Raw genomic sequence first — 282959 nt, forward strand, 5'->3', positions numbered from 1 at the left:
TCTTGTTTATGGTTTCCTTTGCTATGCAAAAGCTTTGAAGTTTCATTAGGTCCCATTTGTTTATTTTTGTTTTTATTTCCATTACTGTAGGAGGTAGATCAAAAAAGATCTTGCTGTGATTTATGTCAAAGAGTGTTCTTCCTATGTTTTCCTCTAAGAGTTTTATAGTGTCCAGTCTTACATTTAGGTCTCTAATCCATTTTGAGTTTATTTTTGTGTATGGTGTTAGGGAGTGTTCTAATTTCATTCTTTTACATGTAGCTGTCCAGTTTTCCCAGCACCACTTATTGAAGAGACTGTCTTTTCTCCATTGTATATCCTCGCCTCCTTTGTCATAGATTAGTTGACCATAGGTGTGTGGGTTTATCTCTGGGCTTTCTATCCTGTTCCATTGATCTGTGTTTCTGTTTTTGTGCCAGTACCATATTGTCTTGATTACTGTAGCTTTGTAGTATAGTCTGAAGTCAGGGAGTCTGATTCCTCCAGCTCCGTTTTTTCCCCTCAAGACTGCTTTGGCTATTCGGGGTCTTTTTTGTCTCCATACAAATTTTATGATTATTTGTTCTAATTTCGTAAAAATTGCCATTGGTAATTTGATAGGGATTGCATTGAATCTGTAGATTGCTTTGGGTAGTATAGTCATTTTCACAATATTGATTCTTCCAATCCAAGAACATGGTATATCTCTCCATCTGTTGGTATCATCATTAATTTCTTGCATCAGTGTCTTATAGTTTTCTGCATACAGGTCTTTTGTCTCCTGAGGTAGGTTTATTCTAGGTATTTTATTCTTTTTGTTGCAGTGGTAAATGGGAGTGTTTCCTTAATTTCTCTTTCAGATTTTTCATCATTAGTGTATAGGAATGCAAGAGATTTCTGTGCATTAATTTTGTATCCTGCTACTTCACCAAATTCATTGATGAGCTCTAGTAGTTTTCTGGTAGCATCTTTAGGATTCTCTATGCATAGTATCATGTCATCTGCAAACAGTGACAGTTTTACTTCTTCTTTTCCAATTTGGATTCCTTTTATTTCTTTTTCCTCTCTGATTGCTGTGGCTAAAACTTCCAAAACTATGTTGAATAATAGTGGTGAGAGTGGACAACCTTGTCTTGTTCCTGATCTTAGAGGGAATGGTTTCAGTTTTTCACCATTGAGAACGAGGTTGGCTGTGGGTTTGTCATATATGGCCTTTATTATGTTGAGGTAAGTTCCCTCTATGCCTACTTTCTGGAGGGTTTTTACCATAAATGGGTGTTGAATTTTGTCGAAAGCTTTTTTCTGCATCTATTGAGATGATCATATGGTTTTTCTCCTTCAGTTTGTTAATATGGTTTATCACATTGATAGATTTGCATATATTGAAGAATCCTTGCATTCCTGGGATAAACCCCACTTGATCATGTTATCTGATCCTTTTAATGTGCTGTTGGATTCTGTTTGTTAGTATTTTGTTGAGAATTTTTGCATCTATGTTCATAAGTGATATTGGCCTGTAGTTTTCTTTCTTTGTAACATTTTTGTCTGGTTTTGGTATCAGGGTGATGGTGGCCTCGTAGAATGAATTTGGGAGTGTTCCTCCCTCTGCTATATTTTGGAAGAGTTTGAGAAGGATAAGTGTTAGCTCTTCTCTAAATGTTTGATAGAATTCGCCTGTGAAGCCATCCGGTCCTGCGTTTTTGTTTGTTGGAAGATTTTTAATCACAGTCTCAATTTCAGTGCTTGTGACTGGTCTGTTTATATTTTCTATTTCTTCCTGGTTCAGTCTCAGAAGGTTGTGCTTTTCTAAGAATTTGTCCATTTCTTCCAGGTTGTCCATTTTATTGGCATGTCATTGCTTGTAGTAATCTCTCATGATCCTTTGTATTTCTGCAGTGTCAGTTGTTACTTCTTTTTCATTTCTAATTCTATTGATTTGAGTCTTCTCCCTTTTTTTCTTGCTGAGTCTGGCTAATGGTTTATCAGTTGTGTTTATCTTCTCAGAGAACCAGCTTTTAGTTTTATTGATCTTTGCTATCGTTTTCTTCATTTCTTTTTCATTTATTTCTGATCTGATATTTATGATTTCTTTCCTTCTGCTAACTTTGGGGTTTTTTTGTTCTTTTTCTAATTGCTTTAGGTGTAATTGCTTTAGGTTATTTATTTGAGATCTTTCTTGTTTCTTGAGGTAGGGTTGTATGGCTATAAACTTCCCTCTTAGAACTGCTTTTGCTGCATCCCATAGGTTTTGGGTTGTGTTTTCATTGTCATTTGTTTCTAGGTATTTTTAAATTTCCTCTTTGATTTCTTCAGTGATCTCTTGGTTATTTAGTAGTGTATTGTTTAGCCTCCATGTGTTTGTATTTTTTACAGATTTTTTTCTGTAATTGATATCTAGTCTCATAGCATTGTGGTTGGAAAAGATACTTGAAACAATTTCAATTTTCTTAAATTTACCAAGGCTTGATTTGTGACCCAAGATATGATCTATACTGGAGAATGTTCCATGAGCACTTGAGAAGAAAGTGTATTCTGTTGTTTTTGGATGGAATGTCCTATAAATATCAATTAAGTCCATCTTGTTTAATGTATCATTTAAAGCTTGTGTTTCCTTATTTATTTTCATTTTGGATGATCTGTCCCTTGGTGAAAGTGGGGTGTTAAAGTCCCTTACTATGATTGTGTTACTGTCAATTTCCCCTTTTATGGCTGTTAGCATTTGCCTTATGTATTGAGGTGCTCCTATGTTGGGTGCATATTTACAAATGTTATATCGTCTTCTTGGATCATTATGTAGTGTCCTTCTTTGTCTCTTGTAATAGTCTCTATTTTAAAGTCTATTTTGTCTGATATAAGAATTGCTACTCCAGCTTTCTTTTGATTTCCATTTGCATGGAATATCTTTTTCCATCCCCTCACTTTCAGTCTGTATGTGTCCCTAGGTCTGAAGTGGGTCTCTTGTAGACAGCATATATACGGGTCTTATTTTTGTATCCATTCAGCCAGTCTATGTCTTTTGGTTGGAGCATTTAATCCATTTACATTTAAGTTAGTTATCGATATGTATGTTCCTATTACCATTTTCTTAATTGTTTTGGGTTTGTTATTGTAGGTCTTTTCCTTCTCTTGTGTTTCCTGCCTAGAGAAGTTCCTTTAGCATTTGTTGTAAAGCTGGTTTGGTGGTGCTGAATTCTCTTAGCTTTTGCTTGTCTGTAAAGGTTTTAATTTCTCCGTTGAATCTGAATGAGATCCTTGCTGGGTAGAGTAATCTTGGTTGTAGGTTTTCCCCTTTCATCACTTTAAATATGTCCTGCCACTCCCTTCTGGCTTGCAGAGTTCCTGCTGAAAGATCAGCTGTTAACCTAATGGGGATTTCCTTGTGTGTTATTTGCTGATTTTTCCTTGCTGCTTTTAATATTTTTTCTTTGTATTTAATTTTTGATAGTTTTATTAATATGTGTCTTGCCGGGCTTCCCTGGTGGCGCAGTGGTTGAGAATCTGCCTGCCAATGCAGGGGACACGGGTTCGAGCCCTGGTCTGGGAAGATCCCACATGCCGCGGAGCAACTAGGCCCGTGAGCCACAACTACTGAGCCTGCGCGTCTGGAGCTTGTGCTCTGCAACAAGAGAGGCCGCGACAGTGAGAGGCCCACGCACCGCGATGAAGAGTGGCCCCCGCTCGCCGCAACTAGAGAAAGCCCTCGCACAGAAACGAAGACCCAACACAGCCAAAAAGAAAGAAAGAAAGAAAGAAAGAAAGAAAGAAAGAAAGAAAGAAAGAAGCTTTCATTAAAAAAAAATATATATGTGTCTTGCCATGTTTCTCCTTGGATTTATCCTGTATGGGACTCTCTGCGCTTCCTGGACTTGATTGACTGTTTCCTTTCCCATATAAGCGAAGTTTTCAACTATAATCTCTTCAAATATTTTCTCAGTCCCTTTCTTTTTCTCCTCTTCTTCTGGGATCCCTATACTTCAAATGTTGGTGCGTTTAATGTTGTCCCAGAGGTCTCTGAGACTGTCCTCAATTCTTTTCATTCTTTTTTCTTTATTCTGCTCTGCAGTAGTTATTTCCACTATTTCATCTTCCAGTCACTTATCCATTCTTCTGCCTCAGTTATTCTGCTATTGATTCCTTCTAGAGAACTTTTAATTTCATTTATTGTGTTGTTCATCATTGTTTGTTTGCTCTTTGGTTCTTCTAGGTCCTTGTTAAACGTTTCTTGAATTTTCTCCATTCTATTTCCAAGATTTTGGATCATCTTTACTAACATTGCTCTGAATTCTTTTTCAGGTAGACTGCCTATTTCCTCTTCATTTCTTTGGTCTGGTGGATTTTTACCTTGTTCCTTCATATGCTGTGTGTTTCTCTGTCTTCTCATTTTGCGTAACTCACTGTGTTTGGGGGTCTCCTTTTTGCAGGCTGCAGGTTCATAGTTCCCATTGTTTTTTGTGTCTGCACCCAGTGGCTCAGGTTGGTTCAGCGGGTTGTGTAGGCTTCCTGGTGGAGGAGACTAGTGCCTGTGTTCTGATGGATGAGGCTGGATCTTGTCTTTCTGGTGGGCAGGGCTGCGTCCGGTGGTGTATTTTGGGGCGTCTGTGACCTTATTATGATTTTAGGCAGCCTCTCTGCTAATGGGTGGGGTTGTGTTCCTGTCTTGCTAGTTGTTTGGCATAAGGTGTCCAGCACTGTAGCTTGCTGGTCCTTGAGTGGAGCTGGGTCTTAGCGTTGAGATGGTGATCTCTGGGAGAGCTTTTGCCTTTTGATATTACTTGGAGCCAGGAGGTCTCTGGTGGACCAATGTCCTGAACTTGGCTCTCCCACCTCAGAGGCACAGCTTTACACCCGGCTGGAGCACCAAGACCCTGTCAGACACATGGCTCACAAGAAAAGGGAGAAAAAAAGAAAGATAGAAATAAAATAAAGTTATTAAAATAAAAAATTAAAAATTATTAAAAATTAAAAAGTAATAAAAAAAGAAGAGGGCAACCAAAGCAAAAAACAAATCCACCAATGATAACAAGTGCTAAAAACTGTACTAAAAAAAAAAAAAAAAGGACAGACAGAACCCTAGGACAAATGGTAAAAGCAAAGCTATAAATATATATCTTTTGGGAAGTCTGAGGTCTTCCACCAGTGTTCAGTAGGTGTTCTGTAGGAGTTGTTCCACATGTAGGTATATTTCTGATGTATTTGTGGGGAGGAAGGTGATCTCCACGTCTTACTCCTCTGCCATCTTGAAGGTCTCCAATCTCTCCTGTGAGTTTAAAAAATCATTTGGAGTGGACTATAGAACCACAGAACCAAAGGGAGGCATAAGAGAATTAACCACCTTTTTTTTGGACTATCAATCATGCTCAGGCGCACATTATCTCATTTAATTTCACAGCAACTTTGTTAGCTATTATCTCCAGAGTTGCACAGCTCGTTTGTAAAATAATAATAATACCTAAAAAGAAAAGGTAGAGCAAGGATTCAACTCTGAGTCTGATACACCAATGGTTCCCAAACCTGGGGTGTGCTAAGAATTGACTGGAAGGAACCTTTAAAATAATAGATGCCACGGTCCCCCCAGACTTACTAAAATGGAATCTCTAGTGATGGAGGAAGGGAAGGGAGAGTTCCTGAAAAGAGAAAAAAATTTTAAAGTTCTTAAACTGATTTTGCAGAGCCAAATTTGGAACCACAGCCCTACTCTATGCTGCCTGACAAGCAGTGGTTCCTAAACCAGGTGTCAGGCTTCAAGATAACCTTGCAAATTCGCTTCAAGATAACCGTGCAAACTCAAACTCCAAAATTCCTCATTACACTCAATCTTGGCCTTAAATGCCTGCTCTTTCCAAAATCAAGACTACCAAGACTCTAAAATGCCACGGGAAGGAGAGTGGCACTTTCCTGTGTACCGAGTACTGGGGGTGGGGATGGTGGAATGCAGTCAAGCACAGACTGGCTGACACTAGGCCAAAAACGAGCTGAAGCTGATAAACTTTGAAGATCAACCACGAAGGGAATTTTTTGTTTCCTTTAATCCATCACAGGGGCCTACTAATTGCACCCCACAGCTGCAACTGATCAAGGATGGGGCCACGTGACCAGGCGCCCTCCACGCCTAAGTCTTCCACTCTGGTTCTGCGATTAGCCCAAGAGGGACTGGAGGGAAAGCCAGAGCTTGTACCAAAATGTTCATTGCAGCTCTATTTACAATAGCCAGGACATGGAAGCAACCTAAGTGTCTATCATCGGATGAATGGATAAAGAAGATGTGGCACATATATACAATGGAATATTACTCAGCCATAAAAAGAAATGAAATGGAGTTATTTGTAGTGAGGTGGATGGAGTTAGAGTCTGTCATACAGAGTGAAGTCAGAAAGAGAAAAACACAGTATGCTAACACATATATATGGAATCTAAGGGGAAAAAAAAGGTCATGAAGAACCTAGTGGCAAGACAGGAATAAAGACACAGACCTACTAGAGAATGGACTTGAGGATACGGGGAGGGGGAAGGGTAAGATATGACAAAGTGAGAGTGGCATGGACATATATACACTACCAAACGTAAAATAGATAGCTAGTGGGAAGCAACCGCATAGCACAGGGAGATCAGCTCAGTGCTTTGTGACCACCTAGAGGGGTGGGATAGGGAGGGTGGGAGGGAGGGAGATGCAAGAGGGAAGAGATATGGGAACATATGTATATGTATAACTGATTCACTTTGTTATAAAGCAGAAACTAACACACCATTGTAAAGCGATTATACTCCAATAAAGATGTTTAAAAAAATGTTTCAATCATAAAAAATAAACTTCATCTAAACATGATAGAAAAAAAAAAAAGACTACGCAAGAGAGGGGAGCTCCCCCATGCATCTGAGCCGGGGAGTGGGGACAGAACTCCAGCTCGAACCCAGACTCCACCCGATATAAGAAGGCTGGGAATGCAAAATGGATAGCAGGTGCGGTTCCGGAAGGCCACAGAGCTGACCCTGGCAGTGCTCTTCCCAAACTCTCAAATTTCTCGAGCGCCCCGCCCCTCAGCGGCCGGCCCTTCGGTTTCCGAGGCGTCGCGCCGGAAGTGACCTCACGGCGGCGGCGTGGAGTCGCGGGCGCTTCTGGCGGCGGCCGCGGCTGTTGGGGTGGATGTGGAGAAGCCCTGTGGTCTCCGGGTCCTGCGGTGTTTCAGGGCCGTGTTGGTGTGGTGTGCGCAGGAGGCGCAGGCCCGGCGGCGTGGAGGTGGGAGCGAGGGGGAGGCGGGTGGCTAGTGGGCGCTCGTGGGAGGGGGCTTCCGGGGTTGCCAGGAGGCTTTACTTTTAGGCTTCGTGGTTCCAGGCCTTGCAGACCTTTTTAGAGGCGGGCACGAGCTGGGGGCCGCTTCGGGTGCGCAGGGGGCCCATTACTAGGGCTTGCCTCCGGGGTATGGTTTGAGGTGGGAGGCCGAGGGGAGTGGGATTCTAAATAGTCTAGGAATTGTGGGAGGTGTGAGGCATTAGCCGCCTAGGCTCTTAGTTTAGCCTTGTTGATGGCTCCTGCAGCCCGCCCACTCATTGCTCCCTGCTTCAGTTTCCTTTTGCACAATGAAGTACGGTGGCAGGGAAGAGAGCGAGTGCCACATCCATGACTGATAGCTGGAGGACAGAGGTGAACTGGACTCTGAGAGGGAATGGTGGCTGAGAAATAATGATACCTGCTAGGGTGCAGCTTCTGCTGAATCCTGGGGACTTCCCCTTGATTACTGCAGTTGGTGAAAGTCTTAGCTTCTTATTATCAGTACTCTTTGTGCGATATTAGGTGAATTGATCAGTAATTGACTTGTTAAATGGTTCAAGTTCAAGTGTTTTGGTGTGAGGGAGGCATAGTCTTCACCTGCTTGGCCAGTTGGTTGTCAGTAAACCTCCCAATTCCGGAGCTAAGAGTCCTAACAATCTTCTCCTGTGGTTACAGGTGAGGAACTCGAGACCCAGAATGGTTTTTGTTCTGTTTCCTAGCCACAGGCTAAACTGATTTCAGTCTGTGGTCTGTCTCAATCCCATCAAAACGTAAGTGACTGTCCCTGAGCAGGTCACTGTTTCAATTGGAAACCTCAGATAGATTCCAGGCTTTTTTTATGAATGGCAGATAAAGTGTACTGAACACAGAATTCCTATTTTTTGGTTTCTCTGTATGAAACGGAGATGGTTAAAAATAACATAACTTAAAAAAATTTTTTTTTGAATTTCTGAATTTTATTTTATTTTTTTATACACCAGGTTCTTATTAGTTATCTATTTTATACATATTAGTGTATGTATGTCAATCCCAATCTCCCAATTCATCCCCCCCCCCACGCCGTAACATAACTTTTTGATTGCTAAGAAATTTTTGGTGGAGCTTTCTTGAGGGGTCAGGGCTGTGGGACTAGCAGAGTGTCTCGCAAACTTTTTGACCTGTGACCCACAGTTAATGTATTTTACATGCTGACCCTGTGTGACCCCTGCATGCACAGAGTGTGTACACACACAGGAAACAAAAGTTTACCCTTTCTATATATGATGCCCTCTGACATTTTCTATTTCATTAAAAGAAAAAAAAAGTTGATTGCATCTCACTAAATTGATTCTGACCTGTAATGGGTTTGACTGCTAAAGACCTGTAGTTTGAAAAACATTGGACTAGAAAATGTTTAATTAAGATTCTTGAGATTCCTGAGATTCTGTAAGTAATGCAAGGTGGAAAATATGTCATTTTTCTGTTCTTATCAACCAGAGGAGCAGGGTTACTAGAGTTCTTCAGCCAGAACAACAGGGCAGGACATCCACATCGGTATCTCACAGGAGTGCAGTATTCATAGTGATAATGTGTCTGAATTTTGGCAAGGTGTTTGAGTCTTTTCCGATGACCTGGTGGGTGAGATGGGGGGGATTTGCCATATAGTGGTAAAATTAGATGATGTCATGACTTTGAGCATCTATGTCTGTAGGGATTTGATTTGTGGACACAATTTACAGCTGGGATTTTGGTGATCAGTGTTGAGGCTCTGTCACTTTCTTTATACACAGTGTGTATTTGAAGCCTTATCTAGAGAGTGTGCTTATCAATTTGTTGCCTTTATGAAGTGAAGAGAGAAAGTATCATCTGGGTAATCTCAAGATTTGCCCAGTGCCGTTTAATGAAATGGAAGGGTCATCAGAAATTTAAGTAGTCTAAATATTTAATTTTAAATAGTTTAGGATGTAATTTCTTTTTTTTTTTCTTTTTTAAATTTATTTATTTATTTATGGCTGCGTTGGGTCTTTGTTGCTGTGCGTGGGCTTTCTCTAGTTGTGGGGAGTGGGGGCTAGTCTTCGTTGTGGTGTGCGGGCTTCTCATTGTGGTGGCTTCTCTCGTTGTGGAGCATGGGCTCTAGGCCTGCGGGCTTCAGTAGTTATGACACATGGGCTCAGTAGCTGTGGCTTGCGGGCTCTAGAGTGCAGGCTCAGTAGTTGTGGCGCACAGGCTTAGTGCTCTGCGGCATGTGGGATCTTCCTGGACCAGGGATCGAACCCATGTCTGCTGCCTTGGCAGGCAGATTCTTAACCACTGCGCCACCAGGGAAGTCCCTAGGATGTAATTTCTGACAGGTTGTAAATATTGACTTTTTAAAAATAAATACAAAGTTTCTAAGTGTAATAGCAATTTGATGTTTTTAAAATATACAGATATATTTATTTTTTAAAATATTTATTTATTTGGCTGCGCTGGGTCTTAGTTGTGGCACGCAGGATCTTCGTTGCGGCCTGGATGATCTTTAGTTGTGGCCTGCGGGCTCTTGGTTGTGGCACGCGGGATCTAGTTCCCTGACCAGGGATCGAACCTGGGCCCCCTGCATTGGGAGCGTGGAGTCTTAACCACTGGACCACCAGGGAAGTCCTCAGATAACCTTTTTTTTATATTAAAAAAGCCCTCTAAGATATGGATATGTATAAATGGTGTATTACATTACTTGATTTTCAGATGTTAAGCCAATCTTGTGTTCCTGGAATGAATCCCATTGAGTCGTGGTGTATAATACTTTTTATATGTTGCTGAATTCAATTTGCTAATATTAAGAATTTTTGTGAACATCTCTGTGTTCATGAGGGATATTGGTTTGAGGTTTCCTTTTCTTATGATATCTTTGGCTGGCCTTAGTATTAGAGTAAAATTACCCTCATAAAGTGAGTTGGGCCATGTTCCTCTTCTTCTATTTTCTAAAAGAGTTTATGTAGAATTGTTAATTCTTTCTTTCTATGTGTTTTATAGAGTTTACCAGTGAAGTCCTCTGGGCCTGGGCTTTTCTTTGTAGGAAGATTTGAAATTACTAAATCAGTGTCTTTACTTGGTATAGGTCTATCCGGATTTTCTGTTACTTTTTGAGTCAGTTTTGGTAATTGTATCCTTCTGGGAATTTGTCCATTTCATATTTTTCCTTTTTCTTTTTGAACTTGTATCCATTCTACTTCTCCCACAGAATTTTATCCTAAAACAGGAGTCAGCAAACTTTTTCTGTGAAGGACCTGGTGGTAGGCTTTGTGGGCCATGTGGTCTCTGTCAGTACTACTCAGTTCTCCCATTGTAGTGCAAAACCAGCCACAGACAATAAGCAAACAGCTGTGCGTGGTTGTGTTCCAATACAACTTTATTGGTAGTGGGCCAGATTTGGTACATGGGCCATAGTTTTCTGACCCCTGTTTTAAAATAATAAATTTTATGCTTGAAAACCTTATTTGATAATCCAGTTATCTAGGCAGATCAGGTTTATGAAAGAGTAGGGTGGAAATTGATTCCCTTGCTTGCATATCTTTGTGTACCCCTAAGGATATATTCCAACTTGTAGTTTTGTTCAGGTGTGATGGGAGGGGCCCTCACAGTATGATTTTCTAGGACCATAACTCAAATCCCCTATCTGGCCAGTATTCTTTCTGTGAAAAGGAGATATCTGAGGGACTTCCCTGGTGGTCCAGTGGTTAAGACTCTGTGCTTCCATTGCAGGGGGCACAGGTTTGATCCCTGGTCAGGGAACTAAGATCCTGCAAGCTGCGCCCAAAAAAAAAAAAAGAGACATTTGAAATAAAATGTGCTGTATCGTAGAAACTGTATAGATTATCTCATTTAATCTTCACAGTGGTTCTATGAGGTGGTGGTATAATTGGTGTACAGTTGACTCTTGAACTATTGGGGCTAGGGCCACCAACCCTCTGCAAAGTTGAAAATTCGAGTATAATCTGTAGTTGGCCCTCCACATACCTGGTTCTTCTGTATCTGCGGTTCTGCATCTCAGATTCAACCTACCGCCCATCGTGTAGTACTGTAGTATTTAGTAAAGAAAATTGGCGTTTAAGTGGACCTGTGCCATTCAAGCCCATGTTGTTCAAGGGTCAACTGTAATTCCCATTTTATAGTGAGACGATTAAGACTCAGATTAGGATAATTTGCTCGTAATTCTGGCCTGTAATGTCTGACTTCAGAAGTCCATGCCCTCTTCACTATGTTGCCTTTTGTGGAAGATAGGGACTTAGTACTAGGGTTGTACTAGATGTTTTCTTTTAAGATCTCTGCCATTCCCAAGCTTTTGATTCTACAAACACCTTTCTACATAGATGTGTGGAAAAATACCTAGTTTTTCAGAAATCCATAACTAACCACTCGTCCATAACTGTTGATTTAATTGTCCTTAGCAGACCAAGGGATTGCTCCTTGGATCCGAATGCTGTGAGTTCTGTGTGATGGGGCAGATGAAATGGAAGTTTGTAGGTCTGTTATTGGCAAGTTGTTTTTGAATCATTTTGGCAACTACCTCAGTTGCACAATGGGTGGAAGACCGTTTAGGTCTACCTGACTTTGTTATCTAAAGGCTTCTTACGAGAGAAATGATTCAGTAAAGTCTCATAGTGTGGCATTCGGTAGTCTGGAAATCCTGATAGCATTTGAGCAAAATCATCCCATAGCTACTCCTATGTGTGGTATGCCCAGCATAAATGGGTACATTTGTCCACCACAAAGACATATACAAAAATGTTTAATTCTTTATTCATAATAGCCCCCAAACTGGAAATAATCCAACTGTCTATCAGCAGTAGAATGGATAAATACACTGAGGCATAGTTATATAATAGAATACTACATAGTGATGAATCTCACAGATGTAATATTGAGCAAAAGAATCCAGACACTTTAAAAGAGAACCTTTATGATTCCATTTATATGAAGTTCAAAAACAGGCTAAATGAATCTTTTGTGGTAGATATCAGAATAATGGCTGCCTTTGTGGGAACACAGTGGAACCTTCTGGAGTGTTCAAAATATTGTCTTGATTGGGCTTCCCTGGTGGCGCAGTGGTTGAGAATCTGCCTGCCAATGCAGGGGACACGGGTTCGAGCCCTGGTCTGGGAAGATCCCACATGCCGTGGAGCAATTAGGCCCGTGAGCCACAACTACTGAGCCTGCGCATCTGGAACCTGTGCTCCGCAACAAGAGAGGCCGCAACAGTGAGAGGCCCGCGCACCGCGATGAAGAGTGGCCCCCCACTTGCCACAACTAGAGAAAGCCCTCGCACAGGAACAAAGACCCAACACAGCCAAAAATAAATAAATAAATAAATTAATTAATTAAAAATGCAACTGCGGGAAAAAAAAGGAAAAAAAATAGGTCTTGGTGCCTTTGTTAAAAAAAAAATATTGTCTTGAATGAGTGGTGGTTATTTGGGTAAATTAATATGTAAAAATTCATTGAGCTGTAAACTTAAAATATGTAGACTTATTATCTATGTAATACCATGATAGAAACGTAGAAGATAAAAAACAAAGATTGGTCTGCTTGGGAATTCCCTGGTGGTCCAGTGGTTAGGACTCTGCACTTTAACTGCTGAGGGCAAGGGTTCGATCACTGGTCCGGGAACTAAATCCGCAAGCCACACAGTGTGTCCGAAAAAAGAAAAACTTTGGTCTGTTTGTAGCTCCTAGATCATCTTCAGTGGTAGCTCTTCTTTTGACATGAAGGTGTTAGCCCTGTAATTGATGAAGCCTCCTCGCTTAGTGTGTTCATCTGATTAGAAACCCAGATGTTGGCATTCCACTTGTTTTATTTATTTGTTTGTTTGTTTATTCAATTAATTTTTGGCAGTGTTAGGTCTTCACTGCTGCATGCGGGCCTTCTCTAGCTGTGGCAAGCGGGGGCCACTCTTTGCTGCGGGGTGCGGACCTCTCATTGCGGTGGCCTCTCCCGTTGCGGAGCATGGGCTCTAGGCGTGCGGGCTCAGTAGTTGTGGCTCATGGGCTCCAGAGCGCAGGCTCAGTAGATGTGGCGCACGGGCCTAGTAGCTCCGTGGCACCTGGGATCTTCCCAGACCAGGGCTCAAACCTGTGTCCCCTGTGTTGGCAGGCGGATTCCCAACCACTGCGCCACCAGGGAAGCCCCTCCAATTGTTTTAGATTTGCTGTTTTCAATGAATAAAGGAATTTTCTTTAAAACTATTAAAATTCTATTTAGTTATTATTATTTTTTAAAATAAATTTATTTTATTTATTTATTTTTGGCTGCTTTGGGTCTTCGTTGCTGCGTCGGCCTTTCTCTAGCTGCAGCGAGCAGGGGCTGCTCTTCGTTGCGGTGCATGAGCTTCTCATTGTGGTGGCTTCTCTTGTTGCGGAGCATGGGCTCTAGGTGCCTGGGCCTCAGTAATTGTGGCACACGGGCCCAGCCGCTCCGCGGCATGTGGGATCTTCCCGGACCAGGGCTCGAAGCCGTGTCCCCTGCATTGGCAGGCAGATTCTTAACCACTGCACCACCAGGGAAGCCCCTAGTTATTATTAACATAATATAAACTTGAATGTATAACATCAGTGTCTTAAAGATATATGTTGAATGAAGAAGTAAAAAGTCTTTTCACATCTGATTAATTTCTGGTATTTCTAAAATTCTTATTACAGCTCTTCATTCTGCATCTATCTAAAATACGTATCAGGGACTTTCCTGGCGGTCCAGTGGTTAAGAATCCGCACTTCCACTGCAGGGGGCACGGGTTTGATCCCTGGTGGGGGAACTAAGATCTGGCATGCTGTGAGGTGCGGCCAAAAAAAAGAAAAAGGCAAAAATAAAATAAGCATCAGAGTAGGATTATGATGGAGTACAAATGATAGGAAAGGAATTTCATACTTTTGTGACATTAAGTAGACAAAGGCCAATCAGGAAGGGGAAAATATGTATAAATCGTCTATTATGTGCCTTTTACCATCATCAGTGTTGTGGAAATTGTGTTGCATTGGAAGTTCACCTGATCTCTTAAATTCTTTGAGATATATTGATAACTGTTGCAACTCAGTGATGGGTATATGGGGTTCATTATGCTGCTCTGTCTATGTTTGGATATGTTTGAAATTTTCTATAATAAAATGTAAAAAAAAATTTATGGATGAGCCTGCTAATGCATTGTTTCTTTTATTTTCTGTTTTGTCAGCACAGTTTTGTGATACTTGCTCAGTTCAATACTAGAGAACTACCTGAGTTTGTCTTTAGGTTTTTGTGTTTCTAATGAGACATACTTTTTTTTTTTTTTTAACCACAGGAGTGCCTTTTTTGCTCCTTTAAATGTATATATATATATATATATATATATATATATATAGCTATTTTTCCTTTTTTAGACTCTGTTTTATGTAGGTATATTTCTGAAATTAATATTTGAAAACTGTTTAAAACGCTATTCTATTTCTTTTCTATTTTTCATGGGAAACACTAAGCCAGTGTTTCATTTTATACTGAGTATTGTATGTTATGTTTATATACTCATCTGCTGTTTGCTGACTTCCTTCTGTGTGTAGGGCAGTGTTAGATTTCATATCTTACATAGGATTTTGCATAGAATATGCTTAGGGATATTGCATTTTTAGAACCATTTCCAAGGAGAGCCAAGGCATTTAGATATAAATATTTAGATACTCTAGATTTTGAGTGATTAACTTCTGTCAGATTTATTATATCTAATTCATTCATTGATTGGATTAATATTTATTGAGTTCCTCTTCCATTCTAGGCAGAACAAAACAGACAAGGTCCCTTGCCCTCGTGGAGCTTACATTCTAGTGGGGTAACACATGCAACATAAACAAATAAGATAATTCATATGGTGAGTCATTTTGAAATCATAACAAAGTGTTGGAGAGTGATGGGGAGTAGCTGCATTAAATTGGATAGCCAAGGAAGGCCTCTTTGGGGTGGTGACATTTCAGCAGATAACAGAAAGAAAAGGTAGAACTAGCCATTCATAGAGCTGGGGCAAGAGTGTTCTGAGAATACCTGGTGCAAAGTTTTGGAGGGAACAAACTTGACATGTTTGAGGAAGAGTAAGCAGGTTAGTGTGTCTGGAGAACAGAGGGAAGGGAGTGGTGAGAGATGAAGCTGTCTGTAGAGGTTAGCAGAAATCAGATCATGTAGGGCCTACAGTCCATGGAAAGGAAGTTGTTAAGCAGAATCATGACAAGTGATTTACATTTTAAAATTTGCTCTGGCTGTGGTGTAGAGAAAGAATTGGAGAGGCAGAAGTGGAAGCAGAGATACTAGTTAGAGGTATCCTGTAATTATGAGGTGATGGTGACTTGGACTAGGAAGGTGGTAGTGGAGATGGAGAGAAATAGACCTATCTTTGAGGTTGTGACAATAGGATTTGTTGATGAATTGAAAGTATGGGATGAAGGACAAGAAAGGAATCAAGGATGACTCCTGACTCTTTTTTTTTTTCTTTTTTTGCCTAAGCAGCGTACTGGATATTGGTGCCATTTATTGAGACGGGAAAAGCTTGGGAAGGAACAAATTGGGGGATGTTGAGTGTGGGGCTAAAGAAATCAAGAATTCTATTTTGGGCATTTATGAGATGCCTGACAGACATGTTTGTAGGAACTGTCCAATGTGTGAGTTTTCATCTTTATGTTTTATGGAAAACCTTTCTAGGAAGTTAATCTTATTGGAGGAATGGCTAAATATTCTGTGGCATTATATAGTGGTTATGTTGGCTACATATACTTTTCCTCCTTATTGAGATATAGTTTACATACAATAAAAATGCACAGACGTTAAATGCCCAATTCAGTGAGTTTTGATAGATGTGTACATCCTTGTAACTACTGCATCAGTAAAAACAGAGAACATTTTCATTTCAAGAGGCACAGAAAGAGGCCCCTGTGCCTCTTTCTAGTCAGTTTTCCACCCTATAGGCAAACACTTCTGATTTTTCTCACTATAAAGTAGTGCCTCTTGTAGAAATTCTTATAAATAGACTCATATAAATGTATCTGTATGACTTCTTTCAGTTTTTGAGAATCATCTACGTTGTAGCATAAGTAGTTTGTTCCTTTTTATTGTCCAGTTGTGTTCTGTTGTATAATTACACCATAATTTGTTTCCTCTCTTCTCCTTGTTTCCAGTTTTCAGATATTGTGATAATGTACTTTGTACATTTGTGTACAGGTCTTTTTGTGAATATATGTTTTTATTTCTCCTGCGTAAATCCTAGGAATGAAGTTTTGGGTCATAGGTGTGTGTTTAATATTGTAAAAAACTGCCAAACTCTTTTCCAAAGTGCTTGTATCATTTTACACGATCAGCAGTGTAAGAGAGTTCCAGTTGCTTCACATTGTCATACACATTTGGTGCTTTCAATTTTGATCCATACTAGTGGGTGTAGTATCCTCTGTTGGTTTTTTCCCAATTTAATATTTTTTTTATTGTGGTAAAGTATACATAAAATTTATCATTTTAACCATTTTTAAGTGTACAGTTCAGTGGCATTGAGTGCACTCACATTGTTATGCAACCATCACCATCATCTATCTCTAGAACTTTTTCATCATACCAAACTGAAACTCTGTTCCCATTAAATAGTAACACCCCATTTCCTGCTCCCCCAACCCCTGGCAAACACTGTTCTACTTTCTGTCTCTGTGAGTTTGACTATTCTAGATTCTTCATATAAGTGGAATCATACATGATTTGTCCTTTTGTGTCTTATTTCACTTAGTATAATGTCTTCAAGATTTATCTGTGTTGTAACATATATCAGAACTTCCTTCTTTTTTAAGACTGAATGATATTCCATTTTACGTATATAGCGTGTTTTGTTTATCCATTCGTCCAGCATGGACGTTTGGCTTGTCTCGTGCGTGTTTTTTTTTAAAAAATATTTATTTATTTGGCTGCACCAAGTCTTAGTTGTGGCACGCGGGATCTTCATTGCCACGTGCGGGATCTTTAGTTGTGGCTTATGGGATCTTTAGTTGCGGCGTGCGGGAGATCTAGTTTCCTGACCAGGGATCGAACCCAGGCCCCCTGCATTGGGAACACGGAATCTTAACCACTGGACCAGGGAAGTCCCTCATTGTATTTTAATTTACATTTCTCTGGTAATTAATGATAATTGAACAGCTTTTCATATGTTTATTGGCTATTCATATAACTTCTTTTGCCTGCTTTAAAAAAATGTGTTTCCTTTTTATTCCTGATTTGTAAGCATTCCTTATATATTCTGGATACAAATCCTTTATCAGATATATCTATTGTGAATATTTTCTCCTTGACTGTGACTTACCTTTTCTTTTTTTCTTTTCTTGTTTTGGGGTGATTGTAATAGAAGAGGGCGGAAACATCTTTTTGCCATCATAAATTTGAGAGTTTTCTTGAAATGCTTGGCTGCCTGGGAGGTAGCCTTCATTGGAATGATTTTGAGATGGGGCTAGATTATATGGAATACCTTCCTAAGTATTTTATTACAGTACCTTTGTTTTAAATTTATGACTGTCTTAACCGATCCAGAGAATGATTTGGTTTGGGAAAAAATGGAAAATAATTTGGTTAAAAAAAAGAGTTTTCTGCTCTGGAGTATTGTAATCAAAGCTAGGTGGCTTTACCTTTTGACTGACTGAGGCTCTATCCTGAGAAAATTATTTAAGACAAGCACTGAATGAAATTGATCATTGCTGCACTAACTATAATTGTGAAAAATGGAATTATCTAAATGCCCATTGAGAAAAAAACTGTTACTTGTGAATGCAGTGGAATATGTACAGCATGGAAAATATGCCATTGTACTAAGAAGCTGCCTTTATGCTCTGATTACAAGTATGTAAAATATCCATTATAATCTCTCCGTTGTAAATTCCCCATCTGTAAAATGGGATAGTAAAGTAGCTACCTCATAGGGTTGTCATGATGATTGAGGGAAAGAATGCCCCTAAAGTTTTAGCTCGTTCCTGAGACATAGTAAGTGTGCAATAAATGCTAGCTGCTGCTGTTGTTACACAATGTGATGGTATGTGTATAAAGGCTGTGGGATTATGTGTGTTCCATTCACCTTTTGTTTTCTTAATGGTGATTCCCCCCCCTTCTGTTACTTACTATATTAAATCATCACCAAATTTAAACCATCACCTATATAGGTTTTGAATCTGTCATCTTCTTTCCATCTTCATTGCTTCTGCCTATTCCAGCTTACCACCATCTCTTAAATGGGCTGCTCTAGTTGCCTCCCAGCTGTTCTCCTGCATCTTTTTTATACCTCTTCCAATTTGTATTCTTTAATGATGACTTTTGATGAGCAAGACTTTAAAATTTTGATGAAATCTAATTCATCAGATTTTTTCTTTTATGGTTAGTACTTATTTGTGTTTTGGCTAAGAAATCTTTCTCTGCCCTAAGGTCACTAAAATATTCTATTTTTTTGTTTTCCCAGTAGCTTTAGTTTTAGCTTTTATGTTTAGATAGTTTATTTCAAATTAATTTTTTGGTATCTATGTGGGATAGGACTAGAACGTTATTTTTTTCTCATATATATCCAGTTGTTCTAGCACCGTTTATTGAAAAATACTTTTTGATTTTTCCATTGATTTATCTTGGTACCTTGATCAGAAGTCAGTTGACCATATGTGTGTAGGTCTATTTCTGGACTCTGTTCTGTTGATCTTGTTGTCTATCCTCGCACCAATACCACACTGATTTTCTATAGCTTTATAGTAAAACTTGAAATAAGATAGTGTAAAACAACTACCTCTGTTTTTCTTTTATATGATTATTTTGGCTATTCTAAGTATTTTGCATTTCCTTATAGATTTTAGGACCAGTTTTTCAGTTTCTCCAAAAAGGCCAGCTGGGATTTTTATTAATATTTGTATTTGATCCATAGATCAATTTGGGGAGAATTGATAACTTTAAGCTCTTCAGTCTGTGAATGTGGTACATCTCTCCATTTATTTAGATCTTCTTTTAATTTTTCTCAGCAGTCTTTCAGTTTTTATCATAGAGGTCCTGCACATTTTTCATTAGATTTATTCCTAAGTATTTTGTTTTTTAATACTATTATAAATAGTATTTTAAAATTTCATTTTCATTTGTTTGTGGCTATTATATAAAATATCGTTGTTTATTTTATATTGAGCATGTGTCCTGTGATCTTGCTAAAGTCATACTAGTAGGATTTTGGGGGGATACATTCCTTAGGGTTTTCTACATGCACAGTCAATAATACAGTTTACAAATAAAGATAACTTTACATCTTCCTTTCCAATATTTATGCTTTTTATTTCTTTTTTTATTGCACTGGCTAGGACCTAAATATAGTGTTGAATAAGAAGCAGAAGTGGTGAGAGTGGACATTCTTGCCTTGTCCCAGTCTTGCAGGGGAAAGAATTCATTGTTTCACCATTAGTATGATGTTAGCTTTAATTGTTTTGTAGATGCCACTGCCCCTTTTTTATATCATGGATGGATGTTGAATTTTGTCAGATTATCTTTCTACATTTATTGACATGACCATTCATGATTTCCCATTTACTTTGTTAATGTGGTAGAAGACGTTGATTTTTTTAAAAATTGACCTTTTTATTTGAGATAACTGTAGATTCGTATGCACTTGTAAGAAATAATACAGAGAGATTCCATATACCCTACCTGGTTTTCCCCACTGGTGATGTCTTGCAAAACTATAGTACAATATCACTACCAGGATATTGACATTGATATGGTCAAATATAGAATGTTTCCATTACTACAAGGATCCCTCATGTTGCTCATTTATAGTCATCCCTGTTTTCTTCCTGCCTCCCAACACTTCCCTCACCCCTGGGAACCACTAATCTCTTTTCCATTTCTATAGTTTGTCCTTTCAAGAATATTACACAAATGGAATCATACAGAATGTAATCTTTTGGGGTTGGCTTTTTTCACTTTTTCTCCCTGGCCTGAATATACCACAGTTTGTTTCACCATTCACAAATGGAAGGTCATCTAGGCTGTTCCAGTTTGAGGCTACTAGGAGTAAACCTGATATGAACATTCATGTACAGGTTTTCATGTGCACTTATGTCTTCCTTTCTCTGAGATAAATGACCAGTCGTGCAGTTGCTAGGTCATGCAGGAGTTGCATGTTTAGATTTTTTATAAATTGCCATATTGTTTTCCAGAATGGCTGCACCATTTAGTAGTCCTGTCAGCAATGTATGAGTGTATGAGTAAAGCAGTTTTTCCACATCCTTGCTCGCACTTGGTGTTACTGTTTTTCATTTTAGCCATTCTGGTGGGTATGTAGTGATATCTCATTGTGGTTTTAGTTTGCATTTCCCTAATGGTTAATGATGTTGAATATCTTTTTCGTGTACTTATTTGCCATCCGTATATCTTCTTTGTTGAAATGTCTTTTTGTGTCTTTTGCCCATTATGGATTGGATTGTTTGGGTTTTTTTTTACCATTGAGTTTTGAGAGTCCTTTTTTAAAAATTTTTTTTAAAATATTTATTTATTTATTTATTTGGCTGTGCCAGGTCTTAGTTGTGGCACACGGGATCTTCGTTGCAGCATGTGGAATCTTTAGTTGCAGCATGCAGGATCTTTAGTTGTGGCATGCGGGATCTTTAGTTGCGGCATGCGAACTCTTAGTTGTGGCATGCAGGATCTAGTTCCCTGACTAGGGATCGAACCTGGGCCCCCTGCATTGGTAACACGGAGTCTTAGCTACTCCAGGACCACCAGGGAAGTCCCGAGAGTTCTTTATATATTCTAGATACTAGTCATTTGTCCTTGTCAGATAATGCAGTTTGCAAATATTTTCTGCCAGTCTGTAACTTGTCTTTTTTATCCTCCTAACAAGGATCCTCTTGCAGAGCAAAAGTTTTTAATTTTCAAGAAGTCCATCTGATCAGTTTCTCTTTTAATGGATCAAGTCTAAGAACTTTTTGCCTCACCCTAGATCCTGAAGGCTCCTCTTATGCTTTTCCTAAAAGTTTTATAGTTTGACATTTTACATTTAAGTCCATGACCCATTTTGAGTAAATGTATATATAAATTATGAGATTTAGGTCAGTGTTCATTTTCTACTGATGGATATCCATTTATTCCATCACTGTTTGTTTGTTTTAACAACAAAAGCAAGGTATAATTGTATTCTTTCACTGGAGGATACGAAGCCTGATATAGTTATTAAACTAAGTATCTATGTTATTTTATTTTAAAAAATATTGATGTTCTGCTGCTTGAGTCATCAAAGAAGATTGTCTTAATTCTCTTCTGTTGACTTAAAAAATTATTCTTGAATTTTTTTTTTTTTTTTTACATTTTTTGGCTGCATCAGGTTTTTGCCATGCGTGGGCTTTCTCTAGTTGTGGTGAGTGGGGGCTACTCTTTGTTGCAGTCTGTGAGCTTCTCGTTGTGGTGGCTTCTTGTTGCGGAGCATGGGCTCTAGGTGCATGGGCTCAGTAGTTGTAGCATGCGGGCTCAGTAGTTGTGGCACGTGGGCCCTAGAGTGCATGGGCTTCAGTAGTTGTGGCACGTGGGCTTAGTAGTTGCAGCGTCTGGGCTCTAGGGCTCACAGCCTTCAGTAGTTGTGGCGCATGGGCTCAGTAGTTGTGGCTCACGGGCTCTAGAGCTCAGGCTCAGTAGTTGTGGTGCATGGGCTTAGTTGCTCCACCAGCTGTGGGATCTTCCCCCGCGTCATGTGGGATCTTCCAGGCCCAGGGATTGAACCCGTGTCCCCTGCATTGGCAGGTGGATTCTTAACCACTGCACCACCAGGGAAGTCCCTATTCTTGAATATTTTATATACTTGTTTTATAGTCTATATTATATTTTGATATAATAAAATTACCTATGTGGAGAATTATAGTAATATATATTATTAGTGAGTTGTACCCTGTATGGACATGAATTAAATCTCTTTCTGTGTTTTTGCCTTAATTTTTTATCTGACATCTCTGTTGCAACCCTTTTGTTTCTTTTCTTTTTTTTTGGCCGTGTTGGGTCTTCGTTGCTGCACGCGGGCTTTCTCAGTTGCAGCGAGCGGGGTCTACTCTTCATTGTGGTGCACAGGCTTCTCGCTGCAGTGGCTTCTCTTGTTGCAGAGTATGGGCTCTAGGCGTGTGGGCTTCAGTAATTGTGACTAATGGGCTCTAGAGCACAGGCTCAGTAGTTGTGGTGCATGGGCTCAGTTGCTCTGCGGCATGTGGGATCTTCCCAGACCAGGGCTCAAACCCGTGTCCCCTTCGTTGGCAGGCAGATTCTTTTTTTTTTTTTTTTTTTTAACTTTTGGGTTTATTTATTTATTTATTTATTTATTTATTTTATGGCTGTGTTGGGTCTTCGTTTGTGTGCGAGGGCTTTCTCTAGTTGTGGCAAGTGGGGGCCACTCTTCATCGCGGTGCGCGGGCCTCTCATTATCGCGGCCTCTCTTCTGGCGGAGCACAGGCTCCAGACGCGCAGGCTCAGCAATTGTGGCTCACAGGCCCAGTTGCTCCGCGGCATGTGGGATCTTCCCAGACCAGGGCTCGAACCCGTGTTCCCTGCATTGGCAGGCAGATTCTCAACCACTGCGCCACCAGGGAAGCCCGGCAGGCAGATTCTTAACCACTGTGCCACCAGGGAAGCCCAATCATTGGTTTTAAACCTTTCTTCTTTTCTAATATAAGCATTTATATTAGAAATAGATAAATATATAAATTTCCTTGAAACACTATTTTAAGTGCATCCCATAAATGTTGATATGTTCTATTTTCATTTTCATTGAGTTTGAACTGTTTTCTGTTTTTTGGCCACGTGGCATGGCGTACAGGATCTTAGTTCCCCGACCAGGGATCGAACCCGCGCCCCCTGCAGTGGAAGCGCGGAGTCTTAACCACTGGACTGCCAGGGAAGTCCCGAATTTGAACTATTTTCTAACTGCCCTTTTGATTTCTTCTTTGACCCATAGGTTATTTAGAAATGTCTTGCTTAATTTCCAGATATTTTGGGATATTTGAAATATCTTATTATCAACTTCAAATTTAATTCTGTTATGGACAAAGAGCATACTCTGTCTGATTTCAGTCCTTTGAAATGAATTGATACTAGTTTAAGGCCCAGCATGTGTTCGTGAACTTGAAAAGAATGTTATTCTGTAGTTTGGTGTAGTGTTCTCTAATGCCTTCAGTCAGCTTTTTTAAAAAAAATTTTGTCCACAATTTTTCATTATCATCAGCAAGAGGGTTAGTCTGATATGAGCTACTGTGACTACCAACATTATTATTTAATATATTGTTTCTTATTCTCTTTGAAAGCATTCTGGTGGCAGATATATTAAAATATAATGTTATAAACAGGTGATAGTTCTTGTGATTTGATGTCCAGGTAAATATTTATCCAGTACATGTGGTTTAAAGCAGTTATAAGATCTATATATATAATGGTATTGCTTATTCATTAGTATGCTTACTCCTACTAAAAAAAAAGCTTTATTTTTTATGCTTTATTACCTCAATTAAGGATGTGATAGAATATATATTATTGAGCAACACCTGGTACAGACCTGATATAATGTTTGGTGAATTTTATTAAAGATTTATCTGTTTCTCAAGGTACACTGCATTGTTCCATCTCTCCGCGGTGGTCTCACATCTGAAATATGGCTACGGATTGGCTGGGCAGTATTGTGTCCATCAACTGTGGAGATAGCTTGGGTGTCTATCAGGGAAGAGTATCAGCAGTGGATCAGGTCAGCCAGACCATTTCTCTCACCCGGCCTTTCCACAATGGAGTGAAGTGCCTTGTGCCAGAAGTCACTTTCAGGTGAGTATCCTGATTCTTCCAAATCCAGTCTGGTGATCTGTGGAGCTTGACCTAGGTCTCATTGCCAATATTCTCTTGCATAGGGCTACTTTTGAGTAGAGTCTTATCAGGGGTGAGATTTTGCAATCTTAGATCTTATAGTTCTACTCTTTCAGCAGAGACTTTGTGTCGTAATTAGCTTTCAGCTAATGATTCAGGGTTTGTGAAACATTTTTCTTATCTCTGTCAAACATGCAATATTATATTTAAATGCGTCAAATTCAGAATAATATTTCTGTTTTCTTTTATGATTTCAGATTTCCTTTCTCAGTTTTGTATTATTTGTGCTTTCTTACGTCTAAGGTCTTTATTGATCCCCCCCGCCCCACCATGTAACTATCTCTCTTTGTAGATTTATATTATGATTTATCTCCAGAGGCACACTGTAGCCAGTAGCTGAAGTTCTTAGCTACAGGAATGTATTTTTCTTAGTGTTTGCTAACAGATCTCAACCTTAGATGTCTCCACATCCCTCTTTTCACAAGTTTGACAGAAACCTCCCTTTCTTTTGTTTTGTTTTGTTTTTTTTTAAAAAAGAGACTGGGGCTTCCCTGGTGGCGCAGTGGTTGGGAACTCACCTGCCAATGCAGGGGACACGGGTTCGAGCCCTGGTCCGGGAGGATCCCACATGCTGTGGCGTGGCTAGGCCTGCAAGCCACAACTACTGAAGCCTGCGTGCCTGGAGCCCGTGCTCCACGGCGGGAGAGGCCACCGCGATGAGAAGCCCGTGCACCGCAACAAAGACCCAGTGCAGCCAAAAATAAATAATAAATTAATTAATTTAAAAAAAAAAAAAGAAAAAAAAAAAAAAAAAAAAAAAAAAAAAGAAGAGGGGCTTCCCTGGTGGAGCAGTGGTTGAGAATCTGCCTGCCAATGCAGGGGACACGGGTTCGAGCCCTGGTCTGGGAAGATCCCACATGCCACGGAGCAACTGGGCCCGTGAGCCACAATTACTGAGCCTGCGCGTCTGGAGCCTGTGCTCCGCAACAGGAGAGGCCGCGATGGTGAGAGGCCCGCGCACCGCGATGAAGAGTGGCCCCCGCTTGCCACAACTAGAGAAAGCCCTCGCACAGAAACGAAGACCCAACACAGCCATAAATAAATAAATTAATTAATTAAAAAATAAAAAAATAAAAGAACATTTAAATAACCAAAAAATCTTTAAAAAAAAAAAAGAGACTGTCTGGCAAGAGCTTCCTTGACTTCCTAAACAACATCCACATGTAACCTTTTCTGTAGGTGTATCCATTCTTATTGCTTATCTCCTCTGAAGTCTTCATGGAAGAAATATCCTTTGTGTTCAGGGCTAACGTTATCGTGCGTATGCTTTACGTGCTATCCTTTTCTATCTCCTTTTCTTTTGTGTCCTCACTTGCAACCTTTATACTGTCTCTTCTCTTCGCTTTCTAACATTCCCAGGCTTCCCCCATAGTAAAAACACTCCCCCCTGCCCCCCCAACACACACCTTGCATTTGCCACTAGGTATTGCCCTGTCATTTCCCTTCTCTTTGTTCTCACAATTATTTTCAGAGCAAAATACAGTTGACCCTTGAACAATGAGGAGGTTAGGGCGCCAACTGCCTGCACCATCGACAGTCTGTGTATAACTTTACATTTGACCCTCAGTATCCATGGTTCTATCTCTGCAGATTCAACCAACCATGGATCATGTGGTACTATAGAATGTGTTTAGTAGGGAAAAAAAAATCCATGTATAAGTGGACCTGCACAGTTCAAACTGTGTTGTTCAAGGGTCAACTGTAGTCTGCTTTCATTCCCTTTGTGGCCTGGTCCCTCTAGGCCCTCCCTACTCCACCATTGTCTTTTTTCCAACTTTACCATCTTGCTGAAGTAGCTTTTGCCAAGTGCCAAATGCAGTAGAGTGTCTCAATTCTAATCTTATTCAAATGTGCCCTAACTGTTGGAATGGCCTCTTCTTTTTGTTTCTTTGTCACCCCTTGGGTTTTCTTGCCACATATTCCTCCATTCCTTTATACACCTTCCCCCCCCCCCGCCCCCAGATTCCTTTTCTTCTCACTTTTTAAGATGGGGTTAGTCAAAGTTCTATCTTTGGCTCTTTTCTGAGTCTCTATTCTCTCTAGACAGTCTCATGTGTACCTTCTTACACATTAGTGAGATCCCAAATCTTTAACTTAGACCCATTATCTGAGTTCCATACACTTTAATTGTCTACTGGTCATTTCCAGGTGGATATCCCACAGAATATCCTAAATTTAAGATTTTCAAAGCTGAGCTCATTATGTTATCTGCAGATTTCTTCCTCCCAAGGTGTACCCTTAATTAGTGACTAACGACACCTTTCACCCAAGTTAGAAGCTTAGGAGTCATAATAAATTCTTTCTCTTGATCTTCATGTTCAGTTAGTTACCAAATTCTGTGGATTCCAAGTGTTATTTGGTTCTGTCCTCCCCTCTCTCTTTGCATTGTCACTTCCCCTCTTATTTCTTGCCTCATCTCCTAACTGGTGACCCTGTGTCTAGTTTCTCCACCTTCCTTACAGCTACCAGGAAAATCCAGTGTGATTATGATCTGATCCCTAATTTCCTCCACAGCCTTAGCTCCTAATGGCCCTCCATAAGCATTCTGCTCTTCAGTAACACTGTGACATTTGCAGGTCCTCAAATGGCCCACATTTTCTCAATCTCTGAGCCTTGGCCTAAGATGCCCCTCTCCCTACCATACTCTGCTTGGCCAACTCTTATTTTCCTTCCCCGACCAGACTTAGCTTAAGCGCTTCATCTGTCTCTGCCAGACTCACATGTATTTTGCTTTGGGGAGCTCTAGTCCCCTGTGCACACCTCTGTCATAGTATTTAACACTTTTGATTACCTACTTGAATATGCTGACCAGACTGTGAGTTCCTTGTGGGCATGTAATGCTTTTCATATCTATATACCCCACTCCTAGTACAGGGCTTACCATATGGTAAGTACTCTGTGTATACCTATCGAATGAGCAGGTGAGTGAATGAATGAAAAAAAACTATTCAGCAGTCTAGAAATCTAAGATGTTAATGATAGTTTTGTGATTAACAATAGGTCTCTATTTTTTACTGAAGTATAGTTGATTTACAATGTTGTGCTAATTTCTGCTGTACAGCAGAGTGACTCAGTTATACATATGTATACATTCTTTTCTATACTCTTTTCCATTATGGTCTATCCCAGGACACTGAATATAGTTCCCTGTGCTTTACAGTAGGACCTTGTCCATCCGTTCTATATGTAATAGTTTGTATCTCCTAACCCCAAACTCCCAGTCCATCCCTCCCCCTCCCCAACTCCCCCTTAACAATAGGTCTCTTTAAAGGCCAGTGCTGTGTCAGTTGAATGTCAGTGGCTGAGCCTTGTCTTTAAGTGCTCTACTACCTTTTCTAGGTTTTGCCTCTGATGACTCATTGAAATGCAGCCCTGTAAAGGTGTAGCTGGTTGCTATTGATCCCAGTTTCATCTCTGTTATCACTATTATAATTTTGAGACTTGGACTCTTTTGTATATTTCAGGGCAGGTGACATAACGGAATTAAAAATTCTGGAGATACCAGGTCCTGGAGAAAACCAACATTTTGGAGACCTTCATCAGACAGAATTAGGCCCCTCTGGTGTTGGGTGCCAAGTAGGTGTCAATCAGAATGGCACGGGCAAGTTGGTCAAGAAGCCAGCCTCTTCCAGCAGTGCCCCTCAGAACATCCCTAAGAGGACAGATGTGAAGAGCCAAGATGTTGCCGTCTCTCCCCAGCAGCAGTGCTCAAAGAGCTATGTGGACAGGCACATGGAATCCTTGAGTCAGTCCAAAAGTTTCCGTCGTCGGCACAACTCTTGTAAGTTGGATCAAATTAATATTTCTTCTTAATCTGATGTGTCCTGTCCACTTATCCACTTCTGTTCTTTAAATAAGTCATTTATTACCCTAATAAAAAAAGGATGCTGGCAGAGCTTCACAAAAATATAGCATGTTTCTTTTCTTCCGGAGCTAGTTCGTCAAGATATTAAAGGGAAAGGAAATGAGCTGTTAGAGACTCACACCAGCTCCCTGCCCTCTCCCACCACTTCCCTTCCTTCAAAAAAAGTCAGTGATCTGCCTAGAGTTCACATAGACAAAAGTGATGTTGTTTTTAATCTGGTAACTGGTGGTAGTAGTGATGTCTGGGTTGAACCTGCACTAAAGCTGTTCTGGGGATTCTTGAATAACTTCTCTTTTTGTGATTTGACTCCCATCCTCAGAGGAGAGGAAGGGACGGGCCTAGACATCTCTGTGATCTTACAGTTTCTGACAGACACAGTTTTAAATTTGCTGTGTTCACTGTCCCTGCCGGCACACCAAGGAGGGCATACATTGGTATGTGTTAATGCCCAGTTTTATTTGGTACTGACAAATTGTTGAATGTCATTTGCTCGTTATAGAACCATAGTTAATTCACTAGAATCAGGTATGCTCTTTAACATATTGAATATTTACTAGAATAATGTTATAATAATGAATTATAGCAGATTCACTAGAATCTGTGTGGCCCTTCAGAAGCCAGCATTTTTAAGTTTTGAAAATGCCTGATTCCGTGAATAAACTATTGAAATTTTGAGGAAAAAAAAAAAAGGTATTTCAAGGCACTTTTCCTTCATTGCTTCTTAAATAACTCTCTGAATTGACAGTGATTGAAGATCTGAGACTGAAATTGAGTTGTTAGTTCTTCTGTATCCTTTGAAAAACTGTAAAATTATTGGATACAAAATGACTTTTTCTATTTAGACTTCAACCTTCTGTACTTTGCTTTATTCTCTCTTTAAGAAAAAAAAAAAAAACAAAACTTTTTTCTAAATAAATAAAAAGGTAGAACCAATGTACTGAGCTTCGAAGTTGATGTACCTGCCCTTTAAAAAAAAAAACAAAAACACCTTTTCTCTTTACCAAAAAATTGACTCTTTGTTAAGTTCGAATGTTCAAGCAGTTTATAATCTCTCATGTACTTGTAGATAATCTTCATTAGCAATTTGTAAATTACTTTTTTCACACATATTTTCCCCGTTATTAACATCTTAACATTAGTATGATACATTTGTTACATTTAATGAACCAGTGTTGATACATTAACCAAAGTCTATATTTTATTCAGATTGCCATAGTTTTTACCTCATGTCCTTGTTACAGACTCTCATCCAGCATGCCACGTTACATTTAGTAGTCATGTCTTCTCTTAGCTCTGACAGTTTCTCAGACTTTCATTGTTTTTGATGCCCTAGACAGTTTTGATGAGCACTAGTCAGCTATTTTGTAGAATATTCCTCAATTGGTATTTGATGTTTTTCTCATGATTAGACTGGGGTTATATGCTTTTGGGAGGAAGACCACAGAGAGAAAGTGTCATTTTCATCACATCATATCAAGAATAGGTACTGTCACCATGGTTTATGACTTTTGATGTTGACCTTGATTTCCTGGCTGAGGTAGTGTGTGTCAGAGTTCTCCTCTGAAGTCACTATGTACAGCCCACACCTAAGGCGTGGAGACTTATGCAGAATATCTACATAAGTTACTTGGAATTCTTCTGCACCAGAGGTTTGTCTCTTCTCTCTCATTTGTTTTTATCATTTGTTTTTATCAGTATGGACTTATAAGTATTTATTTTATACTTTGGCTTATAATTCAATACCACTTTATTTTGGTACTCAGATTGTTTCAGCTTTGGATTCTGAGAGCTCTTCCAGTTGGCTACTGTGTACCTTTGACATGCTCCCATCATTGTGGGTGGGTTTTTTTTTCCCCCCAGTACTTCCTTACTTTCTGGCACTACAAGGTGCTCCAGGTTTATCTTTTATATTTCCTGCCCCAGCCCTAGAATCAGCCATGTCTCCAAGGAGCCTTGTTTCCTTTTACTGGAGAATGGTATTACAAACCACAGTCTAGCCACTAGATGTGCTCATTGCTACTGGGTGTCGCCCTTCAGCTGACAGAGCAGGAAAATATATATGTGTATACTCAACCAGTGTATGTACACATATCTGTAAATACTTCTATATGTAACCTTCACTACTATAATATTAAGCTAAATATGAGTTCATAGTGATGTGTCCAAGTCTAATCCATTACCACGTGGATCATTCTAGCCTCCTCCTTATCTGTAACCTCTCCCTCCAACTGAGAAACCCATACGATCTGCCATCCATTGACTTAAATTATTCAATTCCAATATACAGTATCAGAATTACTAACCCTAATCCATACTCCCACCCCCTTCATTGACTTGTTTCATGTATTCGTAACAGATTGTTCCCTTACATTCAGCATTTCATCCTTGGACCCTCCAACCTCCTCAGTGATTTTTAAAAAAATTTGCATGCATTAAGGCTCACTCTTTGTGCTCTAAAGTTCTGTGGGTTTTGACAAGTACATAATATCTTGTATCTCTCATTACAGTACTCTGCAGAATCGCCTGTGTTTCACCTATTCCGTCCTTCCCCTTTTCCCTCAGGTACCGCCCGCCGCCCCCCCTCCCCCAGCAACTACTGATCTTTTTACCCTCCACCTCTGTAGTTTTGCCTTTTCCAGAATATCACATAATTAAAATCACATAGTATGTAGCCTTTTCAGACTAGCTTCTTTCACTTGATATGTATTTAAGATTCATCCATGTCTTTTTGTGGCTTGATGGCTCATTTCCTTTTATTGCTGAATAATATTCCATTGTATGGATATATCAGGACATCTTGGTGGCTTCCAGCTTTTGGTGATTATGAATAAAGCCGCTGTAAATATTTGTGTGCAGGTTTTATGTGGACACAAGTTTTTAGGTGAGTTGGGTAAATACCTAGGGGTGTGATTGCTGGGTGTTATGGTGAGACTGTCAGTTTGTTTCTTTTACTTTTCTTCCCCCATTACTAACGATTATAGCAACTCTCTTGAAAGAGTACAGTTAACTTCAAAACAAGTAATTTATTTGATCTTTAACAAGTCACTCTGATATAGTAAAAAGGGGGGTCACTCTCAAAAGTATACTCTGGTTGGGCTTCCCTGGTGGTGCAGTGGTTAAGAATCAGCCTGCCAATGTGGAGGACACGGGTTCGAGCCCTGGTCCGGGAAGATCCCACATGCTGCGGAGCAACTAAGCCCATGCGTCACAGCTACTGAAGCCCACGCCGCACCTAGAGCCCATGCTCCACAACAAGAGAAGCCACTGCAATGAGAAGCCCGTGCACCGTAACAAAGAGTAGCCCCCGCTCGCCGCAACTAGAGAAAGCCCACGTGCAGCAGCGAAGACCCAACGCCGCCAAAAAAATAAAACTAAAAAATTTTTTTTAAAAATTTAAAAAAAAAGTGTACTCTGGTTGACACTTCTTCTGCTTTCGCTGTTTGATCCATTCCCCTTTCCTAGATTATTAAGTGCATGTAAATAAGGTAAAGAGATCATGGGCAGTAAACTGTTAGACTCTCTTTTCGAGAATTTCTTTTGAATCCAGATTTGTGTGGAAGATGTCTGTGGCCTGGGAATTTGATGATGTGATGTGGCTCAGAATTGGTTTGTGATAGAAAACAGAGTTACATTTATTTATCTGGTCAGTGAACCCTGTAAGGTAAGTAGGAAGGTCTGCCGGAGATTGACTGACTTAGCATTTATGTAGCATTTTAAGGATTCCAAGGAAGTAGATTGGTTTCTTCCCACCACAGTTGTAATGTAGATTATTAATGTTTTTTTCATGGATGAGTGAGAAATGGAGATTAAGTATTTTTCTCATTAGAGATCTCTAAATCAAATTTTCTCTGGTATATGTACATTGATGTTGAGACTAATAGATTGATAAAGCTATAAGAATATAATCTCTCGCTGATTCTGGCTTTTAATTGTTCTTTCAAAGTTAGTAATAAGTTGTTGACGGATTTGTTGGTTCTAGTTACCTAATCCAAAACTGATGAGAGATTTAGCACATGCAGATTTTAATCTCTTCTTTTAGGTTGTAAAAGAAGGGGGGGTGGGAGGGTGGTTATAAAGAGTAGTTCCTGTGACCTTGGTTGTTGAACTGACCACTTAGAATATTTGTCAAGTGGATGAATGGAGCATCAGTCCCAGGGAGCAGAGGGAAACCTCCTGAGGCCTGTTATATGGTCTGTTTAGTGTAACAGTGATCCCACCATCTGAGGCCCTAAAGTTATTTTTTGCTAAGTTTTCATGGTCCTTCTGAGGTTCTAATGTGACTTCTTAACCTCCTTGGATGTGCTTCATATATCCACCAGACTTGAAAACCCTGGTGCTGCTGCTGGAGCCCAAGAAGTTGACTGATTACCAGGGCCTGGAATTTGGGAGTTGAAAACAAGGTACCAGATACTCTCAGGAACCTGCTCACAAAGCCCATTGAGTCTGGCACTAAAACATTTGTAATTTGACCTTCAGGTGCCCTTTAGCATGCTGTAAGTGCAGGACAAAGTTCCCCTTTACAATATGTGTGTGACAAAAACCAATAAATAAGTGGCACTGAGTGTTACACAACAATGGGTTTGTTATAAGTTGTCCTGGCCAAAGGGCCTCTGTGCCAAAGGCTGGCAGCAAAATGGCACAGGAAGGCGGCCAGCCTCTAGTCTTAACACACACTTGGCCCTTGTAATTGAAAGGTAAAGAAATCTGGGAAGCATTGTTTATCTTTTCCAGAGGAAGTGCTTTTCTCTCCTAGTGGCCAAAGGCCAGTTTAATACAGAGCCAGGCCCTTTGGGCTGAATAAGCCAAGTATTGAGACAGCTTATTGACCCAGGACTTCCCAATATTTGTTTTAAGGTATGAGGGAAGGGAAGAATAAGAGACAACTGAGAATTTTAGCCTGCCTTTCATTTACTTTATATTCTCTTTTTCTTGCTGACCTATGGTGTCAGTATTTCCTCTTGGAAATTTTTTTCACTGTCTGCTTTCCTGACAGTATTTGGAACATAGCTGATCCTTAGTGTATCTTTGTCAAATGAATGAATGGAAGATCTTTAGTCAGAGGGAGCATGAGAAAATACTTGATACTTTCTAAAGTCAGAACTGTGGGTTTGTAAGTTACGTTTGTAGAGTCTGTGGCCAAGCCAAAAATGATTTCCCGTTTTGCTTCTTTTACTCTGTCTTCTCTACCATTGATTAACTGCTTGTCTTCATCTGTCATTTTGATAGGTCCAGGATAGTTCATTGTCAGTTCATAATGGACATGACTGAACTGCTTTCCTGTGAAGCCCTTGCCTCATACTCCCTCTTGAATCATTGTTGACTTCATCTTCCTGTCCTTTTCAGTCACGCAACACACTTGGCATAGTTTTTGCTGGTTCCCTTTCTTTCTCATAGTCTCAAGTTGTCTTTTTTTTATAACCTCTTTAGAGGCTTTTGTTGTTTGGGGTTTTTTTGTTTTGTTTTGTTTTTTGATATGGCTGTTTTCATTTCATAATTCACCAGAGATTCTTGTTTACTTATGGTGGACCAGGCATAGTATTGGCTGACAGGTCTGAATGACAAGTGACACACTTAACACCTTGAATAGAACAGAGATTCAAAGAATTCTGGTTACATTCAGTTAATTAAAAAAAAATTTTTTTTATTTTAATGGCAGTCATAGTTGGAGAGAATACCTGTGAGAGGCATGATGTAGAGCAGACTGAGCAAACTTTTTCTGTAAAGGATCAGATATTAAATAGTTTAGGCCTTGCAGGCCATAAGGTCTCTGTTTCAAACATTTAACTTTGTCTTTGTAGTACATAAGCAGCCTTAGACAATATGTAAACAAATGAATGTAACTGTTCCAGTAAAACTTTATTTACAGAAACAGGCAGTGTTTGGGCTGGATTTGGCCCCAGGGCTATGATGTAGAGTATACACTTAGGGTGAAGTTAATCAGTGGTAGTCCATATGGATTCATATTTGGAATAACCTTGATTACTTTTTAATTTGGGAGGGTGTCTTCTTAGATCTGATTAGATTAAATTTTTAAAACAGTCTGGTTAAAGAAGCCTATAAGAGAAATAGAGGGGGCTTCCCTGGTGACGCAGTGGTTGAGAATCTGCCTGCTAATGCAGGGGACGCGGGTTTGAGCCCTGGTCTGGGAAGATCCCACATGCCGCGGAGCAATTAGGCCCGTGAGCTACAACTGCTGAGCCTGCACGTCTGGAACCTGTGCCCCGCAACAAGAGAGGCTGCGACAGTGAGAGGCCCGCGCACCGCGATGAAGAGTGGCCCCCGCTTGCCACAGCTAGAGGAAGCCCTCGCATAGAAACGAAGACCCAACACAGCCCAAACAATAAATAAATAAATAAATAATAATTTTTAAAAAAAAGAGAAATAGAGGAAGTGTTATCCCTGCCATTCTCTTGTTCACTTATAATTGCATTATTAGTATTATCTTTAATGCATAGCTGCTTTTTTTTGGTTTGTTTGCACTGCACGGCATGTGGGATCTTAGTTCTCCAACCAGGGATTGAACCCGCACCCCCTACATTAGAAGCATGGAGTCTTAACCACTGGACCGCCAGGGAAGTCCCAATACATAGCTTTTTTATAGGAATCTTTTAAAGCGACTTGCTCATTTTTGTATGCTTTAGTAGTTAAAAATGTATATAGTTGCTCAGTGTGAATGTACTTAATGTTATCGAACTGTACACTTAAAAATGGTTTAAATGGTAAATTGTATGTTATGTATATTTTACCACAATTTAAACATTTTGATGTAAATCCACTTGGATGGACACACTTCTTGTTATGGAACATCATTCCTCAGATAGTTCAAATACTGGCAGTGATTGGGTGGCATGAAACCTCATAAGGGTGCCAATTTCCATCTGTACATTAAGTTCATAAGGCTTAATTTCTTCCTGTTTTTAGTTAAAAGAAAGAATAAATAAAATATTCAATATCTTCTCCCTGCATCCCAGTGGATCATCCTTTGCACTCCTGGGTATGCACACAACCACTAGGAGAGAGACCACTGGGCCAGAGACCTATTTCCTAATAATCTTGATTTAATATTTTTTATTTTTAAAAATAAATTTACTTATTTGGCTGCGTTGGGTCTTCATTGCTACACGTGGGCTTTCTCTAGTTTTGGCGAGCGGGCGCTACTCTTCGTTGCGATGCACAGGCTTCTCATTGCGGTGGCTTGTTGTGGAGCATGGGCTCTAGGTGCATGGGCTCAGTAGTTGTGGAACATGGCCTCTAGAGTGCAGGCTCAGTAGTTGTGGCGTACGGGCTTAGTTGCTTCGCGGTATGTGGGCTCTTCCCAGACCAGGGCTCGAACCCGTGTCCCCTGCTTTGGCAGGCGGATTCTTAACCACTGCGCCACCAGGGAAGTCCCTATTGATTTAATATTGAGGCAATACATTGATAATCCTACAAACTGGACTTTTTTCTCTAGTTCTTCCCTTGCCTACATACATTGCTAATGGTGTTATCCTGACCTTGTATTTTCATTCTTTTTTTTTTTTTTAACAGTATTTAACAGTATTTACATTCTAATTAGAGAGTCTCTGTCTTTTTTTTTTTTTTTAATTTATTTATGGCTGTGTTGGGTCTTCGTTTCTGTGCGAGGGCTTTCTCTAGTTGCGGCAAGCGGGGGCCACTCTTCATCGCAGTGCATGGGCCTCTCACTATCGCAGCCTCTCTTGTTGCGGAGCACAGGCTCCAGACGCGCAGGCTCAGTAATTGTGGCTCACGGGCCTAGTTGCTCCGCGGCATGTGGGATCTTCCCAGACCAGGGCTCGAACCCGTGTCCCCTGCATTGGCAGGCAGATTCTCAACCACTGCGCCACCAGGGAAGCCCTGTATTTTCATTCTTGTTCTCCCATTCCTAACCCAGCTCTGTTTCTCATCCATATTTCTGTAGCACTTTATATAAACTTCTATTATAATTCTCATTATATTGTATTTTAGTTATTTGCTTATATATCTCTCCTCCTTCCTTTTTGGGTAGCATGTCTTGGTTATGTACTATATTCCCGGTACCTGGCTGTGGCACACAGCATGCTCTCACTAAATGTTTTTATCAAATTATCAGAACTAGAACTTAACCCAGACTTTGACAAGCTTCTCAGTGGTTCGTAATCTCAGCTGTTCATGGTGACTCAGCCAACTCTTCCTCCCCTTCATAATTTTGGTCAGCCTTAGGTTTTTCTCAGAGGCCTAAATCTCATCCTAACTGCCAGCATAGCCCTTTTCCATACCAATATTTGGCATTAGGAAGACTTAGACACGAGTTATATTTGCATAGTATACATCTTTCAGAATAATTATTGTAATTGATCTTGCTGATGTTGATTGATAACATTAAACAAATATTTATTGACTGACTGCTATGTACTAGAAACCCTGCTGGGGGTACCACAGTGATCATTTTACACACAAGGAAATTGAGAAGTTGGGTGATAGGTATAAGATTATACAACACGCAAATAGATCCTAGGTCTCGTGACTCATGGTCCATTGGATAGAAGGGAGTTGCTGTGAGAAAAGTTAGAGCAGTATAGTTGGGGTGATACGTGTGAGGGGGTTTGCTCATGATCATCCTAACCTCTTCTTGAGTATTTTCAATAATTGAGGAGCTTGTCCTCACAAAAGGAAGTGCATGATGTTTATCCAGACTATGTTGGCAGTTCCATTTGCCATACCAGTCAGCTGGTCCATCCTTTCAGGGTGATCAGATGGGGCTCAAACTATAAATTCAGTTCAGGATTCTCTGGGAAGGGATGGTTTGGAGAATTCTGTGGGGTCTTCTGCCTTGGCTGCTAGAGGAGTAGTTGACTGATATGTGGTGGCCAAACAGAGTTTCAGAGACAGAGAGTGACTGACTGCTGTGGTGTTGATATGCATCTTGGTGTGCCCTCTACAGGATCAGGTCAATATGGTCCTTGTCGTCATTTGATGGTTCAGAAATTGCCTTCCTAGAAGTGGTGAAATTTTGAGAAAAGAGTTCACATTAACCAAAAGATATAAAAACAGGCCTGTAAATCAAAATATATCAACTTATAGTGGTAGATGTATATCTGGCTCAAGGTCTGGAATCTGTCTAAACCCAGGGATTCCCTCCTACTGGGGTAGCCTGAGACTGAGTTAAAAAATCAGAAGATTGCTTGCTTGGTAAGCATGGAATTCAGAGCCACTTGAATGAGATCTTCCTGTGAGCTTCAGGTTATGAGGACTTGGCCTTCTTTTACTCTGGGGGTATTTCTCTCTGAATTAACTGCTGGACATTCAGAATCAAACCACCCAGACCTGTGGGAAGAGACTGCTGTATTCTTGCCCTTCCACTTTTTTGGTATATTCAGTTGTCAAAAAAGCCTCAGTCATTACCAATTCTCTTTTTTTTTTTTTTTTTTTTTAAAGTTTTACTTGATTTTTTATTTATTTATTTATTTATTTATTTATTTTTGGCTGTGTTGGGTCTTCGGTTCGTGCGAGGGCTTTCTCCAGTTGCGGCAAGCGGGGGCCACTCTTCATCGCGGTGCGGGGACCGCTCTTCATCGCGGTGCGCAGGCCTCTCTCCATCGCGGCCCCTCCCGTCGCGGGGCACAGGCTCCAGACGCGCAGGCTCAGCAATTGTGGCTCACGGGCCCAGCTGCTCCGTGGCATGTGGGATCTTCCCAGACCAGGGCTCGAACCCGTGTCCCCTGCACTAGCAGGCAGACTCTCAACCACTGCGCCACCAGGGAAGCCCTACCAATTCTCTTATGAAGAGCAGAGCTTAAGATTTCCAGATGCACTGCTTATTTCATATTCACTGTTAGTCGGGTAATATACGAAATCTATTATTCCATGAGATTTGTGGTAATTTTTTCTACTTAATGTGATTTAGGAATAGCTTTACCTTATACCATTTTCACATTGATTCCTGTAACACTGTCCACAAAGGACTAATGTATTTTCCACTTATAAATGAGCACTTTCTGTGGGCACACTGATTTTAGTCCCTTTTTTTTTCTCCAGGGTCATCTAGTAGCAGGCACCCAAATCAGGCAACTCCAAAGAAAAGTGTCTTAAAGAACGGCCAGATGAAGAATAAAGATGACGAGTGCTTTGGGGATGATATTGAGGAGATCCCAGATACAGATTTTGATTTTGAAGGGAACCTGGCCCTTTTTGACAAAGCAGCTGTGTTTGAGGAGATTGATACTTATGAGAGGAGAAGTGGTACCCGTTCCCGGGGCATCCCAAATGAGAGGCCTACTCGGTACCGCCATGATGAGAACATCCTGGAGTCAGAGCCCATCGTCTATCGTCGGATCACAGTGCCCCACAACGTGAGCAAGGAGTTCTGCACAGGTAAGTTAACCCCACGTCCCACTGGCTGCTCTTCCTTTTTTTTTTTTTTAATACTTGAAACAGAATGACCCAGATTCTGAGTCAGAGTCCTGTAGTAGGAATTAACTCAAGGGGCATGGTGGTTGGCCCATTATATTGTCTTTTAGAGACTGTGGCCAATATAGCATCCTACCTACCACTAGGCTGGGGTGGGGGCTGATTTCTCTACATGTCCATTTTTATCCTGTACCTGGCAGGATCTGGTCTGCTGTTAAGTATGTTATGATTAACAACTAAAGGCATAGAGGCTGACTATCTAGATTGACATAGTCAGCTCTATTTTTACTTTGGCTTCCCTGTTACTGCCTGTAGATTTTACCAGAAGTTCAACTCTGCTTCACTGGTTGTTTGCTGGGGTAAGAAATAGAGCTGAGTAGTTGAAACCATTGGCTAAAATTAGGGTTTCAATAAATTACATTTGTTTACTGCACTGTCCTCATCTCCTGCTAACCCTGGTCATTGAGGGTTGGCTAGTCATAATGCTTATGTGACAGTGTAGTGCCTTGGTAATTAGGTAGGTCACTGTGTATGATAGCCTAGTCTGTTAACTCAGTGATTTTTAAGTTTGTGGTTTTGTTTTTTCTTTTAGCATTTGGATCTTTTCTTCAAACATGGCATTTGAGGCAGCTGTAGGACAGGTGGTCTACCTCGTCCCTGTCTCTGTCCCTTCCCCCCAAACTTATTATTAACTGGGCTTCTTAGATTACAGATTGAAACTATTGTTGTTAAATGATCTTAGGAGCTAAAGGAGGAATCAGTCATTTTAATAAGTATAATAATCATCTGAAGTCTTGGAGTCTTGAATATAGGGAATATAAACCTTGAATGCTAGTAGCAGTTACAGGGAGATTTATGGAGACAGCTTAGTTACATATGGGGGAAAATCAGAGATATGGCATGGCATTTTTGTAAACATCAGTAGGGCTCTGTGGTATTTGGTTTTGCTGAGTGTAAAAGCTTCCATGTGAAAAAAAAGAAATAAGCAGGTTGTCAGGTCAAGAAAGACTACTAATTTCTGTCTTTCACTATCAGACTCTGGCAGGCACGCCTCTTTACTAAGGTAGTTTCCTTAAGTGACACTGACAGTGTGAGTTGCTGAACTCCTTTGATTTTTATCACCTATGTTAAGGCAAACAACCTAGCTCAGAATCAGGCTTAATTTAAATTGCCAGGTTTTAAGCTTTTCAAAGGCAGCTATCGTCCAGCAGGTCTGGTTGTATACTCAGATCCTGCCGTCCATCCACTTTTTTTTTTTTTTTTAACATCTTTATTGGAGTATAATTGCTTTACAATGGTGTGTTAGTTTCTGCTGTATAACAAAGTGAATCAGCTATACATACACCGTCCATCCACTTTTGACTGTTCTCCTTTTTACTGCCCTCAGTGGCAAAATAAGCTGCCTCTACTGGTAACTCTCTGGAAGCTGAGGTGGTTGGGTCGTGCCGTATGTGATTTCCCTGAAATTCCTGAGCTTGGGGAGATTATAGCCTGCCTTGGAGTGAAGTGGCTAACAGGGAGAGAATAGCAATAAGATTCAGGAAAGATTCTCAGATCTAAAAGAGCCTAAGAAAACATTTGCCAAAGTAGACAACAGGAGAGGTGGGAATTTTTCTTCCTACATACTCTTATCTCCCCAGCTTAATGTTCACACTTTGTTTAATGACAGAAGTGAAAGTTCCCTCCTCTCATATTTTTCCAGACTTGCCATTAACAGACATACTGCAAACCACATGTGCTAGGCATTGGCCAAGAACTCGGGTATGGCGGCTTGTGGTGTGTAGCAACCAGCTGCGTTTCACTGGAGCATGACAGTGAGGGTACAAGAGGCCCTATAGCCTCATGCCATCTGGTTTTTCTCTTTGTTCTCAGCAGTGATAAGGAGTGGAAATGAAGTCCTTTTGCCAAGCCGGATCTATGCTGGAAATAGAGCAAGCAAGCAATTATCTTGCTGAGCAGCTTCTACAGGTGATTTTGTCTCTGTTCCAGCTCCAAGGCACAAGTCTCAAAGCAGGTTTTTACTCGATGTTATTCACGTAGTGCCTGGCTGGGGACACTTTTCCAGTTGGATTTACTGTCCAAATGTTAGTATCGGAATGAGGCAAGCTATCTGGAATATGTGGGGAAACAAGCTAGGACAAAAAAAAATGTTAGTGTTAGGTTACTTGATCACCTAGTATAATTTTCTCATTTAACAGATTGAGGACATTGAGGTCCAGAGAGGTGAAGGCTCTATAAACCTTATCTATCACATTTCCTTTCCTTTTCTGAATACAGATATGTTAAAGAGAAAGAAGGATATAAGAAGAGAAGGGCAGTTTAATGGCAATTAGACTATATAGTCTTTTCTCTTTAGTATTCCCTCAGGACTAGACCAACTTAGATCTGCAGTTGTAGAGAGTGGTTTGGCTAGCTCCCCAATCTAGCCTTGTGGCATTCATGTCCTAGAACCCCAAATACTTATTTTCTGCTAATTCCCAGAGTAGCAAAAGAACATGTTTACTACCCATTTGGTAATGGCTTGGGTTTCAGGATCCTGGCAGCTTGCTGCTGGTATCCTACACATTGACTGCATGCTGAGTGGTGTCAACAGTTTCTAAGCTGTTATTCTCTAATTGCTCATACTCCTCTTGGCAATACTCTTTGCCAACTGTGTGCATGGAGGGGGGCAGTGTTATAAAAGGTCTATTGATTGGGAAAACACATTCAGGAAGCAGCTAAATTTAGCTCTTTGTTTAACCCAAATCTTTTCTCTCTGGAGGGTCCCTTTGGGTCCTTTAACAGTGCTGCTATCTCCAACAGATTGTCAGACATTCCTCCAGCTTGGACCTACGCTGCTAAATAATGGTACCCTGTGGTTGCATGCATGTTGGTTAAGTTTGCCTGTAAAATGCTAGACGCATGTGAGCACTCTGTGTTCAGAGGTGAGAGGTCCCCAAAGAACACCGGTTAGGAGAGTGGTAAGGCTTCAGAGAAGAATCTTTGCTCAACATTCATAGTATTCTCAAAGTAATTTTTAAGACAGTGTGGGCCAGTAGGAACACTGTGCTTATTATATGTAAGTCACTCTAAGACAGTCCTTGTATCCAAGTAATTAAGATGTACTAGGAAATGGAAAGATACCATATATGCCTGGAGTCCAGTGAGAGTGTGGACATTAGCATTGGGTGTTGAGAGGCACGAGAGGTCTTGAAGGCTGGGCTGATCAGGAAAGGCTTCACAAAGGGAGCAGGACAGAAGCCTTGAAGCATGGGCAGGATTTCACCAGAGAGGAAGAGGAAGATACTTATGGGTAGGCTGGGCAGGTGCTGGTGTAGTGTGATAAAGGGCTGTGTGGGAGATTGGCTATTGGCTGGTTTGGCCAGGGTGGAGATTTTTGTGTGGGGGAATAGCAGGAATTAAAAATAGCTTTAGACCAGAGCTCAGAGAGCCTGTGTGCTAATGCTGCCCCTTGTTTTATGGCCATGAGGAGCAACTGAAGGATTCTGAAAAAGACATGATCCAAAATCTCTTTTAGGAAAATTTGTTAGTCTTTAGCAAGACTGGTCTCGTGATAGAGTTCAGAGTAGAATTTGAGGAGAGAGACCAGAGCAGGAAGATAAGTTAGACTGATGACATAACTAATATGCCAGGGGTTTGGACCTCTGAATGGAAAGGAAGACAGAGATGTGAGAGAAGTGACAAAGGGGAATTTGATAGGATTTGATGATTGAAGACAGGTTGAAGAGGGTTGAGTGAACAACAGAATTCAAAAGCTTTGAATCTGTGGGGTGTGAAGAATGGCAGCGAGTCTAGTTGTGGAACGTCTAGGTTTTAATGGGCCAAGTTTTTGTGATTTTCTTCTTGCATTGCTTTGTGGCTGAGCCCAGAGAAAGCAATTAGTAGAGTTGCCACACTGAGGGACTTACTAATTATTCAATATTAAAGGCTTCAATGAGGAGGCGTCTGTAGGGTCAGAGAATTGAGATATGTAGCCACGTGGGGACTACTGAGCCTGTTTCCTTGTCTGTAAAGTGGGATAATATTAGGCAATTAAATGAGATCACGTGGAAAGCAGCTAGTGCAATGCCCGGCTTATAATTATTATTCAGTCAATATATGACTTTAATGTGAAGTGCAAAGGCTGTCTCAATAAAGTTACTTCAAAGCGTCAACATTTATAAAACTTTTCTATGTGCCAGGCACCGTTCTAGATGCTCTGGTAAGTCATTGTCCATCACCTCAGGGGCCTTACATAGGGTAACCAGATGTGTAAACAAATAATGGAAGTGTGTACAAGATTTAGAGGTGGCAGAAAAGGAAGGGTGAGTGCCTGGTTCAGGAGAAACAACATTATGATCACTGTCATAATATTGGATGTTCATTGGGTATTTACTGTGTCCTGGGCACCATTCTAAGCACTTCACATGCTTATCACAGTTAATTTTCATGGCATCTCTATGAGGTACTGTTTTCCCCTTTTTGTTATTATCCTCATTTTATTGGAGTTAAGTGTTCCATTAAATCTTTCACCAGGAATGACTTTAAAGTGTCTAGAATTCTTCATTCCCTGGGTTCTAATAAATTCTTCTCAGGTTCATTTATTCAAGACCCCTTCATTTTGGGTAGAATTCTGATTTAATTTCTGCCATTTTTTTCCCCACTGTGTAGCCTTCTTTTGTCTTCAAGTATATAGAAGCCAGATGGGAGGCAACAGGGTGCTATTGGTACAGGCACTGAATCTCCACAGTTGTCCCATCGGCTTTGCCTGAAGGATGTTCCTCAGCCTCCACACTATGTGTCTGCTGAAGTTTGGGGAGTAGCAAGTGTATGAAGATGACCTGAAGTAGAGTTACTGCTTACTGTCTTGCAAAAGGATCAAGTCAGAGTTTGAGTGAGGCACTCTGGTTTGAGCTCCCTTAGTTCAGCACCACTTAACGCATACTCATTTTTCTCAGTAAAAGCAGTTCTAGTTCTACTCTGAAGGGGAGTAGCTGGTGAAGCCACAGTTGGCTTGTTTCTGCTGCTTCTGGCTTGCCTCTTTATTCTTCTCTTTGCGCTTCAGTAGCGCTGTATCTTGCTCTCAGGACAAGCTCTGCTTTCACCATTCCAGGCTGTCAGTTGTTTTCCACAGCTGGCGTTCCATTTCTGCCTCTGAGCCCTGTCTGCCTTCCTCTGCTTCTTGTCCCCAGAGGCCCTCAAGATGTGTCCTAATGCTTTCAAGACGAGCAGTGTTTTTTACCTCCTGAAGAACAGGTAATCAGGAAATCTGTTTTGGGTTTGTTTATGTGTTCAGAAGGAATTCAGAAAGAAAGAAATCTTTGAGCTTAGAAGTGGCCATTGAGGAATTTTACCCTGAGGATAGTGAAGACTGCCTTCAGTGGCTATCGTGCTCCTGAGGAGGATCCTTCTCACGCGGAGACTCGAGTGTCTGCTGCAGTGGAACTGGTCATGATCTCACTGCTTTTTCAAACCATTGACCCAACCCACATGGGTTCTTCCTTGATCTCCCTTCAACCCTCATTCCCCTTCCTGTGTTTACAGATTAGACCATGTGCTACAGGGATGCCATTCCCGGGGAGGCACCTCTTTTACATTTATCGTAAGAGAGCCACAGGGGAGACATGAGGAGGTAAATTCTAGGAGGTGTTCTGGACCAGAAAACCTGCATTAACAATACCTGTGCTCCTGCACCAAGTGCCGCCACAGCTTTTCATTGAGCAGAGCTGATGAGCCTAGTTTCTGAAATTGTGTCTCTGCAGGCAGACTTCCTTGAAAGCGACTTGGTTGATTCTGGGGAACCTCAGGTTCTAGCAGATCCTCCGGTGCCAGGAGTGGAGGGAGTAGTTATTTCTTTTAAAATTTATTTATTTATTTATTTATTTTATTTTTGGCTGTGTTGGGTCTTCGTTTCTGTGCGAGGGCTTTCTCTAGTTGTGGCGAGCGGGGGCCACTCTTCATCGTGGTGCGCGGGCCTCTCACTGTTGCAGCCTCACTTGTTGCGGAGCACAGGCTCCAGACGCGCAGGCTCAGTAATTGTGGCTCACGGGCCCAGTTGCTCCGCGGCATGTGGGATCCTCCCAGACCAGGGCTCGAACCCGTGTCCCCTGCATTGGCAGGCAGATTCTCAACCACTGCGCCACCAGGGAAGCCCAGTTATTTCTTTTAATGTGGAATCCTTCAGAGTTTCTGGGCTTGGATAATCAGGTGGACACTTGTCATCAGCCTGAAGGGCTTGGTTGTCGTCCTTGGCACTCATGAGGTTTTAGAGCAGTACTGTTAAGACAGGTGTCTTGGCTTAGACTCTTCCCCCAGTAATGAACACTTGTGCTTCCTACAGTCCTACTGGAAAAGGTCTCATGGCAACTTGCTGCCAGAGTTTTTTTTTTTTTTTTTTTAAGTGTATGTCTGTATTTTAAATTTTTATTTATTTATTTATTTATTTTTGGCTGTTTTGGGTCTTCGTTTCTGTGCAAGGGCTTTCTCTAGTTGTGGCGAGCGGGGGCCACTCTTCATCGTGGTGCGCGGGCCTCTCACTATCGCGGCCTCTCCTGTTGCGGAGCACAGGCTCCAGACGCGCAGGCTCAGTGGTTGTGGCTCACGGGCCTAGTTGCTCCGCAGCATGTGGGATCCTCCCAGACCAGGGCTCGAACCCGTGTCCCCTGCATTGGCAGGCAGATTCTCAACCACTGCGCCACCAGGGAAGCCCTACTGCCAGAGTTTTTTAATTTTAAGAGTTTAAGCTCAAACTAAGGGCTGGGGGATCTGGAGCCAGCACATGATGGCCTGACACCTGAGTTTTGATGAAGGTGCCAATTGGTCATTTTAGAAACTTGAGTTGGTCTCTGCAAATGTGATTTTTTTTGCTATTATGTGCCCTTTGCCATTTCACAGCCACACGCGTCTGGCCAGAGCAAGGAAGGGGTTTGATTTCAATGTATCCATCATCCTCCTTAAATTCAACATATCAAAGCTAAGTCAGTCATTCACCCCCTCCCATAGCTTTGACTCCTTAGCATTCCCATTTCTTTCAGTGGAATCACCATTTTTAAAGTGTCCAGCATGAAACTTTGTGGCCATCTTTGCCTCTTACTTCTCATAAAAATTCATGACTAGAGGGCTTCCCTGGGGGCTCAGTGGTTAAGAATCCACCTGCCAATGTGGGGGACACGGGTTTGAGCCCTGGTCCGGGAAGATCCCACATGCTGCAGAGCAACTAAGCCCATGCGCCACAACTACTGAGCCTGCGCTCTAGAGCTCGCGAGCCACAACTACTGAGCCCATGTGCCACAACTACTGAAGCCTGCACACCTAGAGCCTGTGCTCCACAACAAGAAAAGCCACTGCAGTGAGAAGCCCGCGCACTGCAACAGAGTAGCCCCCACTTGCCACAACTAGAGAAAGTCCACGTGCAGCAATGGAGACCCAACGCAGCCAAAAAAAAAAAATTCATGACTAGAAAGAACCCTGGAGGCCATTTTTTGCTAATTTAATAACACAGTGATTCCTTCTGACAAGGAGTTTTCCTTTATCCTCAGTATTCATTCTGACTCTAGATTCTCTTCTTCCTCAGTGGTCCTTGAAATTGTCATGACCTTTTACTTTTTTATGCTACCCCACAGGTTCCCTTTGTCCCTTGAAATCGATTCTACATGGCCTTCTGCCCTCATTTTCTAGCCCTGTCAACTTCATCCTGTATAAAACAACTTGGTTTTAATGCCTTCTGAAGTCTGGCCCTGCCCACTACTCTAAACTAGCCTTCACGGCAGTCTCTGGGCTCCAAGCCAGGGTAGTTTTCATCTGCTCATGTCACACCCTTTCCAGCCTCTGTAACTTTGTTCATGGTTCCTCCGCTACCTCAGGTGCGCTCCCTTTTCTATCATTGTGACTGTAATTCTGTCTGTCTTGCGAGGCATGGTTCAGATTGAGGATTTGACACTACCTACAGCTCCTGGTTTGAAATTCCTATTTTACACTTGTGCTCAGGATGACACAGTTTTTTTTCTCTGATGTTTGCACATATATATTTTTTGTTTCCAGCTAGGTTGTAAGACTGGGAATGTGGTTTGTTTTCATATTCTTTTTATTTATTCTGTTTCCTGCCATTCCCGCCCCCCACCACCACTGGCTTGATGTATTATTACTCTGCAAACATTTGTTGATCGTATTTGGAGGCACTTTACTCTTTTTTCTCTCCAACTTTTTATATTGAAAAAAATTTCAAACTTTCAGAAAAGGTGCTAGAATAGAATAATGAACAACCATATGTCCTTCATTTAGATTCACCAGTTAACATTTTGCCACATTTACTTTATAGAAATGCACAAACACACACACCCCTGAACAATTTAGATTTAGTTGCACTCATTACATTTCACCCCTAAATACTTCCATATGTATTCAGAAGGATGTTACTCTCTACAGCCACACTACAAGATTGCGCTCAGGAAATTTAAAATTAATCCAAAAGTATTATCTAATTCCATATGCAAAGCTTTCCAGTTGTCCCAATCATGTCCTTTATAGTTGGGTTTTTTTTTTTTAACTCATTTATTTTTTGGCTGCGTTGGGTCTTCATTGCCGTGCACGGGCTTTCTCTAGTTGCGGTGAGCGGGGGCTACTCTTTGTTGCAGTGCGCAAGCTTCTCATTGCAGTGGCTTCTCTTGTTGCACAGCACGGGCTCTAGGTGCACGGGCTTCAGTAGTTGTGGCACGCGGGCTCAGTAGTTGTGGCTCACGGGCTCTAGAGCGCAGGCTCGGTAGTTGTGGCACACGGGCTTAGTTGCTCCGCAGCATGTGGGATCCTCCCGGACCAGGGCTCAAACCCATGTCCCCCGCATTGGCAGGCAGATTCTTAACCACTGCGCCCCTAGGGAAGTCCCTATAGTTGTATTTTTAATCAACCATTGTATATTACATATAGTTGTCAGATCTCTTTCATTTCCTTTAATCAGGACAGTTCCCACAACTTTTGGTGTCCTTTGTGATATTGACATTTGTGAAGAGTCTAGGCCAGTTGATTTGCAGAATAACCCTTGGTTTTGATTTATTGATTGTTTCCTTTTGATGTGATTCATGTTGAACCTTTTTTCCAGGATTTTGGTGGGACTCTGTCTCTCTTGGAGCATTACATCATACAGTACACAACGTCAGTTTGTCCCATCACTGAGGCTAGTTTGATCACTTGGTAAGGTGTTGTCCAACAGATTTCTTCCTTGTAAAGATACTTTTCCCCTTTGTAATTAGTAATCTTGTCAGGAAGTCCTTTACCTCTTGAGTCCAAAGCTTGTTCCAGTAGAGCTTTAACCTGAGGGAATGAGGTCCAGTGTGGATAGGAGGTTGTTCTAGTTGTTAATGGGGGAAGGAAGAAGTGGGGAAAGAGAAACATCTTACCTGCACTTGCCTTTGGTTACAGCTGGACTCTTACCCAGCTGCAGAGAGGAATGCCCTGAGGCTGTTATACAGGTTTCCTTCACATTCATTCATTAATTCAACACATATTTATGTAGCCCCTCCACTAGGCACTGTGCACTGAAGGCACAATGGAGAGGAAGGGGATACAGCAGTGGACAAGACAGTTACTGCCCTCATGGAGCTTACAGTTTAGTGAAGTAGATAGTCCAAAAGGAAAAAAGAGTTATTTACAAATTGTATTAAGCACAGTGAAGCAGGTAGGCAGCATGCTGAGACTGAGGGATCTTTAAACTGAGACCTGAAGAATGAGGAACCTGTGTGGTGTCAGGGAGCATTGGAAGAGAGAAGAGAGTGCTGGAAGAGGGAAAGCATGTGAGGGGACGTGCTTCCTGAGGCTGGGAGGAACCTGGAGTACTGAGGAACCAGGAGGCAGCCCCGATGCCCAGAACGTGGTGCAGGTTGAGGCCCGAAGTAAAGGGGCTGAAGTGCACAGGGGCCAGATCACGGGGTGCCTTGTGGACCCCAGTAAAGAGTACTAGGGGTATTTAGGTTTCTCGTAACAAATTCTTCTTTCAAAGGTATGCTTGACACCAAATTGCGTTTTGTGGCAGCCTTAATATAAGTCTACAGGGGCTGTCTGTACATTGGGTCTAAAGGTATGTGTTTACCAGTTGTTTTATACTCCAAAAAAGAACTCTTCTGATATCGCTGCCCAATTGTGTGACCACCACAGAATGGAATCAGAACTCATAGTCCTGGAGAAATCTCCATGCCCAGTAATGGGCTGTGCTCCTCATTGATAAGACATAGGATACAAACAGCCTTTCCAACTAAAAGGCCATGCCAGTGTGAGGATTGAGTTTGGATTTGAGATGACACTTCGTTGTGGGAGCCCTGTTACACAGCAGAAAGGCTGGGAGGTATGAAGGACAGGGAGGGAATGTACATGCAGAGGCTGCGGGAGAAGGCTTGGACGTGGTGCTAGAAGGTGTCTTGAGGGTGGGGAAGTGCGATGGAGGGTGTGATAACATGCATATGTGTCCGTAAGGGAGGGAAAGGTCCCAAATAGTATGTACTGGAAGGAGCAGTGCGGAAGTGACAAAGACATGAAGAAGGGGCAGCACACATGGTGCTGGGCCACGAGGCTCCATGGCCCTGCTTCAGGCTGTGGAATGAGCTGTGCGGGGAGGAGGCATCTTCTCTCCTGGCCTGTACTGGGTGTGCTTAAGCCGTTTTCCTTGATATCCTAAGATTAATCAGATCCTAAGAAGTGCTCTGCTTGTCACGAACTGGCTATAATTATATCTCTCTCTTGTTTCACTGACAGCTCTGAAGTACATATTAATATTAAGAGAAGCCCTACCAACTAATTTTACTGCCTTGGTTCCCAAACAATAAAAATCCACCTTCCAACCAAAATATAATTGGGCTTGGCCCATGTTCAGGCTTTGGTGATGTTATTGTTTGCAGTTTACACGCTATGTTCTTGGTTCCCTTCCTTTGGAGTTTATTTTATTCCCTCTGCCTGTTTCTGATAAGCCAGTCTGACTGGTTGGACTCTGTGTGTAAATGTTGAAAAGGAACATTTTGTGGTGCTAGCATGTTCCTTTCAGAGATACAGAGTAGAATACAGTGAAGTCCTAGACCCTGCGACCGGCAGACTAAGCAGAAAGGATTCCTGGCCATATCTTTCCCTAGGCTACAAAACATGCCAGTTCATCAACAGGACCCCTTCCCTGCAGCACAAATCAGTGAGATGTAACAGACACACAGTTTCCAGCTGCAGCATTCAGCCAGCCAGCATGGAGTAAACTCTTCTCCGCCTGTGCCATGAGTTTTGTACCCCTAAGACTGAGGAGGAAGGTAGCAGAAAACACTCAGCCTGCCCCCAGAGAGCCCTCAGAACCGGAGAGGGGGTGCCTATACGCAGAGCACAAGACCTAGTCCCAGAAAGAAAGTTTGATTAGTGGGGTGGCAGGCCCAAGACTCACTGCCCTGATCTGTTTCAAACTCACCAGGAAGGGAATACGTAGGTGAAGAAATGCACAGACTTGAGGGAAAGCTCTCCCTTGCGTGACTCTGCAGGTGAAGAGGGTGTTTGAAGTAGGCAAGTGCATGACTTGTCTGACAGGTTTAGAGTTGTTAGTGGCTTAGGACTCCTGAGAATTCATTCAGCTTTTTCACACTGCTATCAGTGGTTCCTAATTAGTTCTGATAACATGTGCATGTCTGGAGCAGGCCATAAGAAATGGCTCTTTTAATCAGCGGTTGACTTGCAAGGTCAGGCTACAGCCTCCAGCATCGGCATCCGGGATATCAATGACTGACATTTCACAAAGGGTGAGGGGAGAGGCGAAGCTCACTGTTGGTTGTCTCTGCCCCAGGCAGGAGTAGGACTCATACAGGTGGAAGGGGTCAATTAACCGACTGGATAGTGTGAATTTTGACATGGCGATGGTTTTTATTTCATTATTACATTAAGTTATTATCATTTTGCCTTATTTTGCCTTCCCTTGAGAGGATACAGATGTGGGTGCTTTAAGTTCAGTCTTTATGCTTGGATTTCTGTTGTTAAAATGTACAGCCACAGCCTAATTCTGTGTGGTTTTAAGAATCCATGTAGGCAGGATTGGATATCTGATAGAACCTCAAGAAATTTCTCCTGAAAGGATCAGTGAGGAAGAGAAGTTTTTCTATACAGGGTTCTGGAACCAACAGGATGATGATGCACTTTCTGAAAACTTCTGCCTTAGAGTTAAGTAAGCCACACAAGAAATAGCAGTAGGTTTGCATCATTTATACGTTTGAGTACCTGATGAGAACTTGCCTCTATTGGTAAATAACTACAGCTGGGACAGTATAACTGAGGTGGGGGATGAGGAGGTAAGAGGCTTATTTCCTACTTTGAGGAGTTTACAGTCCAGTATAAATGAGGACACAGGATCGAAAAAGGCATGTGATCCAGCCAGACAAAACTAATTACATGCAATCCCACGATGACTTGCTGATTGGAATCTGTGTTTCTTGGTCTGCCAGTGAGGCCAGATGGGGCTGTTTGGCAGAGGGTTTGCTCCCTTGGGGCCAGCCCAGTGGCTTTAGCCTTTGTAAGATGGCATTGGTTGTCAAGGCAAAAGATCACAATTTTTGACTTTGTTGTCTCTTTCCTGTCCTGGTTTTCTGGGCTCTGAAACGGCACCTTGCTACTGATATGTATAATACTATGGACTCCTTCAAGTGTACCCAGCTGCTGCAGACTTTGACCTTGTAAAACCAGGTATCAATACTTTCCATGGTGTACTTTCAATGACTATGATTCTCCCTAACCTTTATAGAGTTCTGTTTGTTTATGGTGAGTAAAAGATTCTTCTGAGTCGCTTAAAGCAAGCCATAGGTTACTTTCCGTGTACTCTTTCCCTGTGGTAAGAGTATTGGGTTACAGTCACCCCAAATGGGGAGAAAATGACAAAATTATCTAAGAAAACAAGTTCCTAGTTGAATTTCTTCAGCCAAAAGGAAGGGCTAAATAGAGGACAATAGGAGGAAGAAGATGTGGGGAGCAGATGGGATGAACAAGTCATCCTGCCTTGAAATTGAACAGCAGGGACCAAGAGGGTCAGGAGGGTTAGCTAGTGTCTGTTCCACTCTGGGGAAGGATAAGGGGATCTGCTTGTGAGGAAAACCTCACTGCCAGGAACGGCATTTCCCCCACTTTGAGAAAAGCATGTTTTCTTCTAATGTGGTTGATAGATTGCAGCCTTTTCTTGATAGTACCAAATACATCTTCATGGATTTGGCCTTTGTGGTCTAAAGCTACACTTCTAAGAGAGTTTAAGTTCATCCCTGCTCTGTGGTCACCTGAACAGGTTGTTACTCAGTTCCCCATGCACTGCCTGAGCTCTGTGGAGAGCTGCATAGCACGCCTAAGTCCCAGATTAGGCAGATGGGCTGGGGAGGGTCAGTCTTAAAGTCTTGGCTTTCACAGATCAACTACACCCATTTGTGGAGCTGGTTTCCTGTAATCACTTTCCCTTTTTCCTCACCTCCTTTCCAACTGCAGACTCTGGTCTGGTTGTCCCAAGTATTTCCTATGAGCTGCATAAAAAGCTGTTGTCTGTGGCTGAGAAGCATGGCTTGACTCTGGAGCGGAGACTGGAGATGACAGGCGTGTGTGCCAGTCAGATGGCACTGACCCTACTCGGAGGACCCAACAGGTAAATGCCTCCAGATCGGCGGGGGCTGAGTGTGGGGTGAGGCTGCTCTGCCTCAGCACCAGCACAGTGTGTCACACACACAGTTCATCAGACCGTTGCTGCTCCTCTAACGTGAGTACCTCTGTGAAGTCACTTTCCTGGATGCTACAAGGTTTTTGTTTGCCTCTCTCACCCTTGTCCTGGAAGTCCTCATTCTTCTCCCAGCAAACCACCCTTTGATCCTTCCTTCGTGGTAACAGCTGACTCTCAGACTCCTGCTGACTACCAGAGGCTTGCTTTCTAAGAACCTTCAGAGACCCAGCCTTTGGAACTCGCCATTCACTCAGAGGGCTGGGATAAAAATCAATCCTCAGTTCTATACCTGAGAGCTTCTAGAAGAACCCTGACAACTGGGTATAAGAGCTAGACTTTGGTACCTTTCCACTTGCCCTTTAGGCTGTTGTATCAGGGGCAGTGCTTAGTTTTGTGGATGTTTACTGATACCATGTACCAGACCTTGTGCTAGGGCTAGGGATACAAAGAATAAGAAAATACTGCTCCTGTCCTCCAGTAGCCTCGTGAGGTCTCCAGAAAGTCCAGTGCTGTGGTAGAGGAAACAGAAGACTCTCCAGGAAGCCACATTTCTACTCCAGGCTGGAGAAGCCACTCACCACCCTTCCTAGAGCAGTGGCATCCAAACCGAGTCCTACAGAGCAAGGGGGAGTTCACAGCGGCGAGCAGGAAGGGGGAAAAGTAAAAAGCGTGTGCCAAGGGCAGAAAGGATCAGGAGACTGTGGATCCATAAGTCATTTTGTGTGGCTGGAAAGTAGGGCGTACAGCTGAGAGATAGGGAGCTGCTGAAGGGATTTCAGTAGGTCTGTAACATGGTTAGTCTTGTGTTTTAAAAAGGCGACTTTGGCCAAGTAGATTAATGGAGGCAAGACTGGGGCCATGAGACCAGTTAGAAAACTGAGCCAGGGGCCAGATGATGGTGGCCCCAAGCAGGGAAGTAGGGATCAGAGAAGTGGGTGGATGAGGGAATTTTTAAAGGTAAAATCAGCAGGGCAGGGTATTGAATGGATATGGAAGGTGATAGAAAGTGAAGTGTCGGTGATCACTGAACTTAAAGCGTTCTAGCATGGACATCTGGTTGGATAGTGATAGCATTCACTGTGATAAGGAACGTGGGAAGAGGGGCAGGTTTGGGGGAGATGATGGATTTTGTTCTGGATATGCTGGGTTTAGGAGGCCTGTGAGACATCCAGATAAACCACTGGCAATCTGGATCTGAAGTTTAGAAAAAGGTCTGAGCAGAAGATAAAGATCTGGAAGTCATCATCTGGTACATGGTATAAGAATAGGCAAGCTCCTCTAAGGAGAGGGGTGTAAAGGGAGGAAAGGGCCTAGGGTGGAATTCTGGGGAACATCAGCATTAAAGCAGAGTTAAGAGACGAGGAGCCTTCCAAACTAGCTAAGAAAGTTTAAAGCCAGAGAGGTAAGAGAACCAAGAGGGTAGTGTGTAAGAACCAAAGGAATGGTGTTTGAGGAATAAAGGGATGGTCAGCAGTGGCGATGCTGAGAGAGCAAGCACAATTAGAGTTGACAGGTATCTGCTGGATTTGTCAATAAAGAGGAGGACTTTGGTAGCCTTGTGGGAGAGTGGTGTCTAAAGTGATTCACGCTGGCTGTGAGATTACCCCTCCTGGCTTCTCCACTCCCCTCACCCTATAGCATTGTGTTCATTCCTCCTTGTCCCTTGATTTAGGCCTGCTTCCCAACCTGGATCCCTGGCCTCTCCTCTGCCAGGAAAGAGCCAGTGGAGACCCCAAAAGAGGAAGTAGTGCAAGCTGCTCTCTGAAGGAGTATCCTGCCCTTGGGTCTGATGACCGTTGAACCTTCTCCCAGAGCAGCCATTGGGGCAACTTGAGGAATAACCCCTGTGAAGGGAGAAGTACTCGTCATATTTCCGTAAGATGCAAACACGGTGAGGGAAATGAATGACTTGGTGTATATGTAAAGTACATTACCACATTCCCCCAAATGTATTTGGAGAGTGGGGGTTTCCTCTTTGGCTTGACAACATCTGTCTTCCTCTCTTTGGGGAAAAACAGTGACTGTCACTGCTCCGCCCCTAAGCAGGGGCCTAAGCCTCTTTCTTGCTGTTCATCTCCCCTTCCCTTCCTGCCCTGGGGGCAGACTGAGTCGGGCACAGCTCTAGGGCTAATCTTCTAAACCTCCTTACTTGTGGCTAAGACCAGAGAGGTCTCAGCTTTGAACGGCAGGAAGCTGGAAGTGACTTCATCAGGAAGTGGGTGTCCAAGGCAGCTACCAGCCTAGGAGACCGGGAAGCCCCTAGCCTGCCCGCTGCCTCCTCTGTGACCGGTAGTGTAACAGTGCCAGCATCGATTGAGTACTTTGTGTGTCGGTTCCTGTTGCAAGTGCTTTACATCCATTCATCCACCCAGCGTCCTGTGAAATAGGTACTATTAGTATCTACACCATTGCCCTTATTAGCTTACTGGCAGCTCAGTACAGAGAACTTGGACTGGCAACTGATTGAGGATGTTTAGAACTACCCTCTTGGGTACTTGCTGTGAGTGTCTTAGGAGTTGAGCCAGAGTAATCGTAAAAGGGGTGGGTCAGAGTTTCACAAGTGAAGGGGTTTCTGGGCAGGGGAAATAGTTGGAGCAGAAGCAAGAAAGAACCTTACACGTGCAGCAGAGAATGATGAGACCAGTGTTCCTGCAGTGGAGCAGGCATGTCGGGGAAGAAGAGCAAAGAAGGCTGCAGAGGTAGAAAAGCCTCTTTGCTAAGAAGAGTTTGGACCTAATAGGTCATACGGAGAGAACAGTAAGTGTTCTTGGTCAGAAAGCAATGTTCTGGCAACAGTGTTATATGGAACAAGATCTGGGTGAACTACCTAATGAGAGGACCCAGCAGATGACGTGACACCGGGATGTGGGACAGTGGGAGTGCCACCCTGTAAACCTGGCCTTTAGTGCATTTTGTCCATCCCCCTCTGGAACCTGGGACTAGCGAGAACTCTGAGAGCAATAGGTGCCGAGAGGCACTTGCCTGGTATATGATGCAAGGGATTGGCAAGTCTGCAGCTGATAATGCTTCTTTGCCTTCTGTTCCAGGTTGAATCCCAAAAATGTTCACCAGAGGCCTACGGTGGCCCTGCTATGTGGGCCCCATGTGAAGGGGGCTCAGGGTATCAGCTGTGGGAGGCACCTAGCCAACCATGATGTCCAGGTCATCCTCTTCCTGCCCAACTTCGTGAAGATGCTGGAATCCATTACCAACGAACTGTCTCTCTTCAGCAAGACCCAGGGCCAACAAGTGTCTAGCCTCAAAGGTGAGCACTTGCACAGAGCTGGGCTGAGGCCCTCTCTGTCCTCGGTGCTTTCACTGGTCTGGCGGTGCCGCCCAGTGGTGACAGGTGGAAAAGCACCACAAGTGTAAAGAGTGCTTTGCCCCCAAGTAGTCTTAGTGTCTAAGGAAATAAATACCTTTGGTGTCGACTTGCCTACTTCCTATCCCTTCACCCTCCTCCTTCTCCCACTACTCAAATGGAGAGGTGGGGACCCATTTATTCATTTCACAGATATTTACAGAATGGGCACTGTTTTTGACACTGGGGATATGGCGATAGATTTTTTTTTCTAAAAAAATATTTATTTATTTATTTGGTTGCATTGGGTCTTAGTTGTGGCAGGCGGCTCCTTAGTTGCAGCTCAGGGGTTCCTTAGTTGCAGCTCGCTGGCTCCTTAGTTGCAGCATGCGAACTCTTAGTTGCGGCATGCATGTGGGATCTAGTTCCCAGACCAGGGATCAAACCCAGGCCCCCTGCATTAGGAGAGTGGAGTCTTAACCACCGTGCCACCAGGGAAGTCCCAGATTTTTTTTCTTAATCCATGGTTCCGTGGAGCTTACATGCTGGTTAGGACAGATGACAAGTAATATCTCTATCGGGTCACATGGCAGTAAGTGTTATGGAGACAAATAAAGCAGGGAAGGAAGACAGAGAATGTCGGAGGGTTGGGTGGAGGGTAGCAGACTTAGACATTTCAAGGTCCAGTTATAAAGGGCCTGTGGATCACTGTGAGGGTTTGAAATTTTACTCTGGGTGAGATGGAGAGTCACTGGAGGAATTAGTAGAAGAAAGATATAATCCAACTCGGGTTCCAAATGATCATTATGGCTGTTGTTTGAGAGCAGACTGTAGGCTTACAAAGAGTTATTAAGGCTGTTGTGATAATTGGAGAGAGAAATGTTGGTGGCTAAGACAGCGTGGAAGTGATGAAAGGTGGTTAGTTTCTGAAGCAATATTGAAGATAAGAGTTTACAGATTGGGTGTAAGGGACGAGAGAAAGAGAAGGGTTAAGAATGACTCTAAGGTTTTTGGCCTGAGTAACCAGAAGGATGGAGGTCCCATCACTGAGATGGGAAGAGCTGGGGGGGAGGTTTGGGGAAGAAGAGCAGAAGCTCAGTTAGAGATGCCTGTTGGATATGCAGGTGGAAATGTTGATTGATGGAGAAGAGTCTGGAGTTAAGGGATCTGGTCTGGAGTTACAAGTGTGTGGGTGGTATTTAAAGCCATAATGAGCCTGGATAAGATATCTCCTAGGAAGAGAGATTAGATAGAGAAGTTGTTAGACTGAGTTCTTTGTATAGAAGTCAGGGACTTGAGAGACCAGCTAAGGAGACAGGGAAAGAGTGGTCAGTGAAGGAGAAGGAAAACCCGGAGGGCCTGGTACCTGAAAGGCAAGTAAAGAAAGAAGGGTGTGTTCAGCTATGTCAGCAAGCCATTCTAGGTTGCGTTACTTTCAGGCCAGGCTCCTCCTGTGGGCATGTGGAAGATAAGCTGCCGCTCCCACTCTTGAGAGCCTCAAGGCCCACAGGGACACCACGACCTCCATCCGTAGTGGCCTGTTCTGAGTAAGGAAGCCATCAGTCTCTAATTGAGATGTGTCATTACTTAAGGCTGAGACCTGGGGAGGGGTTCTCGTATGTGGGTTCCCCCCTTGAGATCTATAACATGATGCCCTTTTCCAGGCAGTTGGTTCTTCCTCTAGCTGCCCACAAGGCTTTCTATCCCAACTGCCCCAGGAGGCAAGTCTGAGGATGCTCACCTTTGAGTTTGGTCTGATTTCCACTAGTCTCAGTTTAACCTCTTGGGCTGGTCAAGACTTACATACTTGTTGAGACATCTGTTCTTACACTGTCCCAGAGGCCTGGTTAGAGCAGAGAAGCCTTTTAAAACACCTGGGAGAAGTGATAGATTTCTTCCCTGTTCTTAAGGTTGGGCTGCAAGGAGGACTCATTTCCAGGATAGTGAGAGGGGCCAGCAAGGCCAGGCAGTCTGGAGCAGGCCAGCCTGGTGTAGAATGAGCATGCTCTTGCCTGCTCACACTTCTTGGGCCAGACCGCAAATGGCAGTCAGCCCATTTCTCCTGAGCCCTAGGCACGGTCTCCCTGTGAGGGCTGACATGGCAGTAGAGCCCACCTTCCCAGAGCTTATAATTTACCAGGGAGTCAGTCAGATGTGCGGAGGAGGCAAGGGCCTTGTGTCCTGAGAAGCTCTGCACACCCAGCAGGACAGTGCTTCAGCCTGGGAGCTCCATGAGGACAGTGGTCCATCAGGCTGACACACCCTTGGTCTCTAGCACCCAGCCTAACCAGGCCTTGGAACTTCCGGGGCCTGAGTACTGACCCAGCCTTGAGAAGGCTGGCCTCTGGAGAGGCATTGGAGTGGTGTCTGAACAAGACACTCTTGGGGGCCACCATGGTTCTAGTCCCAGCCTGGGCTGCTCTCTACTTTATAGGGGTTTTCAGATGGCACTCTTTCCACTTACAGATCTGCCCACCAGCCCTGTGGACCTGGTGATCAACTGCCTGGATTGTCCCGAGAATGCCTTCTTGCGGGATCAGCCCTGGTACAAAGCAGCTGTGGCCTGGGCCAACCAGAACCGGGCACCAGTACTCAGCATAGACCCTCCTGTGCATGAAGTCGAACAGGGCATCGATGCCAAGTGGTCACTGGCTCTGGGCCTACCTCTGCCTCTGGGGGAGCACGCAGGCCGTGTCTATTTGTGCGACATCGGCATTCCCCAGCAGGTATTCCAGGAGGTGGGCATCAGCTACCACTCGCCCTTTGGCTGCAAATTTGTCATCCCATTGCACTCTGCCTAGAAGGGCTCTGGGCAGGCTGGACCCTGCAGTCCCCTGCTGCTCCTGACAACGAACGCCTTAAGGATGTGAAGCTTCATGGATCTTGTTGTTAAGTTTTTTCTCTTTTTGGTTTCTTTCTTTGAGAGAACAGCTCATATTTTAAATGGACTTGTCACCTGCCCTTAGCCAGGGAAGGCTTTCTCACTGGGTGTGCGGGGCGAGTGGCAGGCTCAGTGCACAGTGGCTCCAGGCATCGCTACACTCGGCCCCCTGCGTGATGAGGTGGGGCTTTGTTTACAGACATAGGCAGCTCACAGACTGTGTGTCAGGTTTACAGCCACTGGGCCTGGGCGAGCGCCTCGCGGGGTGGGGCAGCCCTGTTTGGGGCCTGAGCTGGCTCTGTCTCCCTTGCTTCCCTCACAACCCCAGCTAAGCGGCCCTTCCTCAGATCTTGTAGAACTGGCTGCGCTGCAGTTGTCCACTAGAGGGCAGACTTGCAGTCTCCCTTCCGTTGAGGGCTTTGAGGCCTTCCCTCAGCCCCGCCACAGGTTGATCTGGGGGCTTTTGACCCTTTCTCTTGAGCTGATCCAAGTTTTATGCTGGGGTTTTTTTTTCAAGTTTTTTTCCACTCCATCACTCTGGGAGGCAGGGAAGGGGAATGGCATCAGAATGGTGTTACTGTACTGTATTGGGATTTTTTTTTTACTGTTTTTCTGTTGTCTTCAGCACAGGTAGTATAAGGTTATGTTACTGTAGAACCACAGTGCCCATCTTGCCAGCAGTGCCCCCCAACCCCATACTCTATAGCTGGGGGCTGAGCCTTTGCCTGGTCTGGGGCCAGACCCCTCAGGGTGCAGCTTTAATGTTCAGTATTGGGGAGGCCCCTGGGGGAGCCTGGTGCTGAGCCAGAAGAGGCTCCCTGGTGCTTCCGTCCTAAGCCACCACTCCCCACCCCTCCTTGCCTGCACACACACCCCCTACGCTCTTCTGCCCCCTCTGCCCTTCCCCTGAAATGGTCCCCGGCAGCTGTGACCCCAGAGCAGGGCGCACGTCCCTCCCATGTGGGCTCTACCCCAGCTTTTACACTCTGGGCCTTGAACCCTTTATGATTGTTGTCTCTAGATGAGTGGGCTCAGGGCCAGCACCCTGTCTCAAAGATGCCAAAATGAGGCTAGTTCTGGATGAGCCAGCTGGTGGGGCTCAGCCTTAGGAACACACTGCTGCTCAGATCCTAAGGCACTAAGCCCCCAGCTGTTCACAGGCCCAGGCCCTGAAGGCTGGTGGAACAGGAGCCATGCCCTGAAGTTCCTGAGAGGGGCCCTTGCAGAAGGCTTGTGCTTTAAAGCCTTTTTCAGGGCTTCAGGCTTCCTTCTGCTCTGTGCCCACCCACTCTGGTTAAAGGGGTGAGTGGAAGGGCTTGCCAAGGATCATGGACACAGGGTAGGCCCTGGTACCATGGGTTTCAGGCTACTTATCACTTTTCTTATAAGAGCATAGCCAGGAGCAGATGAGGCAGGGGAGAGAGGGCTGGTCCCTCCTTTCCTCTCATCTTCCCTCAGATGTTAGTTAAATTGTCTCCAGCAGTGGAAGGCCAGCGACTGTGAATCCCGTGCTGTGTATCCTTCCTGAGCCTCTGCTCACTGTCAGGGCCAAGAAGCTCCCAAAATGGGGCCCTCTCTTTAGAGGCAGGGCCATAATCTGAGGAGCAGTGCTAGATTACAGGCATTTTAGTAAGCAACCATTAAACAGGTTCTGGCTGCCTGTTAATGCAGTGAGGTCTCCTAATTGGGTACAGTGAAAAACGAGCTAGAAGAACCCTGGCCCAGAAGACTGTGCTTGCTCCAGTAAGTCACAGTGACCCTGGGGTGATGGCCTTGTGTTGAGGGGCCACTGGGAGTTGGTGCCCAAGCCTCTCCCTGTTCTCTCCCCAGGTGGCACTGGAGCCTCTTCCTGCCCTCAGCCTGGGCCTTCCGCAGTGGTGGTAAAGATAAGCATGATTCCTCTCTCTTCAGCTCTTTTCAGAGGCACCCTGCCCACAGTGCCCAGTCCCAGGGACCCCCCGTCAGGTGGCCAAGATGATCACTCATGCAGCTCTTGGGGAACCAAAAACCAGCACAAAAATAAAGCTGAATGACGGAGTCCTGTGCTCTGTGGTAAACTGCTCGGTATGCTGCAGTGAAGTACTGCATCCCCAGCCCTAGGAGCCTGCGTTGCTTCTCACACTTCATTAAAGTTCTCGGGCACATAACAGCCTAAAGTCCCAGCCAAAGACAGGGCTGGAAGGATAGGTAAAACCAGTGGGCCATTTCCCTTACGTTCCTTGGGGCTGAGAGGTACAGGGGCCTGTAGTCCCCTTTCAGGACTGTTCAGCAGACCTACCACTGCTCTTCTGGGCCCAGAGGGACACCCGAGCTTCTGGCTAGCCCTTCTGTGCCTGGCCCAGTTCACACTTAGCTCTCCACAAGCTGAACTGCTAAGAAAGACTTTATTAATAAGGTAGGGAAGGGAGAAGGCAAGGAGCCTGGAGATGGACACACTGGTACCAGGGGTTACAAACAGTAAGAAACACTTTATTATAACTTTACAACATATAAATAGCTTGGGTCAAATCTGTGCTTTCTGGCAGCTGGGCATCAAGTCTCCTCCCCTGTAGGCTCCTGCCTTCCTTCACATTGCACTGTTCATTGGGTGGCTCTGGCCCTGGGGCCGGTGGTAGAGGTTGGAGAAAAGGGGCCGGGCAGCCCAGTTCCGCTCTCCATCTCCCAGTGCGGTGGCCTGCGCCTGTCATCTGCTTGGGTTGCGGCTGGTGTGGAAAGACCGCTCCTCAGGGGTCAGACCAGCAAAGAAGGGATGCAGCAGGGCCTCCGCCAATGTGATGCGCTGGGCAGGGTCAAATTCTAACATCCGTCTCATCAGGTCAAACAGCTGCACGTGCTCCGGGGAGTCTTGGAGCATATAACTCTGCTCAGGGACACAAGGTGTCTCAGTGTGATGGCAGGGTCGTGGGAAGCCACAGCAGGTCCCCTTGCCTCTGGGAAGCCTTGCTGCGTGGCTGAGGAGGAGGCAGGGATGCCTCCCTGGAGGACTACTTCTCCCCTCCTGGACAATGAGCAGCTCTTTTCTTTTTGTGCCTGTAATAATGTTTGCTCTGAACTTGTCAGGCTACTGGGTGTCTTGCTGGCTTGGTGCCTCTCCCCCCAAGTGCAAAGTTCTGACAGGTGGGTAGAAATCACCTCTCTGGAATTCACTTGTCCAAGCACCAAATGCAGTTGACAAAGAGGCTTCCTGGCCATGTCTAGGTCTTCCCTACCCCTCACCTCAGTCCTGCCTAGTTCTTCCCAAAATTGAGAGAAGAGGGGGCAGGAAGTAGCACGGTCTCTGACATCTGGCTCTTCTGGTGTTCCCCAATTACATTCACAGCCACCCTGTGGGGAAGGGGTAGAGCTAAGGGCCCCTCTGGGGCAGTTTGCAAGAAGCCCCACTGCCAGCACCCAGCAGCCTTAGGCACAGCCTCCCATAGGGCCGGAACCAGGAGGCAGCCTGTAGCTGCCTGGCCTGTCTCTCTGCTGTGTGTCTGCCCAGTGCCTGGGGTCTCCTTGGCATAAGTTGAGCTGGGGGAAGCCAGAAACTGACCTTAAGAGGTTTGCAGTTCTCCTTCACATACCGGCCATCAGAGCTGTTCTCATCCCAAACCAGGCCCCCTTTGTAAAAATATTTCTGCTTCCTGAAAACAAAAGGACAAGAAGGGTCAAGTCCTAAATGGGAAAGACAGCGGCAGCCTGAGGAATGGCAGCAAAGCAAGGCAGGGGATCCTGGCCTGACCCAGTAGGAAGGTCTCGGCAACAGGTTTGCCAGGTCACTCCAAGGTGGGAAAGGCCCCTAGGCCAGCCCTGAGGGAGCAACCAGGGCTCCTTACCTGGTACGGTGGATCATGTGTGATGGGATGGGCCCTAGGATCTTCTCCATCATCACCAAATGCTCTCGGTTTTCGTGGGTCTGTGGAAGGTTAGGGACACAGCAAGTGGGGGTTAGTGCCAGCCTCCGCCCCCTCAGGGTCCCTCAGGGAATAAAGGACAAAAAAGATGGGCAAGTTCCCTTCTTGCCCCAGGAGACGCAAACCCACCAATGGAATAGCAGTCCCAGCCTTTCTGACCTGGTGGCAGCCTGGGACCAGGGATGAGGCCAGCCTGTTCTCTCAGGGTCATGGTCAGACTCCTTGACCCTTCAGGTGCACTGCATAACTACACACCTCTTTCTGGCTACGTTCCTCACTCTCTCCCCAGAAGGTGCCCTGCCCCAGCCCATCCCCATGCCCTCACACATGCGGTGCCCCTTGCCTGGAATGCTCACTCCTCCCACCCCAGTCCTGCATCCTTGATGGCTGACCACAAGACTCCCTGAGTGTTCCAGCTACCCTGACCTCTTCCTTTCAGCATCTACAACCCTCGGGAGACAATCTCACAACATGCTGACTGGTGGGCAGTGGTCCCACACTAGGCCTCTGCAGCCTGTCAGAGTAGCAGCCCTTAGGGTAGTGGGGTGATGTGGGAGAGGCCTTACCTGGAAGAGTGTGAAGCCCCGGTAGTACTCAAAGAGAATGCAGCCAATGCTCCACACGTCGCAGGGCTGTGCCCAGCCCAGCTCTGAAAGCCAAGATGGGACAGGCTATGAGATCCCAGCCTAGAGGTCACAGCACAGCTACCACACTGCCTGGCGAGGCTCCTGCCCAAAACCCAGTAGAAGTCTCTTTCTTGGTAAGGCCAAGTCAACAGCCACAGTGACTCAGGACACTGGCCTCAGGTGGTGGACAGGCACCTCACTCCCTGTTTATACCCTCCCAACAACTGCCCGCTTGATCAGGGTTGGAAGCTACACAGTCACTCACCCAGGATCACCTCAGGCGGGCGATAGTGACGGGTGGCCACAATGGTCGTGTGATGCTCGTGGTCAAAGGTAGCACTGCCGAAGTCAGCCACTCGGATGCTGGTGTTCTTCACCGACTTCTCCTCACAGCTCTGAAGGGCAAGGAAGGTGAGCCAGGTCGAGTCTGTCCTGGTGGGTAACGCACCCTGGAACAGGGCCTCAATCTTTTCCCCCACCAATACCTTGTGCTCATTGTAGAGAGTTTCAAACTCAGAATTCACAAACAGGATGTTCTCTGGCTTCAAGTCTGTGTGGGTCAGTTGGTTCTCATGTAGAACTGGGGAAGCAGGAGGGAAGCAGACACTGAAAACCTGGGCTTCCTCTCTGGCGCACCTGCCAGCGCTAGGCCAGCTCCCTCCTCCAAAGCCAGCCTGCCAGACCCCCTCACAGCCCCTAACCTCAGCAGTGGGCCAAGGGAGCAGACCGAAGTGCCTCTGTACTGGCTTCCCTCTCTAGGGTTCTCTGTGCTTAGGGCCTTGGAAGGTTCTGATTCTTGAGGGGGCAGGGGAGACTCTTTCCATTTATAAAACCTCCCTCCACCTCTCTGCAGGGGACCAGGCCTCCTCAACCTGTCTCTCACCAGAGCTGCAGCATCAGCCTTGGGGTGGTTCCCTCTCCCCAGTACCAGCTATGTAATTTGCAAGGCACAGGGCAAAATGAAAATGCAGGTCTTCTTATTCAAAAGTTAAGAATCTCAAGATGGTAGCAGCAGAGTATTAAACCAAGCACAGGGCCCCCTATGAAGCACAACAATGAAGCCAGTCCTGCCTCTCCTCATCCCCAGCCCCAAGCGGGGAGAGGTCTGCCTTCTTTCTCCAACTCCTGTCCCACCGATGGTGGTACCCTGCCACGCATCACTTTTCCCATCTGGCACTCAAGACCCTCACAACAATGTGGCCCATCTCTCCCAACATGGGCCCTCTCTTCACCAGAATGAGTTGCAGCACATGCCAGGCTCTGGGCCGTCGCTGAGTGCTCACCTGGCTTGGAACACTCTCCCCTGTCCCATCATCTATGCAGACCCTGTAGTCTAGCTCTAGGTCTATCCACCTCCTCTCCAACGAGCCTTCCCGACCTGTTCCAACCACTGCAAATCCTGCAGTGCTGAGCACAGGCACCACCAGATATGCTCTCAAAGGCTGGCAGACAGATGGGAAATGACGGTGAGACACAGGGTGTCTATGTTGACAGGACCTGTGGGTGGGACCTGCCAGGTCAGTCTTTGACCTCTTCATCCTATGCAGGAGTGTAGGAACCGGGGTGGTACGGGGCTAATTCTAGAGTGGCTCTTTCCTTTTATTTTTCCCGAGTGCCTGGGGGCAGAGGCCAGCTCAGGAGGCCCCTGGAGGGGACTGCAGCCTCTCCATCCTCACAGATTCCTACCTGAAGGCCTTTCAGCCAAAGGGGCCCTGGTGTCTCTGGCCCAGCAGAATAGTTAACGATGTGCTACAGCGAATGATGGAGAGCAGGACCACCAGATGACTTTGCTGCAGATATGTGGCTGACCCATGCTCCATTTGAGGGTGGAAACTTACACCTAAGGGCGTGGCAGAGCTGGTAGGCCATGTGCCGGACATGTGGTAGAGGGTAAGGCTGGAAGTTATTCTCCTTTAGGAACTCAAAGGTGTTCTTGCCCAGGAGCTCAAAGGCGATGCACATGTGACCATGGAAGTTGAACCAGTCAGACATCAAGACGCACAGGCTGGAGGAGAAGGATGGATGGGGCTCAGGGTCTGCGCTGGGGGGCGCTGGCTGCCTCACCCCCTCTCCTCAGGTGACTCCAGTCCCCACTCCCTCCCAGGCTGCTGGGTCCCACGCAGGATGCAGATACACATAGACAAAGAAAATTATGGGCACAATCCCTGCATCTCAGAGAAAGAGGTGGGGTAACAGCAGTACACTCCACAGAACAAGCATTGCTTTTTTCAACTCCCTCAGCTGAGCTTCCTGAGATCCTGCAGGGCTCAGCACAGTGCTTGGAGGAGGGGAAATGCTCAGTGTCTGTGTGCCAAAGGTGGCTCTCCCTTGGATATCTCTGACTATATGAGAGCCCCAAACAGCTTTGGGTTTGTATCTTGTCTAATGCCCACCACAACCCAATGAAGCCCCCAATTCACAAACTCAGGGCGGGGAGGCCCGTCTCAGAACACAGAGCTGATTGTGGTGGAGCCTAGATTGAAATCCAAAGGTTCCTTCCAGCAAGACTCACTCGCCAAACTCCCCTGGCTCTGGTTGTCGGCAGAAGGCACGGTGCCAACCAGGTGAAAGGGCACTGCTCAGCCCCAGTGGGTCCAGGCAGTTGGGGCCGGAGTGGACGCTGCCCCCTAGGAAGCTTCCCTCCCATTCCTTGCCGACACTCACAACTTGTTCTCTTTGTCCTTCTCCTTGATTTTTTTGAGAACATTGATTTCTAGCCGGGCGGCCTCCCGGTACTTGCCCACGTTGCGGATGATCTTCAGGGCAACCTGAGACTTCCCTCTGGACCAGGGAAGGAAGCAGAATTTCTCATGAGAAGCTGTGCAGCCCTTCCCCCACCCACCACCCCAACCCAGCAACTCCTGGCAAACACTACTCAGGTCTCTAGGAACAGGGCCTGCCCTGAAGACAGCAGATTCTTGATGCCCAGCCTACCCCTTATAACACTAGACCTCTACCCTTATAACAACAAGTTGCTGTTGGCATCCGTGCCAGTCTTAGGCTTTTATGATCTCAGCCACTGCCAGCTCCCGGGGGGGTGGGCAGAGGAGTAGAGCCCTATCCTGCTGACCAGCGCCAGCCCTAGAGCTCACTCAGTAACCCAACCTGTAGGCCAGTCCGTTGATCCTGGCCAGGCGGTCCCACTCGGAACCCTCTGCGGCACCTCCTGACCTTCCAGAGCACATCTACAAGTCTGGGGTTCCAGCATGGAGTGAGGGCCTGGCAAGAGGGTAAGGGCCCCAGCAGCAGGCTCTTCCCCCTGGGAACCCCAGGGCCGATCCCTTTAGCACACCACCCTGGCCCCACCTGCCTGCCTACCAGCCACGGCATTTATCAGAGACCACTGACTGCCAGGAACCCTTGTTCAGTGTCCATGAGGATTTTAATAATTCCTGCTCCACACCTCCCACCCTTACCCACAGCACCACCCCTGTAGGCCACCTGCAGAATCTCAGCAGAGAATATCTGCTGAGGGTAGCCTGCTAGGCCCAACGCTGTCAGGAAGGAACAGCCAGAGTCCAGATGCCCAGTGGGATAGTAGAGTGATAAGTGTTGGCCCACAACGGTGTGGCCTTGAGGCCTCTGGGAAGCTGGCCTCGGTGCCTGAGGAAAGGTTTACAGGCCCCAGGGCAGAGGCATCGTCTAGAGAACACCCTGCTTTTCTCTCCCTATCCCATTTTCCCAGATTTTCAGGGCAGGAGAGGACCTCAGGAAAAACCACCACTCCAGCCTCCCAGAACAGGATCCCTCAAGGGCATTCCAACCCTCGACACAGGGAGCTTGTCACTTCCACACAACTACTGCCAGGCTTGGACGGCCCTTCCTTTTGCTGAGCTGAATTCTGCCTCCTCACAACAAGCCCACTGGCCGACTCCCTCTGGACTCCCTAAAGGTCCCCCAAGCCCTGTGCCTACCCATTAGTGACTTCAAAGGCTCACTTTCCATCTAGCTACTCAGAGTGACACAGCCCAGAGAGCCTCCATGTGGCACAGCTCTCAGATCTGCCACATCTCTCTCTGGTCACTGTATAGTCTACATGTCCCTATGCCCACTGGTCCCGGCCCTAACCTCTTGGGCCACACGGGGTCTGAGGGGTGTTTAAATGGGAACTGGGCGCCCAGGGAGGCTTCCTCAGTGATAATCACTACCTTAAATTGGGGCCACATGGCTGGCTGGGCTGCTGGGTCTAACTGTCCTTTCCGAGCAACCCTCTGAACGTGGGAGCACCAAGCACAGCGGTACCCGGCTCCTCCGTTCAACAGCTGGGGGATACAGTCAGACCCCAAGTGTGTCTGTTCATCTCTAAAATAGTGCAAGTCACATACGGGCAGCACGTGGCTCAAATGAGACAACAAGGACACAAGCACTTTCTGGTCAAAGCGCCAAACCAAAGAGAGGGCCATTAAGGCGGGAAGGCAGTGGGCTCCCAGGAGGTAGCCTCCCAGCCTAAGGTGGAGGAGGCAAGGCTTCTGGTCTTGAGGAATGGCAAGGGGACAGAAATGTTTTTCACTGTTCGGTCTAGAAGGGAGCAAGGTACCCCCAGGAACACCCCTACACACACGGGTGCACCCCTGCTCTACCTCAGCACACTCAAAGGGGCCCAACCCTAGCCACACTGGAGAAGGCAGCAGCCTGCCTGGTGAGAAAGCCCAGAGTCTTTTTCTCTCAGCGGGGGCCTGCACGGCCTCTCAGGCAGACCTCCAGAGGGTGAGGGCTCATGCTTGAGTCGGGCTCAGCAGTACTCTCAACCCCCTGCCAGGCCCAGATTCTAAGAGATCACAGGAAGCAGATCCAGACCACGGAGGAGCCAGGTCCTTGCCCTGCTCTGATATCCGCAACCACAGTCCTGGGGAAGTGGGGAAACTGGGGCAGCGCCATTCACTGACCAGCAGTTCTTGGGCAGAGATGCCACATGCCTATGGAATCCCAAGAATTTCTCCCTAGTTCAGGGGATCAGCACAACCCCAATATGCACAGGTCAGAACTCTGCTTTGGTGCTACCCTTTAAAAAGAAAGAGGTTAAGCTTTGTCACCACCTTCAAGAACCTCAGGCCAACTCTTCCCAGGAAGATGGCTCACCTGGCATGGTCCAAGCACTCCACCACCTTGCCAAAGGTGCCTTCACCCAGGTTCCCCACGATCTCATCTAGGAGAGAAAAGAAACAGGGCATGAGGATCTGGAGGACAGAGGATCGGCAGCTCCTGCAAGTTCACAGCATTCAAATTCTCAAAAACAAAAAAGGTTTCTCTCTCACTGCTACACTCTTAAAAACAGAAGTTGCTAGCGTCTGTGTCATTCAGGCAATTACTGGTGGCCCCGCTAAGGCGCCACGCGCACTAGAGGCCCCTCCAGGCAGGAGAGGTCTCGTCTAACAAGGGGGGTAGAAAGTAGAGAGGTAAAGTTTTACGAAAGGTGGCTGTACATCGCTCTTGGAGCCAATCGCCGATCCGGCACACCAGGTGGCCCTCCTTGTCATCTTCCACACTCCGGCTGCTGCGCTTACTGCTCTGTTGGCTTCTCTGCATGCACCGCCCCCCGAAACGCCATCCGACCAATCGCATGGTAGGCGGTTCCGATTGACAGATTGAGGTGTCAGTCAAAGGCAGAGGTGGAGACGGTGAGGAGCCGGTGGGTTGGTTGATTGGATTTTCCAGATCCCAGCATTTCATAAGGCACACAGCATATATAACGATAGGGATATTGCAAGGGACACGTCAAGACACAAACTGACTTCAAAAACAGAAAAGTAAAAACAGCTACAGGTATGTAAAGAAAACTCGGACATTATCTAAGAGAAGGGCGCTGCAAATGCTCAGAAAGACAACCAGCCTCTGCTGCTGAGGGGCTGCCGTGTAGGGAGTCACAGGCCTGACTCCCTCCTCCACTGAGTCTCCCCCTCCCGGGCCCTCCCATGATGGCTTCGGCCAGGGTGAAGACGCAGTGAGAACGGCGCAAGAAGATGGCTGGCCCAGCCTGGGTCCGATCATCCAGAATGGTCAGAGGCCACTCTGGCTGGCTTCAGCTGCAGAATGCCCAGCCTGCCCTTGCCTGCCTCTGTTCGCCCACGCAGTCCTGCACATGCCCGACAGCTGCCACCTGTCCCTAGACGGCATCCGTGGCCAGACTTAATTAACATCACCAGCAGAAACGGCCTTCCGTCAGCAGCCCTTGTGCCACCAGCCTCGAGCAGGGAAGGAGCCCTGGATCCTCTGGGCCAGTCGACTCTCCAAGGCCTACCACCACGATGGCCCACACAGGCCCCAAGCCAGCTCCTGCCCTGGCCTTGGCACCTATGCTACTCACAGGCCAGGCCCGGCCCATCCTGAGCCTCATGACGACAGAGGGCACCAAAAAGAGAAGAAGCAGAGCCACAGACCTGCACTACCATCCTGTGGCAGTGTGCAGAGAGGCCACTGGGCCATGCCGGGTGCCCAGTCAACCTCAACCCGTGGCCACTCAAAGAACCACGGGAAAGCTCGGCAGAGAAGACGCCTGGCTCCCCTCCACTGCTGCACCACTACTCCTCAGGGGCCTCACGGCCGGCAGCGAGTGAGGGAGGGAAGAGAGCTGGGGAAGAGAAGAGAAGACAGCATATACCCTCAGAGATACACAACTGGCCTTCCTTCCCAGAGGCCTGAGCGCAGTGTGGTTTCCTGGTCTCAGCAGAGACCCTTCTATACAACCCTTCACATTAAGGATGTTTCCAGGCCCTGCTCTGGGCATGTGGCCTGCAGCTGGACAAGGCCTGGAGCTGCGGGCCTTTCTGCCATTTCTTCACATGCCCCACCACACAGACAGCTTGTCCCCCTTGCCTTGACTGCCCCTCACGTGAAGAGGCTAGGCTGCAGAGGACCTGACTGGAGGTTAGAGGGAAGGTCCCAGTCCAAGCTAATTGACGGGCCCTCCCCTACCCGTGGGCACTCCAGCCTCCGGGCCTTTGTTGAGGGGTGTGGAGAAGAGACTGCAGAGGTGGATGCAGTCCATACCAGTCGGAGCACTCAGCTGTGTGTGTAGGGCAATCTCTGGGTGGGGAGGACCAGGCCATACAGCTCCAGACCACGTACCAGCAACCCTATTAAGGATTCTGAAGAAGTGTCTCTGGCTACTTGCGCATGTGGCCTGTGCCTGGAGCGGTGTGGAGACACAGATAGGCTGGGGACCAGCCAGCGCCGGAACCAGAGCCCCTAAGTTGCCACTGCCCATGGGCCAGAAGATAGAGGAGCCGGGCCCCCTGCCCAGCCCTGCACCTGGACCAGACGACACATACACACACACACGCACGCACACCAAATGCACGTGCGCAGGGCTGGCAGTACTCACCCAGACCAGCCAGCCTGAGAGAAGGCTAGAAAGAGACGAGGCCTTTAAGCCCCAGCCAGCACACTCTGGCCACCACTCACCGAGGAGGCGCTGCTACAAGACCTGGTGCGGCGTTTGTGGCAGTGGTGGGCATGCTTGCGGGTCCGGTATGGCTCCCTTTCCCGTGACCGCCGTCGATGATGGCAACGTGAAGATCCATAGTAGTCCTCTCCAAAGGATGGGCTCCGCTCTTCACACCGGTATGTGTCGCTGTCATGGTGCTCCCGGTATCTCCTCTGGTAGGGCAGGCGGTCATGGCTGCCAAGACGGGGATAGGGACACTGGTCAGAGCTTCCTCCCACCAACCGGGCTCCTGCTACTAGTCAAGACTCATGTGGTGGGGCCCCTGCAAAGAGCTCTCAAGGGTAGCCTGTGGGAGCAGAGGCATCCAGACTAGGGGAAGTGGGGGAGGGGGAGCACGTGTGCGTGAAATCCAACCTCCAGAACCCCGGTTCCTGACAGCACCCCTCCAGCACCACAGGAGGCAGAGCACTGGGAAAGGTGAGCATGGTGGAGGACCTCTGAGGGTCCCCCATCCCAGAGCTCTCTGTGGCCTGCAGAGACTGTTATTTTGGTCTGGGGACTGAATTAAGACCAGGGACCAACTTCTGGAAAGGGCTGAGGTTATGTTCCCAATCCACAATGAGGAAGGCTCAGAGGTTAGCAGGGGAGATGCTGGCCTAGAAAACGGGGGAATGTGTCAGGAGAAGGAAGACTCAAGGATAGAGAAAGAAAGGTTGGCATGGATGGTGGCGAACTGAGGCCAGGGAATGCAGGTGAGATCAGGGGAAGAGCCTGAAGAGGACAGGGCAGTGATCAATGTGCAGCCGGGCAGAGGCGGCAGTCACCTGAAGAGGCCCAGGGTTGCCACAAGCCTCCAGGCTGTCTCCCTAGCCAGGAAGTGGGAAGGAATCCTTTCTTCCAACCTAGTTCCCTCTTACCTTCTAGACCGAGATCTCCGGGGCGGAGGCTCCCTTCGAGACGGGTATCGCAGTCTCCCTTCATGCTCCCGACTGTAAGACCTCCTCCTCTTCCATCGGTAGCTCAGGTACGGGTCTGGCTCAGGGGAGCGGTATCGCTTACAGTGATGCATCTAGGCCATGAGAAATAGAAAGCCCTGCTAAACACGCAGCCAGCCACAGGGCTGCCCAGGCAGCCTAGGTGCTCCTGAAGAAGAGGCCCATTGTTCTGTCTGGGGGCAGCCCCTCCCAGGGGTTCATGAAGTGAAGAACTCAGGTCACACTGGTCAAACAGCAGACGATGGGTAACACCCTTCTCCACCAGAGAACAAAGAAGCAGCTGCCTCCCCAGCACAGCATCATTGGCCTGGTGGGCTGAGCACTCAGGGAACCTGGAGAGCCAGGACAGGTGCCGAGGCAGAATGCAGGGAGGGGCTGGTGAGCACCATCACAGGAGACCAGGGCCAAGTAGAAAGGGAGCCTCCTGTGCTCAATTCCCTCCTGACTGTCTGTAGAGTCCTATGAAGTGCCTGCTCTGTTGAGCCAGAGGCCAGAGTCAAAAGGCTGCTGGCAGGGAGCCAATACACAGGAGCAAGGGGTGAAGGCCCTCGAGTTTGAGAAGCCAAGTTGCCTGGCTGAGGCCCTGAATTGTACCCTGCTCAAGGACCACAAATCAGTGTGAAAAGCCACAAGCAGAATCGAGAAGACCAGCCCTTGGACTGGGTCCCACAAACATTCCCTAGCCTACCTGAGGGTCTGGCCAAGCAGACATGGGGGTCTCTGCAGCCCTTGTTGGTCTACATTCAGTCCTAGCATCTGTAAAGATGCCAGGGTCTTCAGAGCAACCAAGTCACTTGCCCGAGGCCTGTTTAGCACCCACAGACCACCTGTCACCGGTGCCATGCCAGGCAGTGCCTCACCTCCAACAGTACCATTACTGTGCCCTCTTCTAGATTCCCTGCTCCAATATCCTCTTCTGTGCCCATCTCAAGAGAAGTCAGAAGGCTGGCTGTCTGGCAGGCTCTGGGCTCGGGGAGGCAGGCCAAAAGGGCCCCACCTCACTATTCCTGGTTCAGTCGGGACTTACACCCACCACAGAAAATTGCCAGATTGGATCAGCCATCAGCTGAGAAAGATGGCTATGTGAGGCCAGCTCCCTGTTCCACCCACATCCCAAACCCTGACACTGCCTCCACAGGAGGGCTGGGCCAGAGACCGTAGCCAGCCTTCCTCCCAACCCTTCACTTGGCCATAGCCAACCAATGGTGGTCAGTCCTGGGCTTGCCTGATCAAGCACATTTTGGACAAATCCACTGAGGCTGTCCCATCTTATGAGAAGGGTCTGTCTGGAGGAGAACAGAATGGAATGGCTCTCCGTAAACGAGTAGGTCAGGGAGGCATATCTGACAAAACCCCTGAGAACTTCTCTGCAATCCTGAGAAAGTCACTGCCCTCAGTCTCCCCGCGAGCAGCTGTCTTCTGCCCTCTACCTGGAAGCCCAGGCCACAGCAACCCTTGGAGATAAATACTTTGTAACAGCTCAAGAACTGTTCTGTTCTGACTAATATTTCACTGTTTCCCTGCAATTATGGCTGGGTCAGGTGCCCAAGCGATGGAATGAAGGCACTATCTCGCATCTCAATAAGTGACAAGGAAGATGCTCCAATGGCCAGGACAAAGGCCCTGCCCATCCTCACTGGGCAAAGCACCAGACCTGGAAGACATGGTCTAGTCTACAACAGGCCAAAGACTCTCTCCTGGGACCTAGAAGATTCTTATGTATGCTCATGTTAGTGGAAAGAGCACAGCTTCAGATGTCAATCTGAATCCTGGCACTGCCACCTCTAGCTTGTGCCTTTAGGCAAGTTATTAAACAAGTCTAACCTTCAGCTTCCTCTTGCAACAAGGGGATAGTAATCTCTTATAGGATTCTGTGCAGATTAAATTATATCACTCCTTTAAGTAACATGCGTAGTACATGCCTTTAGGTCAAAGGCCTAGCACAGGTCTGGGCCCACAAGAGGTACTGAAGGCAGCTTTTCATTACCAACATTAAAAAGGTTCCAGGTAACACCTCTGGGTCTGTGTTAAATGCCCTAAGCGCATTAAGGACATTTTTAAGTCCCTTCCAAGGGACCAGAGGGGAGAGAGATCCGGGTAGAAAACCCTGAACGAAATCCCAGTGCTGCCTTACTGGCCTCGTGACCTTATACACTGGGCATTGGTTACCATACCTGGAAAATGGAGATAACACGACCTCCCAGCCAACTTGGCAAAGGAGATGACAAGTATGAAAGCTATGTAAGACATCACACACAAGGCAATCATAGAGAATATAACTTCTCCTTTAACACATTCTAGGCAAGTGAAATATTAGGAATACCAGATGCTCCTCATTATCTTCCCAGCTAGGGCTCTAGGGCCCATTTCTCATCAATTATCTCTGATTCTCTGAGACCTCAGCAAACAGGTTGTTAAGCTATGCTCTGGAAGGCTCTGCCTCTGCACAATGAAGAAAAAGGTAAGGTGAAGGAAACCAGGCGGAGGATGCCAGCTTTTCTCTGAGCACAGGCCTAGTTGTCTTCTCATTTGCTGGTCCTGGCCAGAGAACTGGGCTGACAAGAAGAGCAGCCAGCCAGGTCAGTGGCTGCCCTCCCGGATTCCAGCCACCCCAGCGCCCCATGGTTATTTTTGGCTGACGCTGCCCCACCGCTGCAACCTCAAACCTGCCACCTTGCAAGCCGCCACCACCGGGTGAAACGCTCCTCCTTTTCAAGGGCATGGAGGAGGGAAGCTGGAAGGCCGCCAACTCCGCCTCGACGGAGCCCTGGCTCAGGCGATTCCCACCCCAGCTCCACACGAGGACACCCGCACCCGGAACTAAAGCACAGAGATTCCCGGACCGAGGAGCAGCCCGGGCATTTGTACTGTCAGCTTGGCCGGGCCCCTCCTCCGGGCTGGAGCGGATCCAGCATCACAACAAAACAAGCAGGGGGCCTGAGACCCTCGCTCGCGTCCCCTCCTGACGCCTCGGTTCCCACAGATCTCAGAGCCCCGTCCCCCATAACCGCCGCCAGTGGAGGCGAGGGGAGACCTGGGGGAGGGGGAGGGGGGAGGGGAGGGGAAGGCCAGCTTGGGCCAGAATCAAACTCCAACCCGCGCGGGGAAGAGGAGTGTGCGAACTAAGCCTCGAGCCGGGGGTAGGGGAGTGGTCTGAAAGCCCCTCCAGGCTATCCCAGGTAGGACCCCGACCCCATTCCGCGGGCAGGTGCAGGGCCCAAACAGGATCCCTGCTGGGGCCTCAGAGACCTCTTAGGCTCGGACTCCAACACGCGGGATCGAGAGGTCGGGATCTGCGGTGACCGCCCTCTGGGGGAGAAGCGACGGGTCAGGGGTGAGAGGTCGGGTCCGCGGCCTGAGATAGACCGAGAAGAAAACGAAAGGGAGTAGCCCGAGACCGAACCGGGAGCCCTGGGATCCACACCCAGCGCGCCCACGCCTCCGACTCACCGCCCGCCACCGCTCCCGTCGCGGGCCCGGACCCCATACTCACCGTCTCCCAGGCTCCGGCTGCAGCTAGGCCCCACTCCCCGCTCCGAGCGCCTCTTCCGCTTCCGGCTCCGGCCTCCGCCCGTGGCAGCCCCGCCCCTCGCGTGACGCAGCCGTCGCCCTCCCGGGCTCGACCCGGCTCGGCGGCCTGGCCGCTCTAGCCCTCGACTCGAAGGCTATGGAGGACCCGCCTTCTCAGGCCAGGTCGGTGAGGCAGCTGCGGAGCCTGGTTCCGGGAGGGCCGAGAGGAAGTCCCCGGCCGCGGCCCGCCTCCCGCCGTGTCACGTCGCACGTAGGCCCCAAAGACGCGACGGGGGCGTCCCCGGCCCACGGCGCCGGAAGCCAAAAGGTGGAGCCCCAACCCCGCCTGTGCCCGCCTGTCCCTTCCTGCGTGCGGGGAGGAGGGCATTGTTCCGCTGTCGCCCCAGTGAAAACCAGGCGGGCCTTGAGCGCCCGCCTGGCTCCGGGGCCCAGGAGGGCGCTAAAGATCACGGAAGGCTCGGGAAGGCTGTCCCGGCTCCCAGTTATGTGGAAGAAGCAAATGAGACCTTATTCTCTTTGTGTGGAGGTTTTTTTAAGCCGTGGCGGCAAGCCGTAGGTGCACAGCAGTTTCTGAGAAGATACCGGAGAGTCACGTAGGCGGGGCCTCTGGAGGGATGGGGTCTGGAAGAAATGGGGGGGGGTGTCTCCTTTTCCTTGAGCATCCTTGGAGGACGGCACTAAGCGGACCAGCATTGTTTCTCAGTTTATAAACCCCTGCCAAACAAAAGCCCTGAGCCCCGCCGCGGGCCGACCCGGCTGCCATTTCTCCCCGGAGTCATTGGGCGACCCCTTTGCCTGGGCCGCGAGCGTGGGCTCACCAAAGCCCCGCCCACCTACTTGTCCCGCGCATGGTCAGAGCGGAATAACGAGGCCCTGTTTCCAGATGAGAAAACCGAGGTTGGGTCCTTTGGAAGACCTCACTGTTTGTGAGGGCCCCACACTCCCCGCCCCCGGGCTCTAGTTGGCGTCGCTCAACAAAGCGGGCGGGAGCGTCCTCTAACTGCCCCCGCGCCACGCCAGAGACAGAGCATCCCTCCAGGTCCCACCGCTCCCCGGGACAGCACCGCAGGGCCTGGCCGCCAGCCTTCCCTCTCCCCGGCCCCGCCCCCGGCCCCTCCCCAATGAGGCTGGGCACGCCCCTGGCGCGAGTCGTCACCTCGCAGCCACTCAGGCGCTGTCGGAGCGGAGCCGCCCCCTCGGGAGTTAGGGAGGGCTGTCCAGTCTTTAGCCTCTGGCTCCCCCTTAAACTGGGTTCTGACGGCGTGGCTTGAGCGGGTGCTTGGTACCCCCAAAATCTCCGTTAGTTCCACCATCCCTACCGGAAGTAAACAACAGAAGTTAAGTAAAAACGGGATGCTTGCTACACTACTGCAGCCTCAAAACCGGCTCCCGGTCCCCCTCCAACCAAAGGCACCCATTCTCCCCCAGTATAGAAATTTCAGCAGCCGCTTCTAGTGTGCAGTTGATGACCAAGAGCCCGGCTGTCTGCGCCCCTAGATCCCGTCCCTTTAGGCTCCTGCCTCAGGGGTCGGAGCTTCTGAGTTGCCATTCTTTCCTGGGCCCCAAAGCTTGGCCTATGGCCCGCAGCCATACCAGCCGGGTTTCATCTAAGGGTTTCATCCACTCAGACAAGGCGGGAGGACTCTGGTGTCTCCTCCTCCCACCTCTTGGTGTTGCCCGCAGTTTCCATGGCTCCTGGAAGCTGCGATTGCGTCAGCAGCTGAGGGTGGAGGAGCTCAGAGAGGCTCCTGTCCCTAGCCCTGACCTGGGCGCCAGGCTCTGAGGGGGTAAGTCGGGCCCTCTTCCCGCTAGCCCTCCCACCATCTAGAACACAGGAGTCCCCGCCTCCCAGTAAAGAAGCAGAGCTTTCTTTTTCAGAAGTAGGATAGGCGCCATCTCCCAGCTCCCCCTCTAAAATCTTCAGTCCAGCAGCTGTCCTGCCTGAAATTCTGCCTTAGAGCCTCATTCTTTTGTCTCTTTGTTCCTAAAAGAACTCACACCTAGAAGAAAGAGAGGCACTTGGGAAAAGTGAAGTATGGGTAACTCCCCCACCCCCAGTTCACCCCACCCCACCCCCCTCATTCCTCCAGTGCTGGATGGCTGAGACCTTGGCAACTGGTGGCTGGGGAGGTCAGGGGCCTGGACCACCTTCAGAGAAGGTTTGCTCAACATCCTCCGCCCCTCAGGTCCACGCTCTTTCTCTGGGCCTCAACCCATGTGCCCGCCAAGTCTTTTCTGTGCTGGTTGAGGACACCAAGGAGATGCCTCTGCCCTGTGCCTTGCCACCAGCCACCTGAGCCCCGCAGCAACTATGGCCCCCTTGATCTCCCTTTGGCCCCCCTGTGCTCTTGGCTCAGCTAACCTCTCCCCCCAGGCCCAACCTTCTCTGATCCCCTCCTTGTCTTCCTGCCCTTGCTGTCTTCTATCTGCCACATCCATCTTTGCCCTTTCCGGGGCAGTTAATTCACCTTCAGGCCTTAGCCCAAGGGTCACCCTGGAAAGCCTTTCTGGGAGCCCCAAGGAAAGGTCAGACTCCCTTCTCTCTGCTGCCACGGCACTTGGTGGCTGTGCTTCCCTCTGCACTGGCTCCACAAGCTCAACAGCCTGACCTGTACCACTCCCCACTCTGGTAGACCATGAGCACCCCCCGCAAACCAAGCCAGGCAAGCTCAGGGTCTCAGTAAGGGCTAGGGGCTGCCCATAGCGAGCCCCTGCTTCTAAGTGGGAAAGACAGAGAACCCAGCCAGTGTGAAGTTGTGGGTGCTATGCAGGGTGTGGAAGGAGCGGGGCAGGGACTGGTCCTCATGGTCCATTTTGGAGAGGCCTTGTGTGTTGGTGAAATGGAGGGAGACAGCTCAGGAGGGAGCTACAGTAACCTGAGCCTGGAGTCAGGGGAGAGGAGAGAGTCAAGGTGTCTAGAAGGGAGAGGGCCTGGTGGGTGGTGCTACAATCCTGAGCGGGGACGGGTCTGGGAATGTGAGGAATAGGCAGGTCAGTTACGGGTCAGGGCCCCCACCTTACAGCTGAAGCTCTGAAAGCCAGAGAGGTACTGGAGCAGTGACTTGATTTGAGGGCTTCTGACCCCCTACGTCAGAGCTAAAATACAGTGTCTCCCCAGATGTTCCCCAGCCCCGGCCATTTCTAGGCTCCCACACTGGGAAAGAGAGCAGCAGGATGGAGGAATGTGGGCCCAGTTTGCAGTGGACTGACTACCTGCGTGACTCGGGGCAACTGATTTCCCCTCTGAGCTTCAGTCCCCCCACCCCAAACCCGGGAGGATCAAATGAACCCGTGTTTGTTCAGCAAGTAGCTGGGCCATAGCACCCACAGATCATGGAATCTGTTGGAAATGAGAACTGTTTAGCGAGGTTGAGGCTGGTGTTTATTTGAAATCTGAATCACCAGGGAGAATCCTGGGCGAAAGTTTGAAGGGTTCTACCTGGGAAGGGAAGGGCAGAGGTTCCCTGGTCCTTCCTTTGCCTCTAGGTTGAAGGGTTTAAGTGCCCACTCAGCCCCAGGGCCTGTTTCTGCAACTGAGGCAAGGCCTCAGAGGCTGGTGCTCTGGGAGGGCAGGCGTGCCCCAGCTCCAGGGTCTCCCCTCTATCCTGCTGTCAGGACCCACTGAGTCAGAGCCCCACGGACCTGATGCCTGGTGCTGCCTGCTGTTCCTGGCACTCCCATCACCCCTGGCTACTGGACTGTGCTCACTCACTGAGCCCCACTGAAGGATGCAGGTGAGTGTGGGGAGGCTGGGCACGGCAGTCCCTGGGGCCTGGGCCGAACCCTGGCTGCTCTTTCCCTGGCAGGTGCTCTGGCAGGGCCTCTGAGGGAGACTGGGAGCGGTCAGAGAAGAACCTGTGGGTGTGGCTGGCAGAGAGCAGGTGGCAGCGGGCTGAGCTGGCTGGTCGCTTGCGGGCAGCACTGGAGGCCCTGTCTGAGCAAGCACAGGTGCTGCAGAAGTGGGAACGTGAGCTGGGACTCAGCAGGATCCAGTGTGAGTTGCTGGCTCCGAAGCAGAAAGTGAGGCTCTGGTCCTCTCCTCGTGGTCTTCCTTGCTTGTCCACAGCCCCAGGGAGGTCCCCCGAGCTAGCAAGTTCCCCTTACTAGACTGAAAACCCCAGGGCTGATGCCCATATCTGGTGTCATATTCTCAGGAAGAAGGCTTGTCAGGGCCTGGGGCATCCAAAGGAGACAGAGGGAAATTGAGTCCCCAAGAGGGCTACCATGTTGAAAGTGTCATCTCTGTGAATGGCACCCCCTGGAGGTGTGCAGTGCATTGCCTGGTGTGGCTGGGAGCAGTGGATAGAGGCAAAGGAAGGACCAGGGAACCTCTGCCCTTCCCTTCCCAGGTAGAATAAGAGGGAAGGAGGTGGCTGGTTTTAGCTCAGTGGACAGAAGAGTTTCCTCAGAAGCCCAGTCACCCCTGGTGAAGCTTCAGTCCCCAGGGAGGGAGAGAGGGTTATGCACACTGAGGCTTCTAGGGGAGGTACCCAGCATCCCTGCCCCATGTGAGAGTATGGACAGTGCTACCCTGTGATGGCCTAGATACCTAAGCCTTTATGTGACCTGGTGGTCTCAGCGCACAGCTGACCCTCCTAGAGCCACTGGTCCCTACCGGCCAGGGAGGACCCTGCGAACCCAGTTGACATGCCTGCTCACTCTCCAGCATTCCACAACAGCAGCCCCTGTACTCTTTTTTGTTGTTGTTGTTTTAAAATTTATTTATTTATTTTTGGCTGTGTTGGGTCTTCGTTGCTGCACGCGGGGTTTCTCTAGTTGTGGCGAGCGGGGGCTACTCTTCGTTGCGGTGCGCCGGCTTCTCACTGCGGTGGCTTCTCTTGCTGCGGAGCACGGGCTCTAGCCACACGGGCTTCCGTAGTTGTGGCGCACGGGCTTAGTTACTCCACGGCATGTGGGATCTTCCCGGACCAGGGCTCAAACCTGTGTCCCCTGCATTGGCAGGAGGATTCTTAACCACTGCGCCACCAGGGAAGCCCCAGCCCCTGTACTCTTGCTGGAGCTCCAAAGCTATCAGGAGCTGGGCTGGAGAAGGTGATGTGTCTTGCGTCCAGCTGGAGGTGGAGGGTTTCACATCTGGAGCCAGTGGTGGTAACAGCTGTGCAGCTCCTCAGAGCTGCAGGGCACAGTCCCTTGTGTACAAGCCAGGGCACAGGTCCATGCTGGGCCCCCAGCTGGGCTTATCACAGCTGGTGGAGCAGGCAGGGCCTTGTGGAGTGAGCCTGCTTTATCAGGGGCTGCAGATGCTACCCTGCCGGGGGTGGGGGATGTGTGTCGTGAGACTGGGCCAGCCCTCTCCAGGGACTTGTGCTGCCTTCAGCCCTCCCCCCAGCAGGTGGAATGCTCTGTGGCCCGCCTGGAGCAGGAGAGGCTGTGGGGATCTCAGAGACAGAAGGAGTGGAGGAGGCCAGACCAGGACGCAGAAGACAAGTGAGGGTGCTCAGAGATGGGGGAGGGGCAGAGTGGCAGAGGACGGGCAGACAGTCCCTTCTGCCCCCATAATCCTGCTACTTACTGCAGACAGAAGTGGAAAAGGCCCAGCAGTGTTTGGACCAGATGGGCCGACAGTCCCTTGGCCCAGGGCTCAGCCTGGGGCCCCCTGAGGTAGGGATGACCAGAGCCCCCCCTCCAAGTGGGTGCATGGCAGGGCCCTGAACACTGGCCCTCCCACACATTCGGCCCTCCCTATACTTCATTCCCAGGTCTTCATTCTTGGAGCAGTAGCTGGGGAAGGAGGCCAGTGCAGGGGCTTCTGTTCCGCCCAAGAGGGACGCCCCTCTCCCAAACATTTGGGAAGACCCTGCGATCATCCAGCTGACTCCTCTCACGGTTCAGATGGGAAAACAGTCCGGATGGTAGGGAAAAGCTTGTTCAGGGTCATAACAGTGTGGTCTGAAGATTGGGAGGAGCCCCCTAGACTGAATGTACCTGCAGGAGATGCTGGTGCCAGGCCTGCAAGGCCAGGAGCAGAGTTGGGATGGCAACAGGGCACAGGTACTTCAGGACCCAGATGGATTCTCGGTGGGGGTAGCTGAGACCCCTGCACAGGCTCAGGATACAGCCTTCCTGCAGGAACGGCTGCTGATGCTCACCCAGGTGGGTCAAGACAGGGAACTTGTCAGCCCTGCAGGGAACCCAGGGTACCACATGAGCCAGGCTATGCCCACCTGTGCCAGGGAGCAGAGAAGCAGGGGAACCTGGGCCCTGTGCTTGGGGGATTCTGAGGTTGAGTGGCCCTAAGGACACCATGGAGAAGAGAACGACCAGGAGGGACAGCTTGGAGCAGGGCCCCCACACAGCCCAACGCCAGAGAGCACAGTTCACACCTTTGTCCACCAAAACAGCACCCTCTGCTGGTGGGCAGCCAGGGACTGTCCAGCCTTAAATCATTTGGTCCAGAGTTGAAGCCGGGAGTTCTGAGAAGCCTCTGTGGGCCGGGGTGGTCAGAGAAGGGCTCCTGGAAGGGTTGACTCTCAGAGGATGCGGAGGTCAGGAACTTGGGAGGAGGGAGCTGCATGGGTAAAGACCCACGGGCTAGCTCAAGCAGACAGATCCCAGCCAGGGGAGGCTGAGCCATGACTCAGGATGGAGCAGGGTCTTCACAGGTAAATAAGAGACTCAGAAGAGCTGGGCCAGAGCCACCAGCAGCCCGGGGCTTGCTTGGAGCAGCTGCAGCAGCTGCAAGGAGAAAAGACGGTGTTGGAGTGCCACGTGCAGGCCCTGGAGGCAGAGCGTGTCTGGCTGCTTGGGGAGAAGTCGGTGCTGCTAGCAGCGCTGAGGGCAGCCCTGGGCCAGGAGGCCTGGTAAATGGCTGCTCAGGCCCACCCCTCAGTGCTCAAGCTGGGCTGGGGTGGGCGGTCCCGTTCTCACACTGGGTGAGATGGCCTGTGGGCAGGAGGTGGGCCAGCCTCTGTCACAGCCGGTAAAGGAAAGGAGCCCAGAACCCCAATCCCTAAATCACGTGGCCAAGGCCAGACTCCCTTCCCCAGGTATCAACACTCCTGGTTGTCACATTCTGGCTCATTTATGGGAGCATGTGGGAAATATGTCAGCTTCAACAAGTCCTGTCTCCCCTACACATGGCTGAGCCCCTCCTGCTGGCCCAGGGCCAGGCTCAGGGGAGGTGAGATAACCTTAGCTGCTGAGCTCAAGGCAGGATGATTGGGAGTGGAAGTGCTCGGGACAGAGGGTTTTGTGTGTACAGGGAGCCGTGAAGGAGCGGTCTCTGTCCCAGTCCCCATCCCTGCCATCAGGACATAGTGAGGACACCCATGCAACTTGGAAAGGAATCATTGAAAATGTATGAAAACAAGGTGTGGGTGATCTGAGGTCCATGCTGTGCCCAGACCACCCCATTTCTACTAGCACATTCAAGGTCCACGAGGCACCAGTGCCCCTCGGGAAAGAGCAGGAGGAGAAAGACTCACATCCCAGGCTTCATGAGAAGGTGCTGAGCACTGGAAGGCATGCTGGCACCAGGTAGCGGTTGCTCTGAAATTCAGAGGAAGAACTACAGAGACTTCAGAAGCAGAATGAGGCCTGACCTCCCCAGGTTGGTGCATTCTGTCCACCCCTTTCCTCTCCCTCCCCGTTCTCTTCCCCACCGCCCTGTCCTTCCTCCTGCATGCCAATGAATCTCTTCCCCCTTCTTAGGATGTCCCGGCTTTGTCCTCCACTTCTTTCCCTTCTGCCTCTTCCTCATCATGCTCTGTCATTCTCCATTCATTCATTCAGCATGCATTTACAAACCACCCACTACGTGTCTGGCCCTCTTCTGTACACAGTAGAACCAAAGTAGGAGCAGACCACTCCCTGTCCCCAAATGCTTCTGGTATTGGGGGTGGGGAGAATCAAGCAGGCAATTATAATTTAATGTGCCTAATGAGGGGAGAGGCACTATAAAAGCTATGGGCAGGGCGGCAGATAGCAAAGTCCTCCCCAGAGAGGGGGCTTCTGAGCCTTGAAATCTTCGCTGAGGGATGAACAGGCATCTTCAAGGAACAAAAGAAAAAAGGGCATTTCAACAAGAGGGAAGAGCTCATGCAAAGGCCCAGAGAGGAGAGGCATGGAGGCGGGGGTGTTGTGAATAGTCCCTGACCCAAATGAGAAGTGGAGGAGGTGAGGAGTTGCTGTGAAGTGTGGGGGCCACAGCAAGGGCTTGCGGTCCCAGGCCCTGTCCACCCGACTTTACCTCTAGCTCCTCCTGGAGGAGGCCTCCTGCTGGCCAGCACCCTCCCTTAGTCTCCTGGCCAAATGCCTGTGTGCACGGGCAGACAGACAGTTGGACACACACACACACCAAGATATACATCAGACACTCACCCAGAGACACGTGCGCTTGCTCCCAGATGTGCCCACACAGAGACACAGAGAAATAGATACAGACACCGAGGAGATGGCTCAGAGCCACAGGGATGGAGAGTTGTAAGGACCTGGATGGGATCCACGCTGTGCAGCAGGACCCCAACCAGAGGTGATCTGTTGCTATGGCTGGAAGCAGAGGGAGAGGGGTCTCAGCAGCAGTGCTTAGCTGGCCCGGGCCTCATAGAAGGTGGAGTTGGTCTAAACTGGTGAACCTGAAACTGGGGTCCAGAGCTGGGCTCTGAGAGGGCTGTTAGTTCCTCAAGGAAGCAAATTTGCAGTAACAGTCTGCAACTGCACATTTGTACAGAAAAAAATCTCGGTTTTTGTCTGTTTCTCAACCCAGACTCTTGAGGGTCGGAGATTGTCTCCCTGGGGCCTGGAGGGACTCTGTTCTTTACCGGGTGTGCAGTGGGTCATGTCAGCGAGAAGGTAGGGCACTCAGTGACCAAGGGCCAGGCCCTCTGGTCAGATTCAGGCTCCGGGAAGGCAGGAGGTGGTGCCAGGGGAGCCCTATGCAAACACCATGCAGTTGGCCCGTAACCAGTGCAGATGTGAGCCCCAGCTCTAGGGTCTCCCAGCTCCGTGCCCCTCAGGGACTGCCCTGCCCTGTCTCCCTCTTTCCAGTCCCTGGGAGCTCCTCCCAGGACTAGGACTCACCTGTGAGTGAATGGGTGCCCCAGGCCCTGTGCTTGTCCAGGGAAGGTGACCTAGAAGTTGGCCCTGCATCATGGGCAGGGGTCCTGTGTAGAGCAGCCAATGGGCCAAACACAGCAGGGAGAGGGGGCAGCAGCCGGATAGGGTCTGATGCTGCATCAACATCTGGCTGCAGGGGACATGAGGGGCACCCAGGGCCTCCAGCACTCTCCACCTCTAGTCCCATCCCCCACCTCAGGCTCCTTCCACCCTGACCCTCTCTGGGTCTCTACCTCAGTCTGTCTTCCTCTTCAATCCCAGAATTCTGTGGGCTTCACTGTCCCCAAAATAGTGGTTAAGACTGTGGGCTCTGGAGCCTGCCCACTGACTCCACATTATACTAGCTGTGTGCCCTTGGGCAAATTACTCCATTTCTCTGGCCCTCATTTGTAAGAACCAAGAACAGCAACAGCTTTCCTCCCCCAGCAGCTGGCTGTGAGGGTTAAACTGGACAAGCATGTTAGAGGCTCGGTGCTGTGCTGGACACGTGGCACATAGCCATGAGATGTTAGCTGCTACTGTTACACACTTCATGCTGCTGCAGGCCTGGCCGCTTTGAGGCAAAAGTCTCCCTGCTGAATCAGGGTCCCTTTGGGGCCAAAGAGCTGCCATGGGGGTTTGATCTCATTCACCCTCTGTGTTAGCTTGCTAGGGCTGCCATAACCAAGGACCACAAAATGGGGGGCTTAACCAACAGAAACTTAATGTCTCAAAGTTCTGGAGGCTGGAGTCCGAGATCAAGATGTTGGCAGGGTTGGTTCCTTCTGAGGGCTGTGAGAGAGCATCTGTTCCTGCCTCTCCCCCAGCTTCTGGTGGTTGCTGACAGTCTTGGACATTCGCATCACCCCAGTCTCTGCCTTCATATTCACAGAGGACTCTCCCTGTGTGTATGTTTCTGTGTTCAAATTTCCCCTATTTATAAAGATACCAGTTACACTGAATTAGGGCCCACTCTAATGAGCTCATTTTAAATTTACTTCTGTAAAGACCCTGTCTCCAAATAAAGTCCCATTCTGGGGTAGTGGAGGTTAGAATGCAAACATACCTTTTTTTGTGGGGGACACAGTTCAACCCACAACACCCTCCAATTTGCTTCCTGCTACCTTCTTGTTGGGTGGGTTGGGTGTGACTTGGGATCTTGGGGACCCAGCTGTTCTTTGTCTTGTTTTCCCCCTCCCTTAATCCCAGGACCCTGGCACAGCCGCAGAGGGGCTGGAGTGTCCACGGGAGGGGCCGCTCAGTGAGCCCCCAGGCACCTCATCCACATACGGGTGAGGGAGGCTGACTGGGGTCCAGGCTGGAAATCAGGCTCCTCTCTGCAGGCCGGGCCCTGCCCAGACTCAAGAGCCTGTGTGGGGGTGTCTGTGGGCATGAGAGGATGGGGGTGGGGGCTCCCCTCAGATGGGGCTGCAATCTGTCCTTCACTGCCTGGCCCTGGCCAGTGACAGGAGCAAGACGCAGGCTCTGGAGAGGAAAAACAACCAGATGACTGCCAGGATCCAGAGGTGGAAGGTGGGAGGAGCTAGGGGCTGCCTGGGGTGGGGGTAGTTGGGGCCCACCTGGGGTCAGGGCCCCCAGAAGCCCTTCCTGATGACCCCAGAGTCTTCCCCAAGCCTGAAACCAGGGACCTAGTGCAAAAAAGTAAGCAGCCCGGGCTCCGTCACAGGCACTAGCCCCTTCCCCTCATGGTGCCTCAGCTTCCTTGTCTGTATAATGGGTCGCAAACTCCCTGACCTGGCCCCTGTAAGTACCTGGGGGCTCAGGTCCAGGGTGTGGGGCCTCTTGGGCTAAGGCAGCCCTTCTGTCCACAAATGGACGAGGGCCTCTCACTCCAGTCTGAGCTGGATGCCTGGGGGCAGGAGCAGGACTCTGGGTGCAGCTGGCACCGGAACCTGCAGCGTGAGCTACTAGGGGCAAGGGTCGGTGCCCTCGGTTGAGTGTGGCCTGGGCCTGCCCACACACCAGGACAGGGACATGAGAACCTGGACAGTCCAGCCGGCTGAGAAGGAAGGCCAGCCGCCCAGGTGTTCCCGAGTCCTAGGCACCCGCCCTCTTCCCACAGGTGCGGGCCCCGGCAGAGACCCCAGGCAGGCTCTGAGTCTGTGCATGCAAGGTGGGCTCCACCCCATCCCCAGCCCCCTGTGGAGGTCTGGGCCCAGCTTGGCTTCTCTCTGGGGACCAGACTGGCATTTACTGAGTAGGCAACAGCCAAGCCCACTCCCCTCAGCCTCCAGTCCCATAGTCTGCAGGGGAGGCCGCTGTGGAATCCTCCCTGGGCCTCTCAGGCAGCAGGGTTTCCAAGAACACAGAGATGGGGTTGTGGCCAGGTGGCCTTGGACAAACCCTCTGCTGACTCTGGGCTCAGGTCCCCATCTGTGCACTGGGCCTGGTGTCGGCAGGACTCAGGGGTTCCTGACCCTCACTGATACTGTGACCCTATTTAGGTTACCCATTAGGTTGCTGTCCCTGGGTCACACTCCAGATCTTTAGGGCCTGTGTCCCAGTGGAGTGGCCCACTGTCCTTGGTTGGGCTAATGACATTCAGAATGGGATGTGGGCAAGGCCTGCCCCAGGTGCTGCCAGAGCCGAGGCCTGCAGAGAAACCCAAGCAGTGTCCAGGGACCACCACCCCCCCCACCAGTGGCAGAGGGGAAAGCTTGGGAGCAGGCAGGGGCAGAGCCACTGCAGCCCCACTGGGAGGTGAGAGCTGGCCTGGGTTGGTCCTGGCTGCCCTCCCTCAGGGCTGGGGACAGGGCCTCCCAGGCAGAGGATGCAGCTGTGTGGACTGGGCCCTCTAAGACCACACTGGGTCCTTGTGGCCCGGAAACTGAGGCCAAGGCCACCTGGAGAGGTGAAGGTAGGGTGAACTCTGGAGGCGGGGAGGGGAAGGCTTGTTGGAACCAGTGAATCGGGATCAGGATGTCTCCTCCGAGGGCCAAGAGCTGAGCCTAGACCCACTGCAGGCTGGACCCCAGGCTGCCCTGCTTTTGCATGGTCTCGGGGTGGCCCTGGGTGGGGACCAGGCACTCACTCCTTGGCAGGGTGGGCTCACCAGTCAACACAAAGCAAGTGCATCACGGTCAAGGCTCTGTGGGCCTGGCCTGGTGCACAGGGACCCAGTGCAGGGAGAGAGGGGAGGATCTGGAGACAGAGGGGGATTTGGAGACCGGGGCCTGCCCTTAGGAAGCTCTCGGGCTGGAAGGAATTAGTCATACAGGAAGCACTGAGGGAGTTTCACCCATCAATATTTTTGGATTCAGGGAAATTTTTAGTCACCTAAAAATTTGGAGGGGAAGAAAGAGGCCATCTTGCTCCTTCCCCCTAGTGCTGTTCCATCAGCTTCTCCCAGCACCTGATAGTCATCTGTCCCTTCTTTGGGTCAAGGCATAGTCCCAGGCAGGCCCCTGTGAGAATGGAGTGGGGTGATGTCCTTGGGGAAGCACCAGATCGAGATAGGAGCCAACGACCGTCCCCCCACCCCCAGTTCCTGCAGACTTCGCTGCAGGAGGTGGGCTCCGAGCTGACCCAGATGCGGCCTAAGCTCGAGAAAGTCTGGGACGTGCCGAAAGCTCAATCCTCAGAGCTGAAGGCTCAGCAGCTGGTCCTGGAGGGTCCCCAGAACCAGGGGCTCAACTCACCCCCACCTCTGTGCCGCTGCCAGGCCTGCATGCCCAGGGAGGGACCCACAGTCTCCCCTGCCCATTCCTGGTCACACTGTGGCCACTGGCTTTCCCTTCCTCGACTCCCTAGTCAAGTCCCTCCCAAGCCCTCACTGCCCCCTTCCTGACAGGGCTGAAGCCCTTGAATGTGCTCACTGCCTCTCCCCACTCCCCCTCAAGGTGGCAGAGAGCCTTGCTGAGAAGCTGAGGCTGGAGCAGCAGCTGAGGACTCTGGAGCAGGAGCTGGTGGCAAAGTGAGGACCACAGGCGGTGAGGGGCACCCGGATCTGAGGGGCTCACGGGGAGAAACCCCCCTCCCTCACAGAGATGCTCACCAGGCCCCACAGCTCTTCCCCTGCCCCTGAGAATCGGGGGCAGGTGGCAGGGGGCGTTTGGGGACAAGCTGTTAAGTGAGCCCTCTCATCCCCTCGGGGGATACTGATGGGCCTGGGGCCTGATGTATCGCCCTGTCTGCCTTCTCCTCTCTGAAGAGGGGAATCTAGGGGAAGAAGCAGGAGGGAGCGTGGCTAGGTGGGTTCTGGGGGCACAGGGAGTCAGGATGTCTGGGTTCCTGGGCCTGGCGTCAGAGATTGAAGGAGAGTGGCCTTCAGAGCTGAAAAGTCCTGTGCTCGAGTCAGCTTCTCCACCAACCAACTAGGTGAGCATGAGCAAGTCTGCCTTCTCTAAGCCTCAGTTTCCTCATCTGCAAAATGGGGATACTGACAGTACCTACCTCAAAGGACGATGTGAGGATTACATGAGGCAGTGCATGGAGCACAGTGCCTGTTTCCAGTCCCCCTAAGCTTCCTGATACCTGGGGTCCAGTTTGGGTGAGTCAGTATTAAAACCATAAAACCACAGAGATGTGCCCAAGACCAACTGTGTATGGGGCTTCAGTCACAAAGTCTATCCATTGTTCCACCAACTAGGCATTGTTTGCACTTCTTATTAAGTTCAGGAAACAATTTGATATAATGTGCAGCCACCAGTGATAGACAATGTAGCAATGCCCACGACCAGGAGCTTGAATACTGTTAGTTCTTGGATCCTATTTCACTCTTACCAAGGGCCTCATCTTTATGACCCTGCATGGAGGAGCTGGATGGGGTGGGGGATCCTGTCTTTTGCCTCAGCTGCTCTCTGGGGATCCGGGGGGAAGGGAGGTAGATCCGTCAGTGGACCCTCAGGCTGGGAACTGTGTCCACAGGGAACAGGAGCTGGTGCAGCTCCGAGCATCAAGGGCTCCAGCGCCGGGAGGGCAGGCGCCTCCATCCGCCTCTCAACTCCTGAAGGTAGCATTTGGGGATTCTCCAGAGGGACAGGCAGAGTGACCCCTGCCTCCCTGTGGGACCCAGGCCCAGTTTCTCTCTCTGTCTTCGTCTCCCTATCTGCAAGTTGGAGGGGGAAACAGAGGCTCGAAGGGTCCCTCCAGCTTGGACCTTTGCTGGTTCTCCTGGATTCCTCAACTGCCCACCCTTCCCTGGCAGAGGTGGAGCTACCGCATACCTGGTACCTGCCCTGCCTCTGCGCCCTCTGTGGGGGTCAGCCTCTGCCTCTGCCTCATCTGCTTCCAGATCTTAGCCACAGCCCTGGAACCAGAGGAGAGGAGCATCTGAGAAGCAGCCAGGGGCAGTGCCCAGGCTGGGGAAGAAAGGTGGCGTGGAGACTGAGGCCCAGAGCCACGAGGGAACAGATTCACAGCCTCGCTCTGCAGCATAAGAGATTGAGGTCAGCCCCTGGCCCAGCCCCAGGGAGCCGGGCAGTCCTGGCACAGAGGGCCTGGATTGATAGGCCTCAGGAAACCGAGCGGGGACAAAGACTCTTGGGGAGAGGGGAGGCCCCGGTGGCTATGCCTTTAGCCCCCAAGGCCAAAGTCTCTGTCAGGCCTATTGTAGGTGGCTGCAGTAAGAGGCTGTCATTGTCCCCCACCTGCCACGGGGCCTGAAATGCTCATGCCGGCACAAGGTCCCTGACTCTCAGTGGTTGAGGCCACCTGGCTCTTTCCCAGGGGGACCCTGTGGCTCAGAGTAGAGCTGGGCAGGGAGTGGCCAAGTGGGGATGCTGGGGTCCTTGTGGGGCTTGGTTGGCCCACTCATTGCCCCAGTGCCAGCAGAGTGATGGCCACAGGCCAGGCCTGCTTAGGGTTGTCATCCCCCTCAAGGTCATCTGGCCATTTTTCTTTTTCTGAACTTCCCTCCCCACCCTCCTCTGTGCTTCCTTCCCCTACAGAGCTCTGTCAGCTGGGCCACATGCCCCCCAGAACCATCCTCGATGCTGTCACTGAACGCTCCCCCCATCTACTCCCTTAAGTGAAGCAGGGTTTTGCAGAGGGGGACTCTGGCAGGGTGATGGGACAGAACATCTTTGGGATTGTTTCTCCAGCATTGTCCTCCACAAAATGTTCTCTGCCCTCCCTGCCATATACAGGCTACTGTGGGGGCTGCCAAGTTCTCAACTGATTGGTCCAGCACTGGGTGCTGAACCCAACTGAACCAATGGTCTCCTTCCTGGGGTCACTGGACTTAGGACAAAAGAGTAATCTTTCCAGAGCTGAAGACTGGACACATAAAACTGGGGAGCTGTCAACCGCCCTGTTTTTCTCTGCGGAAAAAGTTGTATTTCAGTAAGAGCAAATGGAGCTGATGATTCCCAGAAAGTGAAATTGGGATTGGAGAGATTTTGGTTCAGCCCAGGGGGTCTCATGCATGCAGAAGACATAAACTTGACCTTTGGGATGGTCATCTCACCTTGCTCTGTAGCTCAGGCGTCAGGCTGAGCTGGTCTTCAGGACAGGAGGGGAAGAATACCTTCCACAGGCAGCGCTTCTGGGTTCCAGACCCTTCCTGAGGCCAGCCCCAGGTCCCATTGCCCTTGGGCTCCTCCACACACCCTGGTGTCGGAGAATAAATACCCGTCCTGTCTGCTCATATGGGCCTGAGCGATTTGGGTCCCTTACGAGGGAATGCCTCCAAACCAGATGGCTGCCCCCCTGTCCCAAAGGCCCTCCCGATAGGCGGAGCATTGCCCTCCACCGTCGTATATCAGACCCGGCTCAGGTTTGTTCCCCTGGCACAGAAGGCCACCCCACTACCCCTTTGCCTTCTTGTGTGTCCCTGTGTCCCAGCTGCTGACGGGGTTTGTACTCACTGTCTCCAAGAGCAGCGGGGGCTCCCACTCTTCCCAGTCCTGCTGGTCTGGTCGGTTCCTTCTCCCCTTCCTTCCGGTGGTGATACAAACCTTCTCTTTCAGAAGTCCCAAGCCACCAACTCCCCCTCCTTTCCGGGCAGTAACCGGCACTTCATTTCACAGGGAGGCGGGCGGAGACGCTGTCTGCCCCAGGCCCTTCCCAGCCGCCCCCCACCCCCGCTCGCCCCATTGGCTGCGCGGAGGGCACATGCCCAGCCCTGGCCAATGAGGTGGGGGAAGCTGCGGCTCGTGGCTAGGAAAGCTGGTCCCGGAGATGCTCATGTCCCTCAGGTGACCCCCCTGTTGTGCGAGGCTTGGGGGGTCGGGTGGAGCCAGAGCCGAGACGTGGGATGATCAGACCCCCTCCCCGCGTCCTCTGCTTCCCTCTCGTCACCGCGCTGGGTTACCCCTGACCTAACTGAAAAGAGGCATCTGCGGGAGAAGTTGGACAGCTGCATTAAGAGTCCGTTCCCAGCCCTGCCATTCACTACGTATGTGACCTCGTGCACACTTCTGCTCTTCAGTTTCTTCATCTGTAAAATGAACAAAGTCACTGCCTCACAGGTCTATGGGTGCAGTGTTAAATGAGACACTGAGCACAGAGTGCTTTGCCTCGCTCGTGGTTAGGGCAGATTCTGGACCCCGTAGCCACCGACTGCTCTTCTCACAGCTCTGGGACCTCGTGCTAGTTACTCAACCTCTCCGCGCCTCCAAATTCATAAATGTGTAGAGGAGCAAAAGAGTTAATTCATGCAAAGAACTTAACCACGCCTGGCATACACCAGTGTTCAGTAATTGGTAATTTCACAGCCTTCTTATTACCATCAGTGCCATCCCATGTCCTGGGGCACACGTTCAGAGTTCCTCTGGGGTACAAACCTGGGAGCACAATTGCTGGGCCCCAGGGTATGGGCACGTTCCACTTTACTAGGTACAGCCAAAGTGTTTTCCAGAGTTAGGCTAATTTACACCCCCCCACCCACCCCCGGCAATCTGTGAGAGTTCCCATTGCTCCCCATCCTCGCCAAGGCCTGGTATTTTAAGACTACAGTTTGTGCCAATCTGATGGTGTGGAATGGTTTTTTGTGCAATTCCCTGATTACTAATGAGGACCATTTTATTTCCTCTTCTGCCAGACACCTGTTCATGACTTTGCCCCCTCTCCTCAATCCTTTTTGCTTTTGTTTTGCTTTTAAATAAGCATTTAAAAAAGAAAGAAAGAAATTCTGACTAGTTGTGTGTTACAAGTATCTCCTCCCAGTTTGTCTTTTTATCTATGGTACCTTTTGATGAACTTTTTTCGGAGGGTCTAGTTTGAGGAATTCTTCCTTTTCTTGAGGTCTTAGATATTCTCCTATATTTTTTTCTGTTAATTTAGAGTGGGATGGAATTGCAGTGGCTCAGTGCCTTGTTCTTCTCAGATTCTCCATCTCTATCAGGAGGCTTATTCAGCTGCCACTTCTCCCTCAGCATCCCCTCACATCCACTCCATACTTTTTCTATCTCATATGTCTCTGGACCCTGCTTCTCCTCATCTCTGGGCCGCCTCCTATACCAGGCCCACTGAATCTCCATGTGCCAGCCCCCTGGTGTGTCACAGGAGGTTGTGATGTGTGATCCCAACTATTGCTTAGTAATTAAAGTACTAAAGGGTTGGTTATTTCTTTCAAAAGATTTTAAAGAATCAGTGAGAGGTTCAAGACTGTCCCAGTGTCACCCTCACTTTCTAGCACTTCAAAATGGCAGAGAGAACCCCACCTGTGCCTCAGAGGTTGCAGAGAGGCGAGGTATATGTTGTTATGGATGGAGGAGGGCAATCACAAACCCACCCAGTGCTTTCGTTCTCTGCCCATTTCTTTTGGTTTTGCCAAAACCAGGTTGTGCCCATACAATGCGCATCGTGGCAGAGAAAAAGGCTGAGCAGTCTGGGTATAGGCCTGTTTCAGTGGCAGTGTCCCAGGGTGTCCATGCCTAGAATGTCTCCCAGCTCCAGATCACCCTTCTAGAAAAGCCTCTTTCTAAGCCTATGTCCTCCTTAAAACATGTCAGCAGGGTCCCGATGCTCAGAGGATGGTGCCCAAATTCCTTAGCCTGGGCTCCATCCTGGCCCCAGCCACACTTCTTTCCAGCACACCCCAACCCTAGGCACTGCCCACAGTTCCCCAATGGCAGGTCCTTTGATGCCACCGAGCTTCCACATGTATTACTTCCTCTGCTCTTCCTCACGTCTCCAGTTGGCCACCTCATTCTTCTAGCTGAAATGTCCGCTGCTGGGAAGCCTTCCAGAGATTCCCTAGTGAGCTGCTCCAGCATTTATCTACCCCACTGGTCCCAGTCATGCTGTATTCTAAAGACTCGGTTTTTGTCTAGAGTCGTGTGTGCCTCCCAGACAAGAGTGTGAGCTCTGTGAGCGTGGGGACTGTACTTATTCAGCAGGAGCTCAAAGAGGGCTTGCTCATGGAGGAGACCCCTGGCTCTGTGCCTGCTGGGACCCTCGCGTGACACTAGGGGAGTCAGTTTTGGTGATCATGCAATATCAGCGGTGCCCGGCTAATACAGAAGACAGGCTGAGAGTAAGCGCTTTGGGAAAACGATGGGTGAGCAGCGAAGAAGAGAAGGGTTAGGAAAAATTAAGGGATCAGAGGAGTAGTTCACTTAGCCCCTTTTATTCTGAAGGTCCTCGCCTCTTCCCTAGTACTGTCAAATGAAAGAGTCTCTGAAAGCGCCCACGAGACCTGCTTGTGTGAAGAGGTAGAGGTTTATTGAAATATAAACATTCGAGAACATGTAAGGTAGAAAATGACCACAACATATACAGACACTTGCTGCAAGAGGACTTCTGAGGTATTTATCCACTGCCTAGGCTACCCATGTGCTATCACATTTTTTCCTGGTTAAATACAAGTAAGATGGGGAAGGGGAGGGGACGGAGCGGCCCTGGCCAATGGCTGCCATGTGACCTCAGGGCTGCACCGTCAGGAGAGCTCCTCTTGGCCCAGGGCCCCATTCTGGGGGCACCTGCTGGCGCTCCCACCCTTGGGCTTTCAGGCTGAGACCCTGCTGTTGCCCCTGAGGGCAGCGAGGGCCTGCTGAGAGGGCAAGCTGGGCAAGCTGCCTGAGGAAAGGGAGAGGATCCAACAACCAGGAAGACACAGTGCACCACCCCTGTGTCCTCCAGGTGGGAAGAGTCCATCCTTTGTGACCAAAGCCCTGAGAAAGACACACTGGCCAAGTGTCTGCGATGCCTTCAAGTGGGCCCAGCGCCAGCCAACCGGGCTCCTCCCTGACACAGACCTCAGAGGCCCTTCTCTGCCAGGCCCTGCGCCGGCCTGGTGAGGCCAGGAGAGGGTCAGCCCCCAGTGGATGGGGCTGTGTGTGTGAGTATGTGTGAGTGTGAGACAGTGTGGAGGGCTAGGGAAGGGAGAGAAGATGCAGTCAGTGCAGCTGCAGCTCACTGGGCTGAGGTATGCGTTTTGTGCTCAAGCGTATGATTTCCCTTTCCTTTCCTAGATGGACTGAGCGTTAGTTGTGCGTGGGCTTGTGCCACCATGGTCTCCCAGCGCCACAGCGCGACGATATCACAGCGGGTGGGGTTCCACTGAACACTGCAGGGCTTACTCGATTGAGAGGTGAGCCTTGTGTGAGAATCACCTCTTTTTTATGACACAGGAACAGCCCAGTCCACCCCAGGGTCCAAGAGGAGAGACAGAGCTCTTTCAGCATCTCCTCACCCTCTGGGGCAGCTCGACTTCTCCAAGGCCCATGGCCTCCACAGCCCGCTCCTGCCCTGAGGTGGGAATGTTGAGTGAAGGGAAGATGGCCTGCCCCCACCCTGGCGAGCTGGGCGCTGGGGTTTGGGACTGCCCTGCTCTGGTGGGAAATGGGTCAAGGGCCATCTTGAGAACCGGTGTGGTTTCACGATCCAACCTGCGTGAGAGCGGGCCTCTCCGTTCCACCTCCTCCTGCCACTGTGATCCCTGAGTCATCTCTCCTGCTGCCTCGCTCGCACCCTCACTGGGGTCTTAGGGAAGGGCCGGAGGGGCTGGGGTACCAAATCATTTGCTCGGCTTTGGGGGTGATCTGCTTTCATTTCTTTGGTGCTACAATAACAACAATAAAAATTTTAAAGTAAAAAAAAACACAAAAGTCAGCAAACACATATAAAAAAGATTTCAGAGATGCAAATACTTCCTGAAGAATCAAACATCAACAGTTACAAATCTGAGGTATTTCAATGAACCTGACATTGGCAGGTTTGGGCCCCACGAGAAGAAGAGGGGCCCAAGGGACAAGTGGGCTGTTTCCTGGGAGAGCTGGCCAACAGGGATGAGTGGGGGTGTGAGGTCTGGGAGGGTCAGAAAAGGGTCAGTGGAGCGGGTGCCAGGGCCTGCCTGGGCAGCCCCTGAGGCTCTGCCTCTCCCTCAGCAGATGCCCAGCAGGCCCTGGGTCCTGAGGAACTGCCCTCATGATCCCTGTCTTGGGGACCATTAAAAGGGGGATACGGGGCCCTGAGGACTGCTTCAAGACTTGAATTTGAGAGACCCACACCCCAAGAACCAAACATGGGAGGCAAGGTGGGCTGGGAGGACCCCATGCCATGCTCAGCAAAGAAGGGCCACAAAGACATGCTCTTGGCTCCTAGCAGCCCCACACTGGAGTCAAAGATTGGGGGACTGAGCAGGGGAAGAGACCAGTGACCCTGGGGTCATGGCAGAAGGCAGGGGAAGGGAAATAAATTAAAGGGGAAGGGATGTGGAGGGCCTCCAGCCCTGTGTCAGCTTACAGATTGTCAATACATTGTGCCCGGGATGGGAGGTGGCCTGGGAGCCCTGGAGGAAGCTGGACGCCCACAGACCCCACCCAGTTCTCCAGGACAATCCCTGATTGGACAACGCTGCCCTGTCAGGCCCCTCCAGCCTCTCCTTGCCTCTAGAGTACAGCAGGACCTGGTGGAGCCTGGACAGACGGACAGGTCCAAACTCTCAACATCTGGCCAAATGGTGCTTGATGTGGGCTCCATGAGATGAGGTAAATTCTGTGCATCAACTTCCTCCACTCTCGATGGGAGGGTGGAGGGAGTTGGGAGCTGGGTCCTGCCCCTCAGAGGGACCAGCTGGTGGAGGGCTCTGCACTGGGGGTGCCCCGGGACGAGGTAGGACTTGGCGAGCAGTGAGAACTGCTGCTGCTGCTGGCGCTGCTGCCGATGCTCTGGGGAGCGGATCCTGCGATGAGGTGGACCACAGGTTTCTGGGCAAACAGCACACCTGAGTGAGTGGGGGCGGGGAGAAGGAAGTGTGAGCACATGGGCAGAGGACGGACAGGTTCAGGGGTTCAGTTCATTCCACTGTATCTACTGCCGCCTAACTCCGGGCGAAGAGGCTCCATGCTGGACACTGCGCTAGGTGACGACACCGCCCCGCCTGCAGGTGCTTACAGGCTGGTGAGGCGGACAGAGTCATTTTGCTGAAATGTCACAAAGGCTCTAAGTGAAGTGTACCCGGTGTGTTGTGGGGAAAAAAGGCGGCTTTGGAGGGCAGGGGTAAGTGGGTAAGGAGAAGCTCTGGCGGGAGAGCATGCCTGGACTTTTTAGAGAAAGTGGCCACATGACAAGGAGGAGACGGTGTGGCAGGCAGAGGAAATCTGAGAGAACAAAGAACAGAGAGAGGCGGCGAACGTGCTGGAGGCTGGTGCAGCAATGCGGTAGGCCTGGGGGGGAGCTGAAGGCAGGCATGCGGCACAGGAGGCTGGAGAGGTGGGAGGGCGAGGAAATGGAGGCCTGCGTGTCTCTAGGCTGCCGGGGTCTTACCCTGTGGGGCTTGTGAAGCCCCTGCAAGTTTTAAGAAGGGGAAGAAGGGGACGGACATCATGAGGTGGGCATTTCAGAGCTCTCTGTGGGGCTGGGAGGATGTGGGTGGATGGAAGCCTGCAAGTAAGCTACTCTAACAGGGGAGAAGAGAGGTCTGAACCAGGGCCATGCAGCGGGGACGCAGCAGAGCAGCGGCGTCTGCTGAGCTCTGGGGGGCGATGGGCCTGAGGGGCTCTCAGGAATGACTTCCAGGCTCCGGGCCTGGGTGACTGTACAGCCACTGAGAAAGGACACAGGTGGGACAGGATTGAGGCAGGTGAGGTTTGGGGAGCCTTCAACTCTCTTCTGACTGCTCCCCATGCTGAGGGGGAGGAGGCATATCCTCCTCTCTCCTGAGAGAGGATGAGAGGAGATGCAGAGCCAGGCACTGATCTCCCCCTTCCCTGCTTTCTGCACAGACCCACTCCCAACCCCCAAACCTCCTCGACCACACGGCACCACCAGAAGGCAAAGGGCATCCAGGCCCTACCCGCCGGCTCGCCCAGTCTCCTTGAGGGGTCTGTGTTAGGCAGAGACCTTTGAATGTGGCGTGGTCTCTGAAGCACTGACTCTGTGGTGATTGGCTAGGCAACTTGGCATCCCTGCTTCTCTGCAGGCTGCTTCCAGGAACTCTGCCCCTTCCCTGGCCCCAAGCGTGATGCCCCCAGCAGGTGGCCCGGCAGAGATCCAGAGCGGCCTTGGCCCCAGTCCCCAGAGTAGGAGCACTCAAAGCATGCCCTGTGGAAATGCCCCTGGTTTCGATAGAAGGTGCAGCTCTAACCCCCCTCCACTGGGCACCTCCCCATGCCCTCTCTAAAACAGGTGGTTGATGCCCAGGCTCCCAGCAGGAGGCCACTGGCCAGTGTGCCCATGCTCTGGGGCCCCCACTCATCAAGCTGTGCTTAACAAGAGTCAGCTGGAGGGGCTTACCTGGTGGCACAGTGGTCAAGAATCCGCCTGCCAATGCAGGGGACACAGGTTCAATCCCTACTCTGGGAAGATCCCACATGCCGTGGAGCAACTAAGCCCACGCACCACAACTACTGAAGCCCGTATGCTGCAACTACTGAAGCCCACGCGCTGCAACTACTGAAGCCCGCGGGCCTAGAGCCCGTGCTCCGCAACAAGAGAAGCCACCACAATGAGTAGCCCGCACACCGCAACGAAGAGTAGCCCCCGCTCGCCGCAACTAGAGAAAGCCCATGCGCAGCAACACAGACCCAATGCAGCCAAAAAAAAAACCAGTCAGCTGGCTTTATCCCCAAACTCATCCCTACACCAACAAAATGGGAGTGGGAAACGGATTGCTGTTTCTATGAAAACTAAGTTGAACACCTTGGAAAGTCTTCGTAAAGGTGGTAAACCAACCAACCAACAAAAAACTGTTGCCAAATTAGATTTAGGGAGAGACAATTGTAAAAGACTGGGGGGAAAATCATGAAAATATAGGCTGATTCTGCTGCACTCAGATTCCTTTGCCTGTGTCAGTTCTTGGACCATGACAGATGATGTTTAGGAAGAGAAGAGCTGAACCAGTCAAAGAAAGGAGACCCATGCATTGAAAGACTGTAATGGTGGACACTGATTTAACTTATCATACAATGTTAAAGGTGTGGATAGAGTTGATTAAGATTCTTTACGTTAAATGACTTTTTCAAATAACGAGCCAACCACTGGTCGAAAAAGGGTTAGACAAGGGGTCTCCATCACTTTGTCAAAGGTGGAGGGGGATCTGTCATCCTATTAGCAATCCTCAGCCCTCCTCGTCCAAAGAACTACTTTACCTTTGGAACCTTGAAAGGAAGCCACCCCTGGGAAGGTGTTCAGACAGGAGGGTGACAAGGGGGTCTTGCAGGGAGCTGTACTGAGGCTGGCTGCCACCCCGCCGCCTCCTTCAGAGCGCCAAGAGCCTCACCTGCGTAAGTGGTGCCGTCGATGTCCACAGACATGTTGATGCTCCCAATGCTGCTCGTGGTCAGGTTCAGTGCTGCAGCCGAGGCCTCTGCTCTGTCCTCTGCTGGGGACAAGGGAGACAGCAGGCCCGGTCAAGCCCTCCGGCATTTCTGTCGTTCCCTCCAAGGCTCTCCCGCCCTCCCGGCCTGGCCACAGCAGGCTGAGGCCTCCCAGAGTTAGAAAGCACCTGGATAACCTTCCGCCGAGTGTAAGGTGTGGCAGGAGAACCAGGCTGGTGAACGTCCTACGGCTGGCTTTCTCCACTGAACCACTTCACCTTCCCAACTCCCTCTGCTCTCAGAGAAGAGGGATCACATAGACAAGGAGGCTGACCTCAGCTCGCAGCTGTGCACTGATGCTTTCAACACGATTCAGCAAACCCTGAGCACCCACTATCCACCGGGTGGGGCATCAGAGGTCACTAAGACCCAGTCCCTTCCTCTGAGGATTCGCCTTGCCTCCTCCTCCCCGTAACCAGGCTGGGAGGTCCTCAAGGAGAGGGTCTACCTGCCCAGCACCTGGCACTCCCTCTCAATCTGAGCCATCCGTGGTTTGTGGAAGGCTGCAGGCGCTGGCACACAGGGCCTCTGCCCTTTCATGATGTTGAGAGCCAAGAATTCTTCCAGATGAGCTGCCTCATCTACTAGCCTCTGGCTTGTGCAGGGCCAGGGGCACCTGGCCTGAGTGGGTAAAGAGGGCAGAGCCCTGCTGTCTGGGCTGTCGCCTCCAGTTCCCTTCAGCTCCTCGCCGGGGGGAGAGGGACAGGGAGGGGCTGCCTGGGAACACGCACAGCTCTCTTCACACCTGATTTCTTCCCAACACGAGCCTGCTCATGTTTGTTCTGAGACAGAGTCAAGAATGGCAAAGAAAATGTGTGTGAGGGGGAAAGAGGAGAAAGGGGAACAAGGGATGTGGAGTGTGTGGTTCGGGGGGGCGGGGAGAAGGTGGGGCACCTGAAAAATGTGGAGGGGAAGGGAAAAGATGCCAGTTATGCTGCCAAACTTGTATTTCCTCCTGCCCTCTCTCCCGGGGGTCACCGGCAGCCTGGCCTGAGGCAGCTCTGGCCCCTCACTGAGCCTCCGGAACGGAGGTGCTGTCTTTCTCCCAGACGGTGAGGCACAGGGGGTGAAGGGCGAGCCCTTTAATTGAGACAGATCAAAAGGCAGGAGGGGACAGGGAAGACACAGCAGCTGTCCCTCAAGGTCTCCTGCTCCTCCTCCTTGAACAACTGCTTTTCCTCTTTGCTAGAGAACAGGGCACGCCTGAGGCAACTGCAGGTCCCCTGGAAAATGACTTCAGCTTTGGTGAACTGAGATCTCTGTGGCCACCAAAGCCTCAGGTGGCTCTTTGGCCTCTAGATCCATCTGGGGGCCAGGGGGGCAGAACCTGGAGGGGCTCCACCCCAGTCCCCGGGACGTAAACGGGCCCTCGAATGGAGCCGGGGTTCGGCGCCTGCGCCCGGCGCTCACCCCTGCCGTTGATCCTGATCTTCATGGGCAGCTGCCGCGCCATGCTGAAGAAGTTGCGCTGGAAGGCCTGCTGCACCAGGCGCTGCTCCTCCTCTGACAGCCTGGACGCCTTCTTCTCAGGGGGCTCCCCCGACTCCAGCCGCTCCCGCAGCTGCTCCAGCGTGGCCGTCCGGGTACCCGCCTGCTGGCTGGCCAAGGTCATGGGCACAGCCAGGCGATTTGGCACGGGCACGGTTGTCACTGGGACTCCATCACCTGACAAAGGCACCAGAGCTGGACCCAACCCATAACCCACCCTCCCACCTGTGTCTTGGACCCAGGGAACTTGGCGTCCTTCCTCCCTGCCCTTCCTCCTCACAAGGGCCCTGCAGACCTTTCCTGAGAGTGGTTGCTGGGGATATCCGAGGGCCACTGGCATTGGTGCCACTGCCGGAGCCCAGCCCGAGGATGGGGAAGCGGATCTTGGGTGGGGAGAGGAGGGCAGGGGCCCCAGCGGCAGCGGCAGAGGCAGCAGCGGGCGAGTAGCCAAAGAGGGAGGAGCTGTAGCTGGGCCGGCGGCCCTCCCTCCGGTTGCCGTCAATGGCTGCCTGGAGCTCGGCCGGGGAGCTCAAGGCTTTCTTCTCACACTCATAGGCATAGAGATACTTCATATACCTGGAGGGAAGGAAGGAAGGAAGCCAGAGTCATCCAAAATGTGGCATGAGGACTGCCCAGTGTAAGTCGATGGGCCTCTGGAAGCGGGCTCTGTGGGGCAGGCTCTGTCCTCTAGGACAAAGGAGCACAACCTGGTGCACCCGATGGAAGAGGAACCTCCCGGACAGCGATGCCCCACCCCAGGCCCTCTAACTGCTACCCAATTCTAAACGCAGCTCCAAGTGGAGGCACGGTTCATTAGGGAAACAGATATTTTCGCTAACGTTTCATGTTTGTGTGGCGCCTTTCTAGTGCCCTGGGAGAAATGAGAAATGCCACGTTTTGCAATGGCTTTCTGGCTCCTTGATCTCCTAACCGTTCTGAGTCAGGCTGGTCAGACAGGAGCAATTCTTCCCACTGTGTGTGGACCTAGAAGTGCTGTCCCTCTTTGTGTCAGATGCCCCAAGAAGCAATTCGCTACCCAAGAACCTTGGGAGAAGGACTGCTATGCTGGATATTGCTCTGTTCCCAACTTCTCCTGGAACAGTTTCACTAGATAAAACCCTTCTACTTTTCAACAAGGCCTTAACATGCCACCTAACCTATACATGGCTGATCTTTCCGTATTTTTCACAGAACAACGTCCAGAGTTCCGAAAGAACAGATTCCCCTCTGGCCCTCATTCGCCAGTGCTCCTCCTGTTCTCACTGCTTCTATCACCCTTGTAATTAACTCAAATGGGTAGAAAAACAGGTCACCAGTCCCAGTGGGGCCAGCCTGCCTGCCTTCCTCTGGGTCCGCTGTTGCTGGGCAAGCTGAGTGTCAGGTAGGAAGGGCCAGGCTTAGGGTGGAGGCGCTGTGTGGGAGACGACGTCCTGGAAAAAGCGTGGATTTCAGAGACAGAAGCCCAGGCGTGACTCTTCAGCCTGAACACTTACTAGCTGGTATGGCTCTGACCAAACGATCTAACCTTTGAGACTTAGTTCTTGTTGTCTGGGAAACAGGGACAAAAACCTTCTTGACAGGGTTGCTGGTGAGGTTTGAATGAAACAGAACAGTGAAGCAGCAGCACACAGGAGATACTTGGGAAGGGGCGCTCTCAGGATTACTTAGGTTAGGGAGGGATTCATCTCAGAAAGCTCCTGGCCCTTTCAGGAATTCCGCCCATCTTGCTCACTATGCAGTGGAATTTCCTTCCTTCCTTTCCTCTAGGTTAAAGCATCCCCTTTCTCCAGCCTTAGCTTCCTTTCCCCAAGGCTCTGGCCACTCACTGGGTCCTCAGGGTGAAGGCGGCGCTGGTGATGGATGTGGGCAGGTTCAGGCCTTTGGTGATCTCCCTCCAGATCTTCTTGTTGATGATCTCCACCAGGCCCCCCTTCTCCGTCACCAGCTTATACAGCATATATAGGTCCAGGATCTGCTTGGCCATGATGGGGATTCGGTTGATGGGGGTCCCTGTGATTGTACGAAGAGAGAAACAGAGGGTTGTGTCATTACCATGCAGAGAAAGAAGACATCTGTGGATGCCCACCTTTTGCTGAGTTGGAAATATGTTCATAAATCTGCTTAGAAGTATAATTGACTCAAACTCCCAAAGCCTGGAAGCTATCAGACTAGCTGCCAGTTCTCCTTGGGAAGAACAGAAAGATAGGTCCAACTCACAGGCTGTGTGGCCTTGGGTAAAACACACAGCCTCTCTGTGTCTGTTTCCCATCTGTAAATAAGAGGGCCAGACTAAATAACTTCAAAGATTTTTTTTTTTTTTTGCTAGCAGTATGATTCCAGATTCTTTCCTAATGATTTGGCAACTCAGTCCTCTGGAGCCTTCAGAAGCCGTTCAGCTGCCTCCTCAGGGAAGTCTTTCCCTGACTCCCAAGACAGGTGAGGTCCTGCCCCATTGTCCACCTGGAGAGCTTCCTGGGCTTCTCTTTTGCAGCTCTCAGTGCAGTTTATAACCGTGTTTTTGTTTGCCTACTGCCCGTTTTCTCTTCATCTCTTCTCCTGCTGCAGGACGGAGAAATGGTTTTTTCTCTCCTGTGTCCCCACCATGTCAAAGGAGCTGCTGGGCACACAGGTCTCCAGGGGGATGAAAAGCCACTCAACAATTCTCTCCCCGCTAATCACTCCAACCCCTCCCTGGCCTCTGAAAGAGGGAGGGTCAGAGCCGCTTCCGCCCACTGGCCCCGAAGGGAAGTGAGAGGAGCCAGGGACTTGATTAGGAAACCTGGCACCGAGCAGGAAGGCCCACTAATGAGCACCGGGGGACGGCAGGGAGGGCGGGGCCAGGCTCCTTTCTCGGGCGGCTGGGATGCTCGTCAGGAGGCGTGATGGATGACTGTCATTTGGCAGCCTCGGGATTAATGATCTGGAGGTCAGAGGGGAGAATTCCAGCAGGAAGGGTCACCGTCCAGGGCAGGGTATGAGACTTGTTGCCTTTTGATGGCAAGTCCTTTTACTGTACATTGGCTGCTCCTCCTGTGTCGTGGCCCCCCCAGGCTTGCTGAGGTCTCACTGACTGCCTGGTGGAGTTAGGCCAGCTTGATTAGAGAAGGGCTGTTTGTTTCAGCTCCTCCTGCTTCTTTCCCCTTAAGGAATGGCATTTTCTTCTCAGCTCTAGAACACTGGCCTCACCAACTCTTTTATAGGGTAATTCAAGCCAGAGTGGAGTGAAGGGTCCCACGTTTATGAGGAGGAAGTAGCGTGAGCACGAACACGTGGCACTGCTATGGTGGGACCGGGCCTCTCTTCTCAGTGTGGAGAGGGAGCTAGAGGTCTTAAAGACCTTTGTCTTGACCAGCTGGTCTTTGGAGGGTCAAGGACAAAGGGGCCATAGAGTTAAGTTCAAAGGTTCATTGGTAAAGTATCAGAGGACTGCTGGCATGCTCCTAAGACACGACAGCTCGCGTGTTGGTTAACTTCTTCTCCCTGTGCTCTTCTGGATAGTAGACCTTATTCCTGTCATAAGCACAAGAGTCTCATGCAGCAGAACTGGCCTCCTGGCAGGATACGGCTAAGGTCTCCCTTCTTTGCAGGCCTGTCTGCCCAAGCACGCTCATGGCCTTGGCGAGTTCATACCCTCAGGGCATCACCTGGAGAGTCTGGGAGGACCACTCCCAAGGCCCCCTCACACAAGACCCCGAAGCTCTCAATTCCAGAAGCTTCCAGAACATCTTCACACATGTGACCTCTTCACTTCCAGGTCAGATGTTCACAATGAGCTCACCTTCATCCCCTAGGCCAGCTCCCATTTCCCATCACTTCCTCTTCTTCCAGCAGCACCATCATTCTTTGAGGTCTTGGGTAGACCTCCGAGGCAGCACTGGCTCCTCTCCCTCCTCTCTCACCCACCTTTAGGCTGTCGGGAGGCTCACCGATTACTGCTTTGAGGCCCCTCTCAAAGCCATCTTCCTCTCCGGCCCTCAGCCACCACCCTGGGCCAGGCCCTCGCTGGCTCACCATCAGATGCCCCCAGCAGCTTTGAATCCACGCGCTCAACCTGCACACTGCTGCCAGACCATCTAATGAAAACACCACTTTCACGCCATTACTCGCTTCCTAGTTTAAAAACCCACAATGACTCTTACTGCCAACCCAGCCCACCTCACATGTTCAATCTCATGACTCGGGTTCCCCAACACTCCTTAGAAGATTATGTACGATGTATTTCAAGCATGTCCCAACAACTCACTCTTACTCCAATCAGTTGGGTCTTCTCACCCTCACCCCTAAAGCCAAGCTCCTTTCTCCTCTACTTTTTGTTTTTACTCTCCCTCATCAAGCCTAAAATGACCTGTCTGTGCTCAAATCCTCTCTACACTGGCCTTCAACGTTCACTCCCTCCAGGAAGAATTTTCCAACTACCCCAGTTCACATGGATTTCTTTCCTCTCAGAATTTCTATTATAACCACTACAAGTTCAGCAAATAGTTACACTTGTTTCACATATGTTCGTCTGGTATCCCAGGAGGACTGTAAACTCAATGAAGGCAGGGACTGTTTTTCCTTCATCATGTCTTGAATATTATAATGTTTAATAAGCTAAACTACCATGCAGATTAAACCAACCAACCAACCAACCTGCTTCTCAGAGTCAAAGCAACACAGCTCTGTCTTAACCCAACTGGGAATATTAAACGCATTTCCTTCCTGCTTGTGGTGTGCCCACCAGGGTCTGTCACTAACTCTAAGTGTCTAACTGCTGACAGCCCTGAACAGAAGTCACCCTCTCCTCTCAGGTCCTGGCAGGTTCATTAGGGGGTCATGACCCTTATTAAACAGACTGCGGAACCAAGGCCCAGGGTGGTTAAGCCCTTTGTGTCCGAGTCCTACAATAAGAGAACTGGCAGCACAGGAACGGATGGAGAGCTGGGGACTGAGAAGGTAAAGAAACCGTGACTTCATTCAGTGGGGCCAAAGGGAAGGCGAGACAGGTGTGAAAGAGGGCAAGGGGGCTGGGTCTGTGATGCCCACAGAGCAGGCGTGGCTGAGTGAGTGACCACCAAGCAGGGCGTGCCCAGCCGAGGGAGTGCTGTCCTTCAGAACTGTCACCTTGGAGAGCCAGCTACCGCTCCGTTTGTGAAGAGCTTTCAGAGTTTACACTATTTTCATTTGATTCTCTCCAAGGGCGGTAAATCTTCAAATGTAAAGGGTGTATTTTACTTTTAGAAATGGTCATTCATGGAAACAAGCCAGGAAAATAGGATGAAGTGACCAGGCTGTTTATACTGATGTTGTGTGAAGATGAGGTGTGGCCATAAACCATGACAGATTATCTAGTGTGGCTCAAACTGCCTCTGAAGGCAACTCCCCAGAGAGGAATTATAGATTTGCTCGGAGTAGTCACTAGACTAAATGGCTAGTCATTTGAGATGGCTTCTTTCAAAGACAACAATGTCATAGATGTAGAAATTTCATTAAAAATTAGCCTTTTTTATAGTCACACAGAGAGTGACTGCATTAGGCTGGGAACTGCTCAGGGGCAAGGGAAACAGGTAGATACCGGACCTGAGAAGACAATGAAGGAGCAAAGTGGCATTTCAAGTCCCCAGAGTGACCTCTTCCCAGCACCGCTGGAGAGAAAACACAGGCCAGGGCTGCTCTGCAACCCAGCCCCACTCTGGGCATGTGGGGGTCATGACTTCTCTCACCAGGGCCCCTAAGGCCTGGCCAGGCACCCCGGTTCCAGGATCAGTGGGTAAGGGGAATGGGCATTTTCTTCCTCATGGTTGGCTCTCCACGAAACTGCTAAAAGTAGCTCCCGGTGCAGGCGGGCCCCTCAGTACCGTCAGAAACAAAGCTGAAGCTATTCTGAGAGCCAGCTCTAGATGACATCATGGTTTTCTCACATTATGCAGCCAATCCAGACACAAAACTTGCCCTGGCTTCGATTCTTTCGACAACTAAGAGAGAGGCAGGATCCTCAGGCTGGTCTCTCTCTGCAGTCTGTTCTGTGCTTAGTGGGCCTGGCAGCCATCTCCCTTGTCCCAAGGAGACTCAACTATGAAGAGAAGGGGAGAAGGCCTTTTAGCTGAGTTTCCCTGCCTGAACAAGAAAGAAAACCAATACATCACGCTGGGGGGTGGGGATGGGGGGATCGACAATATTCAGGCCTCAGTTTCCCTGTCAGTCTGAAGCAAGGAATTTGCTTCCAGATGACTTCCAGTTCTAAAGTCCTATGAGTCTATGAATAAAAACTTAAAACAAAAATTGATAGTTTGGGTGGGGGGTTGGTGGTGGTGGTGGGATGAATTGGGAGATTGCGATTGACACATATACACCAATATGTATAAAATGGACAACTAATAAGAAGCTGCTGTGTAAAAAAATCAAATTAAATTAAATTAAAAAAAATTGATAGTTGTGACTATTACCAAGGGAGGTGACTTGGTTTTAGGAGCTTGCCTGAATTACGAAATAATGTTGCCAGGTAACCTTGAGATGGATGGTTTGGGATCTTCTCCGATGAAGGGCGCCTGTGTGGCTTAGGACCAGGTCTGTGAAGTTCAAGTCCATAAGCAATGGCTCTTTCTCTAGCCTTGTGGGGAAGTGGGGGAGTCTCTGGCCTATTCTCTGGGCTGGATTACATCTTCCTCTAAAGAGGCTCTTCACCTGAGAGGGGGCAGGCCTCAGTCCACAATAAATGCAAAAGCAACCTGCAGAGAACCAGGAAGGAGGCCAGCAGCCACTGCAGGGAGCTCTCGGTGGGTCACCAGTGTTGGCCCTGCAGGAGGCCGAATCTCCGCCCCCATCACACCTCCCAGAGGGGGTGGGAGCACCTGATGGGGAAGCCTGTGGACTGTCAGTCACTGCTATCAAAGCAGGAGCTAGGATTGAGGGTAATTAATCATGCTCCCTCTGACAGCAATCCAGGGCCTTATCTGTACCCCAAGAAATGCCGCTGGTCTCCAGTTCCCTCCTCAATAAAGGAGACTGACAGTTCCAACAAAGAGGCCCCTTATCAGATTTCAGCCGGGGAGCCTGAGGCAGCCCAAGGGAGATGTGGAAAAGGCTTTTATGAGGCCCGGACCCAGCGAAGCTGTGGGGGCTCCTGGGGCTTTAACCCTTGGAGGTGGGAATGCCGCTGGGCACTGGCGCTCGCAGGCCAAAGCTGTGATCCGGAGCTTTCAGCGAAGATGGAGCTAAACAAAAGCTGCTCCCTGGCACTTGGCTCAGTCTTACCAGCAATCAGACTGTGGAGACAGAGCTTAGTGGGGTAGAGGGCAGAGCGGGGAGATGGCCTCCTCTGGCACTAGAGACAAAGATGGGAGATGGCAGGAATGTTGGGGGGAGGGCCACTTCCTCCCCACCACAGAGAATGGGCACATTCCAGTCAAGACCAGAAGCAATCAGGGGGCAGGGACCCAAGACAGAGTCGCATGGCTGCCTTCCTGCCTACTGGTCAGGGGTGAGGGCCCAGGACCCAGGGCGTGGCCCTGCCAAGGACCCTCGCTGCTTTTTCCTGACTTTGAACAAGATCATTAATCATTTCCATAGCCTGTCAAGAGAGCTGGGCGGCTGACCAGGGAGCCTAGAAGAGTTAAGTCCCACGTTAAGCAGGGAATGTGCACAGGCAGACAGGCAGGCAGGCCTCCTGCTTATCCCTCTGCATATTAATTCCCGCCCTGCTCTAGTCCTGCTCCCAAGCAACAAGCAGAGGAACGACTGGTGATTTTTTTCCCCCTGACTCGTTCCCGTAGAAAATACCTCCCACCGGGAAACCGGGCAGCAGGCTCTGGTGGCGTGCCATGCGCTGAGTAGTAGATGACTGTTCCACAGGTCAGGGCAGAGGCAAGATGCGCAAGTATCCTAACACCAACACGTATGCTTCAGCCCTCTACCTCTGATTTCCCACTGAAGGGGGCGTCTAACTGACATAGAGCCCAGTGCACTAATCTTAAGTATACAGCCCTCCAGATCTTTACTGCTGTGTATACCCCTGTATCCATTCCTCAGATCAAAATACAGAACATTTCCAGCACCCCAGAAAACTCTTCCATTACCATTCCCAATCAATATCCATCCCCTACCACCCCCCCCCCCAGGAGGTAACTATTATCCTGACATGTATCACTATAGGTGACTTTCTTGAACTTTACATAAATGGAAGAATGCAGTATATAGTCTTCTGTGTCTGGCTTCTTTGTTCCACGTTAGGCCTGTGAGAATCATCCCAGTTGGGTACAGCAACAATTCATTCTTTGTTATCGCTGTGTGGTATTCCACTACAGGACTATGCCAACATTTAGTAACCCATTCTAGTTCCAATGGAAATTTGAGTTCTTTCCACTCTTTGGCTATAATGAATATTCTCGCATGTGTCTTTCAGTGAACATAAGCTCTCATTTCTACTGCGGATACACCTAGAAGTGAAATTGCTGGGTAATAGGGTTGGCATATGTTTAGCTTTAGTAAACATTACCAAACAGATTTCCAGTGGTTATGCCCATTTATATTCCCACCAGCAATGCATGGGAGTTCTGGAGGCACCAAACCTGAGAGGCTAATTTTAAACCCATTATCCTTCTTGATACTCTAGTTCAGACTAATTGCTTTAGGTGAAGTTCAACAGTATGTGCAGTGTTGTACTCTACTATGGCCAATAATAAAATTATGGTTATGGCTGTGCTGTTTCCTGCCATAAAAACTACATTCAGAGAAGTAGGCTAAGGAGTTAGAAGGAGGTGGACCATCGGGTCATCTCTGCTTCGCGTGCTGCTGATCAACAGACCTGGCCCGAGTCTCCAGGAGAGGGGGTGGAAGGCTGGCCGGGGAGAGGTGCAACAACTCAGGGGTGTTCTGGCCTGAGCAGTGCATGGCTGTCTGAGCTTCCATTGCCAATCCATGCCCCTCCCTCTCCAGACCTAGTAGATTTTCCCACAGTGTAACTGGGTCAAACTCTCCCTTTAAACTTTCCCTACGCCAACCTTAGGACGATTTATTGAATATTGGCTCACCTTGGAAAAAAGGAGGCATAACTATCAACCCCATTTTACCAAGTGCTAGAAGTACCAATAAATGATCTTGAAGGGGAAGAGGCTGAATTTAAAGACAAAAGTGAGCTATTCAAATTAATCATGCCTTTCAAAAACCAGGGTCTCTTCTCATTATCATGGATAACTGGGTAGTTATAAGGTATTTAAATGACTATTAAAAGTGGGGGGAAAAAAAAACCCCAGTAACTGAACAGTGGTTGGATCACCTGGGGAGAGAAAAAGATCTGGCTTAAGACAAAGGAAGATTTGCATTTTGGACTCTCATTCGGGGGTAAAGTTAGAATATGAAGCCCCAAAGCCTATTTTATCTGACAAAGACAAACATATTTCAGTCTGTCAGGAAGAGTGGCCATGGCACAGACCATTTACAGCAAGATACAAAGAATATACAAGAAACTCCCTCCACCAAAAGGCAAAGCAATGTATGTCACGAACATTTCCTTGCCTGAGATGGATAGATAAGCACACAACAGAAGGAAAAACACTCAAATTGCACTTCGAGGCAGACCAAGCCCTTTTCCCACAGTAAATTCTTTGTATATACACATCAAAAACAGATCCAACAATCCATTTGGGAAAACCAAGGTCAGTTTGCAGCCCTGAACAGAACTGGTGGGGGAGGGAGGGCAGTTCTCTGGTGAGGTCTAGACAAAACTTGTCTTCCACATGACCAAGCAGGTCCTTAGCCTGGTGTGCCGAGCTGGGACGGGGGCTGGAGGGGAGATCCTTGCTTGTGGGCACTCCTGGTGCGCGCAAGATGCTACCGTTAGGGCTTCTGTCTCCCGTGCCCCCAACCCCAACCCCATCCTGCCTTGACAGATGGCGCTTCTGTGCCAGCCACTGTGAATTGTCACATCTGCCCTTCCCTGAGAGATAAGCCGCCTTACCCTGAGATGAAGACTCTTCTTGCATGAAGAGTTCTACCTCGTGTTAATCAGTGAGATGCTGTCAGACCCTACCGGAGACCGACCTGTGGAGGCGGGTCACGGTCTCTGTGGGGCTCAGAAGGCTGAAGGAGAGATGAGGCTTGTCCACTGTCCCAGTGGGAAGTGATGGAGCTGCTGGTGCCAGGGGCCAAGTTTCTCAAGGGCAGTGCAGGAGAGGGGAAAAAGTCCTGGCCTCGGGATTAGGAAACCAAGGGCTAAATTGGCTCTGTGGCCTCAGGTGAGTCATTTAACGTGGGGGCTGATTCTTCATGGCTAACGTGATAACCTTTGCTCTCTCCACCCCACAGAGCTGGAGCTGTGGGGAACAGCAGATCAGATAATGGGTTGAAAGGGTTCTGTAAAGTACATGGGGTAACAATAATAAAATTAACAGCAAAATCATCTCCCTCCTCTCTGATGAAACCACACTTCTGTTTCATTGCCTGGGGAACAAGAGAACAAGCTCTTCTTCCTTAGTGATGAAGGAAGAATGGAATTGTTTACAAGCCTTTGCTTATAAGACTTCCAAACTAGCACCACCCCCTCTCCATACCCCCTGGAAAATCTACCAGGGAATGATACCTCAGGAATCACCCACCGTGAGTTAAATTAGACAAAGAATTTTATTTACAAATGTTTGGCGTTTTTTTTGGACAAAGAAAGGTGTGTGTGTGTGTTTTACACACACACACACACAAAAACGTGCACATGGCAAAAGGTGAGGAAAAAGAGGCATAGGTGTTCTGAGATCTAACCCATCTTTCTACAGAAACATCTGTGGGGGAAGCACAAACAAAGGAAACTTGTTTAATTCAGTTTGGCTTCAGTCAGCAAAAGAAACACATGATTCACCAAGGAAAGGAGTGAAGCATTTGGTTTTGGGGGTCCCTGGTGTAGTTTTTACACAACTATTTTGATAGAAAATTGCTCAAGGGGCTTTTCTTCTATTTTGGTTATCGAGGGTGGCTCATTATCTGTTTGTAGCTCAACAGACACAATCAGGGACACATAACACAGAACAGAGAACTTGGAAGACATTTCCAGATTGACTCTAACTGAACCTGCGCATTTTATAGATAAGGAAACTGTGGCCCCCCAGAAGAGGAAGGATTTGCTCAGGATCGTGGAGAAGGGTGGGATGTTAGCACTGGCTTCACACTCCTCAGTCCAGAGCTCTTTCCCCCTCCGCATGCCTCCCGACAGGCTGCAGCAGCCGTTCCTGAGGCAGGCAGGACACAGGGAGCCCGACTGGGCACTGCCTCGGCCTCTTCTCAGGCGCCTTCTGGGCCGGGTTGTTCTGCTGGTGGGGGAGGAGTCGCGAGGTGCAAGTCACCAGGTCTGGCCTAGAAACCAAGGTGCCTCGAGCTGAAAGGCCCATCTGCTGCAGTCAATTCACCCAAACATGTTAACAAGCCAGAGAGACCCAGCACAAAGCAGCGGTTACGGCTGGGCCCCTCTCCCACTGGACAGCCGTTTTATCACCTGCAGCTGCAGTCATTTGGGGCCGCCTGCTGTGTCCTGCCACCCTTGGAGCCCGGGCCACTTCCTCTGCAGCGGAGCCTTCCATGTCAAAGCTGCCCGGCCCACTCACGGCCCAGGTGGGCGGCACCGGGCCTTTCAAACTCAGGTCGCTTTCAGTGGTTCCTTTGAAATCTACTGCTTATCCTTCATATTAGCTCTGGAGGATGAGTTGCTGACCCACTGCCAGGGTCTATGAGGCTTTTCCTTGCACCCAGCCAGCTAACAAGATTGGGCTCCTGAGTGCCCCAGACACTCCAATTTGGGAGTGACAAATAAGTCACAAACGTCTGGGGGCCCTTGGTCTCACCATTCTGTGAAGAGTAAAGACAGCAAGCTTCACATGGTTAGAAGCGCAAACTGCTCCCAGTCCCCTTGAACTGCCCATTCTAATTTAGACCGTCAACCATGAGTTTTCCAGGGAGGAGAACACTGTGATTTTAAAGGGAACAACCTCCACAGTCTCCCTGCCTCAGCCTTCCCTCTTCAGCCCAACTATACACTGTTTGCCACAGCAAACCTCCTGAAAGCACAGCTCTGGCGATACTTCTCATGTGTTAACTTCAATAACTCGGCTATGTCACAGACAGGAGTGCTAACTTCTTGGCCAAACACGGCTCTTCACAGTCCGGTGCCAGCTGATTCATCCAGGCCACAGACAAGGGTTCTTTCGGCCGTGCCTGGACCACGTACACCACGCACGCCCCGCGTTTCTGCCTCCGCTCTCCCCATGCTGGAGCTACAGCAGCTCTCAGGTCCCTACACTCCAGCCTAGCACGGGCCCCACCACCCACTCCTTTGGCACTCAGCCACGGACGGGGAGTTCATCCTACTGCCCGACACAGGCCCTGCCGCCCTCAGGCATTGCTACCTGAGTGGAGATGAGATGATTTCCCTGAAGAGTTTCTCTGCAGAGGAAATTTTTGATCTTCACCTTCTTTCCTATCCTTCTATGGCAGTGGTTCTCTACAGGGGGAGAGTTTTGTCCCCCAGGGCACATTTACAATATCTGCAGACATTTTTGGTTATCAAGACTGGGGGGATGCCCCCTGCAACAAAGGACTATCCAATCCCCAAAGTCAATATGCTGAAGCTGAGAAACCTTATACTAGAGTAATTAACAAGTAGCAAAACTGACTTGACTGTCTCCCTTCTACTGCTGATGCCGGCAAATAGTGAAATACCTAACATAAGTGCTGAAAACAGAAAAAAGATTTACTCAGGGCCTGAATAACCATAAATTGACATGATCAAAGAGAGTCTCTTACTCCTGCTTTGGGTGGAATAGACTAGATGGCAGTCTGGTAGCCCCAGTGCTGTGCAATAGCGGGACACTCAGCACACACTGCTCTCTACTGCTGACCTCCAATCACGGGCCGAGGTCTAACTGTGGGTGGGAGTGAGGTGGGGGAGGGGAAGCTCGGCTTCCCTGCATGGGGCAGCTGAGTTAGGAAAACCAACAGGACTGCTCCTACAGCAAACACATCCTGAGCGGCACCCGCCTCCAGGTCTGGCCCTGTGCTAGCACTGGGGACTTGGAGAAATGACAAAGTGGCTGTCCTCAAGGAGCGCCTCCTCTAGTGAGGACATATAGAAGTAAACAAACAATTACTGATCTTCACTCTTGGCTAGGCTGATATAACTAAAAATCCTTCTGGGAAGGGAGAAAAACAATAAAGTATCAATAGACTATAAAGCAGTGAAGCCACACTGCTGATTAAAATCTATATTGTTATAGCAGCCCCTCTGAGATGAGATCAGCTCCCGGGTTTGCACCAGCTGGGCTTGTGGAGCTTGTAAATAATTAAAAGGTAATTGGAGGGGGAGACCAAAGTATTAAGTGGATTTCTCTCTCTCAGGGCAACCAGGGAGTTTCATTGCTGCCAGTCACATTATCTTTCGGGATTATATTCTTGTTTTTTACTGACACATGCAGCTCCAGATAACAGTTGGAGGAGTAAACTAATTAGAGCTTCTTAGACTGCTTTGATAGGCTTGGAGATGGGGGGAAACCGAGACTCAAAACTTTCGATTGCCTTTGTAAGCAAACCAGCAGTAATAGGCGTGCTACTAAGAAGGCAATAAGGCTTTGGAAGGTAAAGGAAGGGGAAGGAGGGGGAGAGAAAGAGGGATGGGGCTGGTGGGGAGAGGAAGAGGGAGGGAGAGGAGTTAACTCAGAATATTTAGTTGCTGGGGGCTGTCATTATAGCTCAGCCCAGAATAAAGAGGAGGATTTCATTCCCAGGTCTCAATAAAGGAGCTGACACAGAAACCAAGGGATACATGATCAGACAGGATCCCAGGGAACATGCTGGCAGGAGCAGCTCTCCCTTACAGCTTTGTCCTGAGGTGAAGAAGATGGAGCTACACAGGTTGCAGAGGATCATCTCCTAGAGAGGCTGGGGTTCTGACCATGCTTCCTGAGGGCTGACCCAGCTGGTGAACCCATTGCTGTGACAGGATACAAAGCCAGGAAGTTGAGTCACTGGGCTCAAGACTCAGACATGCCATCGTCCAAAGTGGAGATGGTTGGGGGTGGGTGGGCGGGGAAGAGTGAGAACGAGAGAAGGACAGGGAAGTTGGAAGGTGCATTTTAAGGCAGATGCCCATGTGCCCTACACTTAAACTGCAGGAACACGCCAACCAAGCCAGTGAATGCAAAAATCAAAGAGCCAATGGATAAGAAAAAAAGAGTTAGCTTTTCCTTTTCGTGGATCATTTCAGATCCTCCCAACAAATCCTGAAGGGCCTCTGTTCTTTCACTGACCCTTCTAAGTCTCTACTAAACTAGATGCACCAGCAGGAAGCCCCATATACCAGTTTAAGTGATGTGCAGGACTGCTATAAGGCTAAGAAAAAAGTATAATTGAATTTGAAATGACTCCAGAGACCAGTTAATCAGAACAGTGACAAAAATAAGGCAGGACCAAATCTGGATGATCATTCCATTCATTTTCTACCCAGGCCCTCTTTGCCCCCTTTAACCTGGTTGTCAATTATTCTGATAAGTATGGGACCAACTGGCAGTAAACGGCTCTCGTCCTCCTGGGCTAAGATGCTGGCACTCTGCAGGGAGGATGGCTAACAGTGACCTGCACACAGTAGGCACTCAATAAATATTCAGTGAATTGAAATGATGAGTAGACTGAACACTCACCTCTCTTCTGCATAAAGACGAAGAGGTCATCCAGGAACTCCTTCCTTTCTGGATCACTGTCCAGTTCATACAGCTGTAATCCCAAACCCCCCAGGGGAGAAAAAAAACACCACAATGAAAAATTCCATCTTATGCAGGAAGTCTTACACCAGTGATACACAACCATCTGAATGACTACAAATGTGACTCATAGGCCACTTCTATCCTTATTCCTTGGGGATCAGATACAACGACCCACTGCAGAACTGCCCCTTTCGTTATCACAAAGGAAACATTACAGACCTTGGCAAAATCACGAGAGATCTCTCTTCCCCGGCCTCCATCCGCATCATCACTCCAGGCCAAACCACCATTCTAAAGGGGAACAAAGCACAGCGTTCAGAAGGGAGCAGGAAGAGAGTGAGAGAGGGCAAGGCAATCGTTTAGGGTGCAGATGAGGACCCTTAGCAACTGTGCTCTCCTGGTTCACACTGAAAGACTGACGGCTTGAGTAACTGCCCCTGCCACCCGAACAGGGACATCTTGTTTTTATGCTTTCAGTTATGGTTCCAAAACCAGAGGGAGTCACGTGGAAGAATCATGTCCATTTGTTGGAGGTGGGTGGGTGTTACTTGTACCTGATAACCCTGGGGAAGGAGGACACAAAGGCCCCATTTTCTGAAAACCTGCTCAACCCAAGCTCATCTTCTGAGAGCCATCACTCTGAGATGTACCACTTTCCTGCAGGTTCTATATGGCATATGTTTGTATGTTTTATGATGTGTTTGTATGTTATATGGTATGTTGTGAAGATACTTAGCCTGGCCTCCCACACAACACTCTAAGTGGAAGATAAACGGTCAAAGGGAGCAAGACAAAGATCTCGAAGATCTCAAAGATCCTGTGGTCTCTCAGCCAAGCCTCACCACCAGAAGCCCTAACTCTAGTGATTAGAACTGCCGAGTGATATGAGGGCCCCCAGGGCCTGAGATTATTCCCAAGGCACAGAGACTCTGTGCCACTAGGGTGAAGTTCATTTTCATTAAAGAAGTAATAAAAACCTAAACCTAATTCAATTGATTAGGTCAAACCAACACCATTCAACTGAACAGGAGGAAATGGCAAATATGCTTTTGTTTATGTTCTTGAAATCTGCTTCCCACTTTTATCAGTTGGGTAACTCTTATTTCTCAAATCAGGCATCATCTTCTATGGGAAGACTTCCCTTCACACCCAGCTGCACAAGTACTCTGGAAGCACTCTCTGTACATTTCGAGCTTAGAATTTCACACATTATTTTGGAATTATTTGTCATCCCCACATATTGTAGGCTCCTTGAGAGCAAAGTGTCTTATTCGTCTTTGTACCTTTAGCACGCAGCACACTGCCTGACACTTATAAGGCTCCAGTGAATACCTGATGAACTATAATCACTGTTAAAAGGCATTAACTGTTTTTTTGAACCAATTAAGCAGCTCTTCAAAAAATATAGACATATATACCATACAGAAGAGTCCAAAAGGCCCTCTGCTAGTGGGGAGTATGAAATGTCAGAGCAGAAGTCGCCTGTTCACCTCATCCCACCTGTCAGTGGAGGACCCAGGGATGGGAATGGACACACTGAGACCATCACTCTCTCATTTCTCCCCCAGGACCAAAGGTGCCCATAGGCACAAGCACACACGTGTGCCACCCAGCTGGCGGGGGTGTGTAAGTGGCTGGGGAGAGACATCTGGGGTTGGGGAGCAGGTTTCTTGGGAGGACATTCTTTGGATTGCTTAGGGATCTCGTAAAATCATGCCAATAAATGAAAGCGTGCTCTAATTCCATTCTCTCTCTTTAGTAAAGCTTGCCTGAAAGCAGGAGGTTATTCAGGTTATTCAGTTAAATTCTGGGGCCGTACTTTGCTTCCCCTACTCAAAGTGGGTTCTGAGATGTAGACCCACTTTCTGAGAGCAGCAATTTAGCGCACACAGAGGTAAGTATAACCGAGAAGAAGTGACACCCTGTCAGTTGACATGAAACAGGCTACATCAAATTGTTTCCCTGCTTATCTAGTAAAAGACGTGTGTACGGAAGTGCTCAGGAAATGCTATCTGACTGTGCACACATCATCTCCCCAGGCAGATGCTGTAGAAATCTTCCTATAGCACCTTCAGCACAGGGAGGCCAACAACCAAGCAGGAGGAACACTATTTAAAAAAAAAAAAAAAAAAAAAAGCTAAAACCCACCCCCACGTTGTAATTACAGTCAACAGAAATCTGGTGTCATCTGCTGGCAACTAGCACAGTGAATAATCAAGATGAATTTGCCTGTCAGCTCAGCAAAACCAGACAGAGTTACAGTCCCCTTTCAAAGGCTGCAGCAGGTCGCCCTAATGCCCAGTGATTTTGTTTGAGCCAGTAATTCCTGCTGGAAAGTCAATTATCCCTGGGGCCCCTATCAGCTGAAAGACATTTAATGGGGGATCATTGCTGCTTCTGTTATGTCAGCTGTTTACTGTGGCAGCTCAATTCCCAACTCTCTAGCTGGAGATCTGAAGCTGATTCTGTTCACAGGAGGATTCTTTATCAGTCACCAAGAGGGATGAAAACACAGTTTTTTGCTCATCACAGTAACTTCTAGGCACTCTGAATGCTCACTCAAAAACTATTTAACACTCAGGTGGGTGGGGAGGATGGAATCCACAGCCTAGAATCTCAGGGCTTTCCACAGCACTAAGGGAGTGTAAAAACAAGCACGCCAGTGCCAGTGCCACCACGGGTGTGACTACGTGTGAAAATAAACACCCGAGTGTGAGGGCTCAGCTCCGGGAACGGAGGAGAATGCCTTGTAGGATGGGGATGGGGGTCGTCGTGGCCCCGTGGCTTTCACCAGCTCTGCCCAAATCTCAGCAGAGTCCGAGCAGTGGGATGGTCAGACCATGCACTAGCCACGGCCCACTAAGTAAGAACCACTCAGCTTCAAAATCTGCTTAGAGACGGGATTTTAGCTTGACACGCACTAGGTCGGTGACCACAGAGGACAGGGAGACTTGTCAGAACAGGATGGAAATAGGACACTACATTCTTTGAGCAATCCCACTGTTTGACCCATTACACAGATAGGAGTGTCAGCTACTATTTAAAGAAAACACAGGAAAAGAGCTGCCCAGGAGCGGAGGTGTTTTCTTTTGTCCAAGGCAAAATTGGGCCATTACACAATTTAAAACATTTAGTTGGGGCTGATGGGGAAACGTCCACTCTCTCTGCATTACTTTGTTTTGAGGCAATTAAACTTCAACCCTGATTCACAGGATTTTCTGGCTGAGGTGAGAGTAATTCCTAGGCCCTGCCCACCCTTCACCGTCTAGCTGGAATGCTGTTTCCTCCGTGCAGCCTCTCTGCCCACCAGTGTCTTTCTCCTCTGGGCTGTGTCACCTCGTGTTCTGGTTATTGTGCCCCTGCTTATGTCCCCAGTCTGTAAGCATCCTGTCAGGGTATCCCCAGCCCCCAGTACATAAAAAGCACTGACACATCTGCTCAGAGACAGGAATGGGCTCCCCCATGGGACCTCCAACCCCACAACTCCTATTTTCCCCTCCTCCTTTCATTGGGAGGATTACAGGCTTCAGCAGTTATTTTCTTGGTTCTTAACTCTGATCAACTGCTGTAAAATACAGCTCACTTATGCACTTCAAGTTTATGTGCAGGTTTCTTGGCCTATCAGCGGGGTGTGGGTGTGCCTGCTAGAAAGTTATCAGCTCAGAAATGATTGAATTTCTTGAATGTAGAATGTGCCTGATTGAGACTGTAGTGGTGGAGGAAACCAGGGAGTGGTAGAAGCAAGTGTGGGGAAAACGCACCCCACTCAACAGTTTAGAGATCAAGAGGGGTCCCCAAGAAAAGTGTTTCAGTTGAAGGGTCGCCACGTGCAAGTCTACCAGCCGGGGGAAGAGGCTTTGTTCCCTGTGGGCAGCAGGCAGCAGCATTCAACAGCCGAGAAATGTGTGGGATCAACAGTAGCCAGAGCAGCCGCTCACTGCCATTTACGACCTTCTCAGCCTCTCCTACTTGAGAGCTCCCTTTAAGGGCTTTGATCTCACCAGGAGCTCACAGGAAACTGACAGTTTGTTCCCAAATACCCACCCAAGGCTAGCTTCGGCTACCATACCCACATTCAGCTCATTTTCCCCAGGGAGGCCACCGGGTGTTTTGCCTGTAAATCTCTCAAAATTGGTAGTGAAAGAAGGCTGGGGAAAGAAGAAAGCGGAGCGGGAAGCTAGTGTTTGTGCATCTTCTGTGTAACAAGGACTAGACTGGGAGCTTACCAAGCATTTTCTCCCTTAATTCTACAATGCAGAGGTGCTTATTTGGAGATGGGAAAAGAACGGCTCAAAGAGTAGGTTAGTTACCTTTCCCACAGTCTCAGAGCTCCCAAGTGGTAACGTCAGCATTAAAACCCAGGTCTGCCTGGCTCTCTGTTACACCACCCTGCCCCTCATGGGTGGAAAGAACAGTAGAGAGTGTTCTGGGTGGGGACATCAGGAAGGGAGAAAGGGAGGAAAAGAAGAATAATGTCCTCTGTACACAGAATGTCTACAAATGCCAAGTCTTGGCCTTGGGTGGCTCTATCAATGGGAGATTCTTTTGCTCCTTGATTTTTCTCACTGGCTTCATCTGGGAGGTGCAGCCAAACAGAAAACCAGCCCTCACACAGCATCTGCCCAGGAGACATACCTGGGGCTACTGGGGGTACTGGAATAAGAACTGCTAACCTTTTACCACTACCTCCAAAACAGAACATCCTGGCTAAGAGGAGCCCCCACATTCCTCTCAGAAGAGAGACAGACAGACAGACAGACAGATAAGTGGGTTATGCCTCTGAGGGGACTAGAAGAATATAGCACCTAGCACTGCCAGCATGCAAATACAAGGCCTTGAAAAAATAACAAATCAAAGTCTAATCTGACTGCTACTCAAAATTTAAATAGTGCTTCCTCAACACCTCAACCCTGAAAGAGGAAATGTAGTCACTATCCTTGAAAATCTAAAAGGCTGCCTTGTGGAAGAGGAAGCAGGGTTGTCTTTTTTTTTTTTTTTTCCCCCCTTTTCCTTTTTTCTCTAAAGCCCCAGAGGGCAGAACTAGAGTCACTGAGCAAAAGTTAACAGGGAGAAGATTTCAGGTCGATTAGAAGAAAGACTTGTAACAATCAGAACTGCCCAATAATGGAGTGGGACTTCGCAGGAGGTAGGCAGCTTCCTGTCCCTAGATGACCATCTGTCTGGGATGTCATGGTGTGGATTCCAACATGAGATAGGGCTGGATGAGAGGGCCCCTAGGGGCCCTTTCTGTCCTGAGAAGCAAAGAGCCTAGGACAAATTCATTCAACGCTGATTTCCTGAGAACCCACCCCAGTTAGAGCATTGTGCAAGCTGCTGAGAAGAATTACCCACTCCCCCCAAAAAGTGGTTCCCACCACCAGGAGTTTTACCACAGAGTTGGAAAAACAAGCTGAACACACACAGCATTTAATAGATAGAGCAAGTCAAAGTACCAAAACACAAAGTGCCCAGGAGGTGGAAAAAAGGAGGCGGCTCAGAGGTGGAGATGAAGCTGGCCTTGAAGAATGGGCTGAGAGATTTACAGTCTCGGTGAGCATGGAGTGGGGGATAAACAAGGCATGTTTTGGCAGGGAGGATGCAAGTCTGAATAGTTAACGTGGAAACGGACTGTGAAATGCCTTGAATACCAGGAGGAAATTTAAACTCTGAACTGTGAAGAGGGGGGAGGCGGTGGATGTTTTCTGAACAGAAAAATAAATGATTAAATCAGTGTTTGAGATGATTTTAATGACCCGTTTTTGTTGGAAAATACATAATATACACATACAAATGTATATAGGCACCTAATCGGATTGGAATCATGGGGGATTTTCACTTTTCAATTTTTTCATTACATTCATTCACATACAAACATCTGATCACTAGGATATACTAGATACTGTGAAAGGTTCTGAGGGAAAAAGAACAAGACAGATAAGAACCTCTGACTTCTTGGAAGTTACAGTCTAATGGAGAGAGAGAGAGACGATTAAAAAACTGTTTATTTTTTCTAGATTAACGTCTGAATCATTTGTCAAGACCCATCACTTGCTTCTTCCCCACACCCCGCAACAAAGAAAATTTGGACTGCACTGAAATTACAGAATAATTTAGTGAACTGACACAATCACAATACAAGAGAGCAATACTCTTCATTTAATAAAATATATTTTTAATGCTCCTCACTAATGATTTACAACGTTAACATATTACTTTTGTAAACGGTATGGAAGATTTGAGAGGGAAAGCCAGCACAGGGGCTGGCCAGCTATGCAGTAACCCACGCTGATAATCTGGGTTGGGGGTGGGGAAAGCAGTAGAACCAGGGAGAAATGACTGTCTTAAGAAGCAGCCAAGTCAGAGAATCAACCGGATCTGGACTGAGGGGATGAAAGAGAAAGAGAAGGATGAATCTGAATCTTATCGTGAGAAAGGTATGTTCTGATGAAAATGGAGAGACGCTGGGCAGGGGATCAAGCAGGAGGTCTTTGAGCACTAATGAAAACAGACCACTGTCTCCGGGGTTGCATCGGGGGTGACAAAAATAATCCCACAGCCCTGGAGGACGCCAGGTTATGGCAACTGGCAGCAGCAAGAGCCAAAGGCTTATTGCCAAACTTCCAGTGAGAAGAGAGACATTTAACCAGCATCTCCTGACCCAAGAAAGGTACCTTGGGCTTTTTTACTGGGATTTAAAAAAAAAGCCCAACCAGACCACGCCTCTAAGATCTTAGGAGCCAGCACTGCATTCCTTAGAGCTGTACCTCCCCAGAGACAGGAGCGCCTGACTTTAAAAGCAATTAAGTATCTAGGCTATTTTAGGATTACTCCTTGACCACCTGGAATATCTTATTAAAGCACAGCTCAGATGTCCAAAGCAATTTTAGTTCCCATTCCTCACTCCTCCCCAAGGCAAGAGTTAACCCCTTCCTTCAGGTTTAAAGCACAGAGGCTAAGCTACTAACTCTTCACTTGAGCTCCCCATATTCTGAAACCTCTCAGAAACTGCCCCATCCTTAGAACTCCATCACACACACCACAACTTTTATAGAGATTCTTGAGTGTTCTCTGAAGACACAAACAGTCATGTGTTTCCTTTCCGTCTACTCTCTATAATCTAATAGATTCTGAACCCCACCCAAGGTTCGGATCTGGGCAAATTCCTGGGACTTGAACCTCAAAGTAGTCATTAGCTAAATCACTAGACTTCAAAGGGCTGATCCCAAGCTCATGGATATCAGTTAATAACTTTGAAATACGAAGTGTAACAAAAGTATTCGGGCTGAATAGTGCTGTTGTTAGTATTGTTATTATTTTTTTAATAAGCAACACACAAACTACCTTTTCTTTGGCTACACCTGTGGCTCTGTAGGTATTATCTATACCACACTTGTGACTATCCTACTACTGGATGGGTTAATGATGTTGTAATGTTATAAGTCCAATTCCCAGATCTCAGGAGGAAGAAAAGAAAAACATCTCTGCCCTCCCACCAGCTTTAACTGATCCCAGGAGGTAATGAGACATGCACAAGGGGGTAATGGGCAGGATTATAGGAGAATCCTAAAAGGAGAGGGGAGCCCCAGGAAGTAAAACAGATACTGTTATAAGCAACACTGTTGGACTACAAAACCCTCCTGATAAGATCAGGATTACTGCTCTTAGCTCAATCGCTCAGGCCTTGGAAGCACTAGAGTTATAATTATCAGATGCACACCTTCCGCTGTCAGGTAACTTTAGCAGGAACCAGAAAGTGCCTCCCCACCTCTTACAAGCAACAAAGATCAATTCAAACTCGGTGGCTTGGAAAGAGCCAAGGGACACTTTTCTGATTAAGCAGTAGAAAGGAGGAAGGGTGGGGGAGGGGAGAGAGGGTGGCAGTCCTACCTTTCCATCTAGGTATATAATCACTCCATGCAATAATCAAGAAGACTGCCCAGAAATGGGGTGTTTCTACAAAAGGAGGAAGAAAAACTAAAATGCACTGTTGGTGATGAGGACACCTCTATGCCAAAGAGTGAAGTGGCCCAGCCAAGTCTAAGTCTGAGCGCCACAGAGGAAAGCCCCAGCTCCTTTTCTGCAGAATTCTAGTCGGCAGCACTGCTTATTCCAGCCCATGAACTATCCACACCTGAACGTCCACAATGGTTGCTGACATCACTTCACACCACAGAGCTCCGAAAGCCAGAGCTGAGCTGAGTGGGAGAACACCTCATCTGACCTTCATCTGAGAACAGAGGAAGTCAAGAAACCTGCCCGAAGTTGGTGCTTCAGAAAACTGTCACCAAACTTTTTTCTTCAAACTACATATTTTAAACGTATAGGAAGAACACATTTTTAAAAAATGCTATGATGAATCATTTTATAAAGTAAAAAAAATTTTCAAATGTGGGATTCCCCAGAGCAGGTCTCCTCAGGCAGACCACACAGGTGCACTTTGTGTTTCAAGTCAGCCCCATTTACAACTTTGAGAGCATCTCCTAGGGCTCCTCCCGACCCACGGCCCCACACCCTGGGGGACAGCACTACAGTATACACATTCCAACTCTGAGGCCAGCTGCCCCTGTGCTGCCCGCTGCCTCGCCCAGGCTAAGTCTCTCTCATACAGAGACAGTAACTTACTCCTCTGTGAGGCTTGTGCACCTGGCACAGGGCCTGGCAGACGGTAGGGGCTCAAATAAATGTCAATACCTGAAGAGCAAGCCACAGGAATGAACTTAGGAGAACTGCTGCGGGCTAACTGATGAATTTGGGGGGAAAAAAAAATCACATACTGAAAAGCAGGTGGACTTCAAGTTCTAAAATACAACTCCATAAAAGGGATCTAGAAAGCAATATAAGCCATTTCCTAAAGAAAACAGTTTAATTTTGAGTTTCAAGAGGATACACAGAGGAGAGTGCACCCTCTCTCCCGGGCTGGCAAAGAAGGAGCCCCGTTATTCATACGTAAAATTAGAAAAGCTTTAAAAAAATGACAATGTTCAATGATAACAAGGATTGGGGCAATGGGATCTCCTATATTCCCATAGGGAAATATTAAAATACCATGACCGGGCTTCCCTGGTGGCGCAGTGGTTGAGAATCTGCCTGCCAATGCAGGGGACACGGGTTCGAGCCCTGGTCTGGGAAGATCCCACATGCCGCGGAGCAACTGGGCCCGTGAGCCACAACTACTGAGCCTGAGCGTCTGGAGCCTCTGCTCCGCAACAAGAGAGGCCGCGATAGTGACAGGCCCGCGCACCGCGATGAAGAGTGGCCCCCACTCGCCGCAACTGGAGAAAGCCCTCACACAAAAACGAAGACCCAACACAGCCAAAAATAAACATAATAAATAAATAACAAATAAAAAATTAAAAAAAAAAAAATACCATGACCTTTTCTGAAAGTCACTTGCCTTAAAATACCCATCACAATAAAAACAACAGCAGCAGCAACAACCAATAATAATTGAATACTTACCACGTGCCAGGACCTACCCCCAGTGTTTTATGTGCATTAAACAGTTAAACCTCAGCACAATGCTCTGAGGTGGGTACTATTACCCTCATTTTTCAGATGAGAAAACCAAGGAACAAGGAAGACACAAGGAAGTGACTTGAAGAAGGCTGCAAAGTGATCCAAGAGTGTCAAGTTGAGAATCAAATGCAGGCAGTGCACCTTCAAGTCCCTGCTTGTAACTGCCTTACTTTCTTAGTCTCCTCCTGATCTTGTAATTCTGTTCTATGAATCTACCTGAAAGAAGCAACTAGAAATACAGTACAACTGTATTTTTAATAGCAAAAAATTACAATAGCCTAAAGGTGTGACAATAAGGGCATAGGCAACACATGAAGGTGCTACCCACATGACAGAACACTGTGCAGCCATTTAACACTGCCTTTTAAAATAGTTTGATCCCTACTTCACATCCTTCCCATTAATTCAAGATGGAGTTAATATCTACATATAAAAAATACAACCATAAAATAATAACTATATATATTTTATAATTTGGGGGATGGGAGGGCCTTTTTAAATTTTTAAGTATGACAGAAACCATAAAGGGAAAAAGTTAATAGATTTAGCAACATCAAAAATTTAAACTACCTGATGAAAGAACTACAATCAAGTTGGAAGACCAACAACTGTGAAAAATACTTGAAACACAAAGACAAGGATCTATGCAAAAGAGCTACTACAGATCAATAAGAAAAAGATAACAGAATAGAAAGCTGGGTAAAGGCAACAAAAACACAACATACCAAAACTCATGGAATGCAGCAAAAGCAGTACTAGGAGAGAAGTTTATAATAGTAATAAAAGTCTACATTAAAAAACAAGAAAGATGTCAAATAAACAACCTAACTATACTTCAAGGAACTAGAAAAAGAAGAACAAACTAAGCCCAAAGCTAGCAGAAGGAAGGAAATAATAAAGATTAGAGCAGAAATAAACAAAACAGAGAACAGAAAAACATCAACGAAAGTAACAGTTGGTTTTTTGAAAAGATGAACCAAATTGACAAACCTTTAGCTAATAAAGAAAAAAAGAGAAGACAAATTCAGAAATGAAAGAGGAAACATTACAATGCCACAGAAATAAAAAGGATTATAAGAGACTACTGTGAACAATTATATGCAAGCAAACTGGATAGTCTAGAAGAAATGGATAATTTTCAGAAACTTACAACCTACCAAGACTGAATCATGAAGAAACAGAAAATCTGAAGAGACCTATAACTAGTAAGGAGACTGAATCAGTAATCAAAAACCCCACAACAAAGAAAAGCCCTGGAACAGATGGCTTCACAAGTAAATTCTACCAAACATTTAAAGAATTAAAACACCAATCCTTCCCAAACTCTTCCCAAAAATTGAAGAGGAGGGAATACTTCTAAACTTATTTTATGAGGCCAGCACTACCCTGATACCAAAGCCAAAAGATGCCACTACAGGAAAACTACCTGATGAATATAGATGTAAAATCCTTAATAAACTATTAGCAAACCACATTTGAGAGCGCATTAAAAGGATCATATACCATGACCAAGTAGGATTGATCCCTGGGATGCAAGGATGATTCAACATACAAAAATCAATCAATGTGCTATACCACATTAACAGAACAAAGGATAAAAATTACATGATTATCTCAATAGATGCAGAAAAAGAATCTGACAAAATTTAACACCCTTCCATGATAAAAATACTCAACAAACTAGGAAAAGAATGCATGGCCTCAACATTTTAAAGGCCATATATTTAAAGTCTTCAGCTAACATCATACTCAATGGTGAAAAACTAAAAGCTCTTCCGCTAAGATCAGGAACAAGGCAAGGATGCCTACTCTTACCACTTCTATTCAACATAGTACTGGAAGCCCTAGCTAGAGCAATTAGGCAAAAAAAACAAGTAAAAAGGCATCCAAACTTGAAAGGAAAAAATAAAAGTACCTCTGTTGGCAGATGACATGCACTTATATGTAGAAAACTCTAAAGATTACACACACACAACATACACACAAACTGTTAGATCTAATAAATGAATTCCAGAAAGTTATAGGATACAAAATCAACATACAAAAATCAGTTTTGTTTCTGTACATTAACAACAAACAACCTGAGAAGGAAATTAGGAAAAACAATCCCATTTACAATAGCATCAAATAGAACAAAATACCTAGGAATAAATCTAACCTAGGAAATGAAAGATTTGTACACTGAAAACTACAAAACATTACTGAAAGAAAACAAAGAAGATACAGATAAATGGAAAGACATCCTGTGTTCATGGATTGGAAGAACTGAATATTGTTAGAATGTCCATGCTACCCAAAAGTGATCTATAGATTCAATGCAATCCCTATCAAAATTCCAAGGGCACTTCTTAACAGAAAGAGAAAAAACAATTCTAAAATCCTTATGGAACCATAAAGGACCCCGAATAGCTAAAACAATCTTGAGAAAGATGAACAAATCTGAAGCCTCACACTTCCTGATCTCAAAACATATTACAAAGCTACAGTAATCAAAACAGTATGGTACTAACATAAAGACAGACAAATAGACCAATGGAACAGCATACAGAGCCCAGCAATAAACCCACGTACATACAGTCAACTGATCTTTGACAGGATGCCAAGAATATGCAATGAGGAAATGACAGTCTCTTCAACAAATGGTGTTGCGAAGACTGGATATCCACATGCAAAGAATGAAAATGGATCCTTATTTTACACCACACATAAAAAATCAGGTCAAAATGATTAAAGACTTGGGCCTTTCCTGGCAGTCCAGTGGTTAAGACCTTGTCTTCCAATGCACAGGGTGTGGGTTTGATCCCTGGTCAGGGAGCTAAGATCCCACATGCCTCACGGCCAAAAAACCAAAATATAAAACAGAAGCAATATTGTAACAAATTCAATAAAGACTTTAAAAAATGGTCCACATCAAAAAAATCTTAAAAAAAAAAAAAATGATTGAAGACTTAAATGTAAGACCTGAAACTGTAAAGCTCCTGGAAGAAAATATAGGATGAAATCTACATGACATTAGTTTTGGCAGTGATCTTAGATATGACCCCAAAAGTACAGCCAGCAAAAGCAAAAATAGACAAATGGGACTACATCAAAGTAAAGAGCTTTTGCACAGTAAAGGAGATAAAGGAGATAGAGTGAAAAGGAAACCTAGAGAGTGGGATAAAATATTTGCAAACCATACATCTGATAAGGGATTAATGTCCAAAAGATATAAGGAACTCCTACAACTTGACAGCAAAAAACCAATAACCCAATTAAAAAGTGGGCAAAAGACTTGAATAGATATTTGTCCAAAGAAGACACACATACAGCCAATATGTATATGAAAAGATGCTTAACATCACTAATCATCAGGGAAATGCAAATTGAAAGCACAGGATATCACCTTGCATCTGCTAGGATGGCCATTATAAAAAACAAACAAACAAAAAGCCAGAAATTAACAAGTATTGAAGAGGATGTGGAGAAACTGGAATCCTTGTACACTGTTGGTGGAAAAGAGTATAGAGATTTCTGAAAAAATAAAAAATAGAACTACCATATGATACAGCAATATTCACTTCTGGGTATTTAATCAAAAGAACTGGAGTCAGGACCTTGAAGAGATATCTGTACTCTCATGCTCATTGCAGCACTGTTCACAATAATCAAGATATAGAATCAACCTAAGTGTCCATCAATGGATGCATAGATAAAGAAAATGTGGTTTATACACACTATGCAATATTATTCAGTCACAAAAAAGGACATTCTGCAATATGTGATAACATGGATGAACCTGGAGGGCATTATGCTAAATAATGTAAACATTTCAATAAAAATTTAAATAAATGTAAATAAAGTGAAATAAGCCACTCCCATTTATATGAAGTATCTAAAGTAATTAAACTCATTGAAGCAGTAAGTATAATGGTGGTTGCCAGGGGCTGAGGGGAGGGGGATGGGAAGTGGGAAGCTGCTGTTCAATGGGTATAAGTTTCAGTCATGCAAAATGGAAAAGTTCTAAAGATCTGCTGTACAACATTATGCTTACAGTTAATAATGTGAACTATACACTTAAAAATTTGTTAGAGTAAATCTCATGTGCTTTTCACAGTTAAAAAAAGAAAGAAAAATGGGCAAAGGCTACAAGCAGGGTAAGTCACAGAACAAATACAAAAGGCAAATAAATATATGAAAAGATAGTAATATACATATACCCTCTGATACAGCAAATTCAACTTCTAGAATAATCTATCCTACCACAGAAATACAGACAGAAGGGCAAAGGGTCAAACGGCATCTACAAAGATAGTCTGTATTTATACTAAACACACATACTCTCACACATTGTGTGACTATACACTAAATAGGTAAATATACAGAAACAGCCACAGAAGCTGATTCATGCCTAACTGTGGCCTCCTCTGGGATGGGAGGGAGCAGAGTAGGCAACAGAACGCTACAATATGTTTAAAACTATAAGTTTTCACTCTGTATTTTCCTATATTGTTTCAATTTTTCATGAGCATCTATTCACATTACTTATATAATTTTGAGATATGATTATAAAAACATTAATAAATAAATCTTTATAAACACGCATCAAAGGACAGTCATAATACTGAGTAAAAAAGTTGTAAAACTCCTGAATAAAAAAGTAATTTGTTAAAAGCAAGCAAATGTATTTGTGAAGAGAAAAAGCTCTGAAAAGGTACAGGCCAAATTGTTAACAATGACCTGTGGAAAGGCCGACTTTTACTTTACACATTTCTGTACTTTAAAAATTATTTGAGTCAATATAACTTTGGTAAAATGTTTTTTAAAAATTAAACTATTTTAAAATAACACTTTAAAATAATAAACACTTTATAAAAATTGCTCATGGACTGTTAGGTAATAAAGGTTGGGAACAAAAATAAAACCAAAAAAATATGTCTGTAATAGGCATTTAAAACAAAACACAAAGGAAATACAAGAAAATGTTTACATTTATACCTAAGTTATATGGTTGTGGTGATTATATTTTCTTCTTTACAAATTTTTATATTCTCTAAAATGAGTCTGAATTACCTGGAAAATCAGAAAAAATAAAGTTACTTTTAGAGTAACGAAACCACTGAGAAAAGATTATCCTTGCCCTGCTCTCTCTGGAATAGGAAGAGGAGAGGCATGGAGGCAGAAGTCGGACCACCTGTGTTCATAGCCCAGCTTCCCAACTCTGAGACCACAAGCAGCCCATTTCACCCTTCTTTCCTCATCTGTAAAATAAAACAAACATGTAAAGGGGGGATAATATCAGGGCTTACCTCACACAACTCATTGAAATAAGGCAAATACCCAGCACAGGAGAGATAAGAAGAAGTCCAAGCTATTAAAAATCAAAAACAAACAAGCAAAAAACCAAAGTAGCAAACAGAATCACGAGCGAGGATAGTCTGATGTGGAGCAACTCTACCACCTCCCCGTCTCCAAAGAAAACCTCACTAGACATGCTAGATAAAATTTAACACTCCACACTCCTTACACACATAGCTAAGCTTGAAACCAAGAGCCCACAGTGCCAGAAACAAAAAGGAAGGAATCAGAGAGCAGTGAGCAGGCACCGAAGCTGAAGGGCTCAAGGGAAAAGGGACCTAGATATAGTTTTTAATAGCTGAGGGCTGAGGACTGGGGATTTAATCACCCCTATGGGAGAAGAGTCCATGCCAGGAACCAGAGCTGAGATAAATGCATAAAGCCAGAGGCCAGGAAGGACTACGCTTCCACCCTTCCATGAACTAGGGCCTATAAAACTGCCCACCAACCTGGAGAAGTGACAAACACTGCCATCTGCTAGGGTCCACATGGAAAAAGAGGGTCCATAAGAAATGGAAACCCAGGCTCTCACCAGGTACAAATGTAAACTCCTAATTCATACCCCAAACCAATGGCAACCAGCTAAACTTGTAGGGCCCCAGCAGGGGAGAAAACAAAACTCCCCTTAGGAATGCTTCCATAATCCAAAACACATGGGACTCCCATGGAAACAAATCCCAACTCAAAAGAGGATTACACTGAAAAACAAAAACAAAAACAAACCACTGCAAGAGGAAACAAACCATCAAAGGGGAGAGTAACATGACACAAGGAGAACTTGCACCCCAAGAATTAGAGATAATAATAAAATAATCGAAAAGCACCTTTAATTTTTCTTATCGAAGTATAGTTGATTTACAATGTTGTGCCAATCTCTACTGTACAGCAAAGTGACTCAGTTATACACATACAGACATTCTAAAAGCATCTTTAAAACAATCATGTTTAGGGCTTCCCTGGTTGCTCAGTGGTTAAGAATCCACCTGCCAATGCAGGGGACACAGGTTCGAGCCACGGTCCGGTGAGATCCCACATGCCGTGGAGCAACTAAGCCCGTGTGCCACAACTACAGAGCCTGTGCTCTAGAGCCCACAAGCCATAACTACTGAGCCCACATGCTACAACTACCAAAGCCCACGCACCTAGAGCCCATGCTCCGCAACAAGAGAAACCACCGCAACAAGAAGCCTGCGCACTGCAACGAAGAGTAGACCCTGCTCGCCACAACTACAGAAAGCCCATGTGCAGCAACAAAGACCCAACACAGCCAAAAATAAATAAATTAATTAAAAAAAAACAAAAACAAGCATATTTAAACAATGGCAGAATGTTGGTTGGTAACTGCTAAAAGCTGGGCAAAGGACACAGGTGGTTCATTACCATTCTCTTCTTTTGTATATATGAAATTCCCATAATAAAGAGTTTTAACAAGTCCATATAAAGTTTTTTAAAAGTTAAAGATGTTCAAAGAGCTAAAGGAGGAAATAGAAACCATATGGTAAGAAGAGGCATATTTTTAAAAACCAAAAAAGAATAGATATTAAAACACAGTATTAAGATAAACTTTTTTTTAAGGGATTAAGTAGTACAGACAGAGCTGAAGAGAGAATTAGAAACTGGAAAACAGAATGTGAAAATATTCCAGAATTCAGGAGAAAGACATAAAGAGATAAGGTTATAAAAGAAAGGATACAGGGCTTCCCTGGTGGCGCAGTGGTTGAGAGTCTGCCTGCTAATGCAGGGGACACGGGTTCGAGCCCTGGCCTGGGAAGATCCCACATGCCGCAGAGCGGCTGGGCCCGTGAGCCACAACTGCTGAGCCTGCGCGTCTGGAGCCTGTGCTCCGCAACGAGAGAGGCCGCGACGGTGAGAGGCCCGCGCATCGCGATGAAGAGTGGCCCCCGCTTGCCACAACTGGAGAAAGCCATAGCACAAAAACGAAGACCCAACACAGCCAAAATCAATCAATCAATCAATCAATCAAACATACGCATCTGATTCAAGATCCTCATTAAAAAAAAAAAAAAAAAAAAAGAAAGGATACAAAGAAGGCTAAATGAGAAGGTTCAAATACTTCTATTACAATAGTGGTCAAGGGACTTTCCTGGTGGTCCAGTGGTTAAGAGTCTGCCTTCCAGTACAGGGGACATGGGTTTGATCCCTGGTCAGGGAACTAAGATCCCACATGCTGCGGGACAACTAAGCCCACAGGGCGCAACTACTGAGCCCACGCACTCTGGAGCCCGCACACACCACAACTAAAGAGAGGCCTGCGTGCCGCAACGAAGAGCCCATGTGCCGCAACTAAGACCCAACACAGCCAAATAAATAAATAAATATTTTTTTTTAAAAAGAATAGTGGTCAAGGAAAAATAGCAGCCAAGAAAAAAAAATGACACAAATCAGGTTGAAGGTGCAGATCAAGGCCCAAGTGGGGTAAATAAAAATATGTTCAAACCCAGAACACTAGTACAAGTGCAAAACAGCAGAGTCAGAAAAAATTTTAAAGCTACAAAAGAGCTTTAAGATTCACAACAGTGACAATTAAACTGATAACACACTTCTCAACAGCAAAAATAGTTGCTAGGAGACAAATGGGATCATATCCTCAAAGTGTTAAGGTGACTAATGGTCAATCTAGAATCTAAAGATATAAACAATCATACAAGAATAAGGGCAAGATAAAGAAAGACATACATTTATTTTATTTTTATTTTTTATTAATTTTATTTATTTATTTATTGGCTGCATTGGGTCTTTGTTGCTGTGCGTGAGCTTTCTCTAGTTGTGGCGAGCGGGGGCTACTCTTCGTTGTGGTGCGTGGGCTTCTCATTGCAGTGGCTTCTGCTGTTGTGGAGCACGGCCTCTAGGCACGTGGGCTTCAGTAATTGTGGCATGTGGGCTCAGGAGTTGTGGCTTGCAGGCTCCAGAGCACAGGCTCAGTAATTGTGGCACACGGGCTAAGTTGCTCCGCGACATGTGGGATCTTCCCGGACAAGGGACTGAACCTGTGTCCCCTGCACTGGTAGGCAGATTCTTAACCATTGCACCACCAGGGAAGTCCCAAGAAAGACATACATTTAGAAAAAATTTTTCAGGCATACCAAGACTGAGTTTACTATATACAAATCTCTGCTGAAAGAGTTACTAAAAAAGGAAGAAGACTGAACCCAAAGGGAAAGAATGGGATATAAGAAGTAATGGTGAAAAAAAAGATGGATAAACTTGTTGGGAAGTTTAAATAACTATTGACTGGTAGGGAAAAAAAAAAAAACCTAATTTGGGGGTGGGGGTAAAACAAATTGGAATATTGGATGATGGAAGTGGAGAGGCAGAAGCTACAGTAGAATTTCTGAGATCCTAATATTGTTTGAAAGTAGTGTAGGGGACTTCCCTGGTGGTCCAGTGGTTAAAACTCCACATTCCCAATGCAGGGGGCCTGGGTTTGATCCCTGGTCAGGGAACTAGATCCTACGTGCCGCAACTAAAGATTCCACATGCCATAACGAAGATCCCACACACAGCAACAAAGAACCCGAGTGCCACAATTAAGACCCAGTGCAGCCAAATTAATTAATTAATTAATAAAAAAGAAAGCAGTATAAAAAGTCAATAATGAAAGTCAAAATCTAATCAACAAAAGAATAGAAACAGAAAGCATAACTTGTAAGCCAGTAAAGGAGAAAAAGACAGTGGTTAAGAATCCGCCTGTCAATGCAGGGGACACGGGTTCAAGCCCTGGTTCGGGAGGATCCCGCATGCCGTGGAACAACTAAGCCTGCTGCACCACAACAACTGAGCCTGCACTCTAGAGCCTGCGAGCCACAACTACTGAGCCTGCAAGCCACAACTACTGAAGCCCGTGCACCTAGAGCCCGTGCTCCGCAACAAGAGAAGCCACCGCAGTGAGAAGCCTGTGCACCGCAACGAAGAGTAGCCCCCGCTCGCCGCAACCAGAGAAAGCCTGCGCACAGCAACAAAGACCCGACACAGCCAAAAATAAATAAATTAATTAATTTAAAAAAAAAGAAAAGAAAAGAATATTCAATCAAAAGAACAAAAGACAGGAAAGGAGAAAACAAGAAGCAAAGAAAAAGTATGGTTAAACTGGAAATCCAAAGTTAGAGGGCAGAAATAGGTCCAAATGTATCACCAGTTCTAATAACTACATGGATTAAATTAACCTAATAAAAAAGACAGATTATAGGTCTTTTGTATGTGGTCTCAATATATAAAGACTGGAATGTACAAGGAAAAACTGCACTAATACTAATCAAAAGAAAGCCAGTCTTACACCAGAATATTTTAATTCACCTCTTTCTGAAAGTGATCACACAAACAAACTTAGTAAGGATAAGGAAGATCTGAATAACACAATTAAAAAGCTTGATCCAACATACAGATATACAACCCCACCTCTATTAAATAGAGAATATACATTCTTTCCAAGCATATATGGAGAATTTATAGAAACTGATCTTACACAAGGCCAACACAAAGGATATCACAACAAATTCCAGAAAACTGATAATGCACCAGTTCTCTAACAACGATGGTTAGAGCTTAATTATAAGCTATAATATTTTTTAAAAAGATAAAACCCATGTATTCGAAAACTAAAAAATACTTTTGAACAACTCATGGTTTAAAGAAGCAATCACAACTGAAATTTTGAAACGTTTAGTACTAACCAATGGAAGCACTGCATATCAAAACTTGTGGGATACAGCAAAAGGGCAACCTTGAGAGAAATCTGCAGCTTCAAATGCATTTGTTAAGTAAAAAGAATTTCAGGCTTAAAAACAGGACAGACACACAGAGTACAAGTAAAACTTAGGAAATCTAAATAAGATCAGTGGATCGTATCAATGTCAATATCCAGGTTGTCACAGTATACTACAGTTTTATGAAATGTTACCATTGGGGGAAACTGGACAAAGTGTACAGGAATCTCTCTAAATTATTTCTTAGAACTGCACGTGAATATACAATTATCTCAATGAAAATTCAGTTTTAAAAAAATGACCAAAATCCCCAACACTAACACCACCACATGCTGGCAAGGATGTGGAGTAACAGGAACTCTCATTCATTGTTGGTAGGAATGCAAAATGGTACAGCCCCTCTGGAAGACAGTTTGGCAGTTTCTTATAAAACTAAACATACTCTTTGAATACAATCCAGAAATCGTGTTCCTTGTTATTTACACAAATGGGTTCAAAACTTATGTCTAACAAAAACCTGTAAACAGATGTTTATGGTAGCTTTATTCATACATGCCAATACTCAGAAGCAACCAAAATGTCCTTCAGTAGCTGAATGGATAAATAGACTGTGGCACATCCAGACAATGGAATATTATTTGGGGCTATAAAGAAATGAGCTATCAAGCCATGAAAAGACATGGAGGAAACTGAAATGCATATTACTAAGTGAAAGAAGCCAATCTGAAAAGGTTGGTATGAATAGCTGGAGCACAGAGGATTTTTAGGGCAACAAAACTGCTCTGTATGTTACTATAATGGTAGATTCATGTCATTATACATTTGTCAAAACCCACAGAATGAAGAAGAGTGAACCCCAATGTAAACTATGGACTTTGGGTGATAATGATGGTCCAGTGTTGGTTCACCGACTATAACAAATGCAGCACTCTGGTGCAAATGTTGATACAGGGGAGGCGGTGCATGCGTGGGGGCAGAGAGTATATGGGAAATCACTGTAGTTTCTGCTCAATTTTGCCGTGACCTAAAACTGCTCTTAAAAAAAAGCATTTTTGGGGCTTCCCTGGTGGCGCAGTGGTTGAGAATCTGCCTGCTAATGCAGGGGACACGGGTTCGAGCCCTGGTCTGGGAAGATCCCACATGCCACGGAGCAGCTGGGCCCGTGAGCCACAATTGCTGAGCCTGCGCGTCTGGAGCCTGTGCCCCGCGACGGGAGGGGCCGCGATAGAGAAAGGCCCGCGCACCGCGATGAAGAGCGGTCCCCGCACCGCGATGAAGAGTGGCCCCCGCTTGCCGCAACTGGAGAAAGCCCTCGCACGAACCGAAGACCCAACACAGCCAAAAATAAATAAATAAATAAATAAATAAGAAAATCCTTTAAAAAAAAAAAAAAAAGCATTTTTTTAAAGAAATGAAATAAAACATAAAAAAAATTAACATAAAAAAACAGGGTAAATTAAAAGAAAGCACAAGAAACAAACAAAAAAAAAACAGGGTAAATTAAAAGAAAAAAAAAAGGGTAAATTAAAAGAAAGCACAAGAAACAAATATTTATGCAGCGCCTATTATCTGACATTATTCTGCTGGGTGCTGGGACACAATGATAAGCAAAACAGACAAGGTCCCCGTCCTCTTAGAGCTTACCATCTAGTACAGGACTCATATCAAACAAATAAACCACACAAAGTATAATGTTCAGTGACAACATATACAGGCATACCTCATTTTATTGTGCTTTGCTTTACTGCGCTTTGCAGGTACTGCATTGTTTTTAGAAACTGAAGGTTTGTGACAACCCTGCGTTGAGCACACCAATTTTTTAAATTTTTATCTTTATTGGAGTATAATTGCTTTACAATGGTGTGTTAGTTTCTGCTGTACAACAAAGTGAATCAGCTATAAGTATACATACATCCCCACATCCCCTCCCTCTTGAGCCTCCCTGCCACCCTCCCTATCCCACCCCTCTAGGTCGTCACAAAGCACCGAGCCGACCTCCCTGGAGCACACCTATTGGTGCTATTTTTCCAGTACCCTCTGCTCACTTTCATGTCTCTGTGTCACATTTTGGTAATTCTCAAAATATTTCAAACTTTTTCATTATTATTATGTTTGTTATGGTGATCTGTGATCAGTGATCTTTGATGTTACTATCACAAAAAGATTACAATTTGCTGAAGGCTCAGATAATGGTTAGTATGCTTTATCAATAAAGCATTTTTTAATTAAGGTATGTACACTGTTTTTCTAGATATAACGCTATTGCACACTTACTAGACTATAGTATAATGTAAACATAACTTTTATATGCACTGGGAAACCAAAAAATTCATGTGACTTACTTTATTGTGATATACACAACCGAATCCGCCATATCTCCACGGTATGCCTGTAACATGACCTACACTAAAGGTGAAGACAGTGCCTCTGAGAAAGTGACGTTTAAGGTGAAAACGGAAGCTGGGGTAAGAGCCTGAAGGAGTGTTTTAGGCAGAAGCACTGGCATATGCAAAGGCCAGGGTGACTGGAGTACAGTGATAGGTCAGGATATTGGCAAAAATAAGGCTGGAGAAGCAGGCAGGGATCAGATTATGCAGATTTGGGCTTTTACAATTAGAGCAACTGATGACAAACTTCGAGGGCATTAAAGTAGTGACATAATCTGATTTGGTTTTTAGAAGATCACTGTAGCTGCTGTGCGGAGAATTAGAATGGAGGAGGGAAGACACAGAAACTTTTTGATAGTTACAACAGTAGGTAAGAAGCTTGGATTAAGTAGGCGATGGTGGAGGAGAGAAGTGGCAGGATTCTAGATATTTAGATGGGAGAACTGATAAGAATTGGTGATGAACTGGACATTACCAGATGGAGTGACAGAGTAGAAGGTATACAAAGATAGTCAGTTCTAAGGTTTCTGATATGAATGACCAAGTGGGTAGAAATGCCCTTTACAGAGAAGGAAAATAGAGGAAATAGTTGTGGGGAGTAGGTTGGAAATTAAGAGTTACATGTATTAAACGTGAGGTGCCAGTAAAACATCTAAGTAAAACATCCCAAGAAGGTAGTTGGGAATATATCCATTGAATTCAGAATAGAAACATGGGCTCAAACAATGTACACTGGAGTCAGTGGCTTGTGGACAGTATTTAAAGCCATGAAAAGTAAAAGAAATTGCCCAGGGGAAGCATATAAAGAAGAGGGTTTAAAACTGAGCCCTGGGGAACTTGGAGTTCAAGAGGTTAAAGAAAATAAGCCAATGGAGGAGCTACAGAAAGGAAGAAAAGGAAATGTTTCAAGGAGAGGAGTCTACTGAATTCAATACTGCAGAGAAATCAAATGAGGCGAGAGCAGGCAGGGCTTGGAAACATGGTGATCACTAGGAGGCCTTACCAAGAGGAACTTCAGGGATATGGAAGAGACAGAGGCCAGACTGAAGTGTGTTGAGGAGTGAGTAGAAGGTGACAAAGTGGAGGTAAGGAGTGCAAACGACTTCTGAGAGGCTTTGTTGTGGGAAGTGCGTGGGTAGTCAGGACTACAGAACATGTTGGAAAGAGATGTGCAGTCAAGGGAAGGTTTTTAAAAAGTGATTTCTAGGGAATTTCCTGGCAGTCCAGTGGTTAGGACTCCATGCTTTCACTGCAGAAGGTCCGGGTTCGATCCCTGGTCAGGGAACTAAGATCCCACAAGCCAAGTGGCGTGGCCAAAAAAAATAAAATTAAAATTAAAAAAATAAAAAGTGACTTCTCATTTCCTGGTAGCAATCAAATCAGGCAGATTTACTGATTAAAAGGAGACTTTTTTTTTTTTTTTTAATTTGGGGATAGTAGAACACGTGTTAATGTGGAATAAACTTCAGAAGAGAGTCCCAAGAGTCAGGGAAATGGGTTCACGGATGGAGCAGGTCCCTGAAAATTAGGAGGGGATGGGATCTGGGACACACATGGAGGGATTAGTCTTTGCTAAGAAAGATAAAGACCCAAGTTAAGTCCCTAATCATGTATTTATAAGAATTCAACATAAACAAAGCTTACTTCTACCTAAAGGAGAAATATCCCTATTTTAATATGGAAAGAAGCAGCTTCAAGAGTGCAATGGCTTTAACTCACATAATCCTGAAATGCTTCAGAGAACCCTAGAATACTAGAGTTTGGTCACAACTCTAGAAAACTTGAAAAGGAGTTGCTTGAGAGCACTAAGATTTATGGAACATCTTACCCTACAAAGATAGTAAAAATTGAAAAATTATAGCTTCAAAAAGTATTTAGGTGCTAATGACAATTCAACCTAATCTTTGCATAATGGTATAAATTTTACAAAGATCTTTCACACTCATTTTCTTCTTCCATCTTTGTAATATCTTTAAAATTGCCCCCTGAGGATGGCAAGAGAGGATTATCATCCTCTGGGAGAGATGTATGCATGGGTTCAGAAAGGTAGGGTAGGACATCTGTCCCAAGCATTATAGCAAGCAAGTGGTGGAGTCAGGATCTAAATCCACATCTTTTGGCTCCGAAACCAATGCTGATTTAATAATTACATCTTTTACTACATAACAAGTTTGCTGAGTATTTATGCCTTGACCTTTTGAGGTTAAAGTCTAGAGGGGAGACCGAGCACTCTCACAAATCACCATCGACATCTTAGATATCATGGAACACCGGGCTGAAGAACCACTGACAGAGCCAAATAAGAGAGCGCAAGTTCTAGGTCCCATTCCTCCCCCAAGTGATGGACAGTCTGCTCACCCAGATGATGACAGGAGAAGACACAAACTCAACACGGATACTGAAAACAGAAGTGAAGAAAACTCAAGGTTGCCAAACACTTCAGTTACCAGAACCAAAACACAAAGGAAGAGTCTAGGGCAGTGTCTGATGAAAGCACAGCATATGTTCTCGTTCTAATTACACAGTCTAAAGCAGGGTTTCTCAACCTTGGCGCTACTGACATTTGGGGGCCAGATAATTCTTTGCTGTGGGGGACTGTCCTGTGCATTGCAGGACGTTTAGTAGTATCCCTGGCCTCCACCCACGCGATGTCAGCAGCACAGCTCCACCTGCCCCAGTCATGACAACTAAACATATCTCTCGACTTTGCCAAACATCCCTTGGGAGAAGGAGGGGTTGGGGAGATCAACTCCAATTGAGAAACACTGATCCAGATGGATTCCACTATGAATATCGGAGCTAAGGCCATGCAAAGCAGACCTACAAAGAAAGTGGAGAAAGCGCATGATCTTATTTATTTTCAGGTAATAGTCTGCACAATCTTTACTGAAAGCATCAAATGTTCCAAGACATGCAGTACGTACCCAGAAAAGTAGGCCTAGCCTGAGAGACTACACCTCACTACTTAGAGGAACTCTTGGTAATGGATTCTGGAGACCAAGCAGTCAGTCAACGTTCCTCCTTCCCACACTCAGTAATCCAAGAGACTGCCAAAGTATATAGAAAATCAGACACACTCTCTGGCTCTCATATGCCCATCAAGCCATCATTCATCTTCCTATCCTATGGGAAGGAGTCTTTGCCCTTCTGGAAAACTGGCTCCATTAATGGGCTCAAGACAGACAAAGCCTGCACTGCCTGAACTGCTCTCTTTCCAGAAGGACAGAAGACCACCCCTAACAGGCCAGCAACACCCCTAGCTGGTTGTATGTTGACAGGCTTCTACTGATCTCCCTTGAGAGAAGGGACACTCAGCCCTCTGTTGTCTTGTTTTACAATTATTTACTCTGCCCATCGAAATCTGATGGGTTTTAGAAGCTTGGCTCAAGGGCATTACCCATCTTCCCATCGCTCTGGTGTCAGAGGATGCCACACTCTTTCTAACAATCCAGGCCTTGAGAAGCAAATTACTTTCTTACTTACTTTCTAAGAGTTTCTTCAAGGAGAAAACGTGAAATAATTTTGACTTTACATGTTATAAGATTGTGATTTCAGAAACAAAAGATAATCTGTGGAGCCCTTAAGCGTTCCAAATTTTGCTTTGCAGTTGGCAGATGCCCGCTGAGGCCCCCACACCAGCCCCAAATCTTGTAAATACTTTTGAGTATTTATGTTGATTTACCAAGCTATGTTAGCTATGCTGTAGACAAAATCAACTTTATCTTGGTGTATGAATATCTGAAACAAAACTCTGTTTTAAAATATCTGCAGCATAGCTCAGACCGGACAGTTGGGCTTTAACTGAGTCAGGACAGTAAAATTGTTGCAACCCAAGACTCAATCCCCCTTGAGTTCCCACACTGCCTCTGCTAAACCTAGCTGGTGAGCTCTTCAAGGGAGAAGCATGCCTTATTAGCCCCTGGAGCAGAGGCCTGGCCTAAAGAAGCCTCTGTAAAAGTTTGTCATGTAAAAGAACAAAATGGACACTGTCACCCATTAATAAGATCTTTTTCTGCTCTCTGGAAGTTAACTGCATAAGAAACAAAAGACTTTGAATAATTTTTTAAAAAAGCTAGTCTCACAGTTTGTAGTAGTTTCTAAAGGCTCTCCCGTAGGATATTATTTTTTTAGTCCCCCTTCCAAAGCACAACTAAAACATTTTAAAAATCCCCAAGCACATTATTTACTGTTAGAAGCAGGATTAGATAAAGGAGGAGGGCACAGACCAAATCAATCTTGAAAAATTAAATTCAAAAGGAGAAAAGGAGGTACACATCTAAGGTTTAAAGTCATCGTTACCCAGTGACCCCCTAACCCAGCTCTTGATCTCCAAATCCAGGGGGAGGGTAAATTTAGGGTGCGAGATTAGGCCTCAGCTACGCTGGCATTTAAAAACATTCTGGCAGGTGCTCTGCCAGGCAGTCTATAATTAGTGAGTATGCCTCGGAAACTTAAAATGAACTCAAAGGGTTTCAGAAGCCAACAGCCAGCCTCCCAAGCACTGAGCTGTGCAGCCACGGGGCTGATGTTGTCTAGAACCAGTGTTGGGTGCCTGCACGGCGCACACGTGTGTGCACGCACACGCCACTTCTGCAGAGTATCTTTTTTCAAAGCTCTAATGGCTTGACCTCAACACCTGCTGCACTTCCTGAAGACAGACAGGCTCTGGAGCTCCACTTGTTCCTCGCACGAGGCTGTACTTTCTAGGAACGACCGCACACATGCAGAGGCTGGCCAGCTGCCAAGGCGGGGGCAGCCCAGCCACCTCGGGCCTGAACTTTCCCAGTGCTGTCAGGGCGGGATCCCACTAGGAGCTGACTCAGCGGCCAGCATGGAACTCTGCCAACCACACAGCAGTGCGGGGGCTGCCGGCAAGTCACAGATGTTTTGCTAAACCAAAGCAATCAGCCGGGAGGCGGATCTGGGCTGGCGGCCAGGCTGCTGCTGTCGGGGAAGCTGGCATTCTCTGATCCTAGTCCGAGCTCTGCCACTACCTCCCTGGCGATCTGAGGGAAAACCTCGGTGCATCTCAGCGTCTCCCCTGCTTCCGAGCATGTCTGTGTGGATGCGGCAGAGGATGGCACTGTTTGCATGAAAGAGCACCTGGAGCACTACTACCCACCACACGCTGGTTCTGTTAATCGTCACAACATCCTTGGAGGTAGGCGTCGTTAGTTTGATTTCACAGAGGGCTCAAAGGAATTAAGAGCCCTACCAAAGGATCACAAGGGTAATAGATGGAAGAGATGGGATTTGAACCCCACTTTGCTGGCTCTGGGATCTACTACAAACACTGCTACTGTGAAACTCAGATCAACTGCATAGGCAGGGCGCCTTGATAGAAAGATGCTGAGTTTTCAGTTTGCAAAGGACCTTTCTCATATGACTTCTCGGATGCCCTGTGTAAATCCATAGCCCTTCACAACTAATTTCTAAACAGCACCACTGGACCACATGGAGTATATGTGCTTATGGGGAGGACCCAAATATTACCGGCTTTATTATGAACTCCCTGCCTAATCACCAACAAGTCACTTAGCCTGGAAGAACTGATCATCACTCCCATTCTTCAGCTGAAGAAAAGCGGCATGGCAAGTCATAAAGACAAGAAGAATTAGAAGGCAAAGAGAGCGCAGATTCCTTAGGCTCTACCCCCTTGGATAATTCATTAGGACCCTTGAATCTATATTTTTAAAAACTCCCTAGATGACTCTGATGCTCTGCCATGTTTGGGAATCACTGAAGCTTGCCTTGGCTCAAAAGGGAATTGTGAGGGATTCCCTGGAGGTCTAGTGGTTAGGAGTCCGCACTTTCACTGCCATGGCCTGGGTTCAATCCCTGGTCAGGGAACTAAGATCCTGCAAGCCGCACAGCACAGCAAAAAAAAAAAAGTAAAAAAATAAAAAGGGAATTGTGAGGTCTACCCTTCCCTGTTTCAAAGGAGGTGATATAAGGGTGAAATGAAATCATGTCTAAAGGCTCTTTGCTGGAAAATATACACAATGCAAAAGGTTCTCATCAGCTATGTTTAGCAGCAAAACAACAAAACTGACCTTAAAAAGCACGATCCTGGGTTAGCCTGGAGCTAAGACACTGTGTTAGGCAAGACTGTTCTCTTATCAAACTACTACTAGAAAAACTGAAATTAGAGCCACACATCTCATTTTTAGATATCCCTCATAACACTGTTGCAACCTCATTCTTCCTTTAAAAAAAAAAAGACTGTACTTACAGTCTTTCATATTAAACTTGGAACAATCTATATTAGGAATAACTTACACATTTCACTGCTCTAATCAAGAAAACAACTATGAGGAAAAAACTCAGTCTATTCATTCTAGGCTGCTGGTCACTGAAGTAGGCTGAGAAGGCACAGACTGGCACAGCCCCTGGCAGTCCAGTACCCCTCCCTGGCTGGCCTTTAGGGAGAACAAATAACGCCCCCATACCAGAAAGACTGACCTGCTTGAGCTGCTCATCCGGATTCCAGCCCGGCTGCCCTGCTGTGCAGACCGAAGCTGAGGCCTTAGGAGCATCTTTGGTATGGTCTTCTTTAGCTTGCTGTCCATGTGGTGGGAGCCCTGGCGCTGGAAGCAGACCAGATACGGGTGCTGCTCTGGGGTCTTGGCGAGCCACCTTCTGCACGTGAAAATATTTTGAAGCAGCCTGGGTCTCTTTCTCAGCCACCTCTGCAACTTCATCATCCCCATCCTCATCTTCCAAAACTCCTTCCTCTTCCTCACGCTCTGAGTTCACCTTGCTCCGTTCAAACACTCGGGCCACTGCTGGGGCTGGTGGAACTCTGGCTAAGGGACCCAGGGCAGGGCTGCCAGAAGGCCTCCCAGGTGTGGCAGAAAGGTGAGTCTGCTGTGTGACCAGCTTCTGGGCATACAAGAACGGGGTTTCTCTCATCTGCTGAACCTGCTTCTCTCTGGCGTCCATCTGCAGAGGAGCCAGGTGTGGTGGCTGTGGTGGTGGCGGCGGCGGCGGCTGCTGCGGCGGCGGCTGCGGCTGCGGCTGCGGCTGCTTCTGCTGAGGCTGCAGTGGCTCCATCACTGCCTCAAGCTTCACCCACCGATTGGCATGGCTCTGAACCTGGGCACAGCCCGGCAGGCACACTGGGTGTAAACCTCTAAGTGATTAATAGAAACCACAAAGAAGGAGAAAACAAAAAAGAAAAAAAAAAAAAAACAACAATGTAAAGCAGGTATAAAAAGGTTTTCTTTTCTCCAGTAAAGGGCATGAGTTCTGAGTATTAAACATATGCCCGTAAACCTGAGTTTTAAGATGAGTAAGTGGTGGGAGTTTGAGGTGGGGGTAGGGCGGGGTAAGGGGTGGTGGGAGTTGGGTAAGGAAAAGTATGCAGAAGAGGAACAGGATTTAAGAGGAGAAATACAGGATGAATCTCAGCTGCGGTGGACTACTGTGGGTTTAAAATGAAGTAAATCCAGATGACATTGAGTCTGCAAACATCTGTGTTCTGATCTCTCTTCCTCAACATTATCAAACATTAATCTGTTTATTACTGAAAAAGCAACTGGGTTTGCACTGTACAGAGGTTGCGAGTATGAAAACCACAATTAAAAAAAAAGGGAAAAAAGGGCCTGCCTACAAGAAAGAGAATATTGCTTAGGTTCCCAGGCCCATCAGAGAAAGATATTACCATCTAAGCAAGGCACAGAGCTATCAGGCAGACGGCAAGATTTCTCTCATAGAAAAGCGGAACCTAGCAAACTGCTCTTAGGTCTAAACTTTTAAAATTTCCCAGATCAAATTGCCAAGCCTGCTTTTTGAGTGGGCTGAGCCAATGCTAACCAGACATTATAGCCTCAAAAAGAATCCAATTTCAACAACATGAGAGAAAGAAACACGCAAGGAGGCAAGAGTTTCAAATTGCAATCCTCACTCAAAAAACAAACGGGGGAATTCCTCTGGAGATTTTTAAGGTAATTAATTGGAAACAGGTATCAATATTGTCTAAACGAGGCAAAGCTTCTTTTTCATAAATAGCCTAGTAAATCTCTTCACATCCCCTTTCTTTCTGATTCACTTCTATGACATTCTATGACGAATACAAAAAGAAAAGGCTTTCAGGCCAGAAGTATTCTGGGGGCAGGTTTATCAGCATTCTTACCAATCAGTCTCCAAACACACACCCCTTTCACACCCTCTCCTCCTCTAACCAACCCCCCTTCCCTTCCTCCTTTCCAGGCCCCCATCCCCAGCAAACCTCACTTGAGTTATGCTTCCTCAGCAAGTCTCCATAACTGAATGGATTACTATGCATGGGCAAATTTTAGGTTAACAGGACTTGCAACATGGCATACAATGTTGTCATCACATGAAAGAAGAAGCTGCACTGCACAGGTTGGGACTTAATATTTGCGTTGTTCCACTGTTTTAGGACTGGGTAGAAAGATTTAAAAACAAAAACCAAAAAACCCCAAAAACTTAAATATCTAGGTATCTTCAAAAATTCATGGGGAAGTAATCAAACTCCTAGCAATAAAAACTGTTTGGATTTAGGCATTTTTTTAAAACCAGGTTAGAGAAAAAAGGTACGACTTTTAAAGCTAGGCAAAAAAGTAGAAATTTTAAAATTCTCATTTTCTGTTTAATCTTAGAAGCACTGCTTTTGTCTTTTGCATTCTGTGAAAGATTCAAATTCCAATTTGCCTCTTACTCCCTTTACTTCCTCTCTTGGCACTTTAGAAAGTGTGAATTATGCCGGAAGCAATACTTTCATTCTGCTATAGCCCTTTTTACAGTGTAACAAAGCATGAAAAGATTTACACCCACATTAAATCCAGTTGCCAAAAGTGTTCATTTAAAATAAAAACAATTTGCATCAAAGAAAAGTAAACCAAAGAATAAAGAAAATAATTCGGTGGTCATTTTAATTCTTACAACATTATAACATCAATCAATCAAAAGCGGGATAATTTTTCATCCAAGTCCTGCCAGTCATTGAACAACTGCTTCTCATCTTGTGGCACCATCTTCTCTGTATGCTGTCCCCAGCAGAGGGGGTGGTGTCTCACAGCCTCTTTAGTTAAGGCTGAGATGACTCAGTTTTACTACTCGATACACACACCCTCCCCCAAAGAGCCTATCTTTCCCCTGTCCCTAAGCAGCTAGTTGATCCAAACAACAATACCACCTGCCTACTTTTAGAAAACTTAGGTCTCAGAAATCTAAACCACTCCATCCCTTCACACGGCTCCCTCTCCCATTTCCCCTAAAGTTCCCGAACCTCTAAGCCTGGCGCAACGGACTCCTTGCAGCTTTGAAGCCGGCCTCACCCACCATTCCCTCTACCTTCGCTGCCGGATCCCTCTGGCCTCAGCCCCCTTTAAGCCCCATACCCCCACCCCCCGCCATTCTTTATACCCCCACAACCCAACTCTATCACTTTTACCTCTACTGAGCCCTCCCAGCCAATCCGCAGGCTCTTCTTAGATTGTCCCAACCCCACCTATTCTAGCCCTCTCAGTTCCCAGGGGCCCCTCACTCTTCCCATCCCTTTATCTCATATCACCCTAATGGGCGAGGGCGCCTCCGGGCTCCTCCCAGCGCTCTCACTTTTCCTTCTTGGCCCCCGTGCTCCGTTGGCCCGCGTCTTCACGTCTTCCCCTACACACCTGCCTCTCCTCCTACTCCGCAGTCCCCTCCACCTGCCACAGCCCTCGCTCCCGCCGAGGCTGAGGGAGCTGGGCCCCGTGCGGCTTACCTGTACGGGGCGCTCCGGGTCCGCCGGCGGTGGAAGAGGCAGCCACTCAGGCCCCGGCGCGGCAGCTGCGTTTCGGACCTCTCCGCAGCCGGGGGCCACAGCCGGGGCGGGGCCCGCACCGGAAGCGGCGCCGCGGGGCCGGGTTGCCGGCCCGGGGCGGGAAGGGGGCGGGGTCACACGGTATGGGGCGGGGCCTGAGGCCGGAAACGGCCAAAAAGGGAACGAGGGGCGGGGTCGGGCGGAAGTGACTTATAGGGAAAGCCCCGCCCAACTGAGTCGTGGGCGGAAGTGAGTAGAAGCTGGCGGAAGCTTCCGCCAATGGGGAAGCGCAGACATGGAGGAGTTCCGGTGTGAGTACTTCCGCGGGGAGTTGAAAAGAGCCGGTCTGCTTACACTCTTTTCTGAGTGTTTTCTAGTTGTGGAGGTTGGTGTAGCGTGGGCGGGCGGTAAGTTGGGAGGAAGGTAAATAAAGGAGAAGGAGTGTCAGGGTTTTCTGCTGCTTCGGTCCCCTCCCCAACCTCCTACCTTCAAACCGATCTTCCTCTGAGATTCCCGCTTCCAGATCAGCTTTTCTCTGTTCTCTGAGGATGCTGCGTGCCCTGGAGCTCCCTCACATGGATTAGTAGTCTCGCTTCCCAGGTTCCAAAAGTGGGGGCAAGGTGCCATATACTGTCACCTCTTGTAAAAACCCTTGCTTTTCTGACGCTTACTTGTAAGGCTTTGCTGCCCATTTAACCGCCTCTGTAGAGATGATCTGCTAATTTGTGCATCCAGGTCCTTGTCTTACTTTCTCTTCTCTAACCATCTTCCATCTTGATAAATTCAGAGTCACTGTGGACAACTCATTTAACATGCAGGCCTCATCCCTTACATCAACCTGCCAATCCCAGTCAAAAACCTGGACCTTGTCACCAGAACCCCTATCGTGTTATGAATCAGTAGTTCGAACATCCCTCTGTCCAACCACAGCCTGATAACCTTTAGCTTGACTGCTTAAGAACTTCACCATAACGGTCTTTTTTACTTTATCAGAACCTCCAATCTGTTGAAAGCTTCTACTTAATTCTCATTCTTCAGTTCCTTCCTTATCCATCTTAGATTCAATGGTACCTCATTACAATCCCCCTCTTACTTACTCTTAAACCTGCCCCAACACTCCTCTTTTCCCCAACTAAGTCCTCCACCGTGGGTGGACTAACATTCTTCTCAATGCCTGTACCTTGTCATAGTAAATTGTCCTGCTGAACAGATTGGCATCACTAAATATAATAATGTCAGCCTTAAATGGGCTTTGAACAGTGTCTGGAAATTTCATTATATTTTTCTAGTTAACCTGCTCTCCACTATCGGCAAGTCTCTAATCCCCTATGCTTCCCGTACCCCTTCCCCTGATTATCTTACTGTATAAGTAATAGAAAATGTAGAATGCCCTAAAATCTAGAAATCTACATGTGTTCCCACCTGTGCTTTCCTCCTATAAGTTACTCAATCAGAACTATTCATTGAGGGACTTCGCTGGCAGTCCAGTGGTTAAGAATCCATGCTTCCACTGCAGAGGGCACGGGTTCCATCCCTTGTCGGGGAACTAAGATACTTCGTGCTGTGCAGTGCGGCCACAAAAAAAAAAAAATCATTGAACTCCCACTGTATGCCAGATGAGGCACTCATGTACTCATCTAGGTGCTTGTTGAGCAATGAACAAAAAAATTCCTTGTCTTCAAGGATCTTCCTAATGTGGGGAGACAGAAAAACAATACATATATATTTGTTTTTATACATATGTATATATATATATGTATTCTAAGAAGAACAAAGCAGGGTAAGGGTTAGACATTGGTCTCAGGTGGCTGCTATTTTAGACATTAGTCAGAGAAAGACTCATTGATAAGGGACACTTAAGCAGAAACTGGAATTGACTTGATGGGGGTAAGCCATGTGGATAACTAGGGAAAGCATGTTCCAGACAGAGGAGACAGCAAATTCAAATGCTCTGAGGCAGGAACGTGCTTGACATGCTATAGAATTAGCAAGGAGACCACTATAGCTGATACAGAGTGAGTGGGGGGAGAGTGGTAGGAGATGACATCAGAGAGGTAGCCAGGGGCCCAGTCATGTGGGACTTTGTAGGCCATGGTAACAACTTTGGATTGTTACCACTTAAACCACTGAAGAGTTTTGAGCACAAGAGTAACTTGATCAGATTTTAGTCTCTAAAAGTTTCATTTGAGGGAATTCCCTGGCAGTCCAGTGGTTAGGGCTCTGAGCTTCCACTGCTGGGGGCATGGGTTTGATCCCTGGTTGGGGAACTAAGATCCCGCATGCCACATGGCCAAAAATAAATAAATGAAAAAATAAAACTTTCATTCTAGCTGTCGTATGGAGAATAGACAATGAGGGTATTGAAGTAAGAGTGGAAGCACTAGTCCTGGCAGAAGATGATGGTGGCCTGAACTAGATGATAGCATTGGAGGTGGTAAGAACTGGTCAGATTTCAGGTGTATTTTGAAAGTAAAGCCACAGGATTTACTAATGGATTATGTATAGGTTAGAGAAGAGAGTCAAGGGTGATCAAGGTTTTTGCCCCAAGTAAATGGTAGAATAGTGATATCACTACTACCTGGGGAATTCTATCAGAAGCTGACCCCAATGGAATACTACTTAGCAATAAAAAGGAAAGAAGTATTGATACACCCAACAACTTGGCATTATAACAACATAACAGTAAAGGCATTATGCTGAATGAAGGAAGCTAGTCTCAAAATGAAAATCTTGAAAATATTAAAACTATAGTGATGGAAAATAAGTCAGTGGTTGCCAGGAATTAGGGATGGAGGAGTGACTCTAAAGGGATAGCAAAAAGAAGGGTTTTGGGATGATGGAACTCTTCTGTATTCTGACTGTGGTGGTAGTTACATGAGTCTATACATGTGTTAAAATCCATAGAACTGTATAAGAAAAATACAATCAATTTTATTGTATGATAATTTTTTTAAACCAAACTTTCCATGCATGCTCAAGTTTCCTTTCCCAATTCTCAGGGTTCTCCCCTTAACCTCTTGCAATATTGGATCCTTCCATCAGTTTCAACCATCTTTTGCTTTGAAAAAACAAAAACAAAAAAAAACCCTTTCCTTTGACCCCATATTCTGTGACTAAAGCCTTATCTCAAGATTCCCCTTCCTGGCAAAGCTTCTAGAATTACTGCCCTCATTGCAACCCAAGTGATCTTATCTCTCTCCTTAAAACGCTCTATGGCTTCCCGTTACTCTTGGGATCAAGACCTAAATTCCTTCATGTGGCCTGCAGAGCCCTAGCCTCTGCCTACCTCTTTGGTTTTATTTCCTTGCCTCACATGTAGTAGAGGACCCAAGAGGGCAGCCTTACTAGGTAACCTCAGTAGTTGAAGCAGAAACACCCCCCTCCCCTTTCATAGTAATGTGTTTAAATCCTGAGATATTCACCCATTCTGGTTACAAGGAATACCATTTAATCTCGCTACTTTGGCTTCCGAGGTGTGGTACATTGAACGGAATAGCCATAGTATTTTCAGCTTCTCCCATCGAGAGGTGGAGTCTGTTTCTCCATTTTATGAATCTAGGCTTGGCTCTGTGACTTGCTTTGTTCTATGGGATATTAGCAGTCTTCTGATACTAGAAGTCTTAAAAAATGCTTACAATTATGGCTTGCTCTCTCTTGCTGCTGAGAACTCTTCCATCACCTTGTGAAAAACTCCTGGCTAACCTGATGAATGATGAAAGACATGTGGTCATCACCCCAACTGACATCTAAGCAACTGCCAGACATATGAGTGGGGCTCCTTAGACCAACTAGCCTGCCAACCATCAGACATGTGAGCCAGGCCATTGTAGACCATCTAGACCCAGCTATGCTGGCCCAGACCAGAAGAAGCCCATCGACAAACCCATAGACCAGTGAAAAAGTAGGTTTATTGTTTTAAAGTTAAACCAATTAGTTTTGAGGCAGTTTGTTTTGCAATAAAAGATAACTGATACCCAAGGCATTTCTTTGCATCTATCAATCAGGTTGGATTTACTTGGTGTAATTCTTAGAGCTGAAGAAGAGCGTCACCGTGTATCATCTTCACATAGCTGGCCCATGTTACCTTAGGTTCTCCCATCACATTTCTTAGTGTTTTGCTTAAATATAGCAGGGATAATCTTACATCATGTCTCTTTTATTTCAACTGTTCAATAAAGGTGATATCATTTGCATGGTTTTCATTGATTTTATTTCTCTTGTTAAAAATAAAAGTTGAATTGTATAAATATTGGGTATCATTTGTATGTATGTTTTGTTATAAATTTAGTCTTAAATAGTACAGGGCATAAAAGCTAAGAAACAACAGGTAAATGGCCATATTATAGAATAATAGTGTAATTAGTAATAATTAATGAAGAGAAAGTGCCTTTATGTCTTTATGATAACCAATGTTAATTATTGTTGTAATTGTGTCCATCTTAAAGAGATCTGGTGTTTTCACATGAATGGATGTCAATTTGCGGACTTGGAACGTATAAAATGTTTTCCCATTGAAATTAACAGTGATGACGTTTTCTACTTGCATTGGTCCTACAAGAGGTTTTTCAGGTAAGGCAGAAGGGCAGTGAGGCAGTTACTATACATTTTACTGTAATAGGAAATTAAAATGTAACACATGATTAAGATTCTTCTTGTTCTGAGATCAAGGTATAGCCTCAGGAACCTCAATTAGCACATGCGAAGCCTCTGATGAGTAAATGGTATTAACTGTGTGTAAGGAAAGAATGTGCCAGTCCAAGGCCAGGGGTGTGAAGGCAGGTATATCCAGTCCACACACTCCCGAGGGGACCTTGCTGCTGTGGTGGTGGTTGTACCAGTAACGTTACCTGCCGCCTGATTGGGCTTCCAATGTGTTTTCCTACAGAGGGGCATATGCCCATCAGGCTGACTCCTGGGTCCTTTATTTCACAGAAATGTTTGTATTTTTGTTGTCGTGGTTCATCTTTTAAATCAGATAATTGGTATTTGGTGTCTGATGTCTCGAGTTGTGATGTGTCAGCCTCCACAAGCCAGTCAACGCTGAGGAACTGCCAGCACCTAGTTATTGAGGACTCCTGGCGGTGGGCAGCCAGCCTTCCCCTGCAGGAAGCAGCTCTCTTGCCACATTCCCTTTCAGCCTGCTCTCACCACGAAGGTCCTTTCCAACCCTGTGATTCTGGGATTTGCCAACATTTTGCTGAACTGGACTATGTTGTTCTTTCCCTCACCTGGGAATAGAAGAGGTCAGACCTCTAAGGCAATTGGTTCATCTTTGAAAACATTGGATCATTTCACTCTTCTTGACACTTAATTGAAAGCTGTCTTTGCAAAGCTCCACCCAGATTTCTGTGGTGGCCCTGGCACTCAGCAGTCCCGTAGACTTCCAGAGCAAAGGGGAACAGGAGGCCGTTCAAGCCATCTGTCCTAGAACGAGACATCTGGTCTCAGGTCTGTGCCTCTCGTCAGGGCTCTTTGGGAGCCATGTGGCCCCCCATCCAACAGAGCTGTTATAAACCAGACACCATCAAGTGCTGGTGAGACTAAGAGGAGAGGGTGCCCAAGCTGAAGTTGGCCTGCCAGTGAGGCTGGTTGGCTGGGAGAATTGTGGGTCCAGCTGGTTCCTGTAAATGTGTCCACAGATACCTACACGTGCCCAGGGGCTTTAATCCATCAAAAATCTTTACTCCCAAGCACCAGCACTGAAGGTTGAGTTCTCAAGAATAGTAATATACATTTTTCTATTGTCAAGGTTGGCCAGGACTCTTGCCCTTTCTGTGTTAAAAGAAAAAAAATCAAGACAAGTATAGAGATGTTATGGAGGAGACCAGGCAAGGATCTTGGAAACAAGAGCTCAGAAGATGAAAGATATACTGAAGAAACTTCAGTAGAAAAGAAATTTCCCAAATATAGGGAGGGGAGCACTTGCTTTTGTGATGTTTGGGCACCAGGTTCATCATGTCTTTATTGCTTCCACACAGCACGTGCACCACAGCTGTGTTTCTGTTGCAAGCTTAATGCTAGTTAATCCTGAATCTGAGCTAAAGGAAACCAAGTATAGTTTAATGGGAGTTCCTGACATTTTATTAAGGTGAAATATATTCAGTGCCAGAGAAGTTGAAAAGGTTGTCTGTTCTCCATGCCTTCATTTGCTACTTTATGGCAAGAGCACATGTTGAGGGCTTCCCTGGTGGTGCAGTGGTTGAGAATCTGCCTGCTAATGCAGGCGACACGGGTTCGAGCCTTGGTCTGGGAGGATCCCACATGCCGCGGAGCGACTAGGCCCGTGAGCCACAACTACTGAGCCTGCGTGTCTGGAGCCAGTGCTCTGCAACAAGACAGGCCTCAATAGTGAGAGGCCTGCGTACCACGATGAAGAGTGGCCCCCACTTGCCGCAACTAGAGAAGGCCCTCGCACAGAAACGAAGACCCAACACAGCCAAAAATAAATAAATTAAAATAAATTAAAAAAAAAAAAAAAAAAAAGAGCACATGTTGAAGGCTTTGATGGATTCAAACTAATCTTAACACAGGTTCTTAACTCTGCTGCAATTTCAGGGAATAGGAGATAACCCCATTAGGGAATCTGTTTCAGAAACTTCGTCTTAAAGAACTGAGATCGGTTTTCAGTCTCTCCACTTAAAGTGAGAGTTTGATTTTATAATGCTTATAACTGCACTGAGATTAGGTTGGAAGAGAATAGGGTGGTTATAAAACTGTTGTTTTACTAAAACTGATTTACTAATAATGTCCTCCTGACCAATTCCCTCTCATGCCTCCTCCTACGCTCACAATAAATAGGGCAAAATACTTAGCTTAACGCTGTGGTCATCAAGCAACCAGTCATTTCCTAATATGGACAGTTGAACCCTCCAGTTTCACTTCTGGAATTCAAGTGCTAGGAGAATGGCATTTACGTTTGTGTATGTTTTCTGTAGCTCCTTCCCTCTCACTCCCCAACTCGATGAAGCCTCTGTGTTGTTTGCTTTAACAGTAATTATGGCATCTGCAATGACTGAATTTCCTGAACCTGCAATATAGAATCAGCCTGGACCCAATAGAATCTAACCCTGACAGTTTGATACAAAATTCAAATGAATAGTCACAAGATTTGAGGGCTCTCTCCTCAATAAAAATGAATCATCCCCCACCCCCCAAATTACAGTCTTTAAAAAGAATGAAGTCAGTACATTTCTACTGACATAGGAAGTGTTCAGTTGTAGAATTTAAAAAGAAACTAGCAAGTTACAGAAAAGTATGTAAAATAAAATCATTTTGAAAGAGAAAAAAATCATTTAATCTTTTAAAAAACAATTTCCCATCTTAACAATAAAGATAGTTATGATACATGTCCTAACCTTAGACTCAGGTTTAATTTTTGCTTTCTTTGGTAATTAGAAAAAAATTGTATATTAAGGAAAATTCTACAGTGCTTATTAACTGATGGTTATCATGCGCTAAGCACTTCACTTACATTATCATTTAATCCTCAAAATAACCCCCATTTTACTGGTGAGAAAACTAATGCTTATAGTAGTTAAGCAACTCGCCAAAGGTTAAGTTACATGTTACACGTAGCAGAGCTGGGATTTGAACCCAGGGCTGTCTGACTGTAATTCGTGCTGCTAACCACCATGCTATATCCCTCCCATCAACATAAGTATTTGAATTTGTAACCATTTGAATTTTACAATAGTAGGCCACAGAGAATCAATATGGTCAAATATTAGCTTTGTAATTTGTCTGAAAGAAACTAAGTAAAGTCCTAATTCAGAGAGTAAAACCAGACACTGCTGGACCTGAAGCTGAACTGTGCCTTGCGTTTGCAGAGTACCAGCTGAAAGAACTGCAACATAGAACACTAGCTAAAGATTAGAAAAAGCCTAGATGTCCATCAGTAGGGAACTGGTTAGGTAACATTGTACTTAAGCTGTCAAAAAGCAAAAAAGAAAGAATATAAAAATGAAGTTTTTAATGTACTAATATGGAACACTTTCCAAGACATTAAATGAAAAAAGCAAGGCTCATTACAGGATGTTTAGTATGTTACCATTAATAATTATGTTTAAAGAGGATGTATATATATAATCATTATGTTGAACAAGCATGACTCATGGGGTGTATATCAGTTAATGCAGGCTAAACTACTGCAACAAATAGATCCAAAACATGACTCAGCAAAATAGTTTATTTCTTGCTCACCTAATAGTCCTGGACAGATATTCAGGTCAGGGAGGAAGCTCTCCTACATTGCCGTCATTCAGGGTCCTTGGATCTGTTCATCTTGTGGTCTACCATCCCCAGAAAGTGGTAGATATTGCTTCCACTCACATTACATTGGAGAAAATTTGGTCATATGGCTGCACCCAAATTGAATGGGAATATGGGAAACTAGTCTAGTAGTCCCAGAGATTAATAGCTTTCGGTAGACAGACAAGGTCTCTGTTACAGTCAGCCTCTCTGGTCACCAAACATATTCACCCTGCCCCCAAGGGAGAAGAGAAAAGTCCCATTCAATTATTGAATTTCATATCAATATCTGGATCACAGTCTTTTCTAATTAGCCTGGATGAAACACATGAAAAGATGCTCAATCATTAGGGAAATGCAAATCAAAACCACAATGAGTTTAACAGTTAAAAAAAAAACCCACACTGAGGTATCACCTCATACCTGTCAGAATAGCTATTATCAAAAGACAACTAACACAACATTGTAAATCAACTATATCTGTCCAGGACTATTAGGTGAGCAAGAAATAAACTATTTTGCTGAGTTGTGTTTTGGATCTATTTGTCTCTCTCTATATATCTCCTCCCACATACACACACACAATGTAATGTTGGCCTAAAAAATAATGAAATCTTGCCATTTGTAACAGCATGAATGGACTTAGAGGGTATAGTGCTAAGTGAAATAAGTCAGAGAAAGACAAATACTGTATGATCTCACTTATATATGGAATCTAAAAAAAGACACAACAAATGAACAAACAACAAAACGGAAACAGACTCATAGATACTGAGAGCAAACAGGTGGTTGCCGGGGGGTGGGGGGTGGGGAATAAATGAAATGGGTGGTGAGATTAAGAGGTACAATCTTTCAGTTACAAAATAAATGAGTCACAGAGATAAAATGAACAGCATAGGGAGTATAGTCAATAATTATGTAATATCTTTACATGGTGACAGATAGTAACTAGACTTATTGTGGTGAGCGTCTCGTAATGTATAGAAATATCAAATCACCATGTTGTGCACCTGGAACTAACACAGTGTTGTAGGTCAATTATACTTCAATTAAAACAAAAAGTTAAATGGGGGCAGGTAAAAAAAGACACCCTTTCTGGGCAGTGAAGGAAGTTCTCAGATTAGACCCAATTTTGCTCTCGAGAAATAATTCTCTTCTCATTGTTCTCCTTCTACCCTGGTTCTGCCCTCTGGCAAGTCCTCCCTCAGCCATTATTTTCCCTGGCTGTACGTGAAGTGGGAGCATGCCTTCCTTGGGGACTATACAGCTTTGACAGCCTGCTTCCTGATGGTGCAGGGTTGGAGACCCAAGTGTTGTTTTATGGCTTTACTTATTTATTCAGGCCAGGCTTGTGGGGTTTTTTGGCAATACAGTTCCCTCAGAAACTTCAGATCTATTTGCTTTGAAGCAGCTTATATTCCCAAAGATCTCTCAGACAGGTTTTCAACATTATCAAAAAAGTGAGAGAAACTTCAAAAAATTTCAAAAGGTAACAACCTGGTCTATACTCCTTTTCTTATTACCATAACTTAGATCAAGAAGAGGATCTTGGGACTTCCCTGGTGGTCCAGTGAGTAAGACTCTGCGCTCCCAATGCAGGGGGCCTCGGTTCTATCCTGGTCGGGGAACTAGATCCCGCATGCATGCTGCAACTAAGAAGCCCGCATGCTGCAACTAAAAAAAAAAAAGAAAGAAAGATCCCGCATGCTAAAACTAAAGATCCTGCACGCCTCAACAAAGATCCCGAGTGCCACAACTAAGACCCAGCGCAACCAAAATAAATAAAAATAAATAAATAAATATTTTTAAAAAAAAGAAGAAGAAGAAGATCTTATCTGATGGTTTAATCTGTGAAAATGTGAATTATGACTTTGGTGAACTTTCCAGTCCCTCCTTATTCTACTAGTTGTATATTTGTTTATGTTGCAGTCATATTCTATGCAGTTGGTGTCGGAATTAAACTCTACTATGTGGTGGCTGCCTCATCAGATGGTGCAACAGATGATCCTGAATCAAAAACAAAACGAAATCATGATGATCACTACAACCACCATTTCACCCAGCAGGGAAAACCATAACCATATCTAACCTAGATAGATTAGATCTAGAATTCTAGACTAGGGGTCAGCAAACTATGGCCTGTGGATCAAATCTGGCCAACCACCTGTTTTTGTAAATAAAGTTTTATTTGAACATGACCACACTTATTTGTTTACATATTGTCCATGATGCTTCTGTGCTACAACAGCAGAGCTGAGTACCAGCAGCAGAGACCGGACGGCTTGCAAAGCCTAAAATATTTACCTTCTGGTCCTTTGCAGGAAAAAAAATTGCCCATTCTTTTTTTCTGATTTTTAATAAAATGTGTCCTATCATACCTGTGCACATATTTTTTTTAATTAATTAATTTATTTATTTAGTTTTGGCTGTGTTGGGTCTTTGTTTCTGTGTGAGGGCTTTCTCCAGTTGTGGCAAGCGGGGGCCACTCTTCATCGCGGTGCGCGGGCCTCTCACTATCATGGCCTCTTCCGTTGCAGAGCACAGGCTCCAGACGCGCAGGCTCAGTAGTTGTGGCTCACGGGCCTAGCCGCTGCGCGGCATGTGGGATCTTCCCGGACTGGGGCATGAACCCGTGTTCCCTGCATTGGCAGGTGGATTCCTAACCACTGCGCCACCAGGGAAGCCCTGTGCACATATTTTTTAGCATTCTTTTTTTAATATCTTTTTTTTAATTGAAGTATAGTTAATTTACAATGTCATGTTAGTTTCAGGTGTACAGCACAGTGATTCAGTTATACATATATATATGTATATTCTTTTTCAGGTTCTTTGCTCTTATCGGTTTTACAAAATATTGAGTACAGTTCCCTGTGCTATACAGTAAGTCACTGTTGGTTATCTATTTTATATATAGTAGTGTGTGTATGTTAATCCCAACCTCTTAATATATCACTCCCCACCCCTCTTTCCCTTGGGTAACCATACTTTTGTTTTCTATGTCTGTGAGTCTCTTTCTGTTTTGTAAATAAGTTCATTTGTACCTTTTAAAAAAATTGCCCATTCTTGTTCTAGACAATATTTAATAGCCTCTTCCATGATCTGTCAATGAGGACCAAAAGGGAGATAAGACTGGAAAATTCCACTCTTTACACTACAAAGCTACAGTAATCAAAACAGTATGGGGTTTCCCTGGTGGCTCAGTGGTTAAGAATCTGCCTGCCAATGCAGGGGACACGGGTTCGAGCCCTGGTCTGGGAAGATCCCACATGCTGCGGAGCAACTAAGCCTGTGCACCACAACTACTGAGCCTGCACTCTAGAGCCCGTGAGCCACAACTACTGAGTCCACGTGCCACAACTACTGAAGCCCGTGCGCCTAGAGCCTGTATGCTGCAACAAAAGCCACCTCAATGAGAAGCCTGTGCACCACAATGAAGAGTAGCCCCTGCTCGCCACAACTAGAGAAAGCCCGTGCAGCAACGAAGACCCAATGCAGCCAAAAATAAATAAATGAAAATTTTAAAAAACCAAAAAAAAGAGTATGGTACTGGCACAAAAGCAGAAATATAGATCAATGGAACAGGATAGAAAGTCCAGAGATAAACCCACGAACCTATGGTTACCTAATCTATGACAAAGAAGGCAAGAATATACAATGGAGAAAAGACTGTCTCTTAAGTGGTGCTGGGAAAACTGGACAGCTACATGTAAACGAATGAAATTAGAACACTCCCTAACACCATACATAAAAATAAACTCAAAATGGATTAAAGGTCTAAATGTAAGGCCGGATACTATTAAAGTCTTAGAGGAAAACACAGGCAGAACACTCTTTGACATAAATCACAGCAAGATCTTTTTCAATCCACCTCCTAGAGTAATGAAAATAAAACCAAAACTAAACAAGTGGGAACTAATTAAACTTAAAAGCTTTTGCACAGCAAAGGAAACCATAAGCAAAACGAAAAGACAACCCTCAGAATGGGAGAAAATATTTGCAAACGAAGCAACCAACAAGGGATTAATCTCCAAAATATACGAAGAGCTCATGCAGCTCAATATCAAAAAAATACGAAAAGAAACCCAATCAAAAAATGGGCAGATCTAAATAGACATTTCTCCAAAGAAGACATACAGATGGCTAAAAAGCACAAGAAAAGATGCTCAACATCACTAATTACTAGAGAAATGCAAATCAAAACTGCAATGAGGGGCTTCCCTGGTGGCACAGTGGTTAAGAATCCACCTGCCAATGCAGGGGACACGGGTTCGAGCCCTGGTGCGGGAAGATTCCACATGCTGCGGAGCAAATAAGCCCGCGTGCCACAACTACTGAAGCCCGTGTGCCTAGAGCCCGTGCTCCGCAACTAGAGAAGCCACCACAATGAGAAGCCCTCACATCACAACAAAGAGCAGTCCCTGCGAACCGCAACTAGAGAAAGCCTGCGCACAGCAAGGAAGACCCAACGCAGCCAAAAATAAAATAAATAAAATAAATAAATTTATTTAAAACAACAACCGCAATGAGGTATCACCTCACACTGGTCAGAATGGCCATCATCAGTCTACAAACAATAAATGCTGGAGTGGGTGTGGAGAATAGGGAACCCTCCTACACTTGATGGGAATGTAAATTGGTACAGCACTGTGGAGAACAGTATGGAGGTTCCTTAAAAAGCTAAAAATAGAGCTACCATATGATCCAGCAATCCCACTTCTGGGCATATAACCGGACAAAACCATAATTCAAAAAGATACGTGCACCCCAATGTTCAATGCAGCACTATTTACAATAGCGAGGAAGCAACCTAAATGTCCATCAACAGAGGAATGGATAAAGAAGATGTGGTACATCTATACAATGGAATATTACTCAGCCATAAAAAAAGAATGAAATAATGCCATTTGCAGCAACATGGGTAGACCTAGAGATTGTCACACTGAGTGAAGTAAGTCAGACAGAGAAAGACAGATATCATATGATATCACTTATATGTAGAATCTAAAAAAAGGGTACAAATGAACTTACCTACAAAACAGAAATAGAGTTACATATGTCGAAAAGAAACTTATGGTTACCCAGGGTAAGGGTGGGGGGAGAGATAAATTGGGAGATTGGGATTGACATATACACACTGCTATATATAAAATAGATAACTAACAAGGACCTACTATATAGCACAAGGGAACCCTACTCAATACTCTGTAATGGCCTATATGGGAAAAGAATCTAAAAAAGAGTGGATACATGTATATGTATAACTGAATCACTTTGCTGTACACCTGAAACTAACACAACATTGTAAATCAACTATACTCCAAGAAAAATTTAAAAAAAAAAAAAAAGACTTCCAGCTTTTGGCTCAGAGGAGGCCAAGGTGCAACTTTCTTCAGTCGTCCCAAATCCGGGTTCATCCGACACCAGCCGCCTCCACCATGCTGCCTAAGTTCGACCCCAACAAGATCAAAGTCGTGTACCTGAGGTGCACCAGTGGGGAAGTTGGTACCACGTCTGCCCTGGCCCCCAAGATTGGCCCCCTGGGTCTGTCTCCAAAAAAGGTTGGTGATGACATCGCCAAGGCAACTGGTGATTGGAAGGGTCTGAGGATTACTGTGAAACTGACCATTCAGAACAGACAAGCCCAGGTTGAGGACTGATCATCAAGGCCCCAAGGAACCGCCAAGAGACAGAAGGAAGCAGAAAAACATTAAGCACAGTGGAAACATCACTTTTGATGAGACTGTCAACATTGCCTGACAGATGCGGAATCGATCTTTAGCTAGAGAACTCTCTGGACCCATTAAAGAGATCCTGGGGGCCACCCAGTCTGTGGGCTGCAATGTTGATGGCCACCACCCTCAAGACATCATAGATGACATCAACAGTGGTGCAGTGGAATGCCCAACTAGTTAAGAACTGCAAAGAAAAACAAAGGGTTATTTGACAAGCAAAAAAAAGAAAATTCTACTCTTGCCTGAAAAACCTTACTCATGTCCTCAGGTATTTAAACGGGAAAAGAAAAGACCAGTCAATATCAGTCTTGAGCAGAATCACCCACAGACAACCAAACCCTGCTACAATAGGTCTGCTCTTGAAATCCACCTAATCAACGACTAACCCCACTTCATTTTGAGCCAGTCATAGCCAATCATTTACATTTAACATAAACCCCACATTTCCCCCAAGCCCTATATAAACCCTATCTTTTACTTTGTTCACAGAGATTATCTGTCACCTTGCAGTTCTCCCTTGCCTGGAAATAAATAATTTCTTAAATAAATAATTTTGTGTGTTTGTTTTTCTTTCTAGATTTGAAAGAATTGTGATTCCTTTAATACAAGCAAACCTAAAATGCAATGAATTAACAAAATAGAAGTTTAGATTCTGCTCACCTAGCAGTCTTGAACAGGCATTCAGCTTGGTGGGGCAGCTCTCATCCTCCCTGTCATTCATGGACCAAGATTCCTTCTATCTGTCATCTTTCATGGCTCTGTCACCACTTGCATCCAGCTAGGAGGAGAGGAAAGAAAGAGTTTCATTGTGTGTGGGTATGGGGGGAGGTGTTTATTAGGCCAGTCCTGGAAGTGGCACCCATCGATTACCCCTTAATCCATCTTACATCCCATTAGAGAGAATTTAGTCTAGAGGTTATATCAAATTGTAAAGGACAGAATGTATATAAGTAGGGAGCTAGAGGTCTCCATTACAGGGTGTAAATCAGAAAGCATCTTAATTTTTGCCTTCCACTGGCCCTTTAGTTTATTCTCCATGGCTGGTTTTCCCTTGCCCCTTTCACCTTGGTCAAATCCATCAACTTTGCTAATAACTCTTATGTATTAAAAGTCCTCCTGAAATGCTAGTCTCCCAAACAACATCAGTTAAGTAACAGAAATGCCCAGCCCCATCTAATAGTCATCACTCTAAAATTGATTTAAGACTGAGGCTTCTTCCTCTCTCCCAGCGTGGGCCTCTGGGATGTGAGTCACCTCCTATGGAAAAGGAATGTGTGATCAGTTTCATTCTTTCTTCATTCAGTGCTTCCACTTTCCTCATCTTGTTGCTACTGTCTCTAATCCTTCCAAGCTGGGTGGCTGCTAGTTCGTCTGGTGTCTTTGGATAGATTAGAATAAGGTTCCCCCTTCTGGGTGAATGCAACCCCATGGTGAGAGAACTGCACCTCTGTGTGAAGTAGAAAAAGGCAACTCTTGCTCCAAGTAGACACAACCCCGTGCCAGGGCATATGGTTTGGAGAGTGGAAAGCAGGCTGGATTTCAGCCCCCATTAGCACCTACAGTCAGGTGCCATTTTCCTCAAATAACTTACACAACCATGAAGCCTGTTAAGGTTGGAACATATGGAGGAAGTCACAAGGGAGACTGTAATGTTTGTACTTGACTAGTACTGTCATGAGTGGCATCTGCATTCTCTGGGGTTTGTAGAGGTTTAAGGCTTACTCTTTTTTTTTGCAGGTTGTATCTCTGAGTTCTTTAAAGCTCCATCATTCCATCTTTGGGGATCTCATCTCTGTACTTTCTTTTGCATAGATGAGTACATTGCTTTTGTGGTTGTTTGTTTACAATTCTTTCTTGAGTCTCCAGGCATCTGGTGATATGCCTCCACCTTCCTTCTGCTGAAGTCCACTCACTTCTTTTGGCAGCTTTCTTGAACAGGATCCAAGACAATGCTTCTCCAGAGCTCTTGCATGTATGTACCACATTTGGACTAGAGAAAACATGCTCATTTGACCTATTGGGAGTTCTGTTATATTCCAAACCATAGCCTCATCTCTACCCCACAGGATGCCTGAGCCAGTCCTTTACCTTTTATATATCCCAGATGTAACTCAGACATCAGCCACCGTGTCTCTCAGATTGGAAGCAATATTACACATTGCTGCGTGTTCCCAGCAAAATTCCTTCCATCAGTGTGAGGCAAAGGGCATACACACCTCAGGATGAGGTTGAGGATGGTGGCAATGACTCAGTACAAAGTACAACAGCTTCGTCTAAAAACCTGGACTCTCCTATCTTTTTTTGAATCTCTCCAATGCCTTTTGTAAGCTGGAGGTAGGTGGTGAACTAAGAGTAAAAAACTGATTTTCTACACTCTCCCTCTGCAAATCCTGTGTTGGTGAATTTGCATCTAACTTTGAATATGACCTTATTGTTTTGGGGTCTCAGCCAAATCTGAGACAAAGTGAGGTTCATTTAAACATCTTATCTATACATATCTCTGGAAGTATACAGATGGAACAGAATATATTGGTTACCTTTGGAGGGAAATTTGTTGGCACAGGGAAGCTGTGGGAAGGAGAATTTTTTACATATACTCTTTTGAACTGTTTTAATTTTAAACTATATATATATGTAGTACCTATTTAAGAAATTAATCTTCTAAATGTATATTGAAGTACATTCCTACAATAGAGCACTTTCCAACTCTTAAGAAGAATGAGCTAAAAATTCTGATGCAGAAATATCTCAAAGATGTTGTTAAGGAAGATACAGAACATTTCATAATGTACCTATTTACATACAATAAAATTACACATAATTACATGTTTTTTAATACATGAGGAACATTTCCAGAGCAATTTTATTGGGATAGACTAAATTACGTTGTAGCAACATGTTAAACATGAAATCTCAGTTGTTTACCACAGAAAAGGCTTATATTTCTGGTGCATACACATGTCCATTGAGAGACAGGCAACTCCTTTAGGGCAGCTGTTCTCCATGTGGTAACTCAGGGATCCAGGCTGTTTCCATCTTGTGGCTCCCTCACCTAAAGGCATGGCCTCCACAATTGCTGTAGCATGGGGAGAGAGAGCTAGAGAGTCACATGCTGGCACTAAATGCTTTGGCTCAGGAGGGCACATATCACTTCTGTTTATAGTTCTTGAAGTAGAACTAGTCTCATGAGCCCTGCCTCACTACAAGGCAGGGTAGGAAATATTGTCATTCTTCATGCCCAGGAAGAAGAAAACAAAATGGGTTTCAGTATCATGTTGACATTGTCTCTGCCACAGGACACATACACAAAATGGTAACAGGAGGAGGGAATCTGGATCTGAAATCAGAAGACTTACTTTTCACAGTACTATTTACTATATTCACTGTATATTAAGCATGTATGTTATTTGGATTTTTTTAACCATTGGGTCATGTATACTTTTTCAATGAAAGGAATTATTAACTTTAGCATCAAGGGATACTAAAACTAGTTTTATGAGGAATAAAGTATAGTATAAAAATATCTCCCCACATGATAGTTATTAATTACAAATGGACAAAGAATAACTTTACAATGGAAAACTTGACAGACACCACCTTAACTTAGGGATCAAAGTTAAATAACATCACCAGTAATGGGACAAATAGACATCTTGTGCCTCCTGATTTAATGAACTGAGAAAAACACAGCATCATTTTTATGATATTCCTGCCAAAAATGCATAACCTGAACTTAATCATGAGGAAAAAACAGATAAACCTAAATTGAAGGACTTTATACAAAATATCTTGCCTGTATTCTTCAAGTGACAAGGTAATGAAAGGGAAAGAAAGACTGAGGAATTAATCTAGACTGAAGGAACTAAAGAGACTAGTCAACTAAATGCAATATGTAATCCTGGATTGGATTCTGAACCAGAAAAATACTATTTCCCTCATTGCTACAAAGGACATTACTGAGACAATTAATGAAATCTGAATAAAGTCTGTAGGTTAGATGGTATTATTGTAACAATGATATTTTTCTGATTTTATAATTGTGCTATTGTTATATAAGAGAATGTTCTTGTTTTAGGAAACATACACTCAAGTGTTTAGGGGTGAAAGGGCATCACATCTGCAATTTACTCTCAAATGGTCAAATGGTTCAGGAAGTAGTTATATATCATATTATATATATATATATATATATATATATATATATATATATATATACACACACACACACACACACACACACACATAAACATACATACCTATATATGTGAGAGAGAGAGAGAAAGAAAGAACAATAAAGCAAATGTGGTAAAATGTTAACATTTTGAGAATCTGAATAAAAGGTATATGGGAGGTCTTTGTACTTTTCATGCATCCATTCTGTAAGTCTGAAATTCTTTAAAAATAAAAAGTTTGTAAAAGTGACCAGTAACTAACTACACTTATTAAGTTTGTGACTTCTAAATATAATGCTGATCATCAAATTTTATTTGTAATAGAATAAAGGTACAGAGTAATTATTTCAAAATTATATCTCACAGACTTATGGTGAGGATCAAATGTTGTAATATGTATAAATACAGTCTGTTGTCATTATTGCATTGTTTATGTGTGAATACATTGTTTTCATTATTATTATTATTTTCATTTTGGCTGAAGTGGGTGATTCCTACTGGAGAGTAATAGAGGTTGAGGTTGAAAGAGTGACACGAGAAAAAGACAAAATCTTTTGATTTTGAAAAAGATACCGATGAGTCTTCCCTGGCGGTCCAGTGATTAGGACTCCGAGCTTCCACTGCAGGGGACCTGGGTTCGATCCCTGGTCGGGGAACTAGGATCCCACAAGCCACACGGCACAGCCAAAAAAAATACAAATAAATAAATAAAACAATACATAAAATTAAATTTAAAAAAAAGAAAAAGATACGGAATGCCAGGCAAGGGGGCTTGGATTTTGCCTTGTAAAAGTCACTTTTGGGATACTGAAAAGTTGTTGCTTACCAAAATGGGATGGGGGAAGCTGAATTCTTAGCAGTGCTGGTAGTCTCCTTAGGGATCAGCTGATGAATGGTCCAACCTCCTCATTTTAGTTAAGCTGGTGGGTTATGCAGATGAGGCATCTAGACTAGAGTCTTGTAGATGAAGCTGTGAAGATTCAAAGATTGAGAGGGCAAATAAAGAAAAACAAAGACGGGGGCTTCCCTGGTGGCGCAGTGGTTGAGAATCTGCCTGCCAATGCAGGGGACACGGGTTCAAGCCCTGGTCTGGGAGGATCCCACATGCCGCGGAGCAACTAGGCCCGTGAGCCACAACTACTGAGCCTGCGCGACTGGAGCCTGTGCTCCGCAACAAGAGACGCTGCGATAGTGAGAGGCCCGCGCACCGCGATGAAGAGTGGCCCCCGCTTGCCGCAACTGGAGAGAGCCCTCGCGCGGAGATGAAGACCCAACACAGCCATAAATAAAAATAAATAAATAAATAAATAAAAATTAAAAAAAAAAAAGTACTGCTTCATCAGGCACATTTAAAAAAAAAAACAAAAGAAAAAAAAGAAAAACAAAGAGATGAGAAATGTCACATTACCAGGACCAGCTACATAATTTGGGGGGCTCATTGTGTATAGAAAACTCAGGGCCCCTTGTTCATAAGTTATTAAGAATTTCAAAACAGTAACAGCAGAACATTAAACCAAGCAGGGGATCCTGCTGAGCATGGGGCTTCATGTGACAGCACAAGCCACTAACCCATGAAGCTGGCCCTGCACACACAATACGGCAAGGATGTCCACATTCCGTCATTCACCCAAGGTCACTAGGTACTTTCAGTTGAAAGGGACTGGAACCCTGATTCAAAATGGCTTCAGTCATGAGGAAATGTAGATGGCAGAAGGTTGTTCTTCAGGCATAGTATGAGCAATGGCACTTGAAGTCATCAAAGGCCCAGGTTCTTTGAGGCAAATCTCTATGCTCAGTGTATGGGATTTGCCCTCAGGCTCCATAACATCCAAGGTATGAAATGGGCCAACTTCTCCTGTTCTCTCTGAAGGGAGCAAAAATTACTTTCCCAGGAGCCTCTCACATTTCCTTAGCCAGAATTGGGTCCCATGTCTATGGCAGAAGGTATGCGGAGCCATGATTTGATTAAGCAATCATGATGCCCCTCCTGGAGCTTGGAGTGGGGCTATCTTCCCTTGAAGCACAGGGCTACATGGAGGGAGGCGGCACCTGGACAAAATCAGGGCTCTGGTGGGAAAGAGGAGAAGGAGTTTTTGCATTGGTCCCTGACACGCTGCTGATTCCAGAACTGCTGATACAAAGGCAGCGTGGTGGGTTAGCAACATCATGCTGTGTGAGAGGGAATGATGTTATGCAACTTAACCTTAGGTGGGTCACAAAAGTATATTTTTATTTCAATAAAGACATGTTTATTCTTATGTATTTATTTAAAAAATAAATTGTAAGAGGAACACAAAGAGCATAAGGAAAAAATTGATAATTCAAACTTATTAAAATGAAGAATTATTGTTCATCAAAGACTCCATTAAGTGAGCAAAAAGGCAAGCCATATATTGCATATATGTATATGCAATACATATATCTGACAACAGATACCAAGAGCACGTGCATACACACACACACACACACACACACACACACACATCAATACCTATACATGCATGGGGTGGGGGTGGGGGGAAGATTGGAGAAGATGCTGTAATTGTGTAATTTGTGGCAAGCCAAGAAGGGTCCTTGGGGTTCTGGAGCAAACCCATGCCATCTGCAGTGGAGAATTAAACACCCTTTGAAAAATATACACACATGCTACAATACAAAAAATCAATAAGAAAAAAACTAGACAACTCGATTAAGAAAAGGGCAAAGTACATGAATACTTCACAAATGAGGATATGCAATTGACTGACAAACATGAAAAGTTTCTAGCCTCATTAGTCATCAGGGAAATACAAATTAAAACCACAATGAGATACCACTTTATGCCAATGAGAATGGCTAAAATTAAAATGACTGATGATATCAAGTGCTGCTGAGGATGTGAAACAAGTGGAACACTCATTCAGTGCTTCTAAAAGGGTAAACTGGTACAGCCAGTTGGAAAATTATTTGGTAGTACCTAGTAAAACTAAATATGTCTATGACTCGGCAATTTAACTCTTAGGTATGTGTCCTCAGACAGGCATACGTGTGTACAGTAGAAGACATGAATAAGAACATGAATAGCAGTGCTTTTCATAATAGCTAAGACCTGGAAACAACCTAAGTGTCCATCAATGGTAGAATGGATAAGAAAATTGAGTTGTGATCACACAACAAAATACTATATATCAATGAGAGAGAAGAAATTATAACTATACACAACAAAATAGATGAACTTCACAAACATAATGTCAAGAGAAAGAAACCAGCCACAAAGAATACACATGCTGTAACATTCCATTTACATAAGGCTCAAACACAGGTAAACGAGTACACTCATACTCATAGCAGTGTTATTCACGATAGCCAAAAGGTGGAAGCAATCCAAGTGTCTAGCGACAGATGAATGGATAAACAAAATGTGGTGTACACATACAATGAAATCACTCAGGCTTAAAAAGGAAGGAAATTCTGACACATGCTACAACATGGATGAACTTTGAGGATATTATGCTAAGTGAAAAAAGCCAATCACAAAAAGACAAATACTATATGATTCCACTTACATGAGGTCTAAAGTAGTTAAACTCATTGAAGCAGTAAGTAGAATGGTGGTTGCCAGGGGCTGGGGCGGGGGAGGACTGGGGAGTTGTTTAATGGGTTGTTTTAGTTTGGGAAGATGAAGAGTTCTGGAGATTGGTTGCACAAGAGTGTGAATGTACTGAACCCTACTGAACTATACACTTAAAAATGGTTAAGATGGTAAATTTTACGTTACGTGTATTTGACCACAGTTAAAAAAAAAAAGGCAGATAAATGAGTCTATGGTGATAGAAGGATAGTGGCTACCTTGGGGGAGAGACATTGACTGAAAGGAGGGATGAATGAGGCTTCTGTGGTGCTGGTAATTTCTGTTTCTTGAGCTGGGTGATGGTCACCTGGGTGAGTTCACTTGGGATTTATGCACTTTTATGTATGTATATTATTGTGGCATGCATGGTGATATGTTGTCCAGATCGCCCTGCAAGGAAGGACCTGCTGCTCAGCTGCAGCGAGAGTGGTCAGCAGACAGTCTCCAGCTGTTAATTCTCTCAGAGCCTACAGAGGGTCGCCTTGCCTGAGGTCACCCCCTTCCTGGGCAGCCTGAATCTGGTGACTGAGCAAAGTAGGGGTATAAAGGTCCAACCATTTAGACTTGATGCTAGACAAATCTGATGGGATTTCTCACTCCAGAGTGAGCTGCTGATTGGCTGAGACTCTGCTGAGTCTGCAGCACAGGTTGACTTTCCCTCTGCCAATCCTGCTCTCGCTCCCTTCCTTTCACGGGTGCAGATCTCTAATAAGCATTTTACACCCCAAACTCTATCTCAGCATCTCCTTCTTGGGAACCTGACCTTTGACAGTTTGTACCAGAAGTGGATGAGAAAGCTGATGATAAGATGGGGTTTTGGAAACTGATGACCACCCATCTGACAAGGAGGACCCCATTACTGGAGGTAGGTGGAGCACAACGAGGGGTGAATTGGGAGGGTGAAACGATAGAAAGGAATGCTCTATCCAGTGGAATAGAGGGCACAATGTACCAGATGCTTGAGATGTGTGGAGGGAATAGTGCTACATGGATGATGGATTGGATGGCTATTGCTAATCCAACTGGATGTGCACATCTCATGCTAAAGTCAGGGTCCTGGTTGGAAGAACCTGAAATTCTGACACATGGCATGGAGATATCAAGGTGGATGTCCCTAAAGATTTTAACTCCACGAATTCCTTTGAATCTTCTGAGCCTGCAGAAGTGACCCACTTCTCCCTAGTAAGAGCCAACATTCCCTTTCTTCTGGGAGACAGTGCATATGCCCCTCCCCCACAAAGCAACAAGTACCCCTGTCATGATCTGCCCCTACTCCCTTCCTAGCCACTTGGCCTATACTAGGTTAGCTGCAGCATAACCGAGCTATGGAAGTGCTGAGCCTGATAAGGGAAGAAAGGAATTGTGACCCATAGGAACAGCAAGGTCTAGCCAGCATGTACCCGGGAGCCAGAGAGGATAGATATGGAACTGGATTCTGAGGGTACTTGATGAAGGGGGAAGAAACATAAAATTGGAAATGGAAGAGTTTATTGACTTGGGATCCCTCTCTTGAGTTACAAGATTCAATGTCCTGGCAAAGACCAGGAGATGGTGCAAACTCACCACTAGGATGGATCCTAGAAGCATGGAAAAAAGAATGACCCATGCTAAAGGAAGCTTAAAGTTAGGACTGCTGTGGAAGTTGATGGAGGTGGGATCAAAAGGCTCAGATAAGTGAGAATGCTGAACAGACTATGGATAACTAGACCTGCCAGATAATTATGTTCTATGAAAAGAACCCAAAGACACACTATTTACCAAGGCCATAAAAAATTTGCTGGTGAGAGGCTACCAGAATCTCTTAAAAAGTTAAGTGGGGCTTCCCTGGTGGCGCAGTGGTTGGGAGTCTGCCTGCTAGTGCAGGGGACGCGGGTTCGAGCCCTGGTCTGGGAAGATCCCACATGCCGCGGAGCGGCTGGGCCCGTGAGCCACAATTACTGAGCCTGCGCGTCTGGAGCTGTGCTCCGCAACAGGAGGGGCCGCGATGGTGAGAGGCCCGCGCACCGTGATGAGGAGTGGCCCCCGCTTGCCACAACTAGAGAAGGCCCTAGCACAGAAACGAAGACCCAACATAGCAATCAATCAATCAATCAATTAATCAATAAAAAAAATAAATCTTTAAAAAAAAAAAAAAAAAAAGTTAAGTGGTAGCTCTCCTCTGTATACCAGGGCTGATGAAAGAAGAAATTGTTTTGGTTTGTTTTTTAATTAATTTATTTTTGGCTGCACTGGGTCTTCATTGCTGTGCACGGGCTTTCTCTAGTTGCCACGAGCGGGGGCTACTCTTCGTTGCAGTGCGTGGGCTTCTTATTGCGGTGGCTTCTCTTGTTGAGGAGCACGGGCTCTAGGAGCACAGGCTCAGTAGTTGTGGCGCACGGACTTAGTTGCTCTGCAGCATGTGGGATCTTCCCAGACCAGGGCTCGAACCTGTGTCCCCTGCAATGGCAGGCAGATTCTTAACCACTGCGCCACCAGGGAAGTCCTGAAGGTATTGTTACAGAACTTGGTTCACCGATAGCAATGGGGATCATTGGACCCTGAAACGACAAAGGCCAAGCAGCAGTGCTTAACTTCCAGAAACTAGGGGATAGCAATTATCATAACGACTGGTAAGAATGGAGTGGCAGTCAGGAGAACCTGGCCCAGAGAGTTATGGAGATGGTTAATAGAGCAAAGCATCCCTAAGAGGCAGAATAGATGGGCAATTGTCAAGGGTACTACCAGCTGCACCAGCTAATACCAGCTGAAGAAATTAAGGAGAGGTGACTGGAAGACTGAAGGCAATAGCCACAAGAAAAAGTCGCAATCCCTTGGCCTGTGTCCAGACCTGAGCCAATTTTCAGACCATGACTGAAGAGGTAGCGAGTCCCTAGGAGGAAGGACCCTCAACACTATAGCAAGAATACATGATTCTACCAGTCTTTTCCCAAAGAGACCTATGGCCATTTACTTGTGTAACTGCACTGGGAAAGGGGGAATACAGCATATCAAGGTCTGTTGGACACAGGGTCTGTGTTCACATTGATAATGGAGAACTCAAGTATTATCTTCCCCCTCCCCATTAGGGTTGCGGAGGCACATAGAGGCCAGGTAATAAGTGACATCCTGTCTTAGGTTTGACTTACAGTGGGTCTACTGGGTTCTTGGACCCACTCAAGGGTCATTTCCCTGTGTGTATAATTGAGACTGGTGTTCTCCTGAGGGTCAACACAGAAAAGTGATGAGAGTGGGGATTAGTTTCATTCTTAAGCATACAAAGGATGCAGGGATGCTGGTTTTCCATCATATCTGTTTAATTCACCATTCTTACCCCTGCAGAGCCTAGATGAATCCTAGAGAGTGACTATAGACTACCATGAACTCAACCAGGTGCTACAGCCCTGATTGCAGCTGCTGTACCAGAGGTGGTAAATTTACTAGAGCATATTACATTGGCCTCAGGTGTGTGCTATGCAACCGTTGATTTGGCCAATCAGGAAAAAAAAAAAAAAGACAAAACAATTGCATTTACATGGAATGGACAAGTATATACACTTAGAGTTTTCCCCCAGGGTTATGTCTCTTACCCTATGTTATAATATAGCCTGAAGAGATTCGAATATCAGGAGATACTGCAGAGCATCACACAGATGCATCACATTATGGCGTTATGTTAGGCCAGATGAACAAGAGTGGATAGTACCCTGGAGGCCTTGGTAAGACACATGCACTCCAGAGGGAGCTGTGAAGATTCACGGTCTTCTACATGTATAAAATTTTTAGGAGTCCAGTCATCAAGGGCATGATGACTCTCCTCCAAAATAAAAGACAAATTACTGCCATCTTACATGTACCACAGAAGGAAGCACACCACCTGGTGGGCCTCTTCAGGTTTTAGTGTCAGCACATTATACACCTAGGGATACAGCTCCGGTCTATGGTAGAAAAAAGGCAGACAGCTCTGAGCGAGGCGTAAAGCAGGCCCAGAGCACATTGCATCCCTTCCATCCCAGAAGGGCCAGTGGCTCATTCTCACAGGAACAGACATGTATTCCAGGTATGGGTTTGCCTTTACTTCCCACAGGGTCTCAGCCAGCACCACTAACCAGGGCTTATCGAGGATTTGATCCACTGTCCTAGGATCCCACATAACTGGATCAGATCAGGGCCCACTTGACAGCAAAGGAGTTGTGAGGGTTGGCCCATGACCATGGTATTAATGGTCATATCCTACGCTGTGCCTGATGCAAGAAGATGCTTGGGGCGGTCTGCTGAAGGCACAGCTGAAGCAGAGGCGATACTCTGCAAAGATGGGGTGCCGTTCTCCAGGATGCAGAACATGCATTGGGTCAATATAACAGTGGTGTGCCGCAGATGTTTGGGATTATGCTAGAATGGATAATCTAGACTACTGGTATCGGTGATCACAGATTGACTCTCCATGCCCAACACTCCTTTCTTTCTAGAAATACATCAAATCATTCTTTCTAGTTTACAATTATTTTGTATTGAAGTATGTATACAGGTACACAAAAATGTAAATTCAAATTGTACCTTGGGGACTTCCCTGGTGGTGCAGTGGTTAGGACCCCACGCTCCCAAGGGAGGGGGCCCAGGTTCGATCCCTCGTCAGGGAACTAGATCCCACATGCATGTTGCAACTGAGAGTTTGCATGTCACAACTAAGGAGTCCGCCTGCCGCAACCAAGACCGGGTGCAACCAAATAAATAAATAATAAATATTAAAAAAAAATTGTACCTGTGTAGATTTGTTTTACGTTTCTTTTTACCCCTCATTGGATCAGGGGTTAAAACAAGATATTTTTCCTTTCTTTTAATTTTGAACTAATTTTAAACTTACAGAAAAATTACAAGACTAGCACACAGAACTTTTTTTTGTCCTGAGCTATTTAAGACTACGTTGCCAGCAATATGCCCTGTCACCTATACAAGTACTTTATGGTGTGTATTTCCTACAAACCACAATATTCTCTTGCAAGAAGTACAACACAACCATCAGAACCGGGACATTGACAATGATACTTCACTACAATCTAACCTACAGAGCCCATTCAAGTTTTGACAATTGTCCCAACAATGTCCTTGCAAAAGAATCCAACCCAGGATCATACCTTGCTTTTGATTTTTCATCCCTCTTTAGTTACCTTTAGTCTGGAACATTTCCTCAGTCTTTCCTTGATCTTCATGACCACTTTTGATGGTAACAGGTCAGTTATTTTGTAGAATGTCCCTTGATCGGGGTTTGTCTGATGTCTAGATTCAAGTGATGCATTTTGGCAAGAATATCACGCAAGTGATGCTGTGTTCTTCCTACTGCATCCTATCTGGGGGTGCACAATTTCAATTTGTTGCATTCCTTGTGATGTTAACTTTGTTTACTTGATTCATTTTATGGTGATGGTCTCTGCCAGATTTCTTAGCACTCAGAATCTAAGATCTGGTTGCTAAGTGGGCTCCTTGCTTTGGGATGTTGCTGCCCCCAGTCCCTCTCAGTGGATAAACCTAGGGAAAATGTTTTATATACACATACATACACATACACATACATTGTTACCTATTTATATTAAATGAAAACCATCCAATTCCAATCCAACACCACAGGGTTTTTCTAGTTTCTCCATTAAAATATTTCTCCTTTCATTAAAAAAAATTTTATTGAAGTATATTTGATTTACAATGTTGTGTTAATTTCTGCTGTACAGCATAGTGACTCAGTTATACATATATACATTCTTTTTCATATTCTTCTCTATTATGGTTTATCACAGGATATTGAATATAGTTCCCTGTGCTATACAGTAGGACTTTATTGTTTGTCCTTTCATTTTTGATAGTGGTCCCATTATCCTAAAGACATTTACTTATTTAATCAATCCCTTTGTATCTTCTGTGTCACCACCGTCCAGCCCCTTCATGAACTCTCTCCTCACCTGGCTTGGACTCTGACATTCCCAGCTGGGCTGCTGCCACATCCCCATTGCTCTGTAGAAACCTTCCTCAAGCTTGGACTCCAGTACCTCACTCTTGACGACCTCTGATCTTCCTCTCCCCACCATGGACTCTCCCCTCACTCTGCTTGAGCTCTGACACTCTACTTGACACTTATTTTTGTAAATGGTATAAAATGGGGGTCTAGTTTTTTTTGCTGGTAAATAACATCAGCACTGTTTATTATTTAATCATCCTTTTGTCACTGAATTAAAAATTCATCTTTCATATGTTATATTCTTATAATCAGATATCTATTCCTGGATTTTCTAGTCTGTTACACTGGTTCATTTGTCTATCCCTATCATATGGATTTTTTTATGGTAACTTTATAGTGTCCTCTGATATCTGGTGAGCCAAGTGCACCTTTAGTGTACTTCTTCCTACATTTAATGGCTATTCACAGGTACTTTATTCTTTCCAAATGAATTTTAGGATAATTTAATCCAATTAAAAAGAAATATGTGGGGAGTATATAGGAATTTTATTAATTTTACATAAATTTGTAAAGTTGACCTTTTTGAGACATACCCAAGAATGAAACAATGAAGGCATTCGATGCCTGTTCATTGTTCAGATCTTGTTTCATTTATTTATCCAACATATATTTTGTTGACCACCTACCACATGCTAAGCACTGTTCTAGATGCTGGGGATACAATTGTGAACAAAACAGACAAGGTCCTTGCCTTTTGCAGTTTGCATTCTAGTAGGGGGAGACAGGTAACAAACAAATATATGATACATAACACAAGTAAATATGTAATATATCAGATGGTGTTAAATGCTATCGCCAAAAAAAAAAAAAAAAAAGAATCCAGTTGAGAGGGATATAGAATGCTGGGAGGAGGGTTGTTTTTCTATTTAGGGTGATAAGGTGATGTGGTGACATTTGAGCATCGCTGTGAGGAGGGATCCATGCATTCCAGGCAGAGGAGATAGCAAACGCAAGGGCAGGAGCATGCTTGGTGTGTTATACGATCAGAGGAAGAGCCAGAAGCCCAGTGAGTGAGTAAGGGGTAGTTGTGTTGGGGCATAGTGAGGACTTTGGTTTTAACTGTGAGTGAGAAGAAAAGAGATTCCTGAGTTTTGAGCAAAGGAGTAACATGATCTGATGAAGGTAATAAAAGATCATTCTGGTGGACAGGAGAGGAAGGAAGGAGACCAATTAGGAATCTCTTAGGATAATTCTCACTCGAGATGATGGTGGCTTGGACGAGGGTGACAGAGGTGGCAAGAAATGGGGGATTCTGGGGAATTCCCTGACGGTCCAGTGGTTAAGACTCTGAGCTTTCAGTCCCGAGGGCGCAGGTTTGATCCCTGGTTGGGGAACTAAGATCCCACAAGCCGCGCAGCACCAACCAAAAAAGAAAAAAAAAAAAAAAAGTGGGGGATTCTGACCCGCCTGACTCAAGTGCCGCCATAGTCCACCAGAGGGCACTACATACGTGTCCTGGTGAGGCGGAGCTGTGACAGCCGGTCCTTCCTTCACCCTCCCATAATGATAGGTTGTGGTATCCACCTACATAACAGCTACCCCTCCCATTTTGATTTTATTCGAGACTGTGGAGTCCCCAGCCTCAAAGGATGAGTCATGATGGTATAAGCACCATTTCCATCTCCATGATGCTGTTATCTAATGTCATAACCTTCTTTTCTTTCCAAAACCCTCCATTCTATCAACCTCTCCTATACACGTACATGCATCAACTAGTTTATTAAGGCATCTGGGAGAACAGATTTACTGGTTGTGAATAGGAACTCCCTTCTTTGCCCTTATTTCTTTTGGGAACATTGCCTCTTTAAACCTATAGTGTTGAAAAGAAAACGAAATAATGTTTTTAAAAATTTAATTTATGTGCATGTAAAGAAAAATTGAGACAAAAGAGTTTAGAGCAGCACCATCCAATAAATCTCTAATGGGCACCACATATGTAATTAAATTTTAACTTACACATGTAACCAAATTTTTAAAAGTAAAAAAATAGTTTGAAATTAAGTTTAATAATGTATTTTACTTAATCCAATATATCAAAAATATTATCATTTCAAAATGTAAACAATATAAAGTATACTTAATGAGATATTTTACATACCTTTTTTTCATACTAGGTCTTCAAAATCTAGTGGGTATTTTACATTTACAGCAGGTCTCAATCTGGACTGGCCACATTCCAAGTGCTCAATACCCACATGAGGCTAGTATCCACTGTATTGGATAGTGTAGGTTTTCAGTGTGTGGAAAGACATCTTATCATCCCCCCAGTACTCATTTTTCTCTTTCTTTCACTGTAAACCCTCCCCCTCCCTCCCCCTCAAGTTTAACAATGCACATGGATGTCCCGCCAGAGACACCATTTCCCAGCCTTCTTGAGAGTTGTGTGTGTATTCATTTTCTATTGCAGTGTAACGAGCTACCACACACTTAGCAGCGCAAAACACCCACTCATTATCTCAGAGCTCTGTAGGTCAGAAGCCTGGGCTTGGCTGGGTTTTCTGCTCAGGGTTCCACAAGGCTGAAATTAAGGTATCCACTGGGCTGGGCTCTTACCTGGAGGCTCTTGGGAAGAACCTGCTTCTAAACTCATTCAGGTTGTTGGCAGAATCCAGTTTCTTGTGGCTATGACTCCGAGGTCCTGTTTCCTGGCTGGCTGGGAGCTGGGAGCTGCTCTATTCCTACAGGCTGCCTGGACTCCTTTTCGTGTGCCCCCAAACTCCTCACGCTTTGAATCTCTCTGACTCCCCCTTCCGCCCACCAGTTGGAAAAACCGGTGCCTTTAAAGGGCTTGTGATTAGAGTAGGTCCACCTGGATAGTCTTCCTTTTGAACATAATCACAGGAGTGAGCTCATTCAAATGGGATTATACCAGGGCAAGGGGCGTTTGGGACGTTCTAAGAATTAGGCTTCCAGTTGCTCAGGCCAACATTTTGGGTGTCATCCTTGTTCTCTTGCTTTTCCTCAAACCTCACTGGTCAGTGATCAAATTCTGTCAGCTCAACTTCCAAAACACACTCAGAATTCAACCACTTCCCATCACCACCTCTGCCGTATCTTGGGCCGGCCATCGTCATCTCTCATGTGATTAGTGCCGTAACCCCCTAACTGGCGTGCCTTCAGCAATCTGTTCTCAATACAGCAAACAGAGTGATCCTGGTACAACATATGCCGGACCATGTCATTCCTCTGTCACCCCTTAATGGCTGCCCATCTTAGAATAAAAGCCAAAATCCTTAATGTGTACTGTAGGCCCCATTGTAGTCCTTGTAAGGTTCTACTTTGGTTTCCTTATTAGCTCTGCATGTGACCTTCAAATCCTACCACTGGTCCCCTCTTTCACTTCACTGTAGCCTCACACTCCTTCTTGCTATTCCTTAAACATGTCACGAAGTCCTTTAGGGTTTTTGTACTTGCTATTCACTTTGCCTAGAATGTTCTTTCCCCAAGATATCTGCATGACTAGCTATACACACACACACACACACACACACACACACACACACACACACACGGGAGACTTCATATTCCCCTACCTTGCTTTATTTATTTTATTTTTTTTTAAATTTTATAGCTACTTTATTTTATTTATTTATTTATTTATTTTTGGCTGTGTTGGGTCTTCGGTTCGTGCAAGGGCTTTCTCCAGTTGCGGCAAGCGGGGGCCACTCTTCATCGCGGTGCGGGGACCACTCTTCATCGCGGTGCGCGGGCCTCTCACCATCGCGGCCCCTCCCGCTGCGGGGCACAGGCTCCAGACGCGCAGGCTCAGCAGCTGTGGCTCACGGGCCCAGCTGCTCCGTGGCATGTGGGATCTTCCCAGACCAGGGCTCGAACCCGTGTCCCCTGCATTAGCAGGCAGATTCTCAACCACTGCGCCACCAGGGAAGCCCCCTTGCTTTATTTTTTGCTTCTACTGTAGTACTTTTTGCTATACTACATACTATATTTTTAATTTGTATCTTGTTTGTCTCCCCGCTAAAATATAAACCCATTAGAAAAGGGACCCCTGTGCCCCGCACCTGCCAGACACATACCTTTTGTTCATTATTATATCAACCTGGCACACAGTAGGAACTCAAAATTGTTTGGTGAATGAATAATAACATGAGAGGGCGCTGATAGGAGTTAAAGCATTCTAAGGTCCTTATATTGTTTGGAAGGAAGGTAGCAATATTAATTTTAGACTTTGCTAAGCTAAATGTGCATGCTACATTTTTCAGGGTTACCGCTAAGAGAACAGAAATAGAACTGTGACTTCAATGTCAATGAGAAGGGAAGGGCAAAAGAGAAAATTTCAGCCAGTGGAAGGCAGGAATGAAGAGAAAGCAGCAGAGATATGATACAAAGAAATCACGGAGCTTCCTGATTCCTGTAGAATAATGGCAGATGCCTAAATCCCTTCACAATCTTCCAAAACCCACACAGATCAACAAGGAAAGCAAATTACATCACCCCAGCCCTCACCTACAGCATCCTAGGAGAGGGAGAGTACCTTGAGCCTCAATTTACATGTAAATGGGGAGATAAATATCTGAAACCAGCAGAGCCACAACATCAGCTAGAATTATCCCAGAGGGAGAGAATCCTATTGTGAGAGGGGAAACACTGAGGTCAGGTCTGAGACCCGGTGGATCAGAGCACTGGCTACTGGGTAATCGAAAGGAACATTCGTGAAAATTGATGATATATTAGGTCGCAAAAGAAAATCTCAGTAAATTTATTTATTTATTTATTTATTTTTATTTATATTTTACTTTTGGCTGCATTGGGTCTTCGTTGCTGTGCGCCGGCTTTCTCTAGTTGCGGCGAGCAGGGGCTACTCTTTGCTGCAGTGCGCGGGCTTCTTACTGCAGTGGCTTCTCTTGTTGCGGAGCATGGGCTCTAGGCGCGCGGCTTTCAGTAGTTGCAGCACGCGGGCTCTGTAGTTGTGACTCGCAGGCTCATTAGTTGTGGCACAGGGGCTTAACTGCTCCTCGTCAAGTGGGATTTTCCCGGATCCAGGATAGAACCTGTGTCGCCTGCATTGGCAGGCGGATTTTCAACCACTGCGCCACCAGGGAAGTCCTCAATAACTTCAAAAAGAGCAATAATATAAACAGCATTCTCCAATCACAATGCAATAAAAGTATAAATTAATAACACAATTAAAAGCAAAAAGAAACTTTCACCTAGAAAATTTTAAAACTGTATTAAGCAACTCTTTGGTTAATAAGATAATACAAACCAAAATTGCAGAATTTTATAAAATAGCAATAATGGAAACACAGCTTATCTGAATCTATGTGATGCTGCAAAAGTAGTTGTTAGAAGAGAATGTATAACACTAAATATCTAGGTAGAATTAAACATCAATTTAAAAGCTACAAAAATAAAAGCAAAGCAAACCAAAGAAAGCAGAATGAAGGAACTATTAAAGATATAAGCAGAAATTAATGAAAATAACAGAAATTAACAGAAAAATAAAATAAAAAGAATAAATAAATCCAAATGCTGGTTCTCAGAAAAAAAAGAAAAATCAGTCAAATGGACAAACTACTAGCTAACCTAATCAGGAAAAAAAGGGAAAGAGCATAAGTATGCAAGATAAGAAATGACAAGGAGGAAATAACCATTGAAAGAGAAGAAAAATTAGGGCTTTCCTAGTGGCTCAGTGGTTGGGAGTCCACCTGCCAATGCAGGGGACACAGGTTCGAGCCCTGGTCCAGGAGGATCCCACATGCCGCGGAGCGGCTAAGCCTGTGTGCCTCAACTACTGAAGCCCGCGTGCCTGGAGCCTGTGCTCCGCAGCAGGAGAGGCCACCTCAGTGAGAAGCCCGTGCACCGCAACGAAGACCCAACACAGCCAAAAATAAATAAATAAAATAAATTTAAAAAAAAAAAGAATTTAAAGAGAAGAAAAATTAAAAATCTTAAGATACTACTTTTCACGAGTCTAGACAAACACATCTGAAAATGTAGATTAAATAGATAACTTCCTAGGAAAATATTATTTACCAAAATTGACCCTAATAAATATAAAAAATTTAAACAAATTAAATAATTACTCCTCAAAAATTCACAAGGCCCAGAAGAATTCATAGGAGAATCTACCAAACCTTCAAAGCTACTTAAAAAGTTCCAGAGCATAGAAAAAAGAAACTCCCACATTATTTTTAAATAACCACATGCAATTTAAAGAAATCAAGAGGGAAGAGTAGTCTTTGACGTTTATCCACGTATTTACCATTTCCGATGCTCTTCATTCTTTCCTGAAGATTAAAGTTTCCATCTGGTTCCAGGCAAGAAAAGGAGAAATAAGAGAAAAGGAGAGAAGTAGTGATACTTATAACCAGAAAGCAAAGCTTTTCAAGATATCTTTGGCAGAGTTTTGCTTATGTCTCAATGGCCAGAAAACTTTGATGTGATTTTTAGATGGGCACGTTGCCTTCCTAAACAAATTCAGGGTTCTGATGTTAAAGAAGACATGGAGAATGCTTATTGGGTAGGAAGAAAGCAGTGACTGCCACAGTCTACCCTTTTGGGTATCCATCCTTCCATATATAGAATATGCTCCCTCCCTGATGGGGACAGTTCCAAAGTCTCATCCAGACACTGCATCCATATCAGAAGCCAGAGTCTCTATCCCATATGCAGTTTTCTCCACTTAGCCCTGATGTGAATCCTTATACAAAGTCCAGTAACCTACAAACTAAAAGCCAAGTTATTTTCCCCCAACATATCCCATATATAATATTGGAGAAGGAACAAAATTAAACTCCCACATGGGAAAGGGAAGAATGGGAAACACATCAAAGCTACTGCAAATATTAGAGCTATGGGCAAATACCAGATTCTGCTAGACAGGAGCAGCCAGGACTCCCTGCTGGATAGTAATTTCCTTACTCAGCCAACCTACTCTCTGGGAGGAACTTTTTCGACTGTGCTCTGTGGTCCAAGTTCCATCTGCTTTTGAAATGACTTCTTGTGCACTATCCTCTTTAACTATATCTGAAATGTAACTTTGGGGTGGATGCCCTTTCTGCTGTGTGTGTTCGGGGGCCTGGGGTTGAAAAATGATAAGGTTTTGCTGGTCAGGTCCTTAAATTTTCATTTTTGGTGCTATGATTCCCTCAAAAATGTTGTAGGCTTCCAGTCTATTTGCCTCTTCTTCAATCCTATGTGTGAGTAACCACAGCTGAAGCTCCTATGTAGCCATAGTCTGTAAACCTGAAAACCCTCCTCTATTACGTGTTGGCCTCTGTGCTCTGCTTATCCTTCTAGCCTTCAACTTAATGCTCACTGACTTGAGACAACTGGAAACAAAAGGCTCTAGGAGGAGGAGAACACTTTGCAGACCCCACTTCCTCTGTGGAGTGGTGATTCTTAAAGGAAGGTGCTTAGGAAAGGCCCAGGACACCAGTCTCATCTTCTAAGCTATCGCTTGGTGGCCACCACTCCTATTTGGAGAACAGAAGCAATGATCTTTTTCAGCCCTGCAAGTCTCCAAATTATGAGATGTTCACTCAAAGGAAATTTGCAGGCCCTAGCCAGAGAGCCTTCCTTAGTGAAGCGGTACTTCCTTACCTTTTTTATTCAGCCTGCATAACTCTAGCTCATTGGTCTCTCTGAGGACTTTGTTGAAAATAGAACGAAGTCACCAGCACGTGCCAACATTCTGAATCATTCCAGCTATTTTCCCTAACACAACAGACTTGATTGGCATGTTCTATGGTATCTCCCATAGAAGAACAAATTGACCAAATGTTCCACCACTGCCTAACAAGGTCATTGGCATTCCAGTTTGTAACACATGTACACTCAGAACCCAAAAGCCCATCTCTACCACTCAACAAATCCACATTTCAGATTATATTACTTGCAGCATCCCAGTTCAGTATACTGAATTCTCTAAGTGATAGAACTGCATTTGGCTGCATTTAACAGAAACCCAACAAAGTGGCTAAACCTATAAGGGGTTTACTGTTCTCATGTTACAAGGAGTCTGGTATAGGCAGTCTGGGAACTGGTACAGCTGCTCAAGGAATCAGGCTCCTTCTATCTTCTTCTGCCATCCTTAGTGTGTGTCTTTCGGCTTCAAGATCATAATTTGGCTGTTACTCTTCCCGCTTTGAAGGCAGGAAAAAGGGGTTTGGGAAAGGCACAATGCATGTGCCAGTTGAATCCGCCCTCTTTCTTTTTTAATCAGGAAATAAATCACTTTTCCAGAAGTATTACCAGGGACTTTCAGTAGTATCTTCTTGGCCACATTGCCACCCTTAGCTCCAGGGGAGTAGGGGAGACAAATATTTTTAAACTACGAATAAAAAGGGGGTTCTGTAAGTAAAGAAGAAGAGACTAGGGACTTCCCTGGTGGCACAGTGGTTAAGAATCCGCCTGCCAATGCAGGGGACACAGGTTCAAGCCCTGGTCTGGGAAGATCCCACATGTCACGGAGCAACTAAGTCCATGCGCCACAACTACTGAGCCTGCGCTCTAGAGCCCGCAAGCCACAACTACTGAGCCCGCGAGCCACAACTACTGAAGCCCGTGCGCCTAGAGCCTGTGCTCCGCAACAAGAGAAGCCACCGCAATGAGAACCCTGCACATCGCATGGAAGAGTAGCCCCTGCTCACCGCAACTAGAGAAAGCCCGCGTGCAGCAACAAAGACCCAACGCAGCCAAAAATAAATAAATAAATAAATAGATTTATTAAAAAAAAAAAAGAGAGAGAGAGAGAGACTAGATATTGGATAATCAGTTAGTTCTGCCAGACCAATGCGAACTGTTTTACACAAGAAAAGGAATATCTTGGCTCAAGTAACTAAAAAGTCCGGAAGCTGTGCTTGCTTGATCCAATGGCTTAAGAAAATCACTAAGACTCCGGTTTCTCTTCATCTCTCCACTCTGCCTTCCTCCATGTCAGAATAAACTGAGGCTGATTCCCCCTGTGGTCCTCAGATGGCTCCCAAGGCCACAAGCTTTCTCATTCATGCCCAGTGGGAAATATAGAGTATCAGCATCCCAGCATCTGTAGCTGACATGCTCAGCCCATCACTGGGCTCAGAGGATGGAATGCACAGATTGGCTTGGCCTAGATGGTGAGCTCCAAATCGACATCTAGGATGGAACCATTGCAGGAACTACAAGGATCGGATTCCCCAACGGAAAGTACGGTCTGTTGAAAAGGGGCCAGGGACCTCGGGGAAGGAGGTGGGGAAATGGATAATAAGAAGACAACCAACATATGTCCTTAGGGTAGCTAAAGAAGAAGGAGTCAGTCAGAAGGGGGATTAGTTAACAGTGGGAACACTGAAAAAAAGGAGGGTCTCTGAAGCGACATTGTCAGTGTTCATCTGAGCATTGGCTGGGGAGAGGGAGGTCTCATCCAAGGTCATATCCTGTCCAGTTCCAGTGGCAGATCCATTTTTACTGCGAGGGTCTTGGAAGCACACTCCTGCTATTCTCGGCCCCCCACTCCCATTCTGGTGCTCTGGTTCCAGCTCACCATGCAGCCTTCTGATTATATTTGACTTCCCAAGTTGTTTTCTTACAGGGAGTGAGTATCTTAATCAGAGACTGGAATGCTTGGCAATTCTGGTTCATGGTGTGAATTAATACATCAGCATTCTGATTTTTAAATTTGCTTTTTTTTTTTTTTTTTTTTTGCTGCACTGTGCGGCTTGCGGGATCTTAGTTCCCCGACCAGGGATTGAACCTGGGCCCTCGGCAGTGTAAGCATGGAGTCCTAACCACTGGACCGCCAGGGAATTCCTCAGCATTCTGATTTTTACATTAATTGCTGACTCACTGTGTCAGCAAAAGCTCTTTTCTGAGCCTGTGTGGCTGAGGACCAGACCCCAAAGTCCTGGTGTTTCCAGAACATCTGACAACTTGTGAGTCTATTAGCAACAAGCCAATGGGTTTTCCTTGAAGATCCTCACATTGCATGTGTCCAACCCATTGTCTATTTCTTGCGTACTGATTTGAGGTTTCCTAGAGTTCAGGGTCTTATGCTGGAATCCCACTGTATCATTCCTGTTGCTGGAATGATGCAAAGGCTGGGTTAGAGCTGATGCAAAGTTCTTTTTCATCTTCAGGATCTCTTGCTGTGAGCCTCATGACCTGCCTAGCTGCCCTTTTGATCCTACAGTAGAAGAATCTATGCAGTACAAACTTGAATCTTACATGAACAGACACTTCACACAAGAGGATATTCAAATGTTCATATGAAAATATACTCGTGCTCATTAGTCATAAGGTATATGTAAATTAAAATCAAAATGAGATATTACTACATACCCATCAGAATGGCTAAGATTAAAAAGACTTGGGAGGGGCTTCCCTGGTGGAGCAGTGGTTGAGAATCTGCCTGCCAATGCAGGGCACACGGGTTCGAGCCCTGGTCTGGGAAGATCCCACATGCCGCGGAGCTACTAGGCCCATGAGCCACAATTGCTGAGCCTGCGCGTCTGGAGCCTGTGCTCCGCAACAAGAGAGGCCGCGATAGTGAGAGGCCCGCGCAGAACAATGAAGAGTGGCCCCCACTTGCCGCAACTAGAGAAAGCCCTCGCACAGAAACGAAGACCCAACACAGCCATAAATAAATAAGTAAATAAATAAATAAATAAGTAAAGACTTGGGAATTCCCTGGCAGTCCAGTGGTTAGGACTCTGCACTCTCACTGCTGAGGGTCTGGGTTCAATCCCTGGTCGGGAAACTAAGATCCCACGAGCCACACGCTGTGGCCAAAAATAAAAAAAAATTTAAATTAAATTAATTATTTAGTTATGTATTTATTTATTTTTGGCTGTGTTGGGTCTTCGTTGCTGCGCGTGGGCTTTCTCTAGTTGCAGCAAGCGGGGGCTACTATTCGTTGTGGTGCGTGGGCTTCTCATTGCAGTGTCTTCTCTTGTTGCAGAGCACAGGCTATAGGCATGCAGACTTCAGTAGTTGTGGTTCGTGGCCTCTAGAGCGCAGGCTCAGTAGTTGTGGCACAAGGGCTTAGTTGCTCCGCGGCATGTGGGATCTTCCCGGACCAGGGCTCGAACCCGTGTCCCCTGCATTGGCAGGTGGATTCTTAACCACTGCGCCACCAGGGAAGTCCCAAAAAATGTTTTTAAAGACTTGACAATACCCAGTGTTGGCAAGGACGTGGAGAAAGTGGGACTCAACATTTCTCCTGGGAGTGTAAAGTGGTACAGCTACCTGGGAAGTCTGTTGGGCAATATGTATTAAGCTGAACATACATTTATCCTATATCCTGGCAATTCTACTCTTAACTATGTATGGAACAGAAATGCATACATATGCTCACCAAAAGACATATGTAAGAATAGTCATTGCAGCATTATTCCTAATAGTTTTAACTGGAAAATAATCCAAAAGTACATCAACAGTAGAATTAATAAATACATTGTGTTATATCCAAACCATGTTATACTATAAAGCATTGAAAATGAAGGAACTACTACTGCTATTCACAGCAAACTGGAAGAATCTCATTAATATGATGTTAAATGGAAGAAGCCAGACACGAAAGACTATATATGGTATAATTCCATTTAATGTTTTTTTTGTTTGTTTGTTGTTTTTTTTTTAATTAATTAATTAATTAATTTAGTTTTGGTTGTGTTGGGTCTTCGTTTCTGTGCGAGGGCTTTCTCTAGTTGCGGCGAGTGGGGGTCACTCTTCATTGCAGTGCGCGGGCCTTTCACTGTCGCAGCCTCTCTTGTTGCGGAGCACAGGCTCCAGACACGCAGGCTCAGTAGTTGTGGCTTACGGGCCTCGTTGCTCCGCAGCATGTGGGATCTTCCCAGACCAGGGCTCGAACCCGTGTCCCCTGCATTGGTAGGCAGATTCTCAACCACTGCGCCTCCAGGGAAGCCCTATGGTATAATTCCATTTAGAAGATGTTCAAGAGCAGGCAAAAGCTAATCTATGGTTAGATGTCAAGGTAATGGTTACCTCTGGAGGAGGAGGTGGGTAATGACTGGGAAGGAGCCTGCGAGCTGCTTCTGAGTGCTGCTAAATTCTCATTTTTGTTTTGGGTAGTGATTATATAGATGTGTACACTCTGTATAAAATTCATCTGGTTATACAAATGATAATTTGTACACTTTTCTTGGCTGGGCTGAGTGACATGTCTATAGGTCGTCTGATAGACAGCTAACCTAGGCTGGCCTCTTCTAGAGCATTTTAGGAGACTCAGCTCTGCAACATGTCCTCCAGCAGGCTAGCCCAGGCCTATTCTCCTGGTGATGGCAGTGGTGCAAAAGGGCAGCTCCCAATGTTCAAGTCCATTTCAAGCCTCTGCTTTCATCATACCTGCTAACATTCCATTGGCCAAAGCAAGTCATGTGGTAAAAGCTAGAATCAAGGGGAAGGCAGGTTACTCTGCTCACGGGCACTGCAAAGTTATGTGGTAAAGGGCATGGATCTAGGGAGGATGATGAATTGGGCCATCAACACAGTCTACAACTTGTGGGAGAAAGAAAAATGAAGTTAATGACAATATAGTGAAACATATATGATAATTGAGAGAAGTACAGGGTGCTTTAAGGGCGCAGAAAAGGGCACATTTTATATTTTATCTGATATTAAAATTATTCACGGAAAAATTTATGCATGGACATTTCCCCTTCTAGACTATGAACTTCTCGTATATGCTTCATTTTCACATCTTCCACAGCTCCTGGCATAAAGTAGGCACTTGAACATTTGTGAAATAAATGTTCAGCCATAAAGGTAGTAATTTCTTCTTCGCCCATTTTTATTTCAGGCTCTAGCAGAAGAAAGAGACCCACATATGCAGCAAGACATATTTTTATATTTTACAACCATTTTAGTGAACTCATAATCTCCATTACAGAATAGGCTCCAGTCAAGCGAAGGGTTGGAGGAGTTCCAACAGAGAGATGGATGGAATCATTCAAATTTTGATGTGTTCCCTTTTTCTGGTGGTGGTTGGGTGTCTTCTTTTTTTTTTTTTTTTTTTTTTTTTTTTTTAAAATACTATCCAAAGGAGCTACTCTCTCTGACACGCGCTATTTCTTTCTTTCTTTCTTTCTTTCTTTATTTTTGGCTGTGTTGGGTCTTCGGTTCGTGCGAGGGCTTTCTCCAGTTGCGGCAAGCGGGGGCCACTCTTCATCGCGGTGCGGGGACCGCTCTTCATCGCGGTGCGCGGGCCTTTCTCTATCGCGGCCCCTCCCGTCGCGGGGCACAGGCTCCAGACGCGCAGGCTCAGCAATTGTGGCTCACGGGCCCAGCTGCTCCGTGGCATGTGGGATCTTCCCAGACCAGGGCTCGAACCCGTGTCCCCTGCATTAGCAGGCAGATTCTCAACCACTGCGCCACCAGGGAAGCCCTGGGTGTCTTCTATGTATTTTTTAATATTGCAGTTAAATATACATAACATGAAATTTACCATTTTAACCATTTAAGTGTACAGTTCAGTGGCATTAAGTACACTCACATTATTGTGCAACCATCACCGCCATCCATCTCAAGAACTTTTTTATCTTCCCGAACTGAAATTCTGTACCCATTAAACAACAACTCCCCATTCTCCCTGCTCCCCAGCCCCTGGTAACCACCATTTTACTTTCTGTCTCTATGAATTGGACTATTCTAGGTGCCTCATAGAAGTGGAATCATACAGTTTTTTTGTGACTGGCTAATTTCACTTAGCATAATGTCCTCAATGTTCATCCATGTTGTAGCATGTGGCAGAATTTCCTTCCTTTTAAGATTGAATGATACTCCATTGTATGTATATACCACATTTTGTTTATCCATTCATCTATTGATGGACACTAGGGCTGCTTCTACCTTTTGGCTATTGTGAAGTAATGTGCAAAGCAAATTCCACCGAAGTATGGAATTCTGGGGTGGAAAGTGCCTCAACACTAAATTTGAAAGTGAGATGAGGGACTTCCCTGGTGGCGCAGTGGTTAAGAATCCGCCTGCCAATGCAGGGGACTCAGGTTCAATCCCTGGTCCAGGAAGATCCCACATGCTGCAGAGCAACTAAGCTCTTGTGCCACAACTACTGAGCCTGTGCTCTAGAGCCTGCAAGCCACAACTACTGAGCCCATGCACCGCAACTACTGAAGCCCTTGCGCCCTAGAGCCTGCGCTGCAACTACCGAGACCGAGAGCTGCAACTACTGAAGCCCACGTGCCTTGAGCCTGTGCTCTGCAACAAGAGAAGCCACCGCAATGAGAAGCCCACGCACTGCAACACAGAGTAGTCCCCACCCGGGCGCAGCAACAAAGACCCAATGCAGCCAAAAAAAAAAAAAAAGAAAAAAAAGAAAGTGAGATGAATCATAGCTACATTAGGACCATATAGCTAAGACTCATGGCCTGATTAACTTTCACCAGAGGTTTCTGATAATGATACCAGGAAGAAAATAAGTATTACTTTTCTGAGGGGACTTCCCTGCTGGTCCAGTGGTTAAGAATCTGCCTTCCAATGCAGGGGATGCAGGTTCCATTCCTGGTCGGGGAACTAAGATCTCACATGCCGTGGGCAACTAAGCTTGTGTGCCAGCACAGCCAAAATTTAAAAAAAAAAAAAAATTACTTTTCTGAGGGTGATAAATCTGGCTGAGAATTTAGGTATAGGATGAGACATTAAGCCAAGCTTCATTATTATTATTATTATTTTAATTTTTATTTATTTATTTATTTTTATTTTTTTTGGCTGTGTTGCGTCTTCGTTTCTGTGCGAGGGCTTTCTCTAGTTGCGGCGAGCAGGGGCCAGTCTTCATTGCGGTGCATGGACCTCTCACTGCCGTGGCCTCTCTTGTTGCGGAGCACAGGCTCCGGACGCGCAGGCTCAGTAGTTGTGGCTCACGGGCCCAGTTTCTCCGTGGCATGTGGGATCTTCCCAGACCAGGGCTCGAACCCGTGTCCCCTGCATTGGCAGGCAGACTCTCAACCACTGCGCCACCAGGGAAGCCCCAAGCTTCATTATTAACCCCAGCAACAATATCCAGAGTGTGGCAGACACCATGATTTCAAACTAGTCTCAGGGGTGGAATGTCATAGGTGGACTGACATAGGCCATTTCTAAGGTTGGCTGCCTCTGCCTGGACACCATGTCCCCTCAACTAAACACCCCTTCCCTGCCTGGCTAACCTCTAACTAATTCTTTGACAGTCAGTCCAAACACCCCTTCCTCAGAAAAGTTTTCCCCGACCTAGGCTCTCACCTCAAGCCTGGGCTGGGCTTCTCGCCCTGTTGCTCCCTCACTGCAGTAACTGCCCGGCACCCCTCCATGGCAGGGATGAGCACTGGCTCGTCTCTACCCCAGGAGCTGGACCCAGGCCTGGTATATACATGCTCAAGGCTCAGTCACCGCTCACAGAATGGGTGAGTGTCTCTTCAATTAAAACTGCCACAAGTATTCAAGCCAGGTGGTCAGCGGAGCCAGGCCGTGGTCACTGGGTGCAGGAGTGGAAGCCACAGGGACAACTGCCCGTGCTGGGAGCATCCTCTCCTGTCACACTGCCACGCGCCAGCTGCTCCTGGAGCAAAGCAGGCCAAGTGGGAAGGGCCTCCAGAGAGCAGAAGAAAGCTCAGTGTCCAAAGTAACTAAGAAGCCATGTGAACATCAGGAGTGGGGAAGACTGACCTGAAGGCTGGGCTGTCCGGAGGCCTGCAGCGCATGCTGTAGAGCTTGGCTGAAGAGATCATTGGTGATGGGCGTCCCTGACTGGACGCCGGATAACATTGGGGAGGTCCCTGAGGAATGGCCCTAGAGACAAACCAGGGTCAGTGCCATGCTCAGAGCCACCTCAGTCTCCCAGCACATACCCACTGCTATCACATCACCCCAGGGTGCCCCTGGGTGCCCAACAACTGCCTCCCAGCAGGGGCCTGCATGAGACAACCACACAGAGGTTCCCAAAAGCTCTCAATGTGGGCAGGAAAGGTTCTGTTCTCTTTTGCTCCAGGGAGATGGAATGGAGGCCCCGACCTAGCCTAGGACCCAGCACTGGGAGAGATGGCCTTGGAAGCTGGAGTGACTGTCACCAGGAATGCTTAAGCCTGTGATGTTTGGCCACTTTCAGGGACAAGGAAGGGTATATCATGTGATGGGAGGTTCTTCCAAAGTGCTGGCAGGAGTTAATCAGGCCCATGATGAACCCCAGACTTCTAAGCCCTAAAGGCTGGTGAGGGGAGGTCGCCTGAGCTGCAGCGGGAAACCCACCAGGGCTCCAGGTAGAGTTCGGCTCAAAGCAGATCTAGCACCAGGATCAGCAAAGGTAAATCCATTCTACCACTGGGACCTTCTCCCTTAGGGGCCTGGCCTTGATCTTCCCGCCCTCTCTCCATACCTGGGTGCCAGGAGTTGGCGTGTGAGAGCTGCTCTCCGGAGTGCTGGCCAGGGCCAGGGCGGTGGCCAGCTCACTCTGGGTGATAGGCCGGGGCCCGGCAGCTCCACTGTACCCCAGGGAAGCTGGGCGGGAGCTGGGTGTGCTGCTCGAGGGCGTGGACCTGGCGCTCTGAACAGGAGAGGCACCAAGAATCAGGGAAGCAGCCCTGTGACATTCTCAGATGAACCCCACCCCCGCTCCAGGAACAGCTCTTGGGGAACCTCCCCAAGCTGCCAGGTTCAGACAGCAATAGTATGACATAGCTGGGTCACCAAAGGGCCTCCGATCACCTCCCAGCTGGGGCGTGCCAGGTCCCAGGGAGGGGTGCATCCCCAGCACCATCTCCCCCAAATGGCAGGCAGCCAGGCCACTTACTGGGTGAAAGTCATCCTCATCATCAGAGAGCCCTTCAAACAGGAAGCCACCTGGAGGAGGGAGAACAGATTTCAGGAGGAGGAACAGAAAGGCACAGGCGCAGCTCCAGAATCTCAGCTCTAGTTACTCTCCAAATTCATATTTTCATCTCTCCCCTTGGAAAATTACAGGACAGATGCACTCCCTGACTCAAACGGAGAGTTCCCGAGGAACGCCCTCTGCCAGCACTATACATAGCTGCTGAGTAAAGCAAACCCCTGGACCACTGCCCGCTCCCGAGGGGGCCTGCGTTCCACTGTCCTGGGGCTCACCTGGCATATCCCGGTACGAGCTGGAGGGCATGCCCTGGAAGAGGAGTCGCCCCTGTGCTGTGGCTACGGGCTGCCGGCAGACTTTGAGCCTTACAGCTCTCTCTGGCGTGGCAGCTTGCACACTCACACACTCACCCAGACCCACACGCTCCCCTCCCCGTAGGGACAGCCCGGGACCCGCAGAGCCATTTGCACGCACTTCCTGCGGCGCCGCACACTCCTCACTCACCCAGGCTGCATCTAATCCTGCGCCCCGCCACTTGCGCCACGCTTCCTACCTTTCCAGATAGCAGAGTATAAAATATATTTATAATTTGGTATACAAAATATCAATTTGCAGAGACGTGGATGGACCTAGAGACTGTCATACAGAGTGAAGTAAGCCAGAAAGAGAAAAACAAATATCGCATATTAACACATATATGTGCAATCTAGAAATATGGTACAGATGAAACTTTTTGTAGGGCAGTAATAGAAACGTAGACGTAGAGAATGGACACGTGGACACGGTGGGGGAAGGGGAGGGTGGGACGAATTGGGAGATTAGGTTTGACATAAGTACACTATCATGTGTAAAATAGATAGCTAGTGGGAATTCCCTATTTTCTTGAGAACTAGGATTCTCAGTGTGGAAAAGGAAAGAAACATGTAATATACAAAAGGTTACATAAACTCCTGTAGTCTTGAATTTGAAGTAGCAGTATAAATTATTTCTATTTCTATCTTTATAAACATAGATCTATATATGGATATAGATCTAGGTCTCTCCCTAGCTCTCTCCACTGAAGCAGCTTAGAAATAAGGACCAATCCAGTAGAAATAAGCATCCCTAGTGCCCAGATTGTGGTCTTGAAATTCAATTTCCCACTAAAACCCATCTGAGCTTTTTATCTTTTAAAATTTTTTTATTCCCCCCCACCCCCTGTCCCCTTTAGAGCTATCAGGCTCTAATCCAAGTGTAGAGATGTATGCTCAGGCTATGAAGCTCAATACTTTGAGAACTGCCCTGAATGCTCAATTTGGCCCTGGGTTAACCTCAGCCTATTGGATCCCTAGAATCTCTGGTTCATTGAGGGGTGAAGGTTTGTTCACATGTGAACTTGGAAATGCAATTCAGTTTGGACCTCTTAGTGTACTGTACCCTTTTAAAAAAAATTTTTTTTAAAATTGGGGTATAGTTGCTTCATTTATTTTTTATAAATTTATTTATTTTATTTATTTATTTTTGGCTGTGTTGGGTCTTCGTTGCTGCGCAGGCTTTCTCGAGTTGCAGTGAGCAGGGGCTACTCTTCCTTGCAGTGCATGGCCTTCTTACTGCGGTGGCTTCTCTTGTTGTGGAGCACGGGCTCTAGGCGTGCGGGCTTCAGTAGTTGTGGCACGTGGGCTCAGTAGTTGTGGCTCATGGGCTCTAGAGCACAGGCTCAGTAGTTGTGGTACATGGGCTTAGTTGCTCTGCGGCATGTGGGATCTTCCTGGACCGGGGCTCAAACCCGTGTCCCCCGCGTTGGCAGGCAGATTCTTAACCACGTGCCACCAGGGAAGCCCTATAGTTGCTTTATTTATTTTTTTAATAAAGATTTAATTTTATTTATTTTTGGCTGTGTTGGGTTTTCGTTGCTGTGTGAAGTCTTTCTCTAGTTGTGGCGAGTGGAGGCTACTCTTCCTGGCGTTGCACGGGCTTCTCCTTGCGGTGCACGGGCTTCTCCTTGTGGTGGCTTCTCTTGTTGTGGAGGACGGGCTCTAGTTGCGCGGGCTTCAGTAGTTGTGGCACGCAGGCTCAGTAGTTGTGGCTCACGGGCTCAGTAGTTGTGGTTTGCAGGCTTAGTTGCTCCACGGCATGTGGGATCTTCCCGGACAAGGGATTGAACCTGTGTCCCCTGCATTGGCAGGCGGATTCTTATCCATTTCGCCACTGGGGAAGTCCCCATCTGAGCTTCTTGAAGAAATGGCTTATTGTTGTGTTTGGGGCAGGAAATGTAAAGATGAGCCTGGAACTCTTGTCATGCCAGACAGTAAGGCAATGATCAGAAAATTTTAGGTTAAGTGTTAAAATGACTCAGCCACAAGTTGAAGAGGCTCCACTGTGATGGTTACCATGGATTTCAATATAAGCAAATGCAGTTAAATATATTGGGGAAAATGGGAGCCATTTTGGAGAAGAAAGGTAAAATTATAGAGGAGGGGAAGACTAGAAAAGAATATGTAGGGTTGAATTGGAATTTGAAGTATTGGTATTAGAACATATGTAATAAAATATACTCCAACAAAAATTAATGAAAAAAAGAACATATACATGTTATTTCATATATGTAACATATATATGAAACAGAAATATAGATGAATGGGTTTTTGTGTGTAAATATGTATTTCATAGGTCTATCCACTGAGAGGAACTGGAAATAATGACATCTCAGTGACAATAAACACACCCAGACTTGGATTCTAAATATTATTCACCACTAAAAGGAACCAAAACTGTTTGGATTAATGACTGATATGACAAACTTTGTGAAAATCTCCCAAATAATTTATGAAAACCGCAGTGAGGTGATCAGTCTCCACCTACCTGGGACAGTTGATGAAATTTAAATTACATCTGTGGATTAGATGGTAGAACTGTATTAATTTCTTGATTCTAATGGGTTGTACTGTGGTAGGTAGGAGAGTGTGTCCTTGTTTTCAGGAAATAGCCACTGAAATATTTAAGGGTAATGGGGCATCATATCTACAACTTGCTTTCAAACAGCTTGGGGATGGGGGTGGGAGAATAATATATATAGAGAGAGGGTGAGAAAAAATGATAAGGTAAATGTTATAAACTGTTAACAGTTGGGGACTTTGGGTGGTTAAGAGGGAATTATTTCATACTATTTTTGCAACTTTATTGTAAACTTGAAACTACTTTAAAATAAAAATATCACATTCTCAAAGACAATCTGAGCACATGGGGAAATATTCAAGTTAAGTGAATTATGCATTAACATATGCAGTATAATCTAAATTTTGTTGAATACAAAATTTATTTAATTCAATAAAATTACATTTTTAGAAACATTAAAAAAAGTTAACAATTGTCATCTATTAGTGATAGAGCCATGTTAAAGCAAAATAAATTTGGAGGACTTATGCTACCAGATGCCAAGACCTACTCTAAAGCTACAGAAATCAAGTTGTACGGTTAGTGGCACAAGGATATGAAAATACATCAGTCGGACAGAATAGAGTCAGAAATGGACCAATAGATAACAGTCACCTTATTTATGACAAAGCTGCCAGTAAAATTCAGTGGGGATGGGATTAAAAAAAAAAGTAGGGCTTCCCTGGTGGCGCAGTGGTTGAGAATCTGCCTGCCAATGCAAGGGACACGGGTTCGAGCCCTGGTCTGGGAGGATCCCACATGCCGCGGAGCAACTAGGCCCGTGAGCCACAATTGCTGAGCCTGTGCGTCTGGAGCCTGTGCTCCGCAACGAGAGGCCGCGATAGTGAGAGGCCCACGCACCGCGATGAAGAGTGGCCCCCGCTTGCCGCAACTAGAGAAAGCCCTCGCACAGAAACGAAGACCCAACACAGCCATAAATAAATAAATTAATTAATTAATAAAAAAAAAAAAAAAAGTAGTTCTTATCAATTGATACCCTATGGAAAATAAGAATCTTGATTCCTATCTCACTTTATACATAAAAATTAATATGAAATTAATCATAGACCTAAATGTGAAAGATAAAATTTACAGAAGAAAGCATAGGAAAATATCTTCATAATTAGGGCAGAGATTTTTAAAATAGGACACAAAAAGCTCTACCCATCAAAATAAAATTTCATAAATTAGACTTTCAAGAAATTCTTTAAACATCCCATTAAGAGAATAAAAATACAACCCACGAACTGAGAGAAGATATTCACAATATACATTTTTGACAAGGACCTACATCTGTTAAATTCTCAATTTTAGTGACAGTACTTCTTATTTCTAAAAGTTCTTTTTGGTTCTTATCAAATCTGCCTGTTCTTTTTTTATCATGTGTTATTCTTTCTTAAAGTCCTGATAGCTTCTTCAGTGACTTTAATAAATTTTTTCATGCTTATTTTACATCTCTTTTTTAATTGACTTCCTAATATCTAACATTTTTGGTGTTGTGACTTGTTCGTTCTGCTCTTTCTTGTTTGTTCTGCTTTCTCTTCCATGAATATTTGTTAATTCTTCTTGTGAAATCTTCAGTTTAGCTTTCTTCTTTCCTGTTGGATGGCATGAGTTTTGGTAGTGTTGCTCCAAAAAGGATTTATATTTGCTTTACCAAGAACCCCAGGACCAATTTCTCTTAAGCGTACTTTTTAAAAAAAAAATAAATTTATTTATTTATTTATTTTGGCTGCGTTGGGTCTTCGTTGCTGCGTACAGGCTTTCTGTAGTTGCAGCAAGCGGGGGCTGCTCTTCATTGTGGTGTGCAGGCTTCTCACTGCGGTGGCTTCTCTTTGTTGTGGAGCATGGGCTCTAGGCATGTGGGCTTCAGTAGTTGTGGTCATGGGCTCAGTAGTTGTGGCTCACGGGCTGTAGAGCACAGGCTCAGTAGTTGTGGCACATGGGATTAGTTGCTCCACATCATGTGGGATCTTCCCGGACCAGGGCTTGAACCTAAGTCCTCTGCTTTGGCAGGCGGATTCTTAACCACTGCGCCACCAGGGAAGTCCCAAGCATACATTTTATTGTATGTAAATTATTTCTAAATAAAGTTGACTTAACAAAACTTGAGAAAATACCTAAGATAACATTTTGAGGGACATCCCTGGTGGTCCAGTGCTTAAGACTCTATGCTTCCACTGTAGGGGGCACGGGTTTGATCCCTGTTTGGGGAACTAAGATTCTATATGCCACACACCATGGCCAAAACAAAACAAAGATAACACTTTGAGCATGCTAACTTAATTATTTTGTTTTATTTTCATGTCTTTAGTTTTTATATTTTTTATTCATACAGATCTGGTTTTTGTTGCTTTCTGTAAAAGAATGAACTGGATTAAAATTTTTAAATTGTAGACCTCAAGTGACATGTTATTTGCCTTTTTCCCCCTTAATAAAAAAGCAGACCAGCTAGTCAACCTCACTCACCCAAAAGTCACTGACTACACATTTCCTCCTGCCACTGAATCTTTAATCTCTTAATAGAATGCCCTAGTTTAACTGTATGTTAAAATGCAGACCCAGGGACCAATTTTGGACGTTTCTGGGAGTTTGGCCACTAACTTACACAAAATACAGGTCTAGGGTTTCAAATTCTCAGGGAAGACTGTTCTTTCACACGTCAACTCCCCTTTCACTGACCTGCCTTCATAGCCAAGCAGAGAAGTTTTCTTATCTTCTCTTAGTGTTGATGCATGGGTTTGGGTTTTTGGTTTTTTGTACCCTGCCCTTTTACTTAGGAGGCAAATATTTTAGTTTTTAAAAAATATTTATTTATTTGGCTGCATTGGGTCTTAGTTGCGGCATGCAGGATCTTCGTTGCAGCATGTGGAATCTTTAGTTGTGGCACGTGGGATCTAGTTCCCTGACCAGGGATTGAACCTGGGCCCCCTGCATTGGGAGTGCAGTCTTACCCACTGGACCACCATGCAAATCTTTTAAAGGTTTCAACTTTATGTAGTGGTATCAGTTTCAGTTGCTCAAGGGCCCAGCCCAGTGTTTTGGTGTTAAAAGAAAAATCTCCAAGCAAGGCTTCCAGGACCACTATTCTCTCTGGAAAGGTGCTCATCAGCTTCCAAAGCTCACTGCTTTTTTCCAGTTATCCCTTCATTTCTAGCATCTGAGGATTTCCCATTTCTCCTGTGACCACAGTTACGTGATTTTTAATAGATGTATTATTTTATACATTTGTTTGTAGCAGGAGTACTTACAGATGATTTTCATTTGCTGTCTTGCCAGACCCAGAAATCCCCTTATTAATTTTATAGAGTTATTTTAAAAATGCAAATGTGTACTTTAAAAAATAAATTTATTTATTTGTTTATTTTTATTTTTGGCTGCGTTGGGTCTTCCTTGCTGTGAGCGGGCTTTCTCTAGTTGTGAGCGGGGGCTACTCTTCATTGCGGTGCATGGGCTCCTCATTGTCGTGGTTTCTCTTGTTGCGGAGCACAGGCTCTAGGCACGCAGGCTTCAGTAGCTGTGGTGCGTGGGCTCAGTAGTTGTGGCTTGCGGGCTCTAGAGCGCAGGCTCAGTAGTTGTGGCACATGGGCTTAGTTGCTCCGCGGCATGCAGGATCTTCCCGGCCCAGGGCTTGAACCCACGTCCCCTGCATTGGCAGGCAGATTCTTAACCACTGCGCCACCAGGGAAGCCCAAATGTGCAGTCTTATAATTTGTTTTCCAATAGCAAATGATTGGGCAAATAGTCTCTTGAAGGTTTAATGAAAAATTGTCCACCACTTTCTCAGAGAAAGCTAATGAGGGTATATGTCTCCAAATATGGATTGACGGAAGGACTGGGCCTGGACACTTTCTTTTTTACCATGTCTGGTCATTTGTCTTGTGTCCAGACTTCTAATTTTATCTAGAATCTGACCACCGCACCTATTTGGTAAATTGGTTCCCAAAGAACCTGTTTGGTCCTGGGTTATTCCTTCATTCATTTATTCATTTAATAATTTATCATTACAATGTACAATTCAGAACTCAGAGAGGCGTACCTCCTTTCCTGGGGGCAACAAGCTACAGCAAGACAGCCACATTGGTAGATGAATTCTTTATTCAACACATATTTATTGCTCACCTACTATGTGCCAGGTCCTGGTCAACTGCTGAAGATAAAGTGGAGGGTAAGATAGTCATTGCTTATTCTCCTATGGAGCTTATAATGAAATGAATCAAAACAAGAAACTCATAAGCACCTAGTATATTCAGTTCTGCTATGAGGAACACCAGATGAAGACAGCGTCCCTGTCTTCTCTGGCAGGCAGTCAAGGCACAGTACTGAACAATGTTTAATAAAACACTAAAGTATGTGGTTCAGGTGCAAGTACCTTAGTAGATAAGAGGAGAAGGAGCTTAAAGAGGCCTGGATAGTTAGGAAGGATTTCTGAAAGAGAGGTTATATCTAAAAATGGGTAGGATGGGGGCGAGGCTACTTTGGGGACAACTATGAGGAACCTAGGGTTCAGCAAGAAGACAGTGACAGACTTTCGTGAAAATCTCCCGTATTAGAAGAGCAGAGGAGTGACTAGCCTCCAGCGTCAGGCCCTCCGAGACCCTGCAGTTTATCTGCTCTCCTCAGTCAAGCTATCCTGCTCACAGTTGCTGCCTTAGTCCCAGGCTGTACATTGGGACGTTGCAGAGTCATGCTTTTACGTTTGTGCACACCGGATCAGCCTTTAGTTGCTAGGACCAACCCCATTATTTTTTTATTCACCTGTGTTTTTTTTTGTTTTTTGCTTTCCTTAGTCCTTGAATTAATTCCTCGAGTAGAGTCCAATCAGAATAGTTGGCTAATCCTAACCTCTGTGCAAACATCATCTATTCTAATCGCGCATCTAACAGTCAGCCCTCGGTACCGGCGGGCTCCGCATCCGAGGATACGGAGGGCCGACTGTACTATGCCATTTTATATAAGGGATTTAAGTATCCGCGGATTTTGGTATCCACGGGGTGGGGGTGGGGGTCCTGGGAGAAAGCCCCCGCGGATACCGAGGGACGACTGTATGCAGTTTCTCTAAGAGTTCAGCGGAAATTGCCCTCCCCGAATTGATTCCCACCATTGCATGCTGGGGCGTAAGAGGAACCCGGCTTGGTAACTTCTCTCAACGAACCAACTTTTGGAGGAAGTCATCGTTGGGTTCCTGGTATGCCCTCAAAGGTAGGGTCGCCACAAGAAGCCAGAGGCGAGAAGCACAAAAGAGGCTGACTTCACCCGAAGGCAGGCCGTTTTCTGGTGAGGGCTGCAAGGCTGAGGCGTGTCTGAAGAGGCCGCTCGGGAAAGGGCCCTCTGGGAGCGAAGGGTCGAGGCGGGAGGGGATCCGGGGTCCGCGATGTGCCCAAGAGCCCGGCAGTGGGAGTTCCCACCTGCGGCGCTGTAAGGACCCGGAGTAACCGAAGGACTCTGCATGCGTCCCAGGACAGTGGGGGAATCGCGGGGCTGTAAACCTCACGCCAAGCCCCGCTCTCGTAACCTGCGCCCTGAAACACTGACAGCTCTAGACTCCTCTCCGACGAAAGCACGAAGACACTCTCGCGCCGGAACTTTCAAACCGCAGAGAAGCTACGCCCTCCCCGGAACCGGAAGCTTTACAACTAGCGCCACTTGCAGGCTGGCCAATTATAAAGGGGCGGGGGCCGCAGTAGGAACTGCAACTCCCAGAATGCAGCGCGGAGCTTCCTGTTTCCGGCGAGAGGACGTGAGTGAGTGTTTACACCGGCGGCCCTACGGCCGGGTTCCTTCCGCGGGACGGGTGAGGGCGTTGCGTCCTGGGTCGCGCGGGCTCGAAGTGTGTTGACTAGTTAGCTGGTCCCGTGGGAGCGGTGGGGTCGTTACCCAAGAGGTAGTGTCCCTGTCCCAGTATAAACTATCAGTGACCTTGGGCCACTGACTTCACCTTTCTGAGTCTCGGTTCCTTTGTCTGTAGTATGTAAATGAGAATTCCTGTCTCAGGGAACAGTTGTGAGGATTAAATGAGATATGGTAGATTAAAAGCCCCATTTCCTTCCCTGCCATAAACCTGGAGATGGCCGGTTTGAGGATGCCTTAGGGTCTGCTGGGCAGCCTCTGAAGCCTTTTCTTTCCTCTTACAAAGAAGCCACTTTGGAAATAATAATGATTATAGCAAGGGCTTATCTTGCCTTACAAGGTTCTTCTCCCCTCAGGTTTTTGATTTATTTTCTGGGCACCCATAAGTACTCGGCTTTGGGACAGTAACGACCAAAAATTCTGGTCTTTGCTTTCAAGAGCCTGTAATAATGGGATGCGGGGGAGATTGAGAAGTAAATAGATAATTGTAACCCTTTGCCATGAGGGAATATGACAACAATAGAGGGAAGAGAGAGGGGACAGGAGAGGTTGTATTTGGGTTGGTCTTGATAGGAGTTTGCTTAGAGATGGAAGAGGGAAGAGGAGTTACATGCAGAGTTAGCAGATGAGCGGAGGTATAAAGTGGGGGAGAGCTTTGTTTTGAATCCAGGCTTGGGGAGGGCGGGGCAGCCCAGAGCTCCTGGGGAGGAAGGCTGGCAGAGAGAACAGTTGTGAATGTTTTTGAAAGCCAGGCTGTGCCGTTTAGACTTATTCATAGAGGTGGTCTGGAGTCATTGGAGGGATTCTAAGCAGAGGAGTGACTTGATCAGATCTGTGTTTTAAAATGATGGCTTGGGTGGCAACATGGGTATTTGGTAGGGAGAGGCCGGAGGCAGGGAGCTTGTTGTAAAGCTGTGTGGTGGTTAAAGCAAGAGTTGATGAAGAAACACGGAGTGTACATAAGGGAGAGTGTTGGATGATCTCATTTGAACCTCACAACATTCCAATTAGCTGGCATAACATTTTTTTTAAATTAATTAATTAATTAATTAATTTATGGCTGTGTTGGGTCTTCGTTTCTGTGCGAGGGCTTTCTCTAGCTGCGGCAAGTGGGGGCCACTCTTCATCGCGGTGCGCCGGCCTCTCATTATCGCGGCCTCTCTTGTTGCGGAGCACAGGCTCCAGATGTGCAGGCTCAGTAGTTGTGGCTCACGGGCCTAGTTGCTCCGCGGCATGTGGGATCTTCCCAGACCAGGGCTCGAACCCGTGTCCCCTGCATTGGCAGGCAGATTCTCAACCACTGCGCCACCAGGGAAGCCCCTGGCATGACATTTTTATGTACACTTTAAAGCTGAAGAAACTGAGACTTAGAGAGCTGAAGTCCCTTGCTGTCTGTCATAGGATGAGTGAAGAGAGGGCCCCAGGTTCTAGTTCTGGCTTCCTGATGCTGCATCTTGCACTTTTCCAAGTGTCACCCTGAATTACCTCTCATTCAGCCCCCTGGTGGGTTGGGGGCGGTGTAGGGTGGTGGTCTGTCCTATAACCACTAAGGCTTTGTTCCTTTACAGGGAGAAAGAGAGAGCGCGAAAGAGAGAGGATGTCTCTCTCAGATTGGCACCTGGCGGTGAAGCTGGCTGACCAGCCACTTGCCCCCAAATCTATTCTTCGGTTGCCAGAGACAGAGCTCGGAGAATACTCACTGGGAGGCTATAGTATTTCATTTCTGAAGCAGCTCATTGCTGGCAAACTCCAGGAGTCTGTTCCAGACCCGGAACTGATCGGTGAGTCTCTGTGGACTAGGGATGGGCTGCTGCTCTGATCTCTTTTGGGGGAGAATAATTCTGGAATTAAAGGGTAAATTAAGAGTTTGGGATTTGTCTCCTAATGTTAACACTCCAGGGAAGTGATTGTTGTTGGGTGAATAGAAACACAAATCATAATGAAACTATTGTTGCCATTTTAGTCGTTCGTTATACTGAGCTACTTTATCACACCGTTCCTTAACTGTGACATTGTTGAATTCTTTCTCTGATAGAGCAAGAGTTTGGGGTAGGGAGACTTCCTTGGTGGTCCAATGGGTAAGACTCCGTGCTCCCAATGCAGGGGGCCTGGGTTCAATCCCTGGTCGGGGAACTAGATCCTGCGTGCATGCTGCAACTGAGAATTCGCATGCCCCAACTAAGAAGCCTGCGTGCTGCAACTAAGACCCGGCACAGCCAAAAAAAAAAAAAAAAAAAAAAGAATTTAGGTTAGGAAGGAGGAGCTGGCTAGGGAAAGCCCCTCAGTATATGGCATTTGAGCTGGGTATTAAGGGGTGGTTAGAAGGATTTTTGGTTGGTTGGTTTGTTAGAGGGAAGGCAGTGAAAAAGGAAAGATGGCAAGGGCATTCTAGGTGGAGGAAGAAGGAATTTAAATATAATTTCTTCCTTACTTCCTTCCTTCCTCCCTCCCTCCCTCCCTTCCTTCCCTTCCCTGCGTGGCTTGCAGGATCTTAGTTCCCCCACCAGGGATTGAACCCAGGCCCCGGCAGTGAATGTGAATATAATTAAATTATATTATAAGCACAATGTCATATAAACTGACAAAATGGTATAAGCTGGCAAAAAGTGTGTTTTCAGTCATAAAAATATGGGGTTCATCCTTTTATATTGTTGCATTTTTCCGTTATTTAAATTGAGCAGTCTCCATGGTGTTAAGCTCTAGAGTTTTCCCGCGTAGATTCTGTGTTTTATCAGTTTGTGCTCGCTAACAATTGTTATTAAAATGTATTTATTGGGCTTCCCTGGTGGCGCAGTGGTTAAGAATCCGCCTGCCAATGCAGGGGACACGGATTTGAGCCCTGGTCTGGGAAGATCCCACACGCCACGGAGCAACTAAGCCTGTGCGCCACAACTACTGAGTCCACATGCCACAACTACTGAAGCCTGCGCGCCTAGAGCCTGTGCTGCGCAACAAGAGAAGCTACCGCAATGAGAAGCCTGCGCACCGCAACGAAAAGTAGCCCCCACTCGCCACAATTAGAGAAAGCCCGCATGCAGCAACGAAGACCCAACGCAGCCAAATAAAAAAAATAAAAAATAAAATGTATTTATTAAGTGAGAGTACTTTTAAAAACATATATCATTCTCTAGCTATCTGTCCAATCAAGATAAGGTTCTTAGGGGACAAAAATCATTTAAATTGTTTTGAGGAATAAAATATAAATGAACAGTTCTTTTTTTTTTTTAGATCTGATCTACTGTGGCCGGAAGCTAAAAGATGATCAGACCCTTGACTTCTATGGCATTCAGCCTGGGTCCACAGTCCATGTTCTGCGCAAGTCCTGGCCTGAGCCTGATCAGAAACCGGGTGAGAGAGTGCTGTCTGTTAGACAGGCAGGGCTTCTGTAATATCTACAAGGGAAGGAGGGTCTGTGTGTGTTCTTGAGGCAAGGGCCTGGGTGGAACAAAGGGGTGATTTCCTGAGATGATAATAGAGGGTATCTTTATTACTTATTGGATTAGACCACATTGATTAACAGAGTACAATTTTGATCTTCTTGCTGCCAACACCACTAACAGAAAGGGGTTTGTTTCTCTACTTTTAAGTTCATTACCCACTGTTTTAATGGGGTGGGGAGGATGTGTCTATTTAAACTCCTTTAGGGGGTGAACCTTGTATCTTTTTGTTATTGTTGTTGTTGTTCTCATTAGAAAAAAGCTGGAAACTCCCTGCTTTCTTCTAAATGCTGTAGCGTGCTCTCATGTTAGCAAATCTTCCCACAAGCTGTTGCAGGTGGTGATTTGTTCAGTCACCTCACTCCTGCTATACTGATAATTTATTTTCCTGAAGCTTGAAAATATTCGAGTGGTATGAAAGTAGCTCTTGGAGAAAACATACAAAGCCTCTAATGCTTTTTTGACTTATTAATAAAAGGTGCTGCTTGGAATTCATAATTTAAATTTTGCATCTGTGTTTTAAAAGCCTCCCCAAAGATAAAGCTAAGCTGTATAAGAGATTAGCTCTGTTAAAAACGGGCAGTTTGATATTTTAATAATGTTCACGATTGCTTTGACTGGTTATCAGCTTGAAATTTTCCCTCTTTTCAATTCTAAACATAAAGGACAAAAAGATCTTCTTTTGTACCCTGATGGGAAGTGAGAAAGAGAAAGGCAGTCTCTGACATCTGGGGGCTGGCCTGGCCTTCAGCTAGGCCTTGAAACATGAACAGTTTCACAGGTCACCAACATCTACAAGGACACTCACTCTGGGTCTGTAATGGATCAAGACAAAAACAAGATTCTTCTCATTTCTGAACAGAGACAAAAACATGAACATTGTCCAAACCACAAAAATGACCAAATATCTCTCTATCCTGGCTATTATGAGTGACTGCTGCTTCTTTACCAATTACAGCTTTCATCTTACACTAGTTTTCCTTCCTTCTAGATAAGAATTATTAAGATATGTGATCATAAAATCACCCCCACTTCCTGACAGCCTCCAGTCCAGACCAAAACCCTGCTTCCTTAAACTTCTCCCTCCAAGTCACCCAACCAAAGCCCAAATCCTGTAAGTTCTTTCTGACTCCCTCTTATTGAGATGGCCCATGGTTCTGGTGGTGGCATTCTCTCTGTAAGAGCAGTAAACGCAACTTGCTCAACTGTAGATGTGCCCCTCTGATCTTTGGCTGGAGGGGATTGACAGAAGGAAAGTAGCATTTGTTGCTGCTTCCAGCCAGATTGTTTCTCTTTGATATCTCATTTAATCATTACAGTGGCTCAGCAGGGTTGGGTAACAGCATTAGCATTTTATAGATGAAGAAAAAGAGGGTTAGAAGGGTATTTATTCAAGGTCACCTGCTTAGAAAATGAATGTAAGAGCTGGCGTGTGAATCCAGGTTTTCCTGGCTCAAGAGCCCATGTTCTTCCCACTGGGCTGGCTGCCTCTCACTTCCAAAGGGTGAAACTAGCTCACAGATGTTAAAGAGACAAGCATAACTCTTAGCTGATTGTGGGCTTAAGATTTTGAGTCCTTTTCATCCCTCCTTCTGCCTGGAGATTTATTTATTTATTTATTTATTTTTTACTGTCTTTTTTTTTTTTTTAAAGAATTTTCTTATTTATTTATTTATTTATTTATTTATTTATTTTTGGCTGTGTTGGGTCTTCGGTTCGTGCGAGGGCTTTCTCCAGTTGCGGCAAGCGGGGGCCACTCTTCATCGCGGTGCGGGGACCGCTCTTCATCGCGGTGCGCGGGCCTTTCTCTATCGCGGCCCCTCCCGTCGCGGGGCACAGGCTCCAGACGCGCAGGCTCAGCAATTGTGGCTCACGGGCCCAGCTGCTCCGTGGCATGTGGGATCTTCCCAGACCAGGGCTCGAACCCGTGTCCCCTGCATTAGCAGGCAGATTCTCAACCACTGCGCCACCAGGGAAGCCCCTGGAGATTTATTTTTGAAACAAACGGACTTTTTATTGGGAGGTGAAAATAAACTTTTAGATTTGAAAAGAAACTTTTGTGACAGCATTTTAGGTATTTTATCCTTGAGTGTTCTTCCAAAAGGAAGCACATTTCTTTTATCTCCCACCAGATGAGATCCTGTAGGAGGAGAAGGTGTCAGTTTCTTCCTTCCCACCTGGATCCTTTTGGTGGTTCTACGCAGAGGGTTACAAATCCTTCTAGGATCTCACTTAGGCCTGCTGTTTGAGCAGGGGTGTGTACCCCGGGCTCCAGCCACCAAGAACGACTTACTGTTCCTTCGAAGCACCTCTTACATTCTTCCATGCCTTTGCACTCGTTCTCACTTAGGCCTGGAATATCTTCTCTTCCCAGTAAACATCTGCTTTACCTTAAATACCCCTCTCGAACGTTCTCTTCTGGGAGGCAGCTCTGTGTGGTCCTCCCTCTCGGTAATAGCTGTCTGCCTCCGTGTTCCTAATGCCCTCGCTGTGGTCCATGCCTCTGTTGAAGTCCTCAGCACGGTATTTTGTAATCGTGTGTGTATGTTTAATCCAGTCTCATTTCTCCTACTGTTAAGTTCCTTAATGGCAGGGACTCTCACTTTTTGTATTCCTGTGCCTTGCACAAAACAAGATTTACTCCAAAACCATGGAGTAAATGCTTAGCACAGGTTTGTTGAATGAATAAATTAGGTAATTTACTTGAGGTGAGTATTTTTCAGAAGAGACATCCCTCATGATTAGAGCTATAGGTAAGGATGTGGTTGCCACACGGAACCCTAGGGGTGCTGTTCACCTTGCTCTGGGAACGGTGCGTCTGCAATTGGGCAGTACGCAGTCCATACAATCACAAGTAGCCGTTTTGGGTGAGGGTCACCACACTTTTAAAAGTGTGACCCAGGGAGAACTTCCTGCCTACTCCCCCTTCTTTTACCCTAATTTCTTTACCTGTGAGATGGGCTGATGTCCTAAATAGTAAAGTGACCAAGTAAAACTAAGACAACTGCTAAACTTTCCCATATATGTGAGTCACTGTGTCCAAAGATCAAAAAGGAGCTTTGAGTCCCAGTGACATGCTTGTTTTTGGACATGTGATGAGTTGGTTAAGAACCCTAGAAGTACAGTGTTTTCTTGGTCGTTCTTGTATTTGTTTTTTTTTTAAATCAAAATAATATTACAGAGGCCTGAAAGAAAATATCCAAAAGCAAAGAGTGACCCCTGATCCTGTCACCCTAGCTTGTCCCCTTCCAGCCTTGGCCCACGTGCACACTGACACACATCACAAAGTTTTACTAGAGAATGCACATACAACTATGTTCTATTTCTTTCTCTTAACATATTGTGTCAACATAGCTCCATATTGTTCAGATGGCTTGCAGCACTTATTTTAAATCACTGCACAAAAGTCTGCTGAGTTCCTTATACGCTCCTCCTTTTCAAATGTGAAAAGCCTAGAACTCCTGCAGTGGGATATTGATCAGAACAGTCTCTTTCATGTGGTAAGACTCCCCTCTGCTGGAACTTGAATTTGTTTATCTACTGAAGATGCTTAAAAGAGAGTGCAGTTTTCACATCTGTGGCGTAAATGTTTTTTTCTGATCAGGTGCCCATTCTTAGTGGGGTGATGAGGGAAGGGGACCTGCATCTGGGCACTTGCTGAAGTGATGTTGTGTGTCTGCAGCAGGGGCAGGGCCGGGTTGTAGGGTAACTGAGTGTCTTGTCCCCAGAACCTGTGGACAAAGTGGCTGCCCTGCGGGAGTTCCGGGTGCTGCACGCTGCCCTGCACAGCAGCTCCTCCTACAGGGAGGCGGTGAGTATGTGCCCAGCCCCTGCGAGATGCTTGCCAGGCCTGCTGGAGAAGGGTTGAACTCGAGTGGTGTAGAGAGGGAGCTGGAAGCCGGTTGCCATGGCTCCCAAGAGTTCCTTGGGGAGTTTTTGCCATGTCTGTGGGTCTCAGTAGAGCCCTATCTTCCCCCAAAGAGGCTCTCAGCTAGGCATTGTTGATTCCCTCTAATGATAATGATACAACCTCTCCTGACATTGGCCTCATGGAATGAATATGGTTACAGCAAAGGATGCATATACTGTTTCTGCTGGGCCTCATTCTTTGACTTTGGCTGAACTGCCTGCCCCCCACTCCTTACCAGGATTTCCTCACTGGGAAAATGCACTGATGTCTTTCTATAGGAGAGTCGATAAGCAAGATTAATACAGCTGCAAACTTCCCAATATATATAATTGTGTGGAGATTGAAAAGGACTTTTGGGATCTAGAGAAATCTAGATTTCTAGATTTGGGCTTATAATGAGAGCTTTTATTTTGGAAGCACTAGAACTGTAAATGGGGGAAAATACCAGAGATTGAAGGTTTATTGTGATCTTGCTTTTATATTGTTTGTTTCTCCTCCAGTAAGCCATGATCTCAGAGAAAAAAGAGGTTCATCTGTTTCCTGGGGCTACTGTCCCATTGCGGTGGTGTATGTGCAAGCACTTAGAGGGAGGAAGTACTTCAGCAGAGCGTGGGTATTTGCTGAGTGCATTGAGCTACTTGGAGTACTCAGCCCTCCCCACTTCTCTTGCAGGTCTTTAAGATGCTCAGCAATAAGGAATCTCTGGATCAGATCATTGTGGCCACCCCAGGCCTCAGCAGTGACCCCATTGCTCTTGGTAAGTGCAAGGCTGAGCTTAAGGAAATAGGAGCTGTTGGAGAAGGAGAAACCAGGAGGAGGCAATGACCTTAAGGAACCTTTGACCATCTTGTGAAGAATCACTGGTCTTGTGGCTGGAGGGGGAGTAATCCAGATGTATTCCATACACCCAGTCCTCCAAGAGTTGTCAGTCCCGCAGCAAAAATATGGCCTAACTAACATCAGAAATGAGACTATGAGGAAGCCATGTGAGGGCAGCAGTTAGCCCAAACCACAGCCATCAGGGAACACTTCATGCACACCTTGATGGATAAGGGAAGAACCCAGAGATAAGGGGAAAAGAGGCTGGTGTAGTGGTACACAGCATGTAACCTAAGTGCGGGGGGCTAGTAGGGAGCAAGATGGAGATCACGTGGTTGTGCTGCTGGGGCTTTGTGTCCCCCGCTTCTCGTGAGGGCTGCTTTGTAGTCTTGTCCCTGTTAAGCCAGTTGCTCTGAGGCCTGAAGTCTCTTCTCTCCACTGGATCTGGCTAAATTTCCAGTCTCTGAGGTGAGCCCTGTTCTCCTTCAGGGGTTCTCCAGGACAAGGACCTCTTCTCTGTCTTTGCTGATCCCAACATGCTTGATACGTAAGTATACCCATCTTATTAAGGGGACCCTATCTCTCTTCATGGTCGGGCCAGAAACCTAATCGTCGCCCTGTATTCTGCTCTTGGAGCCCATCCCCCAAATCTGTCTTCTAAGTGTGTCAGGAGGTGAGAAGGAGCAAGGGCTATGGGGGGAATGACAAAGCCCAAGGGCAGGGGCATGCAGAGATGTTGGGAAGAAGCAGGGTTCTGAGAGAGGTGGCTTTGCAGGCCAAGCTCAGTTTAGATCTCATTCAGTAGATATTAGGGAGCCTTTGAAAGATTTTAACCTGGGAAAGAAACAGGTATACGTACATACACCCCAAAATTTTAGAGCTGGAAGGGATAGTAGAGGTTGTGTCCCCTTATTTGCAAGTGAAGAAAACAGTCAAAGCCTGGAAAGAGAAGGGACCTGTCAAAGATTGCCCAGTGAAGTAGTGGTGGAGTCAAGACCAGAAACTGACCCCTGAGCCTCCTGGGCTGTGCATGTCCCATCATGCATTGCCGGAGGGGAAGGTGAAGCATCTGCAGGGGGGCCCGGGGGCAAAGGCCTTGCTGTTGCTGGGGACAGCAGCAGGAGCACAAGCCGACTGGAGGGAGGTGCTGAAGACTGGGAAATTGAAGGGCAGGCGTGGGTGACTTGATTGTTGTGAGGGACACACCCACAGGGGGGCCTGTCATGGCCAAGGGTGCTCTTTCCTTCTTAGTCACCCTTGGGTTTCTTCCTGCCCCATCTCAGGTTAGTGCCTGCTCACCCGGCTCTGGTCAATGCCATTGTCTTGGTTCTGCACTCGGTGGCAGGCAGCACCCCGCTGCCAGGGGCCGACTCCTCTTCCCGGGGCATGCCCTCCAGCTCATACCGGGATATGCCAGGTGAGCCCCAGGACAGTGGAACGCAGGCCCCCTGGGGAGCGGGCAGTGGTCCAGGGGTTTGCTTTACTCAGCAACTATGTATAGTGCTGGCAGAGGGCGTTCCTCGGGAACTCTCCGTTTGAGTCAGGGAGTGCATCTGTCCTGTAATTTTCCAAGGGGAGAGATGAAAATATGAATTTGGAGAGTAACTAGAGCTGAGATTCTGGAGCTGCGCCTGTGCCTTTCTGTTCCTCCTCCTGAAATCTGTTCTCCCTCCTCCAGGTGGCTTCCTGTTTGAAGGGCTCTCTGATGATGAGGATGACTTTCACCCAGTAAGTGGCCTGGCTGCCTGCCATTTGGGGGAGATGGTGCTGGGGATGCACCCCTCCCTGGGACCTGGCACGCCCCAGCTGGGAGGTGATCGGAGGCCCTTTGGTGACCCAGCTATGTCATACTATTGCTGTCTGAACCTGGCAGCTTGGGGAGGTTCCCCAAGAGCTGTTCCTGGAGCGGGGGTGGGGTTCATCTGAGAATGTCACAGGGCTGCTTCCCTGATTCTTGGTGCCTGTCCTGTTCAGAGCGCCAGGTCCACGCCCTCGAGCAGCACACCCAGCTCCCGCCCAGCTTCCCTGGGGTACAGTGGAGCTGCCGGGCCCCGGCCTATCACCCAGAGTGAGCTGGCCACCGCCCTGGCCCTGGCCAGCACTCCGGAGAGCAGCTCTCACACGCCAACTCCTGGCACCCAGGTATGGAGAGAGGGCGGGAAGATCAAGGCCAGGCCCCTAAGGGAGAAGGTCCCAGTGGTAGAATGGATTTACCTTTGCTGATCCTGGTGCTAGATCTGCTTTGAGCCGAACTCTACCTGGAGCCCTGGTGGGTTTCCCGCTGCAGCTCAGGCGACCTCCCCTCACCAGCCTTTAGGACTTAGAAGTCTGGGGTTCATCATGGGCCTGATTAACTCCTGCCAGCACTTTGGAAGAACCTCCCGTCACATAATATACCCTTCCTTGTCCCTGAAAGTGGCCAAACATCACAGGCTTAAGCATTCCTGGTGACAGTCACTCCAGCTTCCAAGGCCACCTCTCCCAGTGCTGGGTCCTAGGCTAGGTCGGGGCCTCCATTCCATCTCCCTGGAGCAAAAGAGAACAGAACCTTTCCTGCCCACATTGAGAGCTTTTGGGAACCTCTGTGTGGTTGTCTCATGCAGGCCCCTGCTGGGAGGCAGTCGTTGGGCACCCTGGGGTGATATGATAGCAGTGGGTATGTGCTGGGAGACTGAGGTGGCTCTGAGCGTGGCACTGACCCTGGTTTTGACCCTGGTTTGTCTCTAGGGCCATTCCTCAGGGACCTCCCCAATGTCATCTGGCGTCCAGTCAGGGACGCCCATCACCAATGATCTCTTCAGCCAAGCTCTACAGCATGCGCTGCAGGCCTCCGGACAGCCCAGCCTTCAGGTCAGTCTTCCCCACTCCTGATGTTCACATGGCTTCTTAGTTACTTTGGACACTGAGCTTTCTTCTGCTCTCTGGAGGCCCTTCCCACTTGGCCTGCTTTGCTCCAGGAGCAGCTGGCGCGTGGCAGTGTGACAGGAGAGGATGCTCCCAGCACGGGCAGTTGTCCCTGTGGCTTCCACTCCTGCACCCAGTGACCATGGCCTGGCTCCGCTGACCACCTGGCTTGAATACTTGTGGCAGTTTTAATTGAAGAGACACTCACCCATTCTGTGAGCGGTGACTGAGCCTTGAGCATGTATATACCAGGCCTGGGTCCAGCTCCTGGGGTAGAGACGAGCCAGTGCTCATCCCTGCCATGGAGGGGTGCCGGGCAGTTACTGCAGTGAGGGAGCAACAGGGCGAGAAGCCCAGCCCAGGCTTGAGGTGAGAGCCTAGGTCGGGGAAAACTTTTCTGAGGAAGGGGTGTTTGGACTGACTGTCAAAGAATTAGTTAGAGGTTAGCCAGGCAGGGAAGGGGTGTTTGGTTGAGGGGACATGGTGTCCAGGCAGACACAGCCACTTGTTTGAGTGAATGTGGAGGTACAGGTGACAAACTCAAATAGGCAAGACCAGAAGGCGGTGTCCTTGTGCGGAAGATCCTGAGATGGAGCCAGAGTAAAGGAGAGCAGGAGCCTGAGTGTGAGGGCCTCATTGAGCGCCTGCGTAAGGAGATTAGTCTTGTCCTGTGGTCACCAGGGAGCCGTGGAAGATTTTAAGCAGCGAGTGACACCATCTTCCTTGCCTCATGGAATGTGGAAGCTTAGCTAGCAGCTAAGTGCATGACCCAAGGGGTTCACGTTTTACTGCATGCCTCTGTGCACAGGCTGTTTGCTTCACTCTCTTTCCTTTGCTCCTAAGCCTGGGGCATGAAAGTCATTTCTGGAACTTGTCCATGGTCATCAAGCCATTAAGTGGTAGAGACAGGGTCAGGCCCGTGTGGTTTTCGCCAGCCCGCATGGCCCTGGTGGACAGTGAGGGGAGTGGGAGCAGGACCCGTGGGCAGCTGGTCCTTTCCGTTCCTGCGTCTGCCCCATCCTGCTGCCTGTTCACTCTGCTTTCCAGCTCAGAAGCTTTCATGTCTCTCCCTGGCCTGTAACATGGGTTTGAGTTGGTTTATGTGGTTTTATAAAAGCCCAGCACATCCTCACCCTTGCCTGCCTGCTTCTCTGAATTTGCATTTCATCCCCACTGCCTTCTTCTTCCCATAGTGTGAACACAGCCTTTTCCCTCAGGTGTGCGCTTCCTTCTGCATGGGATAGAGATATTGATGAAGCTTTGAAAATACGAAGTTTCTTTAAATCCTTATGGTAGAGAAGGCCTTTCGTAGCTGAAAGTCAAAATCGAGGAACCATTGTATAAAGAGTAAAAGATATTTTGAGTTAATAAATGTGAACGTTGCTGCATAGCAAATCAAACCCAACCAACCAACCAACCAACCAACCAACAAAAAAAACAAGCGAAGTCTGAAAGCTAATAACAAACTGGGAAAGAAATCTGCACGTATAAGACAAAGGGCAAAACCTCCCTGAACTATAGAAGTTCTTGTGGTTTAGGACCAAGAACGCCATAGAAAAATGGGCAAAAGACATGAACAGACTATTCATGAAGAAGGAAGTACAGATGGCCCTTAAAGCTGTGTAATTCCTTGCAGTCCCATTTCTCGAAATTTATCCTGAAGATGTATGTGCATGTAGAGGACGACATTTGTACACAATCAGTCACTGCAGTGTTGTTTGTAATGGCAAAGACTGGGAACAGCCCAATTGTGGTACATTTCAGGACATCCACAAGTTGGAATGTTATACAGTTATTAAAAGGTTCTTTATGTATTGGCATAGGGCGCTCTCTAGGATACATTAATATGTTGGAAGAAAAAAAAGAGGGGTATAAGCAAAGGGTAAATATAGGAATATATATTCATATTTCTTCAAAGAAAATAAAATAGGTTATCGGGGTGGGGAGGGGAGTAGATGAGAGTGAGACTTTTCACTATGTATCATAGTAAAAAGCGAAGTTAATTTAAAAGTGTACCCCCCACCCGTTTGTGTTTGTGTGTGTGTGTGTATACATACAGCAGGAGAAAGAAAGTAACTTAATCTTCTGCAATTTAGACATTGAGTACTTTGTGATTTCTGTTTTGATCCTTATGTTACATTTTCCCCTGTTTTTTTTTTTTTTTTTAAATTATTTATTTATTTATTTTATTTATGGCTGTGTTGGGTCCTCGTTTCTGTGCGAGGGCTTTCTCTAGTTGCGGCAAGCGGGGGCCACCCCTCATCGCGGTGCGCGGGCCTCTCATTATTGCGGCCTCTCTTGTTGTGGAGCGCAGGCTCCAGACGCGCAGGCTCAGTAATTGTGGCTCACGGGCCCAGTTGCTCCGCGGCATGTGGGATCCTCCCAGACCAGGGCTCGAACCCATGTCCCCTGCATTGGCAGGCAGATTCTCAACCACTGCGCCACCAGGGAAGCCCATTCCCCTGTTTTATTGGAAAAACTTTTACTGTAATTTGTTCTGTAAACCCTCAGGCCTCTCTTGTAGTTCTCCTAGAAGCACTGTGTTGTATGGAACTTCACATCAGCAACTTTGCTGGGGGAGCCCACCTTTCTCTCTCCCCCTGAAAGGACAGACATAAGCAAGTCCCTGTAGGAGCCTAACTAACAGCTTCTGCCTGTCCTGTCTTTCTGCAGAGCCAGTGGCAGCCCCAGCTGCAGCAGCTGCGTGACATGGGCATCCAGGATGATGAGCTGAGCCTGCGGGCCCTGCAAGCCACCGGGGGGGACATCCAAGCGGCCCTGGAGCTCATCTTTGCCGGAGGAGCCCCATGAACTCCCTGCTCCTCCTGAGCCCCCAGCAAACTGCCAAGGCCGCTGCCCATGGGAAGCACTCTTGAAGGTGCCCCATCCCTCCTCTCCCCAATACATCTGATGGTCGACCTTCTGCTTTGCCCAGTGCTTGGCCTTTCTGGCTGATCTGAGCTGGTAGAGGCAGTGGGACAAGCATGGTGTGCAGGTTTTTGTGCCGTGGCATCAAGGAGCACCGCTGGCCCCTGCTTCTGGGCCCTGGGTAGAGAATTTTAGATCCATGTCCTGAGATGCTGCGTGATGCCCACACTGGTTTTTTGGCAGAAGTTTCCAGTGGTAGCCCCCAGAGCCTTTGGTGCTTTGAGTGTGGCATCCTCAGGATGTGCCCAAGGACTGCTGCCCAGTCTCCCTGTGGCTGCTGTGTTACAGCTGTGGCCAGAAGAGGCTGTGCTTCTGACGTGACCGGTCTCAGGAGGGGCCAGGTGGACTTCCGGGGCAGCAGGTTGGGGAAGCTCACCCTCCACGTCGCTCCCTCTTCCAAAGGCTTTCAAAAGATTCCTTGTCCCTCCCCTGGCCTAGTCTCACCAGGCACTCTCTGATGCCTGTTCTGTAATGATGCCAGAATCCAGGCCACAGAGCCGTGCCAGGAGGCAGGGCCCTCTTCTCTCTCCTGAAGGTGTAAATACAAGAGCAGTTAAATAACAATACTAAACAACAACACCAACACAAACAGGGCCCAGCTTTCATACTGAAGAGAGGGCACGAACCCCCAAGCTGCTGCTCCATCTGCCCGAGCTCTCGTTCCCCTGGCACAGTGTTCCCTGGCGCGTCGCGGACATGTCCAAGTTGAGCGAGTGGGTGTCATGTGCTTTGAATACTTTGTCAGGAAGAAAACCCTTCAGCTGGTGTTTCGGTGGGAAGTTGCTCAGAAGTCTGCTCCTGCTGTGTCCCTTTGCCAGAGGTTTCATCCACGGCCTCCACAATCACGGTCATTAGTCTTCTGCTTGTCACCTCCTGGGACAAAAGGTTTACCACTGATAAGGACTGCCTACTCTGTCCTTTGTTCCCCAGAACGTTTACCCCTTGGCCCCCTCTCTGTCTTGAGGGACCACACAGAACAGGCCTGCTCCCTCTGCTCTGTGAGCTGGGCTCCGTGAGTTCAGGAGAGTGGTAGGAATTCACTTGCCCTTTGACACGTCCTGTTCCTCTCTCTGGATGACCACCAATCTATCAGTGATACTCTTATTAAAGAGAGGTACTTGGGAGGTCCCATTATTCCAGATATGGCCTGGACGGCAGGCCATATCTGGAATAGTGGCCTGCCAGAAAATGTGAAGTCTCCACATTTCCCTCTCCATCCTAGAGTTAATGTTGAGGGGTGTTTGCATTGGCTGAAAAGACTCAGAGCTCACCAGACTTCTTGGTGCCAGGCCTCTTTGTGCCTCAGTGGTCTGCCTGGAGCCCAGCTGCCTCTTCGTGGTCGGGAGCAAAGACCAGGAAGCTCTGTCTTTGAACCTGATGTCTCTGGTATGTGATGGAAACAAAGGCCAGTTCCATCCTCACAGGCCTGCCGTGGTCAAATGGGGCTGACACAGCCCTTCCCGTCCCCATGATACAGCCTTCCTAGAGCTGATTTCCATCCTGTGGCAACTTGCACCCTGCCCCCAGGGACTGTGCTGGGCCTCCTTAACTCCCCCGGCCCATTTTGCGGGGGAACTCTTGGGGAACCTTGCCCTGTCCCTGGAACTGACTCCCAAATACCAGTTATACTGTTTCCCAGAATTGAACTGTCCCCACGATTTCCCTTTCCCTTCTTTGTCAGCTCTTTCCTCCAGGGTCTTGGCATGTTGGCTTTGCTTCCTGTAGCCATGTTTTAAATAATATATGTTGAGTCCGGTGAGTTCCTCCACCGAGCCTGGGGCTTTCCATGGGCCAAGGACTCCTTCCTTGCCATTGTCTGCTTTACCCTTCCAACAAACAAACATTCAGTCTCTGCCCTGTGCCAGGTAAACATGACAAGGTCCTTGCTTTCACAGAGCCATGCCATTGGGAAGACAGACCAACAGATGTTTACACTAAAGCCTGATGAGAGTGGGCCAGGCAGGCCCTGTGGGCTTGGAGCTCATAGGAAGGGGCGCTCACTTGGGTTAGGGTGGGGCTGTGTGTGAGGGAGAGCTGCTTGGAGAAGGTGGCATCTGACTTGAGACCTGCAGCAGGTGAGGAGGAATTGGGCAGGGAGGTGTATGTACAGAGTGGGCTGGGAGCGGAGAGGACACAGCTCCTGGAGCCGTGTGTGTGAGGGTGGACTTCAAGGTAGGCAGAGGCTAGATCACGTTCAGCTATGCAAGGCGTTTGGACTTATCCTAAGGACAGTGGGAAGTCGCAGGAGAATTTGAATCAGGGGAGAGAGTCAGGGTTACATCTTAGAAAGGCCGCTGGCTGCTCTGTGAATAGATGGGGAGTGAGGCGAGCTTGAGGGGAGACCAGCGAGGAAGCTGTGATCCTCTTAGAACTGACAGTGTGTGACAGGCAGTGTGGCAGCTGGGGAGGAGAGGAGTGGGGGGGAGGGGAGACTTCAGGAGTTAGTGTTGATAGCACATCTTGGGAAAGGTGAGTGTATTATGATTAGCTCCATTTATCCGATGGAGACACCGAGGATGAGAGGTGAGATCACCTGTGCACAGTCTCATGGTGGGGCAGTGGGCAAATCAGCCTTGGAAACTCAGGTCTGTCTTCCTCCAGAGCTGGCACCCTTCCCACTGCTGCCCGTGGCTTCTGAGTGTAGAGAAGTGGGAGGAGGTGTGTGGGTCTCATCAGGCTGAGGAGCTTGGGCTTCATCCTGAAGGCAAAGAGCACCCCTTGGATGGCTCTAGGCCGGGCAGTGGAGGGCCAGACTCGTGTGTGAGAATCTGACAGCTGCGTGGAGGCTGGATTTGTGGGAAGTGAGACTGGGAGTGGGAGACCAGCTAGGAGGCCCATTGCCTCCAGATGGGATGCAGTGGGGGTCTTGACTAGAGCTGCAGTGGGGGAGCTGGGAGGAGGAGAGGGAGGTGAAATGTGAAGGACTAGATCTGGGGGGCAGGCAGGATGTGAATGCGTAGATGGTGGTGCAGCAAGAATGAGGGAGTGGGGTTGGGATCTGGAGTGCAAGACCAGTTTTGGATACACTGAGCCTGAGGTGCCATGGGATGGCCAGGTGGGGATGTCTTGTAGACAGGTGGAGGTTTCTGGGCTGGAGAGAATGATCAGGAAGTTTCAAGTTGAAGGCTGGGCCTGTGTCAAGTGCAAAGGGAATCCAACTTTCCGGGGAAAGGTAGAGGAAAAAGAATGCCCACTAAGGAGTTAGACTTTCCAGGAGATAGTGCCTGACGGGCATGGGCATGGAAGGGGGAGATGTGCTGCCTCTGGGAAGGCGAGAGCAGAGGTCATCAGAGCTGACGGAGTGCAGAGAACTGGACAGCAGGGCATGGTCAGTGGCGTGGAATGCCACAGAGAAACGTCATAACCCAGGGGCTGACCTTTGACTTGACTCCTTTAGCCATGGTGACCTTGGGGATGTATCACAGAGCTCAGTTGCAGGGGTTGAGGCCTTGAATAGGTGGGGGCAGTGGAGGCACGGAGGGCAGAGAACTCTGGAGTACCTTTCCAGTGAGAGGGTAGTTGGAGGGGAGATGGGATTGAGAGTGAGCTCTTGCAGTTCAGCAGAGGTGAAGTTGGAATTGATCACGAGAACTTTTCTAGGAAGCTAAGGGGGAAAAAAAAGGAAGAGACCCCAAAATAGAATATGCAAATATGCAGAGATGGGTGAGTTTTTTGAACAGATCCCTTCTCCTGATATAACTCAAATTTGGCTGGGCTGGCATGGGCTGGGCTGGCACAGCTTGCTGGGCACATGGGCCCTGGTTCTGCTCCTTGCCTCAGCCCCATATGGCCTGGGCCCCCAACCAAGCTCTGAGTCCTACCCTGAGGTGGCCTCTTGTTGCCTCTGCCACAAACTTCGGCAGTGAATGTTTGGTGGGGGTTGGGGGGGTGGTATTTAGGCTTCCCTCTACCTGCTTACCCAGCCTCTGCAAACCCCCTCTGGCCCTGGGCTGGGGTCGGGTCAGCTTGGCTGTGCCCCTGGTTTCCCTGGGCTCAGCTGCGTTTGGCTCCTGTAGCCTCTGCAGTTGCTGGTAACAGAATTCGGCCTCCTCTATGCTTGAAATGCTTTTTGCAGAGACCCAGGCACTGCCCTATTCTACCTCGGCAGAAGCGGCTCACAGCAATGCAGTGCAATGGTGCTCACTTATCAAGCACCCTCTCTGTGCCAGTCATTGAGCTAGGCATCAGTATGCCATCTCAGTTGATCCTCATAACATCCCTGAAAAGTAGACATTATTATCCCCATTTACAGATGAGTGCTTCCTGTTAACCGGACGTGACTGTGCTGGGAAACTGGTCTTTCTAGGACTTGGGTGGGATTGTATCAGCACGATTCCATCAGTGCACCCCCCTGGGACCTTGTGCCTGGCTGGCAGGCCGGAAGCTACTCAGAGGGGCTGAGGGTCTGTTCACCACTCATCCTTCCTGGAAGTGGCAGCTTGAGTCCTGGAGGGAAATCAGGCTTCTACGTCAGACTGACTGAGCTGTAGGTCTCTTTTCCACAGAGAACCTAACCTCTTGGAGCCTCAGTTGTGTCCTGTTTGATATTTTCCCTCAATTTATATAAGTGGATGTTGACAACGTGTATATCTGAGATGCCAAGGCACTCAGAGCTGGACTGGTGAATGTTCTAGATGACCGAAAGAGTCAGGATCCTGACAATTAGGCATCCCTAGCAAGAGGGACAAGAACAGGGACACTGAGGTCCTGCGGTGGGGACTAGAAAACCATTTGCTCTTCTGCAGGATGGGGTCTCATTTCTTCCCCTCTTGAACCCAGATTCAGACTCAATCTTTCTCAGCCAGTATCTCAGAAAGCCACTGCTGATAGATGGGAATGGCTCAAGGATGACCCTAGGCTAAGATCAACAGGATTTAACAGCCTGGTGTCTCAGCCCAAGGAGGCAGTGCCTTTGGAGGGGCTGTAATAGGAGCGAAGAAGTCTTTCCAGCCCTTTACTCCTCCACCTCTCTTCTAAGTGCTGTGTTCTGATCTGACACCGACCTTTGAAGGAGATGGTCACAAACCAGACTGCCTAGCACCTAGGACAGTCTCAGTAGAAGTTTGTTAAATGACTGGCTGATGCTGTCCTAGGAACCAACCAGGATTAGAGAGACCAAGCAAAGCCCCACGAGGGACCTAGTTGGAACTGGGGTTATTTACCCTGAAAAAGAAGTAGATTTAGAAGGACATGACCTCTGTGTTGAAATCCCTGAAGGGCTCTATTCCAGGAAGAGGGATTAGACGTGGTCTGTGTAGCCTTGGAGGATAGATTTAGGACCGCTGGGTAGAAGTCTTCCACTGGGGAAGAAGACTTTGTGTCAGAGCTAAACAAGAGGGGCAAGGCTGCCTTGGGGGAAAGCTCATTGCCACTGGAGGTATGTAAGCAGAGGCTAAATGGCGTCCAAAAGGGCTGTTTGAGGGGCTCCCAGGTTGGACTGAATGACCTCTGAGTTACTTCTGACCCCAAGAATTGGGATTGTTGGATCACGGTATCCATGAAAGAAAGTGAACTGTTTGTGGGAAACCACATGTCTGCATGCATTTCTTTTCCTCACTCAGGTGGCCCCAGCAGGCCCAAGGATCACATCAGAATTGGGTGGGTCCTGCGATGCCTTCCATCCTCCAGAGATTTAAAAGCATGTTTATTTCAGCCTACAAATAAGAAGGAAATGCAGAAGATAGAATGAGAAAGCTTTGTCTACTCTGGTCCAGATAGGAGATAGAAGAACTGCTGGTTTAGCTCCTTTTTCTCATTTTGTAAACAAAGAAATGGAGGCCTGGCCTGGGGTAGGGTCTTGCTTAACTTGGGTCAGTGGTCAAGCTGGGGCTTGATCTTTGGCCTCCCAGCCATGTCTGGTCAGGAGACTTTGTTAGTCTTGATGGGTTCCGCATGACTCCCACAAGATCCTGCTCTGCCTCAGGCCTTGGGCACTGAGAATGGAGGCTCAGAGATGGATTTTGAGGGGGGAGGGCAGGAGAGGGAGTAGGGTGGAGTGGAGGGAGGAGTTTGTCTCCAGAAAGGCTTGGGAGTATATATAGTTGACCCTTGAACAAGCGGGGTTAGTGGTGCTGACCCTCTGTGCAGTCGAAAATCCACATATAACTTACAATCTGCCCTCGGAAACTGCTGTTCTGCATACGAGGACTCAACTGACTGGGCATAAGACTGTGTAGCACTGTAGTTTCTATTAAAAAAAAAAAAATCCACGTGTAAATGGACACACGCAGTTCAAACCCATGTTGTTCAAGGGTCAACTGTGTTACCTACACACTTGGTCTCTGCTAAGACTCTGTTCTTAAGTGGCCACCAGGTGGCACTCCCGCCACAAGCCCAGTGCCATATGGGCAGAGTTTTGGGGCTAAGGATGCCGGGCTGCCCTTGGAAGCCATGGGAGGACTTACCATGTTTTGGAGTGAGCTGAGTGACCTGACAGAAGGAGAAAAGGTCTCTCCTCTGCCAGTCTCCTGTTCATCACTGAATATCCCCCTGTGGATTTCTACTTTTTGTCTCTCAACTTGGCTGGCCAGACTCCGATCTTAGCAGTTTAGGATAGGGCCAGTCAAATAAAAATGCATCTAGAATGACTAGGACAGAGAACAGAGATCCAGGAATGGGATGCTGCTGGGAAGTATTGACCCTCAGAGCTAAGAAAGGTGGTGGCAATTCTGAGAAGTTCTTCATTTAGGGTGGCTCTGAGCTGGCCTACAAGGAAGAGGCAGCCTTGGGTAGGAGGGGAGGGGCAGGCACTTGAGGGGACATCCTGTCAGAGGTTTAGGGGTGGGCAGACCACTGAGGGAAGGGTGAGATGTGGTATTAGCGTCTGTATGAGCCGAGGAGGTTTCCTCTGCATGCCTCGCTTGGTCCAGCCCTGAGCCCTGACATGGTCTTCCAAGAGTTGGGCCAAGTCCAGTGGTAGCTGAGGCTGTTATGACCATGCCTGTGCCTGTGAGATAGTCAGGGGCCTACACACCATGAGCACACAGTAAGTTGGAATTCCCAGATGTGGCCTACATGACCATCAATATCTTAATTTTGAATTATTTGCAAATATTTTAAAATTGGGAGTTTCAACAAAAACTCATTTTTAGCTTCTTTTGAAAAATCAGCTGTCTGTCATACTGAGTGTACTTTCCCATGGCCCCCAGAGCTGGAGCTGTCTACAGCTGCCCTGTAGACAGATCACCCTGGTCTCTCTGCCCCTGCAATGGGTGGTGGTGGTGATGGGGGGACAGGAAGAGTTGGCTATTATTAGTAGCTGCAGGTCCTGGGTGGGCACCAAGCTCTGAGGCTTCACGAAGGGGCTGTCGTGGGCTTGGGCTCCTTAGACCTCCCACAGGCCTCTTGTTAGGGGTGGGTCACTCCTTTGAAGACCAGGTGTAGCCATGGGATCAGGGCTGAGGACGGGTCGGAGGGAGCCTGGAGTGTGAGGAATGCTCCGAGTATGGCCCTAAAAGGCCTTAATTGGAAGGCTGGGGAAGGCTTCCAGGGCCTCTTGCGGCTTTGGGACCTCAGGTCTATGTGTGTCCATTTCTCTGACTCCCCAAGGGGCTTCTTGCATTTGGCTGTGCCTCCACTGCCCACAGGGAAGACCTCTACGAGGTAGGTTTCTCCTAGATAGAAGCCCCAGCATCATTTCTTTCTCACAGCCTCCTCCCCCTGCTCCCCCAACGCGGAGTGGCAGGGAAGGGGAGGGCAGGAGTGTGCCTCCCCCTCAGACCTGTCAGCATCCACATCTGTTGTTTCCTCTGCTGATCCATTTCCCATCATTGACTGTGAGTGTGGATTGTGCCCCTGTCCTTGGTTCAGGCCCAAAAGCCAGCCTTGGGCCCCAGTGAAGAAGGCGGGCTCCTGTCACCACCTACACCATTCCGATTTGATTTCCCTGTGCTACCTGAGGCAGGCAAGTCCACGCCAAACACTGGCCCTGTGCTCTCCCCACGCTGGGTACCCGTCCTCCTTCACGCCCTTCCTCCAGCGGCACTCTTCCGCTACAGAGTTACTGTCCCAAATCACTTCCGCGGGCTCGCTTCTCACCTCCCCTGGCTGCCTGTAGCCAACCAGGAGTGGGATGCCATCTGGCGCTGGCCCTTTGCCCTTAGATTGGCTGGCTCGGGGTGTCCATTGGGGTGAAGCAGGTGCTGAGATGAGCATGGAGGAGTCCAGCCAGAGGCCCTCCCTGTAACATGAGGTGGGACAGTCTTCAGCACTACCCCCTCACCCCCACCCCAGCCTGGAAAAAAGTTCCCTGGCACGTGCCCCAGTTTCCATCTGCTGCCCTGTTTGCTGGGAGGCTGAGCCCAGCCCCTGACCTGCCCTCCTGTTCAGCACCTGGTAACCTGGGCCCCTGTCTGGGTCTTTCTGAGGATCGTTTGGATCCAGCCACACACAGGAGGCAGTAGCGGAAGGGTGCGATGCATTGAGAGCATTATGATATAGAAGATAAGGGTGTGGGCCCCAGAGAGACTGCCTGGGCTTCAATCCCAGCCCTTCACTAATGAGCTGTGTGACCTTGGGCACATCTCATCCCCTCTCTGTACCTTGGTTTCCATGTTTGCAAAAGGAGCCAAATAATAGCACCTACCTCTTAAGCTTGCGAAGATGAAATGAATTAAAATGAGGCTATGAAACTTGCACGGCACATAGTAACCTCAGCATTAGCTATTGCTATTGGAGTCAGAAAACCCAGGTTCCTATCTTGGCTCCATCAGCTGAGCTTGGGGAGGTCTCTCTCCCTCCCTGTGCCTCAGTTTCCTTCTCTAATATAGGGACGTGCTCTCTCTCGCTCACTAAGGGAGAGAATGTAGGACTGGCAGGGAGAATGTAGGTGGAAGTGGGTTGTGTGTTGTGAGTTGCTGTGCACGTGGGCAGTGTTATCATCAATTCTGAATTCTCAGTTCTTAAAGGCAGGGCAGGCAATTTCTTAATTTGCTTACCTTTGCAGAGAGGGCGGACACTGGGGGTCATAAAGTTCAGCAGATGAGGCCCTGGGCTGGAAACAGAGTGTCAGTCTTGGAGGCCAGCCTGGGCCAGGACGTGCTGCTGGCTTCAGGGCCACAGGCTTGGGTATAGGACTGGGGAGGGGCCGTTCGACTGTCCACAGCCTCCCTCTCTTTGTGGCAGTGTGCCTCTGGGCATCATGAAGCTGTTGGCCCTACCCAGCAGGCCAGGAACCTAGTCCTACACTATCTCTGGAAGCATCCTGATTTCACCTTTTGGCCTGTTGGGGTATCTTAGGAGCACTTAGGGAAGAAAGAGGGGATAGCTGGAAACAAAATATGGAATGGTAAGGCAGAACTTCCTGGTGATAACCTTTTCTTGGCTCTGGAGCTGGGCAGAGGGCTGGAGCTGGGGCTGGGGCCAGGGCAGCCTGTTCCCTGTCTTTGGTGGTGTCTGCAGTATGTGAATCGAGTCCAGCTAGGTGTGTGTGTCTTGGAGGCCCCAATACACCTCTGCTGCTTTCTCTTCAACCTGTCTTCCCTCCGTGCAGTCCACCTGGGGATAGACATCCAGTAAGCACTGGATAAGTGGATTTCCCATCCATGGTTACCTTGGGCCGAAAGAGAGATGGAGGGTCTGGACCCTCTCTGGTTTGAGGGAGAGGAGACTCCTTTACAAAGGGCAGACACGTGGCTCTGAAAAGATGAGCTGACGGCAGAGCTTCCTGGGGCTGTTCAGATGACTGCAGAGGGACTGGGCCGGACCCTGCCGGGGGTCACCACCAGGTCATCAAGTTGCCTGCACAGCTGAGCCCTATGCATCTTGTGGGCAGAGATCCCTTAAAGCTGGTCTGATTCTGCCTCCCCAACGGTGAGTCCTGGGCATGCAGGATGCTCCCCTCTCTTTCTACTTGGGGAAGGGGCCTTCTTAATTATATCCCCCTCCACTCACATGGAAATGAGTTTGGATTTTCTGAGCATACACCAGCTGGCTGGGGGGGAGGCAGCCCAGAAGGCTGCTGCTGGCTGGGGAAGGGAGGAGAAAGGAGGGGAGGGAGCCAGGCCAAGATGAAAATTCCGTGTTCTCACAGCAGAGCAAGGATGGGGCTCTGAGTGCTCCCCACAGGTTATTGACCCTCTGCCTGAAACCCACGCCCCCTCCTTAGGGAAAAGCATCTTGCTCCTGCTTATAGGCTCAGAGGAGCTGTTATCCACTCAGGCCAGTCCATCCTCTGAGCATTACAGCCTTCAGGGTCCAAACACTTAACTAACCATTAGTGAGGTTGTGCCCTCAGGAGAGGTCCTCCCTGACTTCTAGGCCAATCCCTTTATGGGGTGGGGGGAGTGAATCTAAGGCCCTGAGAGGGGACAGGACCTGGAGCCGATCACAGAAGACCACAGTCTGTCTTGCTTCCCGCCCACCCGGGTTCTCCCCGTGGAGTTGCCCAGGAAGAGGTGGTGAAGGTTCCCCGAGCGGCGGTCACTGCGCCCCCGTTGGCCAGCCAGGAGGCTAGAAAGGCTGCGAGGGGCGGGGGAGGGGCGGGGGAGGGGCGGAGTGGGGTCAGGCGTTTGACTCCGCCTCCTCGCGCTTGATTCTGCCTGCTGTCAGGCGCTGGCTCAGTCTCTGCTGCTCTCCGCTGTCGCTCCCGGGCCTCGGGATGACACCGCCTCCGCCAGGATGCGCCTCCCTCGGCGCCCCGCGCGCCCGCGTTCCCAGTCCGCTGGCTCGGTCCGAGCTCCCGCTGCGGCTGCTGCTGCTGCTCTGGACGGCCGCCGCCTCCCAAGGCCACCCGAAGAACGGACCCCGCATCTCCGCTGTCTGGAAAGGTAGTGGCGCCGCGCGAGCGGCGGGGCGCAGGATCCGATGCCGCGCGGCGCGGGTGCGGAGTGTGCGGCACCGGAGGGAGTGCGTGAGCGCGGCTCTGCGGGTCCTGGGCTGTCCCCGCGGGTAGCGTGTGGGTCTGGGTGAGTGTGTGAATGTGCGCGCTGCTGCACTGGAGCGGGCTGTAACGCTGCGGCGAGAGAGCCGCGGGGGCTGGAGACCCGGCTAAGTCACTCCAAGTCTGCCCGCAGCCGGGAGCCGCAGCGCCCGGGCGCAGGGGGGAGGGAGAGGGCCCCTCTCTCCGCCCCGAGGCGCTCCTGGTCCTCCAGCGGCGGGGCCTCTGTGTGGGATCCTTTCTCCCGCCGGGACCCCCACCCAGCTCCTCTCTTCCTGAGCTGCGGGCTCCGCTGTCGCGCGGGGCGCAGGCTGGGCCGGCAAGGGGGGCGCGGACCCTTTGCCGCCGCCGCCGCCGCGCTCCGGCTGCGGGAACAAAGACCCCGCTGCCTGCCCCCCGCCCCCGCCCCGGCCCCGAGCGCAGACCGGGTAAAGGGGGTGGGCACCTAGTGGTGAGCCGGGACGTGGTGCGGTGCGGAGGCTTCAGGCACCGGGGCGATGCCTCTGCAGTGCCGGGACAGGCCGCTCCCTCCTTGTCCGCACGTGGCAGTTGTCACCAGGAATCGGCGCCAGCGTGGGGGGCAGTGCCCGTTGGGTGGGGCGCGGCCATTGGGACCCCCAGGCAGAGGATCTGGGGAAGGGCTGCAGCTTTTAGGCCCTGGTGGTTATGTGAACTTGGGGGACCGGAGTCTCCCCCAGGGGCGCCTCAGTTTAGACCACACTGTACGATGGGTCAGAAAGCATGCTGGGTGGGTTTTGAGGTTTTTCTGCCGCGAGGGGCTGAGCTCCCCTCCCCTGCAATGCATACATATGCTTCCCCACCTCCAGGCTGACTGGGCTCTGTCCCCAAATTTGGCGGCGCTGGGCCCCCCTGTGGTGGTGGTGGTCTTGCAGTGGGGGGTGGGGGGGTCTGGCCCCTCCGGGAGCCCTTTGATGCCTGAGGCGGTTTGCAGGGATTGCCAGAGCCTGAGCATTATCTGGGGCAGGTATTCTTAGCAGAGAGAGGAAAAAAAAAAAAAAAACCGCTCAAAAAGCGAGTGGCCCGAACTGCGGCTGCAGTGGAGGGAATGTGACTTGCCCAAGGTCACTCTGCATTGTGTGAGCTCACAGTGCAGTCAGGGTGCTCTGATCTGGCACAGGACCAGTGCTTGTTCTGGGTTAGGAAGTGGAGAAAGATTTAGGCAATTTTTTGGCCATGAAGAGGGTACTCTGGGGGCCAGCTCTGCTACCCAGCCATAGGTATTCCTGGTGGAAGTGGAGCAGGGCATCTGGACCTCTGGCCATCTATCTACTCATGGTGGACACCTACACACCCCTCAGTCATATCAGCTCCAGTCTGAGCTTCCTCTGCCTTCCCAGCATCTTTGCCTTGCCTCAGTTCCCTTAGCCGTCTCGGGCAGCACGGCATTTGTGCACTCTGAAGCGGATGAATGGCCACATCTGAGTGTTCTGGAATCTCCCTCTGCGCCAAACCTTTGCATTGGGCTCTGCTTGTCCACATCCCCTGTCTTCCCAAGATACCCTTCCACACACATACTTAATGCACACCCACCTCTTAGCACCTAATGCTGCCTCCCCATCTTGGGCACTTAGTCCCCACCCTGAGGCTATTTAAAACTGCTTTCTGTCCTCTTACCCACTTTCCAAAGTGCTCTCTCCCCTGCACACAGTTCACTATTGTAGTCACACTGGCCATGCCTTCTGTTTGGTAATGCACTATTGACCCCCACTGGGGTCTGCCAGCCCCTCACCTATCGTGTCCAAGGGCAGTCTGTGGTCTTCTTCACCAGTGCCAGGCACCCTACTGGCCAGACAGACCCTGCCATCCACCTGTCCCCCAGGACCACCAGCTGGTAATGGTATGCCTAGCTGACAGCTGCCTCCTAGTTCCTGTGGAGTGACACATGGCAGTCGGACAGGAATGGGCTTGGGCGGGGCAAACGAAGGAGTAGGGTGAGAAGAGGACCCTTGCTGTAGGCCTAGGTCCCTGTATACCAGTGGGTTGAGGGAATGGGGATGGTGGCCTCCAGGAACGACTAGATCAAGGATAATGGTGGTTCTGGGGCTGCTTCTCCATGAGGCCTAGACAGGGCTTTTAGTTATAAGACAGGACAGGTGTGGGGACTGGAATGGGTATGGAGGGATCTTCTCCATCATTTATTTTCTGCTGCTTGGACCTATAAGATCTAGGGAAAGATTAGATAAGAGAGTTCTGGGAGGGTCCCAGCCTGCCCTTCTCAGGGAGGTTGATGCCTCTCTAGCCTGATGAAGGCCTGGCCCAGAGCAGCTCTGGACAGAGAGAGGGATGTGCTAGTACTGACCTGCCAGGTACCCTTGAGCTCTGTACCTGTTTCTGACCCTCAGAGCCTGCCAGGGCTCTGCAGGTTGTCCCCCCAGGGCTGTCACTGACACATGGGTCAGTCAAGGATGTGACTTTGTGGGCCTGACCTCCCTGCAGCAGGGACTGGAGGGGAGTGGTTTGCAGGTAAGGGCAGGAGGTTGGCATGCTTGTGTAAGCTGTATACCCCTCTCCCATTCCATCCCTGGTTGGAGGAGATGGAGAAGCCCGGGAAGGCCCTGACCTCCAAGGTCAGAGGTGAGCCAGCTTGTCCACAGCAAGAAACAGAGCCCAGTCTCCACTTATCCAGCTGGTTCTGGCCTCACCCTTGTCCAGTTAAGCAACAGGATGTTATTGTTGACTTGATGGCTGCTGGGAGAGCCATTATGGGGCCGCTCCCCAGGGCAGGGGGTTGTTGTCACCTCCTCTAGGGGATGAGGTCACAGCTGGGGCTCTCCAAGCATCACCATTTCCAGTGGAAATCCTTGTCCCCTTGGGAGCTTAGATGTATTCATCACCTTCAAGGTGAACTCCCCCTGCAGCACAGGGTGGCGGGGTGGGCGAGCAGTTCCCAGGAGGAGGGGGGGTTTCTAAGCTGGGAGAGATGGGAGAGATGCTTGGTGATGTCACCAGGAGTTTCCTGCCAAGCTCTGTGGCCCCTCTGTCCTGAATAGTGAAGATTCTACGATCAGGCTGGGGTGAGGTAGATGCTGGCACAGGCCCAAGATGACCACGGTGTGGAGGAAAGAGATGGGAAGTTGGAAGCCTGGTTCTGGACCCAGCTCTGCTGATTTTCTGTGTGACTCTGGGCAAGTGCTTGCCTTTTCCTAAGCCTCAGTTTCCTCAAATTTCCAAAGCAGGTACAGGGAGGAGCTTATACTTATCAGAGCACTAATCCCTTGCCTCTCTGGAGTAGGTGGAGGCTGCAGTGGTCTGTTCAAACCCTAGCAGTGAGGAGTAATTGAAAGCTGGGAAGTCGGGGAAATCTTTTAGTTTCATGTTCTTTCCTTTCTTTTTCTCTTATAAGCGAAGGCTGATTGATCAGTTGGAGGAAATGGCTCATTTGGATTGTGACCTCAAGGGTGGGCATAGTAATTCAGCATTTTTGACATTTATCATTTGCTGGGGCCAACCTTGTGCTGGTCCTGGGCTTGGGGAACCGGGGATGAGAAACTAGATGTGTCCATAGGCTTCTCCGTGTAGATGGGGAGACAGACAGGCAGGTCAACCTGCAGTTACAGTGAAATGTGTCAGGGCCTGTAACAGAGGCAGCTGTGGGGGTCTAGGAGGTACCTAACCCAGTCTGCACAGTCAGAGAAGGCTTCCTGGAAGAGGTGATAAGTCAGGATGGCAAGAGGAATAGGAGCCAGCTTGGGGAGGAGAGGGACAGGAGGAAGTACCCTGGTGTGACAGGATTTCAGACCCCAGAACTTGCAACTAGGACCAAGGAGAGGAAAGGAGGTGTGTGGGGGTCCCCAAGAGGGAGACATTGAGTCAGCCTGGGCCTGGGGGCTCCAGGAGGGTTTCATACAGGAAGGGATATCTGAGCTATGCCACCTGACCTTCCACAGCCAGCGCAGCAGTAGGAAGGAAGGACCATGGCAGGCAGGGAAGACCTCCCCAGTGTCACAGCTCCCTGATGGAAATCTGGGGCTGGGTCCAGGGACCCCAGGGCTTTCCGCCTGAATCCTGACCACAGGAGTTCTCCAGGTGAGGAGGCCCAGTCCTCAGCAGAGACTCTCCATGGGGTGAGGAGCTCCCCCAGCATCAGCCAGGCCCTGCCGGTGTGGGAGGGGCAGATGGCCTTCCTCTGCCTAGCTTCCCCTTCCAGGAACCTTCACCTCAGCAGGGGTGGATCACTACCCAGGCTGGGCACTTGGGAGAAGCAGGGAGAGCTGGACACTCTTCTTGGAGGAGGGCCAGGCCAGGGCCCCTAATGTGCAGGTGGGAAGCTGAGGCTCAGCCTAGGGGGTGGGGCGCAGCAGCCTACAGGGGGCAGTGGTAGGAGTGGGTGGCTTTGGAGTTGACAGCTCAGCCCTCACCTGATGTCCTACCCTCCACCCCCAGTCCCATTTCAGCCACTGCAGAGCTGTCTAGCTATGTCACAAGAGACTGACCACGCTTCCCCTGCTCTGGTTGACAGCTCTGGGGCCAGAAAGCTTCCCCTTTTCTTGGTTTCCTTTTTTGGCAAGGCCTGGCTGCCCTTCTTCTCTTGCGGGGGCGGGGTGGGGGGGAGGTAGGGGGGAGGAAGGGGTCCTCCTAGAGCAGGGACTGTGGCCCCTTGTTTGGCACCCCCATCAGAGAACATGGACTTCTCCCTTCCCTAGCCAGCCCAAGCAGTGGACTGCCGTTTGATCCATCTCTTTCTTGCCCCCTATGGTCTAATCAGCCTCCAAGCCTCTTATTCCACCCCCACCCCCACCTTGGCCTGGGCCCTGCTGTGTCTTCAGGACTGTGCCCTGGCCTCCTTGAGGCCCTTGCATCCCTCTGGGTCACTGTGCTGAGCATTCCAGCTGGAGCACACAGCCCACCTGATCTCCTACAGTTCTTCCCTCACCATTCCCCAGCTCCCCATGCTTTCCTGCCTCAAGGCCATTGCCCTGCAGGTCGTTGCCCTGCCGGTCATCCCTCCATGTACCCAACTCACCCTCCTCCTCCTTTCTGCCAGTTCTATCTCACTTCCTCCAAGGAACCTTGTTGGATGACTCTAACTCACCCAGCCTGATGTCAGAAAACAAATGTCAGAGATCAGCTGGGCCAACATTCCACAGATGGGGAAACTGAGCTCTGAGATGACAGGGACTGGCCCAACATCACCCAGTGAGACAGGCAGAACTGGGACCAGGCTATGTCTTCTGCCCGAGCCTGCCCTGGCCTTAGCTTCTGGCCTCCCTCCACTTGTCTGTCTGTCTTCATGCTCTGTCCCCAGGCTTATGGCTCCCCGAGCCCATTTCCTCCTCAGCCAGTTCAGCTGAGCCCTGCCTCTCCCTGCCCCGGTGCTGTCTGCTCCCGGGAGCCCCAGCAGCCATGACCGTCCTCCCTTCAGGACCTTAGATTTGGGCCAGCTCCATGCCCTCTTCTGGTCTTTTCCTCAGGGCAGCTGGGCCTCAGGTCTCGGGGGCAGGTTGATCTGTGTCATGGCCTGGGCTAATCTGGGTTTAACCGTCACAGCTGCCTGGGATTAGGCTGATGCTGTCGTGCCTCCTGCACCCCCTTCTTCCAATCAGGGGCTGGGGCTCTGAGCCAACACACCCCTGGGGGCAGCCCTCACGATGGAGGGCAGCCAGTCTCTGCCCCGTGCCTAGGTCTGTGTTCAGCTCCTCTGGGGGAGGGAAGAGGAGAAGCCCTGGGTTTGCCCTTGGGGCGCATGCTGGTGCCTAGAGAGGTGGGCCTGCCGCCTGTGACGAGAGAGGGCACGTGGGGAGGTCAGGAGCTTCGCGCAGCCAAGGATTGTGACAGGAAGTGAGAGCAGAAGGGTCAGTGTGGGGCGGTGCCACCGGGGAGGACTTCCTGGGGAGGGGGCAGAGCCAGGCTAGAGGGAGAGGCAGGGACGTGGGGTGGGGCAGAACGTGGCACAGGTTGCTGCTCGTGTTCTTTGTCTTCTGGGCCCAGGGCTCTGGGCCAGGCTGGTGAGGGAGGAAGGTCACTGTGGTAAGCTCGGCACCCTAACAGTGGCCCAGGAACCTGTTCTAAGGTGTCTCCGCGTCTGACACGGGGGTTTGGCCTACCCCAGGCCTGCTCCTCCTTACGCTCTGAGCTGCCCCCACTTGCCCAGTCCTGGCCTTGGCTTGGCCCAGGGACCATGGAGTAGGAAGAGGGCTGGCCTTCTCCTTCAGGATCCCACAATCCAGGTGAAATTCCACCAAAACTGTGTGATCTGAGAGAAGATAGTGTGTGCCAGATGGTGTATAGCACAAGGTCAGAGGGAGGACGGAGCTGTGACGGCTGGAGCAGTCTGGACCACTCAGTGAAGCCAGGGGGATTGAGGCTAGATCTTCAAGGACAGGTAAGGCCACGTGCCTAGAGAGAAGGGGAAAGGGCAGTCAGGGGAAGGGAAAGCACAAGCAAAAGGGTAGAAGTGGGACTCAGCCATGGCAGAGATGAGCAGAGACGGGTGGGCCTTGACCGCCAGGTAGAGGAGTCGGGCCCTGCTGGGACAGGCAGTTGGGACCCATGGTGGGTTCTTGAGCTGAGGAGCCAGGGGGGTAGAAGCGAGTGTTTTTTGCCAGTGCAGGTTGGGTGGGAACCTGGCTGGTTGGATAGTAAAGAAGGGTCTCAGCATATCCTCCCTTCTCTATAGCCTGCCCCAGATTGCACAGCACTTCTATTCTGGGCAGACACCATGGGATACTTGTATGCTGGTCAGCACTCAGTGCCGCACTACACCCCCAGATCCCTAGTCCCCTCCCCGCCTCAGGCCTGCACACCCACGCTTACTTACACACACTGTCTTTAGGGCATCGTGGATGAAGGTCAGGCATTCATTGGCCAAGCAGCCTCTGACCAGGCTCCACCCTCTCTGGGCCTCAGTCTCCTCATTTGTATGGGAGAGGCTGGCCTAGAAGCTTCCAAGGGCTCATCTATGGAGCACAGTGTTATAAACACAGATTCCAGAGTCAGTCTGCCTGAGTGTCAACCTCCACACCACCACTTAGCTGTGTGATCTTGGGCAAGTTACTCAACTTCTCTGTGTCTGGCTGCCCTCATCTGTAAAATGGGCATAATAAGAGAAGCCACCTTATAAGAGTTCAGTGACGATTGAATGAGTTAATACACCTGACACTCAGAGAAGTGCCCGGCACATAGTAAATGCTATGGAACGGTTAGGTCGGGGTGGGGGTGGGGATATCATCGTTGTCAGTATCATCCTCCTCCTTTGGCATCTCTGATTTCTGCTGAAATGCAGCCCTGGCAGCCCGGCCCCTGCTAGCTCTCCCTAACTGCCTATGTTGGCTGACTGCCCTTGCTCTCTGACCCCTCCCTCCTTCCCCACTGGCCCAGGCTAAGGCTGAGCTAAGGAACCTTCTGTTTCTCAACAGTCTTCCTGTCCTGCCTGCGTCCTTCTACTTGGGGTGGTTTAGCCCTCCTCTGCCCTCTCCCTGACCCCTGCCCTGGCTCTGGGCCCAAGGGCAAGCCCTGCACCTCTGCCCATCCTTTCCTTTGAAGGATCCACCAGCTGACTTCTGCCTCACTCTAGGGCTTTTGGAACCTGCTGAGCTGAAGAATGGGCAGAATCCAGACGTGGCTTCCTGCCTTCCCTGGGCTTGGAGCCTCCTCCCCTCTCTGGCTGGGCCTCTGTGCCAGCCTTCCCTCCCTGAGCCCCTGAATCTGTTTCAGCTCGGCCCCGCCCCCAGGACACACTCAGCTTTCTCTCCACACTGCTTCTTACCCACAAGCCTTTTCCCCAGCTGGTCTCCCCACCAGCCAAGCCTTCTGGTCCTTTGAGCACAGTGGCGCAGTGCAGAGAGCACACAGCCCTTGCTGGCATGGAAGGCCCTTAGTTTTCCTGTCTATAAAATGGGCATGCAGATGCTGTCCTGCCTTCTTTACGGGGTGGTTGGGGGATTTGGTGAGCTAGTTGGTGGAAGCCGATGAGGATATGGTTTCTTCTGTTGCCTCCATCTTTAAGAAGCCGTCTCTGACTTATCCAGTACTCACAACCCCACGCTTTCCCCAAACGCCCCCGAACTTAACCCTGATTGTTTTGTTCCAAGAGTCATGGTGGGTCATAAAACCTAGACCTTAGCCCCTCCAGTCCACAGAGGAGGAAGCTAAACTCAGGAAAGCCCAGCTCTTGGTCACAGTCACAGCCAACCAGCCACTTGGCTGAGAGAGGGAGCACAAAGCTTTTTAGAACCAGGGCTGAGCCCACACCTGAGATATGCTCGCCTCCCACCCACGGCTGACCTTGGTGGGCGGGAAGATGCTCCCCCTCAGCCCAGCGCACAGCTCACTGTTCCCATGGCTGATAAAGAGAGGCACACCTCCCACACCCCCATGAGCTAAGTACCGCCTCAAGGACCCACCACCTGCCCCAGCACACCGGCTCTGCCCGTCAGGCAGCTGTGTCTGGAGCCTTGCCCTGCTGAGTGTCGCCAGCACCCCAGCAGCAAGCACAGCCCTTCCTTAGCACAGGCCCGTGCCACCCTGGAAACTGGGCTTCTGGATATGAGGAGCGGCTGCTCGTGCCCTCATGTCTGGCCGTACTGCGAGAGGCAACATCGATGAAACATTTGTTCCTTTGCCCCCCCTCCCCCTCCAGTGAAATGTTTCCGTCCACCGATCTGACACACGCAGAGTTCCACAGTTAGTCATTCCTTTGAGTTTAAGGCTTTGATTGCTAAAGGCTCCTGGAGATCAGAGTCCTACCTGGAAGATTGGTGGGTGGTTGATTCCCTTCAGTTATCAGGTCAGTGACTTATCCCCTGGCCTGCAAGAAAGCATAGGGTGGAGAGCAGGAGATGACACAGGGAAGTAGAGAGAAGGTGATGTACAGCTTTTTGAAGATCAGGAGGCTCTCAAGGAAGTCCCGGCTGTGGTCCTGGTCTGGAGCCAGGTGATGGGCACCAGAAACCCTGAGCTGCTGCCTCGCTCAGCTTCTGTCCCCCTTGTTCTTTTTTTTTTGGCTGCACCGTGTGGCTTACAGGATCTCAGTTCCCCGACCAGGGATTGAACCCGGGCCACGGCAGTGAAAGCCTGGAATCCTAACCACCAGGCTACCAGGGAACTCCCCTGTCTCCCTTGTTCTGTGCCTTGGGCCAGTGGCACGGTCTCTCTGGCCTCCGTGCCTCCCTCAGCTTAGTGACTATTCCCTTCCCTTCCACCTTGACCTGTGGGGTTCCAAAGGGTGGCGAGGCTGCAGGCTAATTCCTGGGGCCCCGCACTGGCCTTCCCTCTTCTTCCTCTGGCGAGGGTGTGAGGGGGGACTGGTGATTCAGGTGGGGCACGACTGTGGGAGGAGACTCCTGCCTGATGTGGTTGGGCCTCCAGTCTGAGGCTGGCCTGGCTCCTGCCCCATGCCCGGGCCTCCCTGGCTGCCTGACTCAGGCACTCCCTGCTGGGCGCCGCATTCCTGCCCTTCCCAGAGCCGCCTCACAAGAGAAAAACAAATACAGTATGCTAACACATATATATGGAATCTAAGGTAAAAAAAAAAGGTCATGAAGAACCTAGTGGCAAGACAGGAATAAAGACACAGACCTACTAGAGAATGGACTTGAGGATATGGGGAGGGGGAGGGGTGAGATGTGACAGGGTGAGAGAGTGGCATGGACATATATACACTACCAAACGTAAAATAGATAGCTAGTGGGAAGCAGCCACATAGCACAGGGAGATCAGCTCGGTGCTTTGTGCCCACCTAGAGGGGTGGGATAGGGAGGGTGGGAGGGAGGGAGACGCAAGAGGGAAGAGATATGGGAACATAGGTATATGTATAACTGATTCACCTTGTTATAAAGCAGAAACTAACACACCATTGTAAAGCAATTATACTCCAATAAAGATGTTAAAAAAAAAAAAAAGGGCTCCTTGAGGTTAGCGTTCAAGGCCCGTCAGGTCACTGGGTCAGCTTGGAAGGCTGTCCCTGCCCAGAGCAGACTATGGGGCCCGTCCCTTGTTGCTCCCTTCACAGATGACGACACTGCCCACCATCCTAGCCACCACTCCACCCTCCCCCTGAGCAGCCCTCTTTCACAAGTAATGAGGATATGGGGTTGGTGGGGACCAGATGGGGACAGCGCCCAGAGTGGATGAGGAGGAATGATGCCCCACCAGGCAGGCCTGCTTTAGGAAAACCCACTCCACAGAAGTTCACACTTGTCCCAGCCAGTCGGTTGCTGGGATTGTGCTGAGACTGTGGGGGGCACGAGAGGAAGGTCTGATTCGTTCCAACAGGATCAGAGCCCCATGGATGGCCTGGCTGGGGGCCTGTGATAGGGGAGGACAGCCCCTCACACCCAGCCATCTTCTTGACCCTCATTTCTGGCGGGCCTGGGGCTGGGCCTTGTTGGTCCTGCCACTGTGAGGAAGGTGGGGGCTTCGGGGGCCATGGAGTCTAGCTGGGTACGGGGCAGCCTGATTGTGCCCTTTCTTGGTCCAGAAGGAGCCAGGATTGGCTCAGAATCACATGGGGGTGGGGTGGAAGCTTGTGCCTGGCCCGCCCCTGGGGCCATGCCCACCCCATGTGTCCCTAGCCCCCTCCCCTGCCTGAACCCCTGGTTATTCTGGGAGCTTTTAGCTCCCACTTAGTCAGCCACTAATGCGTCAGGCCGGGGAGTGAGGGGGGAGACACGGTGCCAGACGGTGCTCCTTTTAGACATCCAGGATGGGAAGCAGAGGGGGCTGGTCAGGCAGGGGGACCTGGGGGGTGATGCTGGAGGAGAGGAGGCTTTCTGGATCCTGGCCCTGCTCATAGATAGGAGAGGGCAGCTCCGCAGACTGACAGGCAGTGGGTTGGTGTATCCTTGGGCCGCTGCAGCTCCCTTCCCCCATCACACTCGGGGCTTCAGCCTGCCTTCCTGATTCTTCTCTCATTAGGTCTCTGTACCCACTGTACGGTCAGCTTCCCCAGCTTCCCCACCATTGCTCAGGCTGTTTCCACTGCCCAGAATTCTCTTCCTGCCTGTTTCTGACCCATCTTGCTTTGGTCCGCCTTCCCCATCCTTTTGGATTCCTAAGGAAGCAAAAAGACGCATTTAGGGATGCGGCACTTGCTCCCTTGGCTGGGCCTCTTTAGGAGCAGCCCCCAGCCTTACTCAGCCTCTGCGTGGGTGGAGCCTTGAATGCCACCACCTCCCCTCTTGGTGCCAAGGGGCCACAGATCCTGGCCGCGGAGGCTTGGTTTTGCCTTCACTTCCAGGCAGCCCTCCTGCCCCTGAGCCCCCAGCCCCGGGCTCCTGTGACCTGAACAAAGCTTCCTTTCATGTATTCATTGAGCTGCTGCCGCTCTGACACTTCCCCTGCACAATCAGGCCCTTTGAGGGCCTGAGGCAGTACGGGAGCCGGGCTGGGGCTGGGGTAGAGAACGGGCCAAGGCCTTGTCCTGGGGCCGAGCTGGTGCTATCTCCCCCACGCACATCACCAGGCACAGAGCCGGGAGGGGCAGGCTCTTCGGGGTCGAGGGAGGCAATGCTCCTGGGCTCCTGTTTGTTCTTCTGCAAAATGAGGTGAGCAGTCCCTTCCTCCCTCCAAATCCTGACCCTGGCAGCCACAGCCAGGATTTGAGGGGAACAGGGCTCAAACTTGCAGATCTGTGCAGGACTGTCCTGGTCGGGCAGCCCCCCACGCTGCACCCGGCAGCAGGCAGCCCTCACCCTCCCTTTGTGTTCTCAGCAATACTTTGTGAGCAGCTCTGGAATCTGTACCAACACAGTTTTGCTTGAGTGGTACAGAGGCTTGCTTTGGTATGGCTGTTTCACCCCTCCAACTGGATTCCACGGTAGGGCCGGGCCTCCCCCTCAGGCCTTGCTCTCCGGGGCCAGGCTGAGTCTCTCCCATCAGACTAGACTTCCCAGGGCAGGACTGCATCTCCTCCTCACTTTGACGGCCCGGTGACCCCAGACAAGGGCTCCCTCAGGGCCCCTTCATGTACCCCTTTCTCCACCACTAGAGCTGTGCATTGGCTGTGCAGGCCCCTCTTCTGAGGCCTGGGGTTGTGGCCTTGATGTGAGCCGAGGTGACTGTTTGGAGGTGGCCAGCATGACCTGAGCCGTGGGGCTTCTCCCCTGTGGCCTTTGGAGGGCTTCAGATCTCAGGCCCCAGCCCAACATCTTCAGACACAGACATATAGCTTTTCCCAGCCGCCTGGCTGTCTGGGGGAGTAGGTGGGGAGCTGGGGCTACAGACTGTCTAGATTCCGGGCTAGGCTGTGGGGACAGTGGCCGCTGCTCAGGCTGCGGGTGAAAGGGGAGCTGGAGCCATGGAGCTGAGTCAGGAAGGCCTTGTGTCTGTCCCCAGCACTCTAATTTTATCCCAGCTGGTGGGGAGGGGGAGCCTGGGGCCTGAGACCTGCCAGCCCTGCCCGAGCCTTGGCCAGCACCACACCCCTACCACCCAGCAGGAAGTGGGCTCTCAGCTCCCACCTTGCGCAGCCTTGGGGTCCTGGGAGGCCTGACATCCTAAGCTGTCAGGCTATTTGCGGAGCACCGGAGGAGACCCAGGTGAACCCGAGGGCAGTGAGCTCAGCACTTCTCTGTGGCCTGCGGTGCTGGCATCTCCCTGAACGCACCTGAGAACCATTACTCAGTCTGGATGAGCCAGTCTCTCCTGCCTCCTAGTGTGACCTTGGGCTAGAGTATCCCTGAAGGCCCTCAGTTTCTGCCTCTGTACAGTGAGCTGGGCCACAGCTGAGGTGGAGAGTAAGAATAGCCCACTTGCAGGGATGACTTGGCCATGCGGGGATGTATCTTAAGGAAAAGGAATGAAGGTGGGGGTCGCATGGTAGGTAGTGCTCTTCGTCCCTGCTGAATGCAGCATCAGTAGGAATGGCTCAAGTGGCACCAAGGGGAATTGGGGGCAAACTCAAGGACATGGCAGTTCTGTTCTCTCTGGGCTTGGAGGGTGTCCTGCTGGGATGTCACTGCTAAGTTGGCTGCCCCTGAGTTTGCTGCAGCTGAGTAAACAGTGGTCAGGCTGAGGACCCAGGCTGGTCCGAGGTAGGAAGATGTCTGATTGCTGGGGGCACAGCCACAGGCTGTCCCATTCCTGTAATTTAGCCCTGCAATCAGGACAACCTCAGCAATGTCACCGGAGATGAGACGTCTTCTCCCCGGAGGCAGTGGCTGCAGACAGTTTCTTTTTTGGGCAAAATTGTCCCGGTCAGCCCTTCTACTTAAAGGCCCAGGCTGTGCTCTGTGAAGGGCCCCCTGTCCCAGAGTTGCTGGGGAGGGAGGGTTGATCTTTCCCCCCGGGGTGAGCTGGGATCTCTGTGAAACCAGGCCAGGGCAGGCCAGGATGCAGAGTCCAGCTTGGGGGCAGGAGCTCTGGTTCCTGGCCTGCTACTGACCATGTGAGCTTGGGCTGCCCCTCTCTGGACCTTTGTTTTTCCATCTGTAAAATGGGAGAGAGTGGACATTAAGATTCCTTTCCAGCTCTGATCTATACTGACCTGCTCACTAACGGGATGGAGTGGGCTGGGAAGGGTCAGAGAGGGCTTCCTGAAGGAGGGGATAGGGTTCTGAGCAAAGTGATTCCTGGGAACCTGAACTGTACGTGGGGTTCTTAGAGGCCTTGCTACCTGCAGGGGTTGGAGGTGGCTGCATGCTCTGGCCTAGATAGCAGAGAGCCTCAGAGCAGAATTGGGGGCCCTGGTCCCTCCTGCCCAAGCCCAGCCCCTTAGGAACAGCAGTGTGTGTGTGTGTGTGTGTGTGTGTGTGTGTGTGTGTGTGTGGTGGTGGGGGTCTGTTCTCCCCAGGGGTCCCTAAATTCTGCCCCCACTCTGAGGTCACACATATTGTAGGGTAGGGGTCATGGCTTTGGGGTGAGGACATCTGGTTGCTGGACCCCGCCAGAGGACCCCTGTCTTCTCCCGCTCACGGCACTGAGTCCAGGCGTCGCCCTAGCCAGATCCAAGCACTAGTTGCTCGGGGGATGCCGGTATGCATGGGGGGGGGCGGGCCAGGATCTTCCAGCCCAGGGTCCAACCTCAACGTTTCTGCCAATTGTCTCTTCCTTAGGCCATGCAGGGCAGGACCATGTGGACTTTGGCCCGGCCGAGCCGCACACGGTGCTTTTCCACGAGCCGGGCAGCTCCTCTGTGTGGGTGGGTGGACGCAGCAAGGTCTATGTCTTCGACTTCTCCAAGGACAGGAATACCTCCATGCGCACAGTGAGCCTGGACCCCTCTCCCGACCCCCTTTTCTCTTCCCCCTTCCCCATTTTCTTATCTCCCCTCTGGCCTTGGAGAGGAGCCTCAGGGAATCCGGGGGAACTGGCATTTCTTCCAGAACTGGTCAACCCCCTATTATATCCCATAAATGGTCCCTGGGGGAGGCTCCCTGAGGGTGGTCCCAACTGGCGTGGGTGTTGGGGCAGTGTGGAGAGAAGCGCGGAGCTAACACGCCTGGCTGGGCGGGTAGCGCTGACTGCGGAGGCCTAGCAGGAAGCTGGGCTCCAGAACCCCATGGCCCCTGTCTTCGGAGATCTCTGGGCTGGCTCATCAGCTCTGGGCTTTGGCTCCGGGTATCAGGCTGAGCAGCCTGTGTGATGTTGGGTAAATCACTCCTCCTCTCAGAGCCCTAGTTACTCATCTGTCAAATGAACCTATCCTGAGGATGCATGGAAAGCACTTACGGGGGCATCTGGCCCCTGGCAGAGTGGACTGATGCTCCCCCTGTTCCCCCCAGGTGAACATTGGCTCCACGAAGGGGTCCTGCCGGGACAAGCAGGTGAGTGGGGGAGAGGGAGTGCAGAGGGGAGGCTGGGCCCCTTCGAGAGGTTCCTGAGAGTCTGAGGAAGGAGGCCTGGCCCTGTCTTGGGAGCCCCAGTCTGGGAGGAGAGAAGTAGCCCTGCCCCAGGGTTCCCAGTCTGAGGGGGAGACACTCCTTCCCTGAGGCCCTTCCTCTGTTCTTGGAGGGGTTGGAGTCAGTTGCACCCGCTCTGGGTCCTCCTTAGAGGCTGCCTTCTGTGCTCAGACTTCTGATGCCTTCTTCCCCAAGACCGAGGGTCCCAGTGCTAGGCCTGCCAGGGCCTCCCACCAACCAACCTCTCTCCTTCCCCTTCTCCCGAGCAGGGCTGTGAGAACTACATCACGCTCCTGGAGAAGCAGGGTGAGGGGCTGCTGGTCTGCGGCACCAATGCCCGGCGCCCCAGCTGCTGGACCCTGGTGAGAAGGCCCCTCCCTGTGCGCCTGGTCAGCTCACCCTTGTCTGGGTGGGCTTCTGCTCCCCATGGTGGGAAGGAGGTGGGGGGACTCTGGGGCTGGCCTCACCTTGTACAGAGTTCCTGGGAGGATGGGGACCCTGGCTGGGCAGCTGGCACCCATGGGAGGCAGTGACCGTGGGGTCACATGGCAGTCTCACCCCCTTGGTCTCCCCCAGGTGAATGACACTGCAGAGTTGCTTGGTGAGAGGAGAGGCTATGCCCCCTTCAGCCCGGATGAGAACTCCCTGGTTCTGTTTGACGGTAGGGCTGTGGCTGGCGCAGGAGGCTTCCCAGAGGGCTGCTGCCCTGGGCTGGGGGAGGGTGGTCAGCTCTGTGCCTGGTGACCCAGGCCCGGGGGAGGGACTTCCAGGGCCTGTGTGCCCTTACCCGTGCCCCTCCCACTGTGCCCAGGCTCTGAGGTGTACTCCACCATCCGGAAGCAGGAATACAATGGGAAGATCCCTCGGTTCCGCCGTATCAAGGGTGAGATTGAGCTGTACACCAGTGATACTGTCATGCAAAGTGAGTCAGGCTCCAGCTGGGCTGGGCTGGGCTGGGCTGGGCTGGATGAGGCGGTGTGAATGCTCGGGGCGGCAGGTGGGATCCTCATGTTTATGGGGAGGCTCCCCTAGGGCCGCTAGGGCCACAGGCCAGTCAGGAAAGCGGGAGCTTGGTACAGCCCTGTGAAGATAGAGCTGAGGAGGTTGGCCTGGCAGGGAGCAGGGGAACAGCAGAGAGAAAGATGTGGAGGCAGGATGGGCCCAACACCCTCCGGGGAACAAATCAGAGGAAACCCCAGACCCAGTGTGGAGTCCCCGGGTGCCACAGCGTATCCCTCTGCTGAGCTCACGCGGGGGCAACACCCACTCCCTCCTCGTTAGGGCTCTGCCAATTAGGCAGAGTGACATAGGGGCCCCTAGGGCTCTCCCCCCAGTCCCTAGGCCTGAAGTCATTGCTCCTGGGCCAATGACATCTTTGTAAGAGAGGGCAAAACAGGTGTGGGGTGGGAGTGCAGAGTCTCAGGCCCCTTGGGGTGTTGGACCTGTTTTTCTGAAGTTTATTCCAGGTGTGATTTGAGTCGGGTTTGTTTGTGCAGACTCAGGGGGTGGGCAGGGTGTGGGTGGGTCCTCTGAGAGGCTCCCCACCTCACACCCTTTCACTTCTGTCCCCGGTAGACCCGCAGTTCATCAAGGCCACCATTGTGCACCAAGACCAGGCCTACGATGACAAGATCTACTACTTCTTCCGAGAAGACAACCCTGACAAGAATCCCGAGGCCCCTCTCAACGTGTCCCGAGTGGCCCAGCTGTGCAGGGTGAGCAAGTGCTGAGTGGGCAAGAGTGTGTGTCTGTGCCTAAACAGGGGCGAGTGAGTGTGTGACTGCCTGTGTGCAAATGTGCAAGCGAGTCTGTATGGGATTGTGGGAGGAAGTGTGCGTGCACAGGAGGGTCGCTGCACCTGTGAGTGGGTAAAGATGGTTGGGCTCACGTGCACGTGTGATAGTGTGCAAATGTGTGTATTCGTGGAGAGTGTGCGTGAGCGTGTGCGTGAGAATGAGAGTGCATTGACGTGTGTGTGTTTCCCCTGTGTGGAGGTGCTGGGTTGTGCAGGTCTGTGTCGTGTGTGTGAGCGTGAACGTGTGAGAGTGGGCAGACGTGCGTCTGAGCCGGTGTGCTCTGTGGGGGCCTGGTACCCGCACCCTGCAGGTCCCCACTGTGAGCCCTGTGCCCTGGGTCAGCCAGGCCTGCCTCCTGGAGCCTGGCCCAAGAACCTGGCCTGAGTGGTGGGGTACCTCAGCCTTGTCCCCTCGCAGGTCCCGACCCCTTTCAGGGCCTCCCTTCCTCCTCAGAAGCCTGGGTGCTGGCATTCCCGGCAGCAGGTGCCCCGGGTGTGTGGGGCAGCCCAGGCAGGTGCTGAGGGGCCTCCTCTCCCCTCCACCCTTCCAGGGGGACCAGGGTGGCGAGAGTTCACTGTCGGTCTCCAAGTGGAACACCTTCCTGAAAGCCATGCTGGTGTGCAGTGACGCCACCAGCAACAAGAACTTCAACAGGCTGCAGGACGTCTTCCTGCTCCCCGACCCTAATGGCCAGTGGAGGGACACTAGGGTCTATGGCGTTTTCTCCAACCCCTGGTGAGTGGCCCTTGTCCTGGTGCTGGGGCTGGCATTAGTTAAGTGTCCAGTGGGGATCAGAGGGTTTGGGCCCTGCCCAAGGGATGGCTGGTGTGGCAAGAGCAGGGACCCCGGCTCAAGGGACAAGACTGTTGCTGGTCCTGGGGTGGGCGGACACACAGTGATCAGGGAGATGTGTGTGCTGGTGTGTTTGTGAGTCTGTACACAGGGGTGTGTGCGCATGCGCCGTATGCATGCTCATGGCTGCACCTGTGCCTGTGTGCCTGCCAGCTGTGTACTCAGAGCGGGTGCTGGGCCCTGGGAAAAGGCTGCTGCGGCCTCCGGGGTGCTGGGTGCCGGGTGCCGGGTGCTATCACACCCGCTCAGGCACTGCCTGCGCCTGATAATTCACACCTCTTAATCACTCTCATTGATTGAAAACAAGGCAGGCAAAAGTGTCAGGTGTGTGTGGGGAGAGGTGGGCAGCAGGGTAGGGAAGCCAAGACCCTGCTCTGGGGCTCGTGTGTGCATGGACCCAGCAGTCTGGGAAGGGAATGGAGGTCTGGCCTCCTTGGGCATCAGCGTTCCAAGGATGCACGTGTTGGGATTTCTCCTGCCCTGGGGTTGGCCTCTGAACTCAGTGATTCTGTGACAGAATACAGGTTGTGGTTTTACATTGCAACATAAAGAAATTAGGTTGCACTTCCCTCCCTCCCTCTTCCCGTCCTCCCTCCCTCCTTCCTTCAATGGTATTTGGTAATGCTCAGGCACTGGCCTTGGCCCCCAGGATAGTCCCTGTCCTCATGGAGCTCAAAGGCCAGGGAGCTTGGTCGGAAGGCTGCAGTTGTACCCCATCTGGTGCTGGGCTCGCCTGGGTGAGTGGAGGTGGGTGGGTCCTGGGCATCCCACTGATGTGGCCTGTGTGTCCCCCAGGAACTACTCCGCCGTCTGCGTGTACTCCCTCGGTGACATTGACAAGGTCTTCCGCACTTCCTCACTCAAGGGCTACCACTCAGACCTTCCCAACCCACGGCCTGGCAAGGTGAGCGGTGACACCCACCATGGCCCAGGCCCCGACCCCATCGCCCAGCCACCCCACTGATCTGGACCTGTTCTCCTTGCCCAGTGCCTCCCAGACCGGCAGCCGATACCCACAGAGACCTTCCAGGTGGCCGACAGTCACCCTGAGGTGGTGCAGAGGGTGGAGCCCGTGGGGCCTCTGAAGACGCCACTGTTCCACTCTAAGTACCACTACCAGAAAGTGGTTGTCCACCGCATGCACGCCAGCAATGGGGAGACCTTCCATGTGCTTTACCTAACCACAGGTGAGGGGCTACCCGGGACCAACCCCTCCAGCACCCCCCGCCTCGCCCCTGGTCTGCTTTGTAAAAATGGGTATAAAGAATAATGTAGTTAACATCTGGTTGGGAGAACTGAGTGACTAAGAGCTGTCAGGAGTTAATATGTGTGGCTGTGGAAGAGTCAGGCAGTGAGAGCTTCCCGGAGGAGGTGGGGCAGAGGGGAGAGGGAAAGGCATCGTAGGCTAGAAGGTGCCAGGATTCAGAGGCAGAAATGTTGTAAGTCTGAGCAAAGCTGGGTATAGCTTTGGTCCAGCTGTCTGACTCCTGAAGATGGTAGGAAAAGATGTGGAAGTCAGGAGGAAGGACCTGGTCTAGGGTGTCCTGTGGGCCTCTGCCAGGCAGAGCGAGGAAACTGGACCCTCTCCCTGTCTTTGGGATTATGCAGATGAGAGGAAACTTTTGATGTGGGATGCAAAGAATTTAGTGAGATGTGAGGAAGGACTTCCACATGGCAGGGCCTTTGCAGGTCTTGCAGAGGACTGCCGGAGCACCTCCTCTTCCCTAGAGGGGCTCCCCTTGGGGAGCAGGGTCTAGCTGACCCCGGCAGCTGAGTGGAATGTTCTGAAAGAGGCACCTGCATTCCCAGAAAGTCACTGGCCGTGGAGGAGCCAGCCCTGCGCTGGCTTTATAGCAAGTTCCTGGTCCCAGGCTGTGGGCAGAGATAGCTCTGGGAGCGGGCGTGGAGATCAGCGTTGGGGGACGGGAGTGCTTAAGGCCTTCCTTAAGACTGGGTGGTCGTGCCATCAGGAAGACTGTCTCCCCCAGGTGCGGGCACCTCTGGGCTTACATAGGCCAGGCCTCAGGTTTTGCCCTTAATTGTTCACACTGACCCGTGTAACTTCCTGCTGTTGCTTCACCTCGGGGTGTTCTCAGGGTCATGGTGACCTTATAGGTTTTTTGGCTTCTGGGAGTCTTGGGGAGAGTAATTTCCCATTAACAGGCCTGGTTTGTGAGGCCTGAGATCCGCCTCTTCACTCCTTCATTCATCCTGGCTCCACCCACTGGCCCCTGTCCTTGCTCTGCTCCAGCAGCGGCTGGCCTAGCTGTTGTGGCCAGCCACGGGGACAACAGAGCACTGGGGTGCAGGAGGGGGTCACATGATGTGGGACTGGGAGCAGGAACCAGGACAAGGCAGCCTGGGCCTGGGCTGGGGGAACTGTGGGCTCCCTTTCTGCAGACCTGAGAGCCAAGTGCACTTGAGTGATGAGGGCATCGGTCTCTGTTCTCCCTGAGGGCCATCAGAGAGATACTATTCTGGAGTCTGAAGCAGGAAGGATTGGGGCTAGATATGAAAAAGAACTTTCTGAGCCCTCTGCAGAGAATGGGAGGCTCTCACGGCTGGGAGAAGCGATGGGAGGCTGTCACCACGCTGTGTGGAGGAGGTGAAGGGCAGTGTGTTTATGAAGGTAGTGACTGGGCTGGGAGCTTGTCAGGCCAGAGGAGCAAGGGACCACATCCCAGAGCCTGCAGAGGGGGGTCACAGACACATAGAGGAAGGGTCCTAGGCAGGCAGTCATCTGATCATCTGACTGCTTTTTTGGGCCAAGTGATACCCTGGGAAATTGGGAAGGGAGCGAAAGGGAGGTAGGCTATTCTAGAAACTGGAACAGCCCGTGAGGTGGGATTGGGAGGACCCAGGGGTCAGGATGCCCGTTAGTCCCAGACAAGTGTGAATGGAGAGAGCACTGGCCTCTGAGGCAGGCAGCCTAGTGTGTGACCTTGGGTTCCCCTATGCTGAACCTAAGGTCCTTTTCAGATCTAAGATTTTATAAAAATTAAAAAATCCCCTAAGACTACTTGCAATGTGGGGTCCTGGATTGGATCCTGGAACAGATGAAGGACATTAGTGGAAAAACCCGTGAAATCCCAGTAAAGTCTGTAGTCGAGTTAATAATTATGTACCAGTGACAACTGCTCAGCTGTGACAAAGATCACAGTTATCTAAGAGGAAACATTAGGGGAAACTGGGCGAAGGGTATACGGGAACTCTTTGTACTATCTTTGTAATTTTTCTGTAAATCTGAAATTATTTCAGAATAAAAAGTTTATTTTAAAGACAACAAATCCCAAAGAGTCCAGGAAGCAGAGGGGTTTATAGAAGAAGTTGAGGGGTAGAGTTCTGACCCCTCTGGGTTCCAGTCACCAGCTGTGTGACCTTGAGCAAGTTGCTTAGCCTTTCTGAGCCGCATTTCCTTATCTTCGAAGTGGGGATGATAATACCCCCCTCCCAGCAGTGTGGAGGATTAAATGAAGTAATGCTAATGCATGTAGCTGGAGGCTTAGCAGTGCTTGGGCACGTGGGACTGCTGGTTCTGTTATCCATGCTCCAGCTTCCCCTGCGGCCTTGGGGAGCCCAGGGCCTCCTGGGATGGCCTCCCTGGCCCAGCCTTGGAGACTTCCTGCGATGCCTTTGGGCTCTTAAGACCCTCCCCAGTCATGCTGTCCTCTCCCCATCCCACCCCAGTCCTATGACCCTTGCCTGAGCCATGACTTTCCAGCCCTCCCCACCGGCATCTTTCCTGGTCAGCTCAGCCCAGAGGGAGGCTGCCTGGCTCTGTGGTGGGACTCCCGCCTGCTGACCCTCTGCCTTTCACCTACAGACAAGGGCACCATCCACAAGGTGGTGGAGTCGGGGAAACGGGAACACAGCCTTGTCTTCAGCATCTTGGAGATCCAACCCTTTCGCCATCCGGCCACTATCCAGGCCATGTCACTGGACGCTGACCGGGTGAGCCTCCCCCCCCCAACCCCTGCCCTATGGGGCTGCCCAGGGATGGCCAGGTGAGGACAGAGCTCCTCTGCGTGTGATTTGCATGTCCTTTGCAGGGTCTCTGGGCCCCAGGGTCTGCCAGGCAGCTGGACCACAGCTTAGGGGCTGAGAACTCAGTTGGGCTGGGGGCCCTGACCTGACTCAGTCCTTTTCTCTTTCCAGCGGAAACTGTATGTGAACTCCCAGTGGGAGGTGAGCCAGGTGCCCCTGGACCTGTGTGAGGTCTACAGTGGGGGCTGCCATGGCTGCCTCATGGCCCGAGACCCCTACTGCGGCTGGAACCAGGACCGCTGCGTCTCCATCTACAGCTCCCCAGAGTATGTTGGCCGGGATCCCTTGTCGCTAGGAGAGCGCGAACACAGCAGTGGGGGTTGATGGGCTACAGGAGGCGGCCCTTCTGGCCAGACCCTCCTCTGGGTGGGCACCACTGCTGATGCTGGGTGGGGAGGAGGACAGGGAAGGGGCCAGGTCCGTGGCCTCCTGTCTGCTTAGCCTCTCTCTTCCTTCCAACTCCAGGCCAGTGCTGCAGTCCATCAATCCAGCCGAGCCACACAAGGGGTGCCCCAACCCAAAGCCAGGTACCTGACCTCGCCCTCCCCCCGTCCCATTAGGGTGGTACCTCCGTGCCCCGATTGCCCTGTCTGAGGGAGTCCTGGTCTGGTCCTGGGGGCTCCAGACAGATGGGGCAGGACAGTCCTGTGGAGGGAGCCCCCTCGGTGTGGGGTGGTTGTGAGAGGAGTGGGGTGAGGGCAGCAGGGGAGAGTCAAGAGGAGACTGGGCGCTGGTTTCCCCGCGTTCATTTAGAAGCCTTGGCCTTGGAGACCTATCCGTGGGGGAGGACACAGCCTGCCCTGGGAGCCCTCAGCCCCTCCTCATGGCTGTCTCCCCATCCCTCCCCAGAACAAGCCCCACTGCAGAAGGTTTCCCTGGCCCAGAACTCTCGCTACTACCTGAGCTGCCCCATGGAGTCCCGCCACGCCACCTACTCGTGGCGCCACGAGAACAGTGTGGAGCAGAGCTGTGAGCCCGGCCACCAGAGCCCCAACTGCATCCTGTTCATCGAGAACCTCACGGACCTCCAGTACGGCCACTACTACTGCGAGGCCCAGGAGGGTTCCTACCTCCGTGAGGCTCAGCACTGGGAGCTACTGCGCGAGGATGGCGCCGTGACCTCGCACCTGCTGGGCCGCGCCCGCGCCCTGGCCACCTCCCTCTGGCTGGGTGTCCTGCCCACGCTTACTCTCGGCCTGCTGGTCCATTAGGGCCTCCTGGGGCTGGGCATGCTGCGGGCTTCTGCAGCCCCAAGGCACTAGAAAAGTCTCACTCCCAGAACTGGCTGGGCCCGGGAGCTCCTTGCCCACCACTTCTTCCAGGGGGACTGCATAACCCGACGGGGGACGCCAGGCCTGGAGATGGCCAGCCGCAGGCGGCTGCTGGGCCCCGGTGGGGCAGCGGGGGGGTGTGGGCCAGAGAGTGAAGGCTCCGACTATGAAGCTGGGGCTTTGCTGACCCAAGACTTTATCTTTTGGAGACTATTTTTCAAAAACTCCTCCTCAAACTGACTAAATGCAGTGATGCTCTTGGCCTAAGAGCCTGTGGCCCAGAGACTGGGGTTTAAAAAGGGGAGTTGGGACCCCATCTCTGGACCTTTGGGCTGAGGCCTGAGTCCTTCTGGACTCTCTATTACCCAAATTGCCCCCTCATCCTCCCTCCTGCCATGGCTGGGGGTGGCTAGTGTTCCCACAGGCCCAGGGCTGCCCGCTGTGGCCCCCTCACCAGCCCTGGGTCTCACTAGGCAGCTGCCTTGCATGTTTATTGAAGGATGTTTGCTTTCCGGACGGAAGGACGGAAAAAGCTCTATTTTTATGTTAGGCTTATTTCATGTATTGCTACTTCTGACTGCATCCGTATGAAATACCAAAACTGCGTGCTGGGTTGGGGTGGGGAGGGAGGGGCAGGGGAAGGGATGGGTCACGGGCGGGGGGCTCCCAGTCTGCAGCTCCCGGGAATGGGATAAGAGTCCAGGGATGGGCGTGGGTTTGGCGAGAGTGGCATGAGCTGGCTCTGCCCTGGGAGCCCAGTCTGAAGGGGATGTCGTCCAAGCCCCTGATGTGGGGTGGTTATGGGAGGGGGTGGGATGAGGGAGACAGGGTAGAATGAAGGAGAAAACAGAGCGCTAGGTTCACCGTGTTCATTTTGAAGGAGGAGCCAGGTCCTCAGGGGGAGGTTCCGGGACTCTGCCCTTGGCATTGGGGGTTGGGGGGTGGGGGAGTGGGGGCCACCCTCCCCTCCCCTCCCCTCAGCCCCCTTCCCCAGGGGCTGTGCTTCCATGCTCCTAGCCTCCCACCTTCAGCTCAGGACATGTTATAACTTAGGCTAAACTGTGAATTCCTGTAGGGACAGCCTGGGCCAAGCTCTCCAGGTGGGCGGCTCTGCCCCCAGTCCTGTCCATGAATTTCAGCAGAGAGCTGGGCCCTTCTCTGGCTGTGTCCAGCCAGCCTGGGGCAGGGCCTGGGGCTAGTGGCCTTCCAGCTTTGGCCCCTGCATCTCTTCTCAATGCACTTTAATAATGTAACATATTACTAATAAACAAGCTATTTATTTACCTGTGTCTGCTGCTTGCCTTTAAAGCCATCCTGGTCAGGGGGTGAGGGTGAAGGGGTTCCTGTTCAAGACTCGGCACCTGCTGCCCCTGTGAGCATCACACACTCTCACTGGCCCTCCGCTTAGAGCCTTAGAGCTAAGGAAACACACAGCAGGGCTCCCAGTTAGTGAGAGGCAGGAGTGGGATCTAAACCCACAGCTCCTGAGCAGTGCTCTGCCTGCCAAGCAATGACCCTGGAGCCCAGAGAGCTCCTGCACCCCACCTTTCCTCACACCTCAGGAGCGGGCCTTTCCCCCTTCCCAGCCTCCACCCCGTGACCATTTCCCCTGGTAGGCCTGGCCATGCTAGAAACAGCCTTGGGCCTCCCTGCCTTCAAGGGGTCCATTCTGGGAGGGAAAGCTGATCAAATAAGACCCTGCGGGATAAACCTGTGGCGATGGAAGTGTGTGGGCAGGAGACTAGAGGGCAGGGGAGGTGGTGGTGCCTGAGTGGAGATGAGGTCCTTATTCCAAGTAGGGCCAGCAGGCAGGGCAGGGGTCAGTGTGTGTGCAGAGGGAACAGCTGGAGAGCAAGGAGGGACCAGTGGGCAGGCTTTGTGTGCTAGTCCCAGAGCTTGGCTTTTCAACCCGCAGGGCAGTGACAGGGCTGAGGTGGGATTTGTGCCTTAGAAACTCTTGAGCTCCCTCCAAGGTAAAGCAAATCAAATAGATTTAGAATCCCAAAAGGTGTGTGAAAAGGAGCCCTAACGTAGGTGTGGGAGGTGGGGAGGGGAGCTTGAGGCTCTTCAGGGGATGGTGGACAGAACTAGGACAGGACCAGGGATGGAGGGTGGGGCATCCTGTGGGGAGATGCAGAGGGAAACCCAGACTTTCTTCTCTCCCTTCCCCTTTGTTCCCCTCTCTCCTGCCCCCTTGTGCAGGGATCCAGGCCTTTTGAGATTTGCTGGGAGATTTTCCCAAGCAGTAACTACTGGGGAGAGGGATGTGGCAGACTTGGGACAGTTCCCCTCTCCGAATCTGAGCTGAGCTTCTGGCTGGCTTGCAGACCCCACAGGGCTGGAATCGCCCCCAGCCGTGGAATCCCTCCCGTTCAGGCTGCCCTGTGCTCTCCTGGGCCAACCCCACGCTGAAGGTTCTCTTGGTTCTTTCCTCTCCCACACCCTGCCTTCCCAGGGTGACCAAGGTGGCAGCAGGTGCTCAGGCCAGGAGTCTGAGAGTTTGGGGGACCCCAGTGATCTCTGGGCTGGGGGCAGAGACCTGGGGCCACCATGACCCTTCGTGATCCTGGGCAGACCTGGCCCTTCCTGAGCCTCATTCTCCTCATGTGGAAGAGGAAGAGGCTTGGCCGGGCTTCTGAGAGGCCCCTTCTTGCACACTGTACTGAGTTCGAAGACTAATTTGGTCTTTGGAAGGAGCTCAGAGTCAATGACTTGGTCAATCAGTTTTTCCAGATCACAGCTGGGCAGCAGCGGCAGCAGCAGCCCCCTCCACAAGCCCCTCGATGGTGGGGGAAAGGGCAGAAGGCGTGGGTTCTGGGAGCCGCTAGTGGAGAAAGTGGGGCTCAAGTCCTGGCCCTGCCTGGATTGCTGGGCAGCCTCCAGTGAGGTCCCGGCCCTCTCTCTGGACCCCAGGAAGTCCCCTCTTTCCTAAGGGGACTCTCTCGGTGCCCCTCTGGGCCTACGGCAGGGGACATGCGGGACAGAACATACTCCTCTGTCTGCATGGAGGCACCGGGAGAGGCCTGGCGGGCAGGCGGGCGGGAAGCCGTGTGCATCGAGGCATGAAATGAGCCCGTGTAAATCCCATGTAAATGAGCCGGCGGGGAGGGGGCAGGCCGGGCACAAGGCTGCTGCCTTGTTTTCCCCTGACAGGTAAGCAGCACAGTGGGCCTTGGGGGTGGTGGGTGGGAGGACCATTAAGTTGGGCCCTGGGGGACATGGAGATCCACAGAGTATCACTGCACCAACACCAGCCTCTTGGGGGCCACGCCGGGGACAGGAGCCAAGCGTGTCCTTCTGTCTTCTGTCTTGTGCATCCCTCCCCAGGGGGACACAAAAGAGAGAACGAGACTGTGAAAAACCAAAGCTCAGCTCTCCTGGAGAAGCTGGCAGGGGATGCAGCACTCCTTTAGGCCTCCCTCTACTTCATAATTCTAAGGGCCACTGAGGTTTACCCTCATCTGTCAGTGTCCTGCCATCCTGTCTTGCTTGGGGGAAGGCCACTGCCATCTCATCTCTCTGCTGCTTGAAACCCTTTAACAGCTCCCAGCATGCACAGTCCTGAGTGCCCTGGTCTTCTCTATCCCTGTCTCCCCTTAGTCCTCCACCTTCCTTTGCTGGAAACAGTCTGTGCCTTTGCTCCTCCAAGTCTCTGCCCTGGAATGCCAGGAGTAAGATGGTCCCAGGCAGAGGTTTCAGAATGACGTTGAATTCTTCAGAGGAGTCCTAGACCCCACCCGGCCTCCATGCCTCTCCTGCTTAGTCCCGAGCTGTGGGGAAGATGGAGCTTTAGGTGGAGTGCACCCGGAATTGGGTCCTGGGGTCCTGGTGAGAGAAGGCACAGGCCCTGCCCTCAAGCCCTTGCATCCTGGTAGGGGAGGCAGATGTGGGGCTGGATGGTGACCATACTTGTGAGGGTCCTAGGTGGGAGGGGAACCAACCCATTTTGGGGGAGGTGTCAGGGAAAGCATGGAGTGGGTCTTGGATGATGAGTAGATGTCCCCCCAGGTAGAGAAGTCACCGAAGAATGGAAGAGGGAACAGCATTTGCAAAGGCCTAGGGGTGTGCGAAGACTTGGGGTGTTATAGGATTAGTTGCAGTGATGTGAGCTCCAGGAAGGCAGAGAGACACTTGTCAGTTTTGGTCACAGCTGCATCTCTAGCACCTAGAACAGTGCCTATGATACATTCTTGTTGGATGAATGAATAAGGTGAAAGGGGGGAGAGGTTCTTGAAGTAAGATTAAATTACCCCCTCAGTGCCAGTTCCTGGGGCCAAGGCCCTAGATCTTTATCCCGTAGGTTCTAGGGAGTCATTGAAGGATTTTGAACAGGGGTGGGGTGGATGATGACGGTAATGATGGTAAGGATGATGTGGACCTGAGATCCAGTTTTTCTCATACCTTATCCTTGCCTCCCTCACTCCAAGCTCACCACTGCCCCCTCCCCCCTCCCCCCTCCCCCCTCCTCCAATCCCCAGGCATTTCCAGCTGTCTCCATGGCCCAATTTTAGCTTCTCATTGTCTGGAAAAGCAAGTGGAGAGTCTGGGGTGGGCTTTCCCAGCTAGGGTTCTGGTCAGGAGGTCTGTGGGTGTGGGCTGGTAGAGTGGCCCTGAAATGGCTAATTCAGGCTGAGGAAACACTTTTATGTTGATATTATTTAGCTTTGGGAGGAAGAGGCCTTGGGGAAAAAACAAAAGCAAAACCCGCATTCCCAGTGTCACCAGTGGCCACAAGCCAGCCCACACAAGAGGAAAGAGCACAGGACCACACCCAGGAGGCCCTCGTCCTGTTGATGTGCTGGTGCCATTTGGTAGGATGGTGCCCATGCCAGAACTACCGGACCTACACCTGATTAAAGGCCCAGAAGTCAGATGGCAGTTTTCTCAGGTTGGGCAAAGTGAATGGGCTCAAAAGGGCTAGGTAGAGATGAACACGTGCTTGGGGTTGGGCCTATAACACAGAGGCCAACACATGGCCTGCAATTTTATCCAGCTCGGGGGACCGGCCCAGGTCCATAGCAGACATCACTAATCAATCGTGGCATTCCTTTCTCCTGCGCTCAGATGAGGAATTTCCTCTAGAACTGCATTCTCCAAGGGCTACTGAGAGCTTGAAATGTAACTCAAGTGAATTGAGATGTGCTGGAAGTATAAAAGACATACTAGATTTTGAAGATGTAATATCAAAAATAATTTATCTTATTAATAAATTATCATATTGATTACACATAGAAATGAAAACTTTTTGGATAGATTGGGTTATATAAAATATATTGTAGGGACTTCCCTGGTGGCACAGTGGTTAAGAATCCGCCTGCCAATGCAGGGGACACGGGTTCAAGCCCTGGGCCGGGAAGATCCCACATGCTGCGGAGCAACTAAGCCCGTGCACCACAACTACTGAGCCTGTGCTCTAGAGCCCACGAGCCACAACTACTGAGACCGCATGCCACAACTACTGAAGCCCACGTGCCTACAGCCCATGCTCCACAACAAGAGAAGCCACTGCAAATAAGAAGCCCCTGCACCACAACGACACTTGCCACAACTAGAGAAAAGCCCGCGCGGAGCAACCAACGCAGCCAAATAAAAAAAAAAACATATATATATATATATATATATATATATATATATATAGTAAAAGTTCATCTCCCCTGTTCCTTTTAACTCCTATTTAACGTGGCTGTTAGAAAAGTTAAAATTACCTGTGGGCCACACTGCTGTAGAATTCCTGCTTCGTGAGGGCATTTTGTCATTTTTGCTCACAGCTAAATCTCCATCACCTAGAATAGTGTCTGGCACACAGTAGATACTCAGATGATTATCTGTGGATTGAATGAATGAATCCTTGTCAACATTGTTCTTCAGGGAGCTACCACTGAGTGATCAGATGGAACATACTTGTTACCCTGCTAAAATCCCCTGTTTGTGCTTTCTGATTTTAGAGCTTCATCACCCTCTCCTGACTTGCCTGATACCCAGGAGGGACAGCTGGAAGTGGACTCGGGTGAGTGTGCTTCTCCACCAACGGTCCTCTGAAAGGGACCTTTCTGTTCCTTCTGATGAGGAAGCAGGGCAGTGTGCAAATGATACGGAAATCCCTCATGGGTGTTTGCATGTCTGGGGGTACTGGATATGATTCTGGTTCACTTCCTGACCCCAGCTCCTGGTCTCTAAGGACAAAAGAGAAAGCTCTGGAGACCTTGAGCTCCAAGCGGAACCGGGCCCACCTTAGTCTCCCCCCAGTGAGCAAGGGCTGTAGCCTGGAGCATCCTTGTCTCTCCAATCCAACAGGAGCCTAGAAATAGTCTGCAGTTCCAGCCTCCCTCACAGCCAACCGCGCGAAGCTGGGCCCTGTGCCCACCAGCTCCTCCGCAACCCAGACTGTCTGCAAGGTCTGTCCCAGCTACCAACCCCTGTCTCCTTGGCCTTGGTCTGTCTTGGCCCCTGGGGACCCTGAGTTCAGTGTGCCCACTGTCAGGCCTGGTGAGGGTTTGCCGACTGCTCTGCCCGCCCTAGCAGACAGGACCCTGGACCCCTGGACCTCCAGACTCCGTGCTCTGTTCACTCTCCTGTTCTTGAGGGGATGCTGGCCAGACACAGAGGCAGGTGAGGGTGTTCCAGGCAGTGGAGCCAGCACATGTGAAACTAAGTGGTATGAGAGACCATGGGAAAGGGTGAACTGTTTGGAAGGGCTGGTTGAACAAGATGGAGCGGTGGGGCTGGAAGGTAGTAGGGCAGGTCTGCTGCCTCCCTCCCTCCCAGGCCTGGGTCCCTCAGGTGTCTCTGTCCTGCCCCATGGGGAGGGGGCTGTCCCTCTTACATCTGGCAGCCCATGGTAGGGCTGTTGCCATTCTGTCCCTACCGTGTGTAGAGCCCAGGGGGAGCGCTCAGTGCCAGGGCCCTGTTCCCCCATATGGGCCTTCCATATCTATGATTTGTGGGAAGCCCTGGTGCCTTCCAGATCTGAGCTTCTGGGGTCCCTGCCTACTCATCAGGGCTGCAGGTGGGCAGCGGGGGCTCCCCACTGAGGCGAAGAGGGAGGAGGTACTCAAGGCAATCTGGAGCATCTGGCAGAGTTGGAACCAGAATCTCTGAAGCCTGATGCCCAGCTGGGACCTATCCCCTCACTCTGAGGCTGGGTAATCACTGTTGGGGGCACACCCTGGTCTGAGTCTAAAGAATGGGGTTTGGGGCCCCCCTCTGTGGGGGGCCTTCCTGGTGGCAATAGTGAGAATGCAGGTGACACTGTTCGCCCATGACGGTTTCCCCGCTTGAGCTGAGCAGGGTCCCAGCTGCAGGAAGTGGGGCCAGCGGATGTCACAGTCACTTTCCTCTTCTGGTGGGGGGCGAATGTGGGGGAAATGCTGAGGTCATGGAGCAGTTCTTTCCCCAGCTGATGCCGGGAGTCCTATTACCAAAGCCCCTTCTTGCCCTGACATCTTCCAGTAGCCTGGCCACAGCCCTGAGAGGCAGACAGCCTGTGTGGGCATTAGCTTCCCCCGGCAGAGAGATGGGCCGGTGAGGCCAGGGGGAGGGAGCCAGAGCTACCTGGCCTATCAGAGCCTGGCCTAAAACCCCGGATTCTTACCTCTTCCTGCTCCCACACAGCACCCTCCCCCAAGGAAGCAGGGGTGGGTGTCATCTAGATGCTTCTTGGCCAAGGTGAAGGTGTTGAAGGAGCTATTTATATGTTTGAGGTTTTCTCACCCCCTACTGCTCCCCTCATTTCCCAGAAGGTGGAAGCCCTTCTCTGTGCCCATAGGCCACCTTGAAGTGTCAGACAGTTTTAGGACATTCGTTCCTGGTTCTGGGGCCTGTCAGAGGTGCTCCCCTCCCCCAGCGACCTCAGGAACCCAGAGCCACCTGGAGCTCTTCTGTGCCCTGGATAGCATCTTTGGGACCTTAGACCCATTTCTCAGCTTGAGGAAACTACAGCCCTTGGAGAAGGCCAAGACTGGCCCCATGAGTGAGGAGGTGTGGGATTGTTGACATCCTAGCCCTGATACACCTTTTCCTGAACTCCACCTGCTGCTTACTCATCTCCCCTGGAGACACCCCCACCCCTACCCCAGGTCATGAGTAGAAACACAGGCAGAGTGTCAGTGTAATGAGAGAAGAGTCATGTCCCTGACAGCCCTCACCAGGGAAGATGGAATTGCGGGATTCTTTACCTCTATGCCTTTCATGTATACACATAACAGGCACATGGGACCACACACATTACCTGCTCACATGTACACACATGCAGACATGCACATATGTGCACATGTGCACCCACCCACAGAACCCTCTCCTAGGGTCCTGCCTACATACTCAGATAGCGGGGGGGTCGTGAAGCTCTCTTTTTGTGGGTCCGCACGCTCAGGGCAGACCCACGTCTAATTTCCCAGCTGTCCCTGCCTCCCTGGAACTGGCAACTGGGAGCTTGAAGACCTAGGCTAGGACCCCCACTGATATCTGGGGAATTTAGTGGGGACTCCCTGGGCCAACAGGACCTGTAGAGAGAGAAAGATAGGGAGAGAGAGGGCTCCAAGGAGGTGAGCAGGGGAGGTGGAACAGGAGGGTACCATGTGGAGTTGATGCCCTGGCCCAGAGGGTGTTTTAGACGCTCCCTGTGGTCCTGCCGAGATGTCCTATGACCCATCTGGGAGCTGGAGACAGAGGACAACTGGACCACAGGAAGCCCCAGGGTGAGGTGGCTGCAGGGAGGAAGGCTGACTCTGCGTGTGTCCTGCCCACAGAGAGCTGGGGCTGGATGTCCCTGGCGGTCGGGAAGGGGATCCTGGTGATAGAGGCCTCTGTTCCCACCCTTTCAGGACAATGGGCCAGATGAGGCCACGCCAGGTACTTGGGTTTCCTGGGTGGGTCAGGATTTCCCTGGAATAACCAAACTTCCTGGTCTCCCAGGGTTGAAGTGATCTCACTGAAAGAGGGGGGTTGTGCAGGCAGGAAGCCCCTGGAGACACCGAGAGCCTGCCCTGCCCTGGCATCCGGGCTCAGGTGGTCCCTGGAGCCCCTTGTCCACCACCCTCAGCCCATGACCGGCCCTCTGTTCAGAGCAGCCCACTTACTGAGCACCTGAGTGCAGGCTCTGCGTGCAGGAGGCTTGTGAGGGGCAGAAGGAGCCGGGGCTGGGTACCTGGGAGGGGGCACATATCACCACTGGGGCAAGAGCTAACGGTCCTCCAGGGACTGGGGCTGACCCAGCAGGAGCCCAGAGATCTCCTGAAAGGTGTCACTGATCTCCACTCTTGCCAGAAAAAGGCGTTGGTCAGCCAGTCACCCGGCTGGTCTTCAAAGGGCAAGACTATGAGGGTAATATTACAAATAGTGATAATAGTGACTGTACACCATAGATCATCACACATATGCCTGGGACTGTTCTGGAAGTTTTATATGAATCATCTTAGTTAATTTTCTCACCAGTCCTATGAGGTTGATACTATCATTGTCTCCATTTTATTAAAGGAACTCAAGCACAGAGAGGGTAAGCAGTTTACCAAAACTTCACAGCAAAAAAAAAAAAAAATGCAATTAATCCTTGTCCTCAAAAAACTGGGCTTTTGGACTGTTTTATCTGATCTCATTCACTCATTGTATAGTTATTTATTAAGCTCCTCTTCTTTGCTGGGCTTGTGGTTGATGTACGGGATACATAAGGCAGAGGTGAGCATACAGGTAGGTGGACGGGTCACTCTGGCAAAATGAAAGAGATCAGGCCTGGGGCAGACTCAGCCCCAGGGGACCAGGGCTCGTCTCACACCATCCGTTCAGACCTGATGCTTGGACATCAGAGGAAGATAATGGGACCACTCATTCTAAAAGGCTCAGTGAGGGGAGGGCCACCTGCCAATCTATCCTCTGAGGGACTAGAGGCAGGTTTCGTGGGGTCCCAACCCCTCTGTTCTGGCTAGAGGGCTGCCGCAGGAGGGTGGGGAGGGGATCAGCCTTCTCTTGGCTGGAACCATTTCAGGGAACAGCTGCTTTGGGGGCTAGAGGGAGCCCACATCCTGCTTCATCAACATGAAGTGAGCATTTGAACACAAGGACCTCCATGGGCACCCAAAGCTGAGTAAGGCTGAATCAGGCTGACTCAGCGGAAACCTCTGCCCACTAGTGTCTCCAAGCCGGTTACAGCAGTCAGACCAAAGGAAGCGCTTCCCAACTGCTGGTCCATACACTGCTGGAATGCAAGCCAAGGGAGAGGGCTTTGGGATGGTGCCCCAGTCTCAGGCTCTGTCATACCTCATCCTACCCTGTGAGGCAGATTCCTGATGGGGAAACTGAAGGAGGAGACAGGACCGGTGCCAGAGCCCAGAGTGCAGCCAGCCCCCTAGTCCCCTTGTCATGGGGGAACCTGCCCTGAAGCTGGGACACAAGGTGAGGGCTTCGTCCTCCTACAAGGCCCACTGGGTCTCTTCCCCTCCCACCTACTCCTTGCAGGCTGAGTCTTGGGAGCAGGGGTGGGGTGTGAGGGTTTGGCCTTCCCCAGGACAAAGAATGGCTCCTGTGGGATGGTGTTTTCAGAGAGACATGAATAGGTGAGCAAACCAGCCAGCCGGACAGGTTTGGCCTTCCAACTAGTCCCCAGGGAGGTTGTTTGCTTTTATTTGTTTATGTATTTAATCGAGATTAAAGTTTAAAGTGTACAGTCCAGTGGTTTTCAGTATATTCACAACATTGTGTGACCACCACCACTATCTAATTACAAAACATGCCATCACCCCAAAAGAAATTCCATACCTGTTAGCGGTCACTTCCCCTTCCCTCTGCCCCCACTAATTGCCTTTCTGTCTTTATGGATTTGCCCATTCTGAGCATTTCATGTAAATGGAACCGTATGTATGGACTGTGTGTCTGGTTTTCTTTCACTTAGCATAACGTTTTCAAGATTCATCCATGCTGTAGTATGTATCAGTTCTTCACATCTCTTTATTGCCGAATACGAGTCCATTGTGTGGATATGCCATATTTTGTTTATCCATTCATTAATTCATGGACACTTGGGTTGTTTCCACTTTTTGGCTATTATGAATAATGCTGTATGAACACTGGTGTACAAGTTTTTGTATGAACATATGTTTTCAATTCTTTTGGGTATCTATCTACCTGGGAGTGGAATTGTGGAATCATATGGTGATTCTATGTTTAACTTCTGGGGAACTGCCAAACTGTTTTCCACAGAAGTTATACCATTTTACATGCCCACCAGCAACGTGTGGTTCCAATTTCTCCACCTCCTCACCAACACTTGTTATTTTCCGTGCCTTTATTCTTTCAACACATGTTTTGTTGAGCACCTGCTTGGTGCGGGGCCTGTGCTTGGGCTAAAGGATGCGGGCGGTACTGAGCCTCAGGCTGCTCTGACAGAGCGAAGGGGGCACAGACATAAAACAGTGGCAGCTGGTGGTGAGTGAAGGAAGAGTAACACGGGGCGCAACCTGCGAGGGACAAGCAGGGCAGTCTTCAGAGCAGGTGACATTTATGCCGTGGTCTCCAGTCCCTGCCCGGCCCCCTTCCCAGCACCCATGCCCCTGGGAAGCGTGGTGGTCAGGTGCCAAGTGCCTCAGTGTTGCTTATCTGGGAAGTCCCCTCCTTGCCTGAACTTCACCCACTAGAGCCTGTCCCTTTGTGCTGAGTCCTCATCTTCATGTCACAGGTCAGCAGCCCAAGCCAGAAGATGAAACTGAGGCTCAGGGGGGAAAAGACTTGCCAAGGGTCACCCTAGAAGCCAGTGGCAGAGGGAAGACCAGAGCCCTGATCTCCAGACTCCCAGCCTGGGGTCCTTTTCGCCCTGCTGGGGTGAGGCCTGGGGTAGCATGAAGCTGAGGGGAGGGAAGGGGAGTTGGCAGAAGGCTGAAAAGGGGGGGGGGGCCAGGTAGCAGGAAGACAAGTTTCGAAGATTTGCCCAGGCCAGGGGGAGGGGGCTCTGGTGTGAGTGAGGGGTGAGCAGCAGAGGTCCCCGGGGACTGCTCAGACTGGTTTCTCCCCTCCCCAGTTTCAGTTCTGCTTCACTTGCCCCCTGAGACCCTGGGATTGGCGGTGGGTTGGGTGGTGTTGGGGTGACTGTTAGTCAAGCTCATCTTGTTCCTTGGGGGTGGGGTTGGGTGATGGGCCCAACACCTGTCAGTGGGCCACCTCCTTCAGCCTGCCTTCCTGTCCCCACCAGATCCCACAGTCTGAGAGAGGAGACTGGAGGCCCTGCTGGGCCCATCCTCAGTGGGTGGGGGTGAGCTAGGGCAGGGCCTGGCTGACAGACAATGTGACATGTTGATGGCCTCTCCTGCTTTCACATTTTGAAGCTTGGAAGCTCCAGGGACTAGTGACTGGCCCCAAAACAGGGCTTGGGGAATGTTTGCTCAATGAACTCCTACTTTATAGGGCTAAGTCGAAAAGCGCTCACCCCCTTATTCCATACTCAGTGACTCACAGGGCCTGAAGGTAAGTCCCTGGCCGTAACAGGTGTTGTGGGCAAGTGGGGACAGGGTGGGACACAGTTCCCATCCTCCCAGACAGCAGGACAGGCCCTGGTTCCCCAGCCAGTGTGCTCAGGGCACTGGAAAAGGCAGTGGTGGTGGTGCTGATGGGGGTGCAGACAGGTGGGACCAGCCTGACTGGGGTGCTCAGGTGGGTGGGCTGGCAGTCCCGGGCCCTGCCTCAGCCTGGAAGAACACTTTCCATCTCCCCATGGCGACGTGAGCTCAGAGACCACGCCCCAGATTTATCAAAGATGGTCCCCATTTGGGGCCTTGGACCACCTTGGCTTTGCCAGGGACCTTTGCGGCCCTGTGGGAGAGGTGTCTGGGGCTGCTTCCATGTCTTTGGTTCTCTGGGATTTTTCCAGGGTTGGGGGTGCATCCTTTAGGGGCTCTGGTCAGTGGCAGAGGGACCTCAGGCCTGCCCTGACTTTCCCTCATACGTCTCGACCTGCTGGCCCTGGGGGCCTGAAACTCTGGGAGCTAGGAGGGACCACGTGTCTCTCAAGCCCACCATCTGCCCTCTCGCTCCCCTCACCCCACACCTCACTTCCTCCCCTTGGGGGGGAGCTCAGCTCACTCAGGCTGACATTATCTTTTGATCTTGTTCCCCGGAAGTCCCCAGGCCTGTCCCAGTGGCTGCTGTGAAGAAACTTGAATCGTGGGGGGAAGTCCAGACGATGCTGCAGTTGAAGTGCGTACGGTCACCCTGGGCTCCCGAAGGCCTCACTTCCCCATCTCGGAGCTCCCGTCGGGCTTCGGGGACAATTTTTGGATCTTTAGCAAAGGGCCTCTGAGGGCCTGGCTTTTCTTGGGGCTGCCCTGCTGCTGCGACACTGCGGGGTGGGGGATTTTGGCAACACCAGAGGCTCGGCATGGCTGAAACTCCCCTGGGTCGGCTTAGCTGTCCAAGCATAAGCCCCTGGGCTGCCGCAGCCAAGCCTGTGCCCCTGTGAGGACAGACATCAGGATGGCATTGTGCCTTTGGGATGAGCACTCCAATGCCGGCCAGAGCGCCGACAGCAGTGAACCCAGGTGGGGAGCATTGAAAACTAACGAGGTACTGTGTTAGCACAGCAGGTACTACCTTAGGCTGGCCAGAGCAGTTCTTGAATTCTGCCTTTGCGGACAAGTAGGAGTTAGCTAGGCACAGAAGGAGCAGAGGGAAACTTCGTGGTCAGAGGCACAGAGGAAGGGAGCAGAATGACACATCTGGGGGAACTGCAAGCGTTTCCATATGACTGACTGGAGCAGAGTGGATGTGTGGGGACAGAAGGGCAGAGGGTGGGCAGAGCAGCTCCGAAAGGACCCCAGGGACTCAGGCAAGGAGCAGGAACTCTCCCTGAAGCCAGCAGTGGGGTGGAAAGCTGGGACCCTCCTGGACCACTTGCACGTCTGTGCAGGGAGGCCTCCTGTACGAAGCTGGCCTGGCAGATGGCAACTGACTCAGCTCTGCCTCTGTGAGGGCCAGCAGGAGGTTGCCTGCTTACATGAACCACCTGAGCTGTGGCGTGGCCCGGGGCTGGCTCCTCTGGGCTGCCCTCAGTCCCTTCCTGAACTCGGGTCCTACTTCTGAGGGTAGGCAGGTTGGTACAGAGGGGAGAGCATAAATTTGGAGTCACCCAGTCCTGGGTCCAGATCCAGGCTCTGCTTGTGAACACCAGGTTGGTGAGGCAGTGAGAAAGTAGCACATCACACCTTGCTAGTTACCTTTGACCCAGCAATACCACTTCTGGGAATTTGTCCTACAGAGACACCTGCACACATATGACGATGCACAAGATCATTCATAGCAGTACAGTGTGATAGCAAAAGATTGGAAACACCCTCTATATCCATCAATGGGAGACTTGCTTAGACTAGGGTACGGAATACTATGCAGATGTAAAAAAGAATGTGGAAGTTTTCTATGTATGAATGTGCAAAAAAGCTCTGGGATTTTTGTCAAGTCAAAAAGCAAGTACAAGTCATTGAAGCACAGAGAAAACAGCTCATGCCCAGGACTGGGGCAAGAAGCAGCGTGACATGCTCAGGAGACACGGAGAGTTCAGTGTGCCTGGAATGAAGGGGCAGTTACGGGCAAGTGAGGTGGAGACTAGCTTGGGAGGGTCCCTGGGCTCAGAGAAGAAACTGAAAACCTCCAGGAGCCAAGGGACAGTTTTCAACAGGTGCTGACCTGCTTTTTCTGGTAACAAGATCTGGCAACTGCAAAGCAGTAACTCCCATTTATAATGTGCTTTATGCACATTGTCTCATTATTTTTTTAATAGTCTTTTTAAAAAAAATTTATTTTTGGCTGTGTTGGGTCTTAGTTGCGGCACGCGGAATCTTTGTTGAGGCATGTGGGATCCTTTCGTTGCAGCACGCGGGCTTCTCTTTAGTTGTGGCGCGTGGGTTCTAGAGAGCATGGGTTCTGTAGTTTGCGGGACGCGAGCTCTCTAGTTGAGGCACGCGAGCTCAGTAGTTGGTGGCGCACGGGCTTATTTGCCCTGCGGCACGTGGGATCTTAATTCCCTGACCGGGGATCGAACCCGAGTCTCCTGTATTGTAAGGCGGATTCTTTACCATTGGACCACCAGGGAAGTCCCACATTGTCTCATTTAAACCTCTCAACAACTGCAAACCCCATGAGGGAGGTGCTATCGTCATCCTTGTTTTACAAAAGAGGGAATGGAACACAGAGAGGTTAGGGGACTAGCCCCAAATCACACAGCAGAACCAGAGAAAGAACCCAGACAGCCTGGTTCCTGAGCCCACACCTGAATCGCTTTGCTATCCTGCCTCTCAGAATGGTGGCCTGGAGGGGCGTATCCTGGAGAGGGCTAGCTGGAGGGCAGGGAGAGTCAGGAGGCTGTGTAACAACCCGGACTAGAAGCAATGAGGGCCTGGGGGGAAAGCAGCAGCTTTGGAGATGGGGATTCAGGTGTAGATTTGAAAGCTTTTAAGGAGGTGGAAACAAGACCCCATGGTGAGTGGGATGCAGCTGCTGTGGAAGGGGAGGAGCCTAGATCCATTCATTCATTCACTCATGTTAGCAAAATCGTCAGTGCCCCGTGGGTGCCAGGCACTGTTCCAAGAATTGGGCTTGCCTCGGTCACCAACGCAGACAAAGATCTCTGCTCTTAAAGAGCTTTCTTTTTTAGCTGGTGGAGACAGACAATAAATAATACACACAATAGGTATGTTAATTACATAGTCTGTTAGAACTGTGAAAAAAATAAAATAAAGGTAAGGGTGAATGGCAGTCCTGGTCAAGGAGGCTTCTGAAGTTTTAAATGGGGTGGTCAGGGTGGGGTGAGCCTTATCAAGAAGGTGACATTCGAATGAAGACATAAAGAGGGTGAGGGAGTGAGCCTTGCAGATATGTGGGGGAGGGGCATTGCAGGCCGAGGAGCAGGAGCTGGAACATCTGAAACGTTTGTTAGATTCAAGTGGAGCACAGAGTGGGCAACTGGGGAGAGATCTGGACAGGGAGATGGCGGGCGACACATTTGGGTGTTTGGGTGTCAACAGCACAGATGGCATTTAATGCTTTGAGATGGAAGTAGATCAGGAGGGAGAAAGTGAAAGGTGGTGCTTGGTTTCAGCATCTGGGCCATCCATGATGGAGAGAGAAGCGAGGGAAAGTTTGGGGAAGATGACAAGCTGTGAGTGCCTGAGGGGCATCCGGGAAGCAGTGTCCAGCGGGCATGTGCATTACCTGGTCTGGAGCTCCGGAGAGGAGCTGGAGGGCCAGCGTCTCGAGGATGCAGGAGGGGAAGCTGGGGGTGGAAGAGGTCTGTCTCCTTGGCGTGGTGTGGGCAGAGAGAGGAAAAGGCCCAGGACAGAGCTCTGGGTGGGGACTCACTTGAAGGTGGCACCGGGAGGAGCGGGGAGAACCAAGAAGGGGCCAGTAGGAGCAGCGGTCAGAGAGGTGCGAGGAGGTCTGGCTGTGCGTCTCAGGCGTCAAGAGGGCCCATGTTTCAAGAGAGAGAGTAAGTGGCCAGAAGCATGGAACAATGCTGAGAAGCAGAGTGAGATGTGGGCAGAGACGTGACACGGAATAACCATAAAGTCGCTGCCCGTGACCTTGGTGGAGTGTTGGGTGGGAGTCAGATCTCAGAGTTTAAGAGGTGGGTGGTGGGTGGTGATGGAAGCGGTAAGTGGAGACTTGCTTTCAAGAGGCAGAGCCTGGAGGTCAGGGTGAGGGGAGCTGTTGAGAGAGTGTTCTGGTAAGAGATGGGAGAGACTCAAGCAGTGGGTTTGATGCCAAGAGGTAGCAGCAGGAAGTGGGGGGAGGTTGGGATGCAGGCGAGACAAGGCCGATGCCGACAGGTTTCCTGGAGCCTCTCTGGGGCACGTCTGAGGAGCCGCACTCCTGCTTCGCTCTGGTTCCTGAGTCTTGAGGAGGGAGGAGAGGGACGCCAAGGAGGTTACGGGAGGGGGAACGTGGTCAGGGCCAAGCGAGGGTCAAAGGCAGGAGCAGAGGGAAGTGTCGACATCTTTTACAGAAAACATGATGGTTGTTTCACTGTGATAAGAAGACCATAAAGGAAACTCCGTGAAAGCAGGGGTGCCTTTTGAAAAAATTTCCAGAACATGTGGGTGCAGGCCCCTCTCCCAGCCTGGCTCTGCCCCCACGTCTAAAGCGGGCAACTCTCGGAGCACCCCCAAACAGAAGGGTTTCCACGTGGGGCAACCCTACAGACACAGAGATGGAAGGAGGGTGGGCAGGGTGGGAGGGCAGCTTTAACAAGGACATGGAGGCAGGGAAGCCTTGTGACATCTGGGAAGCAGGACCAAAGGGACAGCCGGGGAGAGAGGCTGAGGCCCGACCGCAGAGACCAGCCTACCAGGCGGGAGCATCTGGGTCCTGCTCAGCAGGCCCCCGGTGCCGAGGAGTCTTTGCCGAGTGTGACCTGACCAGAGATGCCCACTGGCCCTGTGTCTATCTCGTGCCCCCAGCCTGCCTGTGCCTCAAGGCACTCACCACACTCTCCAGGGCCTGCGCCAGAGGTCCCAGCAGGGAATGACCATCTGGAGGTGGGGCTAATGAGGATTCAGGGAAGGAGTGCTGCTTTGTCACCTCTTCCCTTTCTGGGCACACCTGGACCTCACCTACTGAATCTTCAGAGCTACACACTTGCCTGGGCGTGGATCTTACCCCTCCTGTCTAAGGTTTCTTAGGAATCCACCTACTTCCTCTTTTCTGAAAATTGGAACAACCTTTTTTTAAAAAAATTTACTTAATTAATTAATTTATTTTAGTTTTGGCTGCATTGGGTCTTCGTTGCTGCGAGCCGGCTTTCTCTAGTTGAGGTGAGGGGAGGCTACTCTTGGTTGCGGTGCGTGGGCTTCTCATTGAGGTGGCTTCTTTTTTTGCGGAGCACAGGCTCTAGGCGTGCAGGCTTCAGTAGTTGTGGCACACGGGCGTAGTTGTGGCTCGCGGGCTCTAGAGCGCAGGCTCAGTAGTTGTGGCGCACGGGCTCAGTTGCTCTGCGGTATGTGGGATCTTCCCGGACCAGGGATTGAACCCGTGTCCCCTGCATTGGCAGGCAGATTTGGCAGGCCGATTCTTAACCACTGTGCCACCAGGAAAGTCCCCGGAACAACCTTTTAACTTTAGGGAAAAGGAACTAACCCCGTTGATAGCCCTCCCCCTACACACACACACACACACACTCCCTGCCCACGGTGTGAACAGGTGGCAGACCCAGAGCTGGTTCTTACCCACCTATGTGATCCTCATGAAGACCTCACAGAGAGGATGCTGTCCAACCCCCCCACCCCAATTCAACAGGTGGGGAAGCTGAGGCCAGGGGAGACAGAGTGACTCAACCAAGGCCGCGTCATGTATTGAGTGGTGAGGTCACTGACATGACATGGAGAGGCCTGGCCATGGGGTTATCGGCATATGGCTGGCCACAAGCTCGCTGTGACAGGGTAATTTCTTAATCTTCCACTCCTATCGTCCACTCTTATCTTCCAATCCTATCTTTGGTGCTGGTTTCCCAGATGCCTTGGTTTCCTGTGGCTCTCACGCATGTGAGAGAGTTCCTCCATCCCTGGCGAAAGGCACTCAGGCCCTCAGGGCCTGAGAAAGTTTCCGAGGGGGGACTTGGCACATGGCTGGCTTCATGGACACCCTTCAGTTTCTACGGGGACTCAGGATTGGCCGCTGGTGGCCAGAGCTTGGGGTCCACACACGGAGGCTGGACCTGGCTTCCCAATTGTGACCCCCCGGCCAGCAGCCTGCTCTCTGCTTGGCCCCAGCGCCCCACAAACACCCCAGCCAGAAATGCCCCACATTTCTCTGTGCCTGCTTGAGTACAAAGAGTGCAGGCTGTGGACTCAGAGATGAGGCTTTGAGGCCACCTGTTTCGCCCTGGGCAAGGCCTGTGAGCCTTCTGAACCTCCATTTCCTCACCTGCAAAGCTTGGGTGCTCACAGTGACACCGTCCCCAGAGGGTTGCTGAGGATGAGGGGAGATCGTTCTAGAGCCTGGCTCATAGGAGGTGCTCAGTAAATCCTGCTTCCTTTCCCCCAGGGCCCCAGCTTCCTGGGATTACCCCCCCCCCCGCCGCCCCCCACCACTGTCAGCTGCTAGGTGCCAGGAATCAGGGAGCGGAGTTTTAGGACTTGGTCCTGCTCCTGGGAGGTGATGGCTCACCCTGGGGCTTTAGAGGTCATGTCTCCTTTCAGGGACTCCCTTAGGGAGGAGGCCACCAGCTTCAGAGCAAGAATGAGGAAGCGCTGCAGGAAGTACTTCTGACAGGCCCACCCCTGACATTTGTGAGGCTCAGGGCAGAGTACAAATGGAAGCCTACATAACATATATCTAGATATTTGTTATAATCAAGCTATTAAACTGCTAAACAGAATATGTTTTAGCCTCCTACATTGACAAATGTACCTTCATAATCACCTGGGAGGCCAGGCTGCATTTAGAATTCTTGGACTCCTGGAGTCCAGTGCTGGAACGTGGCAGAGTGGGAAGAGCCAATCCCCAGCCCTGCCCCTGGCCCCAACCTGGGCCTCACGTGTGACCTCCCTAGGCCATTGGTTCGTGGTCCGTCCACACACCTGGCAACAGCTGCTCTGGGGAAAGGCCCATGCAGACCGTGGGGCAGGGAATTCTGGGGTCCTGCATTTGGAGGAGGGACATGGGCCTTGGGTGGGCATGTCCCCTTGGCTCACGGACTTTTTGCTCTCCTATTGGGGGTGGTGAGGGCAGAGGAGCACCAGAGTGCGGTCTTCTGGAATGTGGGGTCCAAGGCAAGGGCCCTTCTTACCTAGGTCTAAGTTTGATGCTGCTCTCAGGACACGCCCAGGACCTGGCTCCGGAGTGAATGTCCTCACCCTGCTTGCGTCCCAGTACTTGAGGCATCCCAGAGCCCCACTGGAGCAGGGTGACATGGGCCACTGTGACTTGCTGAGCTTACAATCTAGGGAGCTGGCCCTCCCTCCCCCCAGACACCAGGGGGCTCCTCTCCAGCACCAGCCCCTCCCTTGCTACCCAGCACACCTCACTTTCCTCTTGCGGGGGTTGGGGAGTCACGGGGGAGGGGGGAGGAGTGTGTGCTGCCGCCTGCTCCCACCTCTCCAGGACCCTGACCCTACCCTGCCTACTCTGGTTCTGTGGACCGCTCGGAGCTGGGCCCTGTGGGCAGTGGGCAGCCCTCCCTAGCTTGTGCCAGGAAAGTGGGACACCGACTCTACTTTAGACAATGTTTCTCGCTCACTCAGCTGAAAAGCCACTGCTCCCCTGGGGCTCCTAACCCTCACTGGGCCTGGCAGCTCCTTCCCTGATGCTGTGTGACAGTCCCGATGTCAGGGCTCCCACACCTGTCCTGCCGCCTGGCCGACTCCTGGGTGCCTCTCTCACGAGGGTACAACATCTGCCACAGGCGATCATCCTCCCCCATCGGTGCCACCTGCCTTTGGGCTCAGCAGGACCTCTTCTAGGCTCCCATTACTGTACTGTACATTCCCCCTCTTGCCCTAGAAGGTGTGGTGAACAGACCCCGCTGTCAGGGTTGAGAAGCAATTCAGAGACCATGTCCATTGGGAGAGAAGGGCCCTGGGCCCTGGGCGGAGGGCAGTGACAGGGATTTCCCGGCAAGACTGACCTGTGCCCAGAGCTGTGGCCAGGAGGGGCCGGTACCAGCCCTGCTCCCAAGTATGTGGTCGGGAACACTCTGGACTGGAACGCTCATCCTCCCTCAGCCACGTAGCCTGTGGTGCCGGCTGCCACCTTAGGAACGACTCCTGCAGACCCAGCCCCCTTCCCTGTCTTTGTTCGCTGACGGCCTCGTTCTTGCTGTGTCAGCATCATTGCTGTCCCCTGCCAGGTGTGGCCGCTGTCCTGCAGCCAGCACAGCTCCCTTGGAATGGGGACTCCTTGTCATTGGGGACTGGGTCTGGGACTGGGTGAGGGGGTGCCCACCTCATCCCTCCAGGTAATGGACGGAGGGAGAGGCACCCGTCACCCCTGGGCTGTGGGCCACCCTGGAGGCCTCTCCTCCTTCGTCATCTGGATGGCCGCTGTCTCCCTCCTGGCAAGCCGCCCCTCCCTGCTGGCCCAACAGGGACCAGTGGCCTGATCTGTCAGTCAGTGAAGAGGATCCATGATGGGGGGCAGTGCCTGGGGCAGTTACCACATGTGGAGGACCCCAGATTCTCCCCCTGCAGGCCAGCCTCCCTGGCTCAGGTGGGACCCAGGCCAGCGGCATTAATCTGAGACGGGAATCACTGAGACCGTCCTCTTTCCCAAAACTTTGCACCAGCTGTGCCCATCTCAATGCCATCCCCCTCCTTGTGGGCCTCGAGCCCTGCCAGCACCCCCTTTCTGAGAAGTCTCCTGACTGCAGAGCACCCCAGCCAGTCTGACCAGTCAGACCCATGACCCGGTTCCTGGGAACCAGCCGTGTACCTTCTTGATCTTACTCTGCCACCCGCCTCTGCGTGCGCTGAGCCCTTAGGACCTTACAAGAGGTGATGGGCTCGTGATGCTCCCAGCGCTCACCTATGCTTCAGTTGTGCATCTGAGAGACAGACACACCCTGCCCCCCACCGCATATCCCAGACAGAATGACCCAGCTACATCCTGGTGGGAAGCACCTCCCTCCTCTGAGAAGGGCTCCGGAAGCAATCGCGGATCTGACCTCATGTTTGCGTTCATCCGGCCCTGTCTGATGCCACCAGATGTCCCGGGAGCTTCTGCAGGAGAGGGGGTAGTGGGCAGGAGTGGGGCTGCAGGACAAGGAGCTGGACCTGACCTTAGCCCCTTTGGGGGCAAAGCTGTCCTTCTCTCTAACTGGGGTCCCAAGCTGAGGGGTAGCCCAGGCTGCACAGCTAGGTTGCCCATGCCTCCTTGCCCAGAACTATCCCTGACACGTGCTAGAGATTTGCAGGGGAAAGAACACCAGTGAATACCAGGCCTCGAGCCCACACGAGGGCTGTAAAAAGGAACGTTTGTGGCTGCAGCTGACATGGAGGGGAGGCTGCTAGGGGCAGGCGACGGGAGGCTGCTAGGGGCAGGCGACGGGAGACTCCGGGACACTGTGTCCTTCTGGGAGCATCACTGAGCTGGGCTTGTGGGATGGGCTGGAGGACCAGTCACTTCCTCTTTCTGGACCATATCTTTCTAATCTCCTGCTTCACTGCCCAGCCCACCTGGCTGTTGCAGGAGCAAATGAGGTGATGCAGAGACTGAAAGCATAAAGGTGGTATTATTATTAGCAGGAGTCGTATTTGACTTTCTAATTAGCTTCCTAAAAATAGCCACGTTTATAATAGCACAGGGAGAACCCTAAGCTGGAGCTGGCACCCTGGATTCTTGGTGCGGCTCTGTGGCAGCCTTGTTGTGTGACCTTGGGCTGGGCCCTGAACCTCTCTGAGTATCTGGTTCTAGACGGAGGCTAGACAGTCTCTGAGGGCCACAGGCCCTGAGTGTGAAACAGTAGTCAGATGCAAACTCAGGGAGGAGGGCTCCTTTGAGGGAATAGATCAGGGCAGCTGGTGTCTCTGAGGCTATCTCTGGCATCTGTTGGGGAATTTACAGGGGTCTTTAGTCTGGCCTTGATCCTGGGGCCGGGGGGGCAGGCTGCCTGCCCCATCCCCACCACAGAGCCCAGCCATTAGAAGGCTCTGGGGATTACAGGTGAGAAGGGTCAGAGAGAGAGGACCTGGGGCCTTGTGGGGCGGGGTTGAGGGTAGGTGGGAGGAGAGGGGCTGCAGACTCACCATGGGATGTCCCGATGGCTGGGAATCCATTCATTCAGTACGTGTTGATTGAGTGCCTACTATGTGCCTGGCGCTGTGTCACATGCTGTGGAGGTGATGGAGGCCAACCTAGACCCAGTTCCGATCTAGTGGAGGAGGCAGGCACTCACCACTAACCACACAACTAAACCTCACAAAATACATGCAACTCTGACAAGGGCTAGAGAGAGGGATGCATGGTGCCAGGGGCACATGTAATGGAGAATTTGACTTAGTTGGGAGGTCAGGGAAGGCTTCTTGGAGGAGGTGACATGGGTTGAAACTAGAAGATAATAATAACTGGGCAAAGCCGTTATTATTAATAATTGGTAATAACGTGGCAAAGCACGGGGTGGGAGGGGAATTCCAGGCAGAAGGAATAGAGGAGCAAAGACCGGTGAGCAGAGGAGTAGAAGGGGCCGAGGAAGAGCTGGGGTGGCTGGAGTGGAGAGGGGGGCCCCAGGAGGCCTGCCTTGACCGACAATGTCAATGTGATGAGAGCCCCAGAAGGGGCAGGAGACTTTCGATTAGAAGCTCTTATTGTGGTCCAGGACAAAGGTAATGGCAGTTGAACTAGGGTGATGGTGACAGTGAGGCAGGGCAGGGTATTCAAACCATAAAATCCAGAGCCAGAATCAGACGTCAGCGTGAAGCAGTGGGAGGGGTCACGGTGACTCAGAATGCAGACCCGGACACATAGCTACAGGATAAAGCCTACAGGATGGGGTGTTTCTCCCTCCAGCACGGCCCTGTCTGGTTTCAGCTCTGGGAGGAAACACCTCCTGTCTGTCCCTGTGAATCACTGGCCCCTCCAGGGAGTGCAAGCCTAGGACCTGCCAGGACGCTGCCCCCCGTGGGTCCCCATCTCGATTTTCCTTGCCCCTCTGTCCCCAGGGTGCTGCTGCTGTGACTCTCCAGCCCCCTGCCCCACCTGTCTGCTCTCTGGGCAGAGGGACCAGTCAGCTTGCGAGAACAAAGGGGGAACTGGGACAACTGGCCCTTACAGGGGGCTTTGCTGAAGACAGTGCCCAGACTTGGGTGTATGGGGACACTGATGGGCTCCCGAGGAGGGTGATACTGAAAGGGGCTCCTGGGAGACCATCCCCTACACGGCATAGCCAGGCTGGGTGCTGAGGACCCGGGAGGGTATGACTTACCCCAGCAAACTACAGCCACCTGGATGGGACACTCCAGCCTCCTGGGCATTTTAAAACTTGGGGGAGGCAGGGTTGTGGGGTCCTTCTGGCCTGCGGACCCCCGATACCCTCAATGTCCCGGACCTTGCACTGCCTCCTGCCCTGGGACTTTTGCCCCTAGAAGGTGGACCTCTGGGACTTTGAAGGGAGGCCTCGGGAGATAGTGAGCTTTCAGTCAGAGCACGGATTCCGGCTGCCACCAGATTCTAGGAGACTGGTTATAGGAAACCTCTCCAGTGAGTAGTCTTAGGGCTACTGAGGGGTGACATAGAGCCCTCTACCCCAGGGAGGCCATTGTCCTATACTGAGATCTCTTCTAGGGCTTGGAGGGATCATCCCTCGGACTCCCCTCCCTTGGCTTCCTGGGGAAAATTCTCTCCCTTCACCTAAGGGAGGCCTGAGATGGCAGCAGAGACTTCCAGCTCCTCTCTCCCCACAGCAGTCTGGCCATCCTCCTTGCCCCCCAGAGTAGGATTTTGGTAAAGGGATAATCCCAGGATCCATCAGGGACACTCAGTGTGGAGACCTTGGGAAGTTCCTTCTTAGGTCTAGCCTCATTGCAAGACAACTTTCTGTGCAGGGCTGCAGCCTAGGATGCATTCTCTTTTCTAGAGAGCAGAGGTTGGATGGAGCCGGGTGCACATTCCAAAATGTTCTCTACGCTGGTGAGCATGTAGGGAGGGTGAAAGGGCTTCTTTTCTCCAGTGCTCAGGTGGGGAAACTGGACACTGAAGGAAGAGGCAACTGGCATGAGGACAGCGCCCAGGAGTCCTGATGTTCAGCCCTGTGAGCTCTTCCCACCCCTGGAAACCCTGTTCTGCCCCTCCCCCCCTCATTCCATGTCCCCCACCCCCACCTGCCCTTGGACCTCGGGACGGACCCTTGGGGAGGTGGCTGGGAGCCTGGAAGCTTTCAATTCTGGGGCAGCACCCCCCTCTGCTGGCCACTCAGAGAGGCTCGAGGGGATGGAAGTTTCATCTGGTCCCTGCTGGTAAACCCAGTAAGCCCAGTGAGCTGCTGGGGCCCCAGGGGGGCTGATCTTTATTTCTCCCCAAGGCCAGGCTACATGCCCCCTGGGACCACCCTCCACCTGGCCTGCCTCCCCACCAGGTCCCAGGCCGGTTCAGGACACTGAGAGTGGAGGTTGAGCCCCAGCCTAGCGGATAGGTCCCAGCCTGGCCTCTGGCAGGCTGAGTGGCCTGAGGCAAGTTTCTGCTCTTACCTTGGCCTCAATTTCCCCGTCTGTTCAATGAGCAGGTTGACACAAGGAGGTTTCCCCCAGACCTCAGCTTTAGGGCTCTCTCTCAGCCTACCTCTTGTCCCCATTCCTGTTTTCCTGGCCCCTCCGTGCCTCTCTCCTTGGTGTCTGGCAGGCCCTAGCTCAGGGAGCCCTCCCTATGGGCACACCCGCACCTCCCCACCGCAGCCCCTCCCTGCTTGGCCCTTGATCTGCCTTGGGCCTGGTTGGCCCTGCTGGCTTAGGTATTTCCTCCCTCTCACCCAGGTACCGTGCATTCTGAGCAGGCCCCTGATGGGTATGTAATAGGACCATAATATTATTCAGCTTGCCCGCAGTAAAATGGGATAACACCCAACTCCCAGAGCTGTTAGAAGGATTAAACAAGCTAATAACATGTTTGCAAAAGAGCTTTGTAGGTGGTGTGTCAGAGGCCACGCTTCCTCACACCCTTGCCTGCAGGGCCATGCCAGCACTAGTGGCATTTGCTAGCCACAAGCCCACCTTCTGAGGGTTGGAATTCAGGTCGGACCTCTGCAGGGTTGTCCAGTCCTGGTCCCTCGAGGTGAGAGAGGCCTGAAGTCTGGTGAGAGGGAGGGCTGAGCCAGGTATAGCTCCACTACTTACCAGTACTAGAGTAGTCCAGGGGGCTGGTGGGGTCTGGAGTCAGAGCCCCCCGCTTCCCCCCCAACCCCGCCCAGCACCCCTGGGCAGGGCAGGTCTCAGCTTCTGCAGGAGAGAAGGCAGGACATCCCCTGGCACCATCTAAGATACCAAACTGATCGGAGACTTTATCCTGAAAGCTCCCCTCTCATCTCAGGAGCAAGTCCACAGGCCTTAGTTGAACATGGAAGGTCTCAGGGACCGGGCCTTTGTGCCCTTTCTGCCTCATCTCATCCCTCTTCCTCCCATCCCCTACTAGCCACTCTGAATTCCTTGGGAACCATACTGTTCACAGGCGAGCCTAGGAGAGGGGTGCTAATAGTAAGTAAAGGATGCAGAGACATTAAGTGGCTTGCTCGAGGCCTGTGAGCCCAGCTAGCCGTGGAGGAGATGGGAATGGATTCCACCTGGAGACGTGCACCTGCTAGCTCTGCTGCCCCTGAGAACTCAGGTGGGGAGACCAGCTGGGGGCTTTGCAGTGTTCTAGGTGACAGAGGATGGAGGCCTGAGTGGGGCAGGGCCAGGGGTTTTGGAAGAGAGAGATGGGTTTGGATACACTTGGGAGAAGGAGAAGGAGGTGCTAGAGTTTGAGGCTTTGAAGACTGGGCAAGGGGGGCAGGGCCAAGGGAGCTGGCGGCGTTCGGTTTGGAGGTGGCGAGGGTATGGGTCGTGGGAGGGGCCAGGGTCTGGGGCTCAGGAGCAGAGCCACTTGGGAGTTATTTGCCCAGAGCTGTGGGACTGGACGTTGGCACCTAGGAGTGCATGTATAGGGAGAAACCCCAGGAGCCGCAAATCAGGGTCCTCCCAGAAACTGGGGGTGCTGAGGGCCCAGACAAGGTTTGGGGGCCAGACACGTGCCCGGGAGAGGACCAGTGGGCAGCAGGGTCCATCGGTGCCCCCAGGACAGAGGGAACAGTAGCCCTGGGGCGGCGGGGGCGGGGGTGTGTGTGTGTGTGTGTGAGAGAGGACTTGTGGGCAGGAATTGCACAGATGGAGGTTTCTCTTTTTTTTTTATTAATTAATTTATTTTTGGCTGCGTTGGGTCTTCATTGCTGCGCACGGGCTTTCTCTAGTTGCGGCGAGTGGGAGCTACTCTTCATTGTAGTGCACAGGCTTCTCATTGTGGTGGCTTCTCTTGTTGCGGAACACGGGCTCTAGGCGCACGGGCTTCAGTAGTTGTGGTGCACAGGCTTAGCTGTTCCGCGGCATGTGGGATCCTCCCGGACCAGGGCTCGAACCCGTGTCCCCTGCATTGGCAGGTGGATTCTTAACCACTGCGCCACCAGGGAAGCCCAGACAGAGGTTTCTCTTGATTTGAGGAAGAGCTTTCTCATCAGTGGAACCCCCAAAGATAATAGAGGCTTTTTCTTGGGGTCCTGAGCTCCCTGTCACAGAAGGTGTGTGAGGCAGGGCTGGATGGCCTCTCTGCAGAGTGCAGGCTGTTTCTGAGGGGATTTTTGCCGTAGGTGGTGAGAGATATGAGGCCAGAGAATCTGCAGCTAGTTGGGGGGCATTGCTTCCCAAACATTAAACAGACCCCTTCCTTGGCTGCAAGCTCTGACTTGTGTGTGATGGGCCCCAGGCCTCCTGCATCACCACAAAGAGCTCCTCGCCCGCCCCAGGTCTCAAGCCGCTCTTCTTGGGGCGCTTCCCCTGCCTCCTTACACCCCATGCCCACTCCAGAGCAGGCCTCTGAGCCAGGGTTTCCTGCCTGGCGTCACAGGAAGAAAGCTAGCAAGGAGATCCAGCAGTAGCTGCCAGCCCCCCACTCCATTCCCGTTGACAGGCTGACCCTGGGGAGGGGGCTCCCGAGATGTTTCCTTAGACGTTTAATTGAAATTGCACTGCTTGGTAATTAGGAGAAGCAGCACACTGTGCTATAAATGACTGTAATTATAGTTCCTTTCTGCAGCCAAACCTGGAGTTTCACAGATCACCTGGGGGAACCGGGTGAAGGGGGCAGGGGAAGAGAGGTGAAGACTTGGTAGTGGAGGGCCTGCCGTGGACCAGACCCTCACCACGAGTTTACTGTACTCACAAGGCCCCTCCACAGACCCCTGGGGCCTGGAGACCACGTGGTTCAAGGCCCCAGTGTGATAGAAGGGAGAAGCCTGGAGAAGGAGGGAACTTGCCTGGACTGACAGAGGTGTCAGTGGCAGAACCAAGCCTTTCCCTCAGCCAGACTGAGCCTCTCATTTGGGGTCTTGGTCCATGCCAAGCGTTTTCTCCTCTCTTGGTGTTTCCCTACTACTCTCTTCCGCCTGGCACACTCCCCTCTCCCATCTCTGGGATACCTTACTCTTCCCTCTGGTCGCTGTGTGACAGCACCTCCTCCAGGAAGCCTTCCCTGAACCTCTGGGTAGGGTCAGTGCCTCCTCGGGTTCTCCATGGCTCCAGTGTGACCCTCTATCTGCCAACAATGATCCTACCCTGGGTGGACCTGTCTTCCTTAGAGATTATGGTCTTGAGGTCATGGACCCCATTCAGTTCTCAGTAAGGAACTGGAGCTGGCTTGTACTGGCTTTTGAGAACTGGTGGTTAAATTTTGAGGAATTTTGTGAACTGGTTGTTAAATGCAGCCATTGTTAGTAATTAAATTACATAAATTTACAATTAAATACATTTCGTTAAAAAGGGAAATACACACTAAAACCTCTTCACTTCCTAACGATTTTACTGTTACCCATGCTCATAAGGTTATTTATGTCCATCGTACCTGGTGGTGGAGACACGGTACACAATGGTGTGAACCAGCCCAGCATTCAACGACATCACATTGGTGGCTGATACCTGCTGCAGTAGGAATGTTAACACCACAGAAATGGACAAATTCAGACTTCCCTGGTGGCGCAGTGGTTAAGAATCCACCTGCCAATGCAGGGGACACGGGTTCGAGCCCTGGTCCGGGAAGATCTCACATGCCGCGGAGCAACTAAGCCCGCGCGCCACAACTACTGAGCCTGCGCTCTAGAGCCCGCGAGCCACAACTACTGAAGCCCGTGCACCTACAGCCTGTGCTCAGCAACAAGAGAAGCCACCGCAATGAGAAGCCCGTGCAATGCAACAAAGAGTAGCTCCTGCTCGCTGCAACTAGAGAAAGCCTGCGCGCAGCAACGAAGACCCAACGCAGCCAAAAATAAAAAATATAAATAAATAAATTTATAAAAAAAAAGAAAGAAAGAAATGGGGAAATGCCGCACATCGGGGCCCCTCACCGCATCCCAGAGAGCTGGCTGTGAAACATTTCTCAGCTCACCACTGAATGCGTCTCTGACCTTCCGCCTTGGCACTCAACAGTGCTCAGTGAAGTGTTGCCCAACAAGAGGAGAGAAAGAATGTGGGCTTTACCTCAAGATGCAGGGTTATCTGCTTCCAACATCTGCCACCATTGCTGACTCTGGCCGCTGCCGATTTTCCTCTCGGGGCTCTTGTGGAGGCACAGGCAAGGCCTATGGCTGGGGCCTGCATCTGTGGGCACTGGGGTGGAGGGGAGACATATTTCCCAAGACAGGGCTGAGGGACCCCAGAGAGTCGGCAGGTGTGGGTGGCCTTGGCAGGGCTCACGGAGAGCTGGGCCCGGAGGAGGTCCTGCCACTTCCTCTCCCAAACGGTCCATGGCAGCATGCCACCTTCCCGCACCCCTTCCAGCCTGGCCATGGCAACAGGTGTGGGCAGAAAGGCTGGGCTGGGGCTTCCCTGGTGGCGCAGTGGTTGAGAGTCTGCCTGCCAGTGCAGGGGACACGGGTTCGAGCCCCGGTCTGGGAAGATCCCACATGCCGCGGGGCAACTGGGCCCGTGAGCCACGGTTGCTGAGCCTGCGCATCTGGAGCCTGTGCTCCGCAAGAGAGGCCGCGATAGTGAGAGGCCCGCGCACCGTGATGAAGAGTGGCCCCCGCTTGCCGCAACTGGAGAAAGCCCTCACACAGAAACGAAGATCTAACACAGCCATAAATAAATACATAAATTAAAAAATTTAAAAAAAAAAAAAAAAAAAAAAGAAAGGCTGGGCTGGTTTCAGAGAGGGTGTCGGAAGTCCCCCCTTCCACAGAACTTTGGGTAAGAGTTGGCCCTTTCAGGTTCTTTCTTAAAAGTGGCACTCCTCTCTTTGGGGAGCAGACCCTTGAGAATCCCAGGTCAGGAATGAGAAAGGAAGGGGAGGCTGAGCACTTTCTACCCGTTGCCACACACAAGGCAACCCGGCTCTACCCTCACTCTACAGAGGGCGATACTGATGAACTTGCAGTTCACTTAGCCCTGGGCTTTCCTGCAGCTTTTTATAGTGGTTCTCAACCAGGGGCAATTTTGTGCCCCCCACCCCTGGCACCCAGGGCACATTTGGCAATATCTGGAGATATTTTTTTTATCATCACAACTGGGAAAGGGGTGCCACTGGCATCTAGTGGGTAAAGGCCATGGATGTCGTTAAATATCCTACAGTGCACAGGACAGGCCCTCACAAGAAAGAATGATCCAGGCCAAAACATCAATAGCGCTGAGGTTGAGAAACCCTGACCTAGAAAGATGTACTCGGACCCACACACATATAATGTCAGAGGACACTTCAGTCCCGAGTTAGGAACCCCTGGTCTCCAACCTCTTAATTTATGAGAGGAACTAGGGCAGGGGGGATGGTAAATAGCTTGTTCAAGGTCACCCAGCAAGTTCTCCTGGTAACCTGTGCAGTCAGCACAGTACCTGCACACAGCAGCAACTCAGTGAATGGTTGTTAAATTGGGAAGAAACCCAAGAAAGGATTGGACTCTGGGCTGAAACCCCTCTCAAGGTGGTCCCAGACAGGACCCCCAGCAACGTGCCCTTGATCCTCCTTGGACCCCAACCTGTCAGCAGCCATCGCCACTTCTGACCGGCCCCTTCTTCACTGCGGTGAGGAGGCCTGAGCCAGGCTGATGGTGGGGCAGGTAGTGCTGTCTGAGGGACGAGGGGGAGGGTGGGTTGAAGCCAACATCACACATCTCAGCCAGAGAGGCCACAACAGTTTAAGGGTACACCATGGAGGTGGGCACCCAGGGGTAAAGGAGGGCTGGATCCTGTTGCAGGTGGTGATGAGGGCTGGTGTTACCTCCCCATGGCCCTGTGGAGGGCCCAGACTTTCTGATCTTACCTGACAGATGACCCAAGGTCCTTGATTAGCTAGAAGCCCTTGTCTGGTGCCTGCTTCCAGAACTGGCCTTGGAGAGACCACGGGGGTTATGTCTGTAGGGACCTCAGCTGCCTCCTTCGTTGTCCATCTTGTTCACAGGAAGCAGAATTGCAGTGTGAGGCATGCAGGCTCTACAGCTCTATCCAGGGTTTATATCTGGGATTTACTCCTTACTGGCTGTGTGACCTCAGGCAAGTTACTCAACCTCTCCTTCTTCAACTGTAGAATGGGATTAACACAACTGTATCTACCTCATAGGGTTGGTGGGAGGATTAAATGAGGTAATTTTTTATAAAGCAATTAGAAGGATGCCTGGCCTAGAGTAAGCACTCAATGAATGTGAACTATTACTGGTATTGTTTTTATTAGGCTGCTCATGCCCTCTGGGGCAGGTAGGAACTAACCCATGGCTCTTCTCTCTGGCATCTCCATCTCTCTGCTGCCCTCTAGTGTCCACTGACTGCACTGTTCTGAGGGAAGGCAAGGTGGTTAACTTGGTGTGTCTAGAAAGGTAATTTCTTCCTTTAGATTTCAAAGGAAGTCTGCCATTTAAGGAAACCTTATGGGTGATTTTTGGATAGAATCGAACAACTAATTTCTTCCCCTTTCTCCCAAATAGAACTCACCTGTGGACTGGCATTTGCGTATTAGTTTGCATGAAGCAGTACCCTGGTACAACAAGGGGGCAGTGTATCTTCTTGATATTGATGATAACTGACCATTTCTGTTTTTACAAGTGTGATGAGCTTTAACACCCCCAACACGTTTCTGCAAACCTCCTTACTCCACCGGTTAAGGCAAACACTGCTCACCCACATTCCCAGCGGCGGGGATAACCAGTCCGTGTCCTCAAATTCTCTCTCTCTCTCTTCGTCCTACAGTTGGGTGTGAAAGCTGTGCAACAGCAGAGTCCGTGTCGGTTTTGCTCACAGCTCTATCTCTGGTGCCCATCACAGGGTGTAGCACGCAGTAGGTGGTCAGTACATGTGTGTGGAATGAGTAATGCACTCGTAGCAACCAGTGGCCATGTGGCCTCCCCTCCCCCCGCTCCATCCTCCCCCTCTACAGACACTGTGAGAAGTGAAAGGACAACCACAGAAGAGTAGGGCGTTCTGTGCTGAGCGCTTTTGCTGTGCAAAGCTAAGTGCGATGTATCCGTGGGCCCTGGGGAGAGATTTTTTTTTTTTTTAAGGGAAAAATGAAGGTAAAGGCTGCTGTGAGAGGGGGCGGGCGGGTTGGAGAAGGTCTGGATACCTATCTGGTTCTGCTGATGGGAGGTCAGTGAGACAAAGGGGAAGAGCAGGGAAGAGTCCCGGGGCCCCCGAGTTCTGGAAGTCACAAGGCTACTCTGGTAGCCTTGAGCTTGGTCTCCCGCAGCACACCTGTGCTTGGGGACAACATGGCCGATGCTCAGCCCGGGTGCCGGTCAGCTCTATAGCTCCTACCTTGGCCTCAGTGTAACGCTCAACACCTGAGCCAGGTCCGTTCTCCGGGTTTTTACATTTCTCAGCCACGCCCTTGATCCCGCCCTCTCACCTCCAGCCAATCCGAGAACCTCAGCAACCCCCACCGCCTCCACCTGCAGCAGCTGCGCGTGGAGCGTTCCGATGCTGGGTTACCTGCGCTCGTTTGCAGAAGCCCGGGCCTCTGCTTGCCCTACCCCGTCCCACCCTGGGGGGTGGTGGAGGGTTCGGCAGCCAAGTGCCTGTGCCAGTCGTAGGCCCCCGGGCCAAGCGGGCGCTGTCCGGGATTGCCCTTTCTGGAGGCGGTACCTTCTTCACGTGCGCCCTCTCCACCGGCAGGGCAAGGATTCCAGGAACGGGGCAAGGGAGGGAGCTGTGGCGCGGGCTCTGGCCTCAGACCAGTCCTGGCTCCCCTTGACGGGCCTCAGACTCGTCTGATAAATGGGGGTTTGTGGCTGCCGGGGTCCGCTCTGGGACGACTTAACCTTTACTGCTAGGGCAGACCTTCTAAGACAAATAAGTCCACCTTGGGCTGGGGCCGGCTGTCCCGTCCCCTCTCTGGCCCCGCTGTAGACTCATCCTCTTTTCCCCTGTCCTCTGCCTCCCAAGCCCACCATCCTCTTAAACCCTGGCGGCTGAGCGTCCCAGCCCCACGCTGTTGCCGTGGGCTTTGGCTCCACCTAGTGGCACAGTGTTTAACTTCAGAGGCGCTGACAAGCTCTGGGGCGAGGGAGGCGGCTGGATATCTGGATACCTCAAAGAGATCCAGGAGAGGACAAAGTGGCATTTCTCTGCCTCAGGCCTTGCTGCAGACCTGGCTGAAGGCTGCCTCAGCCCAGACCCTCCCTCCTGTTCCGAGGGAGGCTGGGGTACTGGGAGAATACCAAGCGCAGATGTCCCTCCGGACCCCTCTGTCTCTGCAGAAGGCTTTGGTAATACCACAAGGGCTCTCAGAGGAACTAGTGGCCCTGCCATTCCTGGCCACATCACTACGCCACACCCCCGGGCTGGCCCTGACACCCAGTTGCTGCTGCTGTCCCAGGGCCACCCCAATCCTGGGAGATCCTGCTTGCCTTCCCCTGAGTACTGGCACACAAACCAGCTCTATTCCTGCTTTTCTCCCTGCCCTCATTCTAGGTCCTTCTCAGCCATTTGCTCTCCCCAGCTTCTTCCCACTCTCCTCTCTGCACCCTTCTGTCTGTCTGACTGTATGTCTGCCAACCTTTCCACATCCTCTTTGTAGGGCACTGCCCTTGTGCCACAGAGAAACCTCTCACAGCCCACTAGTCCTGATGTCACCTGCCCTGAACACAGGCTGTAGTCCCCATATAGGTTTGGGCAACTGGTCTGTGGCTGGCTGTGAAAACAAGGGCAAGTGGTCCCTCCCCCTGCCGCCCCATCTACTCACCCTCCTTCGTAGGGAAGAAGCACCTGTGCCAACCTCCAAGCCTGGCCTGTTTCAGCCTCCACGCCCTTAGCAGCTCCAGCCACTGGTTGCAGTAAGGAAGCCCTTTCTTATGTGACGTATGACATGAGATGACATGACCTTGCTTCCATCCCTGATCTTAACTGGTGTCTTCCTCATTGGGAGCTAGACTCTGTCTCCACAGTCTAGCCAAGGTCACGTTTGTCCTTAGTGTGTGTGTGTGTGTGTGTGTGTGTGTCTGTGTGTGTGTAAAGGGGTGTATGCTTGGGGTGGAGGGTAGGGAAGATGTATTGGCCCAGGTTACTTCTATGTTGCCTGCAAGAGGAGCCCATGGCCTGGGGCCTCCACAGGGGCCCCGTTTGAATATTTGACAGCTGGAAAAAAATTACCAGCTCTAAAATAAGAACACCGCAAAATTGAAATCAATAAATTCTTAATCAAATGTCCAACTATAATGTTATATCAAACTCATTAATTGTTAAATTTAGTATTCATAAAAATTTCATTACATTTGAAAGAATGTGTGGGTTAGGTTTTTCTCATTTTACAAGAATTCCCCAATTGTAATTTAAATCAGTTACTCCTAGCCAAATGGTTTCAAGAGCAAAATTATAAATATCCTTTCAAAAATTTTACAGAGGTTTTAAATATTTTAATATGTTTGCACTGATGTGGGGTGCAGCTGTCAAAAATAAAAATGCCTGGGCTTATAGAGGTCCTGAAACTGTGCTTCGTCTCAGGATGAAGCAGGAGTCAGGGAGGCAGTGAGGCTGCTGGGGTGGGCACGGTGCACAGGAAGGCCTGGGGACAGGGAGGGGAGAGTGGTGGTGATGGGGAGAGGGAGGCGTGGTGTCTCCTCCCCGAAACCTGGCAGGGAATACTCTGGGCTACTTATTCACCTCTCAAGTTGGGGTACAGGGGCTCCTCTGGATTTACAGGGGTCTTATGGGTGCAGGGAGGGGCCCACCAGGTAGATGAGGGAAGAATAAGGCTCAGGCTTGCGCTCACCCCATGGGAAGTCCATGTGGGTGCTCGGCCCTTGTGGAGTAAGTTCTCATAGGAGGGCTGTGCTGGGTGGCACCAGGGGCCAGCCCTCAGAGGTGTCCTTTGCAGGGATCCCCAAACTGGGAACACTTCTCTGTTGAGGGCTCTGGTCCCCTGGCTTCCAGGTCCTAACTTCTTTCCTCCTCCACCCTGTTTTACTCTCACCGCAAAAGTTCTGTCAACTCTGTCCCATATTTTCCTTCATTTCACTCTCTCTGGCCAGAAGGAATAGCCCAGGATCCACTAAAAGAAACAGTTCCCCAAGCGGGGTCCCCTCTCCTCCAGGGCATGAGCACTCAGTCTTTATCAACCTTGGCTACATAATCGCCAGCCTGGGTAGGGAGGACAGATGTCATTCCATCCTGGGAAGGTCTCCTGACCCTCAGAAGACCATATGACCCCTCCTAAGGTGAAAGAAAGAAGGGAAGGAAGGAAGGAAGGAAGGAAGGAAGGAAGGAAGGAAGGGGGAGAGAGAAAGAGCAAAAGGAATTTAGTGCTAATTTAATAATAATAAAAAAATGTCTGGGAATTCCCTGGTGGCGTAGTGATTAAGAATCGCCTGCCAATGCAGGAGACACAGGTTCGAGCCCTGGTCCGGGAAGATCCCACATGCCGCGGAGCAACTAAGCCCCTGTGCCATAACTACTGAGCCTGCGCTCTAGAGCCCGTGAGCCACAACTGCTGAGCCCACGTGCCACAACTACTGAAGCCTGCACCCTTAGAGCCAGTGCTCTGCAACAAGAG

The 282959-nt window shown here is 48.8% G+C and overlaps 6 protein-coding genes, 1 long non-coding RNA gene, 1 other non-coding gene and 1 pseudogene across 18 annotated transcripts; 5 read left to right on the plus strand and 4 right to left on the minus strand.

Moving 5' to 3' along the window:
• Positions 1-7070: 7070 nt before the first annotated feature.
• Positions 7071-60287, plus strand: EDC3 (enhancer of mRNA decapping 3). Of its 3 annotated transcripts, none has more exons than XM_057543581.1 (8): positions 7071-7213; positions 7922-8016; positions 23833-24043; positions 27607-27923; positions 38022-38357; positions 51843-51996; positions 55116-55333; positions 57836-60287. In XM_057543581.1, the coding sequence occupies exons 3-8, from the start codon at positions 23880-23882 to the stop codon at positions 58168-58170; spliced, it is 1524 nt and encodes a 507-aa protein (XP_057399564.1). In that variant the 5' UTR covers positions 7071-7213; positions 7922-8016; positions 23833-23879; the 3' UTR covers positions 58171-60287. The 3 variants fall into 3 exon arrangements, with proteins under 3 accessions (XP_057399564.1, XP_057399562.1, XP_028018519.2); XM_057543579.1 differs by lacking the exon at positions 7922-8016 and adding an exon at positions 15003-15095; XM_028162718.2 differs by lacking the exon at positions 7922-8016.
• Positions 9789-9861, minus strand: TRNAW-CCA (transfer RNA tryptophan (anticodon CCA)). Its single transcript has one exon. It is a non-coding gene; the product is annotated as a tRNA-Trp (tRNA).
• Positions 60288-60615: 328 nt separating the features above from the next.
• On the minus strand, positions 60616-71222 carry CLK3 (CDC like kinase 3). Its single transcript, XM_007197710.2, has 12 exons — positions 71071-71222; positions 70171-70387; positions 68193-68289; positions 67849-67915; positions 65434-65550; positions 64608-64774; positions 63255-63349; positions 63035-63164; positions 62710-62792; positions 62066-62145; positions 61783-61873; positions 60616-61110 (listed from the first exon to the last, which is right to left on the minus strand). The coding sequence occupies exons 1-12, from the start codon at positions 71220-71222 to the stop codon at positions 60934-60936; spliced, it is 1473 nt and encodes a 490-aa protein (XP_007197772.1). The 3' UTR covers positions 60616-60933.
• Positions 71223-75046: 3824 nt separating this feature from the next.
• On the plus strand, positions 75047-92528 carry LOC130707636 (uncharacterized). 5 transcript variants are annotated; one of them, XR_009007610.1, is made up of 7 exons: positions 75047-75272; positions 78295-78413; positions 80400-80552; positions 82063-82249; positions 87594-87667; positions 88621-89141; positions 89643-92528. It is a non-coding gene; the product is annotated as an uncharacterized LOC130707636 (long non-coding RNA). The 5 variants fall into 5 exon arrangements; XR_009007608.1 differs by lacking the exon at positions 80400-80552 and having other exon boundaries at positions 88621-88705; positions 88988-89141; XR_009007606.1 differs by lacking the exon at positions 80400-80552.
• On the minus strand, positions 80545-146456 carry ARID3B (AT-rich interaction domain 3B). 4 transcript variants are annotated; one of them, XM_057543578.1, is made up of 9 exons: positions 146350-146447; positions 143082-143749; positions 114875-114946; positions 114593-114665; positions 101771-101954; positions 100240-100520; positions 99867-100121; positions 98360-98458; positions 80545-81375 (listed from the first exon to the last, which is right to left on the minus strand). In XM_057543578.1, the coding sequence occupies exons 2-9, from the start codon at positions 143670-143672 to the stop codon at positions 81278-81280; spliced, it is 1653 nt and encodes a 550-aa protein (XP_057399561.1). In that variant the 5' UTR covers positions 143673-143749; positions 146350-146447; the 3' UTR covers positions 80545-81277. The 4 variants fall into 4 exon arrangements, with proteins under 4 accessions (XP_057399561.1, XP_057399560.1, XP_057399557.1 ...); XM_057543577.1 differs by having other exon boundaries at positions 98360-98461; XM_057543574.1 differs by lacking the exon at positions 80545-81375 and adding an exon at positions 93922-95863 and having other exon boundaries at positions 98360-98461; positions 143082-143751; positions 146350-146456.
• Positions 146457-160001: 13545 nt separating this feature from the next.
• On the plus strand, positions 160002-160548 carry LOC114235942 (60S ribosomal protein L12-like; annotated as a pseudogene).
• An 18363-nt stretch (positions 160549-178911) lies between these two features.
• Positions 178912-191226, minus strand: LOC103010480 (ubiquitin-like protein 7). Its single transcript, XM_007197715.3, has 6 exons — positions 191182-191226; positions 190871-190920; positions 190457-190624; positions 189751-189873; positions 180359-180403; positions 178912-179207 (listed from the first exon to the last, which is right to left on the minus strand). Exons 1-5 carry the CDS (start codon positions 191210-191212, stop codon positions 180374-180376), a joined length of 402 nt encoding a protein of 133 aa, XP_007197777.1. The 5' UTR covers positions 191213-191226; the 3' UTR covers positions 178912-179207; positions 180359-180373.
• An 8306-nt stretch (positions 191227-199532) lies between these two features.
• On the plus strand, positions 199533-213662 carry LOC103010779 (ubiquitin-like protein 7). 2 transcript variants are annotated; one of them, XM_007197716.3, is made up of 11 exons: positions 199533-199613; positions 201238-201450; positions 202898-203017; positions 206835-206917; positions 207689-207773; positions 208325-208382; positions 209119-209252; positions 209514-209563; positions 209810-209977; positions 210563-210685; positions 213413-213662. In XM_007197716.3, exons 2-11 carry the CDS (start codon positions 201267-201269, stop codon positions 213548-213550), a joined length of 1143 nt encoding a protein of 380 aa, XP_007197778.1. In that variant the 5' UTR covers positions 199533-199613; positions 201238-201266; the 3' UTR covers positions 213551-213662. The 2 variants fall into 2 exon arrangements, with proteins under 2 accessions (XP_007197778.1, XP_057400643.1); XM_057544660.1 differs by lacking the exon at positions 199533-199613 and adding an exon at positions 199621-199703.
• Positions 213663-224216: 10554 nt separating this feature from the next.
• Positions 224217-248587, plus strand: SEMA7A (semaphorin 7A (John Milton Hagen blood group)). Its single transcript, XM_007197717.2, has 14 exons — positions 224217-224433; positions 238556-238707; positions 239225-239266; positions 239611-239703; positions 239918-240002; positions 240153-240263; positions 240917-241056; positions 241688-241872; positions 242785-242893; positions 242978-243176; positions 245813-245940; positions 246145-246299; positions 246499-246560; positions 246883-248587. The coding sequence occupies exons 1-14, from the start codon at positions 224265-224267 to the stop codon at positions 247242-247244; spliced, it is 1992 nt and encodes a 663-aa protein (XP_007197779.2). The 5' UTR covers positions 224217-224264; the 3' UTR covers positions 247245-248587.
• Positions 248588-282959: the final 34372 nt, after the last annotated feature.

The sequence above is a fragment of the Balaenoptera acutorostrata genome, chromosome 3 (assembly GCF_949987535.1).
Source record: "Balaenoptera acutorostrata chromosome 3, mBalAcu1.1, whole genome shotgun sequence".
In the NCBI taxonomy this organism is placed as follows: Eukaryota; Metazoa; Chordata; class Mammalia; order Artiodactyla; family Balaenopteridae; genus Balaenoptera; species Balaenoptera acutorostrata.

What these genes read in the sequence shown, in the direction of transcription:
- EDC3 (XM_057543581.1), top strand. Translation starts at nt 23,880, where the DNA reads ATGGCTACGGATTGGCTGGGCAGTATTGTGTCCATCAACTGTGGAGAT. An exon ending in GTGCCAGAAGTCACTTTCAG is followed by an intron (nt 24,044 to 27,606) that starts GTGAGTATCCTG and finishes TGTATATTTCAG; the next exon opens with GGCAGGTGACATAACGGAAT. An exon ending in CCGTCGTCGGCACAACTCTT is followed by an intron (nt 27,924 to 38,021) that starts GTAAGTTGGATC and finishes TTTTTTCTCCAG; the next exon opens with GGTCATCTAGTAGCAGGCAC.
- CLK3 (XM_007197710.2), bottom strand. Translation starts at nt 71,222, where the DNA reads ATGCATCACTGTAAGCGATACCGCTCCCCTGAGCCAGACCCGTACCTG. An exon ending in CTTGTAGCAGCGCCTCCTCG is followed by an intron (nt 68,290 to 70,170) that starts GTGAGTGGTGGC and finishes CGGTGCATGCAG; the next exon opens with AGAAGCCAACAGAGCAGTAA. An exon ending in CTCTCTACAATGAGCACAAG is followed by an intron (nt 63,165 to 63,254) that starts GTATTGGTGGGG and finishes CTTGCCCTTCAG; the next exon opens with AGCTGTGAGGAGAAGTCGGT.
- ARID3B (XM_057543574.1), bottom strand. Translation starts at nt 143,672, where the DNA reads ATGGAGCCACTGCAGCCTCAGCAGAAGCAGCCGCAGCCGCAGCCGCAG. An exon ending in CGTCTTTATGCAGAAGAGAG is followed by an intron (nt 101,955 to 114,592) that starts GTGAGTGTTCAG and finishes GTACAATCACAG; the next exon opens with GGACCCCCATCAACCGAATC. An exon ending in GATCAGGATCAACGGCAGGG is followed by an intron (nt 98,462 to 99,866) that starts GTGAGCGCCGGG and finishes CCTTGTCCCCAG; the next exon opens with CAGAGGACAGAGCAGAGGCC.
- LOC103010480 (XM_007197715.3), bottom strand. Translation starts at nt 191,212, where the DNA reads ATGCCCTCCAGCTCGTACCGGGATATGCCAG. An exon ending in CTCGTACCGGGATATGCCAG is followed by an intron (nt 190,921 to 191,181) that starts GTGAGCCCCAGG and finishes TCCCTCCTCCAG; the next exon opens with GTGGCTTCCTGTTTGAAGGG. An exon ending in CCGGACAGCCCAGCCTTCAG is followed by an intron (nt 180,404 to 189,750) that starts GTCAGTCTTCCC and finishes GCCTGGAACCAG; the next exon opens with ATGGAAACTTTAATCTTCAG.
- LOC103010779 (XM_007197716.3), top strand. Translation starts at nt 201,267, where the DNA reads ATGTCTCTCTCAGATTGGCACCTGGCGGTGAAGCTGGCTGACCAGCCA. An exon ending in ATGAGGATGACTTTCACCCA is followed by an intron (nt 209,564 to 209,809) that starts GTAAGTGGCCTG and finishes TGTCCTGTTCAG; the next exon opens with AGCGCCAGGTCCACGCCCTC. An exon ending in CGCCAACTCCTGGCACCCAG is followed by an intron (nt 209,978 to 210,562) that starts GTATGGAGAGAG and finishes GTTTGTCTCTAG; the next exon opens with GGCCATTCCTCAGGGACCTC.
- SEMA7A (XM_007197717.2), top strand. Translation starts at nt 224,265, where the DNA reads ATGACACCGCCTCCGCCAGGATGCGCCTCCCTCGGCGCCCCGCGCGCC. An exon ending in TGTGCTTTACCTAACCACAG is followed by an intron (nt 243,177 to 245,812) that starts GTGAGGGGCTAC and finishes TTTCACCTACAG; the next exon opens with ACAAGGGCACCATCCACAAG. An exon ending in GTGCCCCAACCCAAAGCCAG is followed by an intron (nt 246,561 to 246,882) that starts GTACCTGACCTC and finishes ATCCCTCCCCAG; the next exon opens with AACAAGCCCCACTGCAGAAG.